The sequence below is a fragment of the Pseudopipra pipra genome, chromosome 7 (genome assembly GCF_036250125.1).
Source record: "Pseudopipra pipra isolate bDixPip1 chromosome 7, bDixPip1.hap1, whole genome shotgun sequence".
NCBI lineage: Eukaryota > Metazoa > Chordata > Aves > Passeriformes > Pipridae > Pseudopipra > Pseudopipra pipra.
The window spans coordinates 20,806,425-21,094,782 of NC_087555.1; the positions used below are offsets into that span (position 1 = coordinate 20,806,425).

General features: G+C 36.7%; 3 protein-coding genes across 14 annotated transcripts; 1 reads left to right on the forward strand and 2 right to left on the reverse strand.

Moving 5' to 3' along the window:
• Positions 1 to 2,669: 2,669 nt before the first annotated feature.
• On the reverse strand, positions 2,670 to 107,598 carry CSRNP3 (cysteine and serine rich nuclear protein 3). Of its 7 annotated transcripts, none has more exons than XM_064661001.1 (6): positions 107,478 to 107,598; positions 78,766 to 78,937; positions 35,693 to 35,863; positions 20,907 to 21,166; positions 13,667 to 13,963; positions 2,670 to 12,176 (listed from the first exon to the last, which is right to left on the reverse strand). In XM_064661001.1, the coding sequence occupies exons 2-6, from the start codon at positions 78,911 to 78,913 to the stop codon at positions 11,133 to 11,135; spliced, it is 1,920 nt and encodes a 639-aa protein (XP_064517071.1). In that variant the 5' UTR covers positions 78,914 to 78,937; positions 107,478 to 107,598; the 3' UTR covers positions 2,670 to 11,132. The 7 variants fall into 7 exon arrangements, with proteins under 7 accessions (XP_064517071.1, XP_064517067.1, XP_064517068.1 ...); XM_064660997.1 differs by lacking the exon at positions 107,478 to 107,598 and adding an exon at positions 90,422 to 90,545; XM_064660998.1 differs by lacking the exon at positions 107,478 to 107,598 and adding an exon at positions 88,451 to 88,589.
• A 1,488-nt stretch (positions 107,599 to 109,086) lies between these two features.
• Positions 109,087 to 185,017, reverse strand: SCN2A (sodium voltage-gated channel alpha subunit 2). Of its 5 annotated transcripts, XM_064661014.1 has the most exons (27): positions 184,909 to 185,017; positions 163,912 to 164,231; positions 160,935 to 161,053; positions 158,301 to 158,390; positions 156,485 to 156,613; positions 155,901 to 155,992; positions 154,537 to 154,809; positions 150,996 to 151,059; positions 150,284 to 150,425; positions 149,292 to 149,498; positions 147,606 to 147,896; positions 144,064 to 144,444; positions 142,831 to 142,963; positions 141,075 to 141,313; positions 140,034 to 140,207; positions 138,839 to 139,195; positions 136,737 to 137,216; positions 126,104 to 126,224; positions 125,585 to 125,739; positions 123,276 to 123,449; positions 121,082 to 121,204; positions 116,615 to 116,896; positions 116,037 to 116,090; positions 114,860 to 114,997; positions 114,116 to 114,220; positions 113,677 to 113,947; positions 109,257 to 112,418 (listed from the first exon to the last, which is right to left on the reverse strand). In XM_064661014.1, exons 2-27 carry the CDS (start codon positions 164,176 to 164,178, stop codon positions 111,223 to 111,225), a joined length of 6,057 nt encoding a protein of 2,018 aa, XP_064517084.1. In that variant the 5' UTR covers positions 164,179 to 164,231; positions 184,909 to 185,017; the 3' UTR covers positions 109,257 to 111,222. The 5 variants fall into 5 exon arrangements, with proteins under 5 accessions (XP_064517083.1, XP_064517081.1, XP_064517082.1 ...); XM_064661013.1 differs by lacking the exons at positions 155,901 to 155,992; positions 160,935 to 161,053; positions 163,912 to 164,231; positions 184,909 to 185,017 and adding an exon at positions 155,713 to 155,804 and having other exon boundaries at positions 109,087 to 112,418; positions 144,097 to 144,444; positions 158,301 to 158,417; XM_064661011.1 differs by lacking the exons at positions 155,901 to 155,992; positions 160,935 to 161,053; positions 163,912 to 164,231; positions 184,909 to 185,017 and adding an exon at positions 155,713 to 155,804 and having other exon boundaries at positions 109,087 to 112,418; positions 158,301 to 158,417.
• A 10,004-nt stretch (positions 185,018 to 195,021) lies between these two features.
• On the forward strand, positions 195,022 to 268,332 carry LOC135417211 (sodium channel protein type 3 subunit alpha). Of its 2 annotated transcripts, XM_064661008.1 has the most exons (29): positions 195,022 to 195,243; positions 203,659 to 203,797; positions 204,387 to 204,642; positions 210,162 to 210,478; positions 214,147 to 214,265; positions 215,147 to 215,236; positions 216,795 to 216,923; positions 217,427 to 217,518; positions 218,551 to 218,823; positions 219,117 to 219,180; positions 220,075 to 220,216; positions 220,363 to 220,569; positions 223,237 to 223,536; positions 226,738 to 227,085; positions 228,809 to 228,941; positions 231,328 to 231,566; positions 234,400 to 234,573; positions 235,834 to 236,190; positions 237,268 to 237,753; positions 247,696 to 247,816; positions 248,417 to 248,571; positions 249,615 to 249,788; positions 255,443 to 255,565; positions 257,049 to 257,330; positions 259,678 to 259,731; positions 260,888 to 261,025; positions 262,732 to 262,836; positions 263,932 to 264,202; positions 265,042 to 268,332. In XM_064661008.1, exons 4-29 carry the CDS (start codon positions 210,212 to 210,214, stop codon positions 266,232 to 266,234), a joined length of 6,036 nt encoding a protein of 2,011 aa, XP_064517078.1. In that variant the 5' UTR covers positions 195,022 to 195,243; positions 203,659 to 203,797; positions 204,387 to 204,642; positions 210,162 to 210,211; the 3' UTR covers positions 266,235 to 268,332. The 2 variants fall into 2 exon arrangements, with proteins under 2 accessions (XP_064517078.1, XP_064517079.1); XM_064661009.1 differs by lacking the exons at positions 195,022 to 195,243; positions 203,659 to 203,797; positions 204,387 to 204,642; ... (3 more) ...; positions 216,795 to 216,923; positions 217,427 to 217,518 and adding an exon at positions 217,600 to 217,706.
• Positions 268,333 to 288,358: the final 20,026 nt, after the last annotated feature.

Sequence of the window (288,358 nt, forward strand, 5' to 3'; positions counted from 1 at the left end):
GAATAAGCAAGAACCAGTGATAATTTGTTGGAAGCATTATCTTAAACTAATTTATTTTTCTGGCTTGATAATGCCTTTACGTTGTGTCTTGGCTTCTGTAGGGCTTTTGGTGACACTTGTGAGAACATCCTGTGAAGTTAAAGCTGTACAACTTAAAATAACTGTGAACAGATATTGATAAAAAACCTGTACTGGGAAGGGTTATTAATACCACTGTGAAACTGGAAGGTTGTGTAGAACAGCACTGCCTGTGTCCTCTGATAAATGTTTTAATTTGGTAATGGAATACAAAGTATTACTTTTGCAGATCAAACCAATATTGGAAGGGCAACAAATGCTCTTGACAAACTGGAGGAGCTGAGGAAAAATAGAATGCAGGTCAATAAGAAAATTGTTGAACAATATGAATAGAGGATGGGAGATTACACAGAGAGCAGCTGTGTTGTGTTGAACCCCAGTTATGAAATGGGAACTCAGTGTTCAAGGAACGTGTTCTAGAAGACAAGGTATTTAGCACAGTGGTTTAAAAGGACTTGTTCTTTTAGTTCTTAGTTCTCATGTTATACAAAAAAATGCATATTATTTTTAATATCACCAAAGGATAATTTTTTCATGCAATCTGTATCTCTTAGAAACTTGTCAGACTGGAATATGCATATGTTAATATCATTTATCCACTCATTACCAGTTGGGTTTTTGTGGTTTTAAGAGGTAATGTTCCAAATGAGGGTAGAATTTGAATTTTAAGGAGACAAGTGTTCTCTTGCACTCAGAGGGAGGAACCTCTTCATGAGCAATGCTAGAGAAGCTCCACTTTGTATTTTTTGTTTCTCTAACTGGTAATCTAAGCTCATATCATAGCAGATAGAGCAATATATGCAGTTGTTACTCTGTTTTCTGCAAAGATTAGGTATAGCATTTCACCTAGTTATTATATTTTGTCTTTAGTTCTAAGTGTGAAAGGGGAAAACTAATTCTGTGATTTAAAAATTATCTTTTAAGATTTTCCTTTCATTTTTTGAGATTTCTGGTATCCTTCAAACTATGAGTGACATTTTAGTCTGTATTTTTGCAGTACTTAGTACAGCAGCAGTTCAGCCTTACTAGGATTCCCTACTACCTGCCAGAAAAGAGAGAAGCAGATCTAAAACTTTAAATGAGGTTTTTGTTCTATTCTGTTTGAAGATCTGAAATTAACTTCTGTGTCTACACTGAATATTGCACTTCCAAATATTCATAGATACATGAGAGAGAGTGTGTGTATATATATGTAGACATCATAGTAGAAGAGCAATAAGACATCTGTAAATACGACTGGAGATTTAAAAAGTTGGATTCTGATTATTTTTTTGTAATTTAATAAAAAAGCAGCATCATCTTCTGGATGTTGTTAATGTTCTCCTGAAAGTGGCATTCAGAAAATCAGTTTATTGCAGGGAGGTTCTCTGGCTCTTCTTTTTTTTTTTTTTTTTTTTTTTTCTAATTTAAAGCACTTTCAGTAATGGTATTATGCTCTTCTTGGCCCCCATGAAGGGGAAAAAGACAAATACTATTACATATACAGCATGTAAAAATTCATACATCAATCAAATAGCTGTATAAACTGTTGAAGGTCGCTACAACAGCAGGCATCAGTGTTAACGTGCATCTCACCATGCTCTCTTACACATCCAGGGAGGTAATCTCAAGTGCTGAAGAAGGCTTGATTTCAGGCAAGGACACCTCAGCTCCACTTCCAGCAGGACAAAGTGGGTCCTAAACATTTTGGGACTTCAGGGCCTGTGGCTCTGGGCAGCTCCTGCCTGCGAACAAGAGGTCCGCCCTTGGTTGTGGCTCTGCCTGGTTACGACACCATTCACTGCAGTGTGAATTCACCACACCTGAGGACTTTGTTTTATCACCCTTGGCAATAACTGCTGGTTTTCTCTAGGGTGAGTATAAAATAATGTGAGTACTATTAATAGATCACTTACAAGTGAACCTTAGTGTTAAATCTTCTTACTTCTGAACTGGCATCCTGGTATCTTGAATTAGAACACCAGTGTTGAAAGTTGTTTTACAACATTTTTTATGTCAATGTGGCTTAGCAAGCCCTGGAGCAGCCCTGTTAACCATAGTTCAAGGCAATGCCAAAGGCAGTGTGATAGCAGACGTTCATCTATTTCATTTTGTGTAACTCCTAACTAGAAACAAATAATACCCTAAATCCTGTGAGAACTTTTTTTATAATCTAGAGAACACCTGATCTTTATCAGTTTTTGTAAATTCAAATAATTTAGGTATATGCAATTTATTATTAAAGCACACTTAGGGACAACTTTTAGAAACGTACAGCTCAATTTTAATAAATATCAGAATGAAAATATGGCAGATACTGTGATTCTTAATTATTTTCTTAATGAAGCAGTGTTGATTGGCAGTTTTCAAAATAAGCAGTTGTCCTGAAATGTAGCAGTTTGATTTATAGCCATTGAAATTATTTGCTGTATAACGCTACTGCAAATTGTCCACCAGGGAGAGCTGGTGCAAAATTTTATTCCAACAATTGCTTCATTACCTTATAATAACAAATATTAAATTCACCATGATAGGCACAGGTGAATCAGGTACTTTATTTCACTGGCCAAAGAAAAGTGTAGGCAGTAGTATCATGAAAGGGCAGATGGATATACCTAACAAGGCATTTCTGTTTATTTCTTTAATTGGCCTACAAATATTTGAAAATAAAAACAGACACCAAAAAAAACCCTCCACACACACTGTTTATGTTGTCAGACTATGAGGAACGGGAGAAATGCCTGAAATTTCAGAGTGTCTTTGGAGGTTCTAGAGGTCTTGGGTAGAAGCTGCAGAATTAATTCTGGTTCTCTTAGTTGAGAGAGGAATCTCTTGTGAGTGCACAGCAGAAATAAGAAGCACATTCACTGGCAGCCATGATGTAACGTAGAAACCTGTTTTACTTCATTGCAAACAAATGGACAATATATATTGTACAATATATAATAAAAATACAGCTGATACAAGTGCCACTAATTAACAAAAAAAACTAATGTTAAGACTTAAAAATGCTCATTTTTGTAATATATACACTGCAGTAATAAGCCACAATAAATACATCAAATTCCATATCATTCATAATAAATACTGAAAATATAAATACAGAAGAATACAGTTAATTTGAATAAATTATTACAGCGTAAGGTCTAGGTTAAGTTCTGTTGAATATTATTGTAGCTTATATTACCCTTTGGCATCTTTGATGTTACAACTTGTTTAAAAAAAGGAAATTAAGGAAATGTGTAGTTCATGAAGCTTAAAATTATTTCCGTGTACAGATTTTAAGATGAACTTTCTTTCCCTTCGCTTCTTCAAACAGTTTAAAAGCAGCAGTCCAATTAAATATTTTGCTTTACTGTTGAGATCTCCATTATTTTAGTATACAAGATAATCTGTAATGGAAAATGTTAAGTACTTAACATAATTATTTTTCTCAGAAATTAGTAAAGTTAGAAGTAATGTACAAAGTTTAAAGAAATGGCTGCAATTACACCACAGTTTTACTAGTCCCATTTGAGTGGATTACTTGTCTGAAAGACCATCAGCTTAAGTGCTTTTGAATCTACGCTGCGGTGTATTATTTACCACTTGCCAACAAAAATTTCAAAAGCAATTTTATATTCTTATGGGGAAATATATATATATACATATATATATATACACAGAGAGAGATGAACCTCCTGAAAGACAGGGTTGGACTAGACAGTGTAAATGTTACATAGTCTGTATTTGTTAAAACAATGAAAATACTTTAAACATATAAAAGGTAATAAGTGTTGGGTTTTGTTTGTTTGTTTTTTTACAAATTTTCTATCTATTTGCTATAGATGGAAACAAATCAAAATAACCAATTAGCCATGTTTTATGTTAACAGGTATTAACCAGTACATTTGTATTAATAATTTTATTTGTAAAAGGTAATTACATCAGAATGCAATTTAACTTAAAAGATCAACTTTACTAAGACAATATTACAGGCTGAGGCTCTTAGGAATGGATTTGTAATCTACAGATTTTGACTATTTTTGCACTGTTAAATGTCTAGTGCTTATTTTACATCAAACAATTTTTAACATGTTTCACAAACTACACTTCAGACGTATTTCCATAGATGTGCCTACAGTCAGTCAATTAAAAGAAGGGCCCAGTTGTTAAGCACTGTTTACATGAGCAGTTGATGGTACTTGTGTGAAATGGCTGGGAAAAAAACAGCATGTTTGCTTTGGGTTTTAAGAGAACCAGCTGCCACTGCACAGGATGATCTTTTCAAGAAGCTGAAAACTGGTGCTAAATCTGTATCTGTACTGATCCCCTGGTACCCCAGCAAAACCCAAAACTTCAAGAACGTACTTTAAAAGTTCCAGATGGAGAAACCTAAAATGCTATAATGTGCTATAATGTGTACTAAGTCTCATTTGAAAATCCCAAACTAAAATGCTAATAAAAAGGACACCTATTTTGTCTTTGCTTTTAACGTCTCTTGTTATCTGAGAAACTGGTTATATGAGAATATGTGCTTGGGAGCAGAGTTAACAGAAATGATACTGAAAATGACTTTGTAATTGCCACAGGCAAAGAAAGGACATGGTAGCAGTGCTTCTAGGTGTGGCTTTGCTTTTTAGTTTTTACCCCATGCATTTGGATAAGTCTTTTATTTAATGGCCACCTGTATGTAACTTGTCTGGAAAAATGGCATTTCCTGTTTGCACTGAGTTCGTTTGGTTTAAAGTATATTAAGTAACAGAATCAATATTATCATCTAACATGGGCAAGCTTGTAGTTGAACATCCATATACTTTTCCATCCTTGTTCTGGAGAGATCTTAATTTCCCATTTTCCTTCCTTTTTTTTTTTTTAATATGTAATGTTTTGGTTTGCCCTTTAGAAGAAAGATAATCTTCATCAATCTGCCTCTTGCCTTCATCTTCTTTTCCTCTAAACTGTTCTTTCTATCCTCCCCTCACTCTAGTGCTTCAAGACCAAGGCATACCTTGATTCTTGTGTTAGAACAATGATGTGCATTTGTATCCTCCTCCATTTTCCTGTCTGTCATGAAAAGCCAATCCCATCTTCATGGTTTATTGGAAAAGTGATCAGTTAGAGAAGAATGCACATGAGAGGTAAACTTCAACTTGGTTCTACTGGACATTCATTCATGAAACAGAAGTGTCATTGCTAAGATCCAAATTAAGATAACTGAGTAAATAAAGGACAAAGTTTGCCCTTTAACTTTTTTGTCCCACCCCCAGCCTTGGATGAAGACTATCACCCTCTCAGTTGAGAAGCTGCAGTACAGAGCATCAGGAATGTGGTTCTCCAGGCAGTGGGACCTCCTGAGTTCTGGGTGTCCTCCAACCACAAAGACTGCATAGCACCAGAGCACCACACATTTTAACTCACAGAATCACAGAATGGCCTCCTCTGGAATGGACCTTAAGGATCTTCTAATGCCAACCCCCCCTGCCATGGGCAGAGATGTCTAGATCCAGTTGTTGAAAGCCCCATCCAACCTGGCTTTTCAAGATCTAATTCACAGCACAGAGGACAGGGAGTTGCCCTTTTGCTCAACTGTAATGAAGTCTTACTGTACAACAGACCTCCCAAACACTGACAGGAAGGAAGGCATTAAAAAAGAACACTTATGCTGCACAACACGTTTCATGAATTGGATGTTCCATATAAAAAGTAAAATTCTTGGTATCAGCCATTAGAGTAACAGAAAAGTCCTCAAGGTTGTTATAACTTTACTCCTTAAGTGGAAACAATACTCTGGCACATTTATTAGCAACAACATTAGAAGCTGCCTTGGATTTAGGAGTAGGAAGAGACAGTGAAAAGGAAAAACTTGTGAAGAACCCAAGTGTGTGTTCACTCAGACATCTTTAAAACTAAATTGCACTTGTTCATCACTTCACAATGTTTGCGCTTTGGATTTGACATTTCTTGGAGAAAATGGACAATTAATAATTTGCACGTGGACAATGATTACAGAGAATAGCAAAATTAAGAATATTAGAAAAACCTGGAAACACTGAAAAGGCAAATGCTGAGATTTCTCATACCACAGAACATGTAAGTCTGTTTTGAAAATAACAGTTTTCTAGCATTTTAAAAAAATAGTAATCAGATTTAATATTTTAGAAATAAATTCTATAGAATATATTCTCTGAGTTACTTCTAGTTTTTCAAAGTATTTTACATCAAATGTTCTGCAACCATAATAAAGTAGATGATAGAATTACTCTTCAGTCTCAGCAGGAATGCTTGAGGATTTTCCATATCATCCTCTTCTGTCCCTGTTCCTGACTGTTTCAGGAAATAAAACAACTGGCACAATGAACATGAGTTTATACAACTCATGAGCTGTAACAATGGAGATCCTTATTTAGCAAATGCCTTTTAAAAGGATATAATGGGTCTCTCTTGCTTTACGTTTGAGTAAGGGCAGCTGCTTTGCTCCAGGAGCAGTCCAGGCAAGGAGTTCCAACGGACAGAATTCAGCCAGCAAAATAACACACTGGACAGGGGAGTAAGACTGCCTGCTGCTTCCAAGTGTGGTGTTGCAGGCAAACTACAATCTTGCTGCTCAAATGTTAAGCACTTGACAGGTAAATGTTGTATATGCAATACAGCTTTTATTCTAATTTTTCACTGTGCAATTTACTGTTAAACTTCTGCTCATTAATCCCGTCATAAGGAAAGGAGAGCTTGCTTTAGCTGTGCTTCACATTAGTGAAAAATTTCTGTTCAATTCTGGACTGGGCTTTATTTGGAAAGTGGTGTAGTCTGCAGTACAAAAATTTAGTTATGATACCAAAAAAAAGAGGAATAAAATGGTATTTTGCCTGTTTTAAAGAATTATGTTTTATCACAATATCTCCAAGTACATTACAAACCAGAGCACAGAGGATGCAAGTGACACAATAAGACAAAGGCAAAGGCAACAGAACCCAGGTCTCCTCTCTCTGAGCCCAGTACTCTCTATCTAGTATATCACATTTCTATCAGAGAGTCAGGAACACCTGAAATATTAAAAAACATAATATATGTTCTGGTTTGCATACAAATATATGTATACAATCTTTAAAAAACTAGCTGTGTTTGTGAAGATACTCCCTGTGAGGCAGGGAAAGCGCCATGTTATCACATTTACTGACATAAAACACGCAGGTACGGTTTGAAAGTGGCTCTGGATCAGTCAGCAATCAGTAACAGCACCACCAACACTACACGGGATTTCTGCAGCACTTCCACAAAAGACAGGATCGCTCTGTTACCAGAGCACTGATCAGGCTGAACTGTATCTACGGCCGTGTACGACGGACTTAAAATAAATTAATGTCAACTACAACTATGATTCATTAGCAGGAGCTTGTGTAAATGAAAAATAGTAAAACTTTACAAATCTAGAACTTTCTGATCTAAATGGCAGACAACTCAATAAAGAATAGTAGAAAGTTTTACTGACCAGCTTTTAACTTTTTAAGGATGTTCAGTGGGCATGAGTTATAGCTCTTAGAAAGCAATTGCAATTGCTGTAATTAACTGTGCAGAAAAGTTCTAATTTCATGTCTAACATCAGTTAAAGCTTTGCATATATTTAACAATGCACTTTTTTCCAAGAAAGGCGAAGTTCACCTTATAGGCAAAAAGGCATCTGGTTTTAGGTGCTGGTTCAGTTATCTCCTGTATGAAAATTCTAGTTTATTTCAATAGAGGGAAATGCTTATGTTATGATCCATTTTCCTGAACTATGCAGTATAATCATAAATGATTACCTGGTTCCTTAGGAGTGTTTATCACTAGCCAGATATCTTGCAAAATAAAGCTGATACAACTATCAGTAAAGTAAACATTTCCTCAAATGATACACTGTGTTGACAGAAGCAAATACTGCTGGTTATCATTTAGTAATATAATACTTTTATCACACAGAAACAGCCTACCCAAAATGAAAGGACTGGTTATCAAAATGACTACTAGCCAGTTGAGAAATGGGACACAGCATGCATTATTATATACTAGCCCAGAAAATAACATTAAAATATTTTCCGTACTATGATTTATTTAAGCTTGTTTTTCCTTAAATGAAGAGTATGTTTTTTGTTCTAAACAAAACATCAAAGTCTAATCAAGTGGTGGGAAACCTGACTCACCTGATTTCTACATCCTACTCTAGATTTCAGGTAAATTAGCCCACCTGTCAGTTAAATTAACCTTCCCATTTGGTCAGGGCTGCAACTATTTTTTTTGTCACTCTAGTTAACTTACACATGCTAGAAAAGGCCTTAGCTTTGTTATTTGCTGGCATGGAATTGGCTGGGCAAAAGGTTTGGACTATTTTTAAAAAATACATCTCTTCCAAGATGTAACTGCTTGTTATCCTGTGCTGCAGGCTTGAGAGAATTTGGCTGCATTCACCCCTGATGCCCCAATGGCATGGAACACACACATCTCAGTACTCCGAAGTTTATACAGGTGCTGATATTAACCAGGACTGGGATCTGAAGCCTGTGAGAATGGAAATAGTAAATAACCACCACCTCAGTATTTAAAAACTGGATGACATATATTTTATGAAGTTAATCACTTACTGTGCTTGCTGATAAAATTAAAGATATTTTTCGGGTGAAAGCACAGGGGCCAGGAAAATAATTTCTTATTGCTCAGTAAGGGGGTGAATAATAAAACAAAGATTTCATTTAACTTTCCCCTGAGATAAATACCCCAGTAAAGTGTGTGTGGTTCTCCAACACACTCTGAGGGTAAAGAGCTGCTCCTGATCCTCATCTACTGTCCCAGCTCAAGCAGAAGAGATTTGTGCTTTTGGTGCTGGTGTTAAGTGAGAGTGCCAAATTTAACTCGCTGTTGATGCAAGATGCCTGTATACACAGAGACTTATTACATTTGCCCTTAGAAGATCCTGAACAGAATAATATTATTCTCAGATGCAGAACTTTAAGAACCAGCACGTTTCTCTTTAAAACTCAAGGATATTTGTGTTGCAGAATATGGGTGTTTACCTGGCTACTCAACCTTAGAGAAAGAGACTACAGTGTTCTGTGACTACAGGAGGAACAGCAGCTATGGAATTGCTGAGCCAGATAGTGAACATGAATGTGCTTTCTCAGGAGGTGGAATACGCTGCAAGTTTGGAATCCAGTCCCTAGAGAACTAGACTTTTCAATACAGTTCATATAAACTGTGTAGGACTTCTTGTGGAAACAAGTAAATAAAAAACCTTTCCAGCTACTACATGGAGTAAAAATATTTTGCTAATTTAGCATAAATATGAGAAGTCATTTTGCCCAGATTTCATATAAAAACAATTAAGTTATCTTTTTTTTTCAATGAAAAGCCCATTTTACACCTGGCAGTTTTTCTACTGGAGTACTGTACGTGATGTTTTAAAGAGCTTCTAACCAGAAGAGTCATTGTTACAGAGCTAAAATTTACACTGTGTTTACATGCACACTGTTAACCATCTAGATTTGACACAGATAAAACTAAGATGCTGATTCTTATTTTGACAAACAAGACAGGTCTACATTTCAACTTACTTGATGTAGAATAAATAAAATTTCAGTATTAGAAGAATAAAAATGCTAAAATAGATTTTGAAATCAAAATAAGGCAGTGCAGAATTTCCAGTGCAGCGAAAACCTGGTTCCTATGCCTCCTTTTCTAGACAAGAGCAAGGTTGGTTAATAAATTAAAGGTTGATATACAGCAGGTACTTTTAATTCCCACTTCATTTAAAAACAAATGGATCACAAGGTAATGGATATCCATATGACACACATGCTATTTTCCTTGCAGACTTTTGCAGCTACAAAATTTCTGAAGCTTTTTTCCTCACTGAATCTGCTGTTTCCTATTTAGACCAAATGATGCTACATTTGAGGTACAATCAGAAGTCCACAAAAGCCAGTCTCATATTTCATAAAAACTGTTAAATGTTTAGGCAATCTAGACAGTTCTGCGTTTTTTCCCATGCTTTATTTAAGCTTTGATCAATAAGGCTCTGCTTTTATAAATTGCATACTGACATATTCATAAACTGGCTTGGGAAAAACATCCAGGTTTTGTTACAATGAATTTTAAGATCTTAGAAACGCCTCAGAGAGTGGGGCTATGGCATTTCTCCAGAGTGGTTCACAGTTCCCACAGTTAATATAGTCCTGCAAAACAGCACTAAAGTGCAAAGTATCTGAATGGTTGTTGGGCTAAAAGGTGCTGTGCAAGCTTAAGCTACTGCTTTGCCATTATATACAAGATTCTTTTTCTTTGGGGTGAGGGTACTAGTTCTGGAATGCCACTGATTTTAGTTTTAATGGAGGATTGTCTACCTTTCTAGAAGATGTAAATGCCCCCTTTCTGACTATTCTGTTTGTCAAGAACAGTAAAAGAGAAAACAGCACACTCTAAAAATGTGTTTCAAGACAATTTACCAGAAATGGTATTAAAAAAAAAAAAAAAGAAGAATACAAGGTACTCCAGATGAAAAGTGGATATGCTCTTTGTAACTAGCTATGGATCTTCTGCTCAAATGAACATGCTGTTCATTTTTTTCAAAACATGAATTGTAAACTACCATAAATAAAATACATACAGTACAGAACAATTAAAACTTTTTTTGTACAGTAGTTACTTTTACGTTAAACTTACCATCTTTTCAGATACGTTGAAAATTAGGACTCTAAACATGATTATTTCAAAGTATCATTTTTAACATTTTTGCACAGGCCCGACAGTCAAAAACACAAAGCTTTGATTCAGATAGCTTGGCAGGTTTCACACATGTCCATAGGTAGGCTACTCTGAAATAGGTTGGCTGTGTTTTTTTACTTACTTGTTTTATTTTTATCAAAAAAAGGTTTGATTATTTTTATTTAAATCTTTATGTGAACTGTTTTTGTGCAATACCACTGCCAGTGTAGCTTGAGAAAACACAATGTGTCTGGAACATTGATTACAGTCCAAGTGTTGTCTACCTCTTAAAAAAGTAAGATTCTAGGAAAATCCGATGGGAGTGAATTTTAATACAGGAAGTCAGTCCTAGAATAATTTTAATATTAAACAGGTACCGTTTCTACCACTGGAGATTTGATGCACTCCTCGTGCAGTCTGCTCTTTTCTGGGAGGTTTAGTGAATTCTCAGCAGGGTGCTCTTGCACGTGGCTGTCGCCGTTCAAAGCTGACACAAAGCCATCTGGAGAAGGACCTTTCAAGTAGGAGTGAAATTCCACTTGCGGGTGACTTGGCCTATGCTCAGTGTATAAACTGTTACATGGAGCACTGCCATCCCCTTCAGAGGATGAGCAGCAAACAATCACTGAGGGGTTTGCAGAAGGGTAATGAGGGCTGCTAAAAGTTTCCTCTGATTGCCGTGTGTAGTCAACAAACTGTTCAGAAGTCATGTTGTAAGGCACCAGAGAAAGACTACCGTTCTTGACAGCATCCCTTTCTGAGTAAGTCTCACCGATCTGGTTAGCAGTGCCAGCAACGTGGTTCTCTATTTGGTAATACAGAGTTGAAGAGTTAGTATAGTATGAGGCATTTTTAGAGTGGTTTTCATGCACAGCAGTTCCATCAGAGTAGCAAAGGACAGAAGGAAGAGGCACCATATCAGCATGGGAGCCCATGCTTTCTACAAAATCATCTGCTTTTTCTTCCTCCTCATCTTCCTCCTCATCTTCCTCTTCCTCTTCATCATCATCTGATTCACTAGGGGCTAAACTCTGTGTGCTAGAATCTGTAACTCCACTACAAAAGCTACTCCCATCTTCCTCTTCCTCCTCTTCCCCTGGGCAGTCCAAGTCCTCGGCTGACTGGGAATGCATAACTGCAGCCGGAGGTTCAGTTTCAATCTCAAAATTTTCTGCAATTGAATATTCAACCGGGTGGGGTCCTGGACTCATAGAACTAGTGTGTGCACTTATCTCAGTGTGGCAGCCATTAAGTGCTGGAACTTGCTGCTCTCTATTTTTCTCCAATTCAAGTTTCATTATTGTGTGCAAAAAGTGAGTCCGTACACGGATAGGGTTAAATTCGATTCTACCTGCGGTATTGCTACACCCTTCCTTAGTGCAACCGCATGGGAAAGACATACGATCCACCTTTTAAAGAAAAGAATACAGATTAACAATACGTAGCATAAGCCTGGAGATATGACAGAACCTAGACAGCCTAGAGAAATAAAGTGGTGAAGTGGAATTCACCTTGAGAAATACCTGGAAGAGTAGTCAAAGCCAACAGTAATTCAGGGAGTCAGCCCTGGAACTGAGCAGTACTGAGAGGAACAGTAAGGGACCTGTACGTGCATCAATGCTGCACAGTAGGAAAATACATTTCTGTTCCATAGGTGAAAGTACTACACAGTGGAACAAAAAATAGGTAGTTTTTGTATTTATGGATACAAAAATACTCCACTTTGTGCTCAAATCCAGGCAATATCATTACCAGAAAGTATCTTAAAATTTGGTAAAAATTGGTAAAAGTTATGGAAACTAGACACCTATTGAAACAAAATTAATTATATATAGAAACCTATATAAAGTTGCCAATGGGGACACCTGACCACGGAAAATAGGAATAAAACCTCAAGTGTACTTTTAAAAGGTATCCCACTCTATTGTAGGGGCAATATTGTAAGCTCAAAAGACTGTGCACAGAACTTCTACATCTAAAAATGCTCATATTAAGTTTTTAAAAATGTGCCTGAATCCCCATGTCAGCCAGTTCCATTAAACAGTTGAAGGTCTGTGACTTTCACCTACACTGTAATATCTAAACATCAGATATGATGCAGAGAAGTACCCTATAACATAATCTAGTACATGTTCCCCACATGTGGAGATGAAAACAGGAACAGCAAGGAGAATATATTGTTTAAAATAGTAGAGAAAGTTTAGCTTGGATTTACGAGATAATGAAAAATGCATTCAGGAGGAAAACTCAGCTGCACAACAGCAACTCAGCAGAAACTAGTAGAAACCTCTTTTAGGGAATATTTTGGGACATGTACAGCTGACAACTATGTAAATGTACAATACGAAATACCTCTTCAGTCTGCAGAGGAAAAACCTGCTATATTAGCAGATACATATTTTTATTGCCTACATGCAAATTTATCATGCATAGATTTTAAGTATCGTGCATGTTACATAAAGGACAGTACCACAGAGTGTCATTTATTGTTTCTCATTGAGTTTGGACTATAATTCACATTTGGAGTGTATGTTAATTGTCTCTAAAAGCAAAGATAATATCCGTTCTGAAATCGGCAGGCTACTGACTCTTCTGTTATCTGCATCTGCCTATTTAGGTAAAGGTTAAAGAAGAGTACAAGGAGCAGAACACTTGTATAAGAACAAAAAAACACCCTAAACCAATCATAAAATAAAGAAAGATATTTTAGGAGATTGTTTGTATTGATTGCCCACTATATACTCTTAAATCGGGGCCTTAAAAAACTGGTTTGAAATCCGCAAGTGTTACTAATACTTGATTTCCAATGGTTATAACTTCAACAACAAAAAGTACACCCGTGTGTGTGGACACACTCCCCTCCCCAGATAATTAAACTGGCAATAACGTAGACATTTACCTGACATTTTATGCCTGCCAGACTGCAAGTGCAGGTTTCTGGGTCACAGAAGACACGGCAGTCACAGCCGCAATCCTCTCTGGACAGGCGGATGGCTCGCAGCTCGTGTTTCTCTTCCACGTCAATCTTCTTCACCCCGGAGGCTCGCAGCAGCGCCCTGCGCTTCTTTGTCGGCAGAGGCTGGAGAAAGAAGTACTCATCTACCTCAGTGTTGTCCAGATCAATGTCGTCATCAGAAATGTCATCCAGCGTCAGCGTATTGGCTTCTTCGGATTCCACCGTCCCATTCTTTGTCATCTGTTGCACAGAACAATCAACAAAGTCCTGAACTGCACTCACAGATATGAGTGTCACAGATGTAACTTTGTGCAATGCATTGTGAATAGGGAAAGCTATATGTAAAAATGCTGCATGACTGCCAGTAAGTTCCAGAATATGATCACATGTAGGGTGATCAGGCATTTCTTTCACATTTAGCTTATGAATTAAATATACATTTTTAGTACCATGTTTGTAATGAAGTAATTTTTTCTTAAGTTTCTAGTTACTTACCTGTTCTTTATTTACCTGTGCTTACCATTTGTCATTGACTGCCAGATCTCATGCCTGTCTGAAATTCTAGTCTTTTCTATATTGTTTCACAAGATAATTTTTGAGACCTTAATTGATTCCTGTCTCTGAGCTCTTTGAAATTCTTAAATATCTCTTTTGAGACAGTAGTTATACTACTGACAGAGGTTTAGATGTTGATGCCTCACAGGTTTGTAAATGGTGTATTCAATGTACTATTTATTATCCTGTTCTTCTTTAGCCTGACAAGTTGTTTGATGTCTGTATAGCTGAGAACACAGAGCAGTATTTCTGCTTAATCAGCTGGGCAGATGGCTATGTTTGCTTCTTGAGTTGACAGTTTTAAGCCTGGAAGTCACTTAATTTTGCCCTCTTCTACCTACATTACTCCATTCCAACCTAAATGATTCTGTGATTCCATGTTTATTAGCACTGTGTTTCACAGTGCTGATGCATACAGCTCTTCTGATGTTCTTTCTGGTTCTCTTTGGTCCTGAAAAGAACACATTTAGCTTTGTGTTGTCATAGATTGTAGTACTTCAGTCATCAGTTCAGATTATTGTTAGGTAGCTAAAAATGAATACATTTAGAAAAAAAGGAAGCAAGTTGTTAACCTCTTGTGGAGGATCTTGAGAAAAGTTTTAAAAGGATTCATGCTCCTTTTCTAGGAATATGAATTTTTGAGCCTCTATAGAAACAAGTATCCTTTATTATTACCTATTTATTATCCTATTATTACCTTTGTACAGTCTAGCTCTCAAACCTTTCAAAAATTGTTTCAAAATTAAATGGCCATGAGCATTAAGAACAAATATCCAGTGCCACATTCATAAGATAGCACACTTCTGTACCATACTCCTGTAACTCATCTCATAGAGAAAGGGGTGAATATAGTTAAAGAGAAAAGGGGAAAAAAATTACTGCTCTGAAGGAAGGTAGAGCTCACTGGTTATATCTGCCAGATAACTCAACCACAGGTTTCATAAAAGTTCTTCCACAGAGAAAACTGCTTAAGAGTCAAAACAATATCAAACATTCAGAGAGACAATGATATTCACTACAAACATGTCATTTGAATGTTTCTTACCTATAGAAAAATAGCCATTGAAACTCTTTCTTGGTTTTGCGTTATTTACTTGCAGAAAATTTCACCTTGGCGTGTTATCCCAAATAAATTTTTAGGCACCAGTTTTAAATACAGATAAAATATTGAAGTCATAAGTACCGTAGCCTGTTTCTTGTGCATTTCAATATTTAGACATTTAACAATTATTACTGTAAAAGTAACTCCCCATTTTTCTGCTAATTTGTGTCATCTCCATCTAGCTATGTTTCTGATGTACGAGGAAGCAGTCCTGAATTTTACCCATTCCACTATTTCTGCTTTTCTTATACTGCCAATTGCTCAGGTTTCCCATTTATATTAACAGGTCATCCTTTCCACAGTCTTTTGGATTGTAACTGTCATTTATGGCATTATTGAATTCCTTGACAGTGACCTCCTACTGACTGCTTACTCTTTTTGGCAATTGCAGTTTTGTGCTTATAACAACTGTGTAAGACAATCACAGGAAAAAACCCCAACAACCTAGTTACTCCTGACTTGTAAAGGCAGGTTAAAAGCCATACTCCTCCCTTTAAAGCAGGAGTCTCAGGGTCATGACTGGTAGTCCTTATTACACTGCACAAAGAAAACTTCTCCTGAGATCAGCAATCATCCCTTCTTAGCAATTCAGCATCGAGAGATGTTCTGCCACTTCCACAACCCACTTTATAAGCATTATTGTTTCTTTCTCTTTTCAATGTATTCTCAAACTTTCTCCCTGATTGAAGCCTTTGGAGTTTAGTGCCTTCATTTTATGCAATGTTTCAGTGTATCGTCTGTTACCCTGTAACATTCAAATCCCTTCTAGCTCTTTCTTCATCTTAAATACACACATTTTCAAAATGTCCTCTCAAACTTCCTTCAGACTGTTTTCTTACTCCATTTTCTCTTATGCATTTCACATTACAGTGGCTGGGAAAGGTTCTGCATGGCCCTGGGACAATGGAGAGACTATTTACACCAAGTATTTCAACGTATTAGTTCAGTAAGGTAGGAAAGGCAACATTAGAAGTCATCCCTTTGTCTGTACATTCTGCAGCGAGAGACAGGTAAATCCACAGAGTGATTAAATGCATCTTGAATTAGTTGCCTGAAGTGAAGGAGAGGGAATACTCCACCGTACACAAAACTCAGCCTGACTATTCCAATCCAGAATGGCACGCTTCAGGTTTTTTTATATTTTTCATTTTATGTTAGCAAGTTAGAACTAAGTACAGCGTATTTTATGTTTCATTGCTTGCCCTTATTTTGGTTTCATATATAATAGGGAAATGACCTACCTAAGAAATCTGATTTCTCTACTTTTATATATGGAAGGCTCAAACCACTCCTTAAGCAGATCACTGTTATTTAAGTTTGAAACTGGGGATGGGGAAGAATTCTAATCCCCGCTTCTTTAATTATTTTAGCATTTTATTCAATTACTCCTTAATAAAAATTAACTTTTAGGGTTCTGGTTCTTACCCATGAGGTGAATGCTGTAACTGTTCAGCTCACAAAGGCACCTACAGAACCACACCAATCCTGTCCTGTATTTCTCCTCCTCCTCTGCAAATCTTAACTGCCTTGCTACACAGCAGTAGAGCATTAGGGAATGGACTCCAGTCACATGCTGAACACTGCATGCCTCCAGCAGGCTGGAACGTCCTGGCCATCAAGCAGGATTAGGCAGCAGTTTGCCATTTCAAAGCACCTTCACTCCTGACTCCTCTGCTGGATGATTTCCTTGTTGTCTACTCTGATTTTTTTTCCCCTCAATTTTGCCACACAAAGAACAAATGAATTAATGAACTGAAAGATTCTAACATTATTCAAACAAGTAACTGGGTAACTACAGAGGGAGTAAGATTATCATGAACCATCAAATACATTTTCCAATACAGAACTTCAGGGGAGTATTAAGTTCTCTTGATTGTCATAATATTGCTCATCTGAATTAAATTTGACATGTAGATGGGTAAATTTCTCTCATAAAGCTAAAGGTTAATGCCATAACCACTGAACAAGGCAAGGGCCAACGAATATGTGAAGCCTTTGGGTGAAATTCACTCCAACTCAGTAAAATTTAGGATGGACACCTTTGCCTGTCCTAGGTGGAAATTATTCCTTATAATTTCCCACAAAGGAAACCAACTGTGTCCATAGACCTGTGAGCCTTAACATCACTAGTCTCATGCTAATCGTTATAATAAATTTTAATTTGAGGAGACATTATGAGTAAGCAATAAGGACTATTGCAGCTAATTTATTGTGCTTACTCAATGTTTTCTCAAATGACTACCTTGTACCTTTCATTTGACAGTATGTCTTTTATGTCCAGATTGCCATTAGAATTTTCACACTCTGCTGCTAACAAGTGTTTATGCCACTGTCAGCAGTGTTTGTTTACACCAAAGTGCTGGTGCTAAATGGTCAAAATGACTTGAAGATGATTTCAGTGTCTTTATCTGCTTTTAATTAGACATGTTTCTTATTTGGTCCTTCACTTTTGGCAAGCAAAATAATAAATAGTACCTAATATTATGGAAACTCAATTTCAATATATTCTTGTAGTTCTATCTTTTTTAAACAAATTCTACAAGAGAGAGCACTTTCTACCCACTGACTTGTATGTTTTAATCCAATCCAAAAAATAAGAAAAATCTCAAGGAAACATATTAAAAACCACACCGAAAATGTTACTTTCTGTTTGCATAATGTTTTTCAAACAGAAAAAACCTCTGAGCAAACTTTGCTCTACTTCATTTTCTCATTTCCTTCATTTTTCTGTGATGTACAGAAATTCTGATGCAAACCTGATTAGCACATTTTCATTAAAGACCATAACTGCTGACATTGCCACCTCGGAATGCCATTTCCTTTTTGTTTTCATTTAGAAACTATGTGAATGACCAAGCAGGTCTTCCATCTCTATAATGGAAAATCAGCCCTGTTGTCTTAAGCAAACAAAACATGCCCAGTACTTGACAGTGACTCTTCACTAATTCAGTAAATCCTGGACTTGCTTTTTATGTTTGAATTTTTTTTTATCCCAAGTGCATAATCAGGGATGCAAGTAAACTGAGATTAACGGACTAGTTCAAAAAGGAAGTTTTTTGTTGGCTACGGTTTTATACACACCCCAGGGGGAAAAGAGATATTTTATTCTAGCAAAAAATTTAACACTACTAAGATGCAAATAAGGCTCTCCTTATTCACTGAATACTTATGAAGAGATTTTGCAGGAACTTAGTCTCAATAAAGATTATCATCTACTAAAACAAGTGACTGGGAAGATGGAAGAACATGTTGTATTTGGAAGACAAGCAGAAAGTAGCGTCTATATCCCCAAAAAAGACTGGGGTGAAGTGAAGCAAGTTAACGAAGAAAAGAAATCCATCCCAGTCAAGAGGAGGACTATAAAAGGACAAAGAGCCCAGATCTAATCTATATAGATGAAGGCTAAGAGGCCTCATCAAATCTTTCAAGTTAAATACGAACTGTGCTTTTTCTTTATTTACTTTTTAGCTAAGAAAAAAAAAAGGAAAAGTGAAATATTTACGTGCTTGGCTATTCTTTACTCACTTCACTGGAGACTCCTCTCTTTGAGCTGATTCCTGGAAGTCAGCCAAGGGTTCTACTGATAGTCATCAGTTAAACTCAAACAGCACAATTCACACTTGATGCTCTCAAGATCCTGTGACATGAGATGTTTAGAGGTATAATCTCTATCTAGTGATAAGTCACTAACACTCTAACCTGTCTAATATCTGTCTTTAATTTGCCTTTGTCCTGAGTGGTTTTATGTTTGTTTTATAATAGATCAAATTTTACAAACTTATTAATTTATTTAAGAATCCATTTAGCTATTTAAAATCTATTTATCTATTAAAAAAAAACAATTAGGAGACTGAAAAAAGTAAATACAAATGTATAGGTCATGCACACTTCCTCAAACATTCAGATACAAAACTCATGAACATGGGTCATTCTATGCGAAAAATGCTGAAAGGCATTTCTTAAACTTGGAGGGTGCCACTTTGCTCTGGACAACAGCAGAGACAGAGATGTACTATCACAAAAGAAGGGGACGTGCAACACAGCAATGTAGTTACAGTTCTAAATATTGTTCACTTTTAAGTACAGAATTCATCTGAAAAAGAGCCCAAAATACATGTAATAAAGGCCATGACACAAGAAGTGTTTCATCCACCACAAAAACATAAAAAGTTCTGCCACCAGTTTTAAAGTGACAGAAGGGACACTTCCAAGAACACAATCCCCTTCTCTGTTCTCTGCTCAAATACAGAGTTTCTCTCCTCTGCTATGCTCTACTTAAAAGGACATTTTCATGGGGAAGCTGGCCCCAGGAGGGCCAATGGTATCCTGGGGTGCATTGGAGGAGTGTGGCCAGCAGGTCAAGTGAGGGGATCCTGTCCCTCTACTCGGCCCTAGTGAGGCCACATCTGGAATGTTGTGTTCAATTCTGGTCTCCACAGTTCAAGACAGACAAGGAGCTACTGGAGAAGGCCCAGTGGAGGGCCACAAAGATGATCAGGGGTGTGGAGCATCTCTCTTATGAGGAGAGACTGTGGGAGCTGGGCCTGTTTAGTCTACAGAAGAGAAGACTGAGAGAGGATCTCATTAATGCAAATAAATATCTCAAAGGTGGGTGCCAAGAGGATGGTGACAGACTTTTCAGTGGTGCTCAATGACAGGATGAGGAGCAATGGCCATAAACTAAAACACGAGAAGTTTCATCTCAACATGAGGAAAAACTTCTTTGTATTGAGGGTGGCAGAGCACTGGAACAGGCTGCCCAGGGAAGTCGTGGAATCTCCCTCTTCAGAGACATTCCAAACCCTCCTGGACGTGTGCCTGTGTCACCTGCCCTAGGTGACCCCGCCTTTGTGGCGGTCGCGGTTGGAGTAGGTGATCTCCAGAGGTCCCTTCCAACCTTATTGATTCTGTGATTCTGTGAAAACTGTAGCAAAGGTTTGTTCTGACTGGCTAAACTGATACAGCTGGGTAATTTGTCTGACACATTTCTTCTTTGACACAGACATTCTCTGGCGAAATATTAAAGACGCATAATCATATAAATTGGTACACTACAAAAGAAAACATTTCGGTAGTACTGTTTCTTACTTTTTGCCAAATTCACTCAAGTTGGCCAAAAAAACAAGCCCTTTCACTTTCTGTACTCAGGGTGTTACCATTCCCTTGTCTAATAGGGCCTGTGCACACGTCAGAAGACTCCTTCTCTTTCTGGCACTCCCAGACGTCTGCTGGACATGGAAGTTCAAGGCTAACTTCCACCACCCTGCTTTTACTTCCCTCTCTATAGAAAACTGGGAATAAACAACCACCTCCCTGTAAAGCACTTGGAGGTACACAGCAATGACAGCTACAAGAGCGCTTGGTATTATCGAACAAAAATACATCTTCAGTAAAATAAAATAAAGAATGAAAAAATAAAAATGCCTGTTTCAATTGAAAATGTTTAACACGCATTGGGCCCATATGGCTCTGACACCACTCATTTAAATAAATAAGGCAGGGATCAAAGTCTTAAACAATTTTTACCTTTAACTTTAGAGAATTGAGTTTTTCCTCCCTCAGATGCTCTCTCAACATCTCCCGGTGAAGCCTCTCCTGTTCCATCGCAAACTCTCCCAGTGTGTACTGGCGCACACTGTTGTGGCGAGTGGACATTCCCAGTGTGCTTCCCCCTTGGCTGGGAACACTGGTGAAGCCTTGCCTTCTCGTGAAGTAATACACAGTAACACAGTTAAAATGGACATTTTTTGTTCTCTTCCGCTTCTCTCTCTTCAGGATTGAAGACGCTGGAACAGATGGAGATCACAGCATGAATAACTTCCAGTCACATGGCAGATGTGTTGAGGTAAATGGAACTACACAAGTGACAACACCTGACTACCTACCCATGCATAGACACTATATTCCAAGGTGCACAGTCTAAATGGGGAGATAATATTAGAAATATTTACCATCTGTGCAAACCCAGAAGCCATTACAAACTGCTGCAATCATGAACACCGTCGTCTACTTTAGAAGAGAAACTCTTGGCCAGGGCAGTTGTTTCCCATCACATCATATTTTATCATTTTACCAAGGAAGCAACTAAATCCCAGCAAAAGGAACTTCTTTCACAGTGTCACCACAGTGATCCTGGCTTGCACCTCTTCCAATCCCTGTGAACAAAACAATGGTGCACAAGCCAGCAGTGAGAACTGCAGGCCCTGCCCCTCACAGGTCTATGTACACTGCTGCCCTTCTGTCAGCAAGGCAGCACAGATCTGCAACTGCATCTCTAAAGCACTAGATCACACTGACAGAAAAGATTCCTATCTCTTATAATCTGAATTGTGATAAATTAGTGTTAGAAAAACTACAAAAGCAGTATGTTTAGTGTTTCATACTGTCTCAGAAATTCATTCTGATGACAGAAATTCATACTGTCATCATCATCATCAACACTGAATGACACAGGAATAATGTTGTTTAGCAGTCAGACCCACTTCATTTTTCTTTATCTTCATCTATCTTTCTGTTGCCATCTAACGAACACAAGTGGGTGTGCACATATTCTAATGTGTAGGATGTTGACAAAAACGATATCTAGTATTTTCTAACTCTTTTCTGATTCCACTCACACTCATGCTCAGTTTTTCTTATACATATATGCAGTATCATATGAAACAAATTTGTTTAAAAACAAATGCCAAATTTTAACTGTTAAATATTCTTTTTGTTCTACAGACACTTAGTAACTCTTTCCCACAATACTAATCTACTGTTTCTCAATGTGCTGTTCTTTTTCATATATACCACAGTTTCAAAACAAAACTACCTTTAATAAACCAACTTTATAGCAACTGGAAGATGGGGCAATTTTGATACTGTGACATTCTTTCAACGTAGCATAAAAGCTAATACTCTGAATCAGAACCTTCACTGCCTATACGCTCTAGTACATAGGGAAGTATGTACTGAAAAGTCCTTTTTCTGCTGAACGAGGTATCTAAATCATTCTAGGGTGTATTCAATTTCTGATGTAACAGTATCAATGTTATTTAGATCTCACCTGGATGATGCCTCTGTTTTGGAAGAAATACTGGCAGCTACTGAAGGGCAAGCAGCTATTTTACCAATTAAATGAACTAGCCACAAATGGAATGGGAGATGAAACTATAGTAAAATACTCAGGGAAAGAAAAGTTACTCTTGAAAACATATATATATGTCTCATGAAGATATAGAAGGTAATTCTGTAAATCATACAAGCCCGTGAATACCTTTGAATCTTCAACTGTAAACCTCAATATCTCTGATATAAGGTCTATGTTTATAGTAATTTGGTTTATATCTTAGCTATGGAACCTCTGACAGGGCTGCTTACTGGCACAAATACCAAATGCTGCAATAAAAGTACTCATGTTTTGTAAGTCTGTCAATCTCTTTATGGCAGAGATGCTACTTTCATACTACTTGCTATACATGAAGCAATGAACCATAAGTTTTATTCAGACACTACACACTAATATTAATAATTAAATGAAGCTAAGCAGAAGAGTCTGCAATCTAATTACTTCCAGCTGAAAAAAAAGTCATCTATGATAAAAACTAGATTACACTAGTTTTCCACTATGTGGATTTTTGCCCATATGTGTGCTATTAAAATGTAGAACATGACTTTCATGCATTGCCATATGTTTATGCCTAAAAGTTGTCAGCAGTTTCTCAGTAAGACCGTAGTTGTCATGAACTGTCTTAAAGAACCCATTAATGCATTTATAGTTCTTATCACTTTTAATAATTGAATTATCAGTGCCATACCATCAAAGTCGTTTGCTTGGTTTGCTTTTTTTAATGTATCACTGAGAAAAACTATGCTAAAGTACAATTAAACAGAAGTTCAAGAAAACATTGGCATACTGTAACTGCACCATCAGCAGCACTATAAAGCCAGCACTGAAGACAGTGTGAGAGCTGACATGCGCTTGTTGTAAATGCCATTAAAGTTCATGATTTTATTTATTAATATTATAGTTCTGAGTCAGACAAATTATATGATAATCTGTATAATTAAACATGCATGTAAACATTCACAGCCCTCAGAATACATGGGATTATTTTTTCTGAAACACATCCTATCTTTTGAGTTTGCTTCTGTCTCACCCAGGAGCTTGATAAAGAGCAGAGCTAAGGCTGTGTGAAGAACCCCATGGTCATCTCTTGTATGCTACTGCTAAGAAGGAGTCAGAATATATTCGTATTTATGAGAATGTTGTTTACAAGAACAGATCTAGCAGGAACTTCAGAAGATTAGCAGATTTTATTTGATTACCCAAAAGCATAGATGAGAGATGCCAGCGAGGAGACGTGAGAACTGCAACCACCTCAGTAACCAAGGACATGAAAGGAAGCACAGTCAGCACCACAAAGGCACTATGTTCCTGCTCTATTATACTTCCTAAAATCTCTGAGCAGAGGCTGCCTTAATGTGAGCTCAAAAGTATTATTAGATATTGAATGGAAATGTTGGACATTTTCCAACATCAGGGACAAAGTGCTCTATAACACAGTACATCTCCTTCAAGCCAACTAGAACTCAGGTTCTCAGAGCATCTTATCAAGAGTCAGGGGCATATGTTATTTTGCATGCACTGTACCTTAAATAGTACATTTGAATCAGCTGTAATTACTGCTAAGGACCATGCTTAACTCAAGACAGAGCAGAAGAACATACAAAATACATATGTTCTGACATATTAGAAAGCATGAGTTTACTGACTATTATTTTATTAGAGAGCAAAATTTTCTGGGATTAATCAGTTAGTAAGCTCCATTCAGAATGAAGGACACAGACTGTGCAAGGTTTGCAGGCCTCTCCAGAGTCAGTTTCAAAGGTTTTGCAGGTAAGCCAAAGCCTGTAACCTATAAATTTATCCACTGAGAGTGTAAACACCAGTTTTCCAGAAGAGATCTAGTAATGGCTTCCTTGCTTGGCCAGTCTCAAAAAAGCATTTCCATGCCATCTGCCTGTGTAACAAGTGGTATCAGTGGATGCCACTATCATCTGTTCCGTACAACAGGGATGGTAGTGACTCCAGGCAGAGGCTGTTAGGTTGAGAGGCGTTTTTTTAGCATCTACTGGACACACACTGTCAGCACCAATTAGAAGATGGTTTTTGAAAATGAACGTGAAACCCACTTTGGTGGGTGAGGATGCCAGAGGGAATAAAAATATTCATCATCACCTAAAACTGTCCTATGGATTACACATGATATTTAACACATTTATATACTACAAGTCTGATATATTCCATGGAATGAAACAAATGCTCCATTCTCATGTATTTAAACATTTAATGTAATTTTTAGTTCCATGTTTCAAGATCATATGGAGTTAAATATTTTTGACAGAGACACAAGTATTGTAATTCATAAAACATATCAATAATCAGAGGGAAGGATGACGGTGATAAGAACATAACTACCAGTACAGAACTATCTCTCCAAAAAGGTCACTATATTTGAACAAGGTCTTCAGACATAGATATCTTCAAGTGGGACTGTTGTAAGTTCTCATCTGAAATAATATCAACTACTGAAATTTTGACTTTCGGCATTTGACATTTGAGTGGCTCCGTTTTTGGATTGAGCAGAGCTCAAGTTAATAACCTGCTTGCAACTGGCCTTCCTCCTCATGGAGTCAAGCCAGGTCCTGCAGGATTATCAGCTCCTTGCCATGCAAAGGTAGCTGCTACAGAATCAGGGCTGTATTTGGCCACAGCACAGTCCCATCGAGGTCCCACTTGATCCAAGCTATAGCCACAGCACAGTCATCAGCACCACAGACCATCTATGGCAAAAATGGCAACTATATGTAAACAAAATTCCTAAAAGTGAGCCCAAAAGACTTAAAAGAAAGAAGGAAAACTTTTAATAGCAAACCATTGTTTAACCCAAGTGTGGCTAACCCAGCCTGGAAACACAACCTGCTCTTTGTGCTTTCCCTTTAGCTCTCTTTGTTCATGAAGTGCCTGCACACACACACACACGAGAATGCATTTACTCATTTTTTCTCAGTTATTAACCTCTCTCCTTCATAACAATTCTCTTTATCCACAGCAGTTATAATTTATTTCATGACTGCATATATTTCTGTCATTTCTCTTTACGCAAAATTCCTGGCTACAGACTTCTCTGGCTATTGAGCACACAAGGAAGCTCTAAGGTTTCCAAAAGTTAAGAATACCTGTTTGGTGAGCCCAGGACCTGCAGAATAGCACAGTGCGTAAACACCACATGCCAGACTTTTGTGTTATAGCAAGACCCTTTTTCAGTCATTGACTGTAATACAGACTAGAGATAACCCTTCAGCAGTCTATCAAGAAACTGAGATTTCAGTGATTTATTCATAGGCTGCACACAAACATCATTACGGTTTTTCCCACAGGTGATAAATTATACACATAGTTGAAGACCATCTCCCACTTTGGGACACTAAGTCATAACCTTTATTAACACTATTCTTATTAAAATGGTTGCAATTTAAAATGGTAACATTTCACCTACTAAAAAGTACAGTTCTTATCTCCCAGTGGCTAAAAGTAATGGAATACAAGATGGTTTACCAGAAAGACTAAGTGTTTCTCAGATTTTTTTTTTTCAGTTTCTAGGTACTTGATCAAATGCATTAAATGGATTTTTCCAGAACACAGTGTGTCCTCTGTAAAACATAAAGCCCCACTAATTCATTTTTCAAAGATACTCTAAAAATAAAACTTTAATGTCCAAATTGAAGAAAGTATCAAAGTAAAAAAAGAAAATACAGCTATCATGAGAATAACAATAGCCTTAAAAAAGAAAACTGTTCTACAACACAGCTCCATGGCTGCTCTTCCTTCTTACTTAGGCTGCTGTCTCCCATAAGTCTCCATCACAATGACAATTAATGGGAGAAGGGAAAATATTACAAAGAGTAGCTTGACAATAAAACTTAGATTCATCCTGGCTAAAGTATGTTGTACAAAGCATTGATCTGTGCTGGAATGCTGTCATCAAACAAACACAGCAAGTGAGGAAATACTTTCTGGATTTGGAACAAGAGTCCTCAGTTAAGAAGCTAAGAAAAAATGAAAGCCATTCACATCATGTGACGTTAGAGAATACAGAAAGGCCCTTGTTCATCAACAGTTAATAAAAGAGAACAAAGTAATTTATACGGCAAAAAAGTTAAACACACATCTAGAGGAATGTATTCCTGTAGGAATAGACACAGGTGAAGAAAGATATAGCAATACATTAATTTGTAACGAATAAGTGTCAATATTTTTGCACTATATTTTAATGTAACTAGAACACTACAGTTAGAGACTATCTCTTTAGTGCTGTAGTTATACAGAAGAAACCAGATGTTTGCCATGACCTTATTCCTACCAATAGCCTCATAATGGTAAGATTTTCTGTACCTACCTTCTGTATTGCAAGCAAAAATTATCATTGTATGTATTATTAGGGACTGAAGAATTTCCTTACTAACTAATTTTTTACAGCTCTCTAACTTCTGAAATCGTGTGCTTTTCCTTCCTCTTCCTACCCCACACCAGGATAATTTGAAAGCATGGAGAGGAGAGATAGAAGCAGAGAATCCTACTGCTCTCTGGGGTTGAACTGTTTATTGGCCTGTCCCACCCACGGCAGCCAACAAGGCTGGGAAGCCCCCAGCCCGGAGAGGAAAGGGGGAAGATCCTGGCGGTGCCACCTGCACCCAACAGCCCCACTGCCTCCTCCCTCCACTGGTACAAAGTTCTGCAGCTTTTTCTAGTGCCCTCCCTTCTCCACCTCAAGCTGTATTTTCTTCACCCATCCCTGAGAATAATAATTATTTATCTATTTGCGAATTTGTGAAAAATGACAAGACACAACCCCCCAGCTCTTTCCACATCTGAAAAATTCAGGATTTATCATACTCGGTCATCATATATCTCTTATATCTTTGTAACAGATGTCATTATTGGCCCATACAACTTCCATATCCCACAGAAAACGGAAAATGCAAAGGCGAAAATCAATATTTACACTAGCAGTCCAATGTTTTCTTAAGAGAATCATCCAAGTTCCATTTGCATATAAGTAAATTATAACTGATAAAAGAGATAAGCAACAAAAATAATGTGCTGGCAGACTGAAACAAAGTTTTCCTGAATTGCTCTCACGTACATAGAAGGCACTCTACAGCTGCACTGTTCACCTTTGAACGTCCTCATTTTTCCACCTGGGCAGTGGAGCTGCAGCAGTGTGAAACCTGGGAAAAACACAGCATTTCCTTCCGTGTGTCTAGTGGCCAACACAGAGCCCAAACTCCCACTCAGGAAGAGTACCTGCTGTGGCTGTATCCATCCATAAAATGCAAAACCTGCTTCCTCATTTTACTAAATTCTGATAGGAGTGACATTTTAAGCCCATCATGTTTTTCAAACATTTTTTACTGAGAAAACTGGTAGTTCTTTGATTACGAAACTTAAACGATCTCAGTTCTGGCTGAACTCCAAGACATAAGCACTTTCTTCTGCTGTCTCAGCTATTCTCCTGATGTCAAAGACACATTAAAATAAATGTGAACCATATGGCTCCCCAGCAGATTACTCACACTCCTGCATCAATGAGAGCAAAGCAATTCATTGTCACCAGCGCAGAAATATTTTAGGCACGTGAAAATTTCAAAAGGCTGAAAAAAACATGCATGAAGCAGACTTTTGGATTAAAGCTCTTAGACCGGAGGAAATGCTGCATTTCTTATACTCTACTACCTGTTTGTCTGCTTTTAACATACTCTTACTGTCATAAAAACCATTATGGCAAGAAGGATTAGCACCATTCTCCACCTGTTCCATGACTTTCCCATGCAGTGTTTCATCAGTCTAACACCACAGAACAGCAAAGCCTAATCCATCACGGTAATCCAGGTCAGAACACCGCCTAAAAAAGCCATCTTGCTTCCCAACCTTCACAGAAAACAAAAACTGGGAAAAGGTCGTATCCAGAAATTGCTTCTACCTCTTTCTCCTACCTCTCCTTCTAGCCCATGGCCTCCCAAAAGATATTTTTCTAAGAGTTTCCGTACACTAAATTTACAAATTTTCAGCCCTGAATAATAAAACACTTTTCCTACATGCTAGAAATCTACATTAAGAGCAAATGCTGTGAAACAAAATACAGCCCCCTAAAGAAACATGTGAGCTTGAGGGCAGGGAGGTATTTTATAGAATAAATTTGAATCTGGAAGTCTTAAAGGGAACTGCATACTCAAAAAGGTGTAAATTGAGTAGTGGAAATTTGACAGGAAGGAGAGGGACAACGCTGTGGAACAGCAACATCTACCCCAGTAGCATTTCACTGCTCCATTCTTCTGGTACCTTCCTTTAGGGTAAAGCCAAAGATAAATTCACCTCACAGGAGGGGCTCAACGGGAATGCTGGCCTAATGCTAGATTTAAGTCACATTTGAAAAGGTTTTCTAAAAAGACTAGCTCACAGACAAGTCTGACATGAATAGGAGAGGTTTTTAATTTGTACTTTAAACATTTTACCTCAATGCTGAGAGCTTTGTCTAAAATCTCACACACTCATTAAATTCTGGGGATGCACACTAAAAGCTGGAACTTTACTGCTGAAATTTCAGTGAAAGCTTTACGTTTACTTCCTCAGCACCCTCTATCTCCAGAAAGCTTTTCTGTGACATTCATCATACTAGTCCAGCTTCTCCACTCTGCAAACATCATCAGCCTGCGAGGAGGAGTGGAGATGGTTAACTGCTCTCTGCCTCTCCATTTACTCTAAATGCCAGCTGCTGTTTCATAGATGATTATTCCTGACCTTAGCCCCAGCTTCATGAGGAGGAAAGCTGCTACCAGGGATCCTTGCAGGAACACCCATGCATAACAATTGCATTTGCTGTGCTCTCCTATGACGCTACAGGCAACCCTTTGTCCCATCTTATATGTGACTTCTGTGAACAGCCATTTGATACGAACACAACTACCCATTCAGCTGTCTGTGACTTTGCATTTGCAAACATATTTTGTGTATCTGTCATGAACATCTTCAAAAAAAAAATTGTTTGATGTTTTCCAAGCCAATATAAACATCATGTAAGGCAAAAACTGTCCCTCTGGTTGTATAGCATATGAAATGCACTATTTATAGCAGAGAACTTATTTAAAAAATAAGAATTAGTTGTACAAATCCTTCTAAAACCCAGTGGGAGCCTGCTTCATAACCCCTCTTTGCAATTTTTAGAAACTCCCTCTACAGTAGTCCTCATTCCAGATGAAAGACAGCAGGCAAGATCCTGTCATGGCATACCCTGCCCTGTCATTCTGCATGATTTTGAGAGAAAAACAATGCACTGCATTGATTAACTGAATTTCTTTGCATTCCTTGTTATTTACTACTTGCATGAGTCAACTTATTTAAAATCAAATATCAGAATCTCTCAACCTGTTAGCATTTCATAACATGACTTAACAATAGCAGTAAGAACACACTCCTCATTATCAAGGAAATTCCAAGCCTGGTTGCTGGCAATATAAATAACTGCAAGATACCATGAAAAAAGAATACCTGCATTTAGCTACACCTAAGTGTTTTTCCATAATAAGCCAGCAGCATCACTTCTAAGTCATTTAAATTCCATCATTAACCAGCAATTAAACACACAACTTAAGTTCAAAGCTCAGGTAATGACTTGTGCTATTGACCTTACACCAAATAAAGCTTCATCTGTCAACAAAGGTAAAGTTCTGCATGGCCACATAGATGAGGCAATCTCAATATGATAGCAACTCTAGAATATTCAAACAGTACTTTTAAGGCCATATTGAAGGAAGTGCAACAGGGATGTATTTGTAATATCAAATTCCTCGTTATCTTTAACAGCAAAATCAAAAAACGGTAAGAGCATTTAGAGATCAAAGGGTTTTCTCAGAGCCCTTGACCTGTCACACTCCTAATGAACCTAAGGCATCCAACACTCTAAAGACAGTACCCTAATTAGTGGAATGACAGGACCTGTGATTATGGCTGCAGGATAACCTTGCTCATGACAGTGACAATGTTAATGGCAATACAGAGACAACTGATGGAGGTTATCAACTAGCCTGTGGGATGGCAGTACCTCCTGTTGGTGATGATCCCCTTATCAGATAAGCTGGTGCTGGTGATCTTCATGCAGGGGATGAAGAAAACTCAGAAAGTTTCAGCTAAACTACATTTAAGCTGAAAAGGCAGAGGAAAGCAGCAGCTCCTCAAAGTATGTTTCTTAAGATATGCATCTGTGATTAATATGTTATGGGGAATTTTTACCAGCACCAAAGTGTGAAAGACAGGACTTCACGAGGTCTTCCCAGGTCTTTCAATTGTATGCAATTCTGTAACTTAAATTTGGGTATTTTTCTCCGTCAGAAAAAAGTTCACGCATTTAGAGGTAGGTATCTCAACAAGGCAGGAAGATCATTAAGGTTGGAAAAGACCTCCAAGATGATCAAGTCCAACCTTTGACCAAATACCACCATACCCTTTAAACTGTACTGTGAAGTGTCATGTCTACTTGTTTTTTGAACACTTTGAAGGATGGTGACTCCACCACTTCCCTGGGGAGCCTGTTCAATACTTAACTATTCTTTCAGTGCAGCAGTTTTTCCTAATATCCAACCTGAACCTCCCCTGAGGCCATTTCCCCTTGTCTGGGAGAAGAGACTGACCCACACCTTGTCACAACCTTTCAGGTAGCTGTAGAGAGCAGTAAGGTCTGCCCTGAGCCTCCTTTTCTCCTTTTCTCCAGCCCCAGCTCCCTCAGCCACTCTTCATAAGACTTATGTTCCAGACTCTTTACCAGCTTCACTGCCCTTCTCTGGAAGGGCACATATCCCCTACACCCGAGCAGGAGTGTGGAACCCCGTGTCCCTCAGTGCACACAATCTCAGGAATGGTCAGGGTGTTTTACTGACATCCTGAACAGCAATTCCAGATTCATCAGCTCGCTATGGAGCTGAGGAAACACAGCAGTGAAGTGCCTGCCCTAACTGAACAGGTCAATTTAAAGGAGCTGAAATGGCATTTTGAGTGCTCCTGCCCTGTATTCCGTGTATCCCTGAGGAAAAAGGGAACACATGCTCTTAGTCCTGTTCATATGGTATACGCAAACTTGGACTGCTACTTGAAAATGAACATCCCTCTTTCTGAGATGAAGGTGGGGCTGTGAAATGGGACAGGCATGGGGACTAGTTAGTAATACACCTTGGCATCCATTAAGGTAAATCTGCAGTGTGACTAATGACCTGCTGAATCAAACTGAAATCACCTCAATAGACTGAGAAAGGTGAGTAAAAAAGGCAGTAGGGATTATATCTACCAGCAGGAATCAAGGCGCTCCAATACCATTTGCTAAGAGATTTAAAAATGTGCACATGTGTAAAAATGCACACACCTGGTCAAGAAAATACTATTTTATTATTTTTTTTTGTTACAAACCTGGTAACAGTTGTCTGTTCTTTATAGACCATAATTTTCATTTACTAACTCAGAAGCCTGTAACTTAGGCTAGGGATTTACTCGTTTTTTATTGCCATCATTTGTGTCTCTACTTATTTAAATGGATATATTGTTAAAGAAACCCTGTACTTACCCCTGTGTAGTAGTCAGCACTTAGGGACATCTCAGTCATGTATTTCCTGCCATCACAGTGCAGGGTTAACTGCTGAGAACAAAGCTATCTTCTGGTAGTTCTGTCCCACCTGAATGATCCACAGCAGCTGTGTGCCACATTTAGCTGGCAGGTTAAACTGACCTTAAGGCTAATGGAGCAGGATAGCTGAAAGGCTCTTGTTTATCTGACCCAACACATACTGTTTCAAGGGTTGTGTAAATATTGAGATGCATCAGCTATTCTAGATAGATTTGTACACCAACTGCCTGCTTGCTGAAGCACTGAAAGGGCTGTAGTTACAAGTGATTTAAAATTATCTCTTTGTCAGGTCAATTAGAAAGGAAAAATAAGACTTAGAGGACGACGTTAGGATTCTTTTTAAATTCTCAGTTTCAGAATCAACGATGTTGACTACAGCTTACCTACAACCCCTTCATTTCCAGTCAGTAAAAGAGGGTTTATACTGAACTTCATATTTACCTATATGAAAACAGACCAGAAGGAAGACAGTACACAGAATCTGACACTGTCTCACCAAAGACAAATGGTATAACACGTCAGGAAAAGGCTTAGAAAGATAACCTCCATCAAGGAGGTACTCAGGCATGTAACAGAGGCAAGGAATCTGGCCAGTCTTTTTTCTGCACTGGCTCTTTTCCGTCTGCTTATACTGGAAAAGTCTCACAGACCTCACCCTTAACAGTACAGATTCCAATATTTGACATGGAAAAGGTCTTATGTTTTATTTTGGGAGATGAATGTGTTTAGAGCATGAAGAAAAACACCTTCCAATGTACACTGTTAAGAGTTTTGTTACTGTACAACACATCCGCATGTAGTTTTTAGCTAAGCATCACTTAGTAGCTCTGTGAGACACCTGTATTTATGAGACATAACACTGACAATTTCTACATATTCAGTTTTGACAAGATAGGACTGAGCATTTATTTCAGTATGATCAGTTCATTTTTTATCACTTCCTAGAACTCAAAATATGCTTTTTCAAATAAAACTGTTTAAAAAATCTAGAAGGTAAAAAAAACCCTAAGTACACACAAAGGAAAGTGCTCCTGCCCTGAAGAGCATCCAGTATCACACATGATATGACACATCACTGATGTTAACCAACTGATACAAACCAAAATGAAAAAAAATCCTGTGCATATAAAAATTTCAACAAACGTCCAGTTAAAACATTCTTTCCAGAATCAAAGCACACAGCCTCAAGAAAAGGTGAGAAGAATAAAACAAAATAAAAATCCAATCTCAACAAAAGCCCTGTTTTTCACTAGAGATAGTCAGTTATCAAGTTGAAAATATCTTTCAGCGCTTTAACGTTAAATATAAACATGATTAATTTTTGTTGCAAACACATATTAACTTTTAGTATAATACATCATCACTAAGACTCATCTTTTTAGTGCAGAGTTGCTCTTATGTAAAAAGCAGATGTGCCTAAGGCTTCCGAAGTGATTTTTCCAACACCACTCGATTGGTAGATATTGATTGTGTAAACATGTAAGTAACGGATATGCTTTACTATTAAGAGAGAAGAAGAAGGTGCAAAATCTCCTTTGCAGCATTTTAATAATGAATTAACAAAATCTTACTTCCCTATCATGTGCAACATGGAGTGTCCTTGGTAAAGTTACAAAACAATGATGCACACTGGAAGAGTCTGGATGCAAGATGAGTGCAATTAAGTAGGCACTAAACCATCTTTTCATTCTACACTTCATCTGATCATCAATATCCTCTATTTTGTTACCAATAAAACATGATCACCTTTATAAAGCTCCTGCAAGCATGCTGCATTACAGTAAGAGCAAAGCACAATGTCAGATACTGAAAGAAATACCCAAAAGCCTTTTCCTTGAGAACCTTGAGGTTTGCCTATTCAAATAGCCAAGGCCATCAGTTAAGTCTTTTCTTCCCAGATCAACCTTATATAATACTGGGATTCTGTATTTGATTCCTTGGAATTTAGGCTGGTCCATCTATATTAAATATAATACTTTTTAGAAATTAGTATCAATGCACATGCAAATAATTTACTCTTTCTATTTCCATATTGCCAACTGATTGATATATATATGTATGTATTTAAAAAAATGTAATCTGTACAATTTCTTATAAGTGTGTGTGTGCGTGAGTGCACACACAGATAAACATTTATTACTCTGGCCACAAATATCTCAGTTAGACAGATCATTAGTCATAACACTGAAATGCCATAGTTTGCCTTGCAGATTTTATTCAAAAACTAAATTATTTATTGTGTCAACTACAATTAAAGCTTTTTGTTACATGCATGTATTACAACTTCCAAGTTTCTCCCCTGAATTATTTGCTTTCTTTGTATTATCTGTGTATTCACAAAAACATTGTTGTCTTCTGTGTGGGTGGGAATGACTGTTTGATGTAAAAAGACTGTTTTCAGTCTATGATGAATCATCAACTAATTCCTTCAACAAAAGTTAGAATATCAGCATGCAGAGAATACTGTTACCAAAATATTTCTTGATACTACCAAAGAGGTTTACCGGGTTGCTTACCCCTTTGTGGCATTTCAATAAAATAGGTCCCCTACTAGTACTGCATCTTAAATATAGCACATCGTGAGTGTTCCATGTAAACCCATTTGAAAAGTTGTGCCTGTGCCCTCCTTGCACAGAAGCGTTCCACACTAGAGCAAAGAGGATTTGGACCCTCATGCCCAAACCTCAGCTCAAACTGCACAGCAGCATTTGGTAGACGAATCAGTTATCAGAACATTCATATCCCATGCTACAAACATGATTTCCAGGCACAATCCAAACCAGGGAGTGACAAGGACCATGTTGTGTATGGGCAGTGATGAGGAGTCTCACCTACTCCTTGGCTCACAGTCTTCACAAATTAACTCCAGTAGGGAGATCTATATGCAACAGGGTTGAAGGAGGCAAACCCCTGCTTTTTAAAATGCGCAGTTCACTTTTAAAACAATATAACCACATAAAACTAATATCATAAACTGCAAACATAAACTGTAAACTAATTTTTCCCAGAAACATATGCTGCACATGTAGCTTTGCTAACTTAAGACCAAATTCTTATCTGTACACAAACTCATTGCCTAAGTACAGAGATACCCTGTGCTACACGAAGAACAGAAACTATTGAAATAATGTGTCCCATACACAACATTCCTCAATTCCAAATAAAAGAAAGCTTATATTTCCTTTGGAGAAGAACTCTCACCAATGCAGTGTTGCAGACAGCTGACAGCTGCACTACATTTACCTGAGGAAAATAAACAAACTTATATAAAGCACTTTCCGTACAGTGCCTATCTGAAATACTTTAAGCACAACTCCCAATGACAACTACAAACAGCTACATAATTCAAACAGCAAATAGGTAGGAGCTTCCAAGTGACTTCTAACTTTTACAATGATGAATACTTTTATATAATTAACAAGAAGTCAAAAGGATACAAGTTTACTAAGTCATTTTGAGCAAGTCACAAACTAAACACCACAGGGAGTCCATTTTATCATCTGTTCAATTAAAAATCATCATGCTTATCTAACCATAAAATTTACTTTATTTTGAGAAACAGGAAGCATTCTTTAGACACACAGATTTAGTACTTACGGGTAAAATGATTAGAAGTGGATGGATTGACACTGTCACCACTGTCAGCACTTTCACTGCTAGAAATGTCATCATCTGATTCCCGCACAGAGGAACAAGGTGAGGAGCCATCAACTTCTTCAAACTTCCTCTTTAAAATTCCACTCATCGCTGCAATGCTGTCACACGCACCTGTAACAGGAACAGAAGCAATGAGACACTGAAACATCCAGCTGCAAAATACGCAGTCATAACCTCCAAAGTAATTTTTACTTAGAAGTACCAATAAGTTGCCACTTCTAGTGTTGAATAACCATTTAGTATGAAATTACACGTAATTAATTAGGAGACAGCGAAGCCATAAGAAAAAAAAATCTTAAGTCGTACTTTAACTTGACATGTACGGAGATGGTTATTTCACTAGGATAATGTGTAAGAGCTTGCTTTCAGGGAGTATTTTTCCCATTTTGATGTCAATAGCATCCCTGGTTTCTGGGTTACATTGTGAAATTTCAAACAAAGAAACAACTTGCAGTTTCTCTTCAAAGAGCCTGACTTGGTCCCTCCCTTGGCTGCCACAGGACAAAGGAATGTTCACAATCAGGGATGAAATTAAGTAAGAAGAAATCATCCTGAACACTACAGTTCCCATTACCAAATATATGTGATCTAACCAGTGTTCACATCTCTCTATAAGAAATCCATCTCATAATTCCAATATTACAGAGAAAAGACAGTGAAGTCACAAAGACCATATACCAATTTAGTGCTCAAAAAATACCTTGAATTCAGAAATTCCTCATCTCAGTCAGAGGCACTAATTGCCTCCCAAGTTTTCTCCTCTTCTCCCGCCAGCATGGGTTTATGAAAGGCAGGTTCAGCTTGACTGATCTGAAGCCCTTCTATGACAAAGTGACCAGTCTAGTGTTTGAAGCAAAAGCTGTGGATGTTGTCTACCTGGATTTTACTAAAGCCTTTGGCACCACATTCTTATGGAGAAACCGGCTGCTCACATCTTGTACTCTTCGCCAGGTTAAAAACTGGATGGATGGCCAGGCCAGAGAGTGGGGAGGTGCTGGTCAACAGCAGCTGAACATGAGCCAGCCTGTGCCCAGGTGGGCAGGAAGGCCAATGGCATCTTGGTATCAAAAATAATGTGGCCAGCAGGACCAGGGCAGTGATTGTTGCCCTGAATTTGGCACTGGTGAGGCTGTACCTCAAGTCCTGTGTTCAGTTCTGGGCCTCTCAGTACAAAAAAAGACACTGAGGTGCTGGAGTGAGTCCAGAGAAGGGAATGAAGCTGCTGAGGGGTCTAGAGACCTATGAGGATCAGCTGAGGAAGCTGGGGTTACTTAGCCTGGAGAAGAAGAGGCTCAGAGAGGGCCTTACTGCTCTCTACAACTACCTGAAAGGAGGTTGTAGTCAGGTGGGGGCCAGCCTCTTCTCCCAAGTAACAAGTGACAGGACAAGAGGAAATGTCCTCAAGCTGTGCCAGGGGATGTTTAGATTGGATACTGGGAAAGATTTCTTCACTGAAAGGGTCGTCATGCATTAAAATGGGCTGACCAGCAAGGTGGTTGAGTCACCATTCCTGGAGGTATTTAAAAGATGCCCAGATGTGGCACTTGGGGACATGTTTTAGTGGTATACTTGTCAGTGTTAGGTTAATGGTTGGATTCGATGATCTTTGAGGTCTTTTCCAATTTAAATTATTCTGTGATACCCACATTAAGAAGTAAGATGCCTAATATATTCCTGAGGTTGAATAGAAGATTATAAAGCAAAGTATTCAAGTGGAAATTTAGCAGCAGAGGTAGAAATATGATTACAGAGAAAGTGTGCTCTTAAGTAACTGAGGAGAAATCAAGAACAGCTAAAGCCTGCCCAGAGGACACTCAGCTGCCACCATGCTGCCTGCAGCACTGCAAAGACAAGCACTGCTGACACTTATCCAGACAAAAAAATTTGTCTAGGTTAAATGACATACTATACTTGCAGAGGACACACACCTAGCACTACAGACTTACCACAGGGCTCTACCAAATCCCACTGAAAGCAAGAAAAATAAAGGAGAAATTTACATTTCTCATGAAATAGAACTTCTTTAAATCCCTGGAGCTACCTTTAGGACTCATTAATTCTGAGCCAGCCACATTCTGCTCCTTCCAGAAAGCTGGAACTAGGTAAGCTCCAGAACTCCCTTCCAACCAACATTTCTATGGTTCTACGTTTAAAAGAACCAATAAATTTGTCAGGAAGCTATCATAAGCTGGGCTAAGTGGCTACTGGTAAAGAAGACAAGGTTAAGGCAGAGACTCCAGCACTGGCCATACTGTTTAACAATTAGCACATTTTAGGGTTTTGGCCCCGGCCACCTCACGCTCTCCTGGATAACGCAGGATGAAGCAGGCACCAGAACCATTCCCAGCAGGCAGGCTGGATGAGGGCACCTGGGTTTTGGCAAAGGCCTGACAGCTTAGCCACTGTGGACAAGAGCTGCATCCTGCCACTTGGCAGCATAAGACAGAAAATGCTGTCCCTAGTCTGTATCTTTCTCATCTTTTCAATTAGTACAGTCATGTAGGTGCTCTGTTCTGACCCTGTAAGCACAGCACTTCAGCAGATTCTCTGCTATTTTGGCTCACACTTGGTCTCGTACCAAGTAGTTTCAAAGTCTCCTATGCATTCTATAGCTCCCTTCAAGCCCCAACACCAGTTTCTTTCCTGGAAAAAAACAAAGCGACAGCATGAAGAGATCTGCATCCAACTTTTGGCCTGGTATGAAGGATCAAGGTGAGTATATGAGGATGAAAACGACAAAAAAACAAAACCAAAACAAAACAAAAAATGCCAAACCAACAAAACAACCATTAAAAAAAAAAAGGAAAGAATAAGCAGGAATCACCAGATTACAGTCTTTAAGACCAATTCAAAATCATAATTCAGCAAACATTGAAGTCTATCTATAGGAAATTCTGTAGCTGAGGTGGCAAGAACATAGTGGTTTCTTTCCATTGCAACAGAAAGTTAGTTCTAATTACTTGGTCTGCTTTGCCGACAAAGCATTCTACCTTGCCTACCAGCTCTTAAGCACAGCAGGAGGGAGTTATGCACAGGTTTAAACTTGCCTTTTTAAGTCAAAACTAGAAATTACATATACATTATACAACATTTTTATTATATGATTTAAATACAAGGACTAGAACAAAAGTTTTATAATAATGGAGTTCATTCACCTTTTAATAATCAAAATCTCTAAGAAGAACACAAACGATCACGCCAAGTTTAATATCCTGTCTCCAGCAGCAGTCACTACTTAACGCTTCAGTGGAAAGCAATGGGATGCGAAATCCAGCCACAACCACTGCGGACACACAGCTCTGCTTCCTCATCCTTGCAGTCAATTTCCCCTAAGCATAAGGCTGAAATGTTGCTATATGACAGTGCACAGCATCTCAGAAATTCATTTGACTTGATCTCCTGAGGCAACAAATTTCTCATTAGTTTACTGGGAGAAAAAAGCCACAACAAAACACAACTCCTGAAACTATAGCCACAGACCCTTCAAAATCACAGCAGTTTCAATCTTTACAATACTTTGGACAATAAAGAGCAGCAGAAAAGCACCACTGTCTAGCAGCATGCTGTACTAGACAGAACTCCACTTACACAGGTACTCTCCACAAAGTGGAAACAGCTGAAGAGAAGTCACTGACATCTTCTTGCTATATTATAGTGATATTTCCATTTCAACCACCAGCAGTGATTATATTACATGGGAGGCACAGTACATCTGTTGATCCTGTATGGAACTAGGAAATGCCTTTATATTTGGGGGCTGTGCAGGGAGGGAATGGTGATGGAGACACAAATGGAACTGCAGCATCAAGTTGCTCATCCCAAAGCCAGGGAGTCTGTCCAATGGCTGCAGCTGCCGGAAAGCAGCCGGCATATTCTGCCTACGCTCTCAATCCCACAGCTGTGCACCCTGAACAGCCTTGCCTCTGGGGAGCTCCCCAAAGCCACACAGCCTCTTGCTGACACTACCCCACTTTTAATGTGGCAACTAAAATGTTCATCAGACAGAACAAGGAAGAGAAAGTGAACAAGAAACTGTGCAGGTCTGAAAACACTTGTGCACTTGGTTGCTATTCAGGTTCTTCCCAATTTTGAGTTAATGATCCCCAGAACAAGATATGGATTCCCATCAGAACATACAGCCCATGAAAGTAATGTGGAGGGAACACTGGTCCCTGATACAGACAACTTATGTCTGCTCAGAGAACTAGAGCCCCTAGGGACAGAAAACAAAAGCAGAGGGAGTGATGTGCCATCTACACACTGCCACCTTACAGTTACACCTGCTCATCTACCCCCTGCAAGGGCACAGGGGCATACAAATGGCTGATTACTGCCTGCTGAATGAGAAACAGCTGCTTTCATTGGAGCAATCAGTAACTTTTAAATTACTCCAACATCCTTCTTGGCTTGTCCTCAGATCAAAACCCCTTTTCTAGAAGGCTCTGCCTATCTGTCACCAAACTGTCTTCTTCAAAGGTATGTGAGCTTTTCCAGGGTCTCACATTCTTACTTTCAAATTCCCCCAGCATAAAGCACTTCTGCACATACACAAAGTTACAGAGATTTGAGATGCCTGAATAAGTTCATGTTGAAGTCTCCCTGAAACTTCGTGTTCTTCCAAGTAAGGTGTCTAAGAACAAAAGGAAAATGCAGTATGAGTGCAGAGCACACAGAGAAGGAAATAGATGGAAAGGCGGGGCCAGGCCCAAACCCACGAGCAACTGTTTATGTACCTGAAGGCTCGTAATTACAGTGCAGCACTTGGCTTGTACCTGTGCCCACTCTCTTAGGACTGTGACCCTTGGCATTATTTTCTATCCAGAGAAATGGCCTCCACCTAAGCAAAAGATGAGGATGCTCTCCACTAAGCAATGGCTTAGAGGCAGGCAGCAGTTACTGAACAACAGATCTGACTCTTTAGCATCCTGGTGAGTTTCTTTGCTGTTCTACTGTGTAAATTAACAAGAAACCCATTTGGCAGCAGATCTTTACAAGAAACGTGTTTTGAGAGGATGAGTGACCCATGCTCTGTTCTTGAAAGGGAAGGTCTGTGTGCCTGCCTTCAGGAGTGGGCACTGGACTGTGACCTGGAGCACAGGGAACTCCAACAGGAAGCAGCTGAGCCATCATTCCATGCTGAAGGGTAACACACAGGCATGGGGGATTAAAATGTTTATCTCTCAAGCACCTAACCTCCAATTGCCTCACTTCTTACTTCATTAAGGGGACATGACTTAGGGACTAATCCTGAAACCTTACTCAGAAGCAAAAGACCTGTGGCCCTCAATGACCACGGACAGTCCTTAGTGCAAGGAAAAAAAGCATTACTGCTCAAAGAGAGCCATGGGAAGGACGGGACATTTTACAGCCATCTCAACACTGCTACAAAACACGCTCCTCCCTACACTATGCTACTGCACCTCTGCATCAGTAAACGAGCTCTGCTGCCACTGTAATTTTGCCTTACCTTCAAATACAATGGATTCTTATCAGTTCTAAAACACTTTAAAAGAAAAGGTTTGAAAAACAAAGCAGATGTATTAACTACTACGAATAATGGTAGCTTGGCCTATTAATTTTCAAAATTCTTTTTCTGAACATAAATCACTCTCCCCTTCAACAAAAGGCAACAGAATTCCGTTATTTTATCTTCTGGCCACCTTAAAATCAACTTTTCTCTCTTAACACCCTTAAACTACATCTTTAAAGCATTAAGTTTGCATATCACAACTAACGTAATGTCAAGATTATAATTTAAATATTTAGTCAGAACTTCCCTATGAGGAATATACCTTGTGCTACACAATGTTTGCTCTAATTGAGAAAGCATTAACACTTGGGATGAGAGTGACACAGTATTTAGTTGGAGCCTAGATTCTTTCTTTCAAAAATATTTCCACGCATTACTATTTCAAATGCAGAGGAAGTGTAGTGAAAGTGTCAACAATGAGACTGCCAAGGGCATGGTCAAAAGAAATGGCTACAACAATTTAAATGGCTAAATAAATATAGGCTAAAAGTCAAGTCAAGGGTAAAGATATAAATTCATACTGCCTCTGGCAGGAATCAATTATGCTGGCTATTTTGACCTCTAAATAGGTTCTTCTGGAGAGGAAACATGAAGAGCTTGCTCTTACTCTTTCACTTTTTACCCATTTTCTCTCATCTTCGTTGCAAGTTCATATGTAGGTTCACATATGTTTAAACTTAGCAAAAATATTTAAAAAAGAAAAAGAGATAAACTATTTTATTTATGTTGAAAAACACTGATAAGTTAAAAAATTTTGCAACTACAGTGGTTGAAAAGCATTCTCACTCCAAAGAACATTAAGGAAAACATTTGAAATTCTTACTGGAGACATTTTGAGAAATGTCAAAAATGTGTCTAAACAGACAAAAAATCACCTATATTAGTCAGTTTTTGAGAATGACAATACAGACCGAATAACAGCACAATGAAAGAGGTAAAACTGGAGAAAGAAAAAAAGATGAGAAGGGATTGAAGCAAAAGGTTACAAAAATACTCCTTTCCTACAGAAGCCAGACTCTTTAGACAAAAATACTGAGTTTCAAGTTTCCTTCACTGTTAAAGAGAAATATAAATGAAATAGCAAAGCCATGCACTGTCATTGTCACTGGAGGCCAGTTATAAAGGAGAAGGTAAACAAAGCAGATATAAAAAAATACGGATGTCCTCAAAGCTGAGTGTTACCATGCAGTGGTGTTCATCTCTGCTATGTATCCCAACATGTCGCTAAGGTTTTGCATTAGCTCAGCACAATCAGCAGAAGCAGATCAGTTCTACTAATATATGCAGCTTCTCAGCAGAATTAATTTGCGAAGCAGAACACTGCCCTAACACGGTTAGACTGTTTGCAGTTCCCTTGTGAAATACATTCTTAGCTTCAACAGGCATCTCTGAAACGTAAATACACATTGCTTTGGATATCAAAATAAATACCAAGTAGAAGGCCATATGATGGCAAGAATTATGCTATTTACCAATTATTCATTACTTAACTCTGCTCTTCTAACACAGGTGTTCTTCTATCATACACTAGCAAAATTTAATTATGTGTATGCATTTAACGCACATGTTTAATGTGCTTTAGCAAATATTGTTAATAAGAATTCATCACAGAGGTGGCACGAAAAAGGGTCTTAGCTTACTATGCACCAAATCCTGAGATATTAAAGACCTGCCTGTGCACAGCCAGCAGCCATTTGCGTTTTAGTACTGCTGCAGCGTTATACAATAGACATGCTCAGCACGTTCCCTAATGGAGACTGTTTCAACTTTCCTCAATTCAGCATTCAAATTCCAGCCTGGCAGATGATTTTGTCCAACCCGATGCCTTTGTCTTGTCACATCCACCCAAAAAAAGGCACAGCTGCAGGAATACCTTCCCCTGCGCCCACTGACGCAGACATAGGTGCTCCAGGAGCTTCCAGGTTCAGTGAGAGAAAACATGAAAAATGCTGTAAGCCCCTGACACTACAAGAGTCAGACCATATTCTTCTGACTTCAAAACATTCAAGACATTTAAAACTTATGGTATGAGCTTGGTTCTTTGCATCCAACAACTTACAACCAACCAATCAAAAGATTTTGGATTGATTTTTTTTTTTTTTACTTTTTCTTTTCTCTTTTTCTTTTTTTTAAACACCAAAAGCATAAAAATCTCCCATAACAGCTTCTTTTTATTTTTAATAAATGTTAGAATTAGAAAGAACATAATTAACCCAATTCTCTAATAACATCACAGGACTGTGCAATTTTTAAGATACCAAGTAAATATTTGACAGTTATTTGCAGCCACTTAAAGTGACAGACTGGCATGTCTAGTAGCCCAAAATGCTTCTTGAAGAGGTTACTCTGTTCTTTTTTCTACTCTAAAGCTGAAAGAAAATGGTAGAAACTAAATTGCAGCTCAAAAATACCAGAAAACCTATTATTTTCTCCAGCGGAAATATCTGAGGAAGAGTGAAACAGGCCTCTAAAAACATAAATAATTTTGGTCAGCAGGAGCCAACATTCAGTTGCCACCAATGAAATGAATATAGCTCCATGGCATGAGAGTAAAATCATGACTTCATTCAAGGCTTGGCCTCAAGTAAAGCCAAAATTAGTAAAAAGATGCTTAAGTGCATCTTTCTCCCCAGAGAACAGAGTCAATAAAACTATTTGAACTGGAAAATATAAATTATTAATATCTACTGAAAGGCTGTGATGTTTTGAAATTACTATCTTCAAAAATAGCTTTATGGCTATAATAATTCAAGTTTTCTATCTAGATCAAGGACAACACACAACCAAAATATAATGTTACAATCTGCAGGTTTCATGAACACCCAAGACAGTTCTAAGTAGGTGTTCAAACCCACAGAAAAATTACACACAAAAAAAGATGTAAAATTACTATAGTTTCTCCTATTTGCTTTTTTACTTTTTACCATACATGGTGTATCTATTCAACCATGAAACCCAATATGTTTATTGAAAAAAAACCTGGAGATTTTTAGCAAAAATATTATTTCAACAATAAACATTGATGGCGGAAATTCACCAGAAAACCCCCATAACATATACAACAAATTACTGAATGCAGGAAACAATGAATTTATACAAAAACTGGTAAGTTTCCTTCTGACACATAAGTAGAGCATTGACAATTCACCTTCTTTTCTAAGAACAGCACAAGGTAAAAAATAAGCTCCTCAGTTATTAGCTAAAAATATCAGTAGAATATAATTTCAAGTTTACCAAAAAAAAAAAAAAAAAAGAAAGAAAGAAAAAATCTGGGAAACTACTGGAACTTGATTATTTACTAATTTGCCTCTTCTGGCTGGATTACCCAAGGCACAGTACAAGGGCTGCTTCACTGATGCTCCTCCCCAGGGTCGTGGTGTTTAAGCTTTCCTCTCTGTGGTTACTTTGATAATCAGGGACTTAGTCATAGTGCAAATTGTTTTTCTCTGGTGTGAACAGTCTCTCTTTTCCGTCTCACCACCCATTTGCACAACACTCGAGGAAGATCGACTGTTCTCTTCCGAGCTCAGCTGATATGAGGTATCCAGTTAAAACAACTAATAAGGAAAATACGGTAGACACATTGAGCAATATGACAGCCACAGAGAAAGCATAATTGCATACACCTGATGTCCTTAAGAAATCAGTCAAAAAGATCAGCTGCCCTAAGATAGCAAAGTCCCAAATTTAGTGACCACAGCATCATAGAATGAGATGTTTTTTTATGAAGGCAGATAAAATAAGCATATTCAATGAACTAAAACGTTTCTCTGTAAGTCAGTCGTCTTCTCAGAAATTTCAATAACTGAAAACCTCAAAGAGGATTTTTAAAGCACATATTCAATCACAGCCAATCTTTCCAACAATAACTTCAGATTTTTGGCCATCGAAAATTACCCAGAGGTCATTCACCTGTGCATGTGTACATGTGTATAATCAACACAGAGCCACACAAAGGCAGGGTGTATCGTGTTAACATGACAGACCACTTACTAGTAAGGCTGACCTAAAATTAGATTCCCAGCTGTGTTAAAATTGAATGTTGACTCCTTTCACTTCTTTTTTAATGCTAAAGGAAATCAGGCTGTAGTGACTTGGTATCATAATAAACACGTCTAAAAATCCCTTTCAGTTCACTTCATAATTCAAAGCTGAAAACTTCTCCAGAAGGCTGACAGAAGAGCTGCAGGTAAGTATATACCCATCCGATTCCCAAGGCCCTCTTGTCATTAAGACAGTGATGAATACAAATTGAGCAGCCAGCCCATTCCCATTGCATTGCCTGACTTGTAAGCACCTTATGACCATCCAACAACGCTTCAGCCAGGGGACTCTGCTGGAACAAAATTAATTATCTGCCCTACACTCTCCTGAAAAGCACTGCTGTGAAGGTACGGGGCTTATGCTTTCAACCTGAGGTGGTTCATATATTTTGATTTATCAAATCTCTAATCATTCTGCCTTTTCCAGGGGAGCTGAGATGAGAATGTTAATACTCTGCAATTTTCGCTTTTTCATTTCATTGTTAAAAGATGTCTGTTTATAAGTCAGAGTAGGTGAGGAGGGCATAATAGTAAACAAGTGAGCTACTTAATTGAAAGCTACAAGTTAAACCTTGAGCTACTCTGAAACTGAATGGTTCAATAAAGACTCAGGTACTGGAAGAGAGCAAAACAATGGCAGCCCTGCAAGGACTCCAAGTCCCCCCAGAGTCATGGGGTTTCCCTCCCACCCCCATAATAGAATACTTGAAAGACAAAAATGTTTGACTGAGAATAGCTGTCACAGATTCCTGTTGGAAGTAAGCAGTGCTATCATTTGTTGTCCACGCTAAAAACAATTAAACGCATTTTGTGGCTTTCAACATTTTTTTGTTTACCCTTTCACCTGCACATAAATAGCACTTACTAGTGATTGCTATCACTTAAGAAATACAAAAACATTTGCAATCCAGCTTCCTTTTTTAACATATTCATAATATATTAAGAACAGACTGCTCAATTATAACAAAGAACAGACTTTAAATCACCGAGAAGTTCATTATCAAACTCAGATCCTTATTCAGAAAAACCCAACCTCCTCCTGAAGCCATTGCAGTGTCAGCCTATTTCGTCTTCCCAGAAGGACCAGCTGCTCCTCTGGTGGGAGATGCCCACAGACACTGGAGGAGTCCCGACTCCCACTTTCAGGCAGCCCAAGGAGATGTTTTTGAAATGAAAGCCTCCTTGCCCCAGCTGTGATGCCCAGCAGGGAACTGTAGGGCCTGGAGCTGGCCTATCAGCCCTTCCACAGATCCTGTAGTCATGGGACAGCGCTTGTGGAGTCACCCCAGCAGCTCCTGCCCCCTCACACAGTGCACGGGCCTGGGACAGCTGCCCGAGGTACCAACACTGGAACCGCTGCCACAGCATGGACCCATCTACCCCTGTCTGCAGAACGGATGAAAAGTATGAATTATCTATACTGAGTCCCTTTTTTCCAGGTCAAAAAAAAACTACAAAAGAAAAATGAAGCAACAGCGATCAAAACTCACTGGTAGGACTTGGAATGATATCAGCATTTTAAGGATGTGATGGTATTTGGTGATGTTTTACTGAAGGAATGGCACATCTATAATCCAGATTTTCTCAGCATCATAACTGGTTCAGAGCAAGAACAAAGAGAGATACTGACAGACTACATGTAAATTTATCTTTCAGACAGCTTTACCAATCTTGCAATAGATTATACCTGCCTTGCTTCAGCCTGACCTTCCACCTGCTTGTTGAAAGGGAAAACAACTCTCAAATTCAAGCTTCAGTTACTACAAGTACCCTTTAGAGCAAGTAAGAGTTTTAAATGACACAATCATCTGTTGCTATTTCAGAGAAAATATTTAAGCTTTGGAATGAATTTCCAAACATTTGCCATTGTGTACTCTAAACCATGACTAACATGTCTTCAATTAATATTGAACTTAAACTTTAGTCAACTATTGCATCTGTCCACAGCAACAACTTTTTCAACAAATGCAAATTCCTCTTTCTAATAAACAAATGAGATAAAACATCTAACATATACAGTAAACACTGCACATTCTCAAACCAAAACACTACACACCAGACTTGAGGTCCTCAGATATAGAAGTAAATTAGTATAAATAACACGACACTTTGGTAATATGGGAGATCATAATCACGTCTCTGTCTCCAAAATGCCAGATACTTACAGAAACATTGGGTTCTATTTATGATCCTTAAAGGGGCTTAACAGCCACCATTCAAATTACAGCACAAAATGTTTACATAAACATACACCTCAGTTTGACTATAGATGGGGAAAAAAGTGTATCTCAAAATTACCATAACTTGGCAGCAGCACAAAACACCTTTTTGTTTCAGGATTTTTTCCTTAAACTTCCTTAAATAACTTAATACTGGCAATGCTTTAGAACATGAAATGCCTGATCCACAGGAAAAATGTCTGGTGTTTTGTTTTCTGTCTGCCTAAACGAACAAGACAGGTGTATTTCAAAGTTGTGATTCCATTTTAACAGTGGGAATGCTCTTCTGTTGGGATGTTCCTATTGTTATTTTAAAGCACACTGTTAATTTTATCTCTGTATGTACTTTAAGCACCTAACTGCCTCATAAATTGAAATTTAAAATCCACTTAATTAATTTTAAACAAATATAGTAATTATACGATAATTCCGTGACTATGTATTGTTATATTTTCTACATTTAAATTAGCCTAGAGTGACACATTCAGTGTATCTCATCCAATCTGATGGTGCAAACCGCAGTGTTACTGTGATTTTACCAGGGTTCCCTGTGAAACAAATGAATAGTTCCACCTTAGTATGATGAAAAAGCACTTTTACACATCCTTTCTGATCTATTGTCTAAAACACGAACAGGCCTGTTTTCTGAGACGCCAAGCTGTATCTGCTTTTTAACGCAGAATTACCTTTCACAGGAGAACTGTTTTAAAACAGGGATTGCAAAGCAATTTAAATTAGTTTTCAGTAATATTTACAACTATAAAATTATGCATAATGGATTCCTAATCCGAGACCGCGTGGGCTGCGCTGCCGCTGCCGAGGCAGAGCCAGACCCCGGGTCCCGCACGGGAGCCCCCGTCCCGCCCGCTCCCCGCGGAGGCGGGTCCGGACCGCCCGCGGGCTCCGCGATCGCTCCCCGCGCCCGCCGCGGGACAAAGCGGGGGCACCGCCGGCCCCGCGCCCCCCGTACCTGCCCCGGCCGCTGCCCCGCCGAGCGCCGGCACCGCCCCCTCATCTGCATGGCCCTGCCCCGCCCCCGCCGCGGGGCACGCCGGGCACAGCGCTCGGTGCGCGCCGGGCACGGGCGGCCGCGGCCCCCGCTCTCCTCGCCCCGGGCCCCGCCGGGTTCGCAGCCGCGGCCGAACCAGGGCCGGAGCTGCGGCCAGAGACGAGCGGCGCCGCCCGCGACCCCCACCCCGACCCGGGCGAGAGCCCGCCCGCCCACCGCGGCGGTTTCCAAGGAGACCCATTCCCCCCTCCCCCGGCTCTGCGGCCAGAGCCCGGGCTTCCTTTTCCCTTTTTCCTCCCTTCATTTCCAGGGGGCAGGGAGCTCGGGGGCGGCGAGGGTCGGGTTGTGCACGGCTCCTTTCAGCGGACACACAATAGCGAACCGGTACGAACACAACGCGAACGCATCTCTCCGCCCGCAGCCCCGGCAGCGCTGGGCCCTGCGCTCCCCGCAGGGACACGGCAGCGAAATCAACGCGGTGCCTGTAAGGAACATTTCCCCATTGAAATCATAAGTGCACATAAAAGAAGATTCTGTTCTCAACGTTGTGGGTTTTATTTCTGTATTTCCCCCAACTGCTTTTCAAGGGCTCCATCTCCTTTCTGCTGAAATACTCCCCCAAAATCAGCACATCTCTTTCTTTCAGGCATTGCCAACATATCTAATTCACGATCTCCAGTATTCAGAAAAAGGGAAAAAAAGCCCACAAACCAGTACTGTAAAGAGATTTCAAGATTAAAACTTTTACCTGGCTAATTTCTACGTGATGTGATACAACAGAAAAATTGCATGTCTATCCTCTGTAAGACAAACCTAGGCCACAGAAATCTCTGGGAACAGTTTTCAAAAAATAATTAATGTATAATTAACTAAGAACTACTATGAGAAATAAATACTTGCTTGAAAAATAACATGTATTGCATTAATATTAGAGTGAAATGCAGGCAGAGGGTTATAATGTATCACTCCTATGTGTATATAATTGCATTAAAAATAAGACAAAACACCACTTTCAAAATTACCCAAGAAGAATGTGTAGGAAAAAAAACATAAGTGCACTGTTAGATATGCTCTAATGTTACATTATTTTTAACCAAACACAGACGCTACAGATCTCCAACTGAGAAAGAATTAGTCTCAAATACATAGCAGAATAATAGATTGTTGTTACTAAATATTTTATGTTATTGGTAAATGATCCATCTAGCATAAATTTAATTTTACTTGCTACCCCATTTTTCATGCACAATTGAAGTTTGAATTGCATAGGAATAATGGTAGAAACATTTTTACAATGAGTTTGATCACAGAACTTACACAATTTATTTAGCCTGGTATCACATTGATGTGAATCCTTCCAATCCCACCTTACAAAATGCAAAAAAACCTGGCTTTAGTAATAATAAGGAAATAGCAAAACCCCCACTTATATTTAAAATACTGAAGTGTGTGAAGAATCTATAAAAAAAACTGACCTGTTCAAATTGTTGTTTTTCCAATCCATGCACTGTTTTTATTAATTAGGAACCAAACCAGATTGATCGTCATTTTATAACGTTTGACATATTCACTGTCTTCCTACTTCCAGCAGAATCTTCTTAAATCTCCCAGCACTGTGTTTTATTGCTGGTACCATATGCTTTATTGTTCAGCCACAAGAGCTTCGCTCTGCACAAAGACTCATTACCTACTGCTTGCTGAGCAGCTTCAGGCTCACTGAGGCTGCCTGTGTGATCACATGGGAGTTTTGTCTGAGAAAGCCAGGCATGCCACTGATTTCACCGGCTACAGATATTTTTATCAGCTGAGGTCTACTATGAGGAAGGAATAACAAATTCTAAGGCTTCTTTAGCTCATTAAGACAGCAGTTGTTATGGAAATCCCCTCAACTTTTTTTTTTCCCAATTGTTATTATTAACACTCCCACTTGTAACACTGGTCCAAGTAGAAATTCAAGAGATCTGTTAGAAGTAATTTTTTCTTATGGGGAGTGGCACAAACCATGCATTGTCTGCATCGCTCCGCACACGGTGCACACTGAAATTAATATTCTGGAGAGGTAATATTTTGCCAACACTTAATCTGCCAGTGTTTATCCCTTATGGAGAGGATGAGCTTCCGAATGAAAAATTGTACCTAAAAAGCAGCCCCTTGATTTGAATTTGTCTCATCAGTCAAGGGCATTATCCTGTAATCTTTGGTCGTAAAATGAGTTTTGCTGGCTTCAGTGAGCCTACTCAGGTGAATGAGAATTGGCCATTTGAGCGAGGATTAGTCTCAAATCCGAATGACAAATTATGTAATACAATGAAGTCTAATCTCTTCTTGGTAATAGTTGCTGATACTCAGGGCGGGTTTTTTTTTGTGTGCGCGTGTTTGATTGGTTGGGGTTTGTTGTTTATTTTTTAAAAAATATAAATTTGAATAACGTTTTATATTACTTAAAAACTTAATATTTACCTAAGCATTTCACATTAGAATAAGTGAATATCTACATTCAAATTACAAAAGCCTTTATAGAAAATGGTAAATATTATTGATCTTTTTTCACTGATGCATTATCAGTATGAGGGATCCAGGTTGGAATATTTGGAGATAGCTTAACTCCTTCTGCAGAGTGAATTTGCCAAATATTCTAATTTAAAGCTCTCAACAAACCATCTAGTGATGATAAATGAACATCTCTTCTCCACCCTGAAAACTGGTAGTGAACACGCAATTATCCATAATTTTAACACTGCAAAGATGCTGCTATTCTATAGTCAATTATCTCTAGAATAATTCATAGGATTTTGATAACATAAGATAGCAAAAAAACCTGTTTTCTCATTAACATTCCACAAATGAAATACCTCCTTATTCTATTTAAGATCTCTCTCATTACAATAAATGACAGCTCGTAGCTCATGGTTGGCGTTATTCTGGTCCTATGGAAGTGAGTGGAAGTTTTGCTACTGATCTGCATGGAAGAAGGGACAAGCATGACTAATACAGTTTCATTCGCCTTACCGTGTCATCATGCAAATCAATGACAAAACTCATTTCTTTATTGTTCTTGGCATCTTGCTCATCTTGTATTATTAAGGTTTTGTAACAGTTGATATGCAGTGTCTGTGATTACACTGAATTATACCAGATGGTTAGTAAAGGATTCAGAATTACCCACAACTAAATACAGTAATGAATATCTTCTAGACTCTCACATTCATGTTTTTTAATAAAAAATTCCTTTATCAAGAGTGACTGTATTTTTCAGTGCCACCATTTTCATCTACCCAACGACACGGACCGAGCAGATTGTTCGTGGCTGAGAACCTTCTACGTCTCTTAAGCAGAAAGCACTGCTGTGTATACATTAATGAGAAGAAACGAAAGCAGACTAGATGGGTTGCTAACGAACAGCTGGTTTAGCTAAAGCTATGCATTTTTTTTCCCCTGGCGATATCACTGATGATGTCACGATGCCAGTGCAGGAAGACATAAACAAAAGGCAGGCATTCTTGCTGCAGTAGCACTACGGGAAAAAATAAAAACCAAACCTCTGACAGATAGAAAGAACAAAAACTGGCAGAAAAATAGTACTACTGTCACATTTTTGTGGTTTGTTGTTATATACACTATGGAACAGTTCTGAAATCCAGGAAGGTGGTTAGAGGAAAACACATTCAAGGACATGATACAGTTAAACCAGTTAGCAGCAAAGTGTTGTTTCTGCAGGAGACAATAGCAGCAAGCAGTCTCCAAGGCAGCCTCAGTTAATCACTTCTTCAAGGTTGATGGGGGGAGGGAGGGAAGCTTCAATCCTCCATAGTGGAATTTGGAATTTCCTAATTCTAACTTGACATTTTTAGGTAACTGAATTATATTCCATCCCATACTCTCTTCTTACAGGATTACTGAATAGATGTCAGAGCAACATTGCTGAATTTCTGCTCAAACATACTATTGAGGAAGTGCCTTTTTGCCACCATGGAAGGCATTATAGATCACCCAAGAGCCAGAACTTAGACCTCTCTTGTCACTCCTTAGTAAGAAGAGCTCCAAATGAGACAATACTTTCCAGTACCCCTCTTGTAAGAGACAGGACTTCAAGAGAATCCAAATTCACCTTTCCTTGAAACAACAGTGGGTGTATGCAAATGCTTAGCAGTCTCTTCTACCCAAGGTCTCCCATGGGAGTCAAGGTAAGCAAGAGCTCTCTTTTCTCTAATGTAAGGAAACAGAATCAAGAATCTGCTGACCATCTGTAAATAAGGGTAAAATCCTGGTTTATTCTACTCTATGTGCATTTAAACTTGAGTACTTTTATAAAGGTTATATGCATTGAAATACAGATCTTGCACAGAATTTAAAAACAAACAAAAAAACCCCAAACGCCCACAACAACCCCAAACGAGCCATATATTGCAAATCAGACTAAGCCTACGATTTGAAATTCAAATAATTTCCACCTTATACAACTAAATTATTTTGTTAGGTATTGAACTTAATCTGCTGTTCAGTATCCTGTATCACAGTTGGATGAATCAGATATGAATCAAAACAATTACAGGAACAGACTGTTCAATTTCATTGAACAAAAAAGGGGCACCTTGCACTCAATACCTTGTTATTCTAAAGTTTGGAATCCTGTACCTTGCAATGAAATGCAAGAGCTCCTCCTTCTCCAAGTACACCAAAAATGCAATAACTTCCATAGCAGTTGAGTAAAAGAGGGTTTTGCTGAAACTCTTTTGCAGTCTAGTGCCAAAAAAGATCTGAAGTCTAGGATTTATAAAACGTGTTCAGTGGACCATGCATGCTCTACTCCAGCTCTTACAAACAGCATGGTTCACATGCATGGTTTGCAATTTATGAGCTACAGCAGCAGCTCTAAATGCCTCAGCACTGGCTTTCAGGTTTGGAAATAGATGATTAGTGGTCACTTCTTTGGTAAGATCTATAAACCTTACCCATGTCAAGTCCTCTAATTTGAATTCAAATTCAAATTGCAAACTTCCAGTGGAACTCTGCCATTACAGAAGTTCTAGAGAGTTAAAAATGCACACCTAAGAGAAAATAGTGTAATAATTAATCTGAAGTTACTATCAGTAATACTGGGGTAGGATAATCTTAAGTATAAATTCTACATATTTCTTTCCAGACCAAATATAACTTAATCAAATAAATTTCCACACCCTGGCCCCAAATGTCTTGCTTTCTCTAGATATATCACAGTCACAGCTAAACCATCTTCAAGTAGTGTCATGGTAACTCTTTGGTTCCAAATACTGGGGCCTGATGGATTTCTATAGCCTGCCAGGAAGAATGACACACTTTGGGTTCCTGAACTGTGCAAATATGAAAATCCTACTCATTCATAAATGGCATATTCAACAAAGAAATGCAACTATGTTTTGAAATCAGAGTCTAGTCAGTGAAATAAATGAAAATAGACAAAATTTATTTGAAAGGTAAGATGATATCTGCTTTCTCCATCCATCTGTTGATCTGCAACCTATAACTGAAGGGCAGGCCTGTGGGAAGCTGTTCTGATTTCTGCACCCTAGCAATCTCATCCCCAACTTCATGCAGTGACTCCTAGCTTGTCAATGTAGGGCTGCCAGTGCCACCCTTCACTCTTACTTCTGGCACCCTTACCCTGTCATGTCAGTTTGAAGGACGCCATGTACAGTTTGCTATTTTTCTGATTCTTAAAAAGTACCTGCTTGACCAGGGCCAAGTTCCTAAAAGCAGGCACAGAGTAACAGTAAATTCTCTTTACACATACTATGAGGTATAGAACAGCATACCCCTTCCTACTGAATTTTAGCAAAACAGCTCTTGAAAACAACCTCATTTTTAATGATACAGTCTTGCTACATCTTACATAACCTGCATTTTCCCAAGATAAAATTAACCCCTTCCAGGGTGATATCTCAAAGGAAAGCACTCTTCCTTTCAGAAAACAGCACTGAAAGGAACTATGCATTAGAAGAGCTACTGTATGCAAACAAAAATACCCCCTGTAGTAAACATACGGGGTTTCTTTCTCCTTTCACAACCTTTCTCAAAACTGATAGTTAACTACCAAAATCAAAGAAATATTAGCTTTGGCAGGCAAACTAGTGTACTGAGAGGTGTACAGCCAAGTGGCAAAAGAATCTCTTGACTACTGTTGCGTTAGATGATGTGAATAATCAAAGCAAATAATTAATAATCTAATGCTTCATACAGCCATCATTCAAAACGCCAGCAGAGCATGGTGTTTTTCAAATAAAACTAAGTAAGTTATATTTGAAAAAGCAAACTGGTCATTACCTTGTTTAAAAAACAAACACTTAGAAGGCAGATACTTGAAGAAAAGAGACTGCCTGTGCTGTCTTGTATGTGCTTCATAAGCCAGCTTTGCTCCAGCCAGTTTCCATGACACCTCAGACATTGCAATGTGATCCATGCAGATTAGTAACTCAGAACTATGCAAAACTATGCTTGGTGTGGTTAGAAATTGCAAGACATAAACAGAAGAAACAAAGGTGCCTTTTCGTTTATAATTAACTGACTCCTTACTCCATTCCCTTTTCTCTTGCTTGGTCACTAAGCACACCTTTTCCCAAAGCATTATTTTCCAGCTTATAAATTTCACTTGGCTGTTGACCAGCAAAAAGTTTAAAAATAAATAAAATTAAGAGATATTTGAAGCAAGCATGATAGCTAGTATTTTTTCTCTCCAACTACTTGGTTATTCTAGTCCTCCTTATACCACAGTAAACCAAAAAAGTTTACTGAGTCAGTGCGGTTGAAACAAGAAAAAAATCCAGTCAGAAGGAAGCAGACTGGACTTGTCATCAACAGAGCTTTATAAAGCACCACTGTTGCTAAACCAGCAACATTTGCCTCATTCCTTGTTTTCTCAACTTCCATAATAGAGCAGACAAGCTCTTTAGTTTTCATCTTCCACAGAAAGATGAATTTTTCATTGTTACAATTTTTACATTTGTTCCTGTCTACCATAAACACAAGTATATTAATTTGAGCAGAGGCAGATGTAAAAATATAACAGATACAGAGACAGAGTTAAGCAGTAACGTAAATTTTATAGCAGTTAGTTTATGAAGCATTCTGACTTAAAACACAAGACATTTTCAATGTACTATTTAGAATAAAAAACACAACACTGAATTACAGGTTATATGGTAACTTGTCACTGTTTCAAATAACATTTAAAGCCTAGAAACTGATTCTCCTTTAGTAATGTGTATTCAGCAGAACTTGAAAATAATTTTCATTTATTTTTTCATTTGTCTACTAGCATCACGGATAACATCAGCACAGCAATGGGAATTTTATTGCTTGTCCTGAGTCTTCTCTACCAGCAGAACACTACACATTTCCCCCCAATATGTTGCCTGACAGCAGCCTACATTAATAAAGTAAAAGTATTTTACAGGCAATTTCCCTTCTCATACCCTAAAAAACATGGTCATGATTTCACTTGCCTGTAAGTCAGCATTAAAGAAATTAAATGAAAAATATTTTCATATATTGTAGTATCCAAAATGATTTTCCTACCATGAATACGCATTTTCATAATATTAAAACCCAAACCACTGTACTTTTACAGCAAACTTCTTCCTATGTCACTGTAACATTCTAAAGCTTCAGAAAGTACATGAGCCAATGGTATGTGATTACAGCCCAGAAAGCCAACTGCATCAAAAGAGGAGTGGCCAGCATGTCAAGGGAGGTGATTCTGCCCCTCTACCATCATGAGAGCCCACCTGGAGTGCTCTAACTAGCTCTGGGGTCCTCAGCACAAGAGAAACATGGACCTGTTAGAGCAGGTCCCAAGGAGGGCCACAAAGATGATCAGAGGGCTGAAGCACCTCTCCTATGAAGACAAGCTGAGAGCCTGGAGAAGAGAAGACTTCATGAAGACCTTGTTGTGGCCTTCCAGTATTTAAAAGGGGCTTAGAAGAAGTGGAAACGAAATTTAGATTAGCCATTAGGAAGAAATTCTTTAGTCAGAGGGTAGTGAGGCACTGGAACAAGCTGCCCAGTGAAGTTGTGGAAGTAGTCAAGTTTAGGTTGGAAGGGGCTTTAAGCAACCTGGTCTAAATGGGTGACCATAGCAGGGGGCTTTGAATTGGATGATTTTTAACGTCCCTTCCAACCCAAGCCTTTCTATGATTCTACTCTATGAAGTAAGCCGCTCAAATTCAGAAATGTGCTTTCTAAGGAATGCTGATTGTCATTTCTTCCATTTAGGAAGAAGATGGATAGCAGTATTTAAATAACCACATTCATATTAGCAAATCAGTGGACAGCTCTAGGATGCACTAGTTTAAATCCATAACTTCATAATTTGATTGCACTGTTTTCAACTGGTGTTCAAAGACACCGTGTTTTCGATCTAACTTTCCAAGAATTTAAAGGGTTAAGTGTAGTAGTCACATGCCCTGAAACTGTGCAAGGATCAACATTTTTGCAACATGCTCAAGTCTGGAAGTTCTTTTATAGAAGCAGCTATTGAGTGACTGTTTTATCTAAAGTTCTACCTAAAAGGGATCAGAACTAAATGAAGACTTTTATTAGAGCATTTTTATAGCCCAAATATCTTTCAAGACTTCAGCACTTCAGAAACCATCAAGAATTTTTTTTTTTAATTAAACTGCTTGATACCTACCAGCTGCAGAACCTCATGTTTCAGTTAGTTTTGTTCACAATATTAAGTAGACACACTTATCATTCTGACAGCAGTACAATAGCCATGGGTTGAGGATGTCAGGCTATGGTCCCTAAAGACTGCAGCCTCCTGCATTGGTGCACTTGCAGGGGAGAAATTTTTTTTTTCCTTTTAAAATCATTATTCAACATATTTTCCAGTGAACAGCTTAAAAAAGTAAATTCGACTTTCAACGAGGATTACATTCAAATACTTTGAATAAGGCTCACGGATTTATGGCACAGGCAAAACTTGTAGGGATCGCTGATATCACCTGATACAAAGTTGCATCATTTGACAGTTTCCGGTGTTGCAGAAAAGAAGCAATTACCAACTCAGTGGGATTTTTGGCATCCCTGCAATGATTGTGATTTCTCAGCTACATTTGTCCCTTTGGCCTAGGATCTTAAAGCACTGAGGATAATATTGTTTCCATCACAATATTTTTCCTTTTAGGAACATGAGGACCATGTTTATTACTGCTTTATTGAGTTGAGATAATACTAGGCTTGTCAGATATTTAGAAAGAGTGTAGCCACTGTGTCTGTTCTGACCTTCCAGGTCACAGCAAAGGTGCAAGCTGACAGCACCAGCTGTCATTTGCAGTTAACAGACTTCTACCAGATCAACAGCTCTAAGCTCATAGGGGAACTCACCAGTTTTGTGACTGAAGAACAAGAAGTCAAGGTTCTTGGCCCTTTCTTTCCATCTTCCAGGGTGGGTGGATTTCAGTGACCCTACCACTAGTCTAGCTGCCTACCTGGAATTCTCTCCTGCCCCAAGTCCACTGTTGGTAGCACGTACATAATTCTCTGGATACAGGATTGTAAATGCAGACTTCAGCCATTTAAGATTTCAAGAAGTATCTGCCAGTGCCAACTGCTCTACTTTTTCAGAGCAAAAGACATTCTCACTGCCCTGGATGTCTTGGATTTAGAGACAGGAGTGACCCCATTTACATTCAGAAAACATATTCCATGTCATTTACAATGGCAATGAGTTCACAACTGCAGTGTGCATCCTGCAGTTTTCTTATTATCTCCAGTACTGTGAGAATTCCTGAAAAGCTGTCATATTTAGCTTGTTACATACTTATAACAGCAAATTGGTACATGCTCCATGCTGATCTTCTTCTTATTTTCTGTAGTTGCAAACAACTAAAAAATTACTTTAAGATCATAATCACACAGGAACAGACCCAGATCAACAAGTGCGAACCTTGTGACATTTAGTGTGTCAAGCAATGACACAGGCAAAGTTTGCAGAGAACAGCAGGATCTTGAAGTAGACAAGCTGAGATGAGTAGGAAACTCAAACCCTTTGAGGACATAAGAAAGGGGTCATAGACACAAAAGCCTGCCTACTTTTCTAACTGTAGAAGTTAATCTAATTAAAAAATGCTAATTTCCCCACAAACCTTGCCGATGCTTTAAATTATCATACCACAATAATGACAGCATTAACAGCCTTAAAAGCTATATATAACCTGATATATCACTTTAGAAGCTAAATATCTTAAATGTCAAGCAGGAAACAAAGATGGATGCAAAGACCTAGGGCTGCAGAGAGAACAAAGACCTACCACTTATCTTGTAACAATTATTTTTACATGGCAACTGAAAATTCTATACACATAATGACAAAGGTGAATTTTAAAAAAGATATTAAAAAACCAATGAAATAGATTTGCAGGAACTGCTCAAAAACATTAGAAACAGTATAGGAGTTAAAAATTTTTAAAGTTACCAATATTAATGAACCCTGGCAGGTAAGTGGAGAGGAAAGACCAAGATCTTGCCTCTATTTGAAGAGGCAAAGAAGGTACATTTATGACTGTAAAAATTGATGCTAATGGGGATACAAAGAGATGCATCAGCAGGTGAAAGTAACACCACTCTTAAAGCAGTGCTGAGATATACACAAGAACACAGCAAGAATGCATTTTTAAGGCCAGGATTTTGTGATATTGAGATGGAAAAGGCTAAAAGGTTTGCATAAGATTTTGCTTCACAGTTGATTTAAGTCAACCATCTTGGAGGACATAAACTGCTTACTGGAAAACAGTCTTACAGGAAAAATCTGAGGGGGATACATCCATTGTTAGCAGAGATATCATAAATAAACTTTTTTCCCCCCCTAGATTAACCAGAAAAAGTACAGATGGAAATGAAAAGGCCACTAAAAATATAGCTGTGTAGAAAGTTGTAAAATATGGAAGGAACAAAGTACCTTTTCAAAAATAAACTGAGTAGCAATTAGAAGAATAAAAGAACCAAGAGTGGGAAAAAAGCACAGGCAAGCCAACATTTCAGAAGATGAAATATGGTAAACTCTTGAAGATGGGTTGTGGAAGATGAGACCAAATCTTTATTTTGAGATCTAGGAAATATATTTGTATCTAATGTATACATGCTGAAAATAAGGCACATGGGTCCTAAAGTATCTGAATGACAGAGAAAAATCAATTGAATGAGAATACCAGAAACATCACACTTTGACACAGACTGCCAATTTATGCTAGAAATATAATTCTATCCATTAAAAAGAAAAATAAAAAGGATTTCCCCTTGGATCCTAACCCTCCAGCAAACTCAGAAGCAAAATTCACCAAGTGTAACGTGCACTAAGCAAAAAGTGGAATATTGAAAGGTATCACTTTGTTATACAAAATCAGAGAATTTGCTGAAAATACATCAAGGACCTTGGACTACTATCAGTGGGATGGGGAATGCCAAAATCCAAAATACAAGACAGGCTGACAGCTGAGTCAAATATAGCCTGAACCAGAACTGAAAATTCCTGCCTGTCCACACATCCAGTGTTTCATTCCATCTAAGCAAACAAACAAGGTGACTCTGCTAAGGATATCCAACACTATGGTCTCTATTCAACACTCAGTCATCAGTCAAAAGCCAGATCTTCAGAAAACAAACCCAAGTGTTCAGAGGCCCACATATTAAATGTCAAATAAAATGCAGAGGAATTTTTTACTAGACAGTGGGTAACCACTGAGGACTCTCAAGCCATAGCCTGACTGCATACAATTCACCACTAGGAATAAAAACTAGCAACTAATAGCAAGCCAAGCACTTATTAATTGCTATACTACTGTTATTTCCACTATACGGATGTTATTAATACTTTAATGGTTATACTGCAGGGCTTTTCTCTGGATTGTAAGAACCCACCAAACTGCTAGCATGGGACTGACAGCACAGACACGGAAGTTTGCATAATCAATTAGATCCCAAAATCCACTTTTTATGAGTAATTCTGTGAGACTTTGAGCAGCTTAACTTTTCCATACCTAGCATTTCCATATGAAAACATAAAATATAAAAAAATCAAATATCTTATTGTTACTTATCCCACAATTGTGCTTTTAATGGTTAAAATGTACGCTTCAAGATCACCAGTTAGAGAGAACCTGTTTCATTAAACAAGCCAAACAATAAGAGGAAGAAAATCAATTCAGAGTTACTTTGCACTTCCATCAATAACAAAGGGGGGGGGAGATGTAAGAAAGGACAATTATAGTGGCAGGTCTGAAAATTTAAGCCTGATATGAACTTTACAATTCTATTTCTAAGTAATATCAATAAGTGGATGGGAAAGTACTGTTTCTTCTGATCAGGGTGATATGCTGTCACTTGAATTTAAAATACAAAACAATTCTTCAGATAGGAAAATTTTAAAACATCTAACATTATTTTAATACACACAAAGCAGTTAAAAGCCATTTATTTCTCCTCTCAAAGATAATCCCTACTAATTGCTCTAGTTGTGGAAATACATTTTTGTGGGAAAGGATAATGAAGACTACTTGTTGAATTGCTCATGTCATTATTTCACTGCAGAATCCAAATACTATAGCCAGACTCATTCCCAGCATGCTGAGTATCAGCCTACAGAAAAGGACCCATGCATAAGCCACTCTGACCTTTCTTGCTAGTTTCTTCTGACCTTTCTGACCTCATTAGGCTGCTATAAAGAAAATAAAGGAGCTGTTGGGTACTCTTGACGGATTAGAAATAACAAGAATGTGTCTAGGACTTACTTAAGTACTAAACCAGGCCTCTGAATCATAATGCTTTTCAATCAATCAAAAGTATAATAGGGATGATGATTAAAAAATAGAGGTAGGGAGAAATGGATTCTTAAAATATTAAGCGTGAATAGTATGCGTTTTGGAAATAGTTCATTAGCATCCTTAACTATTTATTCTGCTGCAGTTTTAAATGATTGAATTTTTAAGGCCCCACTTGAGTGAGAACAGATATTAAAAAACAATGGTCCCAGCAGAGTTATTCTCATTAAGCATGAATCTAACTTAAGCACGGTGCTGGAAGAGGGCTTTGGTCTCTTCTGGTCAGATTTATTTAATGAATTCTTCAAATTCCCAATGGAAGGAAACTCTAGAGACTAAAATGCAATCTTGAACTCCCTGTGTCACATTTCAAACATGACACATCATATTATCAACAAAATCTGTATCTTTACAGACAAAAGGGTAGAAATACTATGAAAGTGTTTATTCTTTACATACACACGTTCTCCAGTGGAATTACTTGGGATTTTTAAACTGTCTCCTAGTCCTGAAATGGAAACATCACGCATATTTATACCTTACATCATAAGAAGTACAAGACTTACAAATTAATTTTGCTCTCTAGATATTGGGGTTTGCCATCTCCAGTAAATATTTATTTATTTATAACTAATACTGGCATCTTAGCAAAACTCTCAGAAAGGAAAGCACAGGCCACAACTTACCAGCTCCAAGTACTACAAGATAAATTACAGCAGCTGTTCTCTCAGTTGCAACATGAGACACATGCCTTTCTTTTTATTCTGTATTTCTAATTTCTAGGGAGAGAAGTGCTATAAGGGAATTTACAGTCACAGAAATCTTCTAAGTTCCCATATATTGTGATTTCTGATTAAAAGCTCTTGTACTTAACCACTGGAAAATATTTATGGGAAGAGAAGAATTTTTCTTCATATGATAAACTACTACTAAAAGAAGACACTAGTAGATAGGCTGACCTCAGCCAAAGGGTTCAGGCTGTATTATGCTATGCATTAAAATGCAGACACCGTCACATAAAATTAAATTATGTCCTTTTTAAAAGTAAGACTATGCCATCATTTGTTCCTGAAATACCCTCTGTTCAGCTGTCCGGCAGTTTTATAGATCCTGACATGGGAAAACTGTTGCAGTTGTGATAGTGGGGATTGTCCCTTTCAGAAATTTATAGTCATTGGTAAATCTCTGCATGTCCCACATCTCCCCCTGCACTGAGTGCACAAGCAGCCCCAAGCCAGCAGGAGGGAGGAGGACGCACACACTGCATTTGTGCAGGAGTTCTTATCAGGCTTTATCCCCACCAGCTAAAATGTCTTAAAGCAGCACTGGATCCAGATACTCTCACACTGCACATAGAGCTAAGTTAAATGACACAGTGGTCAAAAAACAACTTAATAGTGTTTCTAGCACAGATTTCACAGTTGCTGTATCTGTTCTAGCACAATTGGATTATTGACTTATGCTGCCTCTCTGCTCCCCCCTTTTAAGACAGTGGATTAAGATTTGAACATGTAAATTTTTCATCCTCATCTCTATTCAGACTTTGTGAATGCAGAAACATTTCAAGACTTGTAGAAGTGTTTTGGTTTGGTTTTTGTTTGGGAGTTTGTTTGTTTTGTTGTGGTGGGTTTTTTTTTCCCTTTGTTGTTAGCCAGATGTTATGGTGTGAAGATAAATGGTGGACAAGGATCTTGTGTTTGGATATTTAAAATTAAAACAAAAAAAATCAAAGCAGAATTGTTATGAGCTGGTAATTCCTCTCTCTTATGTATGATAGGGGCAAAAATCAAAATTGTCATCTTACAGCTATGCAGACATTTCTATCATCTGTCTGTCTGTAACAAAGAGAAATTCAAAGATCCCACCTATTTGAGGTTAAATTACTAATTTTCCCAGCTTGTCCTTGTTTTGGAATTTGCTTATTCCTATGAATTAACTACAACAGGTAACCTGCCATTTAAAGAGCACATAGAACAAAATTCACAAAACAAAAGGGCAAGGGAGAAAAAAAAAATCAAAACAATAGGTAATGGTTCTTTTATCATATTATTTATTTATGCTATTATCTCATGTATTAGATAGGTTACTTATGTTATTTATAAATAAAGCCTGGAAAAGGAAACCCGTTTCAACTCATCTCTTATGCAGACCAGAAACTGAACACCAAGTACCGGAGGGAGAAGCAGGGATGGGGTGGGAACTCCTATCCTTCCTCCACATCTCAAATCAGAACAGTATGACAAAAGCTTGGTTTCACACTGCAGGATTACAATAGCAGATATAAGAAGGAGTTAGTAGTAGGCAGTAAATGTCTGTCAGTGACTGATGATGACGCAGAATTTTAGGTACAACTGTATCAACAAGGTTTGCAAGATCACTAACATTTAGGCATCTAAGAAATTGATTCCAAAATCTGGCGCATATTTTCATGCTTACTGAAATAAATGAAGCATTTTGATCACTAAAAAAGTAATATTTAAACAAGTCTAAGATTCTTATTAAATCCCCATAGTAAGTCAAGAATCACATCCTCTCCTCTTATATGTGTTACTGTAAGAAAAAAACCTACCTGAAATGTTACACACGCAGCATCATCATGTAGGTACCATGCCTTACTTCCAAAAATTTTTCTTCAGTAATGACTGTATGATTAACTTATGTTGCAAGACTTATTTATATAATTCAAAACCAGCTGACATTATTATTACACTGCAACACAAATATAACATGCTTCTGAAGAGTTTCCCAAAATTTTGCATATATATATGCTACCTGTCCAGAGAAGGGCAAAAATTAACAGTACACTATTCAGCTTGCTGTAATGTAATTTACTTCCTACTTGCAGATTTCCCACAACCCTCCTCTCTTATGCAGTCACTAAAGGAATATTGGTCTATTACCTTTCTAAATCACATTTTTAATTGCACCCAGCAGTGGACAAATGGTTAACACTAAGAATCATTTGGAAATTTCTTCTGCAGCATTTACCAATCTAAATTAATGGAGCGCCTCTTAAGTCAGCAGTACCATTTTCTCATTTGAGTTTTTTTTTCAGTAGGGTTCCACCTTACTGTATGCTAAGCACACAAATAAGAGAAACATAACTCACATCACTTGAGTACAGCAAAAGAAAAATATTTCCATACTGAAAGTGTTCTTTCTTAAATGAATATTATGTGAAAATTCCAATGTATTCATCTTTACTTATATACTAAAAATGAGGAAAGTTGGGCCAAGTGAGCCTTCATTAAGTGGCTTTTGTACTCTTCACTGTAGAAACTTATCAGATAATCAAAATCAGACACAACACAATATATGGCTTAAGCTACTGAAAGAGAATCAACTACCTTCAGTAATGTGTGATAAGGATAATCCAGGTAAGGTAAAAAAGAAATAATATAAAAAGTTCATTTGAGTCAGGCTATAAAGACATTCACCAAGGTAAATCAGAAAAGGAGATCAGTAACTCCATAGTCATGGACTACTGGTCTACGTGGGCATGTCCACAAGATGCTGTACATAATCTGCACACCACTACACTCAGATCCCCAAAAAACCAGCCAGGTTTAGTGTCTGCATTAATATGATGGCTAACCCATAAATCAAATAGACCCTTCAGAATAAGGGTTACCTACACTTGTGCTTTCTGATCTTCCCTTCATCAGTACATGTAACATTTAAAAATCACATTCTAATAACAAACAAGTAAAAGGTAACAATTATACATGTTTTCCACTATCTGAGTAAAGCTTTCATGAAATTATGAACAGGTTATGCAAGAGAAGATGCTATCATCATTTTCTTGCTATTTATCAAGCACTTTAAATTACATTGTGACATCATTAAAATATTATACTAATTACACAGAATTCTCTGAACACATTTACTATTTGACATCTGTTGACCAGCTCTTTGTGGCTAAATCATATCCCTTACTTCCAGTCTTTGGAAAAAGTAGATCACATCATGATGTGACAAATTACAAAAGAAGCCTTGAAAGCACCTCTTCAGATTAAGCTGGTGTTTCTTTTTTCAAAACATTAAAGAGCTGATACTTTTGCAAGCAAGTGACAAAAGATGCAAATATGCAATAATTAACTTATTTACAAACATGGGCAACAAGTTAGGAACATTTTACCTGTCTGCATCTAATTACACTGGAAGTTGCTGATGTATACTAATCCAATAGCTTTCAGCATGAATTTTAAACACAAAGTTGCAGCTGGAAACCTGATTTTTCTTTTACTAATGTTGTTCCAAAATCGCTAATCAAAATCTCTGCAGAGACGTAAAATATAACATCGTGTTTTGTATCGTCAGATGGTACAGAAATGAAATTGGGCCTGTATAATTGTATAGATATATGCATGTGAATAACTGCTACTGTACTACTGACCTTGTGATCTCAAAGAACGCCAGTTTCTCTCAGGAGATTTTTACATCTCTGAAATCATGTTTTCAGTCTGTAGACATTTCCTTAATCTGTCCTTAAAAAAATGAAATTCATGTCTCATTACTGTTAAAATGATAGCAGTAAACTTTCAGAATTTCTATCAAAGTATTGGTGATGCCATATGCAAACTCACAGAATAAACAGAAAATTCAGTTTGTTTGCAATGAAACCAGGTACCATATTAGGGTGAAAAAATTCAGCAGAACATGTGAGTCACACGTATGAGTAAGCCACAGGAGTTACATTACCAAAATATTTAATTGTCACAAACCATTATTTACTGACTTATGAAATAATATGTATTTCAGAAGAGCAGACCTCACTTTTTAGAAAATTATATATATATGTGTGTTTATATCTATCTCTCTATATAAAATAAATGATCATAAACCTTTAAGCACATAGCCAGTATGCACATTTGGTTTCTGGTGCACATGAGTTACTTCTGCTCTGACACAACAGGGAGTCTGAAAACCTTCCTGTATTTCACTGAACAGAACAAAATTCATTAATTGCAAGGACAATTAAACATTAATCCTGCTTACCATGGCAGGTGACAGACTTGCCATCTGTTGAAGTCCTTAAAGCAAGGTTGGATATCTTTGGTAAAAGACATTTTTGGATATAGGGGTTTTTTTTGGGGGGGGGGTGGGGTAAAGGAAAACCAAAACAAAAAACTAACATTTGATCCATACTGCAAACTCATGGCTATGGCATAGAGAGAAGGCACTGGTGACACAAGCCAGCAACAGTCCTGGCTTTGCCATTTCAGATGCCTGTTTGTGTCTGCCACATTTAACCCCAGCCAAGCCCCACGCAGCCACTCGCTCTCTCCCCCACCAGCGGCACTGGGGAGAGGATCCAAGGGTAAAACCAAGAAAACTTGTGGGTTGAGATAAAGACAGTTTAATAGGGAAAACAAAAGCCACGCATGCAAGCAAAGCAAAACAAGGAATTAATTCACTGCTTCCTACGGCAGGCAGGCGTTCAGCCATCTCCAGGTGAGCAGGGTCCCATCATGGGTAACGGTGACTTGGGAAGACAAACACATCACTCCAAACATCCCCTCCCTTCCTCATTCTTCCCCCCAGCATTATATACTGAGCATGATGTCATATGGTCTGGAATATCCCTATGGTCAGCTGGGGTCATTGTCCCACTTGTGTCTGCTCCCAGTTTCCCATACATCCCCCACTTCCTTGCCAGCATGGCAGTACGGAAAGAAGAAAAGGCCTTGGCTCTGCTCAGCAATAACAACATCATCTCTGTATTATCAACCCTGTGTTCAGCCCAAATCTACAACACAGTCCCATACCAGCCATGTGAAGAAAATTAACTCCAGCCCAGCAAACACCAGCATAGTGTCTCTTTCCATTCTGGCCCCAAATACTTCAGATCCTGCTTTAAAATGATGTAAAAATCTTAGCTTGGTCGGTCTTAGCTTTTGGTCCTCCAGTTACACCCCTGGTGATTTTCACACCCTCCTTCAGCCCAGGCCACGACTCTCCTGGGTTACCACTCCTACATCCTACACATTGTCTTCGCTATGATCTTGAGCATCAGAGCTGCAACACTGGCTATTGTGCTATTCTCTGTTCAAGGGATACATCAGATTTTTTAGGATCGATATGATTTGGGAAGATTTTGATTGTGAATACAGGAAGTATAGGTGATAATCAAATTCTGCATCATAAAAGCAAACTAGATCAAATCCAAAAGCAACTAGTACTTCCTGGTTTACACCATTAATATTTCTTGCCAGTACTACTGCTGCTGTTTGCATGTATCAGAGCGTAGGCAGATGGACACAGAGCACACAATTCGAGCTTTCTGAAGCAAGAAAAAAGGTAACAAAACATGTCTTCATTTTTGAGGTATGCAAACAAATGAGTTTTTAGCTAATCTAATAACATATGACTGAAGTGATGGAGCATAGCATGCCGTGCAGTATAGATGAAAATGAGTGCAAAAAAAAGGCTACAAGAGATGCGTGGGCACAGGGGAGAAAGTGGGAAATATAGGAGAAATTTGGAGGTGGTTCCATTACCAGCTGCAGGGTGCTTATGATCCAAATGTCATGAGAGACTCATGGCTACAAGAAGATTTCAGTAATTAGCAGATGGTCCATAAATTTATGACAAAAAATATATTTGGTCTCAAAAAAGTCTATATTGTAGCATTTCTCTGTCCTTAATTTGTGTGAAACTAAAGATTCCTTCACCTACAAAGCACAATAAACAATTCAAAACAGAACAGTGTATTTATACAAAGACCATCACATTCACCCAAATTTAAAAAAAAATAATAAAAATTAAAGTAAATCATTTCTCCATTTTGTTTTAACAAAATTTTCTAAAAATCCAAGCCTGGCTCATCTGCAAGTCAAAGTTCCAGACATATCACGACATTTAATGACTTTCCTAGGCACGTGCTCTGACCCAATTCCTACCATTCTGTGTTAATCTCACAGTGAGAAATGTATATTTAAAATGTGAACTTAAGCTTTATCTGAAATGTCACACTTTGTCCTCTCTCCTGGCTGCTCTTTTGTCTGTCTGCAGAATATTCTCATTTTTTGAGAAAATTCTCACATCCTTAAAGGAAGATGAATTTACTAAAGCAAAAAACATTTTTGATGGTTACTTGAAGTCCAATAGTTCACGTAGCTTTATTCATACAGTAGCCTACTGACTTGTAATGTTAGTAAAATGCATAAATTCACAAGAATGAGCCTTGCCACTGCAAGTTCTCACAGATCACATCCTGGTAGCTATACAAATAATACATTATTATAATGCACAAAGTAATTAATTAAATTGTGTTACCTTCTTGCTAAGAACACACAATTAGACATGACAGCAAAGGCAAAAATTTTAAATAGTAGTGTAACAATGAAATGGTATCTCTGCTCCAAGATTTTTATGTCCATTCCACACTAATCACTCAAAACCAAGAATACTACTTAAGTAAAACAATGTGTAAAAGATGAAGAGCAGTAGCAGAAATCAATGGGTGTGCTTCATTTAAAAAACAAAAAGAAACTTGATCACTTTTTGGTAAAATGTAGGTCACCTATGGTTTCCATAGTAACCACTGCTGAACCATTGCTCTGCAGATGACCACTGCCTATGGCTGCTTTCCTAGCAGGTGATGTACAAACACAATCATACCTCATTGAAAATAAGAAAAGCTAAAGAAGTGCTTGGAATTGCCATTAGTCTACTTCCAAACACCACTCCTTAAAACATTTTCAAAAGCCTTTCCTAATCTCCTCACCTAGATAAAATACTCAGCTAACCAGCTGAAACCACACAAACCCTAGTTTTCAGTTCTAAAAAATCTGCTCTTTGTCTGTATCTCAAGCCTGAAATCTCCAAAATGGAGACAAACAACTTTACAAGAAGCTGTAAATACAAAAAATATTTATACAGAGCAACTCACTAAACATCAGTAACACAGAAGTCAACAAGCACTGCCATTAGGTTAAGCTTAGTTCTGTGACAACGTATTGAGTACATTCACTGCAAGTGGGAGTTAATGGGTTGGCATATTAATATTTTGCACACAAGCACACAGTGAAAACTAGTCATGTAACAAGGCTGGAGCCACGGATAACAACAGTTAAAGCCTCACTTGGGACAAAGTCATATAGTCTTCAGTCAGCTTGATAGTGAAACTTCTCACCACTATTACTCTGGGGCATATATAATTGATGATGAATTCATTAAAACACAAAAGACTCCATGTTACAAGAAGAGTGAACTGGCTTTGATAGTGAACTGGGAAACAACAGGACAAGCCAATGCCATTGATAACTGCTAAGTGGTTTTCCCCTTCAGAACAATTGTATCACTATTGTGTGAGTTCAGACTAAATGAGCTACTTCTTTTTTCACGTATTATAAAAACTCTGAATTATAAGCTTTGAGGTCTGGAAGCCACCCACATGCCTTAATGCTATTAATGCTACAAATACATTGCAGTAGGGTAGCATCAGTTTTCACCTTCATGATCAGAACACCAAAAATGCCACATATTCAGTGAACAGAAGAACGATGATCAACATTGTTGAATACCATCAGTGAAGAATCATGTCCCCTCACCTGCTTTGAAAGTTCAAAACATACAGATGAACAGGTACATGAACACAAGGCACTACAGTAAGACTGCTGAAAAGACAAACAGACAAGCCATCATTGAATGGAGACAGCTTGAGAAAGTTGTCTAGTTTCCATCAGAGCTTTAGAATCAAACAATTCATGAAGCTGTTTTTAATACACTGAATTGGCAAATTCCAAACAAACAATAGTTTGTATATATTCTCCTAACTGCAACTGCTGAAAACATCACTACAGTATTTTGTGGAGGGGATTGATACTCAATTTCTTTATGTTCCTGTAAGGATCAGGATCTCCAATACACCATCATGCTCAGTGCACACCAGTGGACTGCCATGAGCACCAGGACATCTCAAAGAGCAAGACTAGAACACATGTGGGAGATGAATCAGGGCTACAGAGGAAGAAGAAAGTAAGAAGTCAATACAGCCTCTGGCAAGCAGAATACTTTTCTTTTTCCCTAATGTTTCAGTCAAAGTTCTTGAAATTTTTGCTCATAGGTCAGTAATTCTCATGGATTTAGTCCTCCCTACAGTCCTACATTCACTGTATATCGTTACTGTCTTATAAGACTGTAAACTATTGGAGGAAGTCTGTGTTTCCTGTATGCAGATACAGCCTTTCATCTTAAGCAGTTCCAGGTCTAGGCCCAGTAGGGCCAAAAAACCCTAGTACAATACAATCATTGAAGGCTAATAAGACTGAAAACAGGAATAAGAAATACTGTTGCATCTTTCTTGTAAGCATTAAAACAGCATTTCATCAAGAAGCACCAAGAAAAGATACAACTCCTAAGTACATCTGCTTGTTAATTAATTCTGCTTTGCAAGCACAACTGCTAGTCTATTAAAACAAACAAAAAAAAAACAAACCAAAAACAAACCACAAAATGAACAACCAAACCAAATCCCATGGAAGGCTGTTCCCAGCTTACTGTTAGAGACTGAAGATCTCTTACAGCATATTAATACAAACAACAGCTGTATCAACTGATGGAGAAAAATCCTTTGACCAGGAACAAGCCACTGGATTGAAGGAACTTCTAAAAGAAGATCTACTACCAGCAGAAACTGTGCCTTTAAGTTGCTGTCCTTCTGGTGTTACCTCCCCTGAGTCATTCCTATTGCTAAATCAGTTGCTTGTGTGAGCAAAGAACAACAGAGCAACCTTCAGCAAGGAGAAAACACAACCCAATGGCTCATGTATGGAGGGTGGTACAGACTGACATTAGTTATAAAGTTTACAGTAAAGCATGATCATAGAGTGGTTTAGTTTGAAAGGTACCTTAAAGTTCATTTAGTTCCAACCTCCCCACCATGGGCAGGGATGCCACCCACGAGGATCAGGTTGCTCAGGGGCACATTTAACCTGGCCAGTAGGACAACATGCTTTGTTAAAAGCACTGAATCTAATTTGGCTTTAAATTTCAAAACATCTTAAAAGCCATCCTTACACAGACTGGTAGGAAAAGTCGTAAACTAGTATAAAATGCAGAATACATACTAAACATGGCACTAGATAACGAGAGAATATTGCAATAATCTTTCTGAAGCTTCATTTGCTTTTGTAAGAAACAATTCAAAGAAATCTGCTGAAGGGCCATTGGGACTCTCACTAGGGATAAAAGCCAGCGTTAGGATAGAGCAGAGAAAGCAAGCATGAAACATTTTTTTCAGACAAAAATGAAGCTATTCAAAGTCATAAACTGGTAACAGAAAAATCCATTTTCCCCTCCTTCTTGATTTGATTCACCAATTATTTCCCTACAGAAGCTACTATAATGGTATCAGGCCACCCACAGTTTCACTGGTATCCAAATGTTGTCATAATGCTGCTTCTTATCTGAAGAACAGGACAGTGACTTTTAGTACCCAAGACATCCTAAGGTTTTTTACCCTTAGAAATACATTTTAAAATTCTGATCTTATTTGCTAAAGACCATGAAGCAAGTCTTCACTAAAAGTAAGCTCATCTACGTCCCAACCTTATGGTTTCTCCAGAGAAGGAGGTTGGCTGAGTTAGTTCAAATTCAAGCTAAAAGAAGAACTTCTGAAAGAATTTTCAAGACTGTGGGCTTAGGTATGTTCCTTTATGTCAAGAAATCCATGCTCATCATGATTTCGCATTTTTAAAATTGCATGCATGAGTCTCTGGTGAGAGAACAAATAAAACTTCACATTCTATACATTAGACCATAAAGTTATTTAAATTATTTTGCGTGTTGTAATAGCATCTAAAGACAGCAACTGCTATAAAAAGTCCAAAATCAGGGGCTAAAGGTTGATCTGGTACACTACTTCAGTTGTGGATCTAATTTTTACTCTGTTTAACAAACCAAGGGCAATATCCAACAATTCTGTTTAATTTTTATCAAATCTCACAGAAAACAACCCATCAGCAAACATAATTTCATACACTGTTAGCATCATTCTGAACTAGAGATCCCAGATTTGCCTGCAGAAGATGGTTCCAGACCTGCTGACTGTACATACTCCTGAATATGGACCAGAATTTATTCGTATGTTCTTAGTGCAAGGTGCTTTCTCTAACTGATAAATACAGAACAGATCCGGAAGTGCTACAGAATCTCAATCAACATTTCCCAGTAATTTTCTAATTTGTTTTCGAAATATGTTCCATACACATCAATGTAGTGAGAGAGGATGACTCACTTCAATTAAGAATTTGCAAACTCCTGGAGCATTAAATTCCTTTGATCTTGATAAACTGGCTCATTCTCATTCTGTTCATTAGCCCCCCCTCTTTTCCCAGTTTTGAGCCAGCCAATCTGTAGCCTTTTCTGCAAGCTGACATATTTACTAAGTAAAATCTGTTACCACTGCTTTCTTGCTCCTAATGAAAAACACCCTGTTGCTTGTCAAGCTTCTAATCTTGGGGAACCTCCTTCTCTCTTTTCCTTCATACATGACATAGTGAACAAGCTGTCTTCCCACCCTGATCAGCTCTTCATTAGCTCCTCTCTGTATTTCCCCAGTAACCACAAACTGCTGACCTGTGCATTCTGTTCTTTTTTTTTTTTTGACTCCCACCTAACAAAATTTCATCAAGTACCATTTTGCTGATGACTTGCAAAAACTGCCAAAGAATCTCTGAAAACAATCCAATGGTGTTGCTTTGAACCATGTCTTGATAAGTACATTTCTTAAGGGTTAACCTGGAAATGTAAATATCTACATGACTTGAGAAATAAGAACGTCTTAAATTGTAGTATAAATTATCATTAATTTTACAGACAGTTATTTGGCAACTGTAATAGGGCTATTTTCTATCTCAAAAATTAGTGTATGTGGAGTCTGCCACAAACAGGTATCCACATTTAGACAGCAATTCAACTTCAACACTGATTAGCGAAAAGCATCTTGATATTTTCACTCTACTCCTTTGATGGAAAAATACTGTACAGCCCAAAAAAATCCTTTAGTACTTGATTCTTTACCAATCAAAATCACGGTTGTCATAGAAACTGTAAAAACTGAAGTCAGTCATGACATAACAACAGGGTAATGGAAAATGTCTGCAGGCTCAGGTTTTTGTATTGGAGATGTTTCTGTGAATTTAACTAGGGAGCCAAGCAGTTTCCCAAATCCAACAAAGAATATTATAACAACACGTATTATTATTGTTTTTTATAATCTTTTCAGTCTGAAAAGTGACAGTATTTATCACTCCTGCTCTACACACTGGCTACATTAACAGCAAACAGATCCTTCCCAAAACATTCAGTGCTATAAGGGGACAGAATTTCTCTCATCACACATCTCAGATACCCTGGAGGGACTTTTGGTCAGTGTTCTTAGCATTCCTGAGATCCCAGTTTTGGCATTTTAAATTGATGCAAACCACTTTAAAAATCTATATTGCCATTAGTTTCTGTCTCTTGCATATGCTGTTCAGAAAAGGACTTCTAATTTGCAGGCCTCTGCCCCAACCCAAGGTGATTCAGCTTCATTCTAAACATTATTTCAGGTTTTTTCCCCCATGACATGAAACTCTGTAAAATAAAACTCTACTCCTGACTAACAAAGGCTACAAGAGCCTTTCCATTTCCCAGAGCTAATTCACAGACCAACTCCACACAACAGAGTTCTTCCGCCTTTTACTGGAACCACTTGACACTTCATAATTACTAACTGACAGGGCTTACTGCAACCACTTGCCTGTTAAGCAGAGACCATCCTGCTGAAAAGAAAATAATCATAATACACAGAAATACTGTAGGGCTGGCCTCACTGCAGATGAGCAAACTGAGTAGCTTAACCACAAATAACATGAAAGGCAGCAATGTGAATGTGGAAGTACTCAGATCTTTAAAAAACCAATAATCTCAGAGCCTTGAATTAAATTTTGTGATGAAATTTAAGAGACTTTTTGTTTCAGCTAGTTTCCTAAGACATATTTTCGCCTTTAATTTATTTTTTCAAAATAACTAGGTACACATATTTTGAATAGAGAGCAAACAGGTACTTGCATTCCCTATGCTTTTCTAGAATTATCTTAAATAAACTCTGTTTTATCATGATTGCATCTAGCCATTTCCAGACCTGTTAAACTGGTCACTGACACCCACACCACACCCCCATCCCCGCCTTGCTTAAGAATTAATTTAATGGCAGGGGTGAGCATAGTTGGTATGTAACATGCTTCAGCAATCTACAAACGTTTAACTGACATAGAGAAACTTTCCAGTTGCATCGAAGTTAAAAGTTTGAGCCAGTGAAATTCACCTGTTCCCTAACCCTGAGTTTAGAAGAAAAAGTTATGATTTAAAACAAAGGGAAATCCTGATTCCAGAAAATAACTAGCGAACAACCCATGAGTAAAATAGTAAACTTTTTTAAGGGAACAAAGGAAAAAAATACAAATCAAATGTCCTTTAAAAAATGGCATGACATTTGTTTACTGCATTATATAGTGCAGGCTTCTTATTGGAAAAGTGCCTGATTCACACCAATCCTAAACCTCAGGGGGAGAGAGACAGATATATTTCTTTAGTTACCATGATTGGGACCCTACTCAACAACATGGATAAACCCCCATAGCTTCTTACTCTTCAGTTCTATGGCATTCTCTCAGACTTTACAGTTAAAATATCACTCAACGCTTCTGATTGCCATTACCACATTTACTGCACTTGTACATATACATGTACAACATGTGCATATATCTATGTAATTTGACAAAGCTTATATACATATATAGTTACACTTTTTTTTCACACTATAAATATATGCATATGTGTTTACATGCAGCAGACCTGTATCTTTGATTCTGAAAAAGGCATATTCATTTCCATGGATGCCACTGAGGAAATGAAAAGCAATATAAGGGTACTGTAACAATTTAACTGATTTGGATATGCACACTTATTTTTTAATAAAACATGCTACCACAGGAAAATAAATATAAATATTAATGTATAATATTGAGTATTAATTATTAACAGCAGCCTTCATCTACATTCAGCTTCTAAAATACTGTTATAACTTTCCACTGTCACAAAGAATTACTGTGTACTGACAGGGTTTACTGGAGCTCATGGCACAATAAAGAATTTTTTAGATTGCTGTTGTGTGTCTCAGCAGTCCCTTGGAGAAGCAATGAATCTGCACATGTATTGATAAATAAGAGTAGGAAGAATTTATATGAATCTTTTTAGATTTTTCTGAACAGCAGAATGGCTTTGGGCACACATTAGGAGAGCAGACTTCATGGAACACCATGTGTACAGAATAAACACATTACTGCATAAAGTGGGCTGAGGAGGTAAGAATTTTACACTCATCTCAGATGAGGCTAGAGCAAACATGCCTTACATATTCTAAAAGCCTGCTGTTTTGTGTGTAACATATGCTTGTGAGGATAGAGTTGTTTGCAACAGCAAGTGTTTTCTTATTTTGCTCCATATTCGAATGTTATGCAATGCAATCTTGCAACCTCCTTACACACACACAAAAAAAATCTTTATTTGGAAATATTCTTACTGATTTCCATTTTACATCTAGGGATTTTGGACTGTTAATAAACTGGGCATTTGGATTTTGCAGAAGCTGATGACTAATAGAAAATAACCACAACAGAGGACAGGAATCAGAAAACCACTACTATCAGAATCTGATTGTAAAGAAATGAGTTTTAATACAAAATGCACAATTCTAGATTCTCCAAAAAATCTTCAGTAAGTAGTAATCTGTTGCAGCAATCACTCCAATAAACCCATTCTTCCCAGAAAAATATAAAACTGTACTTCCAAAAACCAACAGATTACTGTAGAATTTTGAAAACCACTCTGTCAAGAACGAAACAATGAAAATAAATAAATAAATGAAAATCCCAAACCAAAACAAAACGCCAAACCAACCAAAAATCAAAACCACATAAAAATGGAAAACAAATTAAAGCTAAACAAAATAAATGTATCTGCATCATGCCCTGAAACCTATTCAGTAGACAAAAGCACTGGCAGACTGTGAAATAGAAAAAATTCCAGGCTGAAAATTCTATCACTAAATTTGGAGAGTTCAAGTTCTAAAAGCCAACATCAAGAGCCTCAAGCACCATTAAAGCAGGGTAATGAGTTGGGGAGGGGGGGAGTGGGACATCTCCTATCTACCTGTGTCTCAAATCATCCCAGTCTTTGTTCTTCCCACTAGCACTCTACATTCAGCAAGAAGCCTACAGAAAACCTGGGCTTTTCAAACCCAGTAAGTACTGGTCTGCCATCTGTATTCACAGAGGTGAAGCAGAGATGAAAGTATCAAATCAGAACACAGGATGAACACATAGATTTTGCAGTAAAAAGGGGCAAATAGATCTCAGAGATAGTAAACTGATAAAGCAAAACACAGTTCCCTACAGATTATCAGACCAGGCCCAAAAGCAGTCTAGTTGTGGATTCACAGCACTGTACAAACTGCTTCTGGACATGTGCTTGCTGCTACCACTCTCAGCTTACCAGTGAACTTGGCTCTGGAACAAGAACAAGCAGTGCTACTTCAGCTCTCTCTGAACCTCTGATGCACGTAAGCTATAAACTCACAGATGATTCAGGTTGGAAAGGACTTCAGCAGGTCTCTAGTCCAACCTCCTGCTCAAGGATGGCTGAGATATCAGATAAGGCTGCTCACAACTTTAGCCAGCCAAGTCTTAAGAATCTGTAAGGAGAGAGACTAGACGGCCTCTCTGGGCAACCTTTTCCAGTGCCTGGCTACCCTCAAGGAGAAAAGTTTCTCCTTATATCCAGCCGGAACACATCTTGTTTCAATCTACATTGGTTCCTCACTCTCCCATCACTGACCACTAGGAAGAGCTGCACACATTCTGCGTGAGCTCCTCAAAGGTACTGCACGATTTCTACTGGGTCCACCCAGAGCCTTCCCTTTGCCAGGCTGAACATGGTCAGGTTCCTCATTCTCTCCTCATATGGTGAACACTCCAGCCCCCTCATGACCTTGGTGATCCTCTGCTGCACTTGCTCCATTTTATCAGTCTTGCACTGTGGGACCAAACCTGGACACAGTTCTCTAGGTCAGTTCCCAGCCTGTGTCACTGGAGGAGTTTTTCCTTCCCAGGTACATAGCTGTATTTGTCTTTGCTGAATTTTGCATGTCTCCTGTCAGCCTGTTCCTCCAGTCTGCCCAGGTCCCTCTGAATGGGAGTTTTTCTCTTAAGGGCACCAACCATTCCCCTCAGTGTGGTTCTCTGCAAATGATGTAAGTCACTGTCACCTCCTTCAGGTGATCAGTAAAGATGTTAAGAACAACATGTTTCAGAACAGATTCCTGTGGTGCCCAGTCAAAGTAAAACACAATCCCTTCACCACCACCCTCAGCTGAACATCCAGGTCCTCAGAGTACTTTTGAAAAGTCTGCTCTAAGAAAAGGTGGTACAGAAGTATCTCTTACTCAGAGGAGTCTTTTTCCTTTTGGGATAAGGAGCTACACTAATTCCATTGACAGTTATAATTCACAAATAGCTCTGACCTAGCTTTATTAGGCTAGAAAATACCTAAAATTCTAAAAAATGGAGACACTCTTCTTGCTGCTACATATGAACTGTCAAATAAAGTCCAAATCACTTACTGCTACTTATTTACACACTGTTTAATGCAAATATGAAGCTTTATATAGTCCGCAATTTATGACAGTTTAGTAACTGGTAATCTCAACCTGAGAAGTCAGAAGAAAAATATGCTGTAAATTAACTATTCATGTTCAGCTGTTGGAGTGGGAACAAGAAAAGGATTTTCGTCCTCCAAGTGTCTCATGGAGACATCAAATATGAATCTAACACCCTCTCAGGGAGGATTATAAATTTCTTCATCTGTTTACTCCTGTAACGAGTGAAAGAAAAAGACTGAAAGTCGTATGGTTGCACTGGCTCAGGGGGCAGGATGACTGATCAGATTCTGTCACAGATGGCGTACTCTACTCTCAACTCCGAACACACAGCACTAAGCAGAAGCACTGGCCTTCAAAGGTAGTTACTGCTGGTATTAGCTCTCCCCCCAAATCATCACCCAAAATGGAAGACATACTCATATATACTTAAAACATTTCATACTAACTAGATATGAGTGATAAAGCATAAAAGTGGAGTTTCCTCTGAAACTCACTTTGACATACAAATTTTCACAGAAACAATTACCAGATTAAATAGTTCTTTTTCAAAAATAAGTACTTCCTCACGGTGTCAGCATTTAAATGTAATAAAACAGAAAAACACTTCAAAATAAAAGCAGATAGCCTTCACTGTATTTCTTACAAGTAAAATGAGCCTTTCTTAGCTTGTATAAAAAGCAGTATCGTGCCTGACATATCACTTTAGTACTTACGAGTAAAATGATTAGAAGTGGATGGATGGACATTACTTCCACTGTCAGCACTTTCACTGCTAGACATGTCATCATCTGATTCCCACACACAGGAACAGGGTGAGGTGCCACCAACTTCTTCAAACTTCCTCTTTAAAATTCCACTCATCGCTGCAATGCTCTCAACATACACCTGTAACAGGAACAGAGGCAATGAGGCACTGACACACCTGTCTCCTGTGCAGGTCTTCCAATTCATTCACCCTGGAAGAGTTCACATACCAATCAGATGCTACTACCTGTAGCTAAACGGCTCCTTACCAAGAGTTTTAAACAACTTTTCCAAGAAGGAGTCAAAAAACCCCTATCGGTATATTTATCATCCGTCATGTAAATTTATCATCTGTAATGTAGATGCTACCTGTATTCTGCCAGTGCAGACAAAATTCTATAACCAATCTCATGTGTAAATATATATATATTTCAGTCACGCAGCAATTTTGGGCCAAGCATAAAGTATACATACTCCAATATAATTCATCAAAAATGTGCCTTTATACAACACTTAGAAACTTACTTGGCACCAAGAAACATCACATGACAAAAATCAGTGTTCACTAATTAATATAGTTCAGAAAAAAATATTCTCTTTTGATTTATTTTAAAGGTCTGATTTATGTAATACTCAGTACTAACAAATGCCCACATTTGCAATTAGATTTGAGAGCTGTATGACACACTTAGCATCAGGGCAGGCCCTGCAAACACAGTTCTGGCTCATTTTGTCATTTTAATTTATGCAGGAGTTCCTTGCATAGCCTTTTTGAAATTCAGATATGAGTACTGGCACACATGTAGACTATTTCCATTCAAACAAGTATCAAGGGACTGAATCTATCCTTATGGACTTGACTTCCTAATAACATTGCCCAACAAAGCCAGAGTCATGTTGAATATTCCTTATTGTTTCTCTTTCATATATAACAGCTGATCTTCATATACCCATTTATAAAATACCAAGCAGAAAAATATCAAGATATTTTAAAGCAATTCCTAGATCATTTTAACACATCTGATGTGCTGAAACATTTTTTCTCTATCTTTAATTAAAAAATATCTTGTTAGTTTACTATCACCATCACTACTGATTACATTCTACTGAAGACTGAAAATTAATTCTAAGATCTCAAGTTAAAAGTTACAGATAACATCTCCTCTCTGACTAGGCTTATCAGTGAAACGCTGTTGTAAATAGCTGGGGAAAAAAGGCTGCTGTTTGATGCTTTTAAGCGTATAGTACCAAAAGTTCTCAGGCTTCTGAATGCCACTGCCTTCATCTTGTTAAGCTGCCAATTCAATTGATTTTATAACAAAGTTATTTCCTCCAGTAAGCTTCACTCTACCTTTATGGATGTGTCTAAATTAGAGAAAAGATTTCAGTATAGAGTGGAATCCTGACATAATGCTAAGAACAGATGCTGCATAAACATGACTTTCAGCTCCCAACTTGTTCATATGCAGAGCACACTAAAAATTAAATAACGAATATATTGGGTTTAATACTCTCAGTAAGACAGCTTTGAATGCATATGCTCACCATGACTTTCTCAGCTTGTTTTACTATTTATGAAAAAAATGTTTTCCTGAAAGGGATTTCTTCAGGCTAAATATATGACTCAAATAGAATATGCTTAGATCTCAACCTCTGCCCTTTTGTCCAAAAATGAATTGCTATGAACTGCAAAGAAAGGATTGTATTTTTATTCTGAGGACATGGAAAGGAGAATTTAGCATCACTTTGTAATAACCTTTGCAAAAAATGTAAGAATACATGACATTTTTATGAATCAACCTTTAGTAAAAACACATTTACACACGGAAAAAAAAAGAAAGAAAAGAACTTAAACACACACACACTGAAACTCCACAATTATAAAGAGGGGGAAGAAACCCCTTACCCCCTCCCTGAAAAACAGATTTAGAAACAACTCCTCTGAATTGTCCCCCACATCCTCACTATATCTCTTGCCAACTACCTTTTCCATTGCCTCCTGCAGTGCTTACAGCACTGAAATTGTGAAATCACCATTATTTCCATGGCAACAGCCTGCAATATCAAATCCACAGGATTACAGCTTGACTGCAGAAGAGGGTAAAGAAGCAGCTGGAGTGTGAGAAAGAAAATGCTTACACTCAAACATCTCAGTGAAGAGGGTGAGAAATGGGCTGACAAAGAGTTTATCGTACAAGCGAGACCTAAATCACATCCATGTCTGTGCCCATTGAAATTGTGGCTACAAGAGTTGTGGAGTTCCAGATCCAAAGAACCTCAGTCAAAAGTGTACTGCAAGGCAAACCTAATAGCTGCAATCATCACTAGTGCACAGACTGTCAGAGAGCAAGATCCGATTTCATAGCCTGAGATGATTTCCAGACAAAAGCCCTTTTGTCAGACACTGTCTTCCACCCGATACCACACAGTGACTGGATGACTAATGTGCATCTTGCACATCAGTAAAGCCGTTGCAGATAGAGAGTCTCAACAGCCAGAACTGTTCACAAGAAGTGGCACAAACAAATATTTTTCACAACAAAGGGTTTTAAATTTACTTGCTTTCAGTACAGCCTACATTTGCAACAAGTGCCACAACCTGGTAGCAAAGCCATTTCATTAAGATTTATAGAATGAACCATAACAAATTATTCCCAGGATCATTGGAAATGGCATATAGGTTAGCTCTACACCCAGCCTGCTGATTTAGATAAGCCAGGAGGTACAGGAATACTGCAGAACCTGCATATCACCACAACACAAAGAAGGCACAACTATCCATTATATATATATTTAGTGTGACTGTTGCCTGATTTTGTTCTGAATATCTTCTACAAAGATTATTGAGAAGGTTGTTTGACAAAATAGTTGCGATACAATTTAGGTGTTGCCACTTTCCCGAAATCTGTTGATTCTAATCTTTCTGCTATCAAGTCTCCCCAGGAAAATGTTACGTGGGGGAAAGGAGACACTTCCATTATTTAAGAGCTTGGCTATCACACAGATAGATTAGAGAGTATTTAAAACTGTTTATATACACTACGTACCAGCGGGAGATCCCTTCAGAATAACATCTGTATAAACAGATGCCTCTCCATAAGCCAATATTCTTCAGAAAGAGGCACATCTGCACAGTAGCACACAAGGCATGTTCTATCTGATTGCCTTGTTTACACAGGCATCCCGCAGTACCTGCGAGACCCACTTCTCCAGGAACCAGGACATATGAAGCATGGGACACACAACCCAGTGCTGTTTATGACAGTGTTATTCTGCTCTCTGCTCATTATGTGGTATATCCCAGTGGAAGGCAGGGATATATGCCAGAGACCAACAAGAATAAGCAACAGTTAAACTTCTATCAGCAATGAGGCAACAAAGTTAGTGATATCACGAAAGGTTCCTTAAGTCCACAATCAGGAAACCAGGACTCAACTCAACTGAGCTCAACTGAATTGGTCTTTGTCCTGCACCATAATTACAACTGAATAGGTAATCTCACATTTTGGGGAATCAAACTGAAGCAACTGCAGTCTCAAAGAAATCTGAATCCAACCTCATCTGAACAGAAGACCCTCCAAGTTTAAGGGATAAGGCACCAAAGATGTACAAAAGTCAACTTTTCAATACATGAATGGAAAGCAAAACTATACATAAATCTTGTATCCGATAAGAGGAATCTTACAGATAATGTAAGTACACAGCAGTACAATTTTGCTAACACAAGTCACTTAGGGCACATGAAAAAGTACCACCACACAGGATGGGAAAACTCAAACACAGAAGTACTGCAGCAATATGTGTATTCTGAAAAAAAAAAAGAGCAAATGTACATAGGTATAGAATCCAGTACACAGAAGTCCACAACTGACTACAGGAACTAGACAACATAACTAAGAAAAACAAATGCAGAGTGGTGAAAGAATATTCTTGGACTTCCAGTAAGACACCAGTGAGGTTCAGCCTTCACAGGCAAATACTGAAAAACAACCACCAGCTACAGTTAAGAGATCTGCTATATGAAACTTACCCATTTGGTTAAAAAGAGCAAAAGTTGTCTTGAAAAGTTCAATTAGAAACAGACCTTTCTGGATGATTACTAAATAGCTGTCTGGTAGCTATGATTCATTTGGAGCAGCATCCTGCTGATTCACACAACTGAGTAACAAGCAGGCACTGGAAGCTTTCCTGTTTGTTGATATATCCTTCACACAAAAAATCCTTGCACAGTGATGTGATACATCATCCTCTGCCATCCCTCACCGTGCTCATGTGCCATTAATCCACGGCAAAGCAAAACAAAGTTGAAAAGGAGGGAGCAGAGTATTAAAGCAAGGAAAACCAGCTAACACACAATGCTGTGAGCTCTAGGTCAAACACCAATTGCCTGACACAGTTTCTTCAAGAAAATGGCAATCTGACACAGCAGAAGCATATGATGGATGTGGGCTGCAAGAAGGATACATCTTTCTTAAACATCTCCCCCATTCATTTTTTCCTCCTTTCTTTCCTAGTTTTCCTCCACCCTGAAGAAACTACTCCTACAAAGAGATCATTTCTCTACTTCTCTAGCTGCAGGTATGCTGACTGCAGGTCCTCAGAGCTCCATGGCAACAGGCTTTGCCTTGCTATGATGTCAGATAATTGGCAGGCACCATATATTTAAAAAGTTCAGAGGCAACATGTTATTACTAGAAGACAAAAATCCCATGTAAATGTGGGGGATATATTTAAAACAGTCACAATACTACCTGGAACCTACGAAGTAAAATAATGTAAAAGTCTGGCTGGTTTGATTTTTTTCTGGTACCTAAAAAGGCTGGAAATTTTAGAAAATCTTCACAACAATCTCGTTGCAGCAGGCATCTCCAAATCCCAGTAAAAATCCCCAAAAGAGTAACGTTAGAATTACTGAGGGAATGAAGGGGAGGGAAACAGTGCGTTCATATACCAGTGCTCCCAAGAGGAAATTTTTATGGCATTGCGACAACATACACTGCCAAACTTGTTCTACAAAACCTAACTTTAAGTTGCGATATCCTCAGTGTCTCACTGACACACATATGGACAGAAAAAAAGTAAACCAAAAAGTAACCCACCAAAAAAAAAAAAGGCTCCGGGACCACATTAGATAACCATTGTAAGGAGAGGTAAAAGCATGTCTCCTAACTTGCACTTCAGCTATTGCTTTGAAATGTGCTAAAAGATACTACTATAACAGACAAAATGAAAATAAGGGAATTGACAAAACCTTTCTGCAGTGGTGTCGTGGTTTTACACCAGCCAGCAAATAAATACCCTGCAGCTGCTCACTCACTCCCCCTCCCCACCCTGCAGTGGGAGAATTAAAAATAAAAAAGATAAACCTCGTGGGTTGAGATAAGAATCATTTGATAACTGAAACAAAAGTTAATAATAACAACAACAACAATAATTGCAATTATAAGGAGAGGGAGAGAGCAACAGATCCCAAGACAGACAAGTGATGCACAACACATCTGCTCACCACTCTCTGACTGATGCCCAGCCTGTCCCCAAGCAGTGACTGGCCTCCTTCCATGTAAGTCCCCCAGTTTATATGCTGGACATGACGATCTGTGGTATGGAATATCCCTTTGGCCAGTTCAGGTCAGCCATCCTGGCCATGCTCACCACAGCTCCTTGTGCAGCTCCTCACTGAGAGGGCAGAAGACACCGAAAAGTCTTTGACTTAGGGTAAGCACCACTTGACAACAACTGTTGATAACAGTGTGTTATCAACATCATTCTCATACTGAATCCAAAAAGCAGTAAACCAGCTACTGAGAATAAAGCAAACTCTTTCCCAGACAAAATCAGGACAAGTCACAAAGACAAAACCAAAGATATTTTCATTCTTGCCAAAATCTTCAAATAAATGTTTTGCAATATTCAGCACTCTAGTGTACAGCTCATACATCATCACTTGGGAAACTGAACAAGCATGGAATATACCTATGAAGACAAACATCAAGCATGTACCATATGCAGTAAATAATAAAATAGGACCCTGCTTCAAATTACATATCCTCCTGAGTTAGAGAAAAGGCTCACTACAGAAATCAGTTATTGACTAAAGCTCAGGAAAAATCAAGAGAAAAAAAGCCCAAGAATACATTGGCACTTGGGGTTGGGGGGCACAGGGAAGGGAAGAAATCTAATTACTTGTTTCTTTGATTCATTTTTGAAGCCTTATTTTGTACCAATTCCTTCTTGAGATCTGATCACATTTCATGATAAAATCTATCTGGATAAAAAATTTTTTATCTGAAAATAGAAACAAAAATAAACATAAAAGGCAGGCATTAAATAAATACCTGTCCTATGAGTCACACTGCATTTTGCTTTGTCTCAAATGTATCATCTGAAAATACAGAAAAATTTAAAGTCTGTAGCAGCAACAGAGATTCTCTTCTGAACATAAAACACTTCTAAGCAAATGACTTCAAACTGAACAGGAGGATGCAGAAAACAGATGTTACACATAAAACATTACTGCAAAGTACTCATCACAAACAACTCCCACCCACTGGCCAGTCAGCATGTACTATAACATGCTAGGGAGACTTGGCAAATAATTTCACAGTCAAATCATGAATATTGATGCTCACAAGTAGAGATGTTTGGGTTATTTGTTGTGATTAATACTGTTTTTGAATTTAGATCTTTTTCTTAGCTTGCAAACAAAGCTTCATTTTTTTTAAAGACATTTTTTCTACCTGTGAATAAATGTCAGCAGCAGAGATGGTTGTGAACTAATCAACGTGCTTGCTTGGTTCCACATATTGCACTGAATTATTGTTCTGTGTAACTGACAGTTTTAAATTTGGGAGGGGAGAAGGTAGTCAAATGCAAAAGCACCTTCAGTGATGTCATCACTCACAAAAAGAATATTATTTGCCTCTAAAAATGACTATTCATGTAAAGAACTGCATTAATGCAGACAAAAAAAATCATTTGCATGTATGCTTACAAACAGTGAACAACAGAGGTACACGAACATGAATCAAACAGCTGTTCAGAATTCAAATTAACGCTTGCAATACATGTTTTGCTGTATTTGGCAGCTCTAATCACAAGCACCAGTTGCCAGAGGTAGGCTTGGGTAGTTTCAGTACTACAATCTGTGAAACTTAAAAACACATAGCAAGCTAATCCCACTTAAGAGACTACACTGTATAGGCACAGGGAATACCATTAGTATAATCTTACTCATATATTTGTGCTTACAGCAGTGGTCAAGTTACACAAACATAAAACAGAAAAAGCCTTTCTCTCTTTGACTGCTTCTATCTAAGTCCACAGTACCAAGTAAATCCTGCAGGATAAGATTGCACAATTCAACCTGGGGAATCTGTTCTGGCATCCAAGCCAAATCCTGCCAAGTCTGCTCTTTGCAGGGTTTCTATACCACCACTTTACAGCACTCCTGATTTCACACTCGAGTTCTAATCAACTAATCTTTTAGACTGCCTACACATTATTGTACACTAACACATGCTACCTAGCTCCACTGGCAAGGAATTTAAAATGCAGAAACAATGCTGGCATATGCTCACCTCCTGTCTCTACAATCAGTACGGATGCAATGCTGGTCAGTCTGTCTCCCTTAGTCTTCCAAAAGCATCTCACATGGTCCTACATGCACCGAGCATGCAAATATCCCCCCATCATCTAAGTGCAAGAGTCCTGCATATAACAGCAGTGAAATGGCTTTCTAACTCTTAGCTACATCAACTGGTGTCAACAGTTGATTAAATGCTTTCAGGATTCAGCCAACAGAAGAAAATTCTAGGCTAGTTCTCAAGTTTTTTCTCAGCATGCTCCCCAGAGAGCAAAATAACACGAGTAAGAGATAGTATTAATTCAACCAGGAACCCAGGAGCTTAGCATACAGGTCTCCAATGATGAAGGTGCAACCAGGGAGAAAGGTATTCAGAGGCATTCAGCAAAAGAGCTTTCCTGTCAAGATGAGATTTATCCAAAAAAGCTGTTTAGTTTGAGCTTGTGTTTCATTTATAACAATTTTCCAAGCTTGCTACAGCAAGAACTGCTTCTATGAGAATGAAAGATGCATAAATCACACAAAGTCCTGGAGGGACACAGGAGATTCAGGAGAAAGACATGCTGAAGCTGGGTCACAAACTCAGGTTCATAATGCCTAACCTGCATATAAGTAATCTAGGACACTTTTAGCAGCACCTGTCAAAGTCCTTTCAAAAAGCCTTCAGGTAACACTATTGAAGATCTGGTATTTGGCACTTACAGATTTTTAAGTCTTCATGATGAAATTTCATTAATTAAAATCTCTTCACCTAAAATCTCTGCAGAAGATTTTCTTTTGCTCTTTTTAAAGAAAAAAAGAAATTTCTATCTGTATCCCAGAATAAATTTCAGTGTTTGTATGTATGCTCCCAGAAGAGGTTTACTACTGTTTAGACGGTACTGCCGGACTACTTGAAGCAAAGGTCTGGCCAGGAGATGTCACAACCCTTCATAAAACTGAAGTGTGAAAACAGAAAAAACACTGCTATCAGTCCTACTGGCTTCTACAGATACACAGACCTTAGAGCAGAATGAGCATGCAGTTGATGGGGAGAACTGGTCTGTCTGCTACATGGAAGACAGCAAACCAACAACACATCTTTATTGCACCTCTTTGCAAAAGGACTTATAACATTTGGCTTGCTTAGCACCTTCCCAGCATCTGGAGTGAGGTTCTGAGACTGGCAGCAGTGCTTTTGGCACAGCAGCTTTGGATTATGCTGCTCCCAGCTGCAAGAATGGCAGTAGGGTCCAGCTCTGTAACCAAGATTGGAATATCATCAATTTCCTGAGTGCTGAAATAAGCAGTCTTGTATAGAAATTTTGCCCCGATTAGCCCAGGTAGTAATACTAATTGGCTCATTGCAACACCTCTTTGTACTATTTCAGTACTGATTTCCAGTACTGATTTCCCCCACTGTTCTTTCATGAACATTAGTCTTGCTCACTGCCTGCAGAGGAACTGCACAACATGGCAGAGTATCCTGTATATCTCAGCACTACTTCTACATGACAAGATAAAAAAAGGTCTCATTTTAGGAGATTAGACTTTAGAAACAAGATGAATGGATAGTTTGAGGGTTTTCTGGAGAGCAGCAAATGTGTTAAGATAGCTTGTCTTCACTTGCATGATTAAAAAAAAGGAGTATCATAGAATATTCCAAGCTGGAAGGAACCCACAAGGATCATCGAGTCCAAATGCTAAAAGCAGTGGCTACAAATTCTTAATTGAAAATAATAAATTCTTTAAAAGATTAAATTTCTTAGCAATGCTAAGTAATGGAACAGCATTTCTTGCTTACAACACGTTTCTTAGTAATTTAGATTTTGGCTTTTGTTTAAGGTAATTTAGTATTTTACTTTAAATGGTTTGTATGATATTTCAGTCACCTGCAGATACAACTGACAGGGAAGCATTCATTAATGCAATAAATAAAAAAAAATCTTGCATTTACAGTTTGTTAACTTACAAAGACACAGTTTAAGCACATTTTTCCTATCACAGACTTTCCTGGGAATAAACCTGTATCTTCAAATATTATACAATACATACCTGCATCACCACTGTGATTTTTTTAACCAACTTTTTACCTGATTTCAAACTCTTCATCCAGTCTTTCTCCCACTCACATGCTCCCTTCTCAGCAGGGTCTCCAACATAGGCTAATGAGCTTATCTCCTTTCCACTGAGCTGGTGAGTGCTGGCAGCAGCTGACAGGGAATACTGGACAGAAAATGCAAATCTGTAGTTCATGTAGAATACCTGAATCATTAGGGAACTTTAAAACTAGTGACAGCACAGTAGTTTTATTCAGTATCTTTCATGCTGTCGTTATTAAGCGGCAGATATTTTTAGCCACCAAAAGCCAAATCCATCTGCAGCAGCAGCAGCGTTTCCAAGGAGACAGAATAATTTAAACACATGTGGAACTAGATCTCTGTTTTCATCAACTCCTCTCTGTTACTGGAGCTCCTCTGAGTCAGATTTTTTCATTTGAGGTGAGAAGAGTGATTTGAATACATGGATTTGAGACTGTAATTTAACAGTTCTGCTTATGCTTTCAGATACACATCTATTACTCACAAATAACAAATCTTAGGATGCAACTCAACTCTTTTTCAGTCAGTGTTATTTACCAGTGTTTACATTCCAGTACAAAAAAAAATAAAGAAGATACAGCTCGTTAGCCTTTAGAATAATTTGTGAATTGCTGACATTTGCTGTAAATTATTGATTTTTTTTTTGATTGACTGATTTTTTTTTTAGCAAACATACCAGGCTTCATTTTCTGAAGAAACAGCTAGGAGGAAAGGACACCACTCCAGTGGCTGCAGCTGATAAGGTACATAAATAAGCGGACAGCTTCTTCCAGTGCTTTTTAGCACTCAGAAGACTTCTATTGACTTGTTCCAGTTTTTCTTTAATGACATCACTTTTTAATAATTTTAGATCTGCTCTAAGGGAATTCACTCAGTGAATACAACAACAATAGATACATGTATTTACTGATTTTAATCTCTGAAATCTGTTAAAACTAAATTTGAGCATTTTAGTTTTATAAATATATTTTATTAATACGTATACTCTCAAACCAATGATAATCAGAATTTATTAATGTCAATTAAGATTTTTGCTTCAAACCAGAAAAATGGGGATGTGTATAATAATCATTTACTACATGTAAAATGTGGAAGTAAGTCCACATTGAAGCTGATACATTGAAATGCTTGGCCCAGTGAGGCCAATATCAAAATCCTCAATTCTTTCAGTGGGGCCAGGACTTCTGCCTGCAGTCCTATATCCTCATATAGCATGGCTTGATAAACAAATCTATTTTCCGTATCAACTTATTTGCTACTTGCCATCTCCAGTCTCTGTGAACTAACAGCTGCTGCTAACACAAACTCAGCAGAAGAAAGCTATTTCGACAGTTTTTTTAAAACCGGCACACAAATGCTGTAGGTATTACAAGATTTATCTGTCTCATACACATAATTATATGCACCATGTTTTCCTTTATGACAAAGACAATTTTATGACTCAATTATCAACCACATTAATTCCAAACTTAAAAATAATGCAAAAATCCACAAAATCCCTTTCAGTTGTTCTGAGGAACCATTCTCCCTGTTTGTTCAACACTAAATAAGACAGTTTTAGAAGCAGTTCATCTTCCTATCCAAGCGCAAAGAGAACATTTTTAGATCTTCCAGCAGTCTTTTCCTGCTGGTAGCATACACTGTATTTTCAACAGCAAGTGTTTCCATCACACAAAATGACCTCTCTTCCTACAGCTTACTGAACAACTTGGGCATCAATGAGATGCAATGCGTACACTGTCACATGAGAAAGCTGCCAGCATCAGGCATGTCTGTGATTTCACTGCTCATGGATCTCACATCGGCTGAAACCTCCCGGGTAGGAGGAATAATAACTGAAAAGCTGCTTCACAGTAATTTGTGAGGAACGAGCAAGATGCTTGTACATGCATTTTTTATATCTGAAAAATGTGGCAAGGATCAAGAATAGCTATTCGTAACAGGAATTTTTTTCACCCTTACCTGTAAATCGGGTTTCTGTGTTTCAGCTCTGTCAGTGCAGAATGAAAGGTTTACTCCTCCTTTTTCCGTCTATCAGACAGCAGTCATCCAATAACTGAAGTCATCCTGGCATCCTCTGGAACATGCTCTCTCCCTTATTTCCCACTCCCCACCCCCATCTGCATGCTAGCAAAAAGGGAAAACAGCAAGAAGAAAACAGAACAAAAAAGCACATCTAAAAACTAGCTTTAATGAGCTACTTAGTAATCAGTGAGGACACTCTGTACTGAAAGGTAATGACAAAATTTAACGACAAGAAGAAAAAAAAGTCTCTCTATTAATAAACCTTCAGCTCCACTACTGAATAGGAATTCTCCCTTTCAGCCCCTTTTTGTAAGGAAAAAACAAGCAAACAGCTGTAGGAACACAGTTACTGCCTGTATACATTCTTTGAGACTCAGCTATCCAGATCTTCAGTGAAAAGTGCTGCTGTGTATTTAGGAAAGCTTGTGATTATCAAAATAACAGTGGTGCTTTTATACAAACAAGGATCTGAAATCTCAATGCAAATTAGAATAATTCAGAGATAGATGCCAGGAATTTCCTACTAAATACGTTTTCTTTCTGTTGGAGGTCTACCTGTATAACTGGTGCATGTGCAATGATTTTACTGTATTTATAATACAGTAGACAAAGTTCAATGTGGTGCATGAATTTCATTCACACAAAACTTTCTACCTAAATAAGAATTCAAATGCAAAAAATGTCTAGGTGAACAGTTTTCAGTTCATGTGCCTCAAATATACTATTAGTCTATTTGTAGCCTCTTAAATCTAGCTGAAAAAAATTACTTCCAAGATCAGAGAATTTTTATTTTCTTCATATCTATATAAATTGGGTATCAGCTCAGCCGAAAACATCACATTTAGTTTATGACAGTTTAATTACATTTAAAATCAAAATCAAGCATGAGTCTTCCTAGCTACATCAAAGCATTTGTACTTCAGGATTTCCCCTTGAAAGGAAAATGTTAAGCAGCAGAAGCTGACAAATACCTTTGTGTTTACAAATTTCAATCTTCAGCTATAGCTTTCCAATAAAATTAACTGTGAATTTCTTTAAATAAGAGCATCTGTTCTCTTCACTGAATTATTGATCTTTAACCACACAAGACTATACCAATTAGCATACTTCCAGTACAAAGTAATAGCTGATTTAGCTTCTGAAAAAATTAGCTGTCAGTCTTATCACAACGAACTGCCAGCAGATCCTGTGCATAACATTCACATTCTGTCTTAACAAGTAAAGTAGGTGTCTTTTTAACCAAATTACCTCAGTTTAACATAAAACCTCTTCCTATATGCCTAGAAAAATGGAAATCCATTCCCGCAAGCACTAAAACTATTAGGTTTCAAATCCAGACAATCAATGGAGTTTTCTTTAGTGGGAAAGAACTGTAGGGAACATGGAGGAAAATCTAAACAGACATTTTGCCCTGATAAACAATTGGTTGGAAGACTTCTTCAAATTTATTTTCTTTTTGATCTGCAGAAAGAAATTTGGTGTTGAGCACCAAGGCTTCACCTCTCAACCAGGCTGACTGCTGAGGGAAATGCACAGACATACAGAATTGTAATGTCATAACTTGACTTAATAAATATCTTTTAAATACAGATACAAGTGCAACACTGATTTCATCCCCAAAACACTAACAGGGTAGCTACTCAGAAAAATAGAAAGTATAAAAAAAAAAATAAATCGGAATGCCTAGCAAAATCTATTATGAAAAAAAAGGAGGTTATTAATAACAAAATCCCTAACAGCTCTTCAACACTCTCAGAATGAAGCAACTCTACAAACTGTGTTTCTAAAGTAAAACACAAATAGCATTACTACAAAAACTGATTAACTGGGCTGGTGCTTCCCCTGCACTTCACAAGGGCTGCACACAGGAGCCTCCCCAACAGTGGGATCTGTGCAATCTCTGTAACACAACTTTGCCAGTTTCCTTGGATTTCTGGGTAACATCAGACAGTCCTTGTGAAACTTGCCCCAATTTGCACATCGGAAATTAGGTAAATTCATTTACTTGATAAATGCATTTTAAATATACGAATCACTTCTGCAACTACTGCAGGGTGCTGAGGTGCCCTGTGCAGGTGGGGGTTTGGCTGCCTGGGCACAAGGCCAACCTACAGACAGTGCAGCAGGTGGCCTTGAGAGAGGAAGGGAGCAGCAGCCCCTGCCCACCCTTTGCCAGGACCCCGCCTTCAAGTTCAGCCTCTTGCCCCTGGCCCCTGCCCAACTGTGCTCCCACTGCTGCAGCCTTGCTGGGGCCCAGCCAGGCAGCCCCTGACCCTGGAGGACTGACCCAGACCTGACTGCCTGCTCCTGAAGGATCTCAGACCTGCCTTTCCACCTGACTCCAGACGGAGCCTGGCAGCCATCCCCAGGCCTGACCTGCTCCCCACTGCTGGGCTGCCCTCGACTTCTGTCTTACCTGCCCTTTCCAAGCCACCTGCTGCACTGGCTGCTCCCCAGCAGAGCACCTGGACCTGACTGTCCCTTTCCAGAGCCAGCACCTGCTAAATCTTAGCAATGCTTTCCAGCTCCAAAGTGCCATTATTGGACTAATTAATCACATATACACAGATATGGAAAAACGGAAATTGGCTCCTTTTTGAATCCAGGTTTGTACTCAGTCCCTGCTGTGACTGCATTACTCTTAGTGCTTTTATTTGTTTGGCTATTTCCCCCTTTTTTTTTTTAATTTTTCTATACTTGATACTCCATACAACACACATTTATCTTTTTTCTCCAGAGCTGTTATACTGGACAAAAGGAAAACTTCACCAGGAAGCAGCTTCCTGCAACAACTTTTTTCACTGCTTTCTGTGACTATGTCTGTTGCTACCCAAATATTTACTTCCATTTTTTCTGACGCTACAAAGAATGAGACCGGATTTTGGCAATCCCTGTATGGAAGGACAGTACTGTGACAGGATCACTGCCTTCCTGAATAAACCTTCTGGTTAGGGTACTGGGTAGCACCTTCAGCACCATTTTAGTTTCTGCTGAAATGCAAATCTTTGCAAGTGGGAGAGAAGGGAAACAATGGCTGGGGGCAAAAGGGCCTTGGAGATGTATATCTCTCAAAGAACTCTGATTCCTGGTAACTAACATCTCTTGATCTCCACTCAGGCACTCACACAGCCCCTGGATCCCAGAAGCTATCCTCGGGTTATGTAATTTTGTGATAGCTTATCACACAGTCCTCCATCAGAAACCAGTTACTGTAGATCTCCTCTGTCCAGTGCGAGATCAGCTCTAACATACTGCCTCACGAAGACACGGGTGGAGCTTGATGTTTGGAGAAAGCTACAGGCAGACTTCTGAGACTGTTACCAGTTTGTTTCCCAGGCTACTGACTGCAGGATCAGGCACTTGCCTGTGAAAAGCAGCAGCTCCTGTCCGGCTCAGGAGCAAAAGAACTACCACCTGGCCTGTTAATGGAAAAGGTCAGGTCTCCCACAGCATAATCACTCTTCTGAAAGATTGTTGTTTGAACATCAAAACAAATTCCTCACACTTATCTAGAAATAAGAACCTTATTCACTATTCAGGACCTTATTCACATTCAGGAAGGTGTCATGTTCCACACATTAGATCTACTAGATCTCCTGAATGGAGACATGTAACACCTTGTTTCTCAGCATCCTACACCTCTGTGCAAACACATCAAGAAGAAGGAACCTGGCTAGTAAGGCAGCAACAAGACTATGAGAATTTCATATCCACTGGCAATTCCATGTGTCAACTTAGTATCCAGTGTCATTATGAAACATGCCAGCATGGTCCCCAAGCAGAGTAAATACCAACAGACAAAAAAAGGTGATGAATGAACTGTGTATGACTTACTGGTGAGCACTCAGCTTCCTAGAAAAATCCTGCATGGTCAAAAGAACCGGAACTCACTAATGTTTGATTATGAAAATCAGGCCAAGGTTTCCTTAATTGAAGCTGCTGCCACTGCAAGGAAATTACTTATGATTTGTGACTGAAAACAAATGGGAAATTGATGTTTCTTTCTCATAAATGGTAGACAAGTGCCATCATCTACCAGTCTTCTAAATCTCTCAAGGCACGCAGAACTCCAGTAGTCTGAGGTTTAAACAGTGAGAAGCTATCAAACAGGATGTGTGTGATACAGTTTCCACAAGTGAAAAAAACCCAGAACTCCACAGTCAAACAGCAAAGCCATACAACAAGCTATACTGGCTTTAATGCCCTACTGACTGCATTAATGAAGCCTGAAGGGATGACTGTTCAGATTGGAGACGGTGGTGGATAATTATGGGCAATGCACAGTGAAAATACATCATACAGTTTGAAAATCAAAACTGCTTCAGGAAAGAAGACTAGGATTACTTAGCCACAGCACTCATACATTTTTACTCTTTAATAGATCTGAGAAAACTCTACTGTGTCTGAAGCAGCCAAGGTGTGTTTGTTCCAGTCCAGAACAGTAGAAACCAAGCCCTTTTTATAAAGGCACATCATACTGGTCACAGGATCTGACATTTGAATATATTCCTCCTGTTACATTAGGAGGAATTAACTATTGAGGAGCTGTAAAAACTACGCAGAGACACTGGGGGGGGGGGGTTTGTGGAATACACCTGGTCCAGGTAGCTCGGCTTGTCAACTGCAGACTGAGATGCAGATTGAGCCCTGGGTGGGAGCCCGAGGCCATGAACTGCCAACCTTCGGACATCAAAGGGCACAAAGACTCATGATGCCAGCCACGTGAATGGACACAGAGACACAGCAGGAGCCAGGAACTGCCGACATTTTAAATAACAAAGGAGATGAAGTCAGGTGACATTAGTGACCTGGATGGATGGACACTAAAAGGGGAGCAGGAGCCAAAGACTCAGGAGGAAGAGAGGTTTGTGCTCACCTGGACTGTGAGGGTATAAAAGCCCCAGGATTCCTTTGTTGGAGATCCCTCTTTGAAGGCAGCAGCTCAAGCTGTTTCTGTCTTACTGCACCGTGAATAAATTGCTTTATGGAATGAGATATTTGAAACTCTGCCATGGGAAACCAGGGGTGAACTGGTAAGGAAACTGGTCTTACTGTGAGTGGGATGAGTGGGGAGTCAAGTGGGGACCCATCAGGTCAGTGGAGCTGCTGGTGTGAAGGGGCTTCAGTCCCAGCAGTGAATGTCTCTGGTGTTGGGAGTGTGATTGCCAGAGTGGCTCCCGAATGGTCAGACTGGGAACTTTCTTTAATAGGAGGAGGCAGAAGGGCTACACTGCTTATTCCACTGCTAAAGGCCAAACAGCATTTCTTCCTTAGTTTTAACACAAACAGTATTGCAGCACCTAAGTTTTTCTTTACTCATTGATAAACAACCAAGTAAAACCAAACCACATTTGCCTTTCCTCTTAAAATATATGTAGAGAGCTTGTGTGAAATCAAATAAAGTCAAATAAATAAATAAAAACCCAGAACATAACAAAACCACACCACAGAAACCTCCATGAAATAGTGCTAGGTGAGAACAAATCAAAGGGTAAAACTCAAAAACATATTCAAGGCAGACTAATTTTAACTTCTTAGAAATGCAAGTTACATAAATTTCAAGTTTCTCAGACTCCCACCCACTTACCAAGATCCATTTATATTCCTTCAATCAGCTCAAGAGTACAGTCATCTGCCTTCAGTCAAAGCAAAAGTCATATAATTAATGACACAAAAAGAGATAAAAGGTAAGCAAAGAACTTCTGCACAAGAGTATACCTCGATTGCCATTAATGTATCTGTGACTATCTTATAAAGCAGCTTTCTAGCATGGAAATTATTTCCAATTTTGCTTATTTACATACTAAGTCAGGTAAGCTCTTCCCAAAATTAGGAATTGACTTCTCATAACCAAATAACAGTACAAAACCCTAAAACAGACTTCAGAAACAAGCTTCTCTTGAACCATAATCTACACATCACGACTGAAAGGCAAAATTAAGCAAACCTGAAAAAGTTTACTAATTCAGTTTTTATTAGCTGTAAATAAAAATTCCTGGTTTCCATCTGCTCCAGTGAGGAACATAGTGATGGCACAGCACAGTAAGCAAAAAAGGGAGGTATTACCCCCTTTGAAAGAAACACAGACACAGACTGACAGCTAAGTCAGGGAGGAATGCCACTTCTCACTGCTATGACAGATTTTACTTAGTCACTACAGCTGAGTACCTGAAAGATTAATAAGGATTATTTTTCCAGTTAGATGAGTTTCTTCTTTTATTTTTTATTCCTCTTCCTCTACCTAATGCACCAACTTGATGCAACCTTTGATGCAAGCTTAATAAAACGTACAAAACCATGAATGCGTGAAGCCAAAAATTCTGAGCCTAAGCAGCTATACCACAGTAGTTACAAACATCTAATTCAAACAGGAAAGGTGGGAAAACATTAAGAACAGGCATAATACCTAAATACATTTCCTCCAAACATGTGACGCTTACCCCAAGGTGGTACAGTGGGCATCTCTAAGTTTTTCAAGAATAAAATTAAAAATCAAATAGATTTAGATAAATTTTGCCCTGCATGCTATCATCCTGATTCCAACCATATGCACAGTGTCCTAATCCTCTTAATTTGGTTTTTCCCTATAACTTTCTGCTCTCTCCATCCAGCCCAGCTTCATGAATGACTCTACAGCTACCCTATCCTCAGCCTCACCTATTGGTCATGTTCACTTAAAAGTAGCCTTTTACTCAGGTACAGTTAATATTGGCAGACTACCACAATCAGTCCACATAAATTACCAGAGAGGTCACAAGACTACACTAATATCTAAAAGTCACCCTTCTTCTGTATTAGATTTTGGATTTTGTGCCATATGCCACATATGTGTCCATATGCCAACTAGTAATCAAAGAGAGGCTCCAAAGAGTGAATCAGGTCCTCAAGTACACTATACAAATATAAAACATTTTTTTTCATAACCTAATTTCTGGTTTAAAAAAAAAAAACAAACATTGCTTTACATTTCTACCAATACAAGTACTACATTTTTAAATACACTTGTGCAAAATCTAATTCCAGAAATCACTGAAGGAGCTCCCCCTTTACCCCATGCACAGTTTTAAGAAAGGCTCTTGCTACTGATAGTACTCACTGTTTTTCCCCAGTGCTGCTAATGTACAGCTCACCAAAAGAGACAGGGAAAGAGAGCATCCAAGGAAATCATGTCCAGTGCATAAGGACATGTGACTAACCAGTACTCACCAGCCTTCCAATACAACTACTTCCTTGGGGTCATTCTTGCACCTGTTCCACAGCACATTTATGGCTTTTTCTAGAATGCATTTTTTAAAATAACATGATTGGTTCTTTAAGGTAAAATACACCATTGTATTTGCAACAAACATAAGAAGTTAGGCATCACATAGGTCCTGGGTAAAGATCTTTAATCATAACAGATGATCGTTACAGCATTAAGTTAAGCTATTGAATAGTAAACAAATAAACAGCTTGTAAGTAAATTTATCTTTTAAAAAAAAGGAGACAAAAAAAAAGAAATTATATGAAAGATCAGCTGCCTTTTCAGAAATTCAGAGCGTGCCTGATTCGTCTTGTTGCTCCTTGTAACAAGAAAGGTCTTTCTTTACCTTTTTGCTCCATCATAGCTAAGTGGAATTCAAAATGTATGTAGTTTTGCTGCTAAATTAAAATGTACTCATTCCCCAAGTGACATGAACTTCAGCTGCACCAAAGCAAGCAGTATTCTGCAAAAAATAGACCTGTGTCTTCATATACAGATTTCTAAAAGTGTTCTAGAAGAGAATACTCACTTGGGAGGGAAAAAGAATCTAGTCCCTATTTCCAAATCAATCTTGTGAACAGCTGTTATGCCTCATTTCATCCAGTATCAACAACAACAACAACAACAACAAAAAAGGCAGACCCCTGCTTAGCACTATCTTCCCAGAATTATTTCATAGCTTGTCAATTATGGTACATTTCTGAAAGATGCAGGCATCAATTAGAACACTTTCAGGCTGAGAAAAAACAGTAAGCAAGTCTCTCACTTTCTTCGCAACTTCTCTCAACTACACTGAACAGGTACATGTCTGTCATTGGTAGAAGAGAAAAGCCCTATTACGTTAAGAGTTCACCCAGAGAAAAGGGATCAGTGCTTTGGATTCCAAGTGCACACAGCTGTCGATACTCGAAAGCTCAGAAATTCAGACATCCGACCGTGCTGCTATGCCCATTTCAGCAAGGTGGAAATCCCAGTAAAATGCGGGATGACTGAATTTCTCTTTGCATGTTTTGCAGAGACACAAGCTCTACTGGCTTTATTAAAAACACAGTAGGCATTACTTCAAAAGTTGCAGCTGCAGTGAGCCATCAAATGGATTTCCTGAGTTGCAAATGCCTTTTTAATCACCTTCACTGCAGCAGCAGGCCTGCAAGAAACTGCTTAGCAGAATCATGAACTTCAAAGGAGCCATACCAACAAAGCTTCAGGGTTGGCAATGAAAAGCAGGATAGTAGAAAGAAACTACCATTTTAAACAACTTTCTCAAGACATGTCAAACAAGGTAAGACAAAAAATTTGTCACTAGTCAGAGAGATCTCTTTTCAGACATATCAGCTTCTGAAGAGAGGTCCTGGAAGAATCCCAAAGTTGTCATTGAAAACAAAAGCCAGAACTTCTTACACATAAATTGTTAAGCCTTAGGTTAGGAACAACCTTTAAGACAGTGACAGAGTCTGCTTTATTTTGCATCATCATGAATAGGTAATAATTTTTGGTGACGTTAACGAGCAGCTGAAGCTTGAGAATGGGCTTTTGTTCAGTGTTCAGAGACACAAAATCAAAGTCGTAGGCTATGAGAAGTCATTCAAGCTCTCCTGTATTTTGAACTTGTTACATGTGTTTATATTCAATAGGTCTGTAAGGGAGAGGTGAAGTCTCTATGGTCTTCCTACTGTATCTCTTATGGATCTTCTTATACAAGCTCAATCACTTTGTCTGAAAATCTGACCAGTCTGGTAGTTGTGTCCCATCATGAGAGATGCAGTGCTTAAATTTAACTGGAGGGACACTGGGATGGAAGGAATATGCCTTTGTCTGATGGTCAGATGGTTTCTATCTGACAGGTAAGTGGTAAGATCAAACAAAGATGGCACTCTTATAGAGCTACAACAATAGGGAAAATACTGAAGGTTGGCCATCAGACAATCCCAGCAATATTTCTGCTACATACTGAATATGTATGGTGCACAGCACCACTCAAAAAACTTTGTAACCAAGCTAACTTCTCTTATCTATTTGCACAACTATCAGCACTTCCCTTAGGGTAACAGGGAATAGTTCTAAAAAAGGCCTCACTTGTAAACAGATTAAGTATAAAAGGGTAACATGTAAATGCTTTTACCATTCATTAAGTGCTATGGATTAAAATTTAATAGAAGTTCAGTACAAACTGGAAGATACAGGAAAGCCATTACAAGTATTTGCATTTATCAACTGAATGACTCTTTTTGCTATTTTAACTTACTGATGTGCAGTTCTCACCAAATACTTTCATATGCAACACAAAATATATCCATTTTGCAACAATTTAAACTTCTAATGAATGCTGATCACTCTACACAGATTAAAATATGAGTTCCCTAATCATTTATTACTAAAACTAGAATAAATACAGATTTAAAACCATTTAAAAATATTTTTAAAAACCTAATGCTGAGACACAAGCAATTCAAGATATTCTAATAAACATGGTAGTTCATTCTAGGGACATGGTCTGGCAAGACAAAAACCAGGTAAATTTAGCTACATTCATTGGGATTTCCTCCTCTTTTACTGACATTTACAAACTTGATCTTCAACAACCCTGAAGGAAAACAGTAGTTTTGCAAAAAATTAAGTTCATTTTACAGATAATGTATCACTGTGATACATTTAGTCACACCCAGGATCAGCAGCAGTATGAGTAGAGTGTTTGATCAGCAATATACCAGATACTTAGGGACTATTCTAAGTCTTTAAATTATCTTCATTAAGCACAAAACATGTCAGTAATTTTTTTTTTAGATCAGAATTTTTATCAGACTGCTCCTAAAAAAAAGATTGAAATAATTACTTTTAATCATTAGCTATTCGTAAATTTAATCCACACTGCATTCTGAAAACTAAAGTAGGAATCTTCTTTAAAATCCCTATTCATAAGGCAGGCAAAGAACTTCTCAGCAAGAACATCAGTTCTGTGCAATCACGCACTGACACCTAGTGAATACTTGCAGTCAGGAAGTCCTGTTGCTTATCTCCTCATGTTATCCCCATGCAGGACAAGTGTTACCAATATATTCATCCTGACAAGATGCTTCACATATAGACTGTGTTTCTCTTCTTGTAATTAGAGAGACATTAGGGTGTGCGGTATTTCTTGTACATGAGCATGAGAAGACACAAACAGTATCTGACCTGCTCAAAAATGTGTATGTCCCTGTAAATGAGTCACTACTTTGTTCTGTTTTTCATCCATAATGGCAGCCTAGTGACCAGTGCACAGGGTGTCAGTGAGAACAAGCAGACAAGTTCTTCGAGATGAGATGTATTTTGCAAACCCCCAACTCCACTCAGAGAGTCAGCTGGCTCCATACACAGCACAATTGTTTTCTTTCCATTATGCAGCAGATGGTGCTGGAGATGATCTGAAAAGCCCTTAAACGTGAACAGCACACGCAGAGAAACAGCGGAGACTGCAACCAGAGGATTTATAGCCGAGAACAATCTGGGGTCAGTGATTATGTCATCACATTGTCACTCCTCCTAATGCGTCTCAACGGAGACGCAGAAGCTGGCTGTGTGACCCATTCATCCAGCTTCATGCACAATCACCAGCCTCACATCCTCTCCACAAACAACAGAAAATATCTGACATTGCAACTCAGCTCTTCTTATTCTTTAATTGTATGTAAGGGATCCCTTCCCCTAAACTTTGCACATTTCTCAAGCACAAAACCCAAGTTAGCAACTACCTGTTCTCTTGAATTCTCAGGGAGCACTGGACAAATTATTGACTGAAAAACTGCACTGCCTGGTATTAAAAGCAAAGCCAGAAAAACAAATGCCAAAATAAGCCTTCAAGCTGTTACAAATGGGTTGAGGTTGCGTTGGAAGGCAAGGCAGAAGATAATGCAATACTCTGCCAGATGCTATCAGTCACCATAAATCTTTTCAGACCCATATTCAAAAGTCCAGTTTTCATAGCTTGATTTTCTTAAATTCCCAAACATATGGATGTCCCAGAATCCCATACAGCATTCTGAATTATATACTACTGTAGCCTTTAAGCTTTATTTTTTTTTTAAATATTAGCACTAAATTGACTTTGGTGGAAGTCAATTGGAAGAAAAAGTTAAAATTAGTCATTTCAGAACTTCGATCTTCACTTGAAAAACTGATATGCATCCAGAGTATTCGTGCCTTGGGTCTAGTTCAATTTCCCTCTCATGTGTAACGCTCTCAGGTTATTTTGTTACAGCTATGACACACACAGGTGATAGCACTAGTGAAAAGTCTTTTACAAATGGGTATTTGGATGAAGTTATTACCTAAATACTATGTTGCTCTACTCCTGTACAATATCTGGCCAGCAGAACTGCTTGTCTTTGGATGAGTAGCTTCAGTTGCAGAGATCAAAGTGGTGTTTTATCCTTTTCACGACTCCATCATAATCCTACATTTCAGTGGTGATGGTGGCAGGGCAAGACAGAGGTCTCCCAGCCCAAATCACATGAAGACCAGCAGGCCACTGGCCCTCACTTTCCAAATTTATTTTTAATGCATCTCTAAATTGCCTTTCCCACATCATAAGGATAAATTTCTTAGATGTACTATTCAGAAGCTTTTACAACATAAAATTATCTAGTTTACCCATGCTGTTTGTTTTAGCAACTGCACCATTCCCATTATCTTTTTTACCAGTTACAAAACAAAATAACCCAAACGTAACTGTTGGGGCATGGAGGGAACTTGACAAATCTGAATAATTGGTTTCTTATTTTGGAACAAGTGCTCAAAAGCAAAAACAATAACAAAGAACACCTACCTAACTCAGAAAAAATGACCCATGCCCTAAGCATAGTTACAGGATAAGCCTTCATAGAGTAACTACTTGGTTCAGGATACATCCCAAACCACCCATGTAGTCATCTGAGATGGTGAGGGATAGACACAGAAAAACACACAAGACTATTGCCACTGTTAATAAATTTTAGTTCGTGATTCAGGAGCAGTATTTTGAGATCTTTTAGTTAAAATGTATAAATCCATTTAAAAAGTAAATATTTTATAAATGCATCTTAAAAACAAGTCCAAGCCAAACTAAACATTAGCAGAAGCCAATGCAAATCCTGAGCAACTTTAATTGTCATTACTTTTTATATGCATAGGCAATGTTCACAAATACATCGACATACAAATTTATACCTAGTGCACTGTCTCCTGTTTGTCAAGACTGCACTTGGAAGAGGACATGTTTTTCTATGCTATCACAACAGTATGCTTCGACAGTTTTTCCACCATCTCTTATACTATGTTAAAAATTAGAACAGGTAATTAATTGTATTCTTGTCATAGGAATTCCCATTTAGGTGTAAGCTTATGGGCAAAACACAGATGATTAAGGGGAGGGACATGAAGAGGGACAGCAGAGTATCTGATCAGCTTTCATGGATCAAAATTTCACCTGTAATAAAGAAAATTTATATTCCCTCAAACCAGTATCCTGCTTTGCAGCTCAAAAATCCTTGTTGCCATGGAAACTGCAGAAGAAGCCAGTCCTGACATAGCAAGGCTGTAACAGAAACAAGTCTGCTGTGAAATGACCAGTAGTCCAGGGTTTTGCATAAAAGACACTTGAGTATTTTGAACTTGACAACAAAATGCTTCTTCAAATGTTACTTCCAAACCCTCCTTCCGCAAGTATTTTTCAAATTTTCACTAAAACCTGATCATATGTATATATTATTTATACAAAACAAGGCTAAGTAAATTTGTGTTTAAGATCTACTACATCCAGTGCAAAAATACCAGCTTGCATATATGTCTTTTCCAGATATACTTGGTACAAAGCGTACAGTATTGATTTACATTACTGTGCTAAGTGCAGATGGACTGAGCAAACAGATCTTTCTGAAAAAGACAGAAGAGACAAAAAAAAGACTAATGCACCTGGTGAGAAACACACACATAAACAAAAAAAATTAAGATTGCATAGGACTAACTGTATAAAGCAAGACTCCTAATGCAATTGTTTAAAACAATATGTCAAGGTTATACATGCAATTTGCCCTTCGTATCTGTGCTCTCACCAGGTAACAAAAATTAATGCTTGATTACTGAAATAGAGTAAGCCTTTTGAGAAGGCTGTTGGCACTTCAAAGCAAAGTGAAAAATCAGTGTCAAACTCAGAGTCATGCAATTCCCACTTGAACACAAACAGTTCCCAGAAGTGTGAATTAAAAAATCCCAACAGGCTGATCAAAGGATCCATGTAATAACATGGAATTCATACGATCAAACATACCCTTTTCAGCACCCCATTATAATCTTATCGAGGCACTAGATTTATTTTCCTGTCAAATATGTGTATGATACAAAATGTCTCAAGAACACTGCATGGTAAGTATTGCACTGAAATGATGTGACCTCTAGGTCACATATGCCAATTCATAACACAACAATGAAGTTGGGAAAAAAACCCTGGAGAAAACAGTTTTGCAGAACAGTATCTGCAAAAATTGCTTTTATATGTCAAAGCAGTCTCAATATATATGTTTAAAATACCTTTTCCTTTTAACATTATAACTACTTAATTATCAGATTATGGCAAACTAATTTAAAAAGAATCCTTGGAAACTAGGAGTCTTATCTGCAGACTGGTTCACAGTTCCAGATTGCTCTTCAGAACCATTAATTAGGAAATACATTCTTTTTTATCTGTTCTTAAATAAATACTTTTTTATCTGTTCTAACAACACTTGCTTATCAGACAGCACACTATACAGAATGTATTATCACTGAAACCAATTAGTTTGAATTAGCTCCATTTCATCCCCCTCCCTGGAGTGCAGATAAGGGCGGCTGCCTCCAATCTGGCCATGCCCACTCTCCTTTTTGATCTGGCCCATGCACCCTGGCACAGAACTGCTCAGGTCTTGCAAAAGAAATCATCAAATAACTGAGGATATTCAGAGTTATGCAAGGCACTGCTAATGGAGAATGTACTCACCCAGGAATTAGGAAATGCAACAGGTTTTGGGGGTTTTTTATCAATCAGAGCCACATAGTAAACAGGATGATGGGGAGGGGGGCAGCAATACTTGCATCTTTATTATGGCTCGCAAAAGTATTTAAATTGGGCTCGAGAAGTCAAGCAATTTACAACAAAGTAAAACAGTTAAGTGTGAAATACTTTTCAAGGTAAATTGTTATATTCAAAATAGCATGGCATTATTCATTTGAAAAGTTTTTAGAATTAGCAAAAATATAAGTGTCTTTAAACAGGTTATGGGGCAAGAAAGTAACTAATACAGCACAACAATGTATACTATAAATAATAAAAAACATAGGAAAATATATCAGTCCTTCACTTGATATTGCATCTATTTGATGAATCCGTTTTTCAGTGACACGGATGCTCTGCATTTCTCAGATTCATATACACATTAGGCAGATGTCTTTGCTGCCAGAGACATCCAAACCTTATCCTCTGGCTCACTGTTACTCTAAATTAGTGTGCTGGTTTTGGTTGGGAGGGAATTAATTTTCTTCCTAGTAGCTAGTGTTGTGGTGCTGTGTTTCCGATTTGTGCTGAAAATGGTGCTGGTACTTCAGGGATGTTTCTGTTACTGCTGAGCAGCGCTCACACAGGGTCAAGGCCTTTTCTGCTCCTCACACAGCCCCACCAGCAAGGAGGCTTGGAGTGCACAAGGAGTTGGGAGGGGACACAGCTGAGACAGCTGATCCCAACTGACCACAGGGATATCCCACACCATATGGTGTCATGCTCAGCATATAAAGCTGGGGGAAGGAGGACATGTTTGGAGTGACTGCATTTGTCTACCCAAGTCACCGTTCCCTGTGGTGGAGCCCCGCTGTCCTGGGGATGACTGAAAACCTCCCACACCGTGGGAAGTGGTGGATAAATGCCTTGTTTGGCTTTGTTTATGCATGCCACTTTTGCTTTACCTATTGAACCATCTTCACTTCAATTCACAAGTTTTCTCACTTTTACCCTTCTGATTCTCTTCCCCCATCCCGCTGGTGGGGACTGAGCGAGCAGCTGTGCAGCATTTAGTTGGCAGCTGGGGTTAAACCACAACAGTCAGTCAACATCCACCACCTGTAGAAGATTCCCCTATAGAAAGTAAACCAAACCACAGTTCAGCTCCATTCACCCCCTCTCCACTTTGAACAAACAGACTAAGGTAGCACATCCATGCTGTAACACCTGTCTGTGGTAAAGCCAAACTGTGCTATTGGTGTGAAAAGTACCGAACTAGGCTGTGTGGGGCTCTGTAGCCTCCCTACAAGGCCATTTGTTTCTGAAGTACAACAACTTACAATAGTGAATATGTGTTGCACAACCTCTTGCCATTGGTTATTGCTCATTCCCTCCACAGCCATTGCTATGCAATCACAAAGGCAGGAAATAATTTTAAACTGTTATTAGAAAAACCTTACAGAATCCAAAATCTAGAAAGTACAGCACAAGACCTATCACAAAGGTAAAATTACAGCAAGGTAACACCACATGCTGCAATCACTTCTCAGACTATTACACAAGTAAGAAAGTTCTATTCATTTCATGATAAAAACTAAATAGATCTAAAAAGCTCCAAGAACATTTTAAAATAAAGGATGCTTAGTCACAAACTATCTCTCCAAGTTCTCTGGTTTTGCTGCTTTTGAATTCTCTAAAATAAATTATGATGAAGTTTTTAACATCCTGCATTCAAGTAGTAAGGGATGTTGCTGGGCTAGCATGTGTTTCATACAACGAAACACAAAAATGACATATTAAAACAGTAACCACGGATAAGAACAGGCATACAGAAAGGGCAGACCTTCCTTTATTTTTAAAATTTTTAAAAGCTGTATTTTAGAGATTACTTTGGCTTGCTTTCCTCTGACAAGACTAAATAGCACAGAAGTCATTGTGGAGTCACCCTATGGTATGCCACTTCAGCATCTTTGCCCTTGGGTCTTTATTTACTTTGACACTTCTCAGGGTAAATACATTAAAATTTACAAGCCTCTTCACTATGTAAAAAAATCCACTCTCCAGTTTGCACACTGACAAAACAAGGGTGACAAATGTGGATGTGAAATCTTCTGTGGCAGACTTTTGTTAGCAAATCTTCTCCCAGTAAAATGCAGCCTCATTCAGAACACTACAATATATGGTGGGTATAATTCACCAGCATGTGTGAAAGAACATGGGAAACTGAGTGTGTTTTTCAGCCTGTAGTAACCAGTCTATTATTTAGCACTACTGGCCTGGGTCAGCCACTGCCCCTGCACAACTGTTTGCCTTCCCGATTTAGGGACAATCTCTCTCTGACTTACAAACTCAGGTGCCCGTGGGGTTTGCTATTCTCCTCACCCAGAACCCGCCGCTCCTGGGCCGGCAGCGGGTGCTCTTGGGCTCCACCGCCGCCTCTGCGCTTGGAGACACCCCCTGCGCTTACCTGAACCGCCGCTATCCCAGCGCATCCCGCCGCCTCCCCGCTTCGCCAGCCGGTCCTTCGCTGGCGACCGCAAGTAACGGGGACGCCCGGCCGCAGCCCTCCATCCCCGGCGGGGAGCGCGGCCAAGCGGCGCTTTCCCAGCCCCGGGGCGAGGTGACCCCAGGGAGGGGTGACCCCGAGCGGCTCCCGAGGGCCGCTCCCCCCTCCCCGGGCAGCCGCTCGGCCCCCGCCTCCCGCCCGGAGCAAGTGGTGCCCCCGGGAACCAGCCGGCCCCGGCCGCGTCTCCCCGCGCCCCCCTCACCTGCAGGCGCGGGCGGGTCCCGAGGCCCCCGATGGCCGCCGGGATGGAGCAGGCGCTCCCTACCTGCCCGCCGCCCGCCGCTCCATGCGCGCCGCGCCCGCTGCTCGAGCGGAGGGTGGAGCGCTCCCAGCCGGGGGGCGGTGCTAGGCCAGGGCCATGGGGCGGTTCTGTGCCGGGACCGGGGGGCGGCGCTGGTCAGCGGCCAGAGGTCGGCGTTGTGCCGGGGCGGGGGGTGGTTCCGTGCCGGGGCCGGGGGGCGGTTCCGTGCCGGGGCCGGCGGGGCCGTCCCGGAGGCTCGGGCGGACCGAGCGGCCGGAGCCGCGTCACGGCTGCGCCGCTGCCCGGGCGGGGGGAGCGCGGGAGGCGCTGCGGGGACACACCCGGGCAGCGCCGGTGTCCGATGGGACACAAGTGTACGCAGTACCTCTACACATGTTAGCAAAAAAAAAAAAAAGAAAAAAAAAGAAAAAAAAGGGGGGGGAAGGGCACCCAAACAAAACCACAGCTGTTTGTCACGTTTGAGGCATTTAATTAATTTTTCCCTTTGTACTAGTCTTCTGTTAATCACAAACCCCTACCAGTCTAATTCATACGCGTATATTATTTATGTACCTGCATTTTTTCAACATTTTTTTGTTGTGTTTTTTTTTTCTTTTTCCACAAAATCAACCATACTGAGGAAATTTGTCCTTAAATTACAGAATTTCAGATTCTCTCATCTCTCCCTATCTTACACCCTATCCTGACGACTGTTACTTCACAGTCTGAGGTAAAAAATCTAATTGCAATACTGCAGCCTAAGAGCTCGCTACACTAATGTAGCAATGGTCATTTGTAGAGTAAACAATCTCCACAAACCATCAGTTGTAGAAGACTGTGGAGGGAAGAGATGAAGGGCACCCACCATCCCACTGCTCCATTTGCTGGGGTCCACACCTAAAGCTCAGACTTCCACATAACACAGATCGTTGGGTATATCTGGGTTTCCTGATACTATACGGAGTATCTGATGTGCACATCTGCATATCTATGATGATTATTAGAGTTTGTGCTTTTAATTTGTTTAGTCACAACATGACTTTAAATTTACAACAGAGAAAAGTTCTTTTTTGAAATAGCACTCAAATATGACTGCTACCTAAAAATTTGACTCTCAAGTCTTAACACAAAATAATAAATTACACTTTTAAAATTATGAGGTAAACAATTTTTTCTTTATAACACAAAGATAATTCTTCACATCAAATGTAAACTATCATTGAAATGATACGTACTGCTTTTCAGCCTTGATAGCTAGTGAGTTAACATCTGTTTTTCTAGCTGTCTCAGAATAAATTATATGAAAAGGGATTTAAGCATCATGAGCACATAAACATTATCCTACTAGGATCCTAAACCGTATTAATAACCTGAAAAGTGCAAATCATATTAAACATCCTTCTGAAAGCATACAGATTAGATTATTTTTAAATTTTGCAAATCTATTATTATAATGAATTCTAATCACTGCTCATTATTTCTAACACTTTATATATTCACGTTTTATTTTCATAGCACCTCTTGATAGCCAATAGTTTGAAGTGAAAAAAAAAAACAAAGAACCATTAAATACAATAAAAAATGAAGTCTTTATTCTTTTGGCTCAACTGTAATGTGATTTACTGTTCTTTATGGTAATAGCATTTTCCTGCATGCAGTTCACCGACACACAAGTCAATATTTTTGTAAAAGGAGGAGTCAACATCGAATTTTTGCTTGTGTAAGAAACACAAAATGTCCTGATGTGATCAATTATACAAGTTTGCTATTTAATTCCTGTGGAAAAAAAAGCATTGTGGATCCCATATTATATTTAGAACAGTTCTAGTGCAGCATGAATCAACAAGAATAAGAATAGTCTATGTAAACAAACACTGGTAAAGATTTCATGAATAAAAAGACTACCTTGAAACTTCTGATGCAGGCAGTGCTAGAATTTTAAACAAATCTTCCCCACCACATTTCAATTACAAGTTATATCTGTTTGGAAGCAAGTGCATTTTGGACTCAGTTTGAAACTTATTTCACATTAAAATGTGTGCAAAAATACAGTACTAATAAAAAAGCAGAAACCTAAAGCTACCCCATTCTTTCCTTTGTTTCTTATTTTGTGAAGTTCTTGAATTAAAAAGTGCTATGGAGAGAAGGTAACAAAAGTGACAGTAACATCAACCTGAAGATAATTCTCATTTCTTATTTTATGTACAAAACGCTGAAAAATAAAATAAAATGGTATTTTTTACAATATTTATATTTTCTTAGAAAATTCTATCCATGTATTTTTCAACAGATTAAGCAGTTTGCAACATATCCTGTACAGTCTGACTATACACCGTACAGTAGTCACTTAAAATTTTATAATGCAAAGCAAGAAGCTCTTAAATAGCTGCAAACTATTGCTTGATGTTGTGAAAGAATGATGACCGATTGACCAATTTATTTCACTTAACCACTGAGATATGGCTTCCCATATTAGACTCTTAACAGTGGAAGGAGTAGAATAACAGCAGCAAAGGCAAGATAAACATGCATCAGTGATAGCTTCCAAACTATCTATAATGGTACAGAATATTTCATATTAGCTGTTGAAAGCTTGCAAATTACACTTACTGTGGTACATATTTGATGCAATAAATATTGTGCACGTCATTATTTGTTTGCTCAAACATGCACCACGGGATAAAATAACTATTTACATAGACGGTACTTTTTTAATCAACACATATAATGTCAACCTTGCTGAGAGCAGAAGATGGCTAAATGATACTGCAGGGTGAAGCAGAACAACTTCATAATTCTTAAGTTTTGTAAGTTTTTGGTAAACACAATTTCCTAAGGTCAGGTAGGCGGTTTTTCGCACAAGAATACTTAAAAGTGGACTCATGTCCCTCGGAAAAATTTTTACGCAGAGTTTGTTCAACCACAGTTAAATGACTTATGAAAAAATAAAACATCTGTTCTATTATTGTAGACTCTATGGGACTTTACAGGCACATTAAGATTTGTCTGGATGAGATACTAGATGGATACTGTTATTAAGCACCTCAAAATATAGAGCCACCCTGAAACATGGAAGTAGTCAGACTGCTGCTTTGTGCGACGTCATGTTTTTCCATGCATGAACTACAAGTGCAGCATGCCTTCATGCAAATCACTTCAGTCTGTACATTATAGAGAATCCGAGAGTAGAACACCTGGTCCTCATACCCCCTTCCCCAACATAAAACCCATTTACAAAAATAGTCACATATAATAGTAAACAACCTGTGAATTAAAAAATGATAAGTTCACCAACACTGATTTTTGTAAAAATATGGCAAATGTGACTGTTGAAATGCTAACAGTGGATACAATTTTTGTACTGTGTGTTTCATGTTAAACACAGAGATTCATAGGTTTGCACCCTTTTTTTTTAACTGGTCCCTACCATCTGATTGGCCATTTTATCATCTCTTCAGCACTGTCAGCTGGTACTAAAAACAACAACCTCCTGTCAAGATGTTACCCTGTTTTACAGAGTTGCAGTTTGATGACGAGGGGTCACTGTCTTGTTATAGGCACTGACCTTATATATATATATATAATCATATATATATCTATATATGTAAAAACTGACAGTTTGGCATGTACCTCCTACGGGAGTCCTGTTGACACAAATACATACTTTTTCAGGCTGTAAACAGTTTATCCCAAACATCATTCTGTGTTACTTTTTACTTTCCTTGCTGTCTTTACCTTTATCTTCTTTTTCTGATTTGTCTTTTTCATATTTATCCTTGTCTGGCTTTGTTACACTGTCATAAGAAGGTGGGGAGGTTGTGGATGGGGTCATGTCTGTTTTTTCTGGAGTAGAGTTCTCATTTAGTTTATCCATTATCATATCTTCTTTCATGGGCAGATCATCCTCCTCTTTACCTTTATCCTGACTAAATATACATGACACTTTTTTGAATTTTTGCCTTAAAAGATGACGTCTGTAAGCACGCTGAATGATGACAGCAGACACCTCCTCCTGCTTTCGTTTCAATGTGGTTGTAATTGGTTCATAGGAGACTTTAGAAGGATTGGCTGCCATAAATCGATCTTCCATCTGTATTCTGAGGGCATCCATCTCACCACTTTCCCCCAAAACACGCTTTGTGAAAGCAAACAGGATGTCAAGGCAGTGAATTCTGTCACCACTCACCATGGGCAGATCCATTGCAATGAGCTGGACTTTGTTTGGTTTTGCGATGAGAAGAGGCGGATCTAATGAAGCTGCAAAATCTGATAGTTTACTGAACTCTATGAATTGTGTTGCATCGGGATCAAATTTCTCCCAGACCTCATAGAACATCTCAAAGTCGTCCTCGCTCAAGGGTTCAGCGCTTTCCTCAGTAGCAACACTGAAGTTCTCCAAAATCACAGCAATGTACATGTTCACCACTACCAGAAAGGAGATGATAATGTAGCTGACAAAGAAGAAAATCCCAACAGAAGGGTTGCCGCAGTCACCTTTCACAGAGCTCCCAGGATGATCTTTATGGGGATCACAGTCGGGCTCCCCACTGTTCAGAATTGGGGCGAGCAAACCGTCCCAGCCAGCAGACGTGGTGATCTGAAACAGGCAGATCATGCTGTTGCCAAACGTTTCAAAGTTGAACATGTCATCGATCCCAACTTCCCTCTTGACATAGGCAAAGTTGGACATGCCAAATATGGCATAGATGAACATGACCAGGAAGAGCAGCAGACCAATGTTGAACAGAGCAGGAAGAGACATCATCAAAGCAAAAAGCAGAGTGCGGATTCCCTTGGCGCCTTTAATGAGGCGCAGGATTCGACCGATTCTGGCAAGTCGGATGACTCTGAATAGTGTGGGGGACACAAAGTACTTCTCAATCATCTCAGCTAAGAACATACCTAGAGAAAAACAAGTTAAATCAGTAAAGAATATTATTATATTTAAAAACCACTGCTAAAGATTTATTCTACAAATATTGTAGAACTTCAGAAGAATAGGATATTTAAACAGATTTTTAGAAATTAGCCATTCAGTTGTTTTTACGAAGCCTTTATAGTTTGGTATGCTTTGGAAACTCACAAATCCCAATAGAAATTCTGAAGTAATTTGCAGGATAATGGAAAACTGCATCAATGATTTTTCTGAGTATTAATTGCATAAGAATGTATGTGAACAGACAAACAAATACACAACATCAATCTTTTTTTAGGGCAAACTGATAACTAGTGTATGTATATTAGCAAATGCTGAGACCAGAGGAATACCTTTCTGTTTAATTGTAACAAAAATAATCTCAGTTAATCAGAAGAAAGGTTATATGTACAGTAGTATTAAAATGTCATGTAATCAAGTTATGGTATTCAAAGAAAATACATATGTTTTTAGAGAACTGCAACTTCCTAATCATACATAAAATAACATGAACACAAGTTTATTATTAGTGACATAGCAATTCAAATGTAAACAAACTGGTAATAAAAACATTTGTTAAACCTCTTTGAAGAGTAGAAAAATTGAGCATTATATTATGTGCCTCAAAGCATAAAATTAACTATATCGTGTTTGGATATAAATATAGTAAAACCGATTTGCATATTAAGGAGTTCTGAAAAGTTAAAATAAGACAATTTTTACTCAGTTCTTTCAGGTTTGCTGCTCTAGGTAAAGCAAAGATTAGTGGAGTCATTATTTGTTACTATATCCGCTTCAGCTCTGCATCTCCAGTTTCTCACTCCAGCTCAGGCACGAAACCTCTCCAGATCAAACAAAACTCTGAAGTCAGCTAAGGGTTTTACCCTGCTGCCTAGGATATGTTCATGCTAGCCAACAATAGTCCCACACAGATTTTGCTCTTGGATTTAGGATTGCTGGACTCTTTCACCTGCAACTGCCCCTGTAAGTTTATATCAAAATTGATTTTTATGTATGCATTTAAATCGCTATTGAATTCAGAATAAAGATCTAATTTCAACTAATAAAAAAGTAGGAATGTATGAAGCCTCTTGCTAAACAATTTCTTACCATACACTTTTCAGTTATTTTGTGGATAAGACTTTCTAGTGACAAAGTTGAACCAAAATATAAATAGATTTTACATGCCAAAAATGTTTCTGTTTTTACAGAATTAGACATTTCATAAAAATTAATTGCTCTTACCTACTATGGAAAGAATGACAACCACAAAATCAAAAATATTCCAACCTATAGTAAAGTAGTAATGGCGAAGGGAAATCAATTTCAGGACAAATTCTCCGGTGAAAAGTACGATAAACACCAGGTTAATCCAATATAAAATGTTTTCCATGTCTTCACTCTGATCATCTGTTTCTACCATCATTGTGACCATGTTAAGGCAGATAAGTATCATGATGCTGATATCAAATGCTTGTTTTGTTACAAAATCAAAGACCATGCCTTGGAATTTGTTCTGTTGGGGGTGGGGAAAAAGAGAAAAAAAAAAAGTATTTGAGATAAATAAGGCTTTTCTTATATCACTTCTTGTTTTAGCTTACAACTTATTTCAGCCTAAGGAATAACTGAAAAAATCCAATTTTCATACAGATGTAAAAATAACAGAAAATATTTTTATTCTTACTGCTGGTCGAGGTATAGGCTTTTGTGGTTTCTTTGAACCCAGTTTTTTCATTGCATTGTAGTATTTCTTCTGTTCCTCTGTCATAAAAATGTCTTGACCTCCAAAGTAAACCAAAAAGACAAAAACTGGTTACAATCATGTATCTTTATCGATTACTTAAAAATAATAGTAATGATCACTCTTGTTCACATTTTCATCCGTGGGAAAATTTAGGACAGATATAAAAATCCTCTTCTATTATTTTTATAAATTAAGTATTAAGCTACACAAAAGGTTAATTCTGCAGCTGAAACACTGATACCTTTTGATGCAGTGTGGACAAAACAAAAAGACTAAAGAGCACAAATGAAGATAATACAAAGTTTGTTATTAAAAATTCAGAAATCTACACTGCTGAGCTCTGTGATATGAAGGTAATATAGCAAAGAGTTTTTATAGCTAATTTTGCTATTTCAATGGATGGACTTTTTATGAGTCTACTGTAGACTCCAGCCCCAAATCCACATCTTTACAAAAATGACAATGAGTATTTCACTAATCATGGACAGACATATATTGTCAATTGTCCATCAAGCCCTCATCAAGTCAAGCTGTAAGCTTTAATAATTCAATGTATTTGGAATGCAGAGCTCATATTAATTTATCATAGAATAAAAAAAAATGCTTAATGAATAAAGTTTTCACGACTGGACCAAAACCAAGCATTTGTTTGATTTCTTTGCAGAATAATGATGAAGTACTTATCTTCTTTTTCTGCTGGTTGAAATTGTCTATGATGACACCAATAAAAAGGTTCAAGGTAAAAAATGATCCAAAGATGATAAAGATGACAAAGTAAAGATACATGTACAGGTTATCTTCATACTTAGGCTGATCCAAAACCTGCAAAAACAGGCATAGAAACTAAACCTTAGTTTAACAGTGAGCACAAAATATATGCTGGATAAAATTAGGGCTCTATCACTCTGATCTTTGCTTCTCACAGTCAAGTTCTGACATATCCATTCCACTGACTTTCAATCTATTAAGTTACATTCTTGAAAAAGAACTTTGCTATCAAACTTGATATTTCATTTTAAAAAAAGTAACTGGCCTGTATGAATGTAGAATAAATACTGAAGACACAATTAGTTTAAACTACTAAAGTTCCATCTATCTGAGTCTACAGATGAGGAGAAACACCAGCATGTAAATCTGCAGAATTTTCTGTAAATCTTGTGGGAGCCCCTGATGTGGGCAGGCAGAGCTTTCACTGCTATGGGAATTAGGAAACTGCACCAGATTATTGAAGAGAGGCATCCAAGCCATGTTTAGACTAAGCATATATTCTTGGTACTGCTATGCACACTAGTACAGGTAAAACAGGCCTGCTGCGAGTGTAGCTGGAGCTTTACCAGTATAGTTTATTCAGTTGTCTACTCAGAACTAGAGAAAAACTTGCACCAAGGGAGCAAGGAGGAGGCAAAAGGGTAAAAAATGCACAGGCCAAATTAAAAATAGGCAGGCACTGTTCCCTAAAGAAAGGAGTGGCTTGCAGAGCACAGTGAAAGTCTGAGCTTTAAAAAAACATCAGTATTACAAAAAAATTTATCTCTGTATCAGTGCCTGTTTCCAAATATAAATAATTCCTCGATGCACAATAAGAGGAGGAAAAGGCGTTTCAGGCAACAGTTAAGTCTGGTGTGGGATTGAGGAATTTTGGTCCAACCATACCATTGAGAACGTGGAATGCTTTAGGAAAGCTCCTCTGCTTTCCCTATCTCTTGTATTTTCCTATGGTTTCCATTTTCTTTGACTACAAAATTATAATAGCTCCTTGTTCTCTCATTTTTACTGTTATTTCTGAAAGATGTTAAAATTACATTCTCAAATCTCGGAGCTCATACAGTCAAAACAAATGGAGTCAAGGGACTATACTTACATTACGAGAATCCACAGCTGCGTACATGATATCCATCCATCCTTTAAATGTAGCCTATAAAAAGAACACTGGTGTTTACATCACACTTTTCCTGGAAAATGGCTTGTCAGAAATGTTAAGACCTGATGACTAAGTGTCTTTAGCTCTCATCGTACAAACCAGCACAGTGCAACATTAATAGCTGACTCTTGCCTTCTACTGTATGTTTTATTCATGCACAAGAATTGCAAGCAAATTCTAGTATCTCACTATAGAGGACATAGCACCTATTAAGAACTTTTATTCCTTATGAGTAATATCTGATGTAAAAGTTATTTTTTTGTGCAAGTTATTTTTTTCAATATAGCTCAGGTGTATTAGGCTTAAATTACGTATTTTTTTTCTCATAGTCAGCACACCCCTTGGGGCTTGAATTATTTCTGTAGAGTCATGGATTTATCCCACACTTCATAATTCAAACCAAAAAGTGACAGACAAAATTTCTAAATTAAAAAAAAAATAAGAAATAACTTTTTACTATTACAAGTCAGCAACAGAGAGATAGAAAGAGAAATAGAAATTAAGGAGTGGTGACTTACCACTTGAAGCAGAGAAAGATAACCAAGGCCCACGTTATCAAAGTTAACCTTCACATTCTTCCACCGGGCAGTTTCATTGTTTTGTATGAGCTCCTCACATTGACTGTAGTTGTTGATTTGGCTGATCTCAAATCTCTCATCAGTTGTAGTGTTAACGCAGTAGTAAAATTTTCCAGCAAATAGATTCACTCCCATGATACTGAAGATCAGCCAGAATATAAGGCAAACAAGAAGCACATTCATAATAGATGGAATCGCTCCCAACAGGGCATTCACAACCACCTAGAGGACAAATGAAACCGAAGAGAGACATTGTAAGAACACAGGCATCAGTACCTTACAAATGCATCATCAGCCTTTCTTAAATGCAACTCTGTTATAGTTCTAATATGTGTGTTACACTGTTTTAATTGTTGAGAGTAACAAGTCAGAAAAGCAGTATAAAGATAAAATGTCAACATAATTAGAATTTAAAAATACAAACGGTAGCAAATGGTAACTTTAAAGACTGGGAAAAAATAAGAACAAACCGATAAAACAAACTAAAAAAAAAATCAGAAAAAAAGGCATTTATTAGTTCTTTTTAGAATATTTACTTAATGTATGTCTGCAAAATCATGTCCATAATAATTATAATCACTGATTGAATCAAACAAACCAAATTTTTTATATTACATGTTTACTGGGTAAACAGTTCAAATCTATTACTGAGCAAATTTTTAACTGAAATTAATTTTAAGTCTTTTTAAAAATAAAACTCGGGGATGTGTGCATGTTCATTTGGATGGTTACATACAAAATGAGAAAAGAAGCAGTGGTCAGACCAGGAAACCTGCTGAGTGTCTGAACACACCAAAGCTGTTAGGGTTCAGGCAAGTGGCAGATAAAACTTGAAGAAGAGACTTGATTTAATTCCCAAACGAATTTTGGGAAAAATCAGGCTTCGGGAAAGAAAAATGTGAAAATGAGTTCATGTACGATGATGAGCAATGATTAAAAACATGCCAGATTGAAAATAAAACAGTAAGGAAAATAAAATTAGGGAGAAAGTAGGTCCATTATGAATGAAAATTATTAATGATTGAATTGATGAACCACTAAATTAGTTAATTCTTATTTTAAATCTTTCTGTAAATAACTCTAAGAATATAAAATTTAGTAACTGTGGAGCACTGCTGCCAACTTTGCCAAAACAATTGAATCAGATCCTTAGACCCTATTGAAGATTTTTTTTTTAAATGCAGAACAGTAGTTATTATGCTGATGGAATAGTTTATAATTAATTAGTTTCTATGATGTAGGCACTAGGGCAGATCCTCTAGCATACTAAGCTAATTGTTTCTGTTTGAAATACAACTATGTAGTTTAAGCACGTAAAGTATTTTGGTATTACAATTATATCTACAATTAATAGCATCCATAGAATCAATTAACTATAAAATTAGTCATCCAGGTAAATCGCCTTTCATTCATTTGCCATTTTACAGAACAGAAAATAAAACCTTTGAATGTTAGAGTAGGTGGTGAACATCACCGTCGCGTGTGCTCTGAAGTTGCATGGGGCTGAAGGAAAGGAGCAATACCTGTTTTACTTTCAGGGCTCCATTCCTGCCAAAACACTACCTCTTTTGGGTGATACATATGTTGGACTACATTTGAGATCCTATAGGACTTCAACAAAGTTGTTTTTATGTTAAATTTAGAAGCTGGACCAAATAAGGTTCCTTTCCATGTAAATTACTCCATGACTCTATAAAAGCATAGAATGCTGCATTAAATCCAAAGCTGCCATCCTTTAGTTTGTTTGTTTGCTTGCTTCCCCCCTCCCCACTTATTTTAAATCACATTTTAATAATCGGTTGTTTCTAGTGGGGAAATTTTAAAAAAATTAGAATAGTTTCTTAATCGTACTAAAAATCTCCTTGGCAATACCTATTATAAATCAGTAAGTAAAAATAGTATAGCATTTTATCACTGAGCAACTGGGTAGAGAGGATTCCCTGACTAATGGATAAATCTCTTCTGACTATTTTAACAGTGCTGTCTTGTGCTGACAGGCTTGTACCAGCACTGTCAACATCATGACTGTGGAAGGCCATAAGGAGTTGTTTGACCTAAGCAAATGAATATTCTAAAAACAATATTGAATTAGTTTAAATTGGAAATATTTTCCAAATGTATTAGTCATTACTTTTGCATAAATTTTATTTCAAGTTATCTCAATTCTTCTACCTAAAAAATATAAGTAGATTTCTTAAATGAAGTGATATCATCCATCAAGAATAATTATTGAGATATAAAGGGATAGTTAATGAAGTAAAAATATTTGTCCTCAAGCTTCCAGTCTCAGTACACCTGAGAATTCTGTTCCTGTTTCTGCTACATCTGCAGGTCCAGTCATGTTCTTCATTTTTTAATTGCTGGATTCCTACAGCTGACCTACTTTCTCTGGTTTTAGTCTGAGTCCTGAATCTACAGAGGACCAGCTTGTAATATGAATCATTTGAAGACACTCAAAACACATAGTTGTGCATCACTGGAAATGACTATGTTATAAACAGACATCTTGAATTTCCCTGTCTCAGACCTTAAAATGTTTTCATACTAATTCCTTCATCACCTTCAGGTACTGTATCTTTCAAGACACTAAACCTAGAATTAATTACTTTAAATAAGGCAAAATTCATTATATCCATAGGAAAATTTCAATGGTTAATTGCTTAACTAATAAAAATATAGATCATATTTCTAGTCTGACACTACCTAATTGTTTTTTATATCTTTTGCTAAAGTCATAAATCTCCTCCATATTTGAGAATTTTACAAAGATACAGCTGGCAGATCAGGATCCAATCAGTAGATAAAGTTTACACCAACACAGAATTCATGGGACTGACAATTATCAAATTATCAAACCTTCATGACAAAGTGATTGTTTTTTCCTTGCCACGATAAATTGCCACTTTATATGCAATTTACTGTGCATATAAAATTTGTAATATTTTTGGTTTGGTTTTTTTCCTAATCATTGTCATAAAGAAAACCCCCAGCTAATGCGGTTTTTAGTGAAACACTACTGAGGTTTTAGACAGGCCTTACACCTGATATAAACATCCCACATTTTCAAATTTGCTTTAGTAAAGCTCCAGAAATGTGTTGGAGACAAGGAAATGGTATTTCCTATTTGAATTTATAATGTTTCACCAAAGCCTGTCTTCTTTTTGATTGAAGCCTGTTCTCTTACTTTCCACACACATAGAGCATCACATTTTCTCACCAATTTGTAGTTGAGTTACAAATTTGCTAATCAGCTTACAACCTGAGGTGCCAAAGATCAGTGATTGCAGCAGAGAGCTCACAAAAGGATCACTTTTAATGACAGCAATAGGGTTCCAGTTCAGGTGCATCTGCTGTTTAGATCTGTGGCAGTATGTCCAGGAGAGACAGATGGACCCCGAAGGTGTGTCAGACATCTTCCTGTGGCAGGTACTACAAAGAGCTACGTGTATCTACCATCTCCAGTTGTTCACTACTACCCCTAAGAGAAACATTTCTAGAGCTTTCAAGTCACAGCAGAATGCATAAGATCTGTCCATTTCAGTGCACTGAAGAAGCGATCCAAACTAATGAATTTGACTTTGCACAGGAACACACTGAGCATGCCCCACTGGGCAGCTGAGGGGCTCAGCTGTGGTAGCTGCCACGCTGCTAATGAACAGCTGGGGACAGGTTATTCTCAAATATACCCAACTCTGACAGCAAAAGTCTGATATGTTTTCAGGCTGCTTAGTGCCCTATAGATTATAATCAACATTTTAGAATCAATATGGAAAGCAGTACGCAACCAGAAATAAAACCAGCTCAATCTCTGATATGTTAGAAAAGTTTTGTTAAATAGAATGCAATAGTTCTAATATGAAAGATAGAAGGTATATTGCCAATTTACTTATTAACATGCAAATTCATTACAAAACTTTTAGTTGTAACAGACATTCCCAACTAAGATATACAGAACTGTAGGTTAAAAGATGTTTGATAGACTGTCTGTGATACTCTACACTTGTAAGAAATACGCATGTGCATATATACATGGGCGCATGTGCACACACTTTTGAGAGGAAGTATTGGTTTTTTTAAAACTGTTCTGACTATAGTAGGATGTATTTGTATGGGATAAATTCAGTTTTGTAGTAATATTGCATAGATCCATGCAGTTCATAAATCCTTGGGCCATCCATGAAAATATGAAATAGGGTGAAAGGCCCAGGAGCCTAAATAAGTGTAAAATGTGAGCAATAACACATGAATTCATATAAGCAGATGAAGCCTTTTGCTTATATGTTAGTGATAAATGTGAAATATACAGGATGATAGTGTAGCACTTCTGCATGGATTTGCTGCTGAGTATTCTGCATGCATTGTTTCCGTGTATGCATGCAGCATTTCAATTCTTTCATGTTGTCTTACCCTCATCCCTTCAAATCGCGACAAGGCTCTTAGAGGTCTCAAAGCTCTTAGTGTCCTAAGGGATTTAATCGCACCAAGTTCTGAGTAGCCCAAGGCATTAGCTGTTAAGCTAACCAAAGAGACCTACACAAAAACAGAAAGGCAATATTGCTCATTCATCTCGTATATCCTTTTGAGACATATGGTGGGAATGATGTGTGCCCTGAACTTCTCAAGAAGATTCAAGGCTGGACCTCTTTCTCCAGGAATCCCTCTATAATGCAGAAAGATCTTTCAAGTCAGACAAAGTAGAATAAAAGTATATTCTAGGTACCTGTTGATGAAACCATGTTGGCAGAATGGTATAAAAAATGCCTTCTACATTCACATAAACCAGTCAACATTTGGTGGTATTTAAAGAAAAACGAAGTCACATGCAAAAAGAAAACTCTCAAAAGCTGGGTGAATTGGAATGGCCAGTTTAGGTCAGGCCTTCCCATGATATCTTCAGAACTTGATGAGAATGTAAAAGCTTTCAAAAACCACATCCAGACCCGGCCTTTGGTCAAATGTAATTTTCTAGTGTCCAGAAAATCTCATTCAATAGCCATAGCTACCAATGCTGTTCACATTTAACCAGACTAATCAAGACTGAGAACCAACTGTTTGTTAGACTATGGCAGAAGCTTCATTGTTAGGCATATCCACACTTCATTACATTCCCTGTGATTCCTTTAACCACTTCATCAATTCTGGCTTGCATAACGCTGGTCTGGTCTGCAGGCAGATGAGTAAATAAATTAGAATAGCTGTAAAATAAATAATACAATTATCTTTTATCAATAATCCTTGGAAATGTATTTATAATAGCCATTGGGAAGGAGTGGCCCTAATAAAGAAAAAATAAACCAAATCACCCCCTATTTCCCTTCATTTAATGCCCTTCCCTTCCATCCTTCCTGTTCTCTCAATTCTTTCATCTCCAAATTGATCTTTTCACTTTTTTTATCTCAATCCCTGACTACAGATTAAAAGGAATGCTTGGGATATTAATTTTTTCATGAAAAAAATTGCAACAGGCTAAGGTTGCCATGAAAAACTAGTGAAGTTATTTATAAACTTCACAGAAGTAACTAAGTCCCTGATTATCAAATTAGAATAAAATATTTGTTGATAAATACAAGCTCTACTGGTCATGGCAATTTACACATCTGATGACTGAGCCAATACACTGTTTTATACAAAGGTACAGACTCATTCACAGAATCCTAAATGTGCATATAGTCATGTTTTATCATAGGATTTGCAATGCTGGTATAGATTTAAAAGTTATAATGTTTTCCAAGCTCTGTATAGTAAAGACTCCATGACCTATATCATTGTAGTTTTAGGGAGATACATAACAATTCCTATAGAATTCTTCTGCTTTTTTTTGAAATGAGTGAATAAGTGAATCAAGACACCTTCTTAGCCTGCTTTCCATGGGAATTACATCCGTGGAACAGAGAGATGCCTATTATCACAGTCAGGCTATTGGGGATGGAAGGGAAATGAATATCTGCTATATGGTAGAAGACCTGTAATCTTCCATTTGTGCTACCCAGCACCATGCATACATTGTTGAGCATGCAGACTTGAAATCACAATGCACTTATCAGTAGGTCTCTTTCAGACAATGTGTATCTGCTCCGTGGTAGTGCAGCCTTTTGAAAATCATTTGAGAACCCTCTTTAAGGGGGCTCATCTACGGTTCTATGAAGCATCTCTTTGAGGTCACCCACAATATGGTGATAAGTGCAAGAGTACTGAATAGTACAATGGGACTGAGAATTCCTAGCAGTATTTTCCTTTCATAGTGCACAGAGTAAGTGATAGGACACTTACAGTAATTGATTAGAATATTAGAAACCCTTAAAGAAATTGCTTCCATATACAGCAAAAACTGAAGAGGATCCTTTCCATACCACCAAAAAATAAGATAGTAAAAATCATTATTTCAATAAAGCATTACTACTTCATAAAGTAGAGAATTTCAATACATCTCTAGAGTAACAAGTATATCTAAATATTTTTTCCTTTCTGAAAAGAATTATAAACCATACCACATCAACAGTTAAAATAGAGTTTTCATTTAATAGAACAGAAATCCTATCCTGAAAACATAATATTCTGATTTTTAGAGCCTGTAGTACAGGACATGAAAAAGAATACATACATCGACAATCAGGAAGTCCAGCCAGCACCAGGCATTAGTGAAATAGGTTTGAAAGCCATAAGCCACCCATTTTAAAAGCATTTCCAGAATGAAAATGTATGTGAAAACTTTGTCAGCATATTCCAGCATAGTCTTGATAGTTTTACGTTGTTCTATGTAGATATCTTCAAATGCCTGTGAAAAAGATTTTTGAAGATATAATTAAATATTAAATAATTATATAATTATTATATAATTAAATAATTAAATATCTTCACAATTTGCAGTGTGGTATATAATGGCCAAGAAAGAATTTGAATTGAAAAAATATATGTGATGATAAGGTAAGGCATACATCCTTCCCTCAAGTGTAACTTTGGCTTTCGCTTCACACTTTTCATAAAGCTGGGTCCAAACACAATATTCAGCTTTCAGCTAAGCTGAACAGTGACACACAAAACTTACTGTAGTACCACTCCCCAAACTAATTTTAATTTGTTTCCATGGATACTGTATTGGGCTTGCATGGCCAGGTTTTGGTAGCAGGGTACAGGGGTGGTTTCTATGAGAAGCTGGTGGAAGCTTCCACCATGTCTGGCAGAGCCAATGCCAGCTGGCTCCAGGATGGACCCACCGCTGGCCAAGGCCGAGCCAAGCATGAATTATAGTAATGCCTCCAGGATAACATATTTAAGAAGGTGAAAAAAAGTTATTACACTGAGCTAATTGCGGCCAGGGAAGAGTGGAGTGAGAACATGTGAGCGCAACAGCCCTGGAGACACCAAGACCAGTGTAGAAGGAGGGACAGGAGGTGTTTCAGGCACCAGAGCTGAGGTTCCCCTACAGCCCATGGTGCAGACCATGGTGAAGAAGCTGTGCCCCTGCAGCCCATGGAGGTCAATGGGATGTAGAGATCCACCTGCAGCCAATGGAGGAGATCCCACGCCAAGGCAGGTCGATGCCCGAAAGAGGACTGTGAACTAGTGGGAAACCCATGTTGGAGCAGGCTCCTGGCCCAGACCTTCAGAGTCATGGAGAAAGGAGCCCAAGCTGGAGCAGGTTTCCTGGAAGGACTTGTGGCCCTGTGGTAAATTCACACTGGAGCAGCCTGTGCCTAAAGTACTTCACCCCCTGGAAGAGCGACCCATGTTGGAGCAGATCATAGAGAACTGTTGCCCATGGGATGGACTCACGTTGGAGAAGTTTGTGGAGGACTCTCTCCCTTGGGAGGGACCCCACACTGGAGTAGGGAAAAGACTCCTCTCCCTGAGCAGCAGCAGGAACAACCTGTGATAAACTGACTGTAACTCCCATTCCCCATCTCCCTGAACTGCTGGGAGGGAGAAGGTGGAGCTTGGGAAGGAGGGAGGGGTGGGGGGAAGATGTCTAAGATTTATTTTAGTTCTCATTACCCTACTCTGATTTGGTAAGTAATAAATTCAATTAATACCCCCAATTCGAGTCTGTTTTGCCCATGACAGTAATTGGTGAGTGATCTCTCCCAGTCCTTATCTCAACTCATGAACCCTTTGTTATATTTTCTCTCCCCTCTCCACTTGCGGAGGGGAGTGATTAGAGCAGCTTTGGTGGGTGCCTGGCATCCAGTCAGGGTCAATGCATTAAAGAGAGCAATGGCTTACTGACATAAGGATTTCCTTTGTGGTAGCTACAACTTTATATCAAAATTCTATGAAGGATTTAAAAATGACTCTGTGATACAGTATTTTTGATGAATAATTGAAACCAAACTCTGCATGCTAACCCACAAAACAATCCTAAATAGAGAGAACTCCCTTGTCAAAAGAAAATGTCTACAATGACCGTGAATCACTGTGCATTGAACCAAGTGTAGCAAGAATATTATATTTTGCTCCTGCTATGGGGAACTAATTACTTCAGTACTTACTCAGTGCACTTGATTTAACACCAATCTGTAAAATACCTGATAGAATCATGTTGGCACCCTACATTTCAGTCTGACAATTCAAGTTGCTCTTGATAAGTTCCTAGGTTAGCTGTGTTTTTATTTAAATGTGTATATTAAAAAAAAAAGCTATTATCATCAATATGAAGGTATGTGAACACCAGTCTGATAAAATTATTTATTTCCATTAAATCTAAATTTTGAACTAGCCAAATGATTTGTTTCATAGCCTGTGAGCAAACTCTTATGTAACCTACAATATATGCCAAATACTTGCTGATACATGTTTACATTATAACATTTATGAATCGGATATCAAATTCTGATTCCCTGCAGCTATATGATTAACAGAAATTCTAAATGCTTGCAGCTTAAAATAGTCACAATAGTTTCACACTTAATTTACCAGAGCACCGCTGCTGAGAAGAATCATGAAGACTATGAAGGTCTCAAACCAGTTGTGTTCAACAATCTTATAGCAGGTTTTCCTAAGATTCCACCAGATTTTCCCTTTTCCATCTTCTACACTGACTTGACAGCATTTGAATCTCCGTACACATCCTAAATGTGATGATAAATTTTAAGACATCAGAATAAGGTAAGTATTTATTAGGAATTACAGTTAACAGTAGTCAATTATTTCAGTGCTACTGCAATAGATGCTTTTAAATAAGTATCTCCTATTTAAGCATTTTTCTTTCAAAATTTGAAGTTAAAGCTTTGTGCCTTTTATTATACCTTCCAAGGAGAAAGAGAGCAAACACGTGAACAGTAATCTACAGCAGTGACTCTGAAGGACTTACTAATGCAAATAGAAATTACAACTACAATCACAAAGCTTCTTTCTGATTTGAATAAAAATAAAATTCTGTGCAAGGCAATACCATTAGGTCGATGTATCTTGCATATATTTTGCTTTCCCTACCTTCTGTAAAACAAGCCTCTGGCTCCAGAACTTCTTCAGGTTCTGCTTCTGGTTGTTCACCCTCTGGAGGTAGTCCAATATCAACTGTGCTGCCTTCGGATGAACTGGATGCATTTAATTTCTGTGAATGAAACCCCACATAATTATTTTTTTTCAATTTGAGTTATTTTGAATAGAAATTTGAAATGCATATCAAAATATTTTGCATGTATTCAGTGGTCTGACATTAAAATAACTTCTTATCTGCAATCTATAATGACAAATTGCTCTACTACAGGTGAGGTCACAAGATTAGAAACTACACCATGTGCATTTTCCCTATTGAAAATATTTTTATATTTTCATACAAGGAATTGCTGAAATTATTAGACTACTATTCTGAGCCACACTTGAGAATTTAGAAGGGAAATTTCAGTAAGTTAGGACTGGGTGCCTTCCACACTTTGTAGTGTTTAATTATTCCAATCATGTGGCTGCATTTTAGATGACACCAGATAGCATGTGTTAATACAAATAAATTTCCAACATCATGACCAAACCAACAGCAAGCTCCACAGATGTATTTTCATGTCTCACGTAAATGTTATTCTATCAAGTCAGAAAAAATCTAAATCTAAAAAGTTTCAACATAAACTTTTTGTTATCATTGACATGAAAACACATGTTATGAGTTGTATAGGATAATTTAATTCTCTGTTTCCAAAAGAGCAGCACATTACTTTAAGAGCAGTAGCTGATATTTTGCATTCTCACTTGCCAATGCATTTTCTGAATTTATTGTCCATTTTTAAACTACTTATTACTTTGGTAGAGTACACATAGATGTCCAATCACCATAAAAGGCCAAAAAAAAATCTTTGGAAGACTAAGGTGAAAACAAATGTTTTTAAGACAATACCATCATAAAATAATACTGCACCAATAAATCATACTGATAATATAATTCAAACTTTAAAAGTTATTCTTTTACACCATCACATTATGTTGGCAACAGACAAATATGAGTACTATAATAAGTAAAAGTAGTTTGATCATAGCATTCTATGACTCTTCTAATGTTATCACTATGTGGAGTATAACATCAGTAAAATGGCTGCATTGATAAGTAGCTAATCTTATAAAGGGAATGATGTAAGCAGATTTAGAATAGAGACTACAGAGAATTAATACTAAACAGAGATGGTCCATGGTAACATTAAATATATGTATTTTTGCTGACACTTAAATCTGAAGTTAGAGGCATTATTCCTTTAAAACATCTTTGAGAAAGCTTCAGTTTTTTGTAAAGGAAATGTAAACAATATTAGTCTGTGGATACAGAAAGTAACTTAAGATTTGAATGGAATTCTACATTGCAGCAAATATTCAGTATGTTCTTCAAACAAAAAGAAGATTCATTTCTTCCCCCCCCAATTCTACTGAATCACATTGACAATATATTGTGTTGTGATTTTGACATAGGCTGAACTCTGATTTTTGTGTACTGTGGTGCACTATAGAGCACAATTTAGAGGAAGACCAAACAAATGGAAAAAAGTATTGTAGGATGTATTATGCACTTAATTTCAGTGATATCTGCACACTCATTTTCTCTAAACTTTTTTAAAAATCCCAACTTACATATTAATGTCTCATGTTTGTGCACAAATTTTAGCATCCATGAGGTCAGGTCCAGTGTACAGAGACATGGATGCACACTCTTCTGCAGATTATTATTTATAAATTTCCCACTGTAATATGTTACAATTATAGATAATGCATGGCAGTTTGATCATTGTGGAATACTGCCTCTAAAATTGAGAAACTGGAAAGTATGGAATGTTAAAGCATTTAAACATCAATGGAAGTCAATCATCAGTTTGAGAAAAGGCCAGAAATACCATAAATGCAAGGTACATTCCAAAGAAATGTATATATGGTGTTAAAAATTACCATTTATCAATACAATACACTAAATTATTTTTAAACTGAGCAGTGACTATCTGGTTTTATTATGAAGTGTTTTCTTAAAATGTTGCTTGCATCATTCCAATCTGGACAGCATTTCTAGCAGAATGCTGTAGTAGTAGCAGAGCAAACAAAAATTATGAACTGGCTAAATGATAAGTTTGAAAAACCTACTGTCCATTCTTTTACAAGAAAATGAAAAGTTCAGTAACTCAGATATTATGCAGTTAGTTTAATAAACATACAGGATAATGAATTCCTATTACTGAAACCATGTAAGACTAACAGATAACATGGAAGAATTGAGATATCCACTATAAGGAGAGATCAAAAAGATCAGACAGAAAAGGCAGAAAATTATCAGTAGAACTGTCAATTACCAGGAACATCAAAAAGACATCTTAATTTATGTGGGGCACTACGGATGGTGAGTTGTATCTTATACATCTCTTTTCACTAAAAATCTGGTATGCTTCCTTTACAGAGCTGTAACAATAATCACAGGAGTTAAGCTGAACAGAAAAATTCTAAATTGAATCGACAGCAGCTGATACTTGAAATGCAACAATTAAATGCCTTATCCCATTGAGAATTCAGTTACTCTTCTGTTGATGTAATAGAGCATTTCCTCAGCATGCTGCTCTATTATACCTGAATTTAGCCCCAACCTGAGCAGTATATAAAGAGGGATATTATAAAAATTATTCAATAAATTCAATCTGTAATAATTCAGTATCATTTGGGGAAGAAAAAAATAGACATTTTCAAGAGATATAATTACTTCTTTCATTTTGCTATGTTATGTTTAACGTTGAACTTATTGTATGTCATGCTACACAATATTTATAAAATTCAGTATGCATTACAAACAGCCAGGAAGGTTTTATGATACAAAATCTTAGGATTTTATCAAATCAGTTAAATTCAGTATGCTAGGAAAACCTCTCAGTAGCAATCACGTATTTCCACAGCAAACTTGTGCTCTGGCATAAAGCAAGTGACGCAGGGCCGTTGTACTGAGTTCTATGTATTCAACACAACATCGCCTGGAAATGGACCATGTTATTGCTGATTATGCTTTGTCCATATGCTTTAATACATAGGAAGACTATTTCTACCACTTACTGTGACTTGCCAATGGTCACACATGGAATCCAGCTGGACAGCCAGACTACCCCTAATTGCAGACCCTGATATATTAGGTATTTGACATATCCCGGTTCTTTACCTTAACATATCTGAAAGTTACCTTTGTACCTGGTAAACTGTTCTCTGCTCACTTGCATTATAAAAACTGGATTTAGGCAATGACTATATACTTAACACATATACAGCCTTTAAAAAAAATGAACCTGTAGAAACAAGATAATCACCAAACTCAACTCTTAGCTTTGATCTAACAGTAAATCCCTTTTAAGCTTTTTGTTATACCATGGTTCCAGATTTCAAAAGTACTCAGTCATGCAGATTATAAGAGATTTATCAGGATCAAGCATTAGACACTCTTTGAGAGTTATGATCATTGATTTTTTTCTGAATAGTATGTTAAGGAAATTATTGTCAGAGAAATCTGTTTTTCAAAACCTTAGAATGTAGATACTCCATCTCCTTTACACAGAAGACAGTAAGGGGACAAAAGTACTTACATGTTTCTAAAGCAGCAGAATACTGATTATCATAGAGATTTATATATCTTTTACATCACATGTACCAACAGCCTTGCCAGTCATGCTTTAGTCAGCAATACAGTACAGTATGAGATTCAGGTTTTAGTTTAGCTTTCAAGATAGGAAAGCAGCTTGCCTATCAGAGCAGCATCACAAAAAGCAGCAGCCAAGATTAGGTCAGGAAGTTTTTTACAATATTACTTTCTGAACCTTAACATCTCACAGATTCATACAATTCTGCTTCACTTACAGCCAGGACACTTTTAACTGCTAACATTTCTTTCTTTCTTTGTTTCAAAGATGTTTATCTGAGAGTAGCTGAACAGCTCTTAGCTTAACATTTTTAACAAAGCCTGAAATTTCATGATTGGCCAGGATGCCACTAATAGCTGTTGAAATCATAGCTGTTGAAGGAGCAAAGAGCAGAACAGACACAAGCAGGAAGATGGCATCAAGAGAAACCACCATTTTGGTTTTGCTTTCAATTTCCTTTCCTCCCAAATACCTGTGAAAATGTTAAATAATGGAAATTACATTGCTTTTATTTTCTCATTGCTGTGTGGATGTCAGTATGAAAATGAGATGTTCTGTGATATAAACGGCAATATTATATCCAACTATCCAGTCTTTTTCAGTACAGATATATCACCTATAAAAACAGTGAAGTGGTAAATAGCACTGTGATTCCCCTGGTATAATTAAGTGGAATCTGGATGTCACTCTTTCTAGTTCTTATACAGTCAGGCATACTAAGTCTATCAGTACAAAATACCAGAACACTGTTAATCAAGGTAAAACCATTTTGTGATGATTGTTAGCTGTGAATACTGCAACCCAGGATCCCTAATTATAGCCCACTCTGTAGTGTATTGATATTCAAAATTCTTTCTATCTACTTATTTATGAGCATTTCATAAATGAAAATATTTGCAAAAAAGTTGTATGAACGCAAAAGCATCATAAGTAGCAGTGGAAATATGCTCTAGTGGGAAAAAGCCCTCCCACTGGAAGCTACTTAAAAAGGCTCTTTAATTCACACAAGAAATAGTGAGAGGATATTTCTGGAACAGAGTAAGGGACTTCTGTTTGCAAAGACTAAACAAGCAAACTCCAATTAACTCTAACATTAACAACATAATCCACTGTGAATCACAATATGCCAATACAATGTGACCAATTCACAAACAATACAAAGCCTAAATTCTTCAGAGCATCAAAAGACTTTGAATAATGACTATTTTTAAATCTAAATACATATTATCAGATAAATTATTCTGTAAAAAAAAAAAGAGAAAAAGCTCTGCAATAAGTATATTTTAGTTCCACTGATTTACCAAACTGGAAGCAACGTCATATGGCTGTGGTGTTGTAAATATTATGGCAATGTTTAATAGGTGAGATGTAAATCACACTGAAGCTGGGGACTTTTTGGTCCAAACGCAGTAGCTTATTTACTAGACTGCTGAACTTTATTTTTTACTGATTAGAAAGTTCAAGTTTCTCAGGCCAGACAATTTTAGATGTTCCGGGAGGTAATTAATTTGTGAGCAAAAATTAAAGAGCTATAGTAAGAATAATTTGGGCCAGATCTTACTATTAGTTTTCTCTTTGCACCTCTACACCTGTAAGTGTGGGCGTAAGTAAGAGCAGAACTGATCTCTGAATGTTTGACCAGCCAAATACCAGTTTTGCATGAATCCTTTCAACCAAATTATGGTCACATGCTTTGACTGCAGAAATTAAGTTAATTTCATGCTTAACGGTGCTTCAAGTACTGCATATTAATCTCCAAAATAACTAAATGCTTATACAAGTACTAAAGAAAAGCATTTCTAAAAAAAAAAGTGAAAAATAAAAACATGACTATCATGAGTTTGCAAGTTACCTCCATTATAAGCTAAAATACAACAGTATGAATGTTTTCCAAAACAGCTAGCAGCTTTTCATTATCAACATGACTTACAGATGGACTTATATAAGCTTCTGATGAAAAACGTAGCATAGGTGTTACATATTCTGTCTTCCTTCAGAACAAAAGAAAACCCTTCAAAAATAGAAACCTGAAAACTATATCATAAAGATTGGGAAAGGTACATAGCATGCACTGCAAAATACTTTTAAAATATCATGGACAGTATAGCATCTGTACCACAGAAATGTTGGGGCTGCCGATCTTGCCTGACCATGCTGTGATGCGAGTCCCGTGACTCAGCAGAGAGCAGCTGTGCATGTTGGTACTTATTGCAATGGATGGGGCAGGATCATAGCTGAGGAGCATGCAGGCCAGTCCATACCCGCTAAAAAGTGGTTAAATAGAATATACATAGAGATGTATAACTTGCTTAGGTAACCTGTGTAAAACTGGTGACACGATGCTCTGCCTCGCTAAAAGGCACCAGAGCTGCTCGCTTGACTGATCCAGCTTGGTCCTACTCCTGTGAGAAGTAAGAACGGTAGGAAAGGAAGTTCAGGACCCAGCACCTCTGGTGTTTTGCGCTGAATATTGCTTAAAGTAAAATATAGATTATTAATGTGTCTGCAACAGCATTAGGAGATTCCATTTTTTCAAACCATTTAAAAATATCTTATAATTGGTATAACTTAGCATAATTACTGGCCTAGAAGTTATATTTAGCATACATTAATTATTACCAGCTATTATTATTTTTATTACTATTATTTTAACTAATTATTACACAGTCATACAGGTACTACAAAATTTTCCATATATACCATCCCTGCAGTACTTAAGCATCTAAAATGGCAAAATTATCTTTATGCTTTCTATGCTGGATAGCAGTAATGCAGCTGAGATCCATAGACCTTTACATACAGGACAACAGACTCAGCACAGTTGTCCCACATTTACTAATAGCCCTACTTCCATGGTAAAGTTTTATTTAGTATTTGTTCTCTAATTCCCTTATTACACTGTATTCACTCACTGCCATTCTTATGGACACAGTGTTCTTATAACTAATTTAATCTTAGGTTTCAGGCAATTTTCTATAAAATTCCATGTTAATTCACACCTACTATGCATGTACTACATTGTATGTATTGTTTCTAGAAAGGTGTAATCTAGTTAACATTTCCATTAAAATACTGGAATCTATGTGTGTTACAATAAAGAATGCACGCAACATTAATATACTTAATTAAAACTTGTTAATAAATCACAACTACTTCGTTGAAATTCAGCTTATTGCCCTATACCAGGGTGAATATGTGTATTCTGTGTCTACATAAAAGCCAGGAGAAGCACACACGCACGCTCTGTGTCAGCCTCTGGCTGTCTTGTGCAGTCTCTGGCAGATGAACTCAGAAACAGCAGTATCATATAAGTGGAAAAACATGAGAGGGCAGAAATGTAAGGCACATTATAGCATGGAAAAAAGAAGAAGCCTTAAACAAAAAGCCATTTGTAGCCACTTTTTTTTTAAATTTAAAAATTGTCTTCTTTTGCTACGGATCGTTTTCATGACAAGAGTGTTGGTCCTCTGACCAATAGACATCACTCTATATCAAAAAACATCGTGGATAAGAGTATCTAGTGAAGATTAGGAACTAGGATTAATATTTTAAAAATGTGCTTTTGTGACTCAAATCTACTTGAAATCTAGGCATTTCAATAAGAAATACGATCACAATCTTTGCTTACTGCTCTGTTGCTATTTAAAGTTCCTGAAATTTGTAAACCTTTCTCTTCAATTTTTCACCTTCAGCTTCTGCAAGAGTAAGAAATTTTGGTCCTGAATATGCTCAGACGAGTTTCAGCTTGACCAGTCAAAACTGCTTGGCACTAGCTCATTTCTGACTTAATATGCATTTCTTTGTCTTATCACCTGATCAGTTTGCAGTTCCTGAGGAACAACAGGATTAAGTGCCTCCAAGAATGCAGTGAGGACACTGTTTTCTTCTAAAGATGGTATGTTGAGTAGAAAGCCTTCCTTTTATGGGGGAAGCTTAATGACAGGAACTCATGTCAAATGTGGGATAAACCTCTTTAAAATTTTCCCTATAGGAATTCAATACTTTTTGTCACCCTGTAGAATTACCCAATTAGGGTCCTTCCATTGGAAGAAAGGGATGATTTGGCTATTGAAAACAGTCAGCAGTCATCCCATCCTGTTACACAAAGAAGTAATAGGTGCACCATTGTCATTGTGGTCATACTCAGCCCTGCTAACCAGCAGCACAGAGGTTTGTATGAGGTGTATCCTCCATCTCTTCTACTGACATAATGTTCTTGTGCAGTAAAGAGTTAAAGAGCTACGGCAAAAAGAAGCAAATGGGAGAATATTGGTGATCAGGGAATTCATCTGATTTTGGTCCCTATTTCAAGATATTTTAGCCACTGACTACTGACTGTTAAAAAAAGTATTAATATATTTTGTAGCAGGAAAAGATTTCATTCTTTAAACAGATGCCTTAATCATTAGGCAAGTTCCTTCTTGCTATTACTGTTCAGTGAATCACAATTTATTTTCTGCACGACTGTAGTTTCAGCAAAAGAAATGGAGAGTACTCCACTAGTACAGAACAGTCCTGTGATTACATTTTTAAAAACAGACTTCAGCAACTTATTAATCTAATAATCACTAATGAAAATATTTAAAATTACTTTTCAGTCATTTTAATGACATATAGTATTTAAATTGGTAGAATCCAATTACACTGCCAAATAAATTTTTGCAGAGAAGTTGCCAATTGAAAATTATCAGAGCTATAATCTATAATCTTTAACCTTCAGTTAATACATACATAATTTCATAACTTTTAAAAGTGAACAGGCACAGGAAAAGTTTATGACAATTAAAACATGGTTTGCTACTACCATGAGTAGTGGTAATATCATAATCAGTAAAATCATTAGAATTAATCTGATATGAGTGGGAGGACAAAATAAGCAGCAAAGGGAGAAGAGTTTTCTTGGGTGCATACTTCTAAATGTACTGGAATTTCACAGTCAACATCTCACACTGTGTTTGTGTCAGATTTTCTTTTAATGTCATTCATAGAGTAATATAATCTGAAATATCATTTATAATATATCTGCAGAATAAAAGTATCTTCTTCACACTTTCCAATTTAGGCATTTAAAATGTTTTATAAAAAGTGATAGGTTTAGGTTGACAGCACCCTTGAAACCAATAAAAACACTATACTAACCTTACAGACAAATACAGCTCGATAGATAGATATTTCTTATGCCATCAAGACAGCAATAAATATTTTGTGATGAAGAAATCCAAAGTATTATGTTTCCTAGTACTGAACTTGAACTGAAAACACTTTATTCCCAAACTTGCAGGACATCCTCTGGCTATCACTAGTTGCTAAGCAGGGAAAAGGCTGGACTTGAAAAGACGAACAAACCCAGAAGGACCAGGTCTACACTAAGAAAGTACATGATTCACAAAAAGACAGGAAAATTATCTGTGCCATTACTGTCACATGCATTTGTTACAGATGATTTCACTGATGGGTGGAATTTCACCAGAGCAGCAATAGAATTTGCTGCTCCTTTGGCAGCAATAAGTTTTGAAACAGTTAACAATGGGACAACAGAACAGTGGAAAGACAGAGCGATGCTCTAGATCTATATGGCTTAAAGGTGCCTGAGAAGATTCTTTTTCTTATCTTATGTACAAAGATAGAATAGAATCAACCAAAATTCTACATTCAGTGAAACTTCCTCTTAATTACATAGAAAAATTAGAGGTTAAACTACAATAAACTCGGACTTGTTCTACACCCAAGTCATGGTTTTGAAGAGTAAGATAAATATTAATATAATCAATCAGAAAAAAAATATTTTTAAAAGAACAATAAAGACATTTGAGATTAAAAAAAATAAAATATGACTAAACGTGTAATCATCATCATGGCCAGGCTTCAGGAACGAAGATTAAGGAAGGCTCTGTCCACATTTATTACAGGCACGCTGGTGGCTAATGAGGCCAATATGAGATAGACATAAAACGTGTAATACAGTTTGTACAAAAATGGATCTCAGGGTGAAAATTACTGAATCGTACCCATATTTATACCCTAAGATTCAAGCATGAGAAAATCACTTATGAAAACCTTTATGTTAGTTGTTAACTATCCCACAGCATGCAATACTGCTTAAAAATACCCATACTGATGCCAAATGATCTAGCATTGGTACTAAGCATAGCATAAACTTACTCCATTGAGATGGTGTGCCTCCATCACTTTCAGTTGTGCAGGACAGACCACTGGGTTAAACATGATAATAATGCTTTGGCATCCACTGTAACTCTTTAAGTGTTAGCTTGGATTTATTCACTTGGCATCACATTGTGCCAGAAAGAGGTACATTTTATTACAGCCAGAGTAGGTAGATTCAGTAGATGCAAATATCTTAAAGCTTTGAAAATAAGAATGGGTAGTCATGTGAAAGGATCTTATACTGAGGTATAAAGCTTTTTTTACCAGAAGGCCATTACTTCACTTCTTCAGTGGTTCTGTTACTATCAGAAGGATTATTAGTGATTTATATGAAATTGTTTAGATGCTGGTCCAGTATTCAAATGTACCTATCTACGATGTATGTAGATGTATTCCAACAATATCAGTAAGGTTAAAAACATCAGAATGAACTGCTGAGTTGACAGGAGGCACTCCAGAAAGCAGATAAAGGAATAAATAAACTGCACTGAAAAATAAGCATGGAGAAACACACCAGCCACACATACTTTGTATGACTTCTGGTATTCAGCGCTAGTAATTGATTCTTTTGCTTGTTAAAGATTTAACTAAATAAACATTTTCTAAAATATTGTCTTATGCATCTTGATTATTACTGTAAATGCAATATTGTACCACCATCTCACTCAAAACTTGCAACCTTACATCAATTCATTTTAAATAACATTACAAGTTTGTCTATGCTGTTATAAAGGAATTAAAGAGAGATTTCAATTCAACACTAGTAACCTTCGGAAAAAAAGAAAAGCATCATAGTATTTTAAATCTAGAAACAGTCTTACCTCTTTGCTTTCTTCCAGGTCCGACTCACTGCTGAACTCCTCTGTATTTAAATTTTCAAAATCTGATTCCCCGACAGCAATTGGCACTGTCACAGTGAGGCTTGGGTTGTTTATGAATGACATGTAATCACTTTCATCAACAACATATTTTTCCACGCTGCTGCCTATGCCACTGGTAGTTCCATTCCCTTCTTTAAGATAGGCCAGGTTTTTACCTATGTCTACTATTGTATGGTTGGAAATACAGCTGTCTTTTTTATTGTTTAGGTCTTCAAGAGGTTTGATTTCATCTAAAACTTTCTGTTTTCTAACAAAGGCTTTTTGGATGAATTCACGCACTTTTCTCTTCACATAATCTATGCCTTTCTGAATCCTTGCCACAGCAATCTGGAGATTGTTCATTTCGTTATCATCATCTGTAGCAGCAAGGTTGTCTGAACTAAATGAGCTCAGCAGCAAGGCCAAAAAGAGGTTGAGTACCTAAAAGACAATAAGGTAAAATATATTGGATCTCTTATTTTTATGTCATAAAAGCAATTCCATTATGAGTTGTGCAGTATGACATAAATTTTATTTCACAGATAGTACTTTATTTCAACCCACTGTTCTGCTATTCTTTCCAGTCCATAATCCTTGTTCCTCACATTTTATTATCTGGCCAAAAACATTTTAAGCTGGTTTAACTTCACTAATATAAGTGAAAATCAGAGCTGTTCTCTGACTTTCTCCTTCACACTGGTAGTGTAGATCTGCTCCTCAAAAAGAAGAATGACACAAGGAGGCAAGATACAACATAATATAGTAATTTATGCAAGCTACATCCACCGTAGTGTTCGTGGGCCAGGACAATGCAGGCAGACACCAGTCTTTTACTGTTCAACAGACCATAGTTTCAGTGTCTCTAATTCAGAATACAATAAACCTATATTTGGCAAGAATGTATGAGTATATTTTGGTCTTGAGCAAGAAAACTTGCTATGTGATAAAGGGTCCACAGGTGAGATACACCTCAATTTCAGGAAACTATTTCAGAATTACTTGCATGACATTCTACAAACATACAAGAGAAATTTGGATTGCATGCAATTATGACAGACCATGCAAAACCGATTAAAAATCAGTTAACCTAAATTATATTTGTCAATTCTTCTTGTTCAAACTTGAAGAATATTTTAGAAGGTATATCACAGGAGTTTCACATTAGTCTGGTAAGAGTTGATATTTATGCCCGTGGATAAGGATATTTATAAAATTTTTGGATTACAGCAAAGAGAGAAGGGGATGCTAGCACTCAACAAGTAAGAACTACAATTAAGTATAATCGTGGTAAATCAGGTAAAATAATTGAAAATTAATGTGACATTTAATTCTGAAGTACTAGCAGTACAGGAAATTATTGTTTAGAAAAAATGAAAAGTGTATATATATACAGAAGATGTGAAAACTTGCAAGGTGGAAGCACTATAGAAAAGGGCATAAAGGCTGCAACAGGAAAGCAATGCTGGTACAGAAATTTCATGTCATTTGGGGATGTACTACAAGGAATGTTGGGTGTAAGAAGTGGAAATATAATTATTCCACATTATTAGTACTTAGGTCTCTATTCAGAATGTTGTTCAGGAGGAATTCAGAGATCAGTAGCAAAAGGGATAAATAGTTTACAAATCATCATCTATGAGAAAAAATTGAAGAGCTAGGCTTGGTTTGTTTCAGAAAGAAAAGACTGAAAGTGGAAACAGTAAGCTTTTAATATTATAAATGTTGTCATGAAGACTAACAGTTTCCACTATTGTGACCAGTTAGTTTAATTGGCTGTAAAAGGTAATTTAAGTCAGATGTTTTTTTAAAAGGCATTTTTAACTCTAAGCATAATTCAACACTGATCTTGCTAAAAAGGTTATAAACTTACTGAGATTTAAAAGAAAACGCAGACAAATATTTTTCATAAATGATCAAGGTGTATTTGAACCTGGTTTAGAGAAAAGGCAAATGAACTACATGATCTCCTGAAGCCCTCCTCCGGTCTTCTTCTCTGATTTCTAAATCATAAAAAATAGGAAGTACGTTCTAAGAGTTCTAAAAAATCCCCACTGATTACATACCACTAGGTTTCCAATCACCATGACCATCATGAAGACTGTAAGGCACATGGTTTGGCCAGCAACCTCCATGCAGTCCCACATCGTTTCTATCCATTCTCCACACAGCACTCGGAATACAATCAGGAAAGAGTGGAAGAAGTCATGCATGTGCCAGCGTGGCAGTTCACAGTCACTGGAGATCTTGCAGACACATTCCTTGTAGCTTTTCCCAAAGAGCTGCATCCCAACCACAGCGAAAATGAACACAATGATGGCCAGCACCAGGGTCAGATTGCCCAGAGCCCCCACTGAGTTGCCAATAATCTTAATCAGCATATTTAGAGTTGGCCAAGATTTTGCCAATTTGAAAACTCGAAGCTGCAAAACAGAAGAATGGTATACAGTTATTCATGCTGCTAATTGTAATGAACTTACTGCTATACATTTCATATTTCAGTTACCCTGTGTCTAAAGCACCTTTAGAAATTTTAGTTACAAAATTTCTGTTTCCAATTCTTTGTACAAGACAATACATCAGGTCTTAAGCCCTGATTTAAATGATAACAAATCAAAAATACTGTCTTCTATGCTTATTTCAATTACATTGCAATTATCACAGTTATCTCTCCAATTCAGACTTTGCCTCTTTTGGTGATCTTAGATATTTACAAAAAAGTTGTACTTGTTAGACAAGGTGGACAAAATAGTCTTTCTCCTTTAGTTAACTCTAAGAGAATATTACTAAAATAAATGAGCACATATGAAATGTGATCAGTGGAATAGGATCATAAGTTTATAGACACTTCCAGATCACTTTCATATTAAGTGGCAGTGAGATGGAAGAAACGGTTTTCCTAGAAAGAGAAATAAGCTGGAGTTGTTAATGTCAGACATACAAGTTACTCACAAATATCTTTAACAATATATTTTCTGTCATTTAAAATAAATGTACTGTGTCTTAAAAAATTTGTCCTACAACATAGAGGAGAAAAAAAAGGAAAGTATATTAAAGTACAACTTAAACCAGACAAAAATGAAATTATGGGAAAGTTACAGCAAGTGTTCAGACAAGAGGAGAATACTAAAATGAATTTAAAACTAAATATTATGTCACAAGATGAGATACAAATAAAATACATACATGCAAATTTAAAACCAGAATTCTGCTACTGCAAGAGAAGTCAATCCAGACAGATATTTTATTTAGTATACTTACCAATCGGAATGATCGAAGGACAGATAATCCTTCCACATTTGCAAGGCCAAGTTCCATTAAACTAAGACTCACAATAAAACCATCAAAAATATTCCAGCCCTCTTGGAAATAATAATAAGGATCCATGGCAATTATCTTGAGAAACATTTCTGCTGTGAAAATTCCAGTAAACACCTGCAAAGAAAATACAGTTTCTTACTCCAATTTAATGAGACAATATTTAAAAAGTAAAACTACTGGTATCAACTTTTGGTAAGTTATATTTTCAGCGAGCAATTCATGATAAATCTGAATAGTTTCTTTATATGGCCATACATTGGGGTTAGGAATAAAATTCAAGATTTGAAGCTCACATATGCATCACAATGGTTGGTTTCCAGAAAAAAAGAGGTACATGGGAAAATGAGGGTTTTATCTAGCCTGCTAACATGCATGTGTGCCAATACAGAGAATCTCTTAAGATTTTAATGCCCTGTAGATGTCATGTTTGCATGTAGGCCATCTTTTTGCTTCTAGTGATAAAGATAAGTTTATGATAGGGACAATTATTTCATTAAGAAAAAAAATTACACTGAAAGTTGATAACTGTTCTTCTTCAGATAACCTGTGGAAGGCACTGTCATTCCATTTCTCCAGTTCCTGCAGAGTTGCAGTAAATCTGCCATGCTTACTGGGTCTTTCTCCCCTACAATTCCCTGAACACCCAGAACCTCAGGAGGTGCTAGTGAGGAGCAGAATAACTGTGGGAAAGGAACTAACATTTCTTATGACTTGTAACTATCCATCCAAGAAGAAAACAAAAATTTCTTTAACCAGCTTCAATGACAGAAGCTGAAGGTTTTAAAAGTCAGTAAATCTTACTATCTTTTGTTCTGTAAAGCAAGAGTTGCGAAATCCAAAAATGTCAACAGCTTAAATGTAAATTAAATTCAACCATCCCAAGCCTTCAAATATCTGGTCAACATTTTCTTCTGTGCATAGGTCACAGAAGAATTAAATAAAAATGCATTTCACATACATGGCACATGATGAAAGACTTACAAGGTTTCCTACTGAAAGCACACCGCTAAACTGTTCTGTCATTGGATAGTGCTCCATGGCCATGAACAGGGTGTTTAGGACGATGCAGATAGTAATGGCCAGATCAACAAATGGATCCATCACAATCAAATTTACAATATGTTTGACTTTCAGCCAGGGAGTACAGCAGTCCCAAATCAAGCAAGTGTTAGCAAATTTATACCAGCACGGTGGGCATTTCTGTCTGGATTCTTCCAGTTCTAGAGAGAAAAATGAAAATAACATTTTAAATATGTTTCTCCATTCCAGCATCACCTGGGTATTTCCTTGAAGCTTAAATGCTGTTTTCCAAGGTACTGTTGATCAATTGTGTTGATATTTTGAAACTAAGACTGCAATCAGTCAAAAGAAACTACAACTTCTTTTGTAATTTGTAAAAAATGGAAAAAAGTATACTAAAGATTCAATAGATAAAAGAACTATTCACAAGCTACATAAGATGCAAAAGAGAAATTTGTCTCAGAAATCTGTCATACAGGCTGGGTGATGAGGGGATTGAGAGCAGCCTAGTGGAGAAAGACTTGGGGGTATTGGTGGATGAAAAATTAAACATGATCCAACAATGTTGGTCTTAGTTCAGAAAGCCAATCTCTTCATAGGCAGCCCCAAAAGAAGTGTGATCAGCATAAGAAAGATGGGGACCTCTTACAGCTAGTTCAAAGGAGGCCACAAAGATGATCAGGGGCTGGAGCAACTCTCCTATGAGGACAGGCTGACAGAGCTGGGGTTGTTTATCCTAGAGAAGAGAAGACTCCAAGGGGACCTTTTAGTGCAGCCTTCCAATACTTAAAGAAGGCCTGCAGGCGAGATGGCCTGGTACTCTTTATCATGGAGTGGAGTGATAGGATGAGGGTTAAGAGCTTTGAACAGAAAGAGGGTAGATTTAGATTAGATATTAGGAAAAAATTCTTTACTGTGATAGTGAGGCACTGGTACAGGTTGCCCAGAGAAGTTGTGGATGCCCTCTCCCTGGAAGTGTCCAAGGCCAGGTTGGATGGGACTTTGAGCAACCTGGTCCAGTAAAAGGTATTCCTGCCATGGCAGGGGTTTGGAACCAGGTGATCTTTAATGTCTCTTCCAACAAATTTTTTTAAAGTTTCCTCACGAAAGATAAATATTTAGAGCAAACCTGAAGTCAGATAACTATTTAAACAGGATTATGGTCCACATGTCCACATCTGCTCATTATTACCTTCCAATCTGCTATTTTGAACACAGAAATTCAAGCCTCAAAGTAATGTTTTGTCCTTTCTTACAAATAGTTGTTTAATTCTCTGATTCAGGTTCATTGCATTTAGTCTTACAGAAAGAAGAATGTGATCCTTCCTTTGTGAAACAGTATGTCTATTGAATTGGCAGAAGGGGATTGTTCTACTGCAAGAAGCATAGCCATTTCAGTAACCTAAAAAGAGCTTTTACCCCAAAACATAACTTTACTAGAAAGACTACATTGAACAATTGTTTTCACTTGCATTTAAATTAGAAGCTTGCTGTTTCTACCTCAAACCTATCAGTATACTGCAAGCTTGACTGCTTTTCCAAATTTAGCAGTTCCATATTAAAAAACAAACAAAAAACCTACCTCTATATAGAAATCTCTTCTTGTCTGTACCCTCTAGGCTGACATAGCTGCCTCAAAACGCCACTACTACTTAAAGTTTCACACATTTAATAGCACTTCAAGGCACTGTCATACAAAAAGATATGTGTTACATACCTTCCATTGTGTTTGTAAGCATGCTGGCTATACTCATTGCCCTTTGCCTTGCACTAGGATCTGTCAGGTAGTCCATAGGAACATGGTAAGAACTAGATCGTCTCTTTCTTAAGTCAGTTTCTGTAGTAGTGCCCTGAAAATAAAACACCGATAAAATAGCTAATTGATGGTTCATTTAATAAGAATAGCACTTAAATTATTGTAGAAGCATACTGGTTTAAAATACTGCTGTCACACACCATGCTCCATTCATGCTGTGGCTTTGCAATACACTAATGTATGCCTAATTTTGTACAGAACAAATAGTCAAATACTGCAGTAGGATTGCTCTTGTGCCTGAAGAATATGTTTGTAAGTATTTTGCTGAAACAGGGCTGGACATTAAAACAGATTTTAGACTATAAACAGTTTCTAAACTATAAAATTTTTCACAATGCTTGTCAATGAGCTCTGCCATAAATATCTTTCTAATTAGGCAGTGAAGTCTTTTTCTAAACATGAAAATGCACAGCCCACACAGCTAGCAGTAAAAGAACAAAGAGTAACTACATTTTAAGATAACTCTTAATTTAGAATAAATTATTGATTTCCTAGCACATTTTTTCAAATGAAATAGAAGAAAAAATATTTAGTAATGTTGACAGAAAAAAAAACCCACAGAAAAATTAATTACGTTACAGGAACACTATCACAACCCATGTAAGTTGTAGTATTCAGGGTTACATCAAAAGTTTCATGTATGGTCAGTGGGAAGTTAATACTCATTTAATATATTCCATTTTAAGTAAATATAATTAATTTAAACATATATATTAAAGATATAATTCTATATATAATTGACATATTATATAATATTATATACAATAAATGTATTGTATATTAAATATAATAAATATTATTAAGTAAATATAATTAATTTTTTTCCATTTGGATATCCTTTCAAGTACAGAACCTTCCAGTTAAGTCTAAGAATAATGAATCAATGGGTGTAAGACTACACAGACTAAGTTTACTATGCAATTCTGCTAATTCCCAGAAAATTAGCATGTATTTTCACATATGAGTGGTTGACAATTTCAGTTTTTCCTTTAGCTTATAACTGGAATATATGAAAGGAGCATTCACAGCTTGGCCAGAAAGGTAATCATTGCTAAAGTGACTAAATTTTGTAGAAACAGTTGCTGATCCTACAGTGAGAGAACATCATGCCTGAGCTATTGCAGACTTCCTTACATTGCTAGCAGAGGCTGCTTTATCAATCATCACCTCTGGCAGGAGCTGTCCAGTAGGCGAGGTCAGAGCTGGCGGCCCACCAACTAAAGACACTACTCCGTTGCAATCCACAGTGCTGTGCATTTTCCCATTGGCTGGAAGTGCAGGTATTGTTCTGGATGACCTACTGGCCTGACTAATGTTACTGTTGCGCCGTTCACCGTGTCTATGAGGAACAAAGAGAGAATCTCTTCTGCTCTCATTGTCTTCAAAAGTGCTGTGCTCATCATCAGCAAAGTCATTTTCTGATCCTACATCCTTTGCTCGACCTCGGAAGCTGAAAAGACTTGTTCTGCTGTTGCGCCTTGGGGAGAACAGGGAGCCGCGAATGCTCAGCAAAGACTGTAGGCAAATAAAAACAATTATTATCAGATGAAAATTCTTTAAAATACCACATTTTCATATAGAGAAAAAACCCATAATGTCTTAAAGGGTAAGGTAATCTACAAAGAAATGAACTGGTACAGTCCCCCCCAGTACACTCCCTTTTGGGTAGTAAACAAAGAGCACATAAGTGACAGACAAAGACTAGTTATTTTACTACTTTGGATATATGAAATCAACTGGTTTAATTAGAGTAAAAGAAACTGCTTTACAGAATTGTTTCCTCTGCTATTCTGCCTGTGTTATTACCAACTGTTCATAAACTGAGTAAGTGTATCTAGACACTGTTTACTCCAGGTTGGCATTAGTCTGACAGGCTGAGTAAATAAAATTTTAGGCAAATTGCCTGTGACTCAGTCTGCACACAGAGGTAGCTCCCAAATACTGCCGAGTTTAAAAAAAATACATCTCTTTTTAGATACTAGGTAAGTAGGCCATAAAAAGGGTTTGATTTTTTTTAAAGTCTCAGCTATCCTGAATATGCAAAGATAGCTTGTAATTTTGTATTAACAGCTTCGCTAATCTTCATCAGTTTACTCATGTGAGTGAATGTTCTGCTATGCGAGGATCTTATCAGGGTCAGAATAAAAATAATGCTCTAATCTTACAAATAATTCTACATGTTCTTAATTTTAATACATATCAGTAATTGCCTTGCTTGATTGATTAGCATTAGCACCTGATTTCACCCAAGACCTCTATGAACAGCAGAGGTGATAACAAAGCAGTGTCTTTGTTTCTCGTCTGCAACTTATCTTTGTGGATCTGAGCCCCACTGTTCTGGGTACTGCAAAATGCAGAACAAAAAGGCACTCTGTAAAGAATTTATCATCTAAGTGTAACACAACAGATGAGTACAAAAAGAGAGGGAATACAAGGAGGCAAATTGATGAGTATGATAAACAGTCATCTTAGCTCACCTGAAGTCATTTCCCTGTCAAGCTTTCTGTAGGCAGCATGGTAAAAGAGAGTTTTAAAGAGGGATTTGAGGAAAGCAATGAAGTGTTCTGTGAAAACTCATGGGAGCGTCTTCCAAGCATGAGGGGGCAGCATACCAAAAAGAGCTCAAAGAAACTAGTTTGGAAATTTAACTGGAGGTTATGGATGCTGGCATGGGTCAGTCAAAGCTGGGATTTCACTTGTTTACTGTAAGTAGACAAGGTGGGTTGGGAGGAACTTTAGGTACAGTATGTTTAATGGTATTAAAAAAATTCTTTAGGTAAATATGTTTACTAGCAGATTTGATAAAAGCAATGGGATAGGTTAGTGTGCTTTGCAACAACATTCTTGATGAATACAGTGGTAATTGGGAAATGGAAAGAGGCCCAAGTTAGACATGATTCACAGTTGTGGGTCCAGAATAGAGTTAAAAAAAAAAAAAAAGAAAAGAAAAAGAGAGAGAGAGAAAAAGGAACTAGCAAAAGGCCTTGTGGAAATCCCTTTGAAATGGTCAAAGGGGTAAAAGGATCTTCTAAAGCACAGCTAAACCAGGAGAATTGAGAGGACAAAAAATCATGAATGTTAGGAAGAATAAGCTTTCAAGAGGAAGAAAATGGTCATTTACATTGAAAGAAAATGAAATGTCAAGGAAAAAGTCAAAGATGAGGTACAAAACTGAGTTTTCTCTAGGAAAAAAATGGTCAGTAGAACTTCGGTAATAGTGGTTAGAATCCAGAATGAAAAGGAACTAAGTTTGGAAAACCAGAGGGGAAGGGATTTCTAGACTGTCATAGTCAAACAGCTGTAAATGAACCTGGGAGATGAAAAGGTTAGAAGAGCAAGTTGTATGAGGAATGCTTCATTTCTCACAAGAGGGATGAATTGAGCTGCAGTTGAATAAGGCTGCTGTTTGAATGAAGACACAGGCAAGAATATGCACCTAAGGGATCAGAAGATGGGTCTTCAACAGGAAGTTGAAGTCAATTGATACAGGTGTGAAAATTTGTATAAGAAACAGAATGAATCACAAACTAACTAAATTCAGCAATGAAGTCTTACAGAGATTAGTTAGACAGTTAACAACACAAAATGGTGGCAGACCAAGGAGGTGAGATGGGGGAAGGATGCAATACTATTGAAAAAGGAAGTACAACAGGAGTGGAAGGAGTGGCAGAAATAGAAAGTCGGAAACATTATATTCCCACCGTGGTCTGATCTAAGAAGGACAGTCCTTAATAAGAAAACACTGGATGAAGAGGTCTGAGCTTCTTTGAGCATGGAAGCTGGAGAAAATGATACATGAAGAGAATATGAATGCTCATGATCTATTAAGGGATGAAACAGGCTTTCCAGAGGCAGTAATAGAAGATGATTAAAAGACAGGAATGAGTTTAGTAATAATGACTAAAAAGAGGGAGAAAGCAAATCACAAAGATCAGGGAGAATTGAGAAGGTGGGGATAAAAGGAAGAAGCATACTGAGGTAAAAAAGAGCCAGAAAAAGGAGAGAATGTATGTGAGATCTGGACTTGAAGTGCTGAGGGGAGAGTGAGAGGTGGGCAAACAAAGAGGAGCTTTGAAAACTGTAGAAGGGATAACATAAAACTATCAAAGGAAATAAATGTCTGGATGGGAGATGCAGATGGCACTCTGAATCACTGGTGTTTCAAGGGAACACATGCAAGGACACATTGCCACACATATTTCTACCTTCTTTAAGATAACACAATTAATGGTCTCACATCAATTAATTTTTCAAATTTCACATGAACATTTATGTCATTTCTGATGAGCTTTTTGCATCCCAAATTTTAGTACTTTTCTCATTTGAAACATTACATTTCTTTTTATGTGTGCAGTATATTTTGAAGCCACTGATCATGCTGAACACATCCAACTTCATGGGGAGATAGGTCTATTTGCATTAAGAAACTTGAAATACAGCTCATGTTAATTACACACAAATTTTGAATTTTCACATATAAATTTAGAACAAACCCAAAATCTCTCAAATTTTTACATTTTCATATCTGGCTGCAAGTTTTAACTTGGTCATACTTTGATTTAAGATGCTAATGAATCTGTGGTATCTTGCAAGAATTAACCAAACTACTTTACAGGCTTTTGTTTATATGATGAGTAAACAACAAAGCTGGTTAAGAGGTAATAATACTATGGTACCTGGTGTGGGGAAGAGAATCTCTTTTCGTATGTCAGTCTATTTCCCTCAATGGAAAATCGGAAACCTTTCTTTTTGATGCTGTCCTCCGATCCGGATTTGTGAAATTCTTCCCCATCCTTCTCCTCGCCTTCAGATTGTTCTTTTTGCTTTTTTTTCTTTCTTCTATTCCTTCTCTCTTTAGCACTCTTTGAGCTCAGTTTTGAAGCCTCAGAAGAACTTTCGGAGAATCCACCTATTCCACCTACTCCACTATAATCTCTTGAGTCAGCTGCTGCAGCTGCTGCTGCCGCCTATACGTACAAGCATATATGCAATTTACAACATTTATACAAAAACACACACCACTCACTATTTTACATTTATTGCCATTCTTTAAAAAAGTTATTTTTTTGAAATAAAAGCAATGCTTCGACTTCGCTGAACCCAGTATATCATAAGAAAATTAATTTGTGAAATACCACAAGGACCATAATTTTGCCACTGCTCCACAAACCAGGAGTTAGAGCAACCCAATGAAAACTATGCTGGCAGATAAACAAGTGAATAAGCACCTGTTTTAGATTGGAGCAACATGTTGCAATGAATTTTTCATCTGAAATACTTTGTAGAAGTAAGGATTCAAGGCTTAAGCAACTGGTAAGATCCCTGTTAACAGGAAACAACACTTTCTTACAACATTTTGATGGATTTTGAATACTCTCTAGTCTATTAAAGATCTGGTGTGGCATTGATATCTCAGTTTTGCAGATCATAATCAGAGAATTGTGTTAAACTACAGACTATTAGATACCTGATGCTGTTTGGTTTTCAAAATATGTGGAGCATTTTATTAACATTTCTTTACAAGCTGTGGTAAAAAAACCCAACCAGACCAAAAAATCTCAAGAGAGAGCAACTAACCAATGAAACAAAAACCCCTGACTGCTGACTTCAGTCATGTCCTTATATGGAAGACATAGTTCAACTTTTATGTTGGTGGCCACATGCTAGACATTATCAATTATTAGATTTGACAGCCTTCGAAAAATGAAAAGGAATTTCAAAGCAGTATATAATCATTACATCTGTACCACAGAAGTGTTTTCTTCAGTTTCTCCACTTTCTCCAGTTTTCTTTAAAACTGGAACACTACGGCCTTCTGCTGGGAGAGATGGGGAGGGAGTAGGAAAAGCCAAATATTGCTGAAGCAAAATATTTCTCCTATAGCACCTACAATAGTTTTGATTCTGTTACTTATATAAACAGAATTACTGTTTGGGGTTTTCTCCCCACATCCCCATCGCCATTTCAGACAATCACAGAATGGCTGAGGTTAGAAGGAAAGCCCTGGAGGCCATCGTGTCCAACTCTCCAGTACACACAGGGTCACCTGAAGCAGGTTGCCCAAGGACCATATCCAGACGGCTCTTGACTATGCTCAGTTAAAAAGTTGATATTCACTTCCAGTTTGAAAATCCAGTGGTTTAGCTTGTTGGTTATCATTTTTGTCACAAATTAACAGGTTCACTCGAGCCAGCAGAAACAGTGCAATGGAAAACATTAAAGATTGTTTGCAATAAGAAGGAATTTATGAGACAGAATAGTACATTGTTAGGAGTAGGAGAGTAAAAGTATTCTCACATTTGGACATAAAGCATCCAATCACAGTCATGAATGGAAGAAGAAATTTTACTTTATAGGGATACCTGAGCTTCTTCCTGTTGCTTTTTCAGTTGTTCCAGCATTTGCTGAAATTCTGCTTCTTTCTGTTCTGCTTCTTCCATGGTTGCTTGATTCTGTTCTTCGTAGGCCATGGCAACCACAGCCAGGATCAAGTTGATCAGGTAGAAAGAACCCAGGAAAATGACCAAAACAAAAAATATCATGTATGTTTTCCCAGCAGCACGCAGTGTCTGGAGAAAAAGAGATAATACACATTTTTAGCAGACTTTGAATGCTGTTACATAATATGATAGCCTCTGTGTTATAATCTATAAATACATTATAAGACTGCTTTGTGTTAGCACAAGATTATTTAGTTACTTCTTCCATACAGAAATAATAATATATCATGAATATATATGCAAAAATCTAACTTTTATGTCTAATATTGTCAAGGGAAATCAGATTCTGAATACTTCAGAACTTATACCAACAACAATCTATATATCTACATTATAGCCTTTAAATTTAACATTAGTGGGGCCAATCAGCATCTTACCTTCTTGTCTCATCAGTCCCAAACTAGACTGCCACAAAGACAGTGCACTATATAAAATGTCACAGTGAACAAAATTACTGTCCTTCACACTAAGGATATGTGTAATTCAGGGACAAAATGTAACCTTTTCAAACAGAACATATTTTTACTAGACTGCAAATAAATTTCACTAGCATTTATTTACAGCATGTTTGGGTAAGAAACTTTAACAACTTAAGTTCATTTACACATTTGGGAAAACAAACAATAATGTTTAACCACCTTCATAAAAGCTATTCCTTATTATGTATTTAAGTAGCACATGGTAACTTAAATCATTAATAAGGGCCTTACTGTTTAAAACAATAGCTTACATACATGAAATTAAAGATGATTTCTGGTCCAAAGGCCTTAGGGACATGTGAATGACAATAACTATGCAAGTACTATGTAGTAATGGTATTGGTGATGGTGCTGTTTATTTTAATAAGTCCTCACCAGCTGGTAAAGATTCTCCCAAAAGTCCTGAGTCATCAATCGAAACAGTGACAAGAATGCCCAACTGAATGTATCAAAACTTGTGTAGCCATAGTTGGGGTTTCTACCAGCTTTCACACATATATATCCTTCTGGACATTGACTACAAAAGAAGAGGAAATGCTATTTTTAACAACTACTCTATATTACCATATGCTGTAGTAAAACAAAATTTTTCAGGAGTACCAGTTGCTAACAAAACTATGAACAAGTAAAATTTTATTCTACATACCCAAGATAAAAATATATATCTTGTTTTTCAATTTTTAATTCCATTTCCTAATGATATTTCAATGCTTTAATAATATAATTAGTATTATTCTATCTACCTTTCCCCACAATTTGTCATAATAACACATCTCCACCAGGACAAGAGAAGAACATCAAGTAGCATGGCTGACAATAAACAGTTGCCAGCAAGCTGGCAGCAACATTTATGAACGTAGCATTCATGTGGTTACCTTTAGAAAAGTAGCCTAAGATGCAGATGGAAGTGCCTGTGTAAACTCAAATCACATAGATGGCTGTATTTAGGTATAGCTTCAAATGCAAACCATTGGTAATTTGTAACGCTACAGTACAGTTGATATTAAAGTTGACCACACCTGAGCTATTCTAAGCAGCTAATTCTTTTTCCTTTATGCATAATGAAAAATGATGCTCATTTTCTTACCCTGCATCTGAGCTATTGCCACACAGCAGTGCATCACTTTGTCCTTCCAAGAAGTAGAAATGACCTGATTAAAAAAAAAAAAAATCAAAAAGGTGATGAGAAAGGTAACATTTATGCCCAATGGAAATTGAGCAATTATATAGACTTTTACACTTGAAAGAAATTAGCAGAGCTAACAAACTTTTTAACTGCAACATACAATGGTTAGGAATGATAAAAGCATGGAAAATACTGTCTTGACAGGAAAGTGGTTTTCTATAGAGTCCTAAAGTTGGCCTTTCTTTAGAAAATGGAAAGGTAGTTGCACAGTTAATTCTCAGAAACCTAACCAAATTATTAAGATACAATGGCTGGAATACCACATTGTGTATGTCAGCAAATAGAAAAACTGCAGGAAAACAAGGGAAAGGATAAGGACAAATCTCTGCCCTTGTTTGTGCATTTCGATATAGAATACTTAGTATTATTAATTTGTAATTTTTCATTACATATTATTTTATCCAAGTATTCCTTGAAAAAATACTGAAATTTTGCAGCATGAAAACAGAACACAACATGCTCAAGAAATTGCTAGCTGGATCTTAATTTGAGCAGCTGGGGGAGAAATCAAGCTTTTATTGTACATTACACAAAATTACTACACAGAATTCTATAGCAGAGGAATGGACTTCAAGAACCTATACGTATTTTTCAACTGGCTAACTACTAAAATGAGGCAAAACATAATCTAAAGAGGTGAAACTCTTAAAAGCCCCCGACACATTCTTTTATTTTCTTTGTTCTGCTTTGCAGCAGAAAAGGAAAGACAATTTGCCTTCGATTTCCAGTTTGGGATTCTTATGGTAAAATGGGAATCTCTAGTGGAGATTTTTGGGTCAGGTGGCATATTAAGCTAAAGTTGCCAGAATTAGGTATGTTCTGGCTGTTCCCAGGAAGCAGATGGTTCTGTGAGATTCACTGCCAGCTGGCACAGACTATCTTAGCTGGCATGAACTAACTGAGGACTAATGCTAAGCAGACAAGCAGGGAATTGCAACCAGTTCCTATTGACTGCTTCTACTCTGTCACCACCTGTATACAACAGAGGCAGCATAAAATCTGCTTGTTTTAAACAGAGAGAGAGATTATGTGCATAATTTATACATCAGCAACCTAGTCTCAGATATCAGATAAGAAATCAGAGGATTTTCAGACATTCTGGTGATCACACAGTCAGACCCTGTGAGGGATCTAACCTCTACCTAAACAGTTCAAGAAGTTTAAAGATGCAAATAGGCTCCAAGCAGGACTTTCAAAATTGCCTGTCGGCCTAATTCATATTCTTATGTGGCACAGCTTCTCCTCTGAAGAGCAGAGAATCCAGTTAAACCATCTAGTCAGCTCAACTCTCAGCCAACTATTTTTGAAAACACTTAAATAAGATTTAAAAAAAAAAGATAATGATAAAGTAATAAAAATAGTCGACATGGGTTTGTAAAAAATATGCCATATATAAAACTATTCCTGTCTCCTGCCAATTAATAACAGGACAACAGTCAAGTGTACAAGCCCTACATGATACTTCCATATGCAAATAAAGGAGATATTTTCTGGCTGGAAATACCACAAAATACTTGAAAAAAATTCTCAGAGAGGAGTCACCAGTGACCCAGTGTCAATTCATAAGGATACCTCTCTGAAGATCCTCCAGGGATCTGTGCTAGACACAGTTTTCATAACAAGTTTCATTACCAACTCAAGACATGAAACAACAGAAAAAAATGCATCAAGTATTCTGAAGACATCAAGCTAGGAGAGATAACTGAAATTTAGAATGACCTTCACAAACAGACAAGCTGGTCCAAAAGCAAATGGATTTATTCCAATAGAGACAAGTGCAAAATCCTACACTTGACAAGGCAAAATCAAATATGTAAATGTAAAGCAGACAGGATGTGGCCACAGCCACCACAGTAGAAAACGATGCAGTAACTGTCACAGTTGACTGTGAATCAACAATACAGTGCTGACATAAAACTGAGGTAATTTTGAAATGTGTTACTAGGAATGTTGCATATATGGCACATGAGGTAAAGATACAAATTAGAAGTAATTGTTAGAGAAGTAAGTACCCAATTTAAACATCTCATAAACCCCCCCAACCAACCAAATCCCATAACAAAAAGGCAATGGAAGAACAAGAAAAAAAATTCCCAGACTAACTGGAAAGAGTCCAAAATAGAAAAAAGGAAGTGAAAATAGGTATAAAAAATGCAAAACAGCAAATAGCATGGCTTGGCTTAGAAAAGACCAAAAATAAAGAAGATAAGAGTTTTTAAAGATCATAAAGACTAATACAAATTAGTCTATGATTATCTTATTTCTAATTCTACAGGAGAAGCAGTAATATATTCAATCTGAAATTAGGAAAATGTAGGTCAGATATTTAGAAAAAAAAATTCTATTTGTGTAATATAGTACCAGAAACAACTAAAGGGGAATGGAATGGATCTGGTCTTCAGATAGTTTTATGAATAGTTTATCATTCAAAATTTCTCCATGACACTTGTATACCACAAGCATGCTGAGATGATAAGTATATTAAAAGATTATAAGGCAATGAGACTTGGATCCAAAAGTATTTAGTTCTTAAACTCAGGTTTTCTAACTTTCAGTGATATAGTCATCAGTTACGACATTTATACAGACTTTATAAAAACCCCGAGATTATGCCTAATTATGAAGTTAAAACACTAAAATACACTAAAATAAATAGAAGAGGCTGAACAGATAAATAGGAGAAACTGATACTACCATGATGAAAGACAGAATAGCAATCTACTATAGATATGTTCACAGTTGTTCTACCTGAATTTTAAAACTATTTTCGTTAACACGGTGGTGACATTAACTACCTAAAACAGTAGAATACTGTATTACGAGATACAAAGGAGACGAACACGCTCATTTCCTGATTTTCCAAAGAAAGGAGACAAATTAAAAGACAGAAATATGGACTCTAATTCTTATTTTGCAAGGATGAGAAGCATTGGATAAATCTCCAGTATTGTCATAAAGGCATGTCTGTGCTGTGCAAGAGAGCGTGATGCAGAGACACCAAGTTGTAAAGAAACAACATAGTTGCATTGATGTGCTATGGCAGGACTCATGGGCTAACTGACGTTCAAGTGTGGGTTTATGATATTGGGCATTAACTTGCACTAATCCAGCTATTACATTTCAGCTCCTATATTAGGGCTGTCACTCTACTTCAGGAGGCTTGAAGCTACCATGGAAATTTCTGGTTTAAGCTGAGATATGATTTTACTTTAAAAGTTATATTCGGTAAAAGGTAAAAACATATTTTGGCATCCAGTATGGTATTATGAGTATGTTAAATTATATTATGACTGTTCTTTTATTTACTAGAGAAAATGGGTTCTCTCATGTCTGTTGGCCAGGCTACACACTTTTAAAGGCAAGAGAAAGATACTAATGTTCTTGTATCTGTTTAAATAAATTCCAGAAAACCAATGCAGCAGATTATATAATTAACTCTTACTTTCATCTTCGATGTACTCATCCCAGTTAAATGTTGTCATTGTTGTATTAATAAATGTACCATTTTCACCTATAGAGCTATTAAAGATGGAAATAACAGTTGTTTCAAAAGTAGAATTGTCTGGAGGCCACTGCAGGCATTTATTCCTCAAGTTGCCCATGAACAGCTGCAGCCCTATCAGTGCAAATACACTCAGACAAAACACTGTCAGGATCATCACATCTGAGAGCTTCTTCACAGACTGAATTAGGGCTCCCACAATAGTCTTCAAGCCTGCAAAGAGAAAATATTTTTATTATGATGTTAAATAGATACTAAACACACAAAAAAATTCACTTCATTTTTTTCCTGATAAAGATTTCATGCAAAAAGCCTAGTAAACTACTCAAATATTTGTGATACAATAACTTTAATGAAAAGCCTTATTACTTGTGAAGATGAGTGAAAAGATGTAAGTTTATGCTTATTTTATAGTGTACAGAAATAAAAAGTAGGTAATTCCAAACACATTGTTTATGCCAAAACAAGTGCTTCTGTTATCCATGCTATATCTCAATCCTACATAGAATAGCACTGTTCATTTTTTGCTGATGCTTCTTGCCCAAACCTTTCTTATATGAACCTTTTATAATGTATTCTACATTAGTAAACCCATTATAAAGACATTATAAGTGCATATTTAAATGAAGTTGTAATAATCTTCTTACAATATAAGAGGGGTGATGGTTTGGAGAAGAAAGACATCTTTAAAACAATACCCCATGCATGGCCCATGCTATCTTTTAGAGTTTAATTTTTCATACGTGAGTTAAAACTGAATTAAATTGCCATATCAAGTGCTTTCAATAAATGATAAAATTTGCATCACTATGAAAGCTTAAAATTAACTTATATTTAAAACATGTAAAGGAAAGCTTGATGTCATAAGATGCAAATCACAATAGGTTGCTTACTGCAAATATCCCATGCAAGAATTTGTTAAACTCAAAGGCTGATTTTTTTTTAAAAAGAAAATACAACTAATACAAGCATGAATCAATTTAAATAAAATTACATGTCTTGATTCCTGCTTTTTGTTTAGTTGACAATGTGTAGCAAACAAGGCTTATGCTTTATAAATGTGAATACAGCCTTTGTAGAACAAAAGTCAGCCTCGGTGTTTAACCTCGCTCTCACCTGGAATGACTGATATTGTTTTCAAAGCTCGGAGAACTCTGAATGTTCTCAACGCTGAGACATTGCCCAGGTCCACAAACTCTGTCACATATCTGTAATAGGGGAGTTCACACACAAACACAATGACAGCACACAAATAACAGTTGGAGATACGAGGGGCCTAACACCTTACACCAACTTCTTCTTACCTGGAATTACAGAAATAGTTTTCAAAGCTCTCAATACTCTGAAAGTTCGAAGAGCTGAAACATTGCCTAGGTTTACAAATTCTGTTACATACCTGTAGGATTAAATCACAGTTACTCAGAATTGAGGCAGATTTTATCTTATTTGCTCGGGTTTTTTATCAAGACCTCTTGATCGTTCACTGTATTTTGCCTTTGTTATAAATATACTTCTGCCCATAAAATTAAATAAAGTTTTATCAAAATAAACCACATTGACATGATGTTTGAAACCTAATTTGGTCAGCTATTAGCACCAAGTCAAGAGGATTCCTTTTAATTCTGGTATGCAGAAAGGAGACAGGATATGAACAGCTCAGGCTGATGGCATTCCCAATCCTAACGGGCTGGCACACCATGCTGGCCTCTGCAGCACATGCTTGGTTAGAAATACTAAAATGTGTAAAAGAGGTAGAAGAAACATATTGAAACCACAGGAAGTCCAGGCTCCAAATGTTCTGGCTGACAAGATATGAGGCAATTTTTAGTCACTAATCTCATGCTATCAGAGAGAATATTTATTAAAAAAAAAAAAGTAGAAGACTTACGCAAATGTTATGACAGTGAAATCTAGCCAATTCCATGGGTCTCGAAGAAATGTAAAATCTTCTAAACAGAAGCCCCTTGCAAGAATTTTAATAAGTGATTCAAATGTATAAATTCCAGTGAAAGTGTATCTGAAGAAAATATGCAAGACAGAGATTACAGGTACACATATTATCTTCACAGTTTATGCTTTCTTGTTACTTTATTTTCATTTTCTTCTCTTTAAGAGGCATAAGAATTTAATGGCAGTTATAATCAACTTTTTCTTAAGCATAATTTATACCATAAGGAAGGAGAAATGAAATTAGGATAAAAAAACTAAATAACAACCCATATCTTAAGTTCAAATTCTGTAATCTATACCAATAAGAGAGATGCAAAATTCCCAGTTACTTCACTGCTGCATGCTTATGTCCAGTCTGAACTCATGTCATAACAAAACACACAGATGGAATATGTTAGGATTTCAGTAGTTGCTTCCAGACTAAAAGTTTCTTTCTTCAATGCTATTTTTATGGTGAAATGGTGCTTAGTACCATGAGCTCACAAGTGCCAACCCTCATCAGCCCTCATTCATTATAGAGCAGGTATATCCAGTACTTCACTTTCAGCAAAACACAGTACTGGAATGAAACAAGTAATTTCAGATGCAAAATCATGTGCAAGAACAACCAAAAATAGTTATGAATGCCAATAAAATTCAGCTACTCATTTTGACTAAAAAAATGTAGTTGAAATGTAAATTAAAAAAATATTTAATTCCAGCATTCTGTGTCATTTCAATCTTCTGTATCCAAATGACGTCATCTTGAAATTTAATTTAATTTATATCTTTAATGAAAAAGAATTCAAATTAAACTGCTTAACAAGCTTACTCTAACTGAGCCAACCTGAAAACCGTTTTCCAATGTGAATGTTTTCAGTTCAATCACTAAAAAATGTCTCCTGCACAACTTTACTTAACAGATGAGGACAAGTTGTAAATCTAAATGGCACAACACAAAACCAAGAAGAAATATCCAAGCAATCACTCTTTATCATAAATATTTACTACATGCTAGACATACATACAGGTTTGCACTGAACTCAAAATGAGAATGCCTTTGTTGACTTTAATAGCCCTATGATTCCACTTTTGATTACTGGAGATTAAACAGGTATGTATCATCCCAAGCACTAAGGAATGAAAAAGCACAGAAGCATAAAATGTGATTGCAAAAACGAAGCACCATGAAGAGCAGTGTTTCACACCATGGTCTACAGCCTTGGAAGTGTCATTGTCCATCGGCACCATGTAGCTGACACCAAACCGGACCACTTAGCCAACAAGCTGACATCGTGCTAACCATTTCAATACTTTCATTAAGAGTTTAATTTGCATACATGCTTTCCATTGTTAGATTGGCTTCGGTAAAAGAAAGTTGCAGTACAGTGAATACAGCCATCCATAAGATGATCCCTTTATCTGTTAATGGTTATTGCAATTGAGATGAGAGTGCCTTTTTTGCATTCTTCCACAGACGCAAGATAGAATGCAGTAAAAAACATTTATAATTCACTTCTTCTGTATGATCATAAGACTAGCTTTTCTTCTTACTTCCCCTATCTAATACTGTAAACAGAAGCTGGACATTAAACAACTTGTCATGAGACAATTACATGTATTTAACGCCACAGTGAAGAAACCAGCATCAGAATAGCTGTTGAAAGGATATGCCAACAAGGTACCTGCTGCCAGGGGATGCCATCCTAATATAAAATAATTTACAGCAGTTTATTTCTGATTACTATTATTCAGAGAAAATCCATTTAACTTACTCTACATTCTTTGTCCAGTCTGGAGGGTTACTCATGGTCATAAATACGCAGTTGGTCAAAATAGTGCACATGATAAGCATGCTGAATAATGTAGGTTAAGAGTTAAGGAATATAAGCCAGAAAAAAATCTTATAAAAAGAGTATCAAATAACACACTGCTTTGGTAGATTTTCACTTTCAGGAGCAATTTAACCCTACCCAGCCCTTTTAACAGCAAGGGAAAGGCCTTGAATATGTTAAATCTTTCACAGTCACCACTTTATAGCTAAAAAAAGAACAATCATCTACGAAAAATCAGAAAATCTGAAAGATACTAAAAGGAAAGACCCATCTCTTAATTTTAGGAGATCTTGTTTTTTATTTTTGAATAAAAATGTGAAAATTTGAAGTAGTAGTTTCCAATTTCTTGGAGTAATACAAAAATCATTACTTTTAGATGATCTAGACAAATCTGATGTGCTTCATGCATACAAAAGAATGAAAAATACATTTTCTTCATTGTTTCACCATAAAATTTGGCACATATAAAAATTTTTGCTTATCATTATGATACATATATTAAAGCTAGCTGCAACATAATAGGAGACAACATAGGGAAATCTTAGGGAGAGAAGTATTTTATTTATTTATTATTTATTTATTTATTTATTATTATTTATTGCTGTTTGAGTTCTATATGACTTTTGTAATATAAATGCAGTTGGAAGGGAAGGGACATGATATTTTCCCCCTCGGAAAAAAAAGAAATCTAAAAAGAATTCCTGAATAGGTCCAAGTCATAAATAATTTATTTTAAGAGAACTGCTCTAACTGCTCTACAACCTGTCACTCTCAGAATTGCTAACATTCTTCTAAGATATGAAAACACAACCACCAAAATGAAAACCACATAGGTGAATCACAAAATGTCCACATGATGGCACCATCACCTGAAACTAGAGACAGGACAAAGCTCGGTTTTGAGAAGAGCTTTAGCTGGAGGTTCATGTAGTGCTCCTAAACACAAATCCCAATATAATGGGGTGAGAAGTACAGTGAGGTTCCCCTCATGAAGTTTTCTTTGCATGTCTACATTAATTAAAAAAACCTTCAAAGGACAATAAATACCTCTGCCTTCTGAACTGTGGCATTAAATTCAACAATTCCTTGGGTTTCTGCTCAGTAAATATATTTTAAATCCCTTAGTCAGAAACTACCTTCTTGTTCTGTAACTCATATATGAACACAAGAGAAAGGAATATTTAAAACATAAAAAAACCATGTTATGAGTTTTCCCAGCCTGTATTTTACATAGGCTTTCAAAATCCTTTTTGATGAAATGTCCTCTCAGTTGCAAGTCCTCACTATTCTTTCATCAGTGGAGAAATAACTGTACCTTCCCACAAGTTTGAACAATGTTTTCTAACATTCTGACTTCAGTGACTAACTCTTCACCATCATCTCAACCCCACAGTCTTCTATTATTCCACATAACTGAATAAAGCTCTAGAATATGGTAAGGAGTGTTATATAATTGAAAAATAATTAGTTGTAGTGGCACCTATAGCAGGAAAATTCAAAACAGGCTATGTAGTATTATGATTGATTCTGGAGCCATTTGTAGGCTAGCCATTGATAACAACATCTACCACAAAACAACTGTTGTAATTATCAGACTTCCACTATAACAAGACTGGAAGAAATCCTTTCAAGATTTATTCTACATGATCTTAGGACCCCTATATGCAATGCTATACACAGAACTACTTTCAGTGTGCTTACGTTAGGTATTTGTAAAAATAAGTGTGCAAACATTTGTATTTGCTCCTTAAGTAAGCAGACTTGCTGAAGTCAATGCCCTCATTTCTCTTATGAGCATTTGGGATCAGACCAGTGGGATGCCTACTATAGGTAGCTATCATATCATTGAAAAAGACAAAATAATATGTAAGTAATTATAATAATTTAGCTTTTCAAATCTCTACCTGTAATGTGGAAATCTCATGACCTACTTGAAGACTGAAATTAAAACATCAACAGGATTATGTGTATAATGCAGTAATGATCAATAAATGAAATAGACAGGTGAGATACATATAGGACTGAGAAAGTATAATAAAACAAGAAACCTAAGCTGGTTTATGAATCTATCTTTCTGCAATTGTTATCAGAATAAGAAAATGAAAAGGAATAATGAAACCATATTTTCACTAAATATTCATGCAAGCACAGACCTGGGATCAAAGATATGATTTTAACACATGGTATCAGTGAAGAACTGTAAGTATTTTGAGCAATATATCTGCAGTTTATGAAAAATGTGGAGGAGGGGAAAAGATGAAAAAAAGATATGGTGATTACAGGAAAAAGAAGAGGGAAGGAAAAAAATATGTGGGGGAAGAAAGAGGACAGAGAAAGAAACCGTAAAGGACAATGACTGGTTGTCTGGCTTCTGGTATTACTACATTAGGATCCAGCAATGAACACAAATGTAAAAAGAGAATAAGAAAAAGAACAGAAGACAGAAATAGTAGATAGAAGAGGGACAAAGCACTACAGATCATATTGATCCTGGGACATGTGCCAGAGAATGATTTAAATACTAAGTAACATCTCATTCAGTACAGTTTTAGACTAACCACTTGAAAAGGATATGAATGTACCAAAATCTTAATAGCTATTTTTCTAAGAGGATTGAAAGGAGTTAACATGTACAGGGCAGAGGTGGCACTGAATCGGAATATTGCCTTCCCTTTATTCAATACTATAAAGGTCTGGAAAAAGAAAAACAGAATGAAAAACAGCATTTACAAGATAACAAGTTACAAACCCAGAATAATTTTTACTTCATCATTAAATGTATTTGGCCAATATGTTCTTTCATTTACACAATTCCTTGTCCAGTTCAAACATCATCGAGTCCAGCCAAATTATGATGAACATAATTGAATGAAAACATTTTAATAAGTTTATTTAGAAATCAACAACAATAGTACCTCAAAGTATCTAAATTCCAAGAGTGATCATGAAAATATGGAAGAGTGTTCAACAACAAGTTTTTCAACGTAACACTAATGTACTCAGTAGTTTTTGCTGTACTCTGAGAATAATGTATTCCCTTTCCAACTACTGCTTTATACTTGCAATTTTGTCTATTTTTCTTGACTCATGCTTTATTTTTACCTAATACAGAATTCACTAATCCATGTATTTTCACTGCCTCTCCACAGTTTCAGCAATAACTTGTGTATTACTAACATTTAAAAAAGCATTTCTGAATGTAATAATTTCTTAAAAAATGAGAAACAGAGGAATAAAGTCTTTAAGTTTTTTTAAAATTCTTTTGATTCCCATACATCTGGGGAAATTCTTATCCATTCCTATAATTTCTTCTTTCTACACATGGGTCAAAGTTCATGCTTGTTGAAAGCAAGTGGATCTAGCCAGCATTGTGGCAGTCCTAGAAAGCCCAAAGGGCGTATCAGCCATGCAGACCTGGAACACTGCCAGCAGCCATGATCTGCCTCAACTGGAATCAGAGGGCAGCATTTGTAAAGATTATGCTCTACTTCTCTGAGCAGGTGTGGCAAACAGAGCAGCTGAAATCCTGAAAACACAATGCCTCTCCCTGCCTGAAATAGTACATTTCAGACTTTCAAACTGAGCATGTTTGCATTCCCACATAACTATTGATTCTCAATCCACACTTTGGTCCTTTATTGTAGGGGAGAAAGGTTTGGTTTGTAATGTGCCATTCACTATCACCATTTTTCAACTCTCTTCCTATTATTCTTGGAGTCCATTAAAATATAGCCTCTAATAATCAGAGTTCTTATGTTTTCTGTTCCCTTTACTCTGACAAAATGTCTGATGAAGTATCATTTGTGTGCTGCTGACTCATCAAGACATATTAAAAAGAAAAAATTGAGCCTGACATAAACAAGGATGTTCAAAGATATTCAAAGAACACCAAGAAAAATAATAGGAGGAACTATGATTGCAACATATAGCTTAAAGTCTTGCATCTCCTACTAGAAACCACTATGCTTTTGGAAAAGATCAATACAACTGCTGGGCATTTCTCAATCAGGAACAAGCATTCCTCAGGATTTTACCCCACATCCACATTTAACTGCAGAATTACTTTTCTGGTTTCCAAAGCATGATAATACATGCTCTAACTTTAGGATTTCTAGCATTGAATTTAGATTTTTACTACTGCAGAACAGGGAAAGAAGGAAAGAATCAGTACTTTGACCCAAATAATATTTGCCTTCCAGACTTCAACAGGGTAAACCACCTGAGTAAAGGGAGCAGAACATGATATTTAATTGCAAACCTTGTTTTCAAATTTAACTCATGATTCTCCATACATGAACTGAGTTTCAGAAATTCTGCAATGAACATTTCAGGCACAGCTGATTTTTTGTGAGCTGTTCTGTTTAGTTCCTCATGGTATGCCTATATCACTATTGCTTCAACATATTACAGATGAGGCATACCCCTAATTCCTGCAGGAAATATCTTCATTTGTATTTTTTCACTTAGTTCAAGTTTGACTCATGACAATTCTTGGGGTTTTTCTTCATTTTTCTTTAAAGTAGCTTCTTCACTTTCATGTTTTTTGTTTGTTTGTTTTTAAATTCACTTGGTTTTATTTGCTAGCTAGTTTCCACAGAAAAAGAAAAGCAAGCACAAGAAAAAAATTATGAAAACAGGAAAGAGAATCGTTAATTTCTTCTTTACTGGTATAATAATGATGGTGCAATACATATGATGCCAAAATCTAAGGGACTGAAATTCTGGAGGAAAACCAAGGCCATCTGGACACAATTCTGAAGTTCAGTACTTTTGTTCTGGCCACAACGGTTGTTGTTAATTTAAACAAAAAGAAAACATGTTTTGTTTTTTTTTTTAAACTAACATCTCCAGAGAAATATTTTTAAAATTATGTAACATTCTGTCAACACTCCAAGAGCAATTCCTACCTCCTCTTTATTTATGTCCCTCTTTTAAACACCTCTTCTTTGAAAACAATCATAAAAAAATATAGAGCCGGATGTCAAAACTTTTTCAACCAGACTAAGCTGGATATATGATGCCTCTATAGAGTATAGTATGGAAGAGGATGATCTTCATCACATCCTAAGAAATTACCTTTACATACTCCCCTATCCTTCCCAGCACCAAGAGAATGCAACTCAAGACTTTCCACATGACAGTGAACAAACCTAGTAACAAGGTGCCTGGCTACCTTTGAGATGGGTTTCATATTGAAGATCTGCTCCTTTCACATCTGTAATACAGCAATTCATAATAATTCTAAAGATAACTTCTGTGCTACTTCTTCAATTTGCCTGTGTGTAAACCCCTGAAAGTTACAGTTTTTGTAAAATGCCAGGTATATTAAAAAAAATCTAAATGTACCTCTACTGACAGACCAGGTCCCGCAAACTTGCATTACTAATTTCTGTTCTTACAATGGAGATTTCTGCCAATCAGATCAGCTGTTGGGGGAATGTATTAGACGGAAGGACTGAAGGACTGGATCAAAAAAACTAGAAATACTATGCGAAGGGTTTTTTGTTACTTAATCTTCTAACAGTCTGATAGAAATATACAACACACTCACTTTTTTATTGATATAATACGGGTCCAGGTCTTCCAAGGGCTCGGACACCATTCCTGGAGGTATGTCACCGTAAATAAATGGCAGTGTCTTTCCTGCCTCCAAGTCACTATTTGGCTTTGGGCCATCTTCATCATCCTCATCTTTGCGTTCCTGTTTGGATTTTTGAGCTTTTTCTTCATTGATACGCTGCTCAATAGCTGCAAGTGATTCTCTTGTGAAATAGCGGAAGCTGTCGGGTCCTGGTGGTACCAGCACTGATTGTGCCATCTTTTCATCCTGCACCTCTTAGTTACTGTTTAGCCTCTCTCATAAAAAAAGTGCTAAAAATATAAAAAATACAGAAAAAATTTAGAGTAACACAGACAGCTACAAACAATGTAAAGGAATATACTTCCACAGAATTTTCTGTGGGACATCTTGTTAAATTCAATAGTCATCATCCATGAGGAGGCTGCTGTGAAATGAATTTTTAAATTTGTTTTTATTTCAAGACAAACCATTTTCCTTTGCAGCTTGCCTCTTAGAGTTGTCTTGAAGGTATCAATTCTTAAAACATTTAGTTTAAAATTCATTTGAATTAACTTAGTGCTTGCAATGATAGTCAGTTCTATAGACTGATAAAATAGTCACATACAATACAATAACATATTTTTGCCTTTATTAAGGGTAATGTTATCCATTCCAGTGATTAAAGTAGGAGATATTTTCCACTACATTCAGTGTGAGGAATCAACAGTTCTGAAGTGTTTGATTTGGTGTCGAGGAGCAAGACTCCAGACAACTCACCTCCTTATTTTCCTGGAAGCTGCATCTTGGACCAATCCTCCCTCTAGCTATATGGACCAGAAATGACTCCTAGAATTCACTATTGCCATGTATAGCCAGAGGGATCAGCTGAAAGCAATACGAGATTCTCCTTCTCTTTGGAAACAAATATGCTGCCTTTGCAGAGCTGCCAGCTCAGGAAACAATATTCAAGCATAAGCACCTGTATACAGATCCCCTGCCTGGCAACACACTGTGCACTGGAAGAATTGCTGAATGGAATAAAAATGCTCTTTAATCATTACATACTACTCTTAGATCTTTTATGTCTGATATATAATATCAATTGTATATATTTTTCATAAATTTCACTAGCAAGAGCAGGATGATCTCTCCTTAATGTCTCCAGACAGTTCAGCTAAAAAGAACAAGTGGAAAATATTCCCAATGCAAATACTTTGATCTGAAATCACAAACGGGATCTCTGCTGTAGTCTACAAGAATTTTTCTCAAGAGTCCTTCTGAGTAAGCACACTAAAAATATGGCAAATGCAATAAAGCAACAAATTTTGAGTAAGACAATATACCCAGAAAGAGTTATCAAATTAAAATGATACAACAGTTTGAATACAATCAGCAGGATCCTATTTTACTGCCTTGCTTAACACACAGACTCCAACACAGCCGCAACAAACTCATATTTCTGAAGGCTGCTAAATAAGCTGCAACATGATGCTTTCTCCTCCTTTCCAACCATATGCACATAGCCATTTACACCTACACAAACATCCACACACATCCCAACTCCTGCAGGTCTCCCTTGAGCATGCTCTCCCACTGCAGGAAAATGCACCGGGTGCATTCTGTCACAGAGGGTCTGTAGCAAACTGCTGCTGGAAGCTGCACTGACTAGTAGCAGCAGAAAGGTTAATTAGGAAAATGAAAGTGGTCCTGCAGCAGAATCCTGTTCATTATATTTTTAATTACAGAAGGAAAAAGAAAAAAAAAAACGAAAAAGCATAATTCTGTTTTAATACTGCAGAAAACAATTAAAAATTCATTACCAGTGAAGAATCTTGCACTTATGTGGGTTTGGAATGGCACCAAGGAAGACTGCAGCTAAAATTCCATCATGTCTTTTTCTTTTTTTTTTCCCCCTTCTCTCTCTCTTTTTTTTTTTTTTTTTTTTTTTTTAATTCTCCTTGTGCAGACCACACCTAACTTCCTGCTGAAGGATCTTGGTTATTGAAGTCAAATCTGGCATTTCCTGTGTGAGCCTACTAAGCGCTGTAACTCTTATTGCCAGTAGATGGTACTGATATACACCCATAAATTCTTGTCAGAAATGGTAAAGAATTTTTGCATGCTCAAACATTTGCTTAAACTGAGATTCTGGGACTAAAATACACAAATTTATATAACCAGCCAAGTCTCGGGATTCTCAAAAATTCTTTTGAATGCATAGCAGCTACTGCTGAGGAGACCATAGCAGCTAAAACTGTGAAGGTGAAAGAGAAAGAAAGTAGGAGAGATAGCAAAGTAAGAGAAGTTAAAAAATGGAGGTTACAATGGCAGTGTACAACCAAAGCAGTTGCTGAAACCGTATTATTCTCAGTCTAGATTATTTTAAACTATAGCTTGTGTAAATTTTCTAAAATAAATGCATACAATATATTCAATGTGTATTCTTTCCAAATCTGGAAAGCCAGAAATGAGAGAGAAGGAGGGCAGTTTTGAGTGTTCACAGCAGTGGTAAGTTCCTGTACAGAAATCATCTCTTCTTGCTCCCTGCTACAGCAGGTGATCAGGAGCACTGTAAGCCCCTTTCATGTGGCAAATCAGTAAGACACCGCTTTTGGGCACCACTCCACTGAAATGCCATCCTACCTCTTTCCACTCTTCTGCCTTCTCTCTATTTTCTTTGCTTACTGATTTTTGTCCTTTTTCTCCCATTGCACTAATAAAACTTTTTACCTCTCTCCTACCTCACCATCGACCTTCTGCCCTTCCCTCCTTCTCTCACACGTACACAAATCTCTTCCAAACTTTTCAAGCACACAGGTCTTGCTGTATCTATACATTCAGATGTTCTGTCAGTCATTTACTCCCTACCATCACCTCTCCTTCAGCTGTGAAGAGGACAAGAAAAAGCTGTGGAAAGTAATAAAAAGCAAAAGGTCATTCTAAAGTGAGAGAGGTTGGAGAAGGAAAGAATATAGTAGCTGAAGAAATGGCACTGTGGCTTTGAAAAAGAAACAATGAAGAGAAGGAAAATATTGATAATTTGTTTCTTTGGTAATCATGGTGATAGAATGATCAGTTTGACTTAATCAAAATAAGGTTTTTTAAATTTTCAGCAATTAAGAAAATATATGCTGAATGAGCAATGAAATTCAAACACATCAAAAGCATTGATTTAGTTTTGACTTATGTAAGTATTACACAACATTTTAAAATAATGTTTAAAGCCTTTCTAGAAAAGTGTTTTATTTGAGAGGATTTTCTAATTTCACAGATGATTCAATGAAATCAACAAAAAGTTTACAAACAATTCCACTTAACCAATGTTTTTGTCAAAAAGAAGTTTGGATGAAAACTTCTGGCTGGATCTAATTAGAACTATGGTTTACTTGGAGCTGCTCTGAAGTCTCAAAATAAGAGGATTGAGACAGCACAGATTCACAGGAGAAGTAAAGGAGCTTCTAACTACAAAAGCATTTTGATTATTTATTCGTGTGGATATGCACGTATGTGTTTATGCGGCTGCTTATATATGAAAGTTACAGTAAATCAAATACCTGAAAAGCTGGGCTCATTCACACAATATGGAAAAGGAGCTTCATTCTTCCATTAGTGGCATATTAAGTTACAGCATCTGATTATTTGTTTCGTATCGTATGGGACTGAAATTACCCAGGATCTCAATTTGATTTCCACCAGTGCTATACAATCTAAATGCACAGTGTTAGGCAGGGAAAAGTGAAGACAAAAAGGAAATAGCCAGTGACACATTGTATCCCATTGCCTTAGATGCTCTAAGGGTCTAGTCTTACTAGGCTGTAAAAAGAAGTGAACAAATATTTTAAAGAGACAGACTAGACAGGAAATGCAATATGATCTTTGCATAAGAGAAATATATCTACTTCTACAAATGAGACCACAGTAATACATCTAAAGAAGCTAGTAAGCATTCTAAAAGTATATTAAAATAATTAGATACCATAGCTATAGTAAATGTAACAGACAAAATGAATAGAAATAGAAAGGGAAAATTATTAAATTGAATAGCAAATATCAATCAAAACCCAATCCAACATAGCCTATATTTAAAAACTATTGTTCAAACATTGTCAAAAATTACCTAAAAAATAAATATGAAATAAGTGTAATAATTCTGGTAATAGGTAACTTCTGGCTACTGTCTAGCTTCCCATCTACAGCTATGGGTACATTTTATGAACAATTGTATCACTAGTGGTATCCATCCTCCCTCTACGACGGCACATCTGAAAGCTTGAAGTGGACTTTATCCTTTAATGACTTGGTGAATCACATGGCCCATAGAAAGGGTAGAGATGAAGAAGTGTTCAGTGTCATATGTAAAGAAACTCTACATGAGGGTGAAGGATTTTTGATGGGACAGAGCAAAGAGAAACTTGTGAGTCTTTTCCTAGTTGCCGAGCAGCTCTTCATCTACAAACAATCCTCACTAATAAAATCAGAAGAAAAACACATTGATAGTTTCTCCTCAGAAATCTGTAAAAATTAACTGTCTTTGTTCAATGGTAAAGTATAGCATTAAAATGCACAAGTGGCAATTTGCCATCATTCTATGGTTCTTTACTCTCCAGCTGTGTGTTCCTGTACTATACGAGATTGCCCCAAAGTGCATGACTTTTCATTTATAGTTCTGAATTTCATCTCGTTCCAGTAACACCAGTCATCAAGCTCATCTAGTCCTTTCTGTATAATAGCTTGCTCAGCTTTTGACAATGCCTTCCAACTTTGTGATAGGAACAAAATACATTGGCGTTTGTCCATTTTCTTTGCTGAAATAATAAATTAAACTTTAAATAAAATCTGTCCCAAAATTGTAACAATGACAAGGAACTTCAGCCAAAGTGTAGGTTACTGTGATACTTGTGGTAGTTTGCAAGATATGTTAGTACTACCCTAAAGACTTTAATCTTAAAAGTAGTCTGAAGTTTATGCTCTAAAATGAAATTGTATTTTTTTAATTGAAAAGCAAAAGGGGTAGAAAAGCAGAGCTTTTTCTTCTTGTAAATAGTATCCATTTAATCAAACACACTGAATTCCTGTCACCTCTTCCTCCCATGCTACTTAAAACACTATACTACTAAATTATTCATGGTGATCTAGATGACTGAAAAACCTGTTTGTTAGCTTTGAGATGACATGAAACTGGGAGGGCTACAGGTAAACAGGAGGATAGTATTAGAATAAAAATGTACTGGCAAATAACACAATGGGCTCAAAAAGTGATTCAATTCACTTGAGAGATAAAAGCTCCACCTTTTTTATTTAGGTAAGAATAAGTAACAGAAAAATTATAGGATGAGGAAAGAATCCAATGATAGCTCTGCAGGAAACAATCTAGAGTACTTACGACATCACAGACCAAGGATGAGTGAAAATTGTCAGTCTTGCAAGAAAAAAAAAAGCAATTACTTGGATTTATAAACTTTTGAACTGATCTTCTACTCTTCTACTTGGAGCAGTATGTCCAACTTCGTATTACATTTCAGAAAGTATGGAAAGAATTCAGACCACAGCAATAAAATATAAGTTATGAGAAAAAATCCAAGGAAATATAGGATTTGAGCTCTTTCTGCCTTAATTTTACGTTGGAAAGATTGACTGAAGACACAGTGACAGTCTTTATACGGCCAGAAAGCTCCTCCGAGGAAAAGGAGGAATTAGTTTTCTTTTTATCTAGCATATATTCAAACTGGTTGTGGGGTTAAACGGCAGCAAGAGAGGTTTGTTAGGAAAACCTTTTACCACTGAAAAAACGGAATGAACAGAGTAGACACACAACAATCATTTAAGTGCTTTAAGAAAGGTTAGACCTTGGAAAAAACAAGATCAGAGTGAGTTTTGTAGCAAAACTGATCAGGATGAGAATCAAGAAACTTTTAACAGGCCGTCACTGTGTTAGGGTTTTAATAAGCATAGGTTTCTCATTGTTTTATGCTGCTTCATCTATTATTTTTCTCCCCAGGCCTCAAGGGAGCAAGAGCTTATTGTTTATATACCAGAGAAGCAGAAAAGAAAGGGGGGTTGATTTCAGTCACTTTGCAATGAGAAAGTTCTTGAAAACTCAGTGGGGGTGCAGTGTAGAAAAAAATGACATCACATGCAAGAAATTCTAAACACTTCTTTAGAGAGAAAGGGACAAGAGTATCTAAGGAAATACTAGTGTGGAATAGGAGAGATCTGCCCCCAGTTTTTCTTTAGCCTCTCCTTCCATACTTTCCTTTTTACCTAGCCTGACAAAAAGAAATTAAAACAATCGAGTTTAGAAAAGCTATATTAGTCCATTCTCTTACTTGCAGCTCCCATTACTGTTATTCTTATACATGGGTAAAATAAATCCTGGAAATACTCTGTTCTGTCTCACAGAGTATTATCTCTGTAACCCTTCTGGATCTGTCAGCACTCTATGGCACAGCATGAAAGATTGTATAACATGTGATGGCACTGTCTGAAGGTAGAAGGTTTACAGCTGGTGTAGTATCTCTGCTAAGATTTATGGGCTCACTACTCCATGGCTGAAATTAGACAGCAAATAAACATCAGTTTTCCTGTGCTTGAGGTTTGTGTGTTTCATACAACGCTGCACTGTCTGTTCAGTAGCCAGAGCTGTGACAGAGGTCCCTTCATACAATATCGACGTGCTGAATTGTGCACTTTGAACAGTAGGTGTTCCTGCACAACAAATTTTTCCAAATAGTTCTTAGAAGAGCTATATAAAAATACAGCTTCCTACACATTTTCCAACATTTTAAATGGATGTATAACTAGCAAATCACCTTTGAAAATTCAGTTACTGAAAATCTTAAGCCAATATGAGATAGTGCTGTCAGAAAGGACAGACGCATTTTCCACCCGCTCTGACCCTGTTCATTTCCCTGTGCTGGTCTGAGCATTTCTGCACCTCTGCATTTTAGCCAGATCAGCTCACTGGTCTGGCTGAAAACTGTAAATAACTGGCCAGATTTCAGACAGATCAAATAACTGATCTACTGCACTTCAGAAAAGAAGTTAAGAGGCACTTTTAGAATGCAAAGGACTAGCTGACTACCTTTGATGTCGTCCAAATTTTAATGCTTCTCCTACGTGCAAACTCAAGAGGGCTTAAGGTGCCAGAGCACGAATAAATGGATCTCCAGTTCCTGAATAATGGAGCACAACAGGGCTCTAACAGTTGTAGTCAACAAATATTGGCACAGAGCCTGTACCTGGCGTAGAACCCAGCGTAAGTAGGATAACAAAGCAAAAAGGGTTATTAAAATGCCCAAACACTAGCAAATCTAAAGATCAAAATTGCATTTGCATTCAGTTACAGCAGTCTCAGGACTGCTCTTCCAAGACCAGAAGGTGATCAGGATTACTCTTTACCTTTCAACATGGACATCAGGACAGCATTTTCTGTGAAATGTGCAGCAAGGATCTTCTAATGTGAAAACAGGTATACAAAGATCCCTATTGGGAAAGTTTGGGGGTCCTTCAAATCAATTTTCTTACTCTCTTTAAAACTTATTTCAGAAAACTACCCATAGGGCTATATCAAGATGTACTCCAAAGAAATATGAAAAACACATTGGTAAAAATCAGTAGATTGTTATCTTTACTTACAGTTAACCAATAATGGGCAATGACTTGCATTTGTTAAAGTTACTGCATTTTACTCTTTTATCAGAAATGGCCTTTGAACAATTGCTGATTTTCAACCAAATGTCAGTGCCTGAACAAAAAAGCTACTTGTCTTTCCAGATAAGAGGCCCTTAAATCTCTCCTTCTAGCATTAGAAAATTTGGGTTTTTTCACTTGAAAATACCATTCTTAACCTTTTTTTTTAATACAGTGAAATAAACTTTCTGCCAGACTCCAATGAGGTCCTCCAGTTCTCCTCAACCAGAGGAAAAAACAAAGGCTGATTCCCACTCAAGAAAGATTCAAAACAATAGTTCAAGTTTCCCTTCACAAAAAGAGAAATACTGTCTCCAAAGCAAACAGCAAATGTGGGAAAACAATGCAAGACTATTCACCAAATCCCTAATGAAGCTGGCTAAGTGATTAAGGCCTTTCAGCTATCTAGTTGCTGTGGGCTTTTCTTAAATCAATCTTTGCCCTGATATCCATTGTGAGAAACATATCCCCACAAGTACAGTCTTGTGTGTCAGGCTAGAAATATATCCATTTTTAGTGTGTTTGTGTGGGGAGAGTGAATATACAATTCAAAGATGTAATGATAACAGAAATGCCATATGTATGGGATGAGCTAGATATTTCCAGATGCCTGAACAGGAGAATGTGCTGACTACTTATGCTGTTAATAAAACATGCTGTGATTTCTTTCCTGACAAACCAGAACTCAGAGTTTAACATTCCCAGTACGGGCATTATGTAAAGATGTTTAGAATGAAATCTCCATTAATCTTAACTATAGAATGGCTACAGAAAATTCATAAGTAATTTATATCCTTTTGAATACAAGACACCAGGTAGATAGAAGATTCTAATATCCCCCTAACATCTGCCTAGCAGTTTTGGATGAACAATCATAAATCATGATTCTGAACCTACTGACAAGTGATTGTGGGAAATACAGTGTGATTCCATTTTTAAAGCCTCTGTCTTCTGTTGCAAACACAACTTATGAACAAGACTGTCCCTTTTCACTCACAGCTTACGTAAGCCCACGTCAGGTCCCGGCAGCGAAGCCGGGCCAAGCTCCTCTCAAGCCAGGGACAAAGGGCCAAGGACCGAGCCCTCCGCCTCAGTGAACCGCTGCCACCAGCTTCCACTGCCACCCAAAACACTTCCACACGCTCCCTGGAACCTGGCAGCGCCAACATGCCCATACCGCGGGCGCTGCGGAGAGCGCTGCGGAAAGCAGCGGGGAAGGCGAAGGCGGTGGGTGAAAGGCAGGAGGGGGAAGCCAGGGCGGAGCCCGCCGGGCGCCACCGCCCAGCCCGCCCCGCCGGCGGGCGCCGCAGGTGCGGCACCGAACCACCGCCCCGGGTCTCGGCACCCCCAGCTGCCAAAACCAGGGAAGGTGGGCAGCCCGATGTCGCTGGAAGCGACAATCCCGAGTGAAAAGCGGGCTGGGGAGGCGGACGGGGAGCCGCCGGGCTCCGCAATGGCGCGGCGCCGAGGGGAGGTTGCCAGGCAACCGGCCCGGCGGCTGCGGCACCGCGCGGCGCGGGGGGAGCGCCGCCCGCGGGCTGCGGAGACTCCCCGAGAAACCCCCTCGGCACGGGGCCTTTCCAGCAGGAAAGCGGGGGTAGCTTCAGCCGGACCTCATCACACGGGAGAAGCAGGAGGGGAGGGAAGGAGCAGGCGTTTAGTGAAGGGCAGATAGCGGCAGGTCGCGGAGAGGCGGACGTGGAGGGGGTTGCTGTGGAGAAGCGGGGGTTCGGCCGCATTGCGCGGGGACGGGGAGAACCCGCCCTTCAGGACTCGCCTGCGAGGAACAGTCGAGGCTCTAGACCAGTCCGGGGCTGGAGCCCTGCCGGGCGAGGTCCTTTCCCGCTGTCCCACGAGCTGAGCTGAGTAGCGACGGAGCAAAATTCAGGCTTTACCACCAGGGCGGCAAGGAACCGGGGGATCACCATCCCTCCTCCTGCTAAATGTGTGAGCCGCCTGTATTGGATACAGATAGTCAGCCATGCTGCTCACTGCCTGCAGCCAGCCAATTCCCCTTCTCCAGGCTGAGGGGAGTGTTGAGAGTTTTTTTAAATAGGAAACGATGACTGTAAAACCATAGAAACGGACATGGGGAGTGGGGCGCTGGGACAGTTCTTACATCGTCTCCACTCACTTCAAGCTGTTGGTACATTATTAAGAAAAAACATCCACTACGTGCCCTGGTTTCAGTTTAGTACATGCGAGAAGGCACGAAGAAGGTACGTATCAGTTTGTAACTTCGCAAAATAAACAAAGAGAATCTGGATCTAAACGGAGCACTCTCTAAATGGGCCTGCAATTGCAAAGACTGCTTAGTAGTAACAACACAACTGCTTCTTGAGAAACTTTCTTCCAAACCCGAAACACAATAGACACGGAAAGCGTGAGGGCCATCCCACATGGGGGAAACAAATATCTCCATGGATAACAGATGAGAATTTCCCCCCTGGGAACTGTACTGAAGCTGACAGGCTCCCTGCAGCTGCGCTGCACCAGCTGCCAAGGGGATCTTGCAGGGGTTAATGCAGCTTGAAAGAAGCATTAACTCCCTGGATATCTATCAGCCTTCAAGGGCAGGATGCCACAAAATGTTTCCTCATATGCACTACTCATGCCCCTACTATGCAGTTGCACCTGGAAACATAGGAAGGTCTCCAAAGCAGATAGAAACGCACAAAAAAAGCACAACTACAAAGCACTACTCGTCTCCACCAGATTCCCTTTGCCACTGCACTGGGAGACCTGGCATTGTTTCAGGAAAGTGCCACTTTAAATAAGCAAGAAGCAAAGTGGTTTCAGTGATTCTGGAAATTAAGTCACAGATGAGGTCCCATATTTACTTTAAATATTCTTTTAGTCTTATGATGGTTTATGGGGTAGCAGTTGTTACTATATCCTTAGGGACAAAGTGCAGATGGGTCCAAGCCAACTACTAGTTACAGGTTGTCATGTTTCATGATAACTGCAGATGAGGCTGATGGTACTCTTTATTACTGAGATGCTCAACCTGTCCTTTTTTCATTTTTTTTTGTTCCCCCCTTGCTTGGTTATGCCAAACTTGAAGTGCTGGGGCTAAAATTTTCCATTTTTCCCTCAGACTGATTTTTGGAGGGAAGCTTCAAGTCAAATGATGGAACCATTTCCAAGAAAAAGCTACATATATATATTTCTCCTTAAAATTTTATAGCTTCTGATTTGCAAAGCAGGAATATGAACCCCTGCAGCAATTTTTTTGCAAAACAGGATTCTGAATTTTGGACTTTTTCTTCTGGAATGGTATCTATAATACTTGCACAGAGTTGAAAAATTTTGAAAAATTAGTTTGCATATATTTGAAAGAAGACCCCAGAGGTTTAAAAGTGTGAATTACAGAGATAGTGCCTTTTCCTGTTAACATTTCATTGTCCATCTGAGGGGATTTTCCTGCAGCTGAAGTCTGTCTTTGTGGACTCTGCTGACTCAGGAGTGGGAATGCTTTCATCTTTGTGTTCCAAATCATCCTATATGCTGTTTCTTAAAAAAACCAGACCAAATAAAACAAAAACAAGCAAGAAAAACTCCACCAAAATCTAGAAGGAAATACAAAAGGAAAAGGGGGCATTTAGGAAGAAATATCTGAGATTGAAGACAGACAGCATAAAAAACCTCCAGGGAAATGATACGTGTAAGAACTGTCTGCCTGGATAAAGAGACTGTCTCAAAATTAGCTGCAATAGTCCTGGAGGCTAGCTGGAGAGACATGAAAAGCTCAAAGACTTGTAGATTATTATGATCAAGAAATTCATGTAAGTTGATCAGTTTGACCTCAAAGGAGACCAGGCTGGGAAAAAGTCAAGGAAAAGGGAAGCGGGGGAGCCACTATAATGGGGCAAGCTGAGATAGGACAAAGCAAAACAGCTTGGGATGAATGGGCTGGAAGGAATAAAAAGCTGAGATAACTGGACTGGAATTAATTGGAAGGCTAAATATGAAGATGAGAAAATGAGTTTATAAAGAACTATAAAGATGACAAGTTTGGAGCTCTGAAGTATGTGTGAATGTACATTAAATAACTCCTGATCATTCATATGGGTATCAATATGGTCTCCCTAAAATTGTGTACAAACAGTCCAATAAATAACACCTATTACTGCAGGCAGAAGGACTCAAATGACAGCATATACTCAAATTGAGATCTGCTTTACTTTTGGTCCATTTGTCAGTAGATACAGTAATGCAATATTCACTGTTTTCTGCAGTATACAATATGAACGAGCTCTTACAAGTAGTGAGATTAATTTTGAAGGAGACTTCCTTGATTCGTTGGTGGTGCAGAGGGATTGGCAGAACTGACTAGCAGAAAAGAGAAAAAAGGATGATAACTATGTGGGCAAAAAGCACTGTCCTCTGTGCAAGATCTGTATGCTGTCTTGGGGAACTGGGTGTCACCTCTGCCTGTGTCATGAAGGAGGATTCCCCTTCTCTGGCATCAGGTGCCTGCATCTTTAGGCATCCACATCTAAGCCAATCTGAACTCCTTTCATATTCACTAAAGAAAAATAAGTCCTTTAAAAGGCAGTTCTTCTGACCTATTTCAGATATCTACCTTAAGATGAGGCAAGTTTTGCTCTAGAAGTGCCTGTCTCTCTCGACTGACTAGAAAGGGAGAGAGATGAGATGAATCCTACTCAGTACTGCCTGATGGCAGGCAATTCACTCAAACTGCTGCTTTCACAGGTGGCTACAAATCATGTGTGTGATTTCCAGAAGGTAAAGACAGCCTTAATTTAGTGTTCCACAACTGAGTGGTTGACTCTGTCACTTACTAAGGTACTTTTAATGTGATTTTTAAAATGTGAAATATTTAGTGGATCCTTTTACTTCCACACTTCTTTATTAAATATCAGCCACTTATTTTGCACCCATTACTATTATTCCTACTTTGCATTTTGAGAAGAAGAACCATGTGTGGTTTTGGAACCAGAATGACATATGAAAATATATGTGGTTTGTGGACAGATACCCAATAACAGAGACAGGGTGAGAATTGAATATACCTGTTGTAGTACTTAACAATATAGATTAATTACTGTAATTTTAATAGTTATTATGTATTACAGTTCTGCCAACTGTCCAAAACTTCACACTACAGGCATTTTTACAGCTGAGTAACTACATCTTTTAAATGAAGATGTCACCAGTGTAAGACACACAAGGCTGGATGTATATTCAAAATTTGGCAACTGAAAAGGAAAAATTAAACCAAACAGCATGAAATTAGATCCCATGATGAGTAATATGGTTAGTGACTTGTGCAGAACAGCCAAGCAGTGATATAGCATTTCCCAGATCATCATACAGGAACCACTGGAAAACTTTAGAGCTGCAGCTTCATCCCTCCTGTGCAAAGGAAGACAGCAAACATCACCACTGCTCCCTGGTGACCTGACCAGCATGTTTGTTTCTCTGGGTAATGAAAAGCTCAGTCAGACATATAACATTAGAAAGCATTAAACAGGTCTCTATTAAATTTAGAAGATTTTTTTTTAATCTGAAAGGAAACAGAGTAGTTAATTGGCCCACAATTAAATAGAAATGCCATTAAAACCCCCTGAAACAGTTTACCAGGCCCAATTTCTGTTTTCCTTTTACAGTGTCCTGATAACCCAACTGTCGCATCAAGACATAAACTGAGAACTGAACACTCTAAAAACATCTCTATGAATCAGGCTGTCCTAAGGGACAAAATGCATATGGCAGACACAGAAAGGTAGTATCAGTATTCCATCAAGAAACTTGAAAGGCCGGAAGGAGCAACACAGACTCATAAATGTAGGATGAGAGGAGGTGTTTATGAGTGTGTTTATTCTGACATTCTGCACAGTATGGATTATATCAGTCTCCTTACTTAAAATGAGCCTCAGCTGGAACATGCCAAATTCATGAGAAGCCCTTAGTAAGTTACCTAATGGCAAACTATTATTGCAATAACATGGGTGCTTGGTTTATACTTAGACATCATTTTCCTGGGTAGTGATGTTAAGAACACTTCTGTACCACTTCTCCTTTTAAGTACAGAAATGTGCCAGAAATGGAAAACTGAATAGTTACATCATATATCTGCCCAAAACTAATTTTTGTAGCTCCTGATTTTTTTTTCATAAGAGGGATAAAACAAACAAGAGCTGTAAAGTTTAGTCACTTTCTTTAAAAATACAGATTGTTTCAAGGTAACTTTAAAAAAAAAAAAAAAGAAAAGGAGTAGAGGCTTGTTCATTATAGTATTTTATTACTATGGGGAAAAGAAGGATTGCTGAGGATAATCTACAAAATTGTAGGCTAAAATAGAACTGCAGCTCATTATAACTGGGTGACTTGGAACTGAGATTTCTTCTGTGGAGTTTGATAATTTTCTCCAGTTTAGAATAATTTCCTAACTGTTAATTTTCTTAGAATATATTCCATTTGCATCTGTTGGTATATGTGAATAAAACAAGGGCGCAGATGTTGAAAACCTCCTCAGGAGAGTTCTTCCTTTCCCACTACGTTTGAGCCAGCAAAACAGGTTCTGATTAGATGGAATGCAGGAGCTCCCCAAAGGGTTCATTCCTTGCTCACAGCATCACCTGCAACCTGGAGCTGTACCAATGCAAGGAGATTTTCCCACTGGAGCCAGGCATGCCACACTGCTTATTTCCATAAAGGAACATGGATACACGTGTCAAGATTTCCTTTGTAATGTATTCCACTTTTTTCTCATATAAACTGAATTTGTATACCCTCCTAAAATTTCACTTCCCCCCTCTTACATTTAACTGCCTTCCCCCCATCTGTCTCTCTTCTCTAGATTCCCAGGGGATATTTCCTTTCCTTACTGCAATTCCAGAGTCACTCACCCATCCTCACAATATTTATACCAGCTCACTCAATTTCTGCATCATATCCATCATCTTTCTCACTAAGGACAGATTATTTTGAGAATGTATGAATCCTTAAACGGATTTGGAAGTGAGGTCAATACTGAGAAAAGCTATATAATCCCTTTCCCAGCAATGGAGAATGCTTCTGGGTTCCCAGCCTCTACCACTCCACAGAGCAAGATATCAGCATGAGTAATAGCACCCAAGTGTTCCGTGCAACATTAAAGGTCATCATCATCATCATCACACCCTGAGGCTTATGTTCAGTTTTCCCCCACCCCCGAAGGATACTAGCGGAGTAAAGTCCCAGATTTCTCTCTGTGAGACTAGCCTGCCTTTGGCTTGGCTTAGAGGGCCGAAGCTTTGCTTCAGATCAAAGATCATGTAATTCATAAAAACTTCAGCTGGCAAAAGCACAGATATCTTTTTACAGTCGCAAATGTGAAGGCTGTGAGGCGCTTTAAATGTTAACTCTAACTGAAAGTACTGTAAAAAAATAATTTGAAACAATAAGTGTTGAAAATGTTCTGACTGTTGCATATGTTTAGCCAACATAACTACTAAAGTAAACTGTTTGCAAGATGTAAAATATTATTCTGTTGAAAAGTGACTCTCACAAGTGTGGCCTAGTAACATTTACAATCTATTGCTTTCTAATCAAATTGATTTCCCTAATAATTTTTAACATTTGCATCTCCCCATTGCTTCTGACAGTAAAATTGTGCACTTTCCCTTTTGTCTATTGGTATTTTCCAGAAGCCAGATGGAAATAAAAGGTTAGCTCAACCTGCACCCTATTTTCAAAGCGTATTCTCACTGCTTCACTAGGAGAATTAGAATTAGAATACTACTATTTTCAGTAGTATTAAGGTGGCACCTTGGAAGCCGTCTCCTGTCAGCACTTTTGCAGTGCTTCCCATTCTACAAAATGGAAACCAGCCTCTGCACTGCAAAATCCAACCTGTGCGAGTGCATTTGCACGAGGTGTTTGTGCAGCCATCACTGAAGTCTCAATCTGCAAACAATCGTGCAGTGTTTGCCCCATGTCTGCTTTCAGGTTAACACAACTACAGATGGAAGATTTTTTCATTCTGCCTGGTGTCAGTACTTATCTTTTAGTTTCCATGGTTGCATTATTGACTCTCAGCAAAGAGAAACACACAGAGCTCACACACTCTACAAATACACCTGTTATACTCTTGTGATACGACCTTGCGTGCCACAGTCCCAGTTAAAATAACCTTGCCAGAGACTTCCAGTAGGGAAAACTGATCTTAGAAAGCTTGCCTTGTGGCCCAAGAGGTAGGATTTTCCACTGGTTTTTACTTGGTACAAATATTTACCAGTAAACAAAATACAATGAGTATACATAGAGATAGGCTGTCAAATTTCAACTACCCTGGGCAGAGCTTTTGTTTCATAATAGTGTTTGTATAGAAATTTGCCATACACTTCTTTATAAGCACATAGTCTGTTTAGATGCTCAGGTGCTCCTTCAACCTTCTCTTTGCACCTGTTTATGGAACTCATTTTTAAACAGCACATCCCAATCCCAGTGTCTAGGCAAAGGACATTTGTTTCTAACCTTGCTACATGCAATTTATGATGCATTAAACTCCAGCCACTATTTCTATCAAGATCACAGACTGTCAAATTTTTCAGGATGCATCTGACTCCATTTTATATACATCTATGGAATCTAGCTCCTAATATATCTGGGATCCTACTGAGACAAATGAGTGAGTCTAGAACACAGTGTATTGCTTTAGAGAACTTGAGTCAGAATCCTAATTTCAGAGTGAGTCATTTACATTTATCATCAAACAAAACTACATTAGGGTCAAAGTCTGTGGAGGATTTTGCAGTTATGTTGAAAATGGTGAGACATGGTGAGGTTGGTATAGCAAAAAAAAAAAAAAAAGGTATAAATAACACCCATTCAGACAGGAAGACTGTTTCTGCCCCACTGTAAAAGTCTGCTGATAGTAATTCATCTAAGGCAAAATTCACCCTGCTGTCAGAGGAATGACAGCACTAGATCTGGAAATATTGTAGCTTTAATTAAGTTAACTCAGTACCAGCAACCAGAAAGCTACAGAATGCTAAGTTCGCAGGCCAAAATAATCAGGTGGGTTTGTATAGTTCCATACAGCACAAACACTGCCTTTGAAACCAAAGTGCTGAGCTGAGAGCTGGCTAGACCTACTGCTGTCGTGCTTTTTACTGCCCGGTTGAATGGTACCCAATTTTTTTGGCTAGAGTGGGCCATTTCACATTTTCCAAATTACTCAAAGCCATACGCTACAACTCCGTTTAAGACCAGACAAGCAGCACCATATGCCATAAAAATCAGGCATCTTCTGTGATATGACAAGGCCACTTTAGAGGATGAGAAGACCACTTGCTCTATGTTGAAAACCTGGACGTCCATCATCTTAAAATGCATGCCTGCTCACGCTGTATGTTACCAGCTTGTGCAGGTAAGATAAATACATCCTGCATAGAGCAATCATTATATTATTGAACATGATCCTGTTTCTTGGTAGGGGAAGTTTGTGTTTTTAATGCATAATGGGAAGTACCTGTGAGGATGTCCAAAAAGATGAGTGAGAACCATTAGCAGTTCAAGAACAATTCTTCTGGCCAAAATCAGATTCTGCTCACACTTAAGGGAAGCCAAGCTAAGAATCGAGCAGCAAATGGGATTGCAATTACACAAAACTTATGAAAACTTCATACAGAAGCAATCACTGAACTTCAGCTAGAGACCTAAAAAATAACTTATTCACAATTTCTTAAAAAAAACCCCAACATTTTTTTCCCATATAGTATGAACAGAGCTGACAGAGTTTTGTTTGCTTAATAGTTTCCATCATGTTAATCTCTTCATTATGCCTTCAGCTTTGCCAAACATTAATTGTTGAGATTGGATTTATTTCTTTAATGACACTATAAATGGTGAGATACTTCTTTCAATGAAGTTAGAAAGAAAAGCTTAACTTGACAATGCGGATTCATGTATCCTCGTGATACAGTTTGAATGCTTATCACAACAAAGTCATCACCTTTTAATAGAAAAAGGACATTTGTAGTCTGCTTATTGGAAAAAGTTTGAAACCATTATTTCAGTAATATACAAGTTTATAAACCAATAGGCAAGAACGATGAACCTATGTTCTTTGTTTTTTTAATAGGAAGATTAAAAACTATTTTTGTAATTATTTAATGAGCATGATGGTAATTTGCAGGATTAAAATGTATTTCCAGCCATTTTTTTGAGAACTTTTGCTACAATCTGTTTACTCTGAATTGTGTCAAGTAGGCTGCTCGGGCGATATAAGAGTTTGAATTTTGTTGCTCCTGTTTAAATTTATTGAAATCTGGCCATTCAGCTCTTCTCTAAAGTAATTTCTAAATATGCTCAGAAAAAGCTTCTTAGCATCTTGTAATAAATTCTTACAGAGCTGCCACATGTTGACTATGTTTCTGCCTGGCAATAGCAGCCCCTTCAGCAGCACTGATAGCTGCTGAGGCATCAAACATGGAAACCAGGAGTGGAAGCAAAGCCCTTCAGCTGGTCCCAAACCAGTCAGAGGCAGAAAGAGGAAGCAGCCTAACTTCAGCTGGAGGTAAGGGTTGGAAAAAGGAACAATAGTAGGTTCAGGAGCAGAAATAAGAGAGGTAAAGTTGCAAACCTGGAATTCAAACTGAATAACATGAATGTGGTTAATCAGTGTTTTGCCTCCCATCATTAACACCTCTTGAAAATCAGGTACATTTGCCTTTCAAAGACAATTACAGAAGAACAGGAGATTCAGGCCACTATTGGCAGAATGCCTTTTAACCCAGCATTTCTGAGGCTGGTAGGTGTCAGTGAGACGACAGTAGGCACAAGGAGCGGATTTATTCCAGTGACTTCAGGAAGCCTCTAGAAAGGAGGCCCTGGGATCCCTGACGCCTGCTTGGCAAGCTGGGACTGAGGGTGAGAGGAACAGGAGGGCTCTGATGGGCAAGAGGCCGCTCCTACTCAGGGGGAATACAGGACCAGGGTCTGCGGCTGCAAAGGATCCACACTGTGCTCTGGAGAAGCAGGTGTGAGCATGTGCATGGCTTTGAAACATTGGAAGCAACACAGTAAAATCTTGTTTGAGATTTTCCTGCTCCAGCCAAGAGCTGTATGCATAAGAGGGGACCATGGTTGCATTTCTTGCTACCAAGTAGGATTCGAGCAGGTAGACTATATGAGATGTCAGTGTTCTCTCCATCCCTTCAGTGGGACAGTTTTAGGGCTACTCGGGGATAGAGCGGGGTTGCAGGCAGTGACCCAATGAAACCATTCATCCAGGTCTGTGACAAAGAAATCAACAGCAAGCAGCCCTGGCAGCGTAACTGATGCTGGGCTCTTGCTCTGGCTGCAGAGGAGGTATGCTGGGATCTCCTGTGGAGATCTGATGCTTATATGAGTATACTTCTGTTAGAGTATTTCAGATGAACAAAAATAGAAAGAAGGCTTAAATACCCCCTAAAATTAAGTTTTACAAAAGGTAGAGAGGGCCAACTTTCTCTTAGGGTCAAGTTTTGCTTGAACTTCTCCAGAAATATCCTACTTCATTCCTACTGAAAGGTAACTGGATCATGCTTTGATATAATATGGCCATTTATATGCCTCTTATTTCCCAAGACCTAATGCTCACAATGAACATACTCAAAACCTGTAATAACTCTATGGATTTTTCTTTTTTTTAACATAAAAGTTAATCTATAGCTTGTCTTTGAAGCTACATGCTCATTTGGCCTACTAGGTGCATTTTATGAACACTGTAAAATTTCTGTGATTACAAAAGTTATTCTTTCCCTTAAAATTGGTGCAGTCTAAAAATCAAGATAACAGAGCCAGGTACTTGTCCACTTGCCTAATATTAAGAATGTGAGTCATCCCATTGACATGCCTGTTTGTTGTTGAAGTGGGGCCTATAGACATATGAGAGCATAATTTATTTAATGCATTTGTCACTGGAGGAAATTGCGGATCATTTGGACATGATTATTCATCATTTCTCCAGATCTGTTCAAGAATTGAGGATCCTTTACCACTAGTGAAGAGATTTTCAGATACTACAGCGGCTGAGCCATACACAGATATACATACTGTAAACATCAATCACAAAAATACAGCCAAGCAGGCAACCTGCACAGATGGTGAGAACGAGCATGAACCTTCTTAACATTTCACATGTATCTATGGAGTCATCTAAACCCAATGCAGCATCCAGCATTCAAATCCCAACAGGCAATTTTCTGTTGCTTCACTAATCACCACTAAAAGAAAAAAGTTCACCTTTATACAGGTGTGTGAAATTTTTGATTAAGTGCTACTTACCACCTTATAATGAAAAGCAAAATGCATTTAAACTGATTGCACATTATTTTTTCACAAATTGGCTACTGAGCCCCTTCTCTGATCTGTGACTGTGTAAGTCTGTGCATTTCTATGTTGTTTTTCCCAACTAAACATATGTAATGTAATTCAAAGAAGGTAAGAAAAAAGACCCAAAGGTTTGAAAGAAGAGTCAGGGGGTGCTGCATGAGCTTCCCACCTCCTGAGTCATTCTGCTGTCTCTCCCAATGTGTATCATGCTTCTAAAAAAATAACGAAAGGAATAATTTTTCCCTCTCATGCAATATGGAATGTATTTTTTTAATAAAAATTTCGTTCTTGTATATGTAAAACAATTCACAAAACATATGTGTTTCATATGGTATGTGCAGCAGTGCAAAACCATGTTTAGTGACAGACAAGTAAGTCCTCCATTCTGTCTTCCATCAGGGAGAGGCTGTTTTGGGAGATGAGAGAGGGGAGAATCCTGTAAACCTCCCATGCCTCACAGAAATAAAATGATGAATTTAGGAAGTAAAGAAAGCCTCAGTCTGAAGATAGCATAAAGAAGCAACAGCACATTTCTGCATCAAAGCTGTGCAATCCCAGGGATGTATTTGTGTGCTTTAAAACACATTCCAATTTGTATTCTGAATACAGCACAGTATAGCCTCCAGTAGAAAAAGAAAACACTTGTGGATGACCACCTCAAAATAACAGCAACAAATTACCACAATTAGGATGAAAAACAGAAACTCAAAAGTAATCCTTATAAACATGCAAGCTTAAAAAAAATCGGATCAGAAACCTCCAAAGAGCAACAACATTTTTATTATTGTGCTAAGACCTAATTAAATGCTGTGAAAAATCCATGCAGTGGCAAAGATGGCTATGATTTCCTTTCCTCTTGGTCTATTAATATTAATTGAAAACTAGGTGTGGCACCACAAGAGAACAATCTTGGTATAAAACAACTGGAATTTGTTGTCTAAAGCATTCCAATTAAATAAAATAGTGTCTTACCTGATTAAAAGAGAATTAAAAATCATAGCATAAGAAATATCCATACACTTGTAGATAGATGAGAGGCTCCTACTGCAGGTACAGGTTCCTGGGCAAAGAAGCTTGTAAACTCTTAATTTCACTGAAATGAAAAAGGAAAGAAATAAAGAAAGAACCTCCCCATAGAGGCAACAAAGGAACCTCTGCAGTATTCTGTAGTCTCTTCGCCTGCTTCCTGTTCTGAGATTCACTCCTTGAATCCCAGCATCGATCAGAAAATTGGTCGTGGGGGAAATGAAAAGGGGGGAGGGGGGAGAAGAGCGGAGGGGGAGGAAACAAGGCGGCCGCGGGTTCTGTGCGGGCTCCACCTACTGGCACAGGACGAGCCCGCTGGATCCGCACACCCTGCCCAGCCACCGGGGAGGTGTGGATCGCAGTTAGCCCCTGATTGCACAGCTCTAAAATAAAGTAAGACTAATAAATGCTTACAAATATTTCAAAATGGGTTTGAGGTTTAAACTCCATAACTTTTTTTTTTACATTGAAGTATACATTAATATACAAATAATTGCAGAAAACTCAAGTTCTGCCAGATATCTTTATTTTGCTATGTCCTAATACACTTTATGTTTAGAAATAAAGAAGTCATTCTTTATTCAGACCCCCCCCCCCAAAACTACAAAATAGTATAAAATAAGAGTGCTTGCTATTTTCCCTTTGAGCATTGATTCTGCAAAATTATAAATTACATTTATATCCTCTTTGAAAGACAAAGGAGGAAAGATCTTTACGTAAGACGGGAGGAATGGATGCTTAGATTTCACCAGTACTATTACATTATTGCTTAGTAAAAAGTTTTTAGAGTGACATGTTTTATATATTTTAACACAAACCTCTATTGCATTTTATAGCGACTTGAAACTGATTTTTCATACTCAGGACACTGTAAGTTGTAAAAGACTAATATACAAGTTGGCTGCCTCACCCAGTTGTCTCTAGCCACTATTCCCATAATAGCAGTGTTGGATTTACTGTTACTAAAGGATACCTTATACTGGAATGCTGGGTAGCTGACTGTTTCTACTTTTATCTTCTATTTCTATCACGTACACCTGCTCTGTCACATCACACAGCAGCCACCTGCACATGGGGTTGGCTCAACAGTTCTCAGCTGTGGAGGAAAATTTAATCATACCAAAACATGGGAGGGGTTTGGGGGAGGAAAAAATGCAAAAGTTAACTAGAAATGAATCTAGATGAAGACCATGGAATCTAGATGAAGACCGTGGAATTTTTAATTAGGATCTGTGATCTGACTCATTACAAAAATCACTGATGTCAACATGGGAAGTAGCTCGAGAGACAGTCCCTTTGAGTAACAACTTGCAGTTGTGTCACCTTAAACCATTCATCATGGTTATCACAAACCCTTGGAGTGTCTTCAGGAAAACGATCCATTTCTATGCTTGTTCAATCCCTACAATGAGATCTTGGACCATGTAAGAACTCTGAAGTATTAAAATAGTTCAAGTAACTACAATAATAGGTCAGAACACCTACGTGCGAGCATGGACTGAGCGTCTTAGAAATCCTACTGTCACAAAAAAAAAAGATACACTGTAGACTGACTTTGCTTTAAGGATTTTTTCCTATAAAGTACTATTTCATGCAAAAATAATATTTATCCCTGTGAAGGATTTCCCCGCGAAGGGCCGCCTGCGTTGCCCGCAGTGAGCGCTGTCCGCGGTGCTGGAGCACGGCCTGGCTCCACGGGCACTGCACGTCTCAGCTCCCGCACTCTCGAGGGCACGGAGCAGGAAATACTTTGGAATATACTTTGACAACTTTGTATAAATATGAAAGAATATAGGCCTGCTTTAGACCTAAAATAGTGAAGCTGATATTCTAAGCCTAATTCTAAAGTCACTTCTTGAAGGTACTTTTCACAAAACAATCATTTCATTGGAATATGTAACATTAAAATTTCAAATATTAATTCAACTTACTTCATAAATAAAACAAAAACTTTAAGGTTATCTAAAAATATACATAATTTGAACTAATAATATCTGAAATATTAAAAGTGAGATAAAACTGTTATAAGAGACTTGGAGATTGTATGAATTTTTATCACTTACACTAATATATAATTCTTAGCAGTAGTGTAACAATTTAGTTAAAAGTGTACTGGTAAGAAACATGCATTTCCACTCCATTATACAGGATATTTTTTCTCTCACAAACTCATAGACACTTTTATTCTGTTTTATATTCTGTAATCTTAATCCTTCTACAGTCTGTTATGGTCTCACTTCTTTAATCTGTAGGTTTATGACAATTGCACCTTAGTGGTAAAGCTCATTGGCAAAGCAAGATTTGATTTTCTATGTCTTCTTGAAGAGTACAGTGAAAATGAGATATGGTAATATCTCACATATATCACAATAAAATGCCACAATAAGTCAAAGATAAGAGACTTTTAACTGCTGAAATTCACAGCATTTTTCTAAGTTTACATTTTCCCAGAAAAACTGCATTTTTCAGTGGCACAAACTTTCAGTTACATGTCTGTGAGAAAATAAAGAGTTTTTCTATGAAAAATTCAGAAGAGATTCAGAGAGATTCCAGTAAATCTCTCAGAGCTGATTCTAAGTCTCCTTAAGCTCTCCAACAACACCTTCAACATGGTTTATTCATGGTGTTATTAATCATAGTAATTATAGTAAATATAGGAATGAAAACAAATATCCATTGAACAAATCTCATGATTTTTTTTTTATTTAAGTGTCCTAAAACTAGCATAGCTGGAAGAATCTTTTTGCTTATTCAACCATGCTGATAGAGCTCGTTTCTACCAGAAATTTCTCTTTGCCTCTCAGAGCATGGCTAACAGTCATCTGCATAAAAAATAACCATTCTATTAAATCATGCAAAAACATTTGCCCAGAAGAGATGGAGCAAAAGGTCAAACTCCAGTTTCCACAGCACATGGGATGTTAAGCTTGAGGAGCAATGCTAGCAGCTGTTCTGGCCAACAGACACTTGTCTACACCTGCCATTTACGTGCTTCAAAGAACATATTTAGAACCCTTTATTTTTGTTTTTGTCTTTTTTAATCCACAAATCTCTTAACTCTCAAACTCTAGAGCTAAATCTCTAAATTGCTAAGGCAAAAGACAGGTCTGCAGATTGAACAGGTTCCTAGTTCCTTGATATGTCATCTTTTTAAAAGACATAAATTAATTTCAATCAAAAGATATTGGACTTTGTTATTTAGTTCTGATGAAATCATAAAGCCTATCATTCTTGCCTTCAAAGTCTGAGAGTCACCTTTGCAAAGTACTAATTGAAGTGAAACTGAACTTTGAGATGATTCTAAATATGATGTATAATTTTTTCCCTGTTCCAGGGTTACTTAAAGAGAAATTGGTGACTAGTAAACATTATCAGTCTTTTTCATTCTGTTGCTTTTCTGTCATATCTAAAATCTTTGCATCTGAGGTATATTAGTGCAGGCTGCCAGATTTTACCTTTGCCTAAGAAAGATAGCTTTGGAATTTAAAAGATTTCTGAATATTTTTCTCTGTAACGAAAACTATTTGGTCTTGCTAATTATTTTTGAAGAAGGGACTGTTTTGTATCACATTCATAATGTTTTCAAAATGTAAAGCCAGTAATTTCTTGGCTACCTGGGGCTAACAGTGAAGTCCCTTTAAATGAACAACGGTGAAGACAGATTTGAAAAGGAATGTGTACAACAGTTTTTGAAAGTACATTTCACTTTCATTTCTGCTCTCCTTGATGTTGTATGCCTATAGTAGAACCATTAAGGCATTAGCTTGTGCTTACTTCTCAGTTCAGTGCACCGAATAGTTTATATGTTCTGTATCCTCATAATTCTTGGCTGAAAGCAGATCAAAGTACAGCTATTTTTCTTTAATATATTAGAGTCAATTGTTTGAAATTTGTAGTCATCTCTCTGTAATATATTTTCACAGTTTAGTTATAAAGGTACAGTTTTTAGTGCAGCTAAGTCCTAGGCATACTGAGATGCAGAGAAACTTTCTAATGCAAAATCAACTTGGCAAGCATATGTTATTAAACAGAGCAATTATTCTAGCATTTCGGCTTTTAAAGACTAGCAAATAAATAAATTATAACTTGAGGTTTGCTTAGCAAAACCTCCCCTCTCTCCAAGTGATGATTACCTTTCATCTGACCAATTAAACCACATGACTCAGTAGCAATAAATGGAATGAAAACGTATGAATGCAATCTCTCTGTTTATAGGTGTCCTGGGAGGACATTATTAGATTTTGTTACTAGCTCTGAGAGCACTAGGGCACTTGTTGCTGAGGTATCATTTAATTCATTTCTCCACCTCTTAAAATCTGCCTATCTTAAATTGTATTTGTTCACTCTGAAATCGATTGTTTGCATTTCATCTTTGTTTATTGGTCTTGTCATATATGTATAGTAGATTCTTCTGAACATGGCCTGTGTCCTGTGAATATACAGGGCCTGAAATAATAGCTTCCTAGGCTTGGCTGGCCCCTTTGGACATTACTAGGAATATTAAAATATTTCTTCACTCTTGATCTCTATAGCTTGGTTAGCTAACAAAATTCATTTATCTTATAGCCCCTTTTGAAGTCAGGAATTATCTCCATTTCATAGTTGAGGAATTGAGATACATACATGCATTAAGTTCTGCAAGGTAAACAAGAAGTTTGCAAGCGTTAGATACTGAATCCTTATTATCTGAGTCAGTGCCTGCTCCCTGTTCTAACTCTTATTATTCACATAAATATCTAGTGTTTTTCAGAATCCTCCTAAGCTGTTGGCTTGTTGGAAGTTCTTCAGGTATGTTACATGTCATGCAAAAAAGTATTTCCTAAGAAATTAGTTGCCTTCTATGACTCTCCTGTGTCGTGCCAAAATAGACATAAAATAAAAAATCTTATCAAGCAATATTAACATGATTAGAAGGAATGTTTATTCTAGTAATCAGAAATTCTGAAACTTCTGCAGTGGTAGCGGCTGCAGTGCCTGCTACATGCTAGAGGATAGAAACATCTAGAAGATACATGGTGGGAAAGCTACATCTTTCCAGTTAACCTATGGAACTTTTCACCAACTCTCTCATTAAGTAATTATCAATGCCAAGTGGAGTTGGCTGTGAAGCTCCTGAAGCCAAGCATTGTGCCACCTAGACCCACCTCTAGCTTGAGGATCACTGGTATAAGAAAAAAAATCTTTTTGTTGACCAGTTACTTTATTATTGCCTGCTGCTAATTATCTTGAACTTAGACTAAACAGACATCAGTCTCACATGATGATCTCATTTCTTCAAAACAGGATTCCCACTCTTTCTAAATATATGAACAGAGTGTGTGCATATATAAATTGAATATTTTAAGACATCTCTGGGCTGTGATTGCTGTGTACATTTTGTTCACCTCATGACAATTTTATAACTGTGATTGTAGCTCATCTGAAAGTTGTAACCTGAGGTCAATATTTTGGAAGCACTTAGGCACATATGGAAGGTGGTTAGGGTGGTTTATGCTTTGTGGCTTATTTTTACTTCGTTTTTACTAAACCAATGGAATTATCACAACTGAGTCCATTTTTGTATGGCCTTTGTATTGTTTTTTCTACAAGAGTTGGAGGGGTCTAACTATTATTTATTAACATTAATTTTTAAATATTTTTATTATCATCATTAAAAGCTACAACCATTAAAGTACAGATTGCAGATCACATATCTTTATTATGATATTAGGAATAATTTAAAGCAGCTAATTTTTCAGATAGTGTGCTCTATATCCTATTAAAGTATTTTAGTTGTCAAAGGCTTAAGTTACTATGAAGTCATACTTTTAAATGAGTCTGTACAAACAGAACATTATGTTATTACTGATGATAGATACAATGAGGATGTGGCATTGAGTTGTATCCTCAGGCTTGTCTTTATCCCAAGAAGTTCTGCAGTTCTGTTCTGTAGCATTTGACTGCTAGCCACATTTTGTATTTTCTTTCCCAGTTTTGAAATTCTACATGTGCAACCTACAAGTTTTCGAATAAAAAGAAACGGTAGAAACTCATCTGCACATCTACCACTGATCTTCCTAAAACGTTAGGCCAGATATTTCTACTGCAGTTCCACTTCCCTAGATTTTGCTTACCACTGTATGCAGCAGTCAAATAAAAATATTCTCAAGTGAAAGTGGAGATTATTAGTTGAAAAGCCACTACGTCAGGTCCACAACTTGTAAATATGCATTAGTAGGGGGTACAAAATTTATTGAAAGCAGGGGTTTTTGATTCTGCACACTAGAGACAAAAGGAGAAAAAAGGAGAGAAACCAATGATGAAGAAAAAGAGTTTGATACACTTAGACAGTCTTGAAGTCAGATTCATTACACTTAGCTAAATACTGCAATTTCAACCACTTTCAAAGGCTAATACAGGTAAGTAGTTGAAGAAATAGTTATGACATAAAGTCTTCTATTTTGGTGCCCTTAAGTACACATTACTGTTCACAAAAGTGCCTGAGAATTAATAAAGAGAATTATTGTCCAAAAGTAATTGTATTAATCAAACAATATATTTGATGTTATAACCAGGCTGATGACTACATTGATGAAAACTTACATGGGCTTGTCCTTATGAGACCTCATACAGGGGCTGTATTCATTCACGTTTAACACTTCAAAACTATTTTTCTCTTTGGAACTAAGATTTTTCAACATTTGTATTTCAGCTGTTTAGTTAAAAGTGACTGAATAGCTTTGCATTTATTCAGACATTACTGAGAGCATAACTGCACCTGGGGCAAGATTCCCAGACAGATTATTTAGAAATGTCAAGGCTTTTCAAGCTAGATTTTTAAATGTAATTTCTGAATTGAACTTTCAGTGATGATTCATTAGAAGTTGTACAAATAATTTAAATTGAAACAAGTGTCAGGCTGGCATTGTTTTAAATTACTTTTGTCAAAGCAGCCTGTTTGTTGATTGACCACTTCTGATTTTTAGATCTGGCAGTGGAATCTAGTGAGGAAGAGGAAAGGAAGGAGAGATATTTTGTATACATAGTATCTGTCACATATATACATTTTATATGGACTTTTTAAATGAAATTTTCATGTTTAAAAATTCAGGGCTTTGGGGAGCAGCTTTTCCATATAGATGGTTTGATGTATTTATAGTATAATTGTATGTAGGGGGTTTTTTTTTCTGCCCTGTTGTTCCACTGATAGATTTTAAGAGTGGTAAGAAGTTCTTAAGAGCATAATTCAAACTCTCTTTCAGTAAATCAAAGACTCTGACTGGTTTCAGTGAATTTGAATCACTATACAGGCAATCCTGGACTTTGATTAAAGAAGAATATAGGTCATATATGAGCTCTAGATGATCTGGGCCTGTTTGGCCTGGAGAAGAAATGACTGAGGGGGGATCTTATCAATGTATACAGATATCTTAAGGACAGATGTCAAGAAGATGAGACCAGACTCTTTCCAGTGGTGCCCAGTGACAGGACAAGGACAATGGACACAAACTGAAATGTAGTGGAGTCTCCTTGCCTGGAGACATTCAAAACCCACCTGTCTGTGATCCTGTGCAACCTGCTCTAGGTGAACCTGCTTTAGCAGGGGGGTTAGACTAGATGTTCTCCAGAGGTCCCTTCCAACCCAACCATTCCATGATTCTGCAATATGCATAAATGAATATTTACCATAAATTTGTGTGGCATGAGTATTTCTACAAACAAAAAGTATATTTTCTGGATTTTTTTTTTTGTAGTGTGAGGGTTGATAATTGAACTGTTTAAATCAGTGGCAGAACGTTTCTCTAATATCAGACCTACACCTACGAGAAGGCTGTCTTGGTATCAACAAATACATTGTGTACAGTCATTGTATCAACTGGTCTACCACAGAAAATTGTAATAAATATAAGGACCACAAAAAAGTAGGACTGGGGGTTCTCTAGTAATATGACGTTAATATAACCATCTTGTGGAACGCTAGTTCACAAAAATTAGCTATTCTAAGATTATCAGAGACTTAAATCTCTGAACCAGCTTAGGTTCAGAAGTGTTTTTTATACACCCGTTTCTGTTGGAATTACACAGCTAGTATTAAGGACTATGTTTCTTATTTTTTTAACAAGGTTGAAATAGTTTGTTATGTAGATTAGAATTTCTTTATTTTTCCAAGAGAAACAGATTCATCATGTATAACTCCTCCTTAACTATGACGTTACTAGATGATGATTACATTTGGACAATAACATAAAGACTTTCTAAAGAAAACTTCCAAAGACCCCTAAGAAATTTTTTTAAGATTAAAAATGATACATAAAAGAAATGCAGCGTTTATGCAAATGAAAGTCCTCCCCAAGGACTGGTTTGATTTTCAAAACACAGTGCATTTGCAAAACAATGTTCCTAAGCAGTTTAAAATGTAGACATCAGCTTCTCTTCACTCATGGGTTTGCTAAATTAGCATAATCCCATGAAAGCAAAACCTATGTTGTAGAGCCAATGAACAGTTTTTTTATTAAAAATACATTCCTTCTTAACTTCTAGAAGTTTGAAAATGTAAATATTAAAATCAACGGCAGAAAAAAATTATTTTTTTTAAAAAAGAATGTGGTATATGTTCATGCTCACAAAGTCTTTTTGAAACAAAAAGGGGATTTGCTTGAACAATGTGATCAGGAGTATCATTGTGTGGTCCAGTTTTACAAAAAAACCCCATTTTCAAGGTGGGGGTACATCTCTTTCACTTACACTATCCTGTACATACAGAATATGTACATCCCCTAAAAATGTATTTCTGTTTGCTGCTGCCAGATTCAGGAATTTGGTATTGATGTCTGTCAAGCACACAGCAAGTGTAACTGAAATCTAAAGGACTACTCACAAACTGGCACAAATGCTTAAGGATAAATGCTAACTGAAAAAGGGATGTCTATTGATATTAGAGATGCGGGACATGAATCATAGGCAGTTACCACCACTACTGCTGCTTTGTGCAGTTGTGATTTGGTAGTGACCATCAGGCTGGATATGTGCCCTGGGATTCTCACTTCCAAAAAGAAGTGTGTGACCAGTGGGACAGAGAATTGGGCTGTTTCTAGGCACTGCAGAGAAGGTATTTAAAGGAACTACAGGAGCTACAAGAAAGCAAAATATTCATTGTTTTTATATGCTTGTCTTCTTGTTTTGTGCAATAATATTTGTTAATTAAATCCCACATGACTGAACAAAGCTAGTAGCTTGATTATAAATTCTTTGGGAACTGTAGTGGCCTCTAACCCCAGGCTACGGGTCAATATATTGCACACACTTGCTGACATTGCTCAGCGTTCCTACGCTTTCCTTTCCACGGACACAATACTTCTTCAACTGACATGCAGGACAAAATAATATGCTGCCTGAAGGACATTATTCACTCAATGATGCTGCCCTTGGACCAGGCAATGCTGGAGCCACTGCTCTAATAATCCTTCTCAGGAGGGCCAGAGGAGTCCTAGGTAAGCAGATGTAAATCTGCACATACCCAGGAATTCTGTCTCAGGGAAAGACTGAGCTAGGCTTTTTACATAGGCATAGTACATTTTACACATGTGAAAGAATTGAACATGATGCCAAAAAATGCATAGTGGTGTTTAATGAATAAGACAGTATCAAGATAATCAGCAAGTTCTGCATACACGAGTTAGGGGGGCAGTCAGTAGCTATGCTCTGTTATTTACACATTCCTCCCTTCCCATGCATTTTTAAAGGAAACAGCACATTTAAAACAAAATGCTCTGTTCCATGTATATAGAGAATTTAAATTTAATTATTTTCAGAAAAAGTATTTTAAGGGGCTATTCAATAATCAGCATGGTTCTGCTGATCTGTTCTGCTTCTTGCCTGAAGGAAGTTATTACACAGGAGCTGTTTGAAGTGCAGGTCAGAACGCCTGGGATGGAGCAGCCTCGGAGGCTGCGCTCGGTCCCTGTTGTTCTGGCCACCAGTAGGTGGAGCTGCCACGTCAGGTGCTGCGGGCTCGTCACTTCTCCCCCTCCATCCATCCCCCCTCCCTCCAGCCCCCCTTCTCCTAATAAGCTGTTTTCTGATATATGTTGGGTACCATAGAGTGAGACTGAGAACAGGAAGCGGAGGCAGAATCAGAGAGGATTCTGGAAAGGTCTCTGTGTTTTCTTTTCCACGGAGAATACAGAAATTATAATTAATTAGTAAAGCTTTGTGGATGGAAATCTGGACTATTTCAGGAGGAGACATATATTATTTTTGGATGCTGGGCTTTGCTGTGATTGTTCATTCTCCTTCAATCAGGTAAGACGGAAAAACATTTAATTTTACCCATAATAAATCATAGCAACATGATCTTTTCCACGTTTCAGAATTGGATTGTACCCTCTGGTTTGCTGTTAAGGTAGAGCCAAAGATGGAATGGGGAATTCAAAGCCATTTTGTACTGACTGACTGTGATGATGGTGTGATTTTTTTCTTTTTAACCTCGTTAAATCTGGTATCTGGCCTCTACTCTTCATGTGATGTTGTGATGCAGTACTCTTACTTGCAAAATCAGATCATTTTATCATCAAGGTATACTACATTAATTCCAAGCATTTTATTAAAGTGACCTTGTTCCTTGTTTCCTAGGAAGAAAAATCTGGTGATATTCAGACTCAGGAACAGCAGGTCTCATAAGATTCTGAGCATCTCAGATTCTGATGATTCAGGAATAAAATCTATGTTGTTTGTTACTGCTATTTTTTATATATATGTATATATATATACATGTTTTTGAAGAAATTCCCTTATCTAAATTTTGCAAAAAATATATATGGAAATATTTTCTTTCTTTGCCATTTTTTCATACTTGTGTGTCTGTGTGTATGAGAGAATGGGCTCACCAACTGTTAATTAAGCAGAGCTCCACACTAAATATATAGTTCACATTTTGTCTGTAACGTTACTGTCAAGCTTAATAAATGCTTCTTAACAGGACTGTTTGGAGAAATCAGCACAAGAATTATTATATTTTATTTTCCATTCATGTATTGTCTCATTCATTGTTATCAGTGATAATCAAAGCTGTCAGTTATTAAAGGTAAATGGAAAATATCTATTGAAGATCACTTTGATATGTGAATTCTTTTTTTCACTAGTGGTTCTACGGACGCATAGACATTGAAAGTATATGTGTTATGCTAGTATTGATTTGGAAATTATTTCCAAAAGAAAATAGTAGAAATAAAAAAATGCCGAAAAACCCATACAGCAGAATAAGAAACCCACAGATTACAAATCACCACCTCAATCCATACATGACAAGAAAGCTGGATTGGGTCTCAGGTGGTACTCAGAGTAGCAAGTGAGGCCTGTACCTGAAGTAGTGGCATGAAAGAATGAAGTTTTTAATTTGTATTTTTTTATGGTGCCAAATCAATGTTCCTGTGGTGTCCTTGTGTAACTTCAAAATAAATAATCAGTAATAATCATGATGTTTGTTTTAGAAATATATCATGTTTGTGCTTTTATAATTAATTTGTCAAGAAAACAGTTTCAGAAGGAGACTTTTTAACTCCAACAGTTTAATATTTAATATTTGCTCTCCTGCACATCTCCATTTGGGAATGAAATATTGTTACAGACAAGAATGTGAGCTGCTGCAGTAATTCAAAGCTTCGTAGCACCTATTAAACAGATCTCTTTTTTATTAGGCCTTGATATTTACAGAAATTATGCTTGTGTTGTCAGCTGATGTTTTTTTCCCTCTAATAAGCAGAAGTTAAGCACCTATACCAATTTTCTGAGCTGTGCCAACTAAGCACAGTATTGCAAAATTCTGTTTAGATAATACTACATGCTAGCAAAGGTAGACAATTTCACATTTTCAATGGAGGACATAAAGCAATTCCCCTATGCCCTCTTAGATTGTCAGAGTGGTAGTTTGGTAATTTCCCTTTGTTATCAGGTAACCCAGAGTGAGGAAGGATCAAGGGAAAGAAGGAAGTATAGAAACTACGGGGATTTTAATCAGTATGCTGGTGACACATTTTGTGCTTCTACCTCTTCTTCTTCACAGATAGCATGAGATGAGTTAACTTGTACCTTATGAAGATTAGGTATGGAGAGATTTGCCCTCAAAAGAGCGAGGATTTTAGAAGGAAAAAGGGCGGTAGGATGTAAGATGGAACTTTCTGACTGATTATATCCATTTCGTTCTGCTGCTCACATCTCGCCCAATATAGTTTGTTGTGTGTATGCTATGTACTAATTATATTACTGGAGTCCCACAACTTTTGATGAATCAGAGAACAGAAGATACTAAGAGAGTTCTTTGCATAAGGCAAGCAAGTTGTGACCTTGTTCTCTAAAGTACAAATCTTGGCCCTTTTTACCCATATGCTGTTCTCACCATAACATGACAAATGAAAAAAATTGCTTGAACTCTGCTATAGTTATACCTAAAGGAAAATAAATGCAAGTTTCTGATATTGGGTATTTTATTTGCTAAGATGATCTGTTTACTGAACTCTGAAAATGGCTATTGAAAATAAGTTTCAGGAAGTTACCTTTACTCTGTTCTTTATCACAAAATTCTAGTTAGAAGTTAGAAACTTTACATTCCAAATTCTAGTTAGCTTATTTTCCACTCAGTGTAACTCTTTGGTGTTTTTTATTTACCTTATAGCTGTTAATCAGTAGTATATACTGTTGCCATTTGCAGGAAATATTGGCTTTTTTATCCTCCCAAGTTTTGAAGTATCATAATAAAATTGGTGCTCACTAGTTCAGACTGTTACAGAACACATGTACAGACTCTGAACTGTGGTTTCAGTGAGTCCATCAAATCAAGGGTCAACCACCACAAAATCCATCTATAGGAAAAGTCATCCTCCTAATTGGAAACCTGATGTTACTCATTACATCTACTACGCCTGATTAAAAGCTCTGAAACACATTGTAGTGGCATCTCTCTAAGTTTGATATTGACCAATAGGACTGCCATAGGATCTGGATACTGGAGCTGGTATCTTACAACCAGTTCATCTGCTTTCATCAAAATTATCTCTATGAACAGCTGGAATCCCTAGTATATTACTATGATAGTGTTACTGCTTGACTTTCCTTGTCTTATGATGAGGTAAAGCAGAGGGAATAGGGATAAGAGCAGCTCAGGCAAGTGCTGTATTACTTTGAATATAAATATAGAGTAGGAACACCATATGCTCTGGAGTAACCATAATGTGTGTGTACTACCACTGTAATCCTAAAGAGGAGTAAGCAAGTTAAATTCTAGGTCACAAAAGTATCTAGTATCTCATTTGTTCATTACAAAAAAAAACCAAACCAGAAACCAAACCACAAAGCAAACCAAACAAACAATAAAAAACCACTCAAAAAACACGAGCTAATCTACTCCAAAATTGTGATTGCAAATTGTTACTAAATTTTAATGTGGTCATCCGTTTTGTAATGTCTTCTTACAAAAAATTACCACTCTCTTATGCTATCAAATAAGTCAAATCTCAAAATGTGTTTTACAGTGAAGAATGCAACTAAAAAATTAAAATTGAATTAAAAAGCTTGAGCTTTTATGGGGCTCTTTCACATGTAAAACCTTAAGGGAAAACTTATTTATGATCAGATTAATTATTTGTCTAGTTATTGATCTTTATTGCTGTTGATCTTTTTTTTACTGAGTAGTTTTACTTAGGGAAGTGTAATCATAGAGCTACCATGTTCACAGGTCCCCTTTTCAACCTGGAATTGTTTCTCCTGCCACTTCTTTGGGTCCACCTGCTCAATGTCATATATCCTTATCAAATCATCAGATTTTGAATATACTGAGTGTATATCACAGATATTTTGATTGCTGTATCTGCTCAGCAAAGCTGATGTTTTGTGTTTTGAAGTTACTACATATGTATAGATTGTCTGAAGAGCACATACAGCTGACTCCCTATCCCTGCAATGCCTCAGGCACATCCTTGTATTTCATTGCAGGATTTCCTGAACAAAAGTATCAGGCACACTGGTAACTCTGAAAGGTTATCACAGATGCCAGTATGGAAAATGGCTGGGAAGAATATCAGCACTACTGGCTCTGTGATCCCCTTTATCATACCACAGTATAACCACTGTTAATTAACAGGGTGATCTTGGGATAGGTATACACTGCAGGAAATTTCCATTTATAGATTATTTATGCTTAAATTAGATGATGCTTATTTCATTTTAAGGACCCCCTTTTCAATATGAGAGGGGAGCGATGTTTATGGTCTTTTAGCATAATTTATTTTAAGAACAATGTGAAGTGAGAAACTTCCTTTACCTTCTTAATCATAAAATATTATTATGTATGATTATATTGGTTCCTAGGAAGTTACAATCTGTGTTCAAAATCACTACAAAAATGCAGATGAAGAATTAAATAAGGAAATTAATTGCTCACAAGAAAAATAATTCTTTTATACAGGGTAACATAGCACTATGTGACCTGGCTTCTGTATTAATTGAGAAAATAATCTGCCATCATTTCTCATAAATCATATCCTTTCATTGCCTGGTTGTCCTGGAATCAAAGCAGAAATTTCCTGAGTCCATGTAGCCTGACTTTGGGCCCACATGTCCCAAATTCTTGCCTGCTTTGGTTTGAATATCCTGAAAACTCTGCCCTTTCTTAGGCATTATTGTGCTATCTTTTAATGTTTGGACAAACTGAGGAATTCCAAATTTCCATTGGTTCAAAATATGCTCTCAGAAGACCAAATTTCTCGGTTTAATTTTAAATATGTCCAAGTATGAAGTTTTCAGATGTTAAAATGAGTGCACTTAGCAAACAACTCTCATTGCCTTCTCAGAGGCAAGCCACAGAGGACAAGTGTGTGACTGTACCAAGACTTTGATACAAGAGTATTTTATCCCTTTTTATTAATATTTGAAATCTATGTGTGGTGGTCTTCGAAATCTGAAGGTGAATTTGCCTCCATCCCACCTAAAAACACAGGATTTTTTTTTTCTCAGATGCAGTTAACATTATACCAACTTGATTTCCTGGAGCATGGAGATTTTTCCACAGTTATTAGTATGAAGAGCATTTACTTTTGAATGTATATGTGATTGTGCAGCAGTTAGATAGTAAGGATCAAGCTGGTAGACTACAAAATTAGGATATTAAGTCATAGGAATAAAGAATCCCTATACATTTTAGCAAAGTTAACCTACCAGTGGCTACAGTGAGTGTCTACAGTGACACTCAGAGATAGACATTTCTCACCACAGACAATTATTTTTATTTCAACAGATAATTGAGTGTGTTTTCCATTGAATAGCATTCTTTATAGAAAAATAATTCTCTAAATCTAAACTGTGGGATAACTTTTATGTTACATAAAGAGCACTTTAAATGGTGAGTGAAAGCATACACCTAACTCGCACTCTTGCATCTTATCAAGCAGCAAACTCCACTCATAACAAACAGCTTTGAATCTTTAAAAAAAAAAAAATTAAGGTTATTTTAACTTAATAGCCCAATCATCTGTAGAACTTGTGTATGACAGATGAAAGCTAAAGTACTAGGTTTACAGTAAAAAAGGCAATCAATAATGTTATTTTTAGGTCTGAGTGGTGTAAACTTGATGAAGGAAATTAGTAGTAATCTCAAAAGGGCCCAAGAGTCCGAGGTCAGATTGAACTGAAGAAGGGCAATCCTAATGTTTACTGTCATTTACATAAAATGTCTAAAGAAAAGACTGTCACTAATATTTAAAGCCAAAAATGCTCATTTGAAGAAATATGACCTGAGTCAGAAGTTCTGACCAAAAGCAATATAAATAAACTTCAACCTGTATTATGAAGGAATTTCTTACCTGCCAAGCAAAGCTGTAACTGAGTATTTAAGGAGCCTTCCTGAAAGGTTTTTACTTATATCAGTTTAAGTTTCTTGCTATGTATTTCCTACACGTCAATTTGTTTTAGTTAGTGTTATAATAGGAAGAACACTAGAATTCTAGGAGCTGCTGTAACACTAGCTATCATTCTGTAATGTATGTTACTTAAAGCTGTAGGCCTCTAATTAGTACAATTTTTTTTAATATACTGAAATTTCAGTATTACAAGGATAACTTTTAAAGAGATGGTACAAAGCTTTGCACCTTTGGATTTATTATGTGTGACTAGATTGAAGTCATACTTCCATAATACATTTGGAAAACATTCCAAACCTAAGGCTTGGTTAAGTTTTATTAGACACTTCCATGATACTAGAATAAATGCCTTGGAGAAATCTATGTACATTTTTAATATGCTGTGTTAAACCCCAGTATAAAGCATTCTATTTTCATGTTGACTTTCTGTGCGTTTTCCTCCCTGTGTAGTAACAATCACATTCAGCCAAGAACTGTGTGTAAGCCTCTCAAATAGAAGTTCCATTTTTTCCCTTTTGGTTTCCTAGACAACTGTCAAATTCTAAATACAGTCCATTAATCTTGTGCTATATGATGTTTATTCTTTCCTATTTTGTATTGATTAGTTTCTGGGGCATAGTAAGACTAGGAAAGTAAGTGTTCCAGCTGTGTGGTTCTTAATGATTCAATTAATTTTCTGAGTTTAGTTTGTTATTTCTTTTTAAGTTCATAAGCAATATTTGCTGTTGCAAATGCATTTTGGTAAGTTTACCTAGAAAAATTTAGAAGCTGGTATTACTTTACAAACTGAGCTTTCTTTTTTTTTACAAGCAAAATCAATACTGTGATGTATTTAGATATTGCTAATTGATGTTTTATTGTAACTTTTTTAACACCTTCCCAGTGGATACTGGTGAATGTACCAGTGTTTCACTTGTCAGCACATTTAAATTTTGAGTACACAAAATATTAGGAATTAGTTGAATTAGGTACAATTAATTTTGTGGATAACTCTGTTTCTTGTTAATCTAAAACTGGGTTGACACTTTCATAATTGCTTAACAGCAAATGTCCATATGGTTGCCCATGATTTCTGTTCATTGCCTAACATTAGATTTCACTTGGTTGACACCATCCCTGGCATATTGCCCTATAATGGTCTTGATGACAATATCTAATTTTTAATAACCCCATTTCTTTCTTTTCCATTTTATCATTACATTGAAAGGGAGCTCAAGTGCGTGAGGATATAGTTTGAAATATTTTTTGAAGCAATATCACGTCTCAGAATTTGAAAGATGTTCTCATCAGTCTTAAAATAAATGCTCATGCCATATATGCCGAAGACTTCAGGAAAGAGCCTTACAGGAAACAATATATATGGTCTGTCCATCAGGAATCACCTCTGACTAGGCCTGAGATTTTACCTATGATTCATTCTTGGGAGATGAATCAAGATAAGCTACCCTAAATAAAAATTATTTTGGTCAATGTTTTATCAGTCAAAATAATTCTCTATCATCACCTTCAGCTACCTTAACACTGTATAATCTGGACCCACCTATGAAAATTTCTGGTATTGGTGTGAGAACCAAAGACATGCATTTAAGAAAAAAAATACCAAATTTTGTTTTTTTAGTGTATTGCAAATATTTGTGTTATACAAAAAAAAAGCTAAAAACTATATGAGATATTAATTGAAATCCTGTAATGAAATTACACTGACATGGTGTCCTATTATATATTTAGGACCAAGGGCTCACAGTTCAACCAACTTCCTTCCTTCAAGTTTTGCTGTGACTACAACTGATTCTGCTATACTACCGTGATGCATAAAGATAGAGATGAGGTGATAGGGTTACGTGTGAAAAAAGTTCTCTGTCTTGTGCTTTAATTCAAAATACAGATTTATTGAAACTACCTGCAGGGGTAGTGTTATTAACAATTTTCACATTCAAAATTGCTTCCTCGGCATTTTTCAAATTGGCAAATATTTTACAACTTGATAGTTTTAAAACTCTTTTGAAAATAAATGTCATATGAATGTTTACTATTAGTGATTACTCTTTTAATAGGAAGCTATAGAATCCCTTTCATATTATTTTTAAACTTGCGGGCAACAGCACTTAAACAGTTATTTTGCTGTATGTGACCATGAGATCAGATTTCAGCACAGCGCTGCTTCAGAGGCAGAATCCAGATGCGCCCAATAGGCAAAAGGGATGGGGAAGTCCCCTACGTACCCCCAGGGAAAGCTGCATTCAGTGTATAATATGCATTGGTGGATAAGTATCACTGGTGGCAGAGTCATGATCCCCTGAGGTTAGTACTGGAGACACAGCTTTCAGATGTCTTCACTGGAGCCTCTCCAGTAGTGACTCACCACAGCAAAATGTGCTGAATCAGTGCCTTACTCAAAATGACCAAGGCATTGAAAGAATTTGTTCTTAGCAACCCTTGGAATGACTTGATGTTACATTACTAAACAATGGAAGCTCTAATTGTGGTAGCACTTACTGTATCTTTGGGGAAAATGTAATTCTATATTGATAGGAACTAATACTAGGTTAGTTTTTGAAACATATTTTCTTGTCAGAGGACAAGAAAAACAGGAGAAGCAGTGGTCTAATAGAAAGCTTTCACTTTTTGTTTTTCCACCTTCTGTGTTCTCTTTGACCTGATCTATGTCTACTCAGATTTTCTTTATATTATCTACAGAGTTTCTACAGTGGCTGCTCATTCTCAATATATTTGGATAAAAGTATTACTGAGGGCTGCTTTGGCAGGAGCAGAGACCTAAAAGAGAGGGATGTCTTCTTTTCTTCTCTAGGAGTAAAAGCAAAATAACAACAATATAAAAAGTACAGAAAAATCCAGAAATACATCTAGATGAGATATCCAAATGAGAATAAATGTCTCAAGGACAGCTCATCTCAATCTGAATGGCTGAAGACTAAAATTTGTAAGATGTAAGTAGACTATTTAATTAACTAGATACTCAGATTATTAAAGACCGAGGAAGCCACAACCAGCCTTTAGTCAGCTCTTGCAATGATGCAATCTTTAAATTTAGGAACCTGAAGATACTGTCTTTTTCTGCTATTACATTACTTGACATGGAAGAAAAAAATTTATGCAAAGAAAAACAGTCGAACCAACATTCTCTAAGAAAAATAACTTGAAGAAGTGTCTGTATTTTCATGCAAATACAGGGTTAATTAACTTCTATTCCTGGTTAAAGACAGTAAATCCAGTGGGGAGTAATGATACACTGTGCAGTTCCCCAAGTGCCAGATGGAAGCACTCCTGTTAGCCAGGGCACACAATTATCTTTATCCCATGTCTACTAAAGACTCCACTAGTCATGCAGTAATGTCAACAAGACTAATTTTCCCCTTTTAGTTAAAGCATGCGCGTAAAAGGTTAAATGGAATTTAAAAGGAATTTTTGAAACTCATATCACCTACAGAATATTCTTAAATGTACTTTTGGTCTGTATTAGGTTTTGTGGAATAATCTATTTTGAATCCTGCTTTTCCTACCTCTCTGTGCTCTTAGGTTGGAAAAATATGTCTATGTGAATATGTAACTTACCTCTGTCTACTGCAATTAACTTTGAGAAGCTTTGGACACAGGAGCAAAGAATGAGAGAGTCTTAATGAAACTTCAGTCTTGAAGAAGCTTCAGCTCCCAAGGAGAAACCTTTCTTGCCAATTCCATTTTCTGCTAGAAATGCAACCTTTTTTTTTTTTTTTTTTCACATTAGCACAAGATACATGGGCTAAAATCTGAGATTTGGCATAGAAAAATAAAGGTAAGACTTATCTTTTTTTCTCAGCCGGAAATAATGTTTCACTTCGTAAGATGGCCTTTTGATATAGCACTGCATTCCTTCACTAAAATACCAGTGGGAAAATGAAATGAACCCCATTAATGAGGTCTAGACATAGAAATTTGTGTTATGCATGTTGTAGCTATTTTTCATTATAATGTAAGGATCTTTAGCACTGGAATGTTAATTAAGTACTGTATTCCAACTCAGTTAATGGGCTAAGAAAGAGGCCCTTCTTCTTCCTCTTAAATTACACATGGTTTTCATTTCTCCTTCAGATTTCTCCAATATTTCAAGTATTGACACTTGATCTCTTTTCACACCTTCTCAGAGGCAACTTATGGTATTGAAGAAAATATAAGGCAGGCCTCCATTTAAAGAATTCCTAGAGGTTTGGGTGAATTTTTACAAATAAATGGGTCAGATGATTTATTTTGGGAGTTCTGCAACTTGCAGGTACATATCTCATATCTGAGGAATCTAGATTCATGCCTTTACATAACCTATCAGTTTTTACTCTCGTTTACTATGTACAGTTGGCCTTGGTGGAGGAATCATAATCCATTACTTGTCACTCCTAGGCAGGAGGAGAGAAGAAATAAGAACAAATTAATTCAAAAGCAAATGTTGCAGTGAGATAGAGGGAAGAAAAGAGATGGCTGTGGGATGGCAATGGGCATAAACAGGCAAATAAGCAGGAGGAAAGACTATCCACAGCAAGGTCTGGTGAGAGTGAGCCATGTCCAACAATGTTTTCCCAAGATGCAGCTTCTGGATCTTTCAGATAGTTCTGAAATTGCTTTCCAGTCTCTAATCTAATCTGTTTTGGGTGTTTTCCCATCTGCCTAGTCTTTCACCACTCAGACTGAACCTCATATAATATATTCTACCAGATTTCCAAACTCTTACAGTGTTTTCTTTTGTTGAGGTTGGGGTTCTTAAGGTTTAGTTAATGTGCTTTCATACTTAATTGCAAGGCATTACTATTAAATAAAATTGCATGTAATATCCCTGAAGCACCTGAAGTATTTACTGCATTTGCTGTTCTTTGGTCAGGTTTCAGCCAGTGTGAATTACCAGTACTTATCACTACCCCATTCTAAAAAATTTTAAAGCAAGTTTTTATTAAGGAATATTGTTTCTGGGACATACCATTATTAGTTGATTTCATATTCTCACAAGTAACTGTTTTTATCTTTGTGAGTTATTAATTTTATTAATACATACCTGGTGGTGATTTCATTATTTTTATTTTGAATAGTTATGTAACACTAATGCCTATAGGCTACTGAGGCTGACTGTACAAATACAGACAAAAATTATAGTCATTGCTACAGATAAATTATAGTCTAAAGAAAATGACACAATGGATGAATGGTAAATGTTGAATTGAATGGAAAAAAGGAAAATAAATCCTGCGTGTTAGTCAGTGAGGACCTGTAAACACAAACTACCATAGTTTAAATTAGTAGATTACAGTTTAAAGAAGGGGCAGGTTCTGACCAGGTGCTAAATGCTGGAGGCTGTTCTCAGCTTTAAGGAAGTCATGCCTTTCCTTGAAATACCTACTTTTGTGAAGCCAACTTGCATGGATTCCTTGCCTTAGGATCCACGGATAGATTTGACTAGATGTCTCTTTAGATATCTCAAATAAATCTGCCTTGCATTGCGTTTACCACTGTGAACCACTGTGAACTACAGCAGTGACATTTTGGGTCTTGTTTTCTTTTCAAAATTCTGTTTCTTACTCAAATATTTTTAAAGAAGTAAAAAAATAGGGGGGATATGCCAGGAAAAACATGATAAATGTCAGCTATGAAAGGACAATGATCTATAACTTAAAAATTTCAAAGCACTTTAGCAGATAAGGGGATTGATTTTCCTTCATGAAATTAGTCTCTGTGCGCAAATGCCAAGAGAAATGTCAATAAAAATATTTCATTTTAGATCTTGTCCACAACAAACTAATATTTACCCATCCTTTTGTTTTTAGAACAAATTGAAGGCAGCATTTCCTGATTTGTAATTTGATCAGAGGGTAGTAACTTAAACATGTAACTTATCTTCACTTCCAGAAAACCAATATCTGAATTTGGCAGAGCAACTTCCCAAATACTAAGAGACGGAGTTAAGACTTACCTCTTTAGGCTGTCCCTACGCTCCCTCTGTACCCCTTTCCTCCTGAGGACAGTGATAGTTTGAGTTGAGGTAATTTTCTGGTGATATCAGCAGCCAGCAGCTACACTTTTTAGTTCTAACCTGGAGAAAGTAATCCCCAGCTGATGCTGAGGTGGTGCCAATAGCCCTGTTGTTTCTGTCTCTCCTACCATGGGAACCCCACCTGTTTTATTTGGACAAATAGCTTTATTTCAATGTGAGACAGCTAGTCTTATTAACACTAGTGATTTAGAGGGAGTTTTTAATCCAGGGTTTAGCATCTGGGAGGCTATTGCAGGGCTTGGCACAGAGGAAGATATTAGTCCCAAATTACAGCTTCTCAAATAAAAGATTAGCAGAAGAAAACTATGATAGTTGGTCATGTTACAGATTCCATTTGCTATTATTTGCATTTATTCCAACCCTAACCAATGGTTTCAGTTTTAATGGAATCAAAATCTCAGTAGTCAGCTTTTTCAAGGTTTTAGCAGGGAAATAATTCTCATGCCAGTTCTCCAAAGGGGAAAAAAAAAACCACTTCAAGGTTTGCTATTTCTCCACGTTGAAAATTTTGAAAGGTGTGTGTGGACTGTTTCAGGCAAAGTGCAAATAACCTGTTAGATAACCTGATGATTTTAATAAATAATCCTAGTATCTACCTGCTACTTACACTGATACTTTCACTTTTACCATTTGCCCTATTTAAAATACCACAAAAATAGATACCTTCAGGCCACTTCTTCTGGCTTTTTTGGAGACACAGAAAAATTAATTTGACATTGTTAGCACAGATATTTTACTTACTTTCTGACTCATCTTCTCTGTAAATGTTGAGAAGATAATTACATTTTAAAAAAGGTTTAACAAGAATTATATTTTAAAAAAGTTTAACAAGTTATCCATAGACATAATATAATTAGCTGAAATATGTGTAAAATTAAGAACATATGGATACTGTTTATTGCTCAATCTTATTATTTAAAGGAAGTGACTGAAGGAAAACTGGAGAAGGATTTATGAAATGCAATGCTCAGTTACAGCTAAATGGATTTATTTGGCAAAAGCGTGTCTTTAATAAATTGGAACCTTATTTTCCTAATGAAATTTATTGAATTATAGACCATTATACATATGGTATCTAGGCCCAAGTTGTATTTCAAATGCTTGAAACTCTTTGCTGAGCAGCATAAGTTACTGAGAGGCCTGCACCACACATATTTTTGAGACTATTTCTTTAAAGATTGTTTTTTAATGCAAGTTATTCTGAATTCTGCCTAGTATCATTCATGTCCTGGCAGTTTAGTTTCCAGATAAAAAATTATTTTAAAACCAGTGAAGGAAGGAGAGGGAAGCTATCACTAACAAATGAGTGGTTCATCATTCAAGGATTGCGAAGGGCTTGTTCAGGGCTCGGTACAGGGAACAGAACAACTTTTGTTCTGTTTTGTTCCATTAAATTACTGCATGTATAGCAACACTAATCAAATACTATTTCTGTGTTGTTCTATTAAGCTTCGTCATCTGAACGAAAATGCTTGGGGCACATTTAGTATAGGAAAACCCTTCTTCTCTAAGAGCAGCAGCCAGGAAAGATATAACTGTGCTAGAGAGTAGAGGAGGCAGGTCTCAAGTAATGTTTCCAGCTTGTCAGGAAAACTTTTTTAAAGCACCTTTGTTTGCCTGTCTGAGAAATACAGTGAAACCCCAAGGCTGTTAATACTTTCCTATGTTACTTTTTGGCCTCTTTGTGGAATTCTAGCAATACAAATGCATTTATTTCAAGTGAGGGCAATGCATTGTGTTGTAGCATTAATACCTGTAACTGTTAACACATGAAAAGCAACCTAAACTGATGCACTGAACTATAAGGACAAGAGAGACCCATTGATGACTCTTTTTGGATGCACTTTCTCAGACTAGTTTCATAGAAAAAGCACCTAGCTTGAGAAGTTGAATCACAGACCTGTAAAGTGTGAAATAAAGCAATGAATTATTCAGAAAGACCAAAGGGAAACTTTTAATATCTTCTTAGTTTATTAATCCTGCATGGGCAAAAGTAATAATCAAAGGACTGTGGACTGTATCCAGAGAATGAATGTTCTTTTAATTCTGAAATAAAGGGTAATTTTGAGTTTAGGATTCTTATAATTGGGATTTACATTAATTTAAAAAAAAAAAAAGGGATCAGCAAAGGCTTACATCTTGTACAAAGTAAAAATTAGTAGCAGAAGTTTCAGCGTAGAAACCTGTGATAAGGTTGCCTGCTGGCTTTCCAGTTTATTTTTCCATTTATACTGCATCTGTACCTCCAGCCACTCCAGGATCTCTCTCATTCTGCACATTACATTAACTCATAGTTCTCCAGGATATTCCTTGAGAGAAGCTTTCTTCATGTCTACAGTACAGCTGTGCTGTACAGTGCATCAGTTTAAATAACTGGTACTCCTGCAGAAGGACTTGGAAGAGACAAAATAACACTACTTTCAGCTGATGCACTGCAGGGCTTCATATAGAGACCTTCTGTACAGTGGAGAGTTCAGTGCAGAGAGCAGGAAAAAGCAGCATCATCCAGCATTGGCACTAAAGACATTCACAGGGAACCAGAGTCTTAGATTTCAAACTACTTTCAGTCTGAAATAATACTGTAACACTTACCTTGCAAAAAATCAGAAGCAGCACTTTTTTCCACATAGTCTTGATTGTACATCCTGTTTCCTTTTACTTAAAAGGCCTGTGGTTTTGATTCACAGCTCACAGACAGTCAATAAATGCAACCTAACCTTTGGTATCTAATATTAGCCTTCACCACAGTTAACTGTCAGTAGGAAAGAATTATGCTTGTTCCTCCTATAATTCAGTTGCTGTCATTTAAAGAGCACTAGTTGTGCAAAACTTTCTTTTTAATTTAATTTGTATTTGCATTTGTAAAGTTTTATTACTTATACTTGAAAAAATATGGGAAGATAAAATCTAAGAAGTAAAATATAGGTTTACAGTTTTCAAGAGTACCTCACAGAACATGTGTTTACACTTGGTGTTACAGAAAAAAAAGCCATACTGTTAAAACACTCGTATCAGCAGTTTGCTTTATCTGAGAGAGTCCAAGGACAGAGGCAAAGCTGTGTTTGTGGGCAGAAATAGTGCTTTTTCTGAATCAGCAGGAAAAAGCCAAAAAATAATTTATAAAATATATAAATGAATTCTGAGCAGTAGTTTTTAACTTTTGTTCAGCCTTGAAATATGCTGCTTCTATTTACGCCTGGAAAGAGTTTCTGACCAAATGTTGGGGTTTTTTTCTATTGGTACAATTTAGTTTGACTAAATTATTTAATTTTCTTTTATAGGTCATTCTTATGCAAGAAGCTAAAAGTAATTAAATTTGCAGGATGAAAACATGGCACAGGCACTGCTGGCACCACCTGGACCTGAAAGCTTCCGCTATTTTACTAGAGATTCTCTCGCAGCTATTGAAAAGCGTTGTGCAGAAGAAAAAGCTAAAAAGCCCAAGCAAGAACATACAGACGACGATGATGAAAATGGTCCAAAACCAAACAGTGACTTGGAGGCAGGAAAGACACTGCCATTTATTTATGGTGACATACCTCCAGGAATGGTATCTGAACCTTTGGAAGACCTGGACCCATATTATATCAATAAAAAAGTGAGTGAATAATGTTTTGCACAGAATAGAATTTAATTTCCTACACTAGGAAAGTTTAATCACAAAATATGATGGTTAGAGCTATCAATCCACTTAATATACAGAAACATCCTTTCATTTAACCAAACTGATTTATGCTCTTTAGTGTTGTGACCGCTTCAATTCTGTTGAGTAACTTGTAATTTACTTCATTGTAAGGAAGATGTAGCTTCCATGATCTTGCCTGAACTTGAGAATGTGAGTGAATTTTCCTGATTCCAATATAGCAGTAAGACTGGATAAGACACAAGAGATGTTCTGAGCATGGTTTTGCAATGGGCATAGTTGTAGATAGCCAGGTAGCATCCATACAAGTTAGTGAAATAAAGGACTGTAACCATATTCTTTGTTTCTATTATAGCAATATAACATATGTAAACACATATATGTATGTATGAAATATATCTATCTCTATATATGTAGCATCTAGAGACTCTGTGTAAATCTTGGCTCATATGAAACTATCACAGTGAAAACTATTGTTTGAGGTGCTTGGCATTGCTGTGGTAGATCTCTGTTGGACAGCTGTCAATTACAAGTCTGTGGCAGACACCATGGAAAATCTGGGTTTTGAGTAAAGAATTGAAAAAAGACATTTCTGGTGTTCTAAAGAATTTTTTTACATAAAGAGCAGAGTAAAGAGTTACATGTTGTGAGATAAATGCAATGTTTCTGAGTTATATGTGTGAGGCTGTAACACAGCGGGACCATTAGTAGCATAGTTCTGCTCCATGAAGAATGTAAAGGTGCATTTTCCCTTAAAATTTCCACAGTCATACAGATTCTTACTTTTCACATGATCTGCAAGCCAGTGACTTGGATATAGAAAGGGTAGTTCAAACAGTTCCATTAAAGTAAAAGGTTTGACTTTTTAAAAGTCAGGATGCGCAGTAGAGTATGTGTCTTTTGGTCTTGTAGCAATGATCCATTCAGCCTGGAAACAGGCTACCATTATTTGACTTAAGAGAAAGACAGGGAACAAACAAGTATATCTCCATAGCTAGGATTAGTTGTAGACCATTTTGAACTCCTCCAGGGTCTGAAATGGTCCAGCCTGGGAATAGTTAAAAGTATCTTATGTCCTGCAGTGATTAGTGAAAGGTACGTATGACAGGAATAGCAGGTTTTCCTCTATATTCCTGTTTATTTCTGTGTGCTCCTTTAGCAGTATCAAGATGTTCTCTCAGTTCCTGATAGACCTGCAAAGTGTAGTGGGTAAGGAGAGTGAGGGAAGATCAGGATGTGGATAACACCCCTAAATTAAAAAATGCAGAAGGATAAGTCCTTGGGATTATCTTTTTCTGTCTCCCTGAAACAGAGAAATGGACACAGTTGCTCTGATGATGGCTAGAAGCATTCCAGGCTGCCATCAAGATAAGAAACTTGACATTGAACAGCTATAAAACAATCAAGACATAAAATATTTTAAAGTCTAAAGAAACTTACTTTGTTTGTTAGGAAAAAAAATCATGCACATAATACTCTCAGTTTTGTGGCTAAATTTGTGGTTGCCTTTGGTTTGCAAAACTGGTTTAAAAATTATGGATTCGGAAACAGGGAAAAAAAGCAGAAAATAAATTAGAATCTGTATGTAACTGCGTAACTTAACAGTTGCCAAAGTTAAATAAACTGTGCTGTAGATAGCACAAATATTAACATTATTAAGGAAATGTAAAGAAATCAAAGTTCAGAGAAGAAGCATTGCCAAGGGTTATTTTAATGTTTATGGTTTAGCTTATATCAACAGTTCCATGCAAATTATTACTTACAATGTAATTGTTCGCACTAAGTTTCTGGACTAACTGCAAAAAACCCCAAAACAAAAAACCCCCAAACAAACCAAACCAAACCAAACCAAAAAACCCAAACCAAAAACAGCAGAACAAACAAACAAACAAACAAAAACAGGAATAAAGTTGCATAAATAAGTTCAGGGATAAAGTTATCTGAACAAGCCTTCTGCAAGCGAAGTATCAGAAAACTGAGAAATACTGAAGCATAGTTTCTAACCACCATTTATCAGAAAAAGTAGTATGATTTTTTGGAGCAAAAGTGTAAAAACTCAGGCTACTGATGGACTTCTTAGTCTATGAGAGCAATTAGTAAACTATATAATCTTTTGTCACAGCTGACATTTGTCTTTATATTATGTACCAGTCTAATTGTGCTTAACAGAAAACAAATGGATATTATAAATGATGGGCTAGAATTAGTCATCTCTCCCCCTGTGTAGAGCAGAAACTACTCTTAATCATTGACTCGTCAGTGCAGAGAAAATCATACGTGGATTGTAGTCTGTCTTCAGGCTCTGCTGGAGCAGTGACCTTGGGACAGGCAACATCTTTCTAGCATTTCCAGCTGGGTGAAGGACTGTAGGGCAGAGAGAAATGCCAGTGAGTATGTGTCCATTCTTTGCCACCCTCAGCATTTCCTTGAGTTATTCTGCGAACAGGCACCAGCAACACTCCTTTACCTATTTTCTTTCCCATCGTGGAGAGGTTTGCTTTCCCTGCCAGAGATGACAGACCAGATAGGCACTAAAGGCCGTGGAGAGGGCAGCATTTTTCTGATCACAGCCAGCTTTTTACAGAGAACGGAAATCAACATGGAGAACAGTGATACTGTATAGCTCTGCTGAGAGTGTAACAAAGACTCTATTATGTTAACACAAAGCAGAGCCATTACCATCGACAAAGAGCAAAAGGAATGAAGAATAGTTATGTCCTGAAGAAATTTCAAGCAGCACCAGAGATGCAAGTAAACCTCATTCATGCACAAATACACTTAGGCAATGACTGCCAACAGGAACAGAATAAAATGAACACAAACCACAGCTTTATCAGGTCAAACTTTAAAAGATAATAACTAGCTAAATTTGCTGCTCACATATAGGGGAAATGAGAGCATATTGTTAGAATCAAACCCAGCAGTTTTTTGAAAAAAAGTTTTGTTGTCATAGGTTGCCAAATTCTGATATATGTTTGTCTCAGACTGCTCAGAACTATGCCAGCTGGTAATTTATTAATTCTTTTTATTTTTTTCACAGATATACTTTTAGAATATAAGTGCAATTGATATTGGTAGTATTTAAAATATAAAATGAAAGCAAGATTATTTTACAGTTATAGTTGATTGTGTAGGAACAGGTATTTCTCCTTGTTGCCATATATATGTGTATATCATTCTGTCAAGGACTCGTTACAAATACAAACTGGCATTTAGAATTGCCCTTTTGATATTTTGGTTTTGTTTTTGTTTGCTTACAAGGTAGAATGTATTTGATTAATTTGAAACTTGCTTTAATCAAAGACTTCATTAGAAATAAAACAGAAATATTTTACTGATAAAATGCTGCATTTTGCTATTATTGATAAACTGTCATTTTTTATAGTTCCCACCAATTTTAATATCATCAGAATGCAGTCCACATGCTGGGAAACTTTGCAAATTGGAGACTTGGCTGTGGAAGGCTTAATTAACCATATTTATAGAAATCAGTTATTTTCCTACCACAGGTAGACAGTAGAATGGAACTTGTGCCTCTCAGGTGGAGAATGGAAATTTTACTAGGAAGTAAAGATATTTATGTAGTCAAGACTGTATTTTAATTTTATATTTCTTTTTTACAGACTTTCATAGTATTGAATAAGGGAAAAGCAATTTTCCGATTCAGCGCCACATCTGCCTTGTATATTTTAACTCCTTTTAATCCTATCAGAAAAATTGCTATCAAGATTTTGGTACATTCATATCCTTTTTTCTTAATGTTGATTTAAGATTTGCCATTTAAAACCATTTAATGACTGAAATAATGCTTTTCATGTGGATATACAAATTGTGTCCATGGGGGTGTACTATGCTAAATAAATATAAGCTGTTCACACTTAAAAAAGGAGCAATATTACACATGAATTACAGCATGATCTTCATTCTTTGCCAAGAGAATTCTCTACTGAACCACCTAAAGCTGTCAGAGTTTAAATATCAGGCTTTATATCTAAAAGGAGACCTGATGCCATACTGAGCCCTGCAGCTAAGGCCAAATTAGTAACAAACCATTGCACTTGAACATATCTAAGGTCACACTTTTACCAAGACCAGTAGTACTATTCATGAACTAGACTCACTTAGCAAGGACAAAAGAGCATGTGTAAAGAGCTGCTTTTTCAGCATTGTATTTTCAGCATTGGGGTAGGTGTCCTATAAAAAATTCAGGATAAAGAACAGTATTTTCAAATACATTTCAATCACGTCCAAAGGAAAACTTGGGCTTAAACAACCAACCTCTGACTAAAGATCTTTTAGAATGATCCCCCTGTCTTCAATGAGTAATTACATTTGGGTAGTCATATCATATTTTATGGACTTAAGGATGTGTTTAGGTTTCATTTAAAACCTAAACCTGCTATAATTACAAAAGTAATGCATTGTTTTATAGAAGTGCACCATAACATGCCAGATGGCATACCATTTAAAACAGATAAAATTATGTGCAAAACTTTATTTTCAAATGTTAATTACAATGTCAAGTTATTTGTATACATTTCTGTACACCTAGTAATTTTACTTTATATCAGTGTTATAAAACTGTTATGCTTTTTTGACTTACATGCCTTGACTATAACCTACATTATTCAGCATGCTTATCATGTGCACTATTTTGACCAACTGTGTATTTATGACCATGAGTAACCCTCCAGACTGGACAAAGAATGTAGAGTAAGTTAAACATTTTTACTTCTTTTTTTTTTTCATCTTTGTTTTGGTGTGACTCCAAACAAGAGGCATTTATGAAAAGTTACATGCCAGAATGGGCTTGTCCAGAGTCATGAAGAATCAGATTCCATGAGATCATCAATATCTTTCTGGTTTCCTCGTGAATAACTTAAAGGGTTTAAGTGTAATACCTTGTTCTTTAAAATTATGTCTGAGGAGTATCTGAACTTCTACTGTGAAATATGAACAGAAGCTCTTGTCCTTGGATATTCTGAGCTGTAAATTGGGAAAGGAACTCCAGAACTACAAATGTGCATGTAAAATCGTTGCATGCCATTGGTGAGGTCAGCCATATTTTGCTTGAGTATCCATGATCTTATCACAGTGGGACATTTATTGTGGCTCACTGATGTGAACTCATAAGTCTCTGCTATAGCAAGCACACACAACCCTCAAACACAACAAACTCAAACGGCTGAGGAAAGGGCCTTATCTATGAAGGAGAAACAAAGAGCTGATGGAAGTAAGGAAACATCAAAGTATCTTTTTCTTGTTCATGGTTATAAATGCATGTTATAAATACAGATAGGTGTTTTCCTCTGAAATATTGTAGAATCATAGAATCATAGAAGGGTTTTGGTTGGAAGGGACCTTGAAGATCATCTGGTTCCAACCCCCTGCTGTGGGCAGGGACACCTTCCACAGGGCCAGCTTGCTCAAAGCCCTTATGTTTTTGTTTTAAATAATACTACTCATGAAAAACGTGGTTCTAACCACTTGTTTCTTTCATTCCCTCCTGTTCTCAAATAGCCATTATTGATTTTTATTTATTTATTTCATTGCATTAATGAGCCTTACTCTGAATGCTGTGTTTAGAAACCACTACTATTAACCCATTCCCAGTATGCTCAGCAGTGACTATGGCTTGTTAAGAGTTGCTGAGAGTCTGAAAAGAGAGCAGTATGGTCTGTAAGTAGGTAGAGTTGTTTTATTCTGAAGGTCCACACAGATCCATGTGGGTCTCAGGAAGTGCCTGCATTATGCTGGTTATAACTGACTGTTCTATGTTGTTAAATGAATGGTTGTTCCCACACAGGTAAACTGGTAATCATGCTCCAAGTATTCAAGAATAACAGTCTGAGCATGCTTTCTTATATTTAATGATTATTTATGAAATAAACATGTAATATAGACATGAGTATAGTTATTATCCAGAACTGATTTTCACAAAACTCTGATTTTGACACCAAAAAAATTCTTCATTTTTTGTAACACTTAGACATCTACCTGATTTATGTGTGCAAGCAAAGAGGCAACCCTGTTAGTGCCAGAGAATGTACATATAAATATCAAAGCCTGAAATGTATTTATAAATACTAGAGTCTGAAATTATTTTCAAGCACATGAAATGAGTAGCAAATATGTTCTACAATGTTTAGGGCAAGTGAAGTTAACGATTTACTCCTTTCACTTCTAAATACTTTTCTTGTAAGTCATCTTTGCTAAATGGCACTGTCTATAAGTATGCAAAATCCATTATTCCTGCTTTGATGATTTTCAGGTACACTTTCACTGGAATTTATACCTTTGAATCACTTATCAAAATTCTTGCAAGGGGCTTCTGCTTAGAAGGTTTTACTTTTCTGCGAGACCCATGGAACTGGCTTGACTTCAGTGTCATTTTAATGGCGTAAGTGGTTCAAGAACTTTTTAAGCTTTTAGGGCATGAAATTAGTGGTAAATATTATTCTAATAAATGTATATATTTAAACACTTAATTTCTGCAACCTCTGAAGTTTAGACATTGTATCACACATTTTAGTATGCACAAATCAAAGTAAAATACAGCAGGAGCTGACACAGAGTGTCAGCCACTAGTGTAATTACTAGAGGGACACTAATTTCATGTCCTACATTTTTCTGCTCACCAGAAAGGAAGCCATCCCTTTGACTTCATGTCACCATCCCATTACAAGCTAGTTAGTTTAATTAGCTGTTCTAATACAGATCAGTGAGTTTCACTTCAATGACATTTAAGAAAAATTGAGGGAAATAATTATTAAAGTGAGATGTACTGAAGAGACAGGTAAATTTTGAAGTATGATTGCTAGTATTGCCACAGAGGTTTTGAAGACCCACATAATTAGTATAAGCTCTGCCTCAATTCTGAATAACTGTGATTTAATCCTACAGGTATGTAACAGAATTTGTAAACCTAGGCAATGTTTCAGCTCTTCGAACTTTCAGAGTATTGAGAGCTTTGAAAACTATTTCTGTAATTCCAGGTAAGAAGAAGTTGGTGTAAGGTGTTAGGCCCCTCGTATCTCCAACTGTTATTTGTGTGCTGTCATTGTGTTTGTGTGTGAACTCCCCTATTACAGATATGTGACAGAGTTTGTGGACCTGGGCAATGTCTCAGCGTTGAGAACATTCAGAGTTCTCCGAGCTTTGAAAACAATATCAGTCATTCCAGGTGAGAGCGAGGTTAAACACCGAGGCTGACTTTTGTTCCATTGAAGTCGAATTCACTTCCTTTGAGCATAAGTCTTGCTGTTTGCTGCTCATGTTGCCAAAAAAAAGAAAAAAGCAAAAGGCATGGATCATAAACCTAGATTATGATTCTTTGCCTTTTCAGCGTTAGCTTCTTTTATTTTGCAAAATCAGCCTTTGAGTTTAACAGATGCTTGCATGAAACATAAAATATGAGGCCTATGGGTTATTTTGCTTTGTTTTTTCTGCATTTTATTATGAAAACTTGCCTCTACATTACAAAAGCTTTAGTGCTCTGGCTTTCTTGGTTTTGAATTTTTTCCTTTATTTTGCCACTTAAAATTGTCATTAGTCTTAGAGAAAATGAAGTAAAAACAACAAAAGCTACCAAAAAGGAAATAAATGATGCACAGGAAAATTTATCAAATGCAAATGAGTTTTTCCTCAAAGTTACTTGCAATTCTGTTTCATGCTATCTTCATACTGTTGTGAAGTCATGTTTAATATTAACTAGAAATTGAATTATTGGCAGAATATTAAATGCAGGGAAAAATTAAGAAATGTAATCAAATCTATAATAGGAAAGCATGATTGATAAAATTTCCTGCTTGAGAATAACATTATATATTTGGTTTATTGGAATATATGTATGTTGCCTATTCATAAAAAGGAATCTTTTTCTTTCATTCATCTTCACAAGCTCTGAGGCTGCTCATGAAGCTTTACTTTTTGAAAAATAAAAGATTTAAGTGTCTGCATGCCAACTTAGTTATATGGGAAGGGCAAAGATACTCTTTGATAATTTTATGGATCTTTTTTCTTTGCAGGCCTGAAGACTATTGTGGGAGCCCTAATTCAGTCTGTGAAGAAGCTCTCAGATGTGATGATCCTGACAGTGTTTTGTCTGAGTGTATTTGCACTGATAGGGCTGCAGCTGTTCATGGGCAACTTGAGGAATAAATGCCTGCAGTGGCCTCCAGACAATTCTACTTTTGAAATAAGCATTATTTCCTACTTTAACAGCACAATGAATGAAAATGGTACATTTGTTAATATGACAGTGAGCACATTTAACTGGAAGGATTACATTGAGGATGAAAGTAAGAATATCTGATATAACTTTTTAATACATTTGTGGCTAAAATATGTAGCTATTTTTGATCGAAGAACATTCTGTAGTTTATATTTCTGCTTTATGTAGAATTGCTTACAGTCATTGACTGACAGAGATGAAATACATACAATAAAATGTACAATAGCCAGAGAGGTTTCTAAACAAGATACAAAGTAATCAGCAGCTAGACACTTTAACACAATTTGTTTTTATTTTACTTTGTAGCAATTTCAGATTTATTTGATTTATTCATATATATTTCTAATGCTTTCTACACAGCTCATTTTTACATTTTGGAAGGACAAAGAGATGCCCTACTTTGTGGTAATAGCTCTGATGCAGGGTAAGACCCTTTCAAAAATTCTCTGTTATCCTCTGTAGAAAAAACAATAACACAAAACCTAGTTGCAACTCCATATTTAGCAGGGTTATAGAACTTATGGAGTTTTGCTGCTAAGCAAGAATTTCTTGCTTAAGTAAAAATATTTTACTCTCTGTCTAAACAAAATACTAATTAACAGCCTTTTTTCCTGCTTAATTGGAAAATGATGTTGATGTTAATGATAAAATTTGAACTCTTGTAAAGTCTATTTTGGTGATTTTCTGATTTAAAAAAAAGTAGGAGGAAAGCAAAAGTTAGAACTAAGAAAGAGAGCCTGCAAAATATTAAGGAAGCACAACAGTGACTTCACATTTAAAGACTGAATCTTTTTCTGCAAGCCAAATTCTTCCATTACTGGCAAATTCTGCCATTCACATGTGCCCACTTATGACCTTAGAATTGTCAGCTGAACTTGGATATCTGGCTGGCAACAGTGAAGAGGCTTTCTAAAAATGTATATATCAGCATATATATATATATCAGATAGGGAGATCCCTAATAGTACAATTGGATTTAGCTATATAGTATTGTTTAATCTGCCTGTAACCTTAACAACCTATTAGCAATTATTTCTGCTCAGAATTGATTCATTTGGAATAAAGATTCTATTTGCAAAACGTGACCGAGGAGAAGTTTAATATTTAGATCATTTCAACCAGTGAATGGATGGAAAGGGTATCTTTCATTTACGCTGTTATTAGTTAGTTTCTTAGGAGTTTTTCTTCTGAATGAATTCAATTGTAATTTATGGATTTCTTGTGGAAAAATAATGAGTATTGTTCCAACAGATAATAAATATGTTCTAGAGGGGAATAAAAGTTATGACTAAGTACCTCCTGTTTGGTTTTCATGTAGGCAATGCCCAGAAGGGTATATATGTGTGAAAGCTGGTAGAAACCCCAATTATGGCTACACAAGTTTTGACACCTTCAGCTGGGCTTTTTTGTCATTGTTTCGGCTAATGACTCAGGACTTCTGGGAAAACCTGTATCAGCTGGTAAGAAATTGTTATGACATAACAAGTAAACTGTTGGTGACATCCAAAATTTTATAAATAGGCTTATTTTTACATGAGCTGAAAGCATAACACTGTTGCAGTAACAAAGATAAGTGGTGGAATAACATAGGCTTTCCACTTCCTAGACACTGCGTGCTGCTGGGAAGACATACATGATATTTTTTGTTCTGGTGATTTTTCTGGGCTCTTTCTATCTGATCAACTTGATCCTGGCTGTGGTTGCCATGGCCTATGAAGAACAGAATCAAGCAACCATGGAAGAAGCAGAGCAGAAAGAGGCAGAATTTCAGCAGATGCTGGAGCAACTCAAGAAGCAACAAGAAGAAGCTCAGGTAGTGATGGAAATTGTACTTTCTGAACAGCCTTGTTCTTAAGGCAAGGATAAAAATCTTTTATGAATTAGAACATGTATGAAATGTGCAGTGAATTACGGAAAAAAAGAAAGGTCTTGTTTACCATGCAAGTTATAAATGTGGAAACAATGAAATTAAAACAGGAACTAAGCAAATAGCAAAAAAAGCAAGCTAATGATACAGAGAAGAATGATACTTTCTTCACCAAAAAACTGGAAAAGTAAAATATATGTGATAAGAGCCTTCTAGAAACCTGACTATAAGTAGTGATAATTCATGAGGCTGTTATTTTACAGATCTTATGAACAGCATGAAAAAAGTCTAGTAATGTTACTTCTTGTTTATATCCGAGTGAGAATTGCCAGGCTTGCTGTACTTAGTAGTTCTTCACAAATATTCGTCAACTAGAGAGAAGGATTTTAATCAGTGTTCTTTTAGGTTTCTGTCCGGGAAGGCACTTAAACATATCCGTAACTGACACTGAAGTAAATCAGTTTATATACCCTTAGAACAGACAAGCAATATTCATAACCAGACAAGCAATATTTTTAACAGAGGTATTACTTCATAATTCTTTTAAAGTAATCTATGTTTTCTTTGAAAAGAGAAGAAAATTATTTAAAGTTTTATGAGAAAAAGACATTTTAGTAGATACTTTTGTGAAAGGTTTTCTTATCCAAAAGTAAAATGTATGCAGAAGTTCAGCTCTGTGAGTTGGCCACCTGTCTAATTTCTGAACTGACTTTCCATTGCTTTTTAAAGGGTATTTAGTAATTTTCAACAGGACAGTGTTTATAAAATGCAAGCAAATTAGAATCTTCTATGAAACTATATTTTTGGTACTATTTAAATTTTAAACTGTTAAATGTCAGCAAAGAGTATGTTGTTGGGTTTTTCTTAAATCTGTTATTTTAATCCATTAAAGGCACTAAATCAGATTATATAAAAAGATATCACGAGGCTCATCTAGATGTCTGTATGTTTGAGAATTGGGACAGATGAAACTGATTCAGAATCAGAAAGAACAGAATATGAAACAGAGACTATAAGGCAGGTTGGATAAAGACTCTGGAAAGTCACATTTTTTAAAATGAATGACCAATAAATTCATTATAAGTAAAGCATTATTACAGTCAGGATCTTTTTTGTTTGTGAAAATATTAGCAGAAAGTAGCCATTACAAGGTGGATCACTGAGCTGTTGAATGAGAAATGAATTTGGGACCCATCTCTTCACCCCCCTGGACACTGAACCCATTCATCCACAAAATTAAGTCATCACAGTGATCTTTGGATTGCTCCACTTGTTTGACCTTTGCTGTTACTATTATGAAGTAGATGGGTGATGACTCAGCATCTGCTGCCTTTGTTTCTGTTAGTCTTTGAAGGATGATATTGTGTGAACCAGTATGACAAAACTTGCAGTATCACTTTTTTAATTTATAAACACTTCAGAATCCTTTTAATGCTCCTTTTAGCAGAAAAAGTCTGTATCGAATCAACTTGTATAGCATGGGATGTATATTGTGGCAAAGAAAGACATTAATTCTTACTATGAGCTTTCAAACTACCCTTTCCCCCTGTAGAGAGGTATGTCATCATTCCTGAAATACTCGGCATTGAATATAATGTTTTGCCGGATAATTACTAGTTACCTTTGTTATATAACCCTAGTCTCTTGCCATTTATCAAACCACCATTTTTTGTAAGCTCACAGCAATCTATTACCTTCCCAAATGTGTTTTCCACTGCAGAATTTCATAGAATCTCCCACAGTTCTTTCTAGGAACATCACTGAACATACTCTCAATTCTTCCTTTTTTGATGACTGAATGAACCTGTTTCCCTAATGAAGCAAACCAAATAGGCTGAGTGCTGTAGCTAAAGATACTGGTCCTGAGTTTTGGGGTGACTCTTTGCTCCAGTAAATAATCCTACTCTTTTCCATTAGAGAAAAAACCTCAGTGTTTTCTTATCTCTGGCTGCAGCACCAACAGACAATAAATGTATCTTTGCATATCTATAACAAAGACATGGAGCACTGATACCATGGGAAATGTGGGAGGAAGGCAGGGCTTGAAGATATGTCTGGAGAGTGTGGCTGTTCCCAGTGAAGGTAGAGGGAAAGAAAGGGGAGTGTCCTTGCTATAAAGACAGTGAAGAAAGGCTGGATCCAACTACTTGTAGGCTGTAGTTGGATTATGATACATTAACTGATGTAGTGAATGCTAGGCATTAGTTTTCTCTGTAAGAACTCAGAAGGCATTAACTGAGTTAGAGCATGTTCTGGGGCTTTTCTCAAGACCAAATGGAATAGCAGTTCTGAAATAGATGAAAAAGCACTATGTTTATACTTTTCTGGCTACTTTTATTTTAGACCAGTGTCATGTGCAACAATTCTTTAATGAATAGTGTGGCTGTTGTTCTGCTGAAGTCAGTGCTTCAAGTAGCTGATGCTGCTAACAATGAGGAGCTTTACAACTCAGTATTTTATCTTCAGTTTAATTTGTTTGGATTTGGATACTTACATAATTAAGAGTGTACAAAGAACATTATTATCACAGTGATAATAAAAAAAAGTTGATAAAAGACTATAAAATTATTCTTTTTTTTTGCCCTGCTAATACCTTGCTTTGTAACCTGACAGACAACAGCAGCAGTAGCAGCGGCATCAGTTGCATCAAGAGATTTCAGTGGTGTAGGGGGATTGGGAGAACTCTTGGAAAGCTCTTCAGAAGCATCAAAGTTGAGCTCAAAGAGTGCTAAAGAAAGAAGAAACAGAAGGAAGAAAAGAAGACAGAGAGAAATGTCTGAAGCAGAGGACAAAGGAGATAGCGATAAATTCCCCAAGTCCGAGTCAGAAGACAGTATCAGAAGAAAAAGTTTCCGCTTCTCCACAGAAGGAAGTCAACTGACATATGAAAAAAGGCTCACATCTCCTCACCAGGTACAGCACCCTCATTTTCATGGACTTTACAGCAGCTTTATATGGTGAAAGTTATGTAACTGGTGAGTGAAGGGAAAAAACCAGTGGTAGTACCATTCCCAGTGTTACAGTTTGAGATGGTTTGACCCATTCTATTAGCACAGGTATAAAAAGAATGTACCAAGAACAATTGTAAACTTAATTAACACATTTCTGAAAACGTATTTCTGAAGATGTATCTCATAGACTGGAGAAAGTATCAAAGACTCTTTGGTTAGTATTCATATATTTGCATTAATCAACCATAGGTTCTCTGTTCTGCATCCATTTCAAAAGTATATAGATATGTGGGCTTTTTAGCAGACTACAACATCAAAATACCCTGCATAGGAAATCCCACATAACCATTAGTTTCTATTATTTTCCTTAATTAGCTTCTTTAACAGATAGATAATGAGAGAAGTAGTGCTAGTACTCCACAATAAAGATGAACTACATAAGGATTGTTTGGGCTTGTATTTATAAGAATTTAGTCAAACCATTCTTTATCATTAGAAATTCATTATACATTATGGAGAATCATTGCAGTTGTAGAAAAAAAGTAGTTTATGAAGGACCTCTGGAAATCATTTAGTCCAAACTTCAAAGCTCTACTCCCATAAATCAAAGGATCTCTTCTACCACTTAAGGATACTTCCTCTGTACTTAGTACTGGTGAGGCTGCACCTTGTGCGTCCACTTCTGGGCCCCTCTCTTCAAGGCAGACATGGAGGTGCTGGAATGTGTACAGAGAAAGGCAATGGAGTTGGTGAAGGTCTAGAGAGTGAATGATATGGGGAGAGGCTGAGGGAGGTGGGGTTGTTTACCCTGGAGAAAAGGAGGCTCAGGGGAGACCTCATCACTCTCTACAACTCACTGAAAGGAGGTTGTAGCCGGGTGGGGGTCAGCCTCTTCTCCCAGGCAACCAGCAACGGGACAAGAGGACATAGCTTCAAGCTGTGCCAGGGGAGATTCAGGTGGGACATCAGGAGGAATTTCTTCATAGAAAGGATTGTTAGATATTGGAATGGACTGCCCAGGAAGATGGTGGAGTCACCATCCCTTGAGGTGTTCAAGAAATGACTGCATGTGGCACTTAGTGCCATGGTCTAGTTGATAAGGTGGTGATCGGTCAAAGGTTGGACTTGATGATCTTGGAGGTCTTTTCCAACCTAAATGATTTTGTGATTCTGAGATACCTTTGCTTATTTCAAGGCTGCACACAGTTATGGCATTTGTAGAAAAAAATCACTCAAAATGCATCTCTTCAAAATGATAATGTGTGGTCTGAGATGACATTTGCCTACCTGTATCACCCATGTTGAGGATAATTTATTAATTAAAGACTCTCTTGATGATTGTTTTTGCAGTTGTAACAATGCTTTGGGGCAAAAGTTGCCGGCATATAACTAAAACTGAGGTGCCACAAGAATGAAAGAATTGCAAACAGTAGCATTAGTAAAGGAAGAGCTCATTTGTCTTGTTAGCTATGCAGTATCTCACTGGTGAGACAGGGTCCAGAGCATGAAACAATGAGGCAGAATGGTAAGAGGAGATAATCTGCTCAGTTGGCCCCTGTGAGAGTTTTTGTCCTTTGACACAATATTCCACTTCCAAATGAATGATGCAGCCTGCCAGAAAAGTCAAGCCTTCCTTTCAGACCTTACTTTCCAAGAGCATGTAGATACATATATTTCTGCCTCTACATGTGTTAAAATTATAGCCATTTCAGCTTATATCTTTTGTCTCAATGCAGCAGAGACTTGCAGAGCAGGCATCACTCCTCCCATATCCCTGAGGGGGCTGATGCAATTAGCTGTGCTCAGAACATGGTAACACATACTGGAAAGATTGGCCTGCAAATAAAACCTAGCAGCCATGGGAACATTCTCTAAAAGAATAAGGGTATCACTGGTAGTCGTACGAAACCCCAGTGGGCACATGTTTTTTTGAAGGACTGTAGGTTGGCCAGATACATTTACAAAGAAATGTAAAAAGGGTGTAGTAATTAGTTCACTGCTTTGTCAAAATTCAATGTCATACTCTGTAGAAGCTAGAGCTTTTTTTTGGATAAAATTATCTTTCAGTATAAGCAAAACAGCACTTTTTCTCCAGCCAAGTTTACATAAGTGGGTTAACAAAACCATTTGGCTGATATTCTTCAAGTAACTCAGCCTGGGGCTGACAGCCAGCATAGAAAATTTCATCCCTAAATATTAAAATTTGGTATAGCTGTAAGAGCAGAAAAAAATATATCTCATAATGGTAAAGACCTGTTAGGCCTTATAACAGACAGTGCTACTAGTTCAGCACACATATTATGTGTGAATTTATACATCTGACTATGCATATACAGAGATACATATGGATTGATATATCTATATATTCCAAGTTTGGTTTTCACAGTATTAACATAGGTTTATACACTTCAGGGCCATTTTCACTTTCACTTTAATTATCCTGGGATAAAACCCACTGCTATTATGTATGAACATTTTCCACCTGCAAAACTAGTGAAAAATTGAGAATCATCTCAAACCGGGTTTTTGATGTACCAAGATGTGAAAATTTGTAGAATTGAATGCAGAATTTGCATTCAATGCAGAATTGAAGAAAGCTGAATACAAGGTTTCTTTTCTCCACAATTAGTACTCATTTTATTTATTCATGAAGGCTGTTAATAAAATATGTAGTAAGGGAGAAGAACTGCTGTTCCCACACTACTGAGCCTATTGTGAAGAGGTCAGTCAAGTTCTTTACATCAGGTTAGACTAAATTTAATGCCAAACTGAAGATCACTTCAATGATGAGTGAGCATTATTAGTTGTTATCCCTAGGAATCCAGGGAGTAAAAAACAAATATCTGCAAATCCTTAATAGTGCTGTTGAAAACTGCCTCCAGCACAATCGTGGGTCCATACCAGTTTAGTGCACCTTCTTCACTCAAAACTGTTCAACCTTACTTATATCTTCTGCACAACTTTTCCTCAGTCCTGCTATATTAGGGTAAATGCCCGTCTACTTCAGGTCCCCAATGAGCACGTTCACCTAATGGACACACTTATACTATGGAAAAAAATTTACTATCCTTCCTCCAGCACTGTAACTATTCTTTGAAAAGCCAAGAACTTACAACTTCAGTTCTAATGCTGTTTTGTTTGGTTTGTTTTAAATCTTTTACAGTCTTTGTTAAGCATTCGTGGTTCTCTGTTCTCACCAAGGCGCAACAGCAAAACGAGCATTTTCAGTTTCAGAGGTCATGCAAAGGATGTAGGATCTGAAAATGACTTTGCTGATGATGAGCACAGCACTCTTGAAGACAATGAGAGCAGAAGAGATTCTCTCTTTGTTCCAAATCGACATGGAGAACGGCGCAACAGTAACGTTAGTCAGGCAAGTGTGTCATCTAGAATGATACCAGCCCTTCCAGTAAATGGGAAGATGCACAGCACTGTGGATTGCAATGGAGTAGTTTCCTTGGTTGGAGGACCTTCAACTTTAACTTCACCCACTGGTCAGCTCATACCAGAGGTAATTATAAGTAAACCAGTAATTATTACAGTTTGATTCAGGCACAGAATTTTGTCTTACTCCTTATCTCTGCATTCCTTATAATTTCTTAGAGCAATGTGAAATAATTTGGAATAGTTTCTAAATAACAGAACATAAAGCAAAATAAGTCCTCAACCTCCTATTTCTGAGCCTCAGTAAAGAAAAAAAAACAAATTTGACAATTTGTATAAAGTTTCACTTCAACAAAGGTAGAGATTCTATTTATAACTAAGGCTATGGCTTGGAAATATGTACAGGAAAACATCTGTAAAATTAAGCAGAATGCAGTTACTACTGTCATGATAGTTAATAGAAATACTCCTTACTGAGTTTATCTTGAGGAATTTTTTCTCATAACTTTCAATACATAAATTCCTATGTACCTTTGCAATTACATTACATTGCAGTCTCAGTTTCAGACTTCTGTAAGCTAAGATGTTCTTTCAAACTTTCAAAAAGACAAGCCTTTTCATATATAGTATTTTACTATGGATTCAGTATGGTATTTTGATGTCTATAATAGCTTGTTATCTAAGCTGCAAAATATTTGCATTATAAATAAGTATTGAGTTTTCAGTACTTCTATTACACATTTATCTTTTTTTTTTCTGTCTTGATATAGACCTTCATACTAGAAATTCCATCAGATTACCTCAGCGATTATGCATATATAGTTCTGTTTCAGAAATACATTCACTTGAAATGAGCAATTCAACTCAGGAGTCTTCTCTAAAGAAGTAGTACTAGTGAATGCTCAAAGATGATTTTTCACCTTCACACTAAAATAACTTAAAAATCCCTTATGAGTTCTGCAAGTTTTTTTGTCCTTTTCATGAATGGGGACAGAATAATGTGAAAAAGAGTAAGTGACTTCTCTGAATCACAGAATCAGTGGTAAAGCAGGAACCAAGATTTAGGAGCTTTTTAATCCCACTCCTATGCTTAGATCCCTAGGTAACAGTCTAGAAGAAAAGCAAAGCAACTGTAAGGACACCTATATGATGCAGAGTAGTGACATGTTAGTCACATTTAAATCAGAGTTGAGCATTATTGCTTTGAAAAGATAATTAGAAGCCATACAAAACAAAGGGGACTTGCAAATTCATTGCAAGAATTTATCACAAACTCTGTATGAGCATTGTGGTGGGTGAGAATTAGGTAGAAGAAATATTAAATAAGATGCGGGGTTTTTCTTCTGTAAAATTTTCCAACCACACTTATCAGGTTAGGAATACATTAAATGGTATTGTAGATATACTTAATTCCTAAAATTATATTCATGTTTCTTGTATCCAGGTTACTTTCTTAAATAAAAGTTCATTTTCTCTGTACTCACTCTTTCATTATTTAACATGACTAGCTGTGGGAAATTAAGGTGCCAGGTTTCAATTTTGAGCATTTTTTTGGAAATAATAATAATAATCAAAAGATACCTAGCAAAAATTTTGTTCAGCCAGTCATTTAAATGACAACTACCTCTGATCCCACATTGGATTGATACTGGGTCTTCCAGTTGATTATTTACAGCAATGTACAAAGTAGTGAGTTCCTCAATGAAGAAGAAAGAAATCTCTACAGGAACAGAAACCTTCAGTGTGTAAGAAAAGCTTAGTATGTTGCACAAAGCTGATTTTGATTTTCACTACAATTGTTAATTGGCTGTTGAAAAGGATGATATAATTCCTCAGTATTTCATTTACAGGGCACCACTACAGAAACAGAAATAAGGAAAAGAAGACTGAGTTCTTATCAAATTTCCATGGAAATGCTGGAAGAGTCTGCTGCAAGACAAAGAGCAATGAGCATAGCCAGCATACTTACAAATACAATGGAAGGTACTTGATGCATTTTATCTGACAGGCAGTTCATTGAATTTCTGCTAACTACATGTACAGAAAAATTATTTAAATAATTTCCTTTGTAAATGTAAAACTGGACATGTGAAATCTCTGTACATCAGATGCAAAAGGCTTTTGAGCATTTCCAAGATAATTTACGCATTCTAAATGCTTAGCAATTTATTTTTCATGACACCTTCCAAAATATTACTCTACTGAGTGGACTAACAGAGATAAAATAATCATAGCTAGGGGATTGCTACAGACTCAAACAGAGTATATAGGGATTTTCTTCCCATTAGACATCTGCATGAAAAATCAATTAAGGTAGACTGGAATTGCCATGATAAAGGCAGTGACGTGCTAGAAGAGTCATTTCCCTTAAAACTTAAATCCAAGGATAGGCAATAGGAAATTAGAATGAGAAATATAGTTTTAAAGAAAAAAAGAACAGCTGCAATCAACTCATGCCAAGGCACACAGTGTCTTTCTTAAGCATTTCTTAAACTTTCTTAGCCATCAAAGATAAAAAAATATTATACTTGCTATATTAAAAATCATACAATGTTGGGATTTTTTTCCTTATTTAATGGAAACTGAGTATGTTCACTTTTCACACATATGCCTTTAAAGGATTTTATAAGCTTAAAGGATCTACCAACTGGATACTGGCAAAGTGTGGCAGTTATTATAGTCAGACCAACCCTGCAGATGTGCTTCAACCCATGCTCTAAATGGACAGAAAATTACCAAGAAACTTTATAGTGTAATTAAGCCAGTATCAAAATTTAATTTTTAAGTGAGTTCTGAAGGCCTTTTCCTCTCAGATAGATCCCAAACTAAATGTAGTCAGAAATATAAGGTTTATATTGCCTTTACAGCAAGTTTGAGCTGTTGGGACCTCTTAATTCTCAGTGTGCAATTCTTGGTTCTCCTCTCTGTAAGCAGGATGTCTCCTTAGAGGGTGCTGCACTCTTCCTCCAGATAAATAGTTTGTCCTTCCATCCTCCTGACCAGAAAAAACATGTCAACATAAACTAAGTTGTCCCTATAGTGACCTCCTTACCACATCTAGTTTCCACTACTTCAGAAGTTGCCAAGTGCAGCAATGGAGTTTCGTGTGTCAACTCAGTGTCCAGTATGAGTGGCCTCTTTTGTCCAAGCCCAGTCGTATCCTTACTTTTAGCACTCTGAGTTAGATGTTCTGAAATGTGATTATTCCACCTGATCCATATATTCCTTCAGAAGCACTATGTTTGTTATGGTTTATAAAGACTGTAGAAGTCTTTTGCTACTTATGATACCCTTTTCTGTTAGAACTTGTTTGTTTCTATCAGTTTGAAAGCTGACAACAGACCTTTGAAATTCCAGTAATTCCACCCATATACAACAATACTAGAAGCAAAAATTCAATCTACTGGTCCTCAAAATGTAGATTTTTGCGCTAAGTCCTTATTAGGAAATCTGTAAAACAGCATGCTTGCTATTTTAGCAAAATCACCCATAAGTTTCATGATGATAGAGATCTCTCTGTGCTCTAAGGAATGCCTGAAAAATGGGAAATTTCAGAATTGGGTTGATGCCACTGTGTAGAAATTTTATCAAAACTTGTGTCCATATCTTACATATTTTTAGTATAAGTATTTCTCACTTAGGCAAACATCAAACTTCCTTCTGGGCTGTCCTCAAACATCCCATCATATTAGATATTCATCCTTGCTATTATTAACTCAGTAGAAGTTAATATTCTTCTGTAACTTTGAAAATATTGACAATGAAATGGAAATGAAAAGATTCTAATTGAAAGCAGTTGTTCTGCAGTTGCTCAACAGAGTTGTTCTGCTAATACTAATTAAAATAAGAAAATAGGCATTCAGTATATTAAAAATATTGATTCAAATAAGAAATGATAGATATGCACACCAAATCATTTCTCTGATATTGTAGTGGTTCAGTGTAGTAGCAAATATAACACTTTTAGTATTTGAAATCAAAATATGTCCTCATACACTTAACACAAAAATGTTAATCTTTTATGAAGCTTATATTAATTATATACATCAGCTCTCTGATGAGTGAGTCATGTTAACTTTTAATATCCAAAATTAAGATATCTGCTGTAAGCAAGTCAAGTAACCTAAACTAAATGTCTAGATTCTCCCTACTGTCATGGGAAAGACAAACACATTTCTCTCTTTAGGCAGATATTGAGATGATTCACCCTTTAGTGAATGTACTTCACTTTTAGGTGGCTAAACATAAGTGAGAGAACACCTATGTTAGTAAGATCTGTTTATTTGAATGGCACAATCTTTTTCCATATTTTAAACAAGAACTTCCAGAGGATACAATTGGAATATTCATTTTTTCTATTTTCTTTCAGAGCTTGAAGAATCCAGACAGAAATGCCCACCGTGCTGGTACAGATTTGCAAATACTTTCTTGATCTGGGATTGCTGGAGTCCGTGGTTAAAAGTAAAGCACATCGTCAATTTAGTTGTGATGGATCCATTTGTTGATCTTGCTATAACTATTTGCATTGTTTTAAACACCTTGTTTATGGCCATGGAACATTACCCAATGACAGAACAGTTTAGCAGTGTCCTTTCTGTGGGGAACCTGGTAAGTGGTTTGTCATGCACTACTTGGTGTAAATACCCTTTTCTAAAAGAAGAAATGTATAAATTCCTTTTAAATTTATTCTACAATTTTTTTAATAATTGGTTTAGAAATTATATATATGATTTTCACAGGTAAAGCAATTTTTCCTGGCCTTTAACCTTCAGGAATCTGTTTTGTAACTACTATAATGAAATAACTGAATATGTATGGAAGTACAGTCTTCACTGGAATGCCAAATTTCTTGATTTCTACCTTGGGTTTTTTCTTTAAAATGTTAAGGTAGATTATGTAATTTTTATTATGGTACTGATATTCCATAACAGAAAATATTTTTCTTCTGTACAAAATTAAATATTCAGATGTCAGAATTTCTCTTAGAATTTTTTTGTCACACTACCATGAAAGTACTTTTCAAAAAAAAAGGCATATTTCTTGCTACCAGTAAGTCCTTGCCACTTTAGGTAACTAAAAATACTTAATAAATGAGAAGATTACTATTTAATCTCTAAAAAAAAGGCATATTTTATCTCTGAGTTTACTGGTGATGCCTTTCCCATTTTTAACCCGATCCAGAGATTTAGGGTTACATGTAATTCCTTTTCTCAGCAGATACCTGAATGTAACATAACACTTACATGTTCTTATCTGTTTCTCTCCATTTGCTTCTAGTGTTGAGGAAGCAGAGGGTTGAACCTTGCAAGTGTTTATTTCAGAGGCAGATTCATACATTTTAAGTTTTTGTCAGCTCATGTAACTACCAGTAGTTTACATAGGAGAGGTCTGGATTGACTCACAAAGCATGCAGTCCTGAAAATCAAAACCAAGCAAGTGTTCTGAACTAATCACTCAAAAAGATTAGTTTTGAAAAGCCAGCTAATGTTTAAATGGAACACTAATAGATTTCTCAGTCAGAGAATGTTTTAAAGTCTAAACACTTTCCTCATATTACTAGCAATACATCCTTCTATGACGTTTTTTAAAAATAGAACTAAAATTGAACTTACTACCTGTGTGTTCTTGTGTGCACTACAGTTTCCTTTCTCCTGGACGAAGATCTAACTGCACCATATTCTTATGTTCATGACAGATTACAGAATATTGTAGTTTAAAATGTTGGTCTGTCATATTGGTAAAATTGTTTCTTTCCAATTATTTATTTTTACAAGGTCTTCTGCTTTTTCCCATCTCATATTTTTTCTTTTTACTCTAAGCTAGCATATTTTTAACTACCTTTGTAACAATTCGGTATCCTTAATTAGGACTATATATGTGCATTGAATACTGTTCCTGCTGGTTTCAATTAAATTCTCTGTTCCTTGCTGTATTAATCTATTAACCTTAATTTTGTGCTTTCCATTCAAATTATGTTAATTTACTCTTTGCTTGTGACATCACAGTGTTTGACAATAAATTAAATACAACAAATCTGACTGAAGAAGTAGTTCTAAAATGCAATGATTAATTTTCCATAGTACTGAATTCATTCAGTGTTCAAATTCCTAATTATAAGAAAACTTGCGTTTACTTCTGTTAAAGTGTATTTCTGTATTTAAGGATGTGGTTATGCTGAAGAAAAAGTAGTTTGTGGGTGGAATAGGAAATATCTTGAAATGAAATGTTTTTCATGGCTTTTTTTTTTCAATTATTTTGACAAATATGAGAGTTTTGTCAAGAATAATTTTCTTTGTTGTGTTCTTTTTACCACATATAGCAATACCTGTTACATTCTTCTGATAATACAGAAACATCTCTTATATATCAATTTAATAGTATAATGTTTCTGGCTATAGCTCTAGTTTGTTAAAAGTATACACTTTAAAATTTACTCTTGGGCAATGGTGAATGTTTCTGCAGCGTTATATCCACCTCCTAATCCTCTTAAACTAATAGGTAATTATGAGTGTAGTTATATAGTGCTGTAAAAAGTTAGCTTTGCTACCATAAAACTTTGTAGTAGGACTGAGAACAAGCCAGGTAAAGAACTCTCGCAGGGCAATAGCAGAGTACATTGGTGTACGTTAGTAGACTTGATATAGGATATCTTTTGATTGTTGTACAGAATATTCATATGTTTTTATGGTTTTACATCATGCTCCAAAACATCTTTATTATGCTGCATGAACTACTGATCACTACTCATTGCAAGATTGTTGAGTTACGTTCTGGACTTAAAACACTAAGAAGCATTGATAATTTCATATTTGGCACTTCCAGATATTTCAAATAACATTATTATCCTGAAGTTCTTTTTCACAAAAGGAAGTAGCTGTCACACAGCATGGTAGCTGTGTGTGAAACCTCTATATCCTTACAAAAAGCCCAGTACAAGAAACTCCAAATTCTCCTGTCTATTCCACCCAAACTCCTCAACTCTCTCCTACAAGACAGACCATAGAGAGTCTGTCCTTAGAGAGTCAGACATTAGAGAGTATCTTCTAACGCTTCTATTTAGACTGTGAGCTAGGAAAAAAATTGCTGTCAAACCTTCTTTTACTTTACTGGGACTATCCTCTTAAAATGGGACTGAAAACACCAGATCACATCACATCATTTGCTGCATGGATGGTCCAGCACACACAGTCAAATCTGAGCTGGAGCTGAGCTGCTGACTGGTCAATAGCTTTTTGTATGTTTATCAAACCTCTGTCCTACTATATGTGTCCTGATTTAGTAATTAGTTTTCAGAGTTTAGAAATACTTAAATGCCATTTAGAGATAGCAATCAGCTGTTCTTTATAGTAACAGGTATGAGAATGCGAGTTGCATAAAGCAATTTACTCAGGTATATAAATTTCTCCTAACAACTCAATTAATTAATTACATTTTGTTTTAGGTATTCACTGGAATATTCACAGCAGAAATGGTACTAAAGATAATTGCCATGGACCCTTATTATTATTTCCAAGAAGGCTGGAATATTTTTGATGGTATTATCGTTAGCCTTAGTTTAATGGAGCTTGGTCTGGCAAATGTTGAAGGATTATCTGTTCTTCGGTCATTCAGATTGGTAAATACCTTGACAATTAAATATTTGCATGCAATCGTCTCACTCAAAATAATAAAAAAAAAGTGCTAGTGCCTGTAACAATTAAAATATTTAATTATATTTAAATATATATTGTAAACTTCAGTAGCTGTCATTATTTTTCCTATATGCCTAATTTGCAAGTCATGTTTGATAAGGTGTTTGTCGACTGATATCCTTCAATATCTTTTGGTATCAAAATTATTCTATTGATCTTCTATCCTACAGATATCCTTTGCCACCCTAACTGCTATCTTTTAAAAATTTTGTACATTTTCATTACACTGATTTCATTAAGAATCATTAGAGCTAAATATCTGTAAAAACATACATATTGTCACCAGCATAAAGTATCATGACATTTTTTGTCTTTATATTGTGAACATTGCTTTGTGTTACTTGTAAAGACCCTAAGCAGACCCTCTCTACACATTTATTTCAATGGGCAGCAACAAAAAACTTCTGGTAACTCCATTGTATATAACAAAGAGTCAAAAAGCTGATTATGATAACATTTATGTTTAAATATTATTAAGTTTCTACTAAAAATTTATTTTTAATATCAATTAGTATTGTACACTAATTTATAGATGTTTTCTAGAGGCACGGGATTCATGATTTGAAAGTCCTTATTACCAGTAGTTATCACATGACTTGGAAACCTAGGTTATCTCCTAATATATAGAATAGGAAGCAGTGACTTATTTTATTAGCACTACTTGCAATGGTAACCAGCTTCACATAACATAGTTTGGGTCACGAATATTGTTTTTAAGTTAGTGTTTATGATTTGAGTGGACATCACAATATCAGCATCAACTTTTTGCTTAAAAAATTGTCCTCTAACTAAGCATGAAAAGCTTAATGCAGTGCTCAGGAAAATGTGCAACCAAACCAGCAAAAAGTGTTTGGTGAAGGTGATGAAAAGAGTATGAAATTCTAAAATGTCTTGAAGAATTGTTCATCAATCATCTCTAAGTAGATGTTTAAAAATATTAAAATAAAATGATGTCATACAAACACAAATTTAGATTTTTTTACTATGTGCATCACTTGAAAGAAATGCTGAACAATGCATTTTTGACAAATACTTCATGTTCGCTGCTTTCCATTAAAATAATAGTATTTTCCTACTGAAGAACAAATTAATCTACAGAAATTGATACACTCTACTAAACAACTTGATCCTAGCTTCTGTTTCATAACTAACACTAATGATTCCTCTGCATTTTTGTTTTGCAGCTTCGAGTTTTCAAATTGGCAAAATCTTGGCCAACTCTAAATATGCTGATTAAGATTATTGGCAACTCAGTGGGGGCTCTGGGCAATCTGACCCTGGTGCTGGCCATCATTGTGTTCATTTTCGCTGTGGTTGGGATGCAGCTCTTTGGGAAAAGCTACAAGGAATGTGTCTGCAAGATCTCCAGTGACTGTGAACTGCCACGCTGGCACATGCATGACTTCTTCCACTCTTTCCTGATTGTATTCCGAGTGCTGTGTGGAGAATGGATAGAAACTATGTGGGACTGCATGGAGGTTGCTGGCCAAACCATGTGCCTTATTGTTTTCATGCTGGTCATGGTGATTGGAAACCTAGTGGTACGTGATGAACATTTTTGAGCATTAACTCTAATGCAAGTGTACAGGACTTAGAGCTATGGAATGAAAATGTTTGTCATACTTCTGTTTAGAATTAAAAAATTAATCTGAATGTACTAATTTGGGGTGAAAACATACAATATTTCCCTTCTCCTTTTTTCACTCATTTTTATACACTGAAGTACTCTTACAACGGGTATAGGAATTTAGAAGTACACCAAAATGTCAAATCAAACACCTTATCATGGGAGTGCTGCAGCTAATTTAGAGGTGCTGTTTAAATTCAAATGTCTTCCTCACTACTCTTGAAATAATACAGCTTATGCTGCACAAGCTTCTGGAAAGCTGCTTCTTCAGAAGTACTCTCATTACAGCTAACTCCAGCACTTGTACTTCTGAATTAATAAAAATAATGTATATTGTATCTGGTCTTGTTTAGAATATCTTGAATTTAAGTACTGAACTTTGGGGCTTTTTAGGTGTAAACCCCAAAAAACTAAACACAGAGTGATTGGCCATCCAGCCTAAAAATGCGCTTAAAATCTTCTAACTCAAAATTGTACAAGAAACCTTTATAGAAAAATATTAAATTGAGCTGACAAGTCAAAATTTAAAAATTTCAATTGATAAATATTGAATTGGTGAGAACTTCTTAGAAATCAATGTTATAAATAGAATGCATTATTTACACTTTATTTTTAAGTTTCTTTTATCGTTGAACTTTGTGGTTCATTCTGATATGCTTAAAACCTATAATTCATTATCTGTCATAATTCTCTTTCTTTAGTGACATATTTTAACATGATTTAAATTTTTATAAAATAGAGTTCAAATTGTTTGTATCCCAGTCTTTTCCATGACCTTGCAGTCTTGACACTGTCAACAGAAATGTGCAGAGCCCTAGAAAGTTATTTATGATCAGTAACCTGCTCTACTAATTTTTTTAGAACCATAGAATCGTTTAAATTGGAAAAGGCTTTTGAGATCATCAAGTACAACAGTTAACCTAGCATTGCCAAGTCTAACACTTCTTATATGTATATATTTACTATACCTCTGTATTCTCTCATCTTTTAGGTATTGAACCTATTTCTGGCCTTGCTGCTGAGCTCATTTAGTTCAGACAACCTTGCTGCTACAGATGATGATAATGAAATGAACAATCTCCAGATTGCTGTGGCAAGGATCCAGAAGGGAATAGATTATGTCAAAAAAAAGATACAGGAGTTCATCCAAAAAGCCTTCGTTAGAAAGCAGAAATCTTTAGAGGAAATCAAAGCACTTGAAGAGCTAAACAACAAGAAAGACAGCTGCATTTCCAATCATACTGCTGTTGAAATAAGCAAAGATCTGAATTATCTGAAAGACGGGAATGGAACCACCAGTGGTGTGGGCACAGGCAGCAGTGTGGAAAAATATGTAATTGATGAAAATGATTATATGTCATTTATAAACAACCCAGGCCTCACTGTGACAGTGCCCATTGCAGTTGGAGAATCAGATTTTGAAAATTTAAATACAGAAGAATTTAGCAGCGAATCTGATATGGAAGAAAGCAAACAGGTAGGATTTTTCATATTTTAACAAGTGAATTGTCATGCATTTTCATGTTTTAATTACATATTTAGAATTGTTTAAAAACTGTAATATCCTGTGTAAACATATTTTATGTTTTAGAATTTTATGTAATTATAATTCAAGAAAAAAAATCACCCTATATGATCGTATAGTAGAGGGTCCTTAGAGTTTATATTTTTAGTACTTTGTTTATTAACATTTGGAAGATGTTTGGTTTTAAATGTGATTATTTCTTTCACAGTTTTTGAGGTTTTAAGACTAGCACACATTTCATAAAGCATTCTTTCTGTAGTGCCTACAATGCAATAAGAATTTCTAGAGTAAGGGTAGAAGGCTAAGGACCAATCAAGAGTACACACCCAAGCAAATATAAGTGGAGAAAAAAATATTTTTTTTGATACTTAGGGTAGTTCTAAAAATTAACCCTGAGACATCACAAATCAGTAATGTATTCTGGATCATCTAAAAAGTTTTGTGAGTAATATTTGTATAGATTTTGGGTTCAGAGACCATTAAAGTAATCCAGGTACCAAAGAATGTCATGGTAAAGCAGTATCTCAAGTTATGCTGGAGAGCAGAATGATCTTGTAATACAGATGCATGTGGAAACAGCTTACTTGAAAGCTTTATGCTATTATTATTCTGCAAACTGACAGAAGCTGATCTAAAAACCAAATTCCATGTGCTTTGAAATCTAGGTGGCTCGAATACCAGAAGTGATCATGAACAGGTGCTGATGGTATTCAAGGAAAACTTTGTTTGTTGAAGTAGTGATCAACAACAAGCTAATAAATGCATTATCAGAATATAATTATATTCAGTGCCATTAGAAATTTAGGAAATTTGAGGTTTAAGGGGTCAGGAACCATAGAGAAATTTGTTTTGAATTAGATTAGAAGCTGCGATGTTGTTTGATAACTCATTGATACAAAAGGGTTTGTTTACCATGAAGAAAGCTCTTCTATAAAGAAGCCCTGCATTCATGACTTTATCATAGCTGTATAGCTGCTATATTTGCAAATAATTATGTATTCCTCAGCACTATCAAACTATATCACATGAAATTAGCCATGATCCACTGAATCATAGTATGGGTCTTTTGCTAAAGAACATAAAGGAACATGAAGAGTGTGTGCTTATTTGCAGCTGCAAAGGATGTTGCTCTGTGTAACAGCTGTAAGATGAAGAACAAGATATTCTATCACCCAACTAAGTTGCTCAGTTATGAAACAATTTTTTTCAATGTAGATATATAAGATGGTATAGCAGTAGTGCTTATCCATGGCAATTTAAGAATATAAGAGATACAGGAAGTGTAAAGTGGTGTAAGTTATGAGATCAATTAGTATCACAAAAAAACCCATTCAGAGTTTCAGCCTGAGAGTTCAGTATTTTTCTTGTAAGCTGATCTAATAAAAGCTGATTGTCATTTCCAATGAACTTTTAGCAAAGTCTTCTATGTCTTTTCATATATTCTGATTTTTTTAAATTATATTTTACTATACATTTACTGCTTTCCTTGTGGTTAGTTCTCATAAATACAGTGATAAATACATAAATGCTAGTAACTTCATTTTATGACGTTACAAGCCTAGAAATTTTCCGTATATGTTACTTTTCAAAAGGTTTGTAAGGAAGGAAGTTGAGGGGCTTATAGTCTATGCAGATGCTAAATGTGTGGTTGCATGACATGTCATCCTCAGCAGCAGAAGAACTTGGGAAGCTTCCATCCACACCTGGCTAGTGATCCCCTGGCAGTATTTACCCCTTTCTCTGCCTCAGTGTTTGTGGGTTTGTGCTATAAGGCAGGTCACTGGTTGTGCCATAGGTATTATTTGTTTATTTCTTCTTTAAGGTAGATTGAATGGCTCAGTTTACAGTGTACTGCTGTATATTCTATCAAAACAGATGAGGACAAAACCAAATGCAATGCTAAGACAGAAACTCCTCTGCTTTCCAGGTGAATATGTGATATATGTGCACAAGAAAAAGGAGTAAAAGCCCTTGTTGTTGTGCTGAGAAGTTCTGAATACCAATTTCAAGGTGACTTTGACAAGTCAATTGCTCTGTTCATCCCCATCTTTGCTTGGTTCAGGCATTATGCTTTTGTTTTCTAAGGCCATCCTGAAGTTTCTGGATGGTAATAAATCAAAAGAGATTTTGTGGGGGTTTTTTATGGATTTGTATCCATATGTCTTCAGGAAGAGAAATCAAATCGAAAAGTCCGTATAAGCAATTGGAAAGTGGAAATTTCAGGTGACTGTGGGAAATCCAGCAGTAACTGATAGATGGTGTTTATAATAAGAAATCGTGGAGAAATTTTTGGTGGGGTTAGGATAGGTTTAGCACTTCTGTGCAGCCTCAGTATTTCCTTACAATCGATACCATTGCAAAGCTGGAGCTATAACACTTCCCGCAAATTCTGCTCACACACCGTGTTTGGCTCTGACGTGTTCATACAGTGCAAGTGTGCATGTTGTGAACAGCAGCTAATCAGACAGTGCCCTGAAAATTGTGAATGCTTTATTAATTGCACTTTTGGCTCTGGATTCCTTATTCCTTTAGGATGATTTCTAGGGAAAGGATAAAGTGGGGGGTTTTATTGTGTGTATAAAAATCCACTGGCTTTGTTAATATATGAACAGATGTTCTGGCATGTGACTGGAATTGGTGAAGGTTCCCAATCTTCTCCTACCATGTCAACAGTACTGTTGAATTTTTTGCTGCCTTCTGATTGTCTTTTAAGGAAGATAAAGAGTCCACTGTTGCAGTGTTTAAGTCACCTCTCTAGGACAGTACACCATCATTTGCTTTGTTTTGCCTCTCATGGTGTACCACTGAGACAACATTTCTGCTAGAAGGCCTGGTCTGCAAAAGGAGGGGTAAGAGATGGAGCAGAACTTTCCCTGCCTTAACTGTGGCAGTGCTTAGCACTTAAAATACTTTGAAGAAGCATCCCCTATAATAACATTTTATTTAACAACAGAGCTGTGGGAAGCTACATCGGCACAGGAACTATAAAATGATTCATTTTTTTCTGGTGTCTTACTGACTGTCACTGACATTAAGAGCAGAATGATTATTTGAAGTCTGTCATGCCAAAAGTGGGGTAGGGGCTGTGTGCCCCTGAGGAATATGCCAGGAGCAGGTAATTACTATAGAAATTGTAACTGAGGGTGAGTGAGGAACAAATTGTAATATTTCCTATTTTTATTATCAGACATACTATGGTACAAAATAACTCTAGTCACAGAACTTCTTTTGGGAGGCTAGTTCTTTTTCTTCCTGTTTGGGTTTTTTCTTTCCGTTTCATGAAAACACATTCTAATTAATTTCCTAGTTAATAACTTCCCAAATCTGCCAGAACCTATTCTGAAATCTGGTTGCACCTTTCAGACCTAAAAAAGATCTTTCTAATACAGATCACTAGAAATTTGAGGAACTCTCTTTGGATGAAACAGGACAATAATATTTATTAGATTATAAATTACCCACTGTTTTAGAGCAATAGTTGGCTGAAAGTACCTGAAAGAAACATTTCATTGATATTTGAAGGTTTTTTAAATAATAATCAGAAAATAGAGGTGCAACACCCAATGAAATAATCATCACAAAAAACCCCAGATTTCTGTTCTGAAAATAAGATATTCAAGACCATTAACTTTGAAGATAATAAGAAAATTAGAAGTAACTAATGGGGATAATTTGGTGGGTTTTAACATTAGCATTGTGGGTGCTGTTTCTATTATAAAATATGCTTCTAATCAGTAAAATGACTACACTATGGTAATCTTACCAAACATGACTCCTAACTATTGTATATTGTATGCCACTTAACAACTGTTCATCATATCTGATTCACAATTTTATAAATACAGTTTTGCATTTCAACATGGAAAAATAATTTCAAATATATTCCTCAGTTACAGAAAGCTTATTTTACAACTGAAGAAATGCATATACCTATAGGTCTCTGTCATTCAAAATTCCAAACCCCTTTCTATCTACAGTATATATACAGTAAGTATAAATTCAGAATGGAGAAGTAAGGCTACTCAATTGACTTCTGAAATCACCGCAGATGATTTTGATAAAATTAAAAATATCCTTCATCATCTATCTGATCTACTAAATTTTCAAAACAAGGAATAAGTTTAGTTTTCTGATTGGCTTCACTAGTGCTTTTGTGCCTAGGTGAAGTTAAAAAGACAAGAACACAGTCATTGCATTCCCAAAAGTTAAGCATTATCACTGGGCTTCAATAAATTTGTTAGCCAAAATAGACCCAGTAGTGTTTGATCAATTCGTTGGATGATTCTTTACCATGTTTAAAATGTCTAACTAGCTAAATTATCTTTTCCAAAACTGACCAGTTCTGGGACAGTATCTTCAAAAGTCACAAACTATTTAAGTTATAGACTAGCTGTGGATAATGATTTATACCGTATCTCTGGATGCACTGATGTTCCACTGTAAGACACCGATACAATCCTCTTTTGAAACAATTAGATAAAGATTATAGAGTCAGAAGTGTATAGCATACTAAATATAAACTAGAAACCTACACAAGATGATAATTCATCACATTTAATCTGAAAAGAAATTGAAGAAATTTATTTTCATCGAGATCTAGAAGTTCTATCATTATTAGAGGGTGAAGGAAGAATGGGAAGCCATACAGCTTCAAAGTATTTTGCCTACTGTATGTATATATTTTTCAAATAAAAGAGATAATCACTTAGTTAAATGAAGACTAGAACATGAAAGAAACAAACCCCCTTAAAATTCTCATTAATATGCATTAAGCACTATATAAATACAGAAATAGTTTCCAAATCTGCTAACCATGTCTTTGTTAATTTTATTCATTCTATTTTTATTTATGCATCACAATTTCTGAGTGCAGATTACTAGTTCTAGCTTCTGCATTTCTAATTTCTCTAAAATAAACTAACAAGTTCTGTAGAAAAGTTTGTTGAATATTTCAGGTGGTATGTATTTCCCTTTTTCCAACTAATAATAAAATATTTAATAACAATGTTTTAATTGTGTTAAAGCCATGTTTGAATTAGAGATTCCAAAAAGAGGAAAACTAGTGATCCTGTGTCTTGAACTTCACTACCTACCATTCTTACTTCTCACAGGGGTAAAACCAAGCTGGAGCAATCAAGAATGCAGCTCTGGTGCTTTTTAACCAGGTAGAGCAACGTGTCACCACTTTCACACAGGTTACCTAAGCAAGTTATACATATATATGTATATATATATATAATCACTTTTTAATGGATTTTGACTGGCCTGCATGCTCTTCAGCTATGTACCTTCCCTATCCATTGCAAGACAGTAGAAACATGCACAGCTGCTCTCTGCTGAGTCACGGGACTCACATCACAGCATGGTCAGGTGGGATTGGCAACCCAACATATATTTTTTAACTCTGCTAATGATTTTTCTGAATATTTAAATACAGTTTTTAGCAATAACTGCATGCTCTTCAGGTTTTGAAGTATGGATCATAAAAGTACTGGAATGTTATATGCTAAAGAAGCCAAAGAAAAAGGGAGCATGCATAGTTTTTAAAAAATAAAAACAACCCTTTTTGATTCAGCCCTTATAAATGTAAATTTTTAATGAAATGTGTTAACTGATTTATGAACTGATTACTGCCATGACTTCAGCTCCTTGTTGAATAACATTTGAATTATTGCAGTAGCTACTTATGTAAAAATTACAGTGTTAAACTTTTAAAATTACAATGCACTGTAATGCAAATATCCAAGATGCTACAAACTGCACTGGATTCATTTGGACAGTGCATATCTTGAGTTTTATAAACTGAAAGCAGAGAAAACAGTTTCATAATTGCTAAAATGACAGCAAATAACTCTCCTTAAAGAACTCTCAAAGCAAAACATTTTACAAATCCTCTTTTCTCAAATCTTAAACTCCTTCATAAATAGTGTTTTTTTGGAATGTGTTTCACAATAGTGGTCTGTAAATGAGTTGGGGGACTTTTGTGTAAATTAGAAAGACTATGGAGTAGTCAACATAATTTTTATAAAATTCTATATATATTTAACCTAAGGTTTTTTTCATTATAGGCAAACATGCCCTCCATTGATGAGTAAATTGGCAGAGCCTTCAGGAATAGGGACAGCACAGGAGCCAAAGTTATATGAAACTAAGGAGGTCAAATTATCTTAGTAAAACTAGGCATCAAAATTTTGAGATTGACATTTCAGTCCTATAGCAGGATTGAAAGCTGCTTCCTTTAGGCAGAGTTTACTGGCTTCAAAAGGATCACCAAGTAGTTAATTTTGTACCCTTGATTATAGTACAGTATTATCTACCTATATTATATTGTAGTCTAAATTGCCCAGAGATGCCAAAAGAAATTAAAATTGGTATGTATTCTGAAAATTCTCAGATTTTACTGATTAAATTTTAAACCAAGATATGCTCTAAACATCAAATAAACCTCTAATGAAAGAGATTTTTAAAGTAATTTTCTTAATATTATAAAAAAATCAAATATCGTCACATCTGAGAGTTAAAGTCAGTTTAGAATAACTTTGGAATCATCAATTTTCATTATTTTATATTTTTTCACTCAATTACAGTGCAGCTTTCAAGATTCAAAGGATAAAACCACATGGCTGAATTACTAAAGGCAATTTGTAATGGCTGAATCCCTTTTTTTTTATTGTCACTTGAATCATGAAGCCATTTGTAAAGCTTAAAATTTTAGTAGCCTGCTCTTGCTCTTATTGAAATCTAGAATAGAATCAAATGAGAGCAAGACTGGGTCTTAAGTGAATGCTTTCTTGTAAATGGGCACACTAATCTGCTGTTGGTCAAAGCTTGTTTTAATGGTCGAAGCTGTTGATAAGAGATGCATTGCTCTGAAAGGACATTATGGAAGCTGATTATACATACATTAACCAAGTATTTGGGTTGGTGATGAAGCATTTTTTTCTGTTATATTCTACACAATAATATTGATATTGCTGTTTTCAGAAAAATATAATCCCATTGAGGTAGTCTGATTTTGTGTGTGTGTGTGTGTGATTTTCACAGTATTGCTCAGGCTTCTGCTCTAGTCAAGCATGTTGTTTTGCTGATTCAGGCCTTGAGAATGCTGCATCATAAGCAATCGCTTTCAAATGTTTCCTTATAAAGGAAAATGCGATATCATTGAAGATGCAAAGAAGTATTTACAGGGCATGGTGTGTTCTAGAGGCTGATAATCACATTTATGAGCTGAAAAGAAGATTGTGCTAATCTATCATGAATCTTGAGCTTCCTATTAGCTTTATTAGTTTCATTGCTAGAAAGAATATCATTAATGTCACCTTCTTTAAAATGTATTGATTCTTTCCTAATTTAGGGTCTTGAAGCAAAGAAGAGGAGTTTTATTAACTAATGAGGTTTTTTTTCTTAATAATGCAGTTGTTCGAGATTATTTGAAAAATAGTGAAGGGAATGCTTTATGTGAAAATTATTTAATAGAATTATAGTAGGTTTTTTGGGTTATAAACTGCACTTTTGTCACGTGGTTTTTAGCAGCTATGCTGACAGGACTATTTGCAGCAGAGTTTACATGGAAAGATGCAGTTAAAATTTTGACTGCCTTTTAATTTGCACTCCTAGGTTTAGAATTGATGCTTACTATGAACCTTTACCTTGCTGCTGTTAAGTCAGTAATTGATTTAATGATGATGGATCAGGCCATGAATTAGTTTTAATTTCCCTAACTTGAATGTGACAGATAATTATGTTCACAACATTTGGTATTTATTTAATGAAGAAACTGCCTATAATTTCAATGACAAGTTTCAGACTTCTTATTCCTTGGTATTTCTATGATATATAAAAAGAGAGTTAATTCACAAGTATTTTACCCTTTTTAAAGGAGAGAGAGCCTTATGTGTGGATAATAAGGTGGTGTGCTAATAATGCTTAATATAGTGTACGTTACTGGGCATTTCGGTTTGTAAATGCAATATAGATCATGAAATTAATATATTCTCACAATATGAGATATGCAATATTTTATTCCAGACTTACAGATTTACATGACCAGTAATAAATGATTCCATTTAGAGGCAATATGGCTGTAACTATTTTACATATATAAATTTTGGAAATCATACAGGAAGCGGAGTATGAAAAAATGAAACAAGGTTTTTTAACATGTTTACTAAGCAAAAAACCTAAACTTTGGAAGCATCTAGTTCTCAATGTATTTATCCAAATCTTTTCACATTTGTCAGCATGATTTTCCATGTATGACAGATCATGATATGTAAAAAGGGAAAGAATGGTTTTTAAACTCATACCTGTGTGCTTGTCAGAAATCTTTTCTATTATGTGACAAGTCCTTTATTTTTGGTCACAGTGCAGTAACAACCTGAGTGACCCTATATTGACTACATTTGCATGTGTGTGCAAAAGTCAGCTTCTTGAAAATTAGCCCTGAAATTATCCATTACCCAACATGACCTTTATTTTAAACTTCATTCATCTCATATAAGAGTTGAATATGAGGAAAGAATTGATTACAAAGCTATATTAAGATATATGTGCCATTTACTTAATTTCTGGCAGAGAAAGCCCTTAGCTGCGAATAGATTTTCCTGAAGAGACTGGGTTTTAACTGAAGAGTTGAATGACTAGTTCTAATTTGCAGCAGTGTCTCTGAAGAAGAAGAGACTACATGGAAATGCCTCTTTTTTCAAAAAACAAGTTATTGTTATTATTTGTTGCAAAATCATTCAAATTCTCTGAACAGAAGGGGTTTTTTATATTCTAAAAATGTCACTATCTTGAAAACTAAATGTGAAATGTAGTTGGTCCAAATGCCCTTTTGTTACATCAATACTTGTACAATTGATTTAGGTTAGAGGTGCACTCTACATTCCCCCTTGAAATTCCTATGTACTATAGCTACATGGGATAAATCAGAAGAATTTCACTGCCATGATTTTTTTAATGTTGCTTTCTGATTACAAGCCTTATTTCACAGTAAAAAAGAATGTATTTTGGATGAAAACAATTAAAGACACAACAGTATTGACAACTGAAAACAAGTTATAAACTCTGCCTGATTATTGCATTTGTTCTGTGCATTATTAGCAGGTTCGTCCTTTCAAAATACACTTTCTTAAAAGGACAAAATTATGGGCAGTCTTGCATGACTGATGAATACTTTGACCTGATCAGAATTTTAATGTACTTGGTAAAAAGTTTCTTTATTTGAGTTGTTTTATGTCACTCTTCAATTCTTGCAGTTTTCAGATCTAGAAGTGCTTTTACTGTAGTAAGGGCTATAGTATTTCACTATACAAAAAAGTAGTAGAATGACAGAAAAATTTGGGATAAAAGGAACATCAGGAAGTCCTTCAATAAGCACACAAGACTGGAATGCAAAGAAGATATTTTGGATCTGTTAATTTGTGCTTTATGCAAAAATTAAATTGTGCAGAAAATTGCCATTAAATGCTATTATATTTACAGCTTTTAAATCCAGATAAGGTGTGTGTTAGTGGAGATTTCTGTTAGTTCATTTAACTCAGAAAACTAAGACTAATTTTCAATGTAATCCACTATAATAGTAAAGAAAATGAAGTAATTTAAGAGTTGGGTACATGTAGACTCTCCCATTTTAATTCTATTGAGAATTCTTCAGAAGTCAGGTACGTGGATCAGGTTAGTAGCTAAATTATATTTAAATGTTCCCTATGAGAAGATAAACTGGGAAACAGAACTATACAATGTACGTGTCATTACCGTGGATTTACTTTTGGTGATGCATATTTGTAAGTTTACCATTCTTCAAAAGTCAGACTGGCATGATTTGATTCAGTATCATTTCTTATAGAATATGTATCTAATGAGAAAAATTGTTCTGTGGAACTTTACTTGCAGAAACTAAATGCATCAAGCTCATCAGAAGGCAGCACAGTTGATATTGCTCCTCCTGGAGAGGGCGAGCAAGCAGAAATTGAAAGTGAAGAAGCTCTTGAACCAGAAGCCTGTTTTACAGAAGGTTGTAGAATACCTGTTGACTTCAGAGACGTATTGCTAAAATGACATTATTACTAGCACAATTAAGTTCTTGAGGGTTTCAAGTCTAGTGGGCCTTCTTGACCTCAAAAATCAAAAGAAAATACTTTTAGCCTAGAATGCTGGAAATCAGATGCAAAAACAAGGTTTCCCTAGGCTTTAAGTAACTTTATCTATCTGGCCACTGCATACATTTTGTAATGAAGAAATGTCATTAACTTTTCTGCTGTTAAAATGCTTTCCAGTTATTTGAAAGGGTCCTTTAAATTTGGAACAAATAAATTTTTGTGTGACTCCACCAACAGTTGGAACAGTTACATGCCAACAGTCAAAAAAAATCAATGTTTTTTGGATTGACTTTACTCATAATTATGTCTCCTATTGTCTGGTTTATCTCAAGATTAGCTATCTAAATTCAGATATTCAGCATCCTATGTGATGTGATATCCTATTCAGCATTCCAGTGATTAATTAAAAAAAAATTATAAAATTAGTTAAAGCTTCTAACAATATTGATATGACAGTAAATATTGACTTTAAAGTAATTGGCTTTTGGATTCTAATGTCTCTTAATCTAATGCAGGTTGTGTGCAAAAATTTCCATGTTGTCAAGTAAGTATAGAGGATGGCAAAGGAAAAACTTGGTGGAATCTTAGAAAGACCTGCTACAGCATAGTTGAACACAACTGGTTTGAGACTTTCATTGTATTCATGATTCTCCTCAGCAGTGGAGCACTAGTAAGTAGAACAAAATTGCAGATGCTGATATGTTTAGATATCTCTTTAGGAGCAACAGCAAAAATCAAATTTGCTTCAGAAGGACTTGATTTCCTTGGAACTGTATAAAACTCCCTGCATTTTATCATTTCAGGATGGAATGAAACTTGATCCAAACTTGAAAAAGTTTGATAAATTTCACATGCACCTTTTTAGTGCTACTTTTATCTTACCAGTGTAAAAATAAAACTTGTGCAATTTTCTTTAAGACAGTGTAGCTGCTCAAAGTTTAAATTGCCTGCCAATTTTCAGCATGTCTGTCAAGAGATTTGAGTACAAAGGACTGTTAACTGTGAATATATAGCTAAATGTATGGGTTTAAATCCTTAATTCCTTCTAGGCTCAGCCACTCCTTGAATTTTCCTTATGAAAGACTATACCAAGAAATGGAATAATTACTTCATTCTCTTCCTTTTTTGAAGGCAGGAGCTACGGAAGAGTGCAGCAGCAAATTAAACCTAACAACCAGTTTCCAAAGAGATTTACATTACCTGCCTTTCCAGCTTTACTCAAGTTGAACAGTTGCTACAATATAAATGTGCATAGTTGTACATTCTAGCAACTACATTGCTTTTTAATTTGACTTTTAGACATATGTTTGATTGATGGAGGATAGAAATGGAATCCCTCTAGCTGCTTTCTAGAATGCAATAGACATATCTTAGATGTTGTATAAGAAAGGTTTGGGGTTTTTTGTGTGTGTATATGAAAGATTCTTAATACCACAGAGGATAAAAAATCATGCTGTGAGTTTATTTCTTCATACATTAGTAAAATAAAATATACATACGTATATATATATATATTCAACTCCAGACAGGGAAGAATACATAATGTTGCTCCAACTTGTAATATGGCTAAAGATGGAAAAGATATAAAATAAGAGGATGAAGAAGAACAATGGGAAAGATTAGCTCTAACCTACTTACTTAATGTTATTTATTCCTTAATTTTATCATCCATATTCTGTGAAATAGTAGTAATACCTGGATATATTTTTATAGGCTTTTGAAGATATATATATTGAACAACGCAAAACTATCAAGACCATGCTGGAATATGCTGACAAAGTTTTTACATATATTTTCATTTTGGAAATGCTTTTAAAATGGGTAGCATATGGTTTTCAAATATATTTTACTAATGCCTGGTGCTGGCTGGACTTCCTGATTGTTGATGTAAGTATACAGTCATTAATATCGTAAAATTCACTATAGTAAAGTTTTTGATGTTATAAAATTCATTACCACTAAGTAATCTTATAAACATGCAAAAATAATTCACATTGTATAGTTATACCGCATTAGTAGTAGCCTGCAGTGACCTGGAGGTGTTATTTGAAGTACATTCCTATGCCAAAACAGAAAAGATGGCTGGACGTTCTTGATGGTTAACAATTTCATACTCATGATGTAGCAAGACATTTTATGAGGAAAAAATTGAGTATTTAAACATGCTATCTTTGATCATACTACTTTATTCCTTAGCAAATAAGACATTTCAGTGTTCAAGTTTCTTCTACAAACACTGCACCTTTTCAAGTGAAACAAAATACATTTGGTCCAGATTTCATCTAAGTTCTCAGAACTTTCTCCCTCAAAACTATCCTGTTATCATTTCTAGCAAAAACAGAAAGGCTGTGGCTATTTGGTCTAAAATTTAATTAGTTTTAATAGGCTGACAATCTGCAATAGTTAAATCAGCTATAACTTGGCAGGGTTTGTGATAAAAGAGAATACAAGGTTTCTTGGCTGCCTTCCCAGCTGTGATAGTTCTGTGCAAAGGCCTTGCTTATGTTGTCAGAAGGGATCAAAGTTGGTTTTGCTCCCAGAATATTTTGGTTTCTCGCCTCTGCACATTATCTGACCCAGTTCATTGGCTATACGTGCCCTCATTGTGGAACTGAGAGATGGCATCTCAGGGCAATTGATAGTAATTTCTGTCCATGCTGCCATATTTCTTGAGAAGTTTGCATAAATCCTGGTCCCATCAATATTTTTCCCTTATGTATGCAGAAATGTATCAGATTTGTAACTCCCACTAAAAAAAAAAAAATAACTACCTAGATTGGCCCATAACTCAAAATGAAAGACCACCTCTTTTTTCTATTCTGCTCAAGTTAGTTTTGTTGTACAGTTAATATCTAGATCTGTCCTGAAAATCTACTCTACTCATGAATGAATGGTTTTCTTAAGAGGATGTTAATGAAGTAGAGAGATGGTCCTTTACAGGATTATGTTAAGAATGGATTTTTTTTTTAGATAAATTATAGCTCATGTTTTAATTATTCTTTTTCTAACTTACACCTAAACAGATTATTCTGAGCCATACTCTGTGGTTTCTTAGTTTAGCCTTAGACTTATAAAATATATCATCGTAATTAAAGCAGCATATATTGCTAACTTTTTACCTGTAACTTATAATTTTATAAACAAAAGCATAACTAAATGAGATTGGAACTTTCTACTTTTAAAGAATTATATTTAATGTTCCATGAAGTGGTAAACAATGCCTTACTGTGCTTAAGGCTAATTCAGCAATTACTTTAGCACCACCAGACAGCACTTGGAAGAAATATGTGAGCTCATGTTATCTTCCTATAGAAAAGCAGAGAATCTATGCTGCTTTAACAGACAGTTTAAACAGGTGTGATTCAGTGGCATTCTGCCAGTGAGAACACCAGTGTCTCCTTCCTCATTAGAAGTGACTAAAGTTAATCAAATTGTTTAATTCCATTCTCTAAAATTATTCAGGAGTAAACACTGATAGTCCTTTGGGGCTTTGACCTTTAATATCTCAGATACCTGAGTCCCTCACTGTGAGAAGTAACCGTAGTTGCTTTCACTGTCTGTGAACAAATTAGGTTTTAATAATTACACTAAGAAATGGTAATTTTCAGCTCTGTCAGTTTACAGCTGTGACTCTTGGTACATCTGCCTACCTCAGTTTAAGACTTTATCATGCCATCTCTCTGCTCCACTCTTCTGCCTGATGCAACAATGTCTGTAGCAAGGAGCAGGTATTTTGGTGGAGTGGCTTATGTACCCAAAATTACAACCTGGTAAATTAGATCAAACACATTTATCAGTGGTTTCAGCAAATAGACTGAATTTTATATGCAGACAGCTGTGAATAAGGCTGATACTCACTTTTTTGGAGGGAGGCTAATTCTGGCAGAGATATCCAGTAAAGGTTTGAGACAACAATGTCTTAACCCAACACAACTAGATTGTATGGAACATGTCATCCTGTACTTTGGTTTTTGCTTTTACTTCTCTTTCCACAGCCATCTCTCATGTGTTTATTTTGTCTAGGTTTTAAGGTACAGCTGTAATGATTCTAAGTTGTCTTTGCCACATACCAAGCTAGGAACTAACTAGGACATCAGGAAAGACAACAGGGAATACCCAATCAGTTTTTCAGTTATTACATTTGTTTGTAAACTACTGTTGTGTCGTTTTCTGCTATGATATGTAATCTTAGATAATCTTTAACTGATAACATTTTATGCTATATATTTTTTAACTTTATGAGTTGGTCCTATAGTTTGGTAGAGACACTTTATTTTTAAATTACTGTGTTAATAAATCATACATGCGTGAAATGGAAATAAGTAACATCTTAAAGAAATCATGTATTTGCCAAATACTGTGGGACAATAATGGGTCTGTAAGTAGAATGAAATATTTGACCACTCTGAAATTGCTAGCACCTGATAGAATTCCAGGGGGTACAGATTTTGAACAATTAAATGTAGAATCCTCCAACGGGGCTTGTGTCATAGTACATTAAAAAATGGTCATATTGATGGCCTGTTTAATATTTCTTTCATATAGCTAAAAATGTTTCATCCTTTTTGTGAAACAATTAAAGTAATTTAATTAAACCATGCTTTCAACCCTTTTATTAGCTTTCCAGAATAATTAACTCAGCAGCAACATTCTGGAAAATATCAAGGTCACATTATACTACTGTACCAAATGCCATGCGCGTAGAGTAAGAGGCAAGTCATGCTGTGACAATTTCATAATGAAACTAATAGAAAATAAGAATATTGATGTTCTGGAAAACCAGATATATAAAGAAATGTCACTTTTTCTTCCTAGCCAGTCTCATATTTCATTACATGCATCCTAACATGTATGCTATCTAGCTCGGAAAATCCAGAAAATAATGAAAATAATTAATTAATTCAAAGGGCTATTCAGATGACATAGACATAAACCCCAACACTGTTGTTCAGTGAGTGACGGAACAGAATCATAACTTGCAATTATGCATCTAAACAAAATAAATTTTGATTACTTGCCAGTAAAACAGGTTAAATTAAGAGTTATTCATGAAGTACATATAGAAATACATACATCGTAGCATAGGATCATAATTAGCCCCCTCCCCAAGTAGCACAGAATTCCTATGGATGAAACTTTTAGGCCTAAATAGAAATAAAGTTGAGGTGAAGCTGTGGGAACAATGATCTGGCTCAGATGACAACCCTGACTGAAGATTTTGAGCAGGGCGAATTGTGACTGCCAAGTTTCTACATTAGAAGACAAACAAAAATAAGGACATACAACCCCACTGTTTTAGGAGACAAACGTAGAAAATCTTTCCACTATTTTGAGTTCTTTTTCATTTCTTAAGATTACTGCATCTGCATGCATTCTTATCTCAAAATAAAGAAATTAATCTAATTATCAGTGTATAGAGACATTTATTTTCTCACCTACTAGCAACAAAACAAGTGGAATGGATGAGAGAAAACCAAGCTAAGAAGACTAAGAACACCAGAGCAGTACAGAGCAGCTGTATATCCAATAGAATTCCAAGCAGATCTTTGCTTCTTCTATGAACTGTCCTTCAGAGGGAAACATTGTTTCCAACAGATGAAGTATTTCTCTGAGATACAACTTCAGGTTTATGGTGTAATAGCATTAGCACCATGATAAGAAAGCTGACAATAGTTTGAAATAGAAAGCACAAACAAGACCTTACAATCAGAACCTGAGAACTGCCAGTGCATACAGAGCCACTGAGCTTAGAGGAGCTGCCACTATCTAACTAGCTTGGAAGGAGTCTGGTTTGTGAAACACAGCTAAGGCACGGTGCTAGTTTGGGGAGAAAGGTATAAAATGAAGCAGCCATTAATGTGAGTTCAGTTTTAAAAGAGATGTCTTACTCTCCCAGAGATATTTTTTTAATATTTTTTTCATAATTTAATTTTCATTGGTAAAATGTGCTGTCTTTCCACTAAAGTTTATTGTCATGTCTGGGCATCTTGTTGATGTGAATGAATAAATGAATATTCTATTAAAAATACAGACAATTCCATGTCTTGTTATCTCTGGAATATATTAAAGGTGGCTAAGGATAACAAAGAACTCTTTCACTGCAGAATCACAAGACAAATAAGGTGTACAAATGACAGTTATTAATAACAATTAATGACAAAGTTAATGTAATGGCAGAAACACTAATGTTATATCTTGTAAGAGAACAGACTTCAGTTACAGACTACAGAAAATGAGTAAGATTTTCTTTCTAATACACTTATAAATCACAGCAAGTTCCATTTATCCATTACAGCAATAAAATAATCCTTTCCTTTAATAAAAAGAATTACATTCTGGCATATAATCCAGTTGAAATATACAGTGATATGAATTTGCTAAAATACTATTTTCTTTTAGATTAATATATATAGCAACATAGTTATGAATAGTTATGAATAGTTATGAATAACTGATTTGTATTTGCTCTTGGATTGTCGTTTTGAGACATGATCTTGTAACGCTTGTGTTTGTAAAGTCATCTAATTGTTCCTTATGGATATAAGTAACATAGGATACCCATGTTTCAAATAATGGACAAAATCTTACCACCCTTATCAGTGAATGCCTATTTCTGTACAACATTTGAAGAGCTCTGCAGAGAAATGAACATTTGAGGAATTTCCTCAAGGACCGAAATATGTCTATGTTCATTTATGTGTCTTTTGGTGGTAGAACTGAATAAAATATGAGTAAGGTATGATGTTTTACCACTCCTGTCTCCAAAACTGCTCAAAGTAAATTAATTTCTTTCACATTAACACTGTCTAAACCTCAGTTCCATTTGAGACGCAAATTAATTGTGCCTTACTTAAGTGGATTGTCTTATAATAAAATCCCAGTAACAATCATCAGGATCTTACTACTGTTGTAGATAATAAAGCTCTTACTATGAGATTTATAAGGCTAGTATCTGTTGATATCTATCCCATAATGTTTTTTTATACAAAATATTTTCCTATATAAAAACAAATAGATTTGTCAGGCAAGTGAGAAAGTACCAACTCTTTCAATACATATTTCAGAAATATCCTGGTTATTGTTGCTATGAACTCTCTGTGTTTGACTTAGAAGTAATATTTATAACAAATATTTTAAATTAACCACTAAAATATTCAGCATATTATTAGTGATTCTGGATATTCAAAAGATTGTCAGTAGTTAATCAAATATTCTAATATATTCAGAATTTTAAATTGTTTGGAAGGTTAAATCTTAATGAAGTTACAGAAAGTATGGCTATTTTGTCTTTATATATTCCTGAAAATCATATCCTTCACCAACACTGTGTTTCCATATGACTGTTAAACATTATTGAACCATAATAGACATTCAATAGCATATATTCCTTTTTCAACCATGCCTTTATGAGACCTCTTGCCTTTCCAGCAAGTATGAAAATTGTGGCATTGTTCAATTTGTCACTGTTGATCTGTTGGGGTTTTTTTTAAATAAACAGTGTAGAAACATTTTTTAAATAATATTGTTTCTGTATTTTATAGGTCTCATTGGTTAGTTTAATAGCCAATGCTCTGGGCTATTCTGAACTTGGTGCCATTAAATCACTACGGACTTTAAGAGCTTTAAGACCTTTAAGAGCCTTGTCACGATTTGAAGGAATGAGGGTGAGATAAAATGAATGAGTCTGAATGAATGTATGCATATAAAAATTAATGTGTTAATGGTTCCACTCATGCCTTCTTCAAAGAACTCCAGAATGGGAATACATGCAAAAACGTGGAAAAAGGCCTTCCACCATGTCCTTATAAACAAGACCTGTGTACAGCTCACCTTTGGAGACCAGACCTCGTGCTCATTATATTTGCGTGCTCACTGCTGCAGTTGTCTTATCCCAGCCCACTGACCGTTGAAATTTTCATTGATTTGTGGACCTAGAAAAGTAAAAGGACATGACAGATTTTAGAACAAAGGGTTGGAGATTTTTTTGCAGTTTAGCTGGGAACTTTTTTTATCAATTTCTGTAGCTAACTTCAGTTAGTTTGTCAGTGGTTCAGGATGGAACAGGATTAGACAGAAAACAAAACAAACCAAACCAAGATTAAGAAGCTGACAAGAGTGACACACCAGAAACTAAAGCCCCACTGTGGCTCCCTGTCTACTTGCCTGGGAAAAAAAAGTCCCACAATAAATGTTATAGTATTAGGGAAAGATTTTCTGAGCATAGGGTTGGAAGTACTGAAATAAGCATAGGGTTGGAAGTACAGAAGGGGAGAGATGGGAAATCGTTTTCTCAGCTAATGTCTTTTTACTTCATTTGAATGCATCTGCTGTACTCTTACATCTCCTCCTAGACATCTAAAACTCCTGTGGGAAAAATATTATTTTCATATTCTGCCAATCTGACCAAAAGAAAAAAAAAACAAAAACAAAACAAACAATCAAACGAAACAAAAAAACCCCACCTAAAAACCCTCTATTGTAAGCTGTCTGCTGAAAATGCAGACTATGCTATTTCCTGGAAAAACAAGGAAAAGTTATTGAGAAATCTCTTTTTAATTTTTCACCCAAAAGTACTCCAATGCTGCAATACATGTTTATAGTTTGGTCATAGCTCTGCACTTTCTGAATAAGTAGTGTGTTACATTGTATATGGATACTGAAATACGGTGCTGGCAATATATACATAAATTTTATAAGAATAAAATCATTAGTAATGATAGTTTTATATGCAGACATTTTTATTCAGTCTTCTGCATCATCATTTTTTAAGCTTTTTCTGGTTTATTTGCTATTTATTTTTATTTATAGATTTTGATTTATATTGTTGGAATTTAACATTTATTTCTCTCTTTTTCTCTAGAGCACACAAATTCTCAGAATCCATCTTGCTACTAACAGGTTTTCTTTCGCTTTTTGATTTTTTTTCAGACTTTTGCATTGTCTTTTGTTCCATGTTATTTTATTTCTTGCTTTTTGCAATCTCATTAGCATTTTATTAAACCTTAATTAATGTTTCCTCCATAAATCTTAATATAGTATTTCAACTGCTCATCCCATATTAATACCTTTTAAACATTTTTAAAGTGTTTTAAATTTTTTTTTTCTCTTCATTAACTAAGTGGCTATTTTGTCTAATTTGTACACTAGGTGGTTGTAAATGCCCTTGTAGGAGCAATCCCTTCTATCATGAATGTATTGCTGGTATGTCTCATATTCTGGCTAATCTTCAGCATCATGGGAGTAAATCTGTTCGCTGGAAAATTTTATCACTGTGTCAACACTACAACTGGTGAGATGTTTGATATCAGTGATGTCAACAATTATACTCAGTGTCAGGAACTCATAAAAAACAATCAAAGTGCCCGATGGAAAAACGTGAAAGTAAACTTTGATAATGTAGGAGCTGGATATCTTGCTCTGCTTCAAGTAGTAAGTAAACTTATATATTTTCTTTTTGCTTCTTTTAAAGAATCTGGAAATTCTTTAAAAGTGGAATAATTTCTTTGTAGCAGTGATGTGCAGCTCACACAGCTCTATTGCACTGTTTCTTGTAATTTTTGTATTAATGGTAGTAGAGTAGTTTTCAATTCCAAGGCTAGCAAATACAGTCTCATGATGATGATAATAATAATAATGTGAAAATAGTTTGTGGAAAAGGTATAAGAATCTTTTTAGTGGTGCACAGTATAGAACTATCATATTCCTTAATGCTTATTAGAGTGTCATTATAGTATACTAAATAAGCATTATGTTACTTATGGTATTATCCTTGTGAAGTATTAGATGTTATTGTATTGCATGGCATATTCATTCCATTAATTACTGCTACTTATACAAAATCTGTAAATTGTGTTTCCCCTTCAATTCCTTATCCTGTGCACTGTAGTACAGAAATGCCTTTGTTCTAAGTACTGAGCATATTTTATTTATGTCAGAGAAGTGAAGACCTTAGCTCTTTAGAGGCTCCTTGGCTTAGAATGGAGCTTCTGATAGCTGGGATCGACCCAAAACACAAGCAAGAAAGCATAAAATTACATTTAGATGATTGAACTGTGTAGAATCACTTGTCTATAACTTGACATACAGCTTCACTGAATGAAAACATGTCAGAAATGTCATGAAATTGTTACAGCTCTGATATTCAAGGTTATCTAAGAATTGTATGCTTATCCTTTCTATCTCAGAGCAGGGCAGTATTCCTAGTTGACCTTAATTCCAAAATTAACTACCTAGCTTAAAATGTTTTGCCTTTAAAGGCAATGTGACTCTCATGTGCTGAGTAGTAGTACTGAATGATGACTGATTCTCTGACTTCAGATCTCGTTGCTACTCTTGTACTGGAGATTAAACTGAACTGCCTTATTACCAATACTTGCCTCTGAAGAAGCAAAAAAAACTCCTAATCTCTTGAAGTGCTGTCTGAATTTCATCCATATCACATATCCAGACAGTCTTGGTCTTTAATGACTACTTCAATACTGTGAACTTTTCATTCTTCTTCTCTTTTTTTTTTTCCTTTGTCCTGATTTTCCAAAATTTTCCATTTCAAATATTACCTTCTGACCTTTACTTTTCCTGCAGAGATTAAGAGATCCTTGAGCATCTTCACCTCTTCATCTGATTGTCTCCATTAACAGTCTCCCTCCGCTCTTATTCTGCATTTATTGCTCTTATTGAACTCTCCTCCTCTCCTAATATTGCTACGCAAAGTGCACTGACAATTGTCAACTGAGCCAGAAAGTTCTGTGAAGCCTGGCTCCAAGCATACCTTCCCAGTAAACTGCTGTTGCACTACAAGATTCAGGAGGATATGAACACTTCCAGAGTGCAAGTTTTCTGCCATGAAAACTGGCAACTGTACCAAAGTACCAGAGCTACTTCTGGCAAGCACAGATGGAAATATACTCCTTGGGATGGTTCTTCTCCTGAATCTCCTCAGGAGTGATGCTCTTTGTCTGTTCATTTCACAGGCTTTTGAGTTCTTTTTTCTTTATTGTGAATAAGCATGGAAACCCTGGCTAATAATTGTGCACTCACACTTCCAGCCAGCATGTCACACCAACCCTTTGGCGTTCCTTAGAAAGTGGACATTCTGCATCCATGAAAATCACCTTCTTAGAGCAATGATGACAGATCTTTTTTACTCTTTATATAGACAAAGTCTCTATAGGAACTCAGTCAAATTCTTATAGATGTTAATCGCAGCTCTTTCACAGTTCACTTTTTGGTCTTCTGTAAAACAAATCTCTCAAGAACCAATGTATATTTTTACTTTGAACAGTCTATTCCTTTTAGCTATGTGGGATTAAAACATTTCTAAAAATACTGTGTCAGTTTAGACACAGAAAAAAACATTCAGATGCATGTTGGTATCTGTCCAGAAACCGTATTGCTGATTTCATCAATTCATGCTGTAAACTTAACAAAATGGCTGCAGCCATGGGTGATTCTAGTGGATTCTACCTAAACATCTCTAGCATTAATGTCTGTCTAAGTCTATCATTCTTCACCTGCAAAATAATCATCTGCAGCTCCAAACACACTGTGGCCTTGCTGAGACCTTCAGAGCCTGGTTTTTAATATTTTTGAAATACCTAAAAAATACATTCTCAAAAAAACCTATGAAAAATGTTTTATTATGTCTGTGTTTTTAGTTGTGGTTTATAAATTTAGAATTGATTTTATTAACAGTTATGGTCTAGATAAATAAAAAAATAAATAACCTAGTTAATTTGAATTTTTACAGGGAAGATAAGCAACTGTGTTTTATTTCTAGGCTACTTTCAAAGGATGGATGGACATTATGTATGCTGCTGTTGATTCACGAGATGTAAGACTTTAAAGATCATCTGTTGGTTATATTCTGATATAGAGTTATAGAATTTAAACAGCTACACACAAAATAGCATGAAAAATTATAATCAGCACCAATACATATTTTTCTGATTCTTAAAATTTTTACTGGAAAGAATTAATCCCACTTCCTTCTGTTTAGGCCAAATAAGCTGAATTAATTTAGGCAGACTTTTTTTTGAAATGCTAATGTTAATGTAAAAGAACAAAGAAGAGCTTTTTTAACTAGTTCCTTTGGTAATCATGGGAATGAATTAATTTAAGATTATATAATGCAGTTATTAAATCTGGAATATATTAATCTTGCTTCATAATTTATGACTGTGCATTTAATTGTTTCCTTTGGTTGAGCAGTTGTGTTATCTAGATATTTAGGAGCAATTGGATTTTGAGGTTGAAGATCATCTGTTAAGCTTTCTGGAGATTAGAATTGTATCTTGTCTACAAAACCAAAACTATGTCCAACCTGTACAAATACTAATGTTAGTGATATTGTCTCCCAGAGTAAAATATCATGTTTCATTATGTTCAGAATTTCTACATTCCTGCTCATTCCTGCTGTAGAGGTGCAAATGTTGAGATGTGGAATCCAGAAGAATCAAGACAATACAAAATTCTCCTTGACATTTGCCTCAATTTAATGGATTTCACAAAATATATATTCACTAGAAATGTATTGAAAGCATCTGTTCTAAGCTGGATGTAAGAATGCTCATGCAAGACCAAAAGAGTTCAAGGGAGATTTAGGCAACAGTAAAATTTACTGATTTTGTTGCATGAAAATATACTGAATATAGTATAAAATATTTAGATTTCTGCTGGTAAAATTTTAAGTACTAATGACTTCTCTAAGTCCCACATTACTTCTTCCACCTATGTGAGGAACTTTTTATATATGTACAAACACAAACATATCTGTGGGCACATTTACTCAAAAATTCCATATGAGCAATAATTCTATCAGCTTCCAGTTCTCCAAATATTGATAGGAGTGGACATGTTGGATCTTTTTAATAAATCAGTGCAGTTTATAGCTTTTCTAGCTGGGATAGCATTTACTTAGTTATAAATTATATACATTTTTTTTTACATCTAGTATTCTCATGGGTAATAAAATTTATAATATTTTGTAGGTAGAAGATCAACCCAAGTATGAGGACAACTTGTATATGTATCTCTATTTTGTCATCTTTATCATATTTGGATCATTTTTTACCTTGAATCTTTTCATTGGTGTCATTATAGACAACTTCAACCAACAAAAAAAGAAGATAAGTATTTAAAATGTTTCCATAGTGCTATAAATTATTAGCTATAATTAATTAATAAGTTGTTTATTTAAGGCTAATAAAAATCAAAAGTAATTCCAAGACCCTGAATAAAAATGTCTCTTTTTTAATAATAATCTGTTTTAAAATCTGTGGATGTGATTTTAACCTTTGCATTTTAGCATTTTGACAAATGTAGAGGCACAAGTCATGAGTCAGTTCATAACAGTTTGCAGATTGTGTAAATAGCTAAATGAACATGAAAAGAGGGAATGTGTATTACTGCTTTGATTAGAAGTAATATTATCTGCCATGAAATAATTTCTTTTTTTCATTAACTTTAAAGAATAAGATAAATTAATTAATCTTATAAACTGTTGACATTTAATGAAGATACAATATGGCATTGTGTTCATACAATGGATAATGGATCTGCAAACTGATTAAAGAGTAGGTTAAGAATACATCCAACAGCCCTTACATGAATAAGCTCATAGATACAAGTTAAAATGTGTACAAAAGAGCTCTGTTTTTCTAACACACTTTTGTGAGAAATGAGATGAAGTCATTAAACACAAATACAAGCTATAATTTCTTATCAATAATAAATGTGTAATGGGAAGGGTGTTTTTTTCTGTATAGATTTGACACACAAGTATGTTTAAAATAATACTATTGATAATGCATACAATTCTCTTTTAAAGAACTTTAAAAATCTAAAAATACAATTAATCACATTTAAGATGCTTGGAAGCCTCACAATTCTTCGCCTTCAAGTGCCAAAAAGAACTAGAACCTCGGGATCATTCTCAATTTTTGTATGAAAAAGCTCTCTCATATGATTTGCATTTATCCAATCACCAAATAAAAAGCAGCAGTACTAAGCGGAATATATGATAATAGAAAATTGTGAACTACAGAATTTTTTCCACGTGAAAATATTCTTTAGCTTCCTAAAAGACTCATAAACACACCTGGGGTTACTTTCTATCAATTATGATGATACTTCAGGCTGTGACAGCCAGTTCAGCAGACAGTGACTTTGACATTGTGCTTCCATCTGACAGTGCAGACTCATCAATAAGCACCATTTACTGATACTGAAATTCAGTCAGTTAGTTGCGCATCTGACTGGCAGCTTTTGCATCTGCAAACAAGAGCTAATTTGAGTTAGTCAAGGTTCCAGTAGTGGTTTAATTAATAATTTGCTATGCCATGATATGGTTTACTTTTCTTAAGTTTATATCAAAGGTGATTTTTTTTGGCCATTAAAACACACAGATTAGAGACAGACACACTCTCTTGACACACCTTTTGTCTCAAAGTTATGCTACTGTCTAGCTGTAATCCTAAAAATCTATATAGAATACAGGACATGGAAGACAGTAGTCACTCTTCTATTCCCTAAACATATCCTAATCAGCAAGTTATTTACCATCATCAGTATAGAAACAACCATTTTAGCCATGTCAGCAAATGTGAGAGTGAAGACACTGGAAAAACTCTATTGTCAACCAGACAAGGCACTAGTAATGGGGTTTCTCTATGTGTTAGGAATGTATATGGGCATCCACACTAAAAATACCTGAAAAAAACCCCTTTTTTAAAATATAAATAAAATATAAATGATATATTACAGAGAGACATATCATAGTTAAATGTTTTATGTGTGGACGTGATAATAATTAGTTTTGATATTATTTCTTTACTTTGGAGGTCAGGATATATTTATGACAGAAGAACAGAAGAAATATTACAATGCAATGAAAAAACTTGGATCCAAAAAGCCACAGAAACCTATTCCGAGGCCAGTGGTAAGAGCAATTTGATTCATATACTCCTAATATTAAATATTCATTTGGGATTATGATATTGAAAAAGAAAGTTATATGTCTGGCAAGAAAATATTTTTTTTACTTATTTTCTTGTAAATGTAGAATTTGTCCCCTTTTGATCCATCAGATAGATCATTCATGTTTCATTTAAAAACATTCACTCTGAAGTGTGAACTGTAGGATTTAATGAGGCTAATCTGATAAATTTCAAAATTCCCTGCCAAAGTCCTAGAAAATCACAGTTGATTGGATCATCTACTGCTTCTTGTTACCAGGGATAAACTTCATTTTTTGTTTTTTTCTCCTCACAGAGAATTTGTAGGAAATGGGGATGCACTGGCCCCTGCTGCTGAAGACAGAAAGGGCAGTGGTCACCTAATCTGAAAGAAAAAGACAGATGCAGAAAATCTTATGGAATAAAAGAATGCCCTAGGAAGTAAAGCATAAACTAGGATAAATTTGTCTCTGAGATAAGACACTACTCTTGTTATTTACTGAACTCCTACAGTGTTTGGAAAAAATAAACTACTTGTTGCACCTTATGCACCAAGCAGTTATAAATAGCCTTTCAAAGGAGAGACATATGGCAATAAACATTGCGCTAAGTACTAAAGAAAAACTAGGATATTGCAGTCATGATGTGTTTGAGACATGTAACTTCAGTGGTCTAATGATCTCACCAAGCACAATTAGTTTAGAGAAGAAAGAGGGCTAGCATTCTAAAGCAAGCTGAGAATAAAGATAAGAAAATTAGTTTCTATTTGGCTGGTACTCTTGCTGGCTATCAAGTTATAACAGCTTTTTTTACACCAATAATAAAAATTGTCATTTTTATTACTCTTATTATTGCATTGTTTCCCTTCCTGCTTCTTCAGCCAGCAGTGTTGAACTTCTTGATTCACTCTTAACAGAATGAGACAAAAACCAGCATGAGTTGGGTATATATTAGCACCTATATTGTTTATGGGTCTTGCTCTGCACTCCTAAATCTTGAAGGGAGTTGCTTTCCCATTTGGCATTTGTAAAGCCAAATATTTTCAGAGTATAAACTGTATTCAATCTTTGTTTTTGCAGAACAAATTCCAAGGCATGATCTTTGATTTTGTAACCAAACAAGTATTTGACATCAGCATCATGATACTTATCTGCCTTAACATGGTCACAATGATGGTAGAAACAGACGACCAGAGTAAAGAAATGGAAACAATTTTATCCCGGATTAACCTGGTGTTCATTATCCTTTTCACTGGAGAATTTGTGCTGAAATTGATTTCACTTCGCCATTACTATTTCACTATAGGCTGGAACATTTTTGATTTCGTCGTTGTGATTCTCTCCATAGTAGGTAAGAGCAATTCCCTTTCCAGAAAGAACTAGTGAAAGGAATAGACAACATTTGTTTCAAGAATGTTATGATACCAAATATGAAATTTTCTCTTTCCTTGTTGATTTACATGTTGATTCAGATCTTCATACTTTATGGCATACAATATATGAAATGTTGCATATTAAGATTTTTGTCTTTCCCATTAGATTTACTGTCACTTTCCACATCAAAAGACATAAAGGAACTGTTTGGCACATTAGATTAACATGCACAAATATAAAGAGTAATGTTCAGTGATATATACAAACTAACCACAGGTTTGCTTTCAGTACAAAAACTGAAAACTATGTGAAAGAGGTGAGATTTTTCTTTACTTTTGCTGAGATCTTGGTAAATAGATTTCTGTCAGTTAAAAGCTAATGGCTCTCCATGGTGCAAATGAGGCATGTGACAAACCTTTATTCTTAAAGAGAGACATATCTTAGAGAGATTTGCTGATACAGTGTAGATCTGTTAAAAAATCACCAATTTGCAAAAATTAAGCCAACATCATCCTTCATAAAAGACAGTGGTTATAGGCTCAGCTTCAAGAATTAACTGTATCTAAGACATAAATTTCCCTTTCCTGGCAGACTTTCTTTTATTTATTTCCCTTCTCTGAGATAGCAATTCAACACAAGAAAGATGCTTCCACCTTAATAACAGCTTTCAATAAAATGTAATAACTTATATAATGTTTTCCTATAACATAGACTCCTTATACTGATTGTTTTGGAGATAGCAATATATAAATCTTTCTATAGGTAATGAATAAATTTAAAATTGGATTTAATTATTCACTTTTTTTTTTTCTCTAGGTATGTTCTTAGCTGAGATGATTGAGAAGTACTTTGTGTCCCCCACACTATTCAGAGTCATCCGACTTGCCAGAATCGGTCGAATCCTGCGCCTCATTAAAGGCGCCAAGGGAATCCGCACTCTGCTTTTTGCTTTGATGATGTCTCTTCCTGCTCTGTTCAACATTGGTCTGCTGCTCTTCCTGGTCATGTTCATCTATGCCATATTTGGCATGTCCAACTTTGCCTATGTTAAGAGGGAAGTTGGGATCGATGACATGTTCAACTTTGAAACGTTTGGCAACAGCATGATCTGCCTGTTTCAGATCACCACGTCTGCTGGCTGGGACGGTTTGCTCGCCCCAATTCTGAACAGTGGGGAGCCCGACTGTGATCCCCATAAAGATCATCCTGGGAGCTCTGTGAAAGGTGACTGCGGCAACCCTTCTGTTGGGATTTTCTTCTTTGTCAGCTACATTATCATCTCCTTTCTGGTAGTGGTGAACATGTACATTGCTGTGATTTTGGAGAACTTCAGTGTTGCTACTGAGGAAAGCGCTGAACCCTTGAGTGAGGACGACTTTGAGATGTTCTATGAGGTTTGGGAGAAATTTGATCCCGATGCAACACAATTCATAGAATATAGTAAACTATCAGATTTTGCAGCTTCATTAGATCCGCCTCTTCTCATCGCAAAACCGAACAAAGTCCAGCTCATTGCAATGGATCTGCCCATGGTGAGTGGTGACAGAATTCACTGCCTTGACATCCTGTTTGCTTTCACAAAGCGTGTTTTGGGGGAAAGTGGTGAGATGGATGCCCTCAGAATACAGATGGAAGATCGATTTATGGCAGCCAATCCTTCTAAAGTCTCCTATGAACCAATTACAACCACATTGAAACGAAAGCAGGAGGAGGTGTCTGCTGTCATCATTCAGCGTGCTTACAGATGTTATCTTTTAAGGCAAAAAGTTAAACAGGTGTCTAGTATGTATAATAGAAATAAAAACAAAGAAGGGGATGGACAAGTTATAAAAGAGATAATTATTGATAAACTAAAGGGGAACTCCACTCCGGAAAAAACAGATGAGAGTTCCTCTACAACTTCCCCACCTTCTTATGACAGTGTAACAAAGCCAGACAAAGAAAAATATGAGAAAGATAAAGCAGAAAAGAACTACAAAGGTAAAGACATCAGGGAAAATAAAAAATAATGATCTAAGAATTTTTCTTGTGGGACAACATGTTTACAGTCTTTGAGAATGAAGCAACAACTGGACTCCTGCGGGAGGTTTATGCCAAACTGACAGTTTTTACACATATATGTGTGTGTGTGTGTGCGCGCGCATGTGTGTGCATATATATACATTATACATATACTTAAGGTCAGTGCCTATAACAAAACAGTGAACCTCCATCATCAGACTGTGACTCTGTCAATCAGGGTAAAAAACTTGACAAGAGGTTACTGTTTTCACTACAGCTGACACTGCTAAGAATGAGGGGAAAAGTGGCTCCGCAGAGAAGACAGAGCATGAAATGAGTGCAAAAGGATACTTTATGTTTCACAATATGTAGAACAGTAATTCTCTTCACTGTTTGTAATGCAACAGCTACATTTGTCATATTTTTACAAAATCGATATTAGTGTATTTATCATTTTTTAATTCACAGGTTGTTTACTATTATATGTGACTATTTTTGTAATAGGTTTTATGTTGGGGAAAGAGGTTTGAGGACCAGGAGTTCTACTCTCAGATTCTCTATAATGTACAGATAAAAGTGATTTGCATAGGCATGCTGCACTTGTCACTCATGCATAAATAAAAATATGACATTGCACAAAGCTAAAGATTTTAAGAACTTTCATGTCAGGGTTGCTCTTAAATTTGAGGTGTTCTAACTACTTGTATGGCTGCATCCAGATTATGTGCATCCAGATTAATGTGCCTGGAAAGCCTCCTCTATTTTACAGGAATCTGCAATGACTTATTTTTATGTGAATCATTAAACATGAACAAGTTCATGGTTTTGTTAAAATATTTACAGCTCAAAAAATATTGTGTGGTTTCTGCACCAGAAAAATAGCTTCACCAAAATATATCTGGGAGCTCTTTTGTTTTCTTCTTTTTTTTTTAAACAGCTCAGATTTTCTCCTAGACTGTTCTTTGGTTGCTGTCTTCTCTCATTATGGCCAACATCCAATGAATCCATAAAATACTCTTTTCCATGTAAATATTACCTGCATACTGATGTGCATATTTGAGCAAAGAATTAAATGGCTTTGCCACATTGAATTGCATCAGATATGTACCACAGTATGGTTAATTCACAAGACATGTTATATTCTGTGTCATTATAGATAGTTAGGAGAGTATCACTGATGCATTGCAATGCTTTTGCTGCTGTACCTTGGTCCTTCCACTGTCCACAGTCTCCACTATAGGAAACCATGTGTCAGTGGTGAAGTGAATCAAATTGTCTAACCAGACCTCATTCTTTCAAATCATTAAGCAATAGTTTGCAGCTATTTATGAGCTTTTTTAATTTTGCATTTTAAATTTGAAGTGGCTGCTATATGGTGTAGAATCAGACTGTACAGGCCATATTACAAACTGTTTAACCTGTTGAAAATGTGGTTAGCATATATAAATAATGTAAAGAAATACCATTTGGCAACAGTTTTGTATATAAGAAAAGTGTCTTCAAGTTTAGATCACTGTTTCTTATATTTCTTTTCTCATTCACATGGCTTATTTTCTAACCACAGTAATTCCAAACCGGCATAATCACACTATGAGAAAAAAAAAAGTGAGTATTTGTAGACTATCTTGTTTTAATACTATATCTGCATATATTTCAATGTGAAGTAAATTGTGTAAATCTGGAACCCAGCTTGTTTCCAAATAGTTACAGGACATAACAAGGAAAGCATTAGGGGATCGTGCAAATTTCTAGCACTGTTTGCATCAGAAGTTCCAAGATAGTCTCATAGTTCGTTAAATCCTTGCTAACTTGCAGTGTCTGTTTACATAGTCTATTCTTATTCTTTTTTGAATCACGCTGCATTAGGCTTGTACAAATAAAATATTTCCCAAGAAAAAAATGGCACATTTGTATAACCAAGGACATCAGGACATTTTGTGTTTCATACACAAGCTAACATGAAATGTAGAATCTTTCTTTTACAAATGCTTTTGACTTGTAATGTGTTGGTGAAATGCATGCAGGAAATTGTTATTATCATAAACAACGCAAACAATATTACAAATGAGCCAAAAAATAAAGATTTCTTTTTTTTTATTGTGCTAATTTTGCTTTGTCTCTGTCCTTCTCTTGTTTAAAGCAAGACAAAAACTGGTTTTGGTGCAAATAAAGAATGCTTTCTTTTTCAGTAGAGCTAAGTACCTTATTTTAACTTTTAGGTAAAATAATTAAAAAAAAATAATCTAAGAACTTTAACCAGACTCTGCTGATTTCTACATTTTGTCACCAGCATATTGTCTGGGAATAACACAGGATGACCCAACAGCCTTTCTGTCAACCCTCAAGAGCCCTTCTCAACCATAAAGGCACTGCTCAGTACCTAAGGTATTGTTTTAGTCTGCCATAGTACTGCCACCAAAGCTGCTCATGTTTTATGAGCAATGCTCATGTTTTAAATATGCAAACAAACTCACAAACGAAGTTCCTTTGTTTGGCCCCATGTAACATTCAGCCAAAGTGCTCATTGCAAACAGATAAAAGTTGGGTTTCATTGTACAGTGATTCTTTTTATTCCAGTAATTCTCAAAAGTAATAAATACCATTTCACTTGATCTCACAAGAAAGGAACCATACTGAAACTCAGCTGTGTTAAGCAGTGTGCATAACCATAATATCTGGATGTTACACGGTAACTTTTGACTTAATATGGGTGTTGTCAAGCTGTTCAAGGGCAGAGGGATATAGGGCATTGGATCACCATATTATTTTATTGAATTTAAAATATATTATTATATTTAAAAATTAACAGTAAGTAGAATATTCCTGGAGTTTGGTCACTGACATGTTTTCAGTGTTTTTTAATATGTGGATATAATGCCATATTACCCATATTTTGGCTAAATATTGAATTGATTATATAACCATGAAATAACTGATGGAACATTGTAACACTACAATCTATTAAAATCTCTTAATACGATAAGCATCAGCAATTGCTGCAGCAGTCTCTGAGTTGGGCTACCATGCAATAGGGAAGCCATACTTGCTTATATGAATGGCTTTCCCTACACCAGAAAAAATGTCTTACTAAGAACATGCAGAATTGTCTAGCCTGCTCATACCATTAGCCCCTGGCCCTGTTAGAATACAGGGTTAAAGCTCAAGACATGGCCTTCCACATTTGGCTGGGCATCCCTACAAGCACCTGGCCTGCAGGCCCAAATGCAAGAATCCTCTACCTTCTGTCAGTGCCAGTATGCACATCCTTGAAGTCAAAGTCATGTACATTATTTATCCACCGCTCCTCTGACTACCTCATCTAACCTTATAAATGATTCAATTTACTTCCAGATACTTTTGGAGCTCTTCTGCTTCTATGGTTCCTGACTTCATATCTAACAACTGTATTTTACTTTTATCTATTCATATTACCTGTTCAAAACAGCATCTAAAATCCGCAGAACTTTTGCTCTGTGAACAGGTTGGCAAGTGTTCTGATGAGGAATGACAGTTCATAATTCATTTTCAGGAACCTGGAGTCTCTTAGAGTACTCTGCAAATTAAGGTTATTGTATCCATCTTCATTACCAAGTACTATATGTGCGAAAACACTGACAATCCTTTTGGTGCAGTAGCAGGAATGGCTGAGGGTCTTGGTTTAACCTGGATTGGAAATAGCCTAACTGCTTTGAGGGCTAATTAAGTGTGTCCTAATTAGGATGTGTGTGCTAAGTGTGTCCCCCTAATTACACTTTGCTACTTCTGTGAACAACTTCTTCCCTTCTACCTATTCCTTTTCCCACAGAAATCAATCAAGTTTGTATAATTTAAATCTCACATTACTCTTCTCCTACGCTTCCAGAACATTTGAAAGACATTTGCCACTTGAAAGAACTCTCTATGTGCTACTAGGCAAGCCAGTAGTGATGGCTATTCCAGTCAAGCATGGTCATATACTCCCATCACATTGTACGTGTAGTCCTTCTCCACTGCTTGTCCTCCTTTGTTTCCAGTCAGCAAAGGGGGGTCCTGTATTTTATTAGCTCCTAAAATTGTCATTGTATAACTGTAGTGATCCAGGTGAATTTTCAACATGTCCAATCACAGACAAAATGCCTTCCACTCTGTATTAAACTCCTTATCTGCACATATTGCCAAAACGAGAGCATTAGTAATGCTGACAGTAGAGCTGGGTAACTCTCCTAGTATAAGTTCATTGCTCGGTACTTTTCCTTAATGAGTTTTTAGATGAAAAAATTTCCACATGGATGCCCAGAAAGGAGACATATTCCTGTTCAGTCCATTACAAATTAATTCACAGGGCAGCACAGCTTAATGCTGTTCCCAAGCAAGCGTTCACAGAAGTCCCGGTGTCTCACATGCACTAATGTGGCAGTACTAACATGTGCACAGTCATAAAAGAGTAATGAGCTTACAGAACTAACTGAAGCTAATTCAGCACTGAAGTAATATTAACAAAGGAGGAAAGATCAGTGTGTTGTGGCAAAAAAAGCCCAACCATTTCCTCCAAGAAGGAGCAGACTGGCCACAACAAAGAAAAGCAGCACTGCCATTATGGCAAGGTAAGATCCTGAACAGTCAAATGTATTTACTGTGAAATTCATTAATCCATTAATGGAAATGGTGAATACTCAACACTTCTTAGTCCATCATTAATTGCATACTTTATTGAAAAAAAAATTTAATCATTTGGAAGGTAAAATCATGATGGGAATAAATAAAATGAAGAAAGCCCTTAGAGGGTTCATCTCTAGTATATGATTTACATGATACATTATTATTATTGATACATGAATTGTCACAATTGTGTAAAGGCTTTTACATTTAGGGCTTCACTCTCTTGAAGTGTCATTTGTTATTTTTATGTTCATCTCTTTAGTTCTTCATCTGGATAGATAAAATTAAAAAAAAAAAACATAAATCTAAGCAGGAAAGATTATTAACTAACAAGAAAATCTTATACTTAAAATAAGTTTTTATTATTTTCTAATTTTTGCCATTTTGAAGAATGTTTGGTTATCCAGACAAAGACAAGCCTCCGAAAAGATAAATAACACCAAGTGAGTGAGGCTCAAAACCACAGAAATACTTAATTATAAATAGACACAACAAATAGCAACCACAGTTCATTAGTCATGTGTTCAAATTACTGAGCTAGTTACAATGGATGTTTTCTAAAAGATCATAATTAGTTCATGTACAATTTAATAGCAAGACAAGATAAGGTAAAGGGAGATGGTGGAGTGCTGTGATCTGTTTCCACTAAACACCACAGAGCAGGGCTGTGCTTCATCTCTGTAATGTAACGCATACTCTCCAATACTTAACAAATTAAATACTTCACCCTCATAGAAGAAAACATACTGCAACATTAGGCTTGGCTAAGTTAAGAAAATAAATTGTACTGCAGTAGCCTAAGTAAACTGAAGCCAATTACCATCTCTCAGGAGAGAAGACAAATCACATGCATCTCTGCAGCAAGTGCTATGTTTGATGCATATAAGAAAAGACATATCATGAACAATTTATAGCAGTAAAGCAGGCATTCGTTCCCAAGCATTCTACACTTCAAGTACATTTCCTGTATAATAAAAGCCATTTAATGGGGTTTTTTTCTCATAACCTACATTAAGGGGTAACAGGGAAAATGGTATCACCCCTAAAAGGTATTCTTTGTTTTTATAGGAAACACACATTAAAAATACAAAAAGGATTTACCAGACCTTCCATGGCAATGCTGGATTTTTTATAAAACTATAAGCCTCTCCTGGGAATTTCAGCATCAGAGGGTTATTTACTCTTTATTGTAAAAGCCTTACAGTCTGCACATGGACCACTAACACTCTGCCTCACCATTTTCCTGATGTAGAAGTGTTAGGTTTCTTTTCAGGAGGCATAGCCCCAGGTATGTGCTTACAGCAAAGTAAAGTACGATCTTAACGAGTGAAATTGGTCATCCTAAATCAAAGTGGGTCATGCCATTTTTTCCCTCAGTCTAATGCAGTGATATCAAATGCAGCAAACCAAAAGAACAGTTTAATAACATGCTATATAATAGCAGCTGTATTCAAAGATAACATGATGCACAGGTTTTTTTAATTATGTCATACAAACACTGTAAGTGGTTGTATTACGAATTTCTTCCTCAGAGAATTTGAACTGATTGACTGAGTTGAACAGCCACAAAAATTTACACTTCTTCACATTTTTTCTCTTGTTGCTATTACAGGGGGATGACAGTGATGGGTCTAATTTTACGACTGCAGGAAGCTCAGTTCTGATATACACTTCAGAGATCCCAGCTCTGATCTAAGGAAGGAAATTGATTGACCCAGAAAAAATAACAGCTTTTTGTCTCTGCTGAATACCAAAGGCCTTATCCTACCTCTTCATGCAAATAAGCAGAGAAAGATCTGAGAAGTATGTGAAAGCATGCAATGCAAAAGCTGTATAAATTCTCTCTCTCAACTAAGAAACATTAAATTAAATACATAACCACAAAAATATACAGAAGATAAAAGGGATAGTAGTTTTAATTGGCATAGTCAGATCCTACCACGTGGAACACATATCCTAGGTACCATTTATTCTTTGGATGAGATTTTGCTACTGCAAGTCCAGGGAACAGCACATTCCTTTCAAATTCTGGAAGTGAAAAGAGGCAAAACTGGCAGAGCATATGCTACTTCCATGAATGTGTTCTGTGTAGAAAGGATGTTACTAACATCTCCCATCTGCACCAGGCACATCCTTAATTCATGTGTTGCAGAGTTTGTTCAGAAATTAGGACAAGCAATGATTTTTATTTTACTGTTATCTTCACTTACCATAATGCAGTATTTTAATCCAGAATCTGTATTTTAAATGCTTGATTTAGACATGTATTTTCAGTTAGATGTTTTAGAAATAAAAAACCTGTAACTGCTCCATTTAGCACACTTTTTTTTCCTCTTTTTTCTTTTTTTTACCAAACAATGAGAACAAATTATCTTGTGCATCCAGGTTGTGCAATAGGCAGGCAGCAGTGGTATTTAAATTACCTGCATCCTCCACCCTGCCCTCCGGTTCCTGATACACAGCAGAAGAATTTCAAGAGTTCCAAATGGGGACAAGAAGCAATATCCTGCTTGCTGCCCATATAAATGAAAATATATGAGTACAAATAGCCTTAAGGGGTACTTGGCCCTCAATGGGCAGCTCTATAGGGGAACTCAGTTCCTAGATCCAGCATGATTATAGTTTCTTTGCATACTGTGATCTGAGTTCACCAGAACTCTGACACTGACAATTTGTATGTCTTAGTTATCGGTGTGCAAAAACAAGTCCTAAAACTTCGTAGGTAACCAAAATACAAAGCCCCCTATTGTTTTGTTAATCTCAGAATACTTGCTCAGAACACTTATGCTGTCAATGGAGCAGGCAGAGCAATTTGATGGCTGGGTAGTAAATTCTCAATGCGATTTTGAAAGCCTGTATGTCTTGTTCTAACAATTCTGTTTCTATTTTACAGATTGTGCATGTATACAAGAACGTCCTTGTTGTACTTTGGATTAAAATACGCAACCGACAGTTTTGGAAGACAGTGCAGTTTACTAGCTCGGCTGCTCCCAATTCACATCCTGCAGAATTTGTCTAGCTGAAGCTAGAGATGGTAAATATTTTACAGTAAAATGATATTTCTGTATTTTCTAGGTCACTGCTTTTTCTGTTCCAGAATCATTAGGAACAAACAGCAGACTGAAGGAAATGCTGCATCTGAAGATGGAGTACAAAGGAGACCAATTGTTGTCTGTAGCTCACTGCTGCTCCCACACTGAAAATATACACAGAGTTTCTCCCCTTGGGAATTGAAGATCCCGGTAGTAACTCTCATTCAACATGGGGACTTAACACACTTCAAGGAAGTACTAGCTGGAGTCCTTTCTTCCATTTAGCCAATTCACTCTAAATAATTGCCCATTAAAAAGGCAGGGTTTCTTTGCATCTTACTCTCCTAGAGCACTATATTCTCTTTCAATTTCTTTTAATTTGAAGCAGAGACACCTTTCTGTTGTCTGCGTACAGCATTCCTGGCTGAACTTTAGGTTGAAAATTCCAACACTGAATAGTATTAGTAATATCACAGATTACAAACTCTTTTCCACAGCTCATCTTCACTTGGTATTACGTGTAGACAGAACAGGGTGACAACTGAATGGTCCTTAAAGTAAAATTTCAGTCATGTAAACCACAAAAAAATCCCAGCTTTCAATTACTGTGTTCTGTCCCTTGAAGTCTGGCGGTGCTTTACCATTTTTTCAGTCTATGGTAACTCTCTTACATACCTCTCAAGTACCTCTCTCCTTATTCAAACACATGACTTCCTCTAGTAGCAGAGATGTTTACCTGCACTGCTGCAAAGGAGGAGTGGAATTGAAACGACAAGCATCCTGCAGCAATATCAACTCCAGCTGTGGTCTTGGCAGAGCTCAGAAGTTTAAATGAGGCCACACCAGGTCAGGCCACAGAAAGCATGTAGAAGGAAAATACTGGCAATTCACTAGGTGGCATTTTTATAACCCACTTGAACCTGAAGCCAAAGATGATGCAATCTCATTTTTCTGCTATGACATCAACAAGGTCAAACCACATTTCTTCACTGAAAATGCTATTAGACCTCCTTCACAAGCAAAAGCTGGTGGTCTGTGTGTTCTAAGCAAACTCATCCTTCATATTTCTACTTACCTAAATTGCTGGGACATACTGAGGGAAGGCTGAGCTGAAGGACTTTCCCCATTTATTCTCATTAACATTTCCCACCATGCATGTCTACTTTCCGCCACTAGAAGTGGTCATAGCCACAGAGCTCTCTCTTCCCATTCAGACCAGTGCCATAAACCACTGCCATGTTAACATGCTTTCACCTCAGCACAGGTATACCTTTCCTTCTGAAGTGCCTAACTCTGGGAAAATCTTCGGTTCATATGATGCTAAAGCTCCAACTGTGTCCAACTCACAGTCCAACTGTGATTGTCCTCTTGCTTTTCCAATCCACATGAAGATTTTAAATGCAAACGTGAGCAGCCCCTGCTGCGCTGTCTGCAGTGATGTATTCCTTCCCCTTCCTGCATTTCAGGGAGCACACATGCACGTGACAGGGTAGACAGGGTAGGCATGTAATCATGTGCAACCCATACAAAGGAACCACAGCTAGAAGGAGAATATCTTCATGCCCTTCCCCCATTCAGGAATTACTATCATCTTACAAGAGCCCTCCCTAAGGGCTGTATGTAGTCATGGTGACAAGACATCACCACCTGTCTGCCCCTGCAATGGAGGCGATGAGCCAGAATGCAAAGCTTTGTTTTGCTGCTGCTGAATGCATAGAGCACATTTCTGAATAGCCTGATTCTAACAGAAAACAAAGAAAATGACAACAGTTCTCAAAAGGTAAAATCTGAAGAAAGTTCTAGATTTATTATTAAAGGCTTATGAAAATGAATCAGTACAGTAAACAAAAAAAAGTGTCTTGAAAATGTACATTAATTGGCATGCTTCACACTCTTCAAAATGCAATTTTGATCATAAAATAATAAAAGGGATGCTTTATGGTCAAAATCTGAAACTGCAGTCATTACAGAAATAATTTAAAATGGGCAGCAATTGTTAACACATATTGCTTTTATTCCAGGAGAAATGAACAAGGATTATTACACACTGTTTATCTGCAGTTAACAGTGTCCAGCTTGCAGCATTTTGCCAGTTTTATGAGTCTCCAAACATCAGCTGACCAAAAATCACAGAGAAACTGGCTAAACTACTGTCACAGTACCACTCAGTGAAGGGAAGCAGTAAACAGTATAAATAATGAAACAAGCAAGTGAAATGTATCCCAGTAAAGAAAAGAGACAAACTAAACAGGATGGGAGCAGGGGATCTCATCCTTCTTATTCTATTTATCTACCTCAGGTTATGCATACAATGTGGAATTAGGAAGCACCTCACAGCTCTGAGTTGGGGCTGCATGCCCCTGCCTTAGGTTGATCTTACACTGGGCAAGACACAGTGAATATCTCCTTTCTCTTCTCTTTCCAGCACACTGATACAGCCTGTCCAGTTCACTCTGTAAAACCTTCCTGCCCTCAGGCAGATCGATATTCCCACCCAACTTGGTGTCATCTGCAAACTGTCTGAGGGGGTACAAGGGGGTACTCCCCTTATGCAGATCATCAAAACAGATATGTAACAGGACTGGCCCCAGTACTGAGCCATCCAGCCAGTTTTTTACTCAGAGAAGAGTGCACCCATCCAAGCCATGAACAACCAGTTCCTCCAGGAGAATTCTATGGGAAACAGTGTCAAAGGTTTTAGTAATGTCTAGGTAGACGACATCCATAGCCTTTCCCTCATCCACTAAGTGAGGCACCTCGTCATAGGGAGAGATTACATCAGATGTCCTTCCATCCTTTACCAGATAATTTGTAAACAGCAAACATTTTATCTTTCAAATGGTTAGCAGAGAAGACAGTGTTTTGGTAAAGTTAGGAGAAATTAAGAGTGGTTCAGTACTCTCTGATACTTATTATTTAAATGACTAACCCTTACAACTGCAGAAAGGAGAGGTGCTTGTACTCTCTGCCTATAGTTACTCTCTTTCCAACATATACTCATTCAACAGGCAGGCAGAGGCTTTCTGACATCAATAAAACAAAATCTTCATGTCTAAACACAAAATTCAACAAATGCTAAAGGTCACATGTGTTAAAGTTAACCTGCCATCTTGTGGGTATATACTACAATACACTTTTTAATATCAACTATACAATTTATTACAGAAAAATTAGTATCTCGTATTTGCGTATAAACTACCTAAAGGTTTCTAAATGAAAAATGGAAGATATAAATACAACCCACCATCTGGTAGGTGAGACGTACACAATGAGTATTTTATGTCCTAAAGGAGTAACCACAGAGCAATATTGCCCAAGATACAGCAGTAATTCTAGCTGGACAGACACTCTAGGCTGGTCACTTTGAAACAAATAGTAATACAGTTATAAATTATGATTTAACTACATCAATAAATTAGTGCAATTTAAAAAAAAAAAAAGATTTTTTTTTTCCAAACACAGGAAGAGAGATCAGTCAAAACCACTTTTGTGAGGTGCTGAGTAACAACTTCATTACTGCTTTGGCTGCCAGTTAAACTGTACATGGCATAGAGCAAGCACCAATGCAAAGGTAAAGACCTAATGGCATCTGCAATGGTACAAACATCGAAAGGGTTTTCCCATACATGTATATATATATTTATAAAACTGTCAGAAAATCATGACCATCAAAGAAAAATAATCTCAAATGTGCTTAAATACTGCTCTAAAATGTAAACAGCCCTTCTATCTGTCCTGTGTGGAATATTGAGACATTAATACAAAACCATATAATGAAATTATATTAGTTTAATTGGTGATTAACTTCAACAGTGTCATGAAGCGTTGGTCCCTGGCAGAAACTCCCAAACTGCTATGACACTTCATGTGCTTTATTTGTTCTCATTCTAATGAAAATCTCTCTCTAATTATGAATAGTGGAAACTCTTTATAGAATTAACAAAAAAACATTGATTCAAAGAAAACACATCACCTGTACCTACAATTCCAATCTAGCATCTGACAAGACATACACAGCCAGTATTATCAACAACACTGATAAACAACAACGTTGTTTTAATAATTTCAAATGAGATTAGATGAGATGAAGAGATTATTGCCCCACTTTACACATCCTACCCAATTACTTTACGGCATTTGTACAGATTACATTGCATAGCTACTCAAGTGATGCAACTGAGATCTGTGCATAAATGAATAAAAGACGTCACAGGTTAGACTTCAATAAAATGCCAGCAAGGGTTGAATTCTGTTTTAGTCCCTGGACAGTCATGTGGCTGCTATTGAACATGCTCTTAAATGTGCCTCAAGCCTTAAGCTTTTCTTTAAAATGCCTTGATCTCTAAAGGAGTGATGAATAAAACAACTAGGAAATGTTATTTCTTCCCTCATAGTGTAGTGGGGGAAAGAAGGGAGAGTAAGATTCAGGATTCACAGCAGACCACATAGTGAAGTCAAAGAACCCAGTATATAAAGAAAAGTGAAAGTGGTGGCATCACAACTGATAATTACTTACTTACTACAGTATCACTCACATTGAATCACTGAAAATTTCAGATGAAAATAGGATTGTTTCCACTGTTCAGTTATTTAGCTTTAAAGGAGATAGCCTTTGTCATAAAGAAGAGGTTCTGTTAAAACCCAGTCATCTGGTGAAAAACAGAACACTATCAATCTAGTCTAGTTATTTTTGCAACTTTAATCTTAAATAATAAAATAAATTTCCTAAGTAAGCAATGTTCTAAACAACAAAGTCAACTTCCTCCATTTCTGTCCTATCAGTGAGTTTAAAGTTCTACTGTTTTGAGTAAACCACACACTACCAGAAAGTGGAGGAATCACTAAATAAATCACAAATTCTACAAGATCATCTATTTACATACATTCATGTCTCTAAAATAGAAGCAGATGCAAAGATATCAAGCAGAACAGGAGGAAGCAGGGAAATGGAAAGAGATAATAAGCCTTTCATGTGGACATTATACTCAACCTACCAAACATTGCAGTAAGATTCTAGTATATCTATTTTATCCTATTTCTGAGTAATAAAAATGGTGACAAATACAAAAGAAAGGTATGCTCTGGAGACAGACCCTTAGTCTCTTAGGTTGGTATTAATACAGATTTTAACATAACCACTCTGCTCATTTACAGAATCTGAGATAAATAACAGAAAAGTTAAGACTAATAAAACATTAACAATTTTCTCTCAGTTCTCATAAAGCTTTGCATTTTTTTGTTCTGAACAAGACTGGACACTAGCAGAGGTAAATGAAGCATTATTCTTATGCTATTTGCCAAGCTGACATAAAACACACTGAAATCCAATGAAATTTTCTTAATATCTTTTGTATTATTGCCATAAAGTGGCAAGAGATGCAGAAAAAGAAAACAAAACTGAATTGCAAGCAGGACTTCATTAGGAAACCAGTTTGCACTTTAACTCACTAGAATCAATTCACTGATGATGCTGGCTGTGAACAGGCAGCACAGATAAGGCAGAACAAAATTTTCAAAGATCTCACCACACCTTTTGAGTTTTACCCTAGCTTAACCCATGTGATCCTGAAATTTTTTATACTCTCTCCATAAATGATAGCTTAAACTGAAAAATCGGTACAAACTATGTATCAACTGTTGCTGTAATACTAAACACTTTTTTCGTGTGTAGTTGTGATGTCAGCATTTTACCACTACCCTCATATTTCTGATTAATTGCCAAATAACAAGAGTTTGCATTGAAAAACTTTTGGCCTGTTTACAGATCACTTTAGCAAAATGAATGGCTGACTGGGCATATGGTCTGACTAACATGGGGTGATGGAAGGAAAGAGCTTTACATCACCATATTTTAAATTAATTTAAGGGCTAAAAAGACCATCTAATGATCGTGTATGGCCATGTAATCTGGCATGATCCTGTTCTCTTTGTGGTGACCAGTCCTGTGTAAAGGTACCCTAAAAATGATATCAAACTATGGAAAGCACTGGATCAATGCTGGTTAAATATCAGTATGATTCCATGACTTACATTTTTAGTGAAGAATCTCCTGAAAAATTAAATATCAGACTATGAATGAGTAAAGTAAATCCAATTAAGTAAAAACCAGAATAGGTCAATAAGTAATAAAATATAACGGTTATTTCATGACAACATGCAATAAAGTTATTCTAGCATTCTTACTGATTTGCCTAATCCTAGAAAAGTCCTTCTAATGTGTTTTTATAGACCATCACTCTGCAGTACAGCAAGCAGGGTTTGTGCATAAACAAGATGACCTAGTTTTCAACATCTGCAAGTCTTAGCTTGAAGCTTGTTACTTGAAAAGGCAATTAAAATTTAAACAAGTGTGAAACAACAAACCCTTATTTTCCTTGAACTTCTGTAAAAAAACCTCAGTTACACATTAACTAATATTTAATACAAAGCCACATTAGAATTCAAAATAACAGCAGATAATTAACAGTCATATTTTTGAGAATAAACAAATTACAGAGGGATACTAAAGCATATGCAGAAATATATAACAGTAGAGGTAAAACAATTCAGGAGACTAGGCTGGGCAATTACAAACCAAGTAAAGAATGTGTAATTTCACAGAATATTCTTCAAGTAAGAAATAAGCTGTGACCTGTCTGTTATTGCATGGAATTCATTAAAAATTAAGGCACTCAACATGCAAGAGACAAACACTTCACATTACCGATAGTAATTTTTCTTTAATTGTATTTGCATCTGTTACTATTTAACCGTGCATTTCAGGATAGATTTATTGTTATTTATTGAACATGATCCTTATTACAAGCTGAAAAGTGATATACAAATGAAAATAATTTCTGCACCAAAGAGTTTGTAAACCAGGCAAAGACAGGGAGACAGGAAAAACTGCCAAAAGACCAAGGGGCATTACAGCACCCGTTTTTCAAGGAAGCTAAAGAACCCAAGTAATTAATACTCAGCGTCCTGAAATACATTCTGGAAGACAAAGGTGCAAGAAGACAAAGGTGCAAGAACTTAATATATGTTATATTCAGGAACTATACTAAGTAAATTTAGCTCCATCCCTGTCACCGCTCCAAAGGATGGCTTTTGAGTTAAAGCACAAATGCTGAAGTAAACAGGACATAGTTTGATATCCAGTTACGAGCTCGTCCTTCGTGGAACTTCAGACCTCTGGCTGAAACTGTTATATATTTTCTTTACTTCATTCTGTGTTCAGAGTCCAAATGTATGTGTTACACAGATGTATGTAACATTTACATAAACAAGTGTTCTAGACTTTCCCCATGGAAAGTCTACTTGTTTAATGTAAGGCATACAAAATATTTTGATGACAAAATGGGGCATTCTACAGACAAGTGCACAATACCATAAACGCAAGCTTTCTGCTTCCACAGACTCTAGCATTCATAAAAGGAATAACTGATAAGGACCAAGGATGGGAAATAGAGTAGTCACAGGACACTAGATCTCCTTTAAAATTAAGTATACATTGCCATCCTTTGTGCACTTACATTTAAAAGCTCAAATACTATTCAAAATACAAAGATATTATCTGATTATATAAATACCAGATCTTGGTGCATTAAAAGAACATCAAAGAACAGAGGCTGAGGTTGCCATTTGTGCAGAAATGTCAATATTAATATTTCCTCGCTGTACATTTATATACTTTCTGCTTCTTATATTTACCCTAAATTCACTCTTCAAATTGTCGTGATTTCTTTATTTTTTAATTACCACCTACTTTGACCTTTTCCTCTTATTAACACAAAGTATTTGTGAAGTATGAAAGAGATCAGACGTGTAAATATACACTGTTATTTTGACACTGATCCTAGGTAAAATCATAGAATGGGAAATAAAGACTGCAATCAGTTTAGAATTAGAGATGCTAGAATAACTGATCAGCATCAGAACAGCTTAAAGAGAACTAAGTCTTGCCAAACATCACTTTTTTCTGAATACAGGTTTATTTGATCAAAGTAACTGTGTTGACATCAAATGCCTTGCAGAGTCTTTTAATAGGCTTATATGACATTCTGAGACAGAAAAAAAAAAGTCAGTACTATATAAAATACAGGTATCCAAAGGTAAATGAGATGCTACTAATACAAGGGAGCATTCCCATGCAGAGTCTGTGTGCATGGTTTTGGCCAAGAGTAACATAGACCCCTGTCGTAGCCTGGGAATGATCTTGCATCACATTCTGGCATCCTCACTCAGGAAGAAAAGAAAAAAAAGCTGACAAACTGAAAGTTGTAAGACAAAAAAAAATTCAAGAAACAATTTTAGACCTTAAATAATGCCTAGTGAAAATTGTGCTTAATGCACTAATCATCTAACATGCAGAAGGTAGTCCTTTTACATTCTTAAAATGCAATGACATAATACGGCTTGCACACTATTCTCTTCAATATCATAATCTAATAATTGATGCAAAGCCTAACACACAGTCTCAGAATACTTGTATAAAAGCTACAGCTCTGTAAAATCATCCCTTTTACTATGATTTACACACCTTCTTTTACTCTCCCAAGGAGGAGTTATTAGAATTATTACTAGAATTCTAGAAAAAAATAAAATAAAAAACCCCAAACAAACAAAGAATCGAAACCCCTTCAAGAAGCAAAAAGTAACAAGAATTAGAAGTTTAAAAAAAACCCCAAACATACAAACATCTCTTTGGATTCAGTGTATTACCATGCACATTGGAATTCAAATTGCCTGACTCCAGTATTCTTTGCACCAGTAGAACAGCTTTATGTGTTAAATTATATGCATCTTGTTATTGAAGAATTCTGCCTTAGTGTAAGTTATGTTTAGATTTCTTCTTTCTACCATCCTCTCATTCTCTTAGATCATTCCTTTGCTTATGGTACCATCTGAGAAAAGATTACAGGTTAACCTGGACCCTATCAGCCAGCAGACTGTTTCCCTTTCAGGACAGCACCTCTGGGCAGAGAATTTGGCAAGCCAGCTCTCTCCATCCTGATTCTACCCAGACAGGGACACAAGTGATTCATTGCCCCTGGCAGATAAGCTGCTGACATTTCCATCTCTGTTTACTGGGTTAGCTGACAGATTGTTGACATGATCCCTTTGTTTTCTCTCCATTCTCTTCACATTAGAGCCAGGAACTCTAGCAGGTGAACACCTACTCCCTGCTACAGAATGGAAACACCATATGGTGTCAACTTCACTAGTAGTTTCATTTTCAGAGTATAAAAGATAAGCACATGTATTAAAAATCTACATTGCAAAACTCAGTTTGACAAAAAAGTATCACAAGTCACATGATGCATATTAATTTCACATACAGATGTTACTTATCAAGGAGCACAAAAGATTTAGCAATGATTTCTTATTGTACGGTAAAACCACTTATGAACACATCTTGCTCCATTAAAAAAATAGATCAGACCTCTTTTTTAGCTTGAGTGACAAGTAGTTTTAATTCCATAAGCTAAAGAATTTTAAACTCAGAACTTCCAGAAGGAAATGTACCTTTTTAAAACAAACAAGGGACTTAAGTAGTTTAAGAGTGTAAGTCTTATCCAAAAGTTCTATCTACCTATAAAAAAAGGATATATTATAAATTTTTATGATGCTTGCCAGATCCAGAAATTTTAAGCAAATTAATCTGGAGGTTGCTCAAGTATAAAAACACAAAAACTTTAATTATATATAGCATTACATAAATAAATCTTCCTAGGACTAGAACTTTAAAGGCCCTACAGGACAGAGAGAGAGAGAGAGAGAGAGAGAGAGAGAGAGAGAGAGGGAGAGGACATAGCTAGATACAGGATTAGCAGAATTAAAGTAGACCACTACTGCTCTAAAAAGCAGGAAAAGCAATGGACCCATGAACTAGACCACTAGAAAAGACATGGCACGTGGAAAGCCATTTGTTTATTCACTATTTACTGAAAACTCACTAAATTATGACAATACATTGGGGCTTTTCTCAAAGAATGAATCTTCATGAACAAAAAGCACCATTTTGCATAAAGACTTGTCTGACAAGGATAGTTAAAAAACCAAAACATTCTGCAGCATCCTATTACAAAACAAGAATCACTGCCTAAATTTTAATATACTCCAGGAATTCACAAAATTCTAATGCTCCCACCTCCTCCTCTCTAGGCTATCATTCCCTTTTTTGCAGTTTCTCTAGACCTCATAAGTGCTGCTTGCACACAGCTAAAAGAGTCCCTGGATAAAAAGAAGCTATCAATTATAGCTTCTGAAAATAAAACAAAATTAAATTTCACTTCTACATATCCTTGAACTTCTTTCTCAGTATATTTGTTTCTGGTCAGTTTTAAGGGGAGAATGTGAAAAATGTTGCTCAGCACTGGACCCACCAGAGCTTCACTATTTGTGACACAGCACCTAATGGGAGAGTAGAAGAGGGTTGGTTTGAATACTATAACTTAAAAAAAAAAGGGGGGGGGAATGGAGAAGGATGAGACAAATTTATCTTGAGAAACAGAAGTAATTTTTGATTCCCATCAACTTCTAGGTTTGAATTCTGTGTGGTTTTGAACATTTAAAAACAATTCTACATGTTCCCCCTGCTTCCCCCCAGTATTCATCTCCCATATTTAACCTACTTTTTTTTTTTTACAGGAAAGCAAGAGTTTTCCTGACTCAAAATGCCTTTCAGTTTATCTTAAGAAGAGAGATTTTAAAACACAAAACTGAATTTGGCAGAAACTGAACTTCTTTTTATATTTTATAAAATGAAGACCTGCAAGCAAATTCAATTTGTGGTCAGAAGAGACACAGTGTTTCCTTCAAATGCATGGTAGGATAGCTCAAAGTGCCTGTAAAATGTGCTCACTGATGCAAATGCTTAAAACATTATCTACTGCCAGTAGCTGCACCACTGGCAGTAGATTACAAGTGCAGAAAATTTCTATCTACTATAGCAGAAAACTGACACTTTATACATGCTCATAACTAGGCAGAAAAGCCTAGCAAAAAGAATAAAAGCATTTTTAATACATATAATGATAAAAATCAGGTTTGATATAAAATTCATATACTGTAAAGTCTTATCTCACTGAGTTGGTGGTGATGAATAAAAACAATTTAAAAAATCTGTTTGCTATAGGTTTTTACTTATCTCTCTAAGAATAGGCCTTAAAAAAGAAAAAAACCCTGAGCTCTATAGGTTGAAAGCAAAGAAATTGTGCTATAGTGGCCATCTAGCTATTATGACTGATATAGTTCTCAGTTCTGAATCTCTCAATGCATTAAATATCTTAGATTGTCTGTAAATGTTTCCATCAAACCTGCTCATATTAAGTGAAAATTGTGTGTTTTATTAGGTCATTCTTTCTTTTTACTGTCACACCACAGTGTCAGATGAACATATTCCATTATATGCTGACAGACTGCCCCACAAAAGCTGCAACTAGAAAGTTTCTTTCACAAATTTGTATGGAGCAGTAAAGTCCCAGTGGGAAAGATACCAGAGTCCACTGGTCTAAGCACAGTTCAGTAAGTTTATGGGAAAGCACACAAGCACAGGATGCACTGCTGTGCCAATGACAGATTCAACCACAGCTTCTTTCCACATTTCAATTCATTAAGCACAACCACTTGGGATTTATGTACATACACAGCCATTTTGATAATTTTTTTGCACCACATTATCTGAAGGTAAGCGAAACCACCATTTAGGTTTGAAGGGACCTCTGGAGATCATCTAGTCCAATTGCCTTGCACAAGCAGGGTCACAGAGACCAGGTTGTGCAGGAACCTACTCCAGACATTTTTTGAATATCTCTACAGAGACCCCACAACCTCTCCAGGCAACTCATTCCAATGTTTGATCGTCCTCACAGTAAAAAAAAAAAGGTTTATTTTGTTCACAGGGAATTTCAAGCGTTTTAATTTGTGCCCATCACCTCTTATCCTATGACTAGGGACTACTGATAAAAGTCTAGATCCCTTTTCTTCATTCTCTCCCAAGAGGTACTTAAACACATAAGACTTCTGCTGAGCTTTCTCTCCTCCAGACTGGAAGTCCCAGTTCTTTCAGCCTCTCTTCATATGAAAATATGCTCCAAGACCTTAATTATCTTTGTGGTCCTTCTATAAACTCAGTACAGGAAGTCCACATATTTCTCTTACTGGGGAGCCCAGAAGTGGACATGCTACTTCAGATATGACCTCATCAACACCGAGTACAAAGGATCACCTGCCTCAATCTGCTGGCAGTTCTCTTCCTGCTGCAGCCCAGGATGCAGTTGGCTTTCTTTGCTGTGAGGGTGCATTCCTGGCTCATGATCAGCCTCTTGTCCCCCAGGACTCCAAAATCCCACTCTGCATAGCCAGTTTCCAGCTACTTGGCCGCCAGTCCAGGACTTGGCACTCCCCTTTGTTGAATATCATGAGATTCCTCTCTGCTCTATTATTCAGCCTGATCAGGTCCATCTACATGGCAGCACAGCCACTGGATTTACAACACTGTGTAGTAACTCTTCACCTTTTTTGTACTGTCTGCAAATCTGCTGAGGGTGCACTCTGTCCCATCACCAGGTGATTGACAGAAAGGTTGAAGAATGCTGATCCCAATATCAATACTCAGGGTACACATCAATTAGTGACTTGTCTCCAACTGAACTTTGTGCTGTAATGTTACTCTTCAGCAATTAACATAAGAACTTCAGTTTATTGGTTTAAAATTAATTATTTATATTTTTCTTGGTTCAACAAATTCCATAAATATTAATACAATTAAATAACTCTTGAGTACAGTTTTTCTATTTGACCATCTGCAACCAAAAGCTTTCTGCAGCAACATGGAAACATGAGTGCTACAAAGCCTAAGAGCACATGGATTTAAAATAGAGTTTATGTAAAGACAGGTTTAAGTTACTGTGTCCTCGGTGTGTTTTCTAAATTTCTGAAGAGGTTTTTATACTGGGTTATCTTTGTACTATTAACAATACTATGCATATTTTATCACCAGTTCCCTTTTGACAGAACTAGGTCTCCACAAACACATACAGATATGGAAGCAGACTAAAAGTGTTTAAAAGCAAACATCTCAAATGTTGGGCAGTATATAAAAGGTAAAACATTACAACTGTTTTTACCATTGCTGACCTTGTATTATACAAAGAGGTTATGCTGGATTTTCTTTCTGATATTAGTATTGCAATAAGAAGCCAAAATTTTAAGACGACTCTTCTGAAAGCCAAGCAAATTCTATCATGAACCCCTTTTCCCACTTCGAACTGCTAGTAAAGCACATGGGGAACATGCCTAAATTCTGATTCTATAGGCTAACCTTGCTGTGAGACCTACCTACTCTATAGGGAACCTTGCTGTGAGACCAAGAGTCTTACTATTTGTAATTCCACATTTTAGTTAATTTAGGCCATGTACAATTACTTATGTATTTTTAAGTGCATTATTCAGAGGAATAACTGAAATTACTGATATAACATTTCTGGTATCAGGATTGTCTGCATATAAGGTCTATGTCACCGGGGTTTTAACTCCATCAAGTGACCTTTAGACCAAATAAATCTAAAGTTAAGCACAATTTAAAAACAAACAAACAAACAAACAAAAAACCCCAACTCAAACAAAATAACCCCCCTACTCACTGGTCCTTCAGGTTGGAGATGTGAGGGAGAAATGAAGTAACAAGCCAAGAAAAATCCTTGTAAAAATGTAATTTTTTTTAATCCCTCATGCCTTAATTGCTGTCAGGAAAGACTAGGTCAGCTTCTACAATACTAAGCAGAGAGCTGCTGTCAAGGATTTACTACTCAAAAGGTCCTTCTTCATCTAGCTCAAGGCACAGAGAATTTCATTTAGTTGAGTACAGGGCATGCAATCAGCAGGGTAAAAGTTGACATATACTTATGGAGCCAAGGCTGCCCAATATTCATATTGTATAAATTGATTCATTGCTACTCATAAGTGATTTGATTGATACTGTAGCATGCATTTTGCACATGTATCTAGTTGCATGTCATTCTCTGCTCACTCTGAGTATTTATGCCTCTTTAGGTACTAGATGGGTTGCAGGACTAAACTATATGACTTAACACCTCAAAATGCTGTACATACAGAAGCTTCCATTAGTTTAAAGGAAATAAAACTTTTAAAAACAGCTATTCAAAACAAATCCCACAAGAAAGTGTTTTTAAAATGTGTCATACTAGATATTTTCTTTGTAGACTGTGTTCACCTTCAGTGGAATAAATATTTCTTAACATTATTAAATATCAATTAAGAAAACATAATGCAGTGAAATCTGTTAAAACACATATCTGCAAAATATCTATGGAAATTGTGGCTGAAATATCTTACAATTTGAGAAGAAAAAATTAATTAACTTTTTTTGAAAAATTGTACACACACACACAAACTACAAATTAGAGATAGATAAAAAAAATAACACTGAAAAGAACACTGCACAATGTATAATATCT

What these genes read in the sequence shown, in the direction of transcription:
- LOC135417211 (XM_064661008.1), top strand. Translation starts at nt 210,212, where the DNA reads ATGGCACAGGCACTGCTGGCACCACCTGGACCTGAAAGCTTCCGCTAT. An exon ending in GGGAAAACCTGTATCAGCTG is followed by an intron (nt 220,217 to 220,362) that starts GTAAGAAATTGT and finishes TCCACTTCCTAG; the next exon opens with ACACTGCGTGCTGCTGGGAA. An exon ending in TGTGATTCTCTCCATAGTAG is followed by an intron (nt 264,203 to 265,041) that starts GTAAGAGCAATT and finishes TTTTTTCTCTAG; the next exon opens with GTATGTTCTTAGCTGAGATG.
- CSRNP3 (XM_064660996.1), bottom strand. Translation starts at nt 84,356, where the DNA reads ATGGAAGGAGGCCAGTCACTGCTTGGGGACAGGCTGGGCATCAGTCAG. An exon ending in TCAATTCTCTAAAGTTAAAG is followed by an intron (nt 13,964 to 20,906) that starts GTAAAAATTGTT and finishes TCTGTGCAACAG; the next exon opens with ATGACAAAGAATGGGACGGT. An exon ending in TGGCAGGCATAAAATGTCAG is followed by an intron (nt 12,177 to 13,666) that starts GTAAATGTCTAC and finishes TTTCTTTAAAAG; the next exon opens with GTGGATCGTATGTCTTTCCC.
- SCN2A (XM_064661014.1), bottom strand. Translation starts at nt 164,178, where the DNA reads ATGGCACAATCAGTGCTGGTACCACCAGGACCCGACAGCTTCCGCTAT. An exon ending in GGCAATAGCTCAGATGCAGG is followed by an intron (nt 150,426 to 150,995) that starts GTAAGAAAATGA and finishes CTTCTTTTGTAG; the next exon opens with TCAATGTCCAGAAGGATATA. An exon ending in TGGACTTCCTGATTGTCGAT is followed by an intron (nt 121,205 to 123,275) that starts GTATGTATTCTT and finishes GTTTTTGTGTAG; the next exon opens with GTCTCTTTGGTTAGCTTAAC.